The following is a 288,358-nucleotide window of genomic DNA, read 5'->3' as shown; positions in this document are numbered from 1 at the left end:
ATTAGTTTTTATAAATTATCAAATTAAGATAACTTAGTGATGTAGACGTGGACAAAAATCTTGTAAATTTTGAGTATGAGAAATGGTAGCTGCTGTTGGTCATGCAGTCTCACTGACTTGACGGTGAACGAGTTCTCTCAAGATTTTAAAGCACATAAACAAATTCTGTCGTGAAAAATAATTACACAGTTATAACAATCTGGCTTTTTTCTAAAATTTTTCCACACGTAATAGACGTGTACCAAAAATGTAAAATGGTTAAAATTGCTGTTGAACATAACATACACTACATTGCTTAACAGTTGACAGACAGGCCTATGTGTATGGAGTCGAATAACTCCATAGGTAACAGGTGTTCTATTTATAGAGTGCTGCACTTTGTAACTATGTTCTATGAGGTAAAGGGTTAAGTCAGCAAGGAAAAATGAAACTCATTGACTTGCATCATTGTCAGGAACATAACTTTTATGTCAGTAAGGGAAAATATAACTCATTGACTTGTATCATTGTCTGGAATATAACTTTTAAGTCAGCAAGGAAAAATGTAACTCTGTGACTTGTATCATTGTCTGGAATATAACTTTTAAGTCAGCAAGGGAAAAGGTAACTCTGACTTGTATCATTGTCTTGAACAACTTTTAAGTCAGCAAGGGAAAATGTAACTCTGACTTGTATCATTGTCTGGAATATGACGTTTAAGTCAGCAACGAAAAATGCAACTCTGACTTGTATCATTGTCTGGAACATAACTTTTAAGTCAGTAAGGGAAAATGTAACTCATTGACTTGTATCATTGTCTGGAACATAACTTTTATATCAGCAAGGGAAAATGGGACTCATTGACTTGCATCATTGTCTGGAATATAACTTTTAATTCAGCAAGAACAAATGTAAATGTGACTTATATCATTGTCTGGAACATAACTGTTAAGTCATCAGGAGAAAATTTAACTCTGTGACCAAGTATCATTGAATATAACTTTTAAGTCAGCAAGGGAAAATGTCACTCCGTGACTTGTATCCTAATGTTCAGAGTACAACTTTACAGCCACTAAAGATATTTTAATGAAACATTGCAAAGTAAGCATCAGAAATGGACAGTGTGCTGCATGCCATAAGCATGCCACTGTCACAAGGTCATGGTCAGGATAATGAAATTTTTTATTCTTTAGCAGAATTCTTGTCTGGAAAACAAATTCTGAACCACTGAAAATGCTTTCATGAATCTTTTTCCATGTACATGTCATGACTATATGGTGTATCATAGCTCATAGCATGATTGAGGCATTGAGGTGAAGGTCATGGTATGGGAAAATGTAATTCTGGACTTGTCTGTAACTTAGAAACCAGTAAATATATCTTAATGGAGCTTTAGCCAATTATATATCCTGCATAGATAACATGTTGCATATCTTGGAAATGTCAGTGACCACAAGGTGAAGGTCACAGCAAGAGAAAATATAACTATGACCCCAGTCATTGTCCCAAATATAACTTTTCAACCAGTAAAGTGAAATTTTGCCCAAATACATATCATGTTTGTACAGTCTTGCACAATCCTTGAGTTTGAAGGGTTAGTTATTTTGAAAAATCATTTAATTTTCAATAAGGTTATTTTATACTTGAGAAGAAAAAAAAGAGTCCTTCAGTTTGCTGAAAGACACAATGAAATAATATTTACCATTTACACAACTGTTGCTTTATATTAATATATCTTTCAGAAAACTTTTTTCTGTGTAAAATCAAAATGTCTTACATTTAGCTTGTCACTCTTGATTCATTTCATTGCACATTTTCAGATTTATAGACTTCTACTTTTTCCCAATTTACAGATATTGTGCCAGTTGATCCCTTTTATTTTATTGGAGAAAGACTTGTTCTAACCTGTACCTTATGGAATATTGATAATAACAAGACTGTATCACTGTATTTTGATACAGCAGTAAATAACAATGGTAAATGGAGCAATGTGGAAGTAAATCAGACTGGATATGAGATTATCCAATTGAACAGTACTACAGTTCAGCTGACAAGCCCAGTTCTAATGGTAGATGATGCACGAAGGCAGAGTAAAACCAGGAGTTACAGATGTATGGTCCGGGAGGTGGTGAATAAATGTACAGAGAGGAATAACAAATTTGTCACTCATAAAACTGTCAAAATTGACTGTAAGTAATATTTGTAACTTGAATATTATATGCAGTCTTTGGAAGCTTCTTTTTTTTTGAAGCCCAACCTTTAAAATGGTCTTTTTATTTTAAGATACCCTTGTGTATTAAAGCACACAAAATTGCAATATTATAAGATATTGGAGGGCAAGGCTTAAGAAAGAAATAAAATAGATGCACAGCTCAAGCCTTTGTAATTGAATATGTCTCTCCATTATGTTGAATTGCCAGCAAATGTCTTTTTCTCTGAAGCATTTATTATTACACATTCAAAGTAAAATATGGCTACTAGACTGAGCAATGTCAGATATCATCACCACACTTGCACACACAAACACACACACATAAACATGTACACACATAATCACAGACAGAGACATAAAATAAACAAAACACATCAAGCTTTTTTCTTTAAATGCATTGAACTGTGAATGCAGTTTTAACTGCTGTCAATAGTTCAATGGGGTGGGTGGTTGTAGAACATGATGCAAGTATCATTGGAGTTCATCTTTGTTCTAACTGGGGACTCAATGGTACTGTGTACTAACTGGGGACTCAATGGTGCTGTTGTTCAAACTGTCCCAAAGATATTGTTGAATTTTTATCAACATAAAAAATTGTCTTTCTGCATCTGCGTTGCTGAGAGGGAGTTTCAAACATGCAGTGGCTGCACTAGTTAAAATGTTTAGACTTGTTAGTTACTCTGGATTTATGCATTTTCCCAATACTGGATTGTATAATACTAATTTGTCAATAGATGTCATATACATTGGAATGACTAATACTGATTTGGTGTGTGCAGTATATTCAAAAAATACAACACTCTCTATTGTTACTGTACTTCACAAATTCAAACTCCATCAGTCTGGAGTTCTAAAGTTTTATTTTGCTGGATTAAGCTTGCTTTGATGGTGGCACATTGTTTTGTGATTCAATGCTGCATTTCTACATCTAACATTAAAAAAGGAATCACATGTCCACATTATTTCAGCGACTGAAACAACATTAATTAAAATCCAGTTTCAAAGAAATGTTGCCACTGATCATGAAGTAGCCAATAATCTTGAATAAGTATTTTGAAATATTATAATTCAAGACAATGAGGAGTTATATCGTTGTTTCTTCAACACACATCTCTTTGATTTACCTAGCTTCCATACTGGATCATTCTGTTTTGTATACTTTACCTCTTCCGCAACAAAAGATTCATAAGACAACATCACCCTAGTATTATTATCAGTCAGTTAAGTAATCTATACAGGGGTTTGTATGCATTTTTGCATTCTACTACTGGATATCCACTCTCAAGATAAAGTTTCACATTTGAGTCCTATGATAAACATGCTAATCTAGATAACCACAGCATCATGTACATATTGAATACTTAGAAGCTTAGTCATGCCAACATTCTAGATTGAATACTTAGATAAAAGCTTGCTTAGTCACGCCAACATACTATATTGAATACTTAGATGAAAGCTTAGTCACACCGACATACTATATTGAATACTTAGGTGAAAGGTTAGTCACACCGACATACTATATTGAATACTTAGGTGAAAGCTTAGTCACATCGACATGCTAAATTGAATACTTAGATGAAAGCTTAGTCACACCAGCATTCTAGATTGAATACTTAGATGAAAACTCACCAACATTCTAGATTGAGTACTTAGATGAAAGCTTGGTCGCACCAACATACTAGGACCTGCATTCCCATATTCTATTTTAAATAACATGTGATAGATTAAACAAAATAAAACAAAAGAATTACATCACACTGAAAAAAATTAGCAAAATACTTAAAAATTACATTAAATCAAGCGACAAAAAATATAATTAGCAACATATATGAGAATTACATTGAATCAGGGGTAAAATAGATATGATTAGCAAAATACATGGAAATTACATTGAATCAGGTTAACAGATGGATAAATTTAGGAAAATACATGCAAATTACATTGAATCAGGTGTAAAATGGATATAATTAGCAAAATACTTGGAAATTATATTGAATCAGGTAAAAAAATGGATAAAGTTAGGAAAATACATGCAAATTACATTGAATTATTTTGAAAATGGACACAAGTACTTGTTTCTCCATTCAGGGTAGAAGATGAGTGAAATTACATTTCTTATACCAAAAAGTCATTTTAAGAAACTCACATGCCAATAGTTATGTTCATTTTTTAAACTTGAATATTTCCCTCCCTCAGTTAGAGGTCTAGTATTAAAAACAACATGATAGCTCTCTGATGCCTTAGTTATTTCTCTTATTTATAATATCTTTCTTCTTTTTCTTGAACCTCTTTTCTACTTTTTTTCACTTTGAGCACTCTACATTTTTCATTATCTGCATATTTTTTTGACATGTTTATTGTCAGTCATTTGGAGTAATAATTGCTATCTTCACCACAGTCCTTGTGTAATTTATGTTTATCTGTCCTTTTCTCCAAACTTTAGGGCTTTTTGTACTTGCTAGAAAAGTGGTACTCCATTTTTATTATCCATTTCATAGTAAACGGGGTCAGGCGGCTAAGTATTACCCACCCAATTTTTGTTCTGGTTGATCATTGATGTTTGTATTTCCTTTTGGCCTTTCAACATGCCTCAAGGTATTGGTAAATGTTTCTGTAAGAGATTGATTGGAACACTTACACCAACTGCTTGTAATGCACTTTGTGTGCATGCAAAAGATGGATGTCCTTCTGTGCCCATTGGTCTGATGAGGTGACAGAGTTAACAGAAAGCCACCATACATGTACTGATAGAGGCAGGAAAAAGGGACCTGCATCCTTCATTCAAGGAGTGGTCTAAGATACTTCCCAGTGTAGAGAAGTTACCAGCTCATGTAAGGAAGGGATACATAGCTTTCTCATGGGTAATGAAATGATACAGGAGAACGATAACTGGCACTTCCTGGGGGAAAAAAGTTGTCAGCTCCAAGTAGGGATGGCTCCTCCAACACTTCCCAGTTTAAATAAGCAATACCAGATAGTGAGTCCAACCTTCCTGGAAGAAGGGAAGCACAATCTTCTTGCTTAATTTGACCTGCTTACAGATAGAGGGGATCTCGTTGACTGACCTCAAAATGCCCTGAATAGAGACTTATTTTGCAGGGCTTGGGGACTCTTATTATCAGGTGTGAAGCTAGCTATGGTGTATCCATTTCCTCCTATGATTTCCAAGTTGAACTTCCTTGGCTCTATGTGTCAGCAGACTGGGCAGGCCACTACACCCTTCCCATCTCTGTCCTCATTAGCAAAGTTAAAGAAGGGGCCTGCCACTCATCTCCTGCATCAAACAGGGATCATTAATCTCCTTATCTAAGGGGAGTGCAGCAACAGGTTAGTCCTGTCTCCACCCATCACCTCATGAATGGAGTCGTGTCCATGAACAATGATAAAATCACCTTCAATGGGAGGTAAGAGGGTTAGTCCTATCTCACCCCAAGAGCAAAGACAAGATTACAAACTCAATTATGGTAGACTGTTATGAACTCTCTGAGGACCCTGTTCCTTTTAGTCCTTCTCTTTTGGGGCCTTCGTCTTAGTCACACCCTAAGGGGTCAAGTGACAGAGGAGGAAGTGTGGACTTTTGACAGTGATTATTGCCTCCTTTCCTCAGGTTGGTTTCCAAACCCCTTTTGGTCTTCAGACACTAGGATCCTCTCTAGTTTGGAGAGGCTCTCCAACATGCAGTCTGAATGGACCTTCTTTTGCTTCCACACTTAACAATGGTTAGTGAGTTAATACCAAAGTTGTCACAAAGACAAGCATTGGCAAGGCAGCAGAATGGGTGGTCTGTCCCCACTTCTATGCTATTTTGCATTTAAGCCTCCAACCTATAACTCAGATGCTTCCCAGGTGGAGACATCAGTGTAGACTTGGATCCATCTCTCCGTCAAGTTCCTTGAGGCTTTTGAAGACAAGGCTGATAAGCTAGTTAACGTAGCTTTCTACACTGTTTCATTTTTGGCTACTTCATTCTGTTGAGTGAGGACTTATTGTCACCAGTTGCTTTGTGGAGGTTGTTGGAGGCCATTGGCAAGGCATTGACACACACTTGTGATTGCCATAGAACTCATTGCCAAACTTCTCCACATACACAGGGACGCAACCCTAGGGACATCCAAGAACTTATGTGTGAGTCCTTTCCACAATAAAGGAGGGCTACAGGCTCTGGGACCCTCCACCTCTTTCAAGAGCCTCTATTTGGCTCCACCAGTCCCATCTGGTATACTTGAGAAAAAATATCTATACCCTGCTTAGAAAGAGTGTAGTAGAGAGGGTGACAAACATTCAAAGTACATATGTTATTTTTTGGATTTTCCTGACTTTAATAGCAGGAAAGTTTCAACTTATTAATTTTCTTCAGGAAGCATGTCTGTGATTTAGTGATCCTTGGCATTTACAAGTATTGGGAAGTTACCAACACCAACTAGTGAATGCCAGCTTCCAGGCACAAGAGGATCACAGATCTCTTACTCAGTCAGACCAGGTTTCAGATAAAGGGGATCTTGTTCATTAGAGGTGAGTTCCCTGAATGGAGGCTTTTTCACTAGGTAATCATTGCCTGACCAGGTTTCAGCTAGTGACCAAGCTCCTAAACAACAGGCTACCAGAAACTGGATAATGCTCCAAGTATTGGTCACTGTGTCTCTGTCAGAGGGCACGGCTACTGGGTAAGGTGAGTAATACTGGTTGTCCAGGGTCTGTCCCTGATCATCAAGAACCAGGTGTAAACAAGTAGACACTGATAAGCAGTTATTAGCCTGGGGAAAGGGATCAGATCAGTGCCTCATTCTTAGTTAACATTTTATCCCAAGGGCAAATGGCTTTGAGATTTGATGGCTCTTATCCAGTTTGGGGACTCAAACCACTCAGTGGTGAGTCAGCTATGTCTCCCTTGACACCATAATTAATTTTCCCATGGCTCTATGGGTCAGTGGACCAGTCAGCCTGTAGACCAATTGCAACCCCAGCAGCTAAGCAGGGAGCTTCCCCTTTATGGATAAAGCAAAAAGGGTGTTTCCGATTGCATGGGCTTTAAAATTAGGGTAGGCAGGTTATTTATTTCTTTTAAACAGTATATATATTTCATGAAATTTTTTTGTTGTTGTTTCTTTTTTGTTTCACAATGAGGGTAAAAAGGGCTAAGGTTGGCAGTGAGAAAGAGGGATGATTGGCCAACTGAAAACACATTTTTTGGGGCCTACTTCCTGACAGTATCACTTAAGGAGGGTTATTGACATCACTTCTAAGATACACCATCTCTGTCAAGGAACTCAATTTTTTTATTCCACCTCTTTTAAGGACCCCCAATTGGGTTCCACAATTTCCAAATAATATCCCTAAGGAAAGAGGTGTACACCCCCTCCTATTAAAGTTGTTGTATTGAGGGTGACAGATGTTTAGAGTCCAGAGTTTTATTCCTAGATTTTCCTGGCTTCAAAAAAGGACAAATGTTTGTGCTGTATGTGATTAAGATGGGTTCTTTTATCTGGCTAGACCCTTATATTTTTATTTCACTGAATCTAAACCTGAAGGAATACTATAAACCATCTATTTCTCCTTCTCAAAGGTATGTAGTAGTGCCTACTTTGATATGCCTGTGCTAAGGAGAATTAGTCACAATAGAGAGGGTTTTTCTTTACCCTAGTTCTTCATGCTGACTCCCTGTAATATGGTTGACCCATGACTTATAAACAATCCTAGCATCAAAAAAAGCATTCCCTGAAGACCTTTACAAGAGCACATGTTATGGCCTGATTGTTAATTGCAAACCCTTTATCTAACTCTAATATACATATAAAAATGCACAAAATCTAAATTAAATAATCGAAAATAAAGCCATATGTCCACTCTCTCTACACACTTTTCCAACTTATAATGTATGTTAGAATTTCCTAAAATATTATATCAAGTATAGGAAATTATTCGTAAACGTTATCCTTATGAGCTAATTATATTTCAAATTAAAATGTGAATACCCAACTCTGTTTTAAGCACTTAATACCTATTAAAGGAGATTCAAATTTCCCAACAATGGTCACTAATTTTAATGTTTGAGTATTAAGGTAAACTTGGTATCATTGATTTTAATTAGCTTTGTGACAAAGACATAATCCAACTGTCATACTGACTTCTTTGTTTCAGTTCCTCAGCTAGAATTGTAACTTGACACCATTGCATTTGAGTAGCTGCTGGTAATACCATATTTACCCAGAATCTCTGTTTCAGAATTTAACAGTGATTAAAGATGTACTCCTTTATCATAGACATACAATTATTAAATTTATGGAGAGAATTTAGAAAAATTCATATACAAATATATCTTCTCTTCTAAAAGTGATATAAATACCATAGCACCTGATATACCTAGATTTAGCCCTATAATAGGTGTCTTTGACATTTCAGTATTCAACATCTTGAGGTGAATTATTCTATCAAAATTTGAGTGCTTATCAATTTCTAATTGTAATATCTTTTTTAAAAATGAAAATCAAAGCTCATGATGCTAAGACTGTTGCTGCATCATGGGCCTTTTTTAATTATTCTTTTTTCAATGATGTCATGAAAGCCTTATTCAGGTGGTCTCCACATTCTTTATTTTGAGGTTTTTTTTACAGTATCACACAGTAGCCAAGGCTTTTCTACAGTTGTCTACAATTTTGTCCAATAAAGCCACCCTCCATCCAAAAATATCCATTAATTGGATTTATGGTTTTTCAGCCATATCCAATACTTCATCAGTATTGAATGTCCATGGTGGAATTTGACACTCATTTCAGTGGAATCAAGATACCTGCCATATTCCCAGATAGTGTTAGGGGAGTTTTGAGACCCAAAAAGACATTTTTTATGGTCCCAGGGTGGGTCAGTGTACTTGACTAAAAAGAAAAAGTATTGTCTGATTGGAATTAAACAATTTTTTCATATAACCCTATCGAAAATGAATGGAAATTTGAATCGGAATACAAAGAGTAGCACTTAATACACTTATGAGTGAAAAATTAGTTGTTAGACTTAGAAATGCACAAATATCATTACCACACATTTGCACATTTACAAACACTCACATAATCACAACCATATGGACAATAAATGAAACATTTACACCAATTTTTGTGTTTAAAATCCGTTGGGGAGTGGAATATGTCTTAAATAGATGTGGTCTTTGCTGATCTTAATAGTTTGTTAGGTGGTTTAATATAATGTAAGTTTCGTTTGTGTTCATTTTTGCACTTGTTAGAGACTGGGATGGTACTGTTGTCCAAACTTCCCTAATGGACTCTCTGAATCATTGTCAGAACTGAGTTGTTTTTGCCAACCATAATGCTGGCATTGTTGGAACTGTATCCAAAGCAGTTTGACCATGAGATACGCTTGTCTCTGTAGAAAGAAGGAAATTATAAACCAGCCATTTCATTTTAGTGAGGTTTATCATTTTTTCAATGTTTAGGGGAGAGTTACAGGTAATACAGCAGTAATAAATGCCTCCACATAGTACATCTATTTGTCAAACTATGCATTTATCTTTCAATCAGTTTTTTTCATGACTAAAATAATCCTGAAAAGCATGGGCCTGTTAACAGTTGGTATTTTGAAAAGATTAAGATAACAAAAAATAAACAAGAAAACTTACCTGAATGTCGAATATGTTCTGGCTGGTCCCAATGTTATATACTGGTGCTATATTGATAGATGTCATACATTCCAGGATGACTAATGACTAATGTTGATGTGGTGTTTACAGTACGTTAAAAAAAATGAAATGATTCTCCTTACTGCTGTCCTTCACAAAGGCAAACTCCAACCAGGTATTCTGAAAATCAGTTTTAGCAGGCTTCAGTTGCTTTGCTGATGGCTCATTGTTTCCTGAATCACAGCTACATCTTGACATTTGGCCTTAAAAAAATGAATCTCACTTGAACACTATCCCCAGTAAAGAAAAATACGCATTGAATATATGAAGTAAAATTTGACTTCAGAGAAACATTTTGCACTTCATGAAGACGTGAACAGTCTTTAATAAAGATGGCTTAAACATTCTCACTGAAGGCAATGATGTGCAGTAACTTTTATTTTTCAACATGTGTTTGATTTTGATTGGAAAGTTCCACTTTGTGAACTTTACTTATTCAGGTTAGCCTAATGGACTCCCTAGGTAGTATGTGAAAATAGTCCCTTTCTATCTGACTGCCTTACCTTTTAGTTGCTTCTGTGATAATCCCCTAAATAAACTGCCCCATCTTGGTTTTGCATTGGCAGGATCATTTACCATTTATACATGCTACATGTAATGGCATATGTAATGATGGTTATTATTTTCAAACATCACTGAAAATCAAGGTTTTTGAAACATGACATGACATGGGAGTAAATATCTGGTTTTTAACATGACATGACATGGGAGTAAATATCTGGTTTTTAGCATGACATGACATGGGAGTAAATATCTGGTTTTTAACATGACATGACATGGGAGTAAATATCTGGTTTTTAACATGACATGACATGGGAGTAAATATCTGGTTTTTAACATGACATGACATGGGAGTAAATATCTGGTTTTTAACATGACATGACATGGGAGTAAATATCTGGTTTTTAACATGACATGACATGGGAGTAAATATCTGGTTTTTAACATGACATGACATGGGAGTAAATATCTGGTTTTTAGCATGACATGTCATGGGAGTAAATATCTGGTTTTTAACATGACATGTCCTGTTATAGCAGGTATATAATAATAAGAAGAATACAAATAATGGGTTTACTTATTGGGTTTATTTATAGAGTGTGACACAATTTATTTTGTGGCACTAATATGCATTGTGGCCCACTATTATTTACATATTTTCATGAATGCTTATAGACTTACTATACAACACTCCCTCCTCTCCTACTCATTACATTTGAATGTGTCCACAATATGTTAAGAAGTATATTAAAGACTGCTGAAATTGGGTCATGTACGAAACTGTTCATCCAATACAGTTAGGTAACATCATGGAAGGTGATGTTCTTATGTTTTAATCCTGTATATGAGATAAAAATGAATTTAGTATCAGACTTTCTCTAATTTCTCTTGGAATACTGTTTGCAGATGAGTGAACCTAAATAGTGAAAACTCTTTTTTTGATAATTTTTGTTCAGTTTTGGAACACAAAATGGTTGACTGAAAAAGACCTCAAGTTAGGTGTGTTGCCATGTTCTCATACATGAATTAACTTTTGCAGGTACATTATTAATAATAATTTTGTGCATAAGGTTTAGTATTTTTCAGGAAAATTTATTTGTTAACTGTTAAGCTAATACATGTAGTATTCACACTGAATGTCCTCAGTGTTATCATTATATACAGTGACCCTTCAATACTTCTTTGCTTTAAGTTTTAACTCACTAGGCCATAAAGCTAAGTGAGCTTCTGGTATGGTCATCATCAGTCTAGTTTCCATGATCCATGCGTTGTCCATCCATCAGTAATTTGCTTTATACCAATCTAGAGGTATATTCGTAATCTGATTTTGATCATAGAATATTGGTTTGCATTAACTTGATTTCTTATGATATTGAAAATGAACATGATCGACTGATATAAATCTGATTAGTTGAACTAGCTAGCTTCCACTTTCAAGGCCATGTTTCTGGTCTGATTTTGGTCAAACTTGGAATGTAATCTTATATCACTTGGATTTTTGGATCCTGGATTTAGATGAGTATGATATCCAGGCATATTTAATGTGTGGTCTTACATGTGAGTTTCTGAGCTTGTTACCAATCTCAAGCCATATTTCGGGTCCAGTTTTGATCAAACTTGAAATGTAAGTTTATACTATTAGGTCTTGAAGAAATTACATATGTGCAAGATCCATTTACATTCATGAGGTTATATTGAATCTGATTGGCTGATTTTGTTTTCTTTCTTGAGATCTGATATTAATGAAACTTGTGAACTTGGTCTGTATCTTGAAAACTGTAGATGAGTTTAATTATGAGTTAGATCTTTGCATATTAATTATAAAACGGTATGTTAGAACCTCCTTTGTGTACGTCTATATAGAGGTGGCTGTTATATGCAGGTTGGTTTTGTATGGAAATTTATGTTGGGTGTTATATTTTGTGGCTGTATTTTTCAGGTGTCTATCTTACTGAGGTTGCAGTTAGAGCAGGTTTGACTGCATGCCTTTATCATAATGGAAAGATTTTTATCAGATTGTAGTAAATATGTAAAATCAGCATGACATCAAAGTTGGAAGATAACATTGTGTTGTAATACCAAATAAGCCTTCTTCTTGAAGTGGTCAACTATTAATTTAAAAATATGAGGCCTACTTGGGTTTCTTGCTGACCATGTCAGTTCTGCCATTACATAATGCACAGGCACATCATTTATTGCTGTTTGCCTGAAATCTTAAAATTAACAGTTTAAAACCATTTTTGATAGTGCACTTTGCACATGGCTTTGTCACATGGCCATACCATATCATATATATAGCAATGGGATTAAACATTTGCAATTCTTAATTACCAAATAAATTCTTTCTCAGATATAGCTAACATATGAGTATTCCAAATTGAAGGTTTTATTTCCTGACCATTATTGGACTGGAAACTTAAATTAAAAACAAGAATGATCAGAAACAGAGTTCTTCACATTCTGATGATTATTGAAATGCATACAAGATATTATTGTAAAATTTTCCCTATGAACCCTTTTCATGTATTTTAGACTGTCCACATAACCTAGAGAACTTTTCATGTATTTTAAACTGTCCACGTAACTAAGAGAACTTTTCATGTATTTTAAACTGTCCACATAACCAAGAGACCTTTTCATGTAGTTTAGACTATCCACTTAACCCTGAGACTTATTCATTTATTTTGGACCATCCACATAACCCAGAGAAATTTGCATGTATTTCAGACAATCCACATAACCCAGAGAGCTTTTCATGTATTTCAGACTATCCACATACCCCTGAAAACTTTTCGTGTCAGTTGTATAACTGGGAGGAGCTGACCTGTACATGGGACATGATTCCTTATTTCCATGAGGAGGACATAACTGTGGACTGCTTCTGGAAATCGGATCTGCTGTCAGGGGATAGGTAAAGAAAATCTATTTGCCTGTTACATGTGTGGAACTTTAACTTCTGTAAACACCTTTTTATATGTGATTATATTCCAGTCAAAGCATTAGTGTACTTAATTTATTTAATATAAAGGTACAGGTTGTAAAATAAATTATGATTAACTCTTAATTTTTTTTAAACTGTATTTGCCGGCCTATAAGATGATACTTTTGAACCAGAAAATCTTAGCTTCATCTTGTACTCCAAATCGACTTACTGTATATACTTGCGTATAAGCCGACCCCCAAACTGAACAGATATAAACACTAAAAAGTGCATGATCTGTGTATAAGCCGACTTACAACTCCGAGGCATCTCAAGATGCATGAGGTAAGTTCTAAATGCATTTATTTAGGCAAACTTGTATTTAAAAAAATTAAATTTATACTTATGTTGAGGCTGGTGTGCATTAAAAGAAATGATATAAACTTGTTTGAAAAGTAATTTAACTTTCTGTTTTCTTATTGTTTCTGCTTAATTTAGATTTGTGTGTAATTTGATCGAACGATGACAAGAATTTAGCAATCACGAGTTCCTGTAACATTTAGTTATATTTAATGATCCTGACTGGAAAGGTTACTGAGTTATAGATAGGATAAAATTCACAATGCTGTGTGAAACAAAATGAAAAACACAATCTGAGGTGTTGATCTGGCCTCGTCTTATACTCAGCGTCGACTTACATAAGGATGATGGATAGAAAATTTGCTGATTCAACTTATACTCCGCATCGACTTATAGGCTGGCAAATGCGATAATTGTATCCAACGGTCATCTCTTCATTCTTGCAAGAAAGAGACTTGAGAAATTTTCAGATTTGACAAGATCTCGTAGTTTTTCCTTAAAATCAAGGCTAGTATCAGAATTCAAAGGACGATTAGATGTCCTTTTATTTTCATCCTCCATGATCAGTTAATGTTCAGTGAAAGTTTGTTCACTTTTATCACTATAAGGAAGATCATTGCCACAGTGTCAATTGCTCTTTTATTGCTGCCAATGAGATGTCTAATCGGCTTGTATAGATTCATCTAAGTGTCTTGTTGTGAAATACAATAAGTGATGATTTTACACCCAGCTGATATCAAATTAATTAGCCGTCTATCAAAATCTCTGTTATGACACAGCTGATTTATACAAGCTGACTTCAGCCATGAGGTCAATTAAGTGAGTTGCATTTATAAATTTTTCAACTTATTTTCAAATTTAAAAGAATTCTACGTACATGTAAAATAATTATAATGATATCACGAGTCAGTAATATCAATGATGGAAACAAATCTGTTTTCTCCAGGGGACACAGGAAAATATTTTTGCCTTTTTCCCGCCTATTTTCCATCTGAGTCATTCTTGCCAAAGCATCAAAATAAGCTGTTTACATAAGAAATACCTACTCATACCAATGCATGAGTACATTTGCTGAAACAATACACATATCAATACAAGAGATGGAGAATCGATACAAGACGATACTTACCATATGCATGTTATTTTAGTCTTCAGCAGTCATGAATAATTATTATTAGTTACCTTTTTATTCTGTAAAATTTAGTCACAGGCACTCATGTGTATTAGTAAAAACAAAAAATATTATATGAGAATACCTACTTACCATCTATAACTTAACACAAAGTGACATGGCTCATAATCTGCCCCCCCCCCATTCCATGCTAATTATCTTAACCCAGAAGTATATTCAGCATAAAGGATACATTCCAAACGTATTCCACATTTGCTTCACTCATCATTTTACAACCACTTTCACGCAAGGTTTCTACTTTGAATTTTGTCTTGACTCCTTTGGTCAATTTGAAACCAACGCTACTGGTATGTTACACGTTGAAATATGTTACATTGAATTCTCATTTGTGGTTATTGCTTGTTTCACTCCAGGTTAAGCAATAACCGCCAATCAGAAATCAGTGTAACTTATTCTCTGTGTGACAAACAGGAAGTATTGCAAGAGCAACAGAGAGACTTTGTGGGAAAGTAATTAAATATGCCATGTACTTAAGCGAAGATGCTGTCAGAGTGTGCCATTGCATGAATTGTGCAACACTGAAATGTGAGAACTCCCGCAAGTTCATTGACAGTCCTGCAATTTCATTGAAAGCCCCACATATGAAAATGTGCTCAGCAAAGTATAACATTTTTATATAACCGTTCTTGTCGTTCCATCTGATGTTCGGGTTAGCAACTGTTTCACATCTGGGTTCTTCAAGCATGACATTGAATGGTTGTGAAACTAAATTTTGATTAGAACAATGTGCCCAGTAAAATACTGGCTACCTAAAAAGAAATATCTGATTCCCGGCCTATTTCATTACAATTTTGTTCGGCAAATACTTACTGATGATAGTGATGATGACAGTAATTTTTAAAGTTGTAAAGTGTGACAGATTATTGGAGCTAAGAATGTGTTAATGGAGATACCAGTGAGTGATTTTGAGCTAGAAATGGTGGTAAATATGAGTCAGATGTACATGGTGGATGGACCAAAAATAGATGGCATGACCCTTTCAGTGGTATTTCAAAATTAAATGTACAAAGGGCAGAATACTGAGCCTAATTAAAATACAGACAATTTAAAAGTATAATGCAATTTTCATTTTTTTAAATTAACTCTTCACCTCATGTAAGGGCCTCTGGATGCCTCCACTCCATTCTTATGGCTCTGATATTGATGTAGGCAGCAATTAGGTTTTATAAATTATCAAATTCAGATGATTTGGTGATGTAGACACAGACAAAGAACTTGTAAATTTCATGTATGAGAAATGGCAGCTACAGTTGGTCATGTAGTGAACGAGTTCTCTCAAGATTTTAAAGCACATATAAAATTCTTCTGTGAAAAAATTATACAGCTATAATGATAGGATTTTACTATTAAATCTTTCTGTACATAATATATCTGTACCAAAAATGTAAAATGGTTAAAATTGATGTTAAATGTAACATATACTACTCTGCTTAACAGTTAACAGGCAGGAATATGTGTATGGAGTCAAATAAGTAACGTGTTCTATTTATAGTGCACTCCACTGGGTAACTTTGGTACATGTACATTGAAGGGCTGAAAAGCCATACACTCTATGGGGTAAAGGATTAATCAAATTCACCCTGAGGATCATAAGCTACAAACCATATACATGTATCTACATCAGGGTTAAGATAAATTGAATAAAATAAGGGTTAAAAATGCAATTAAGAAGTACAGATATTTATTTTAATACCTCTGTCTGCACAAGCATTGATGGACTGAATACCCTTATACAACATTATAGAACAGATAAGACATTTGGCATACTGTATTTACCATATATATTGGGACACAATAAAATAAATTATTTTTTTCCTATCCTGGAACTTATGGTGAAAATTTTTTTTCACCTAGGTCATATGTCCCAAGACTTAAGAAACAAAATAAATTTGTATTGCATTTGTGCTTCCCCCCATGCATGTTGCAGTAAAATAGATAAACAAAATGCTTATTTGATAATAACAAGAAAGAAACTAACCTTGTATTGGTTTCAGTTATTCCTTTTTTTCTTCAACATGAACATCAAAAAATAAAATATATCCACGAAATCTGTATATGTAGTGTAGGCTTCCATACTGTAGCATGTATCGCTTATGTCTGATAACGCACACCATGTTGTTCATTGACATGAACATTGAGGAACAAATTGTGTTTGGTTGTGCTCAAATTTTTGAATATGTTGTCCGAATGAAAACTGGATCCAACAAAATGCAAACCAGAGGGAAATAATCAAGCAATATCTTGAAGACAACTGTCATTCACGTGTGATACAGTGTTAGATGCAAAATAATCAAGATTAAATTATATTCAGGTCTACTGTATGACAGTATCTCAGTGACAATCTTTTCACCAGCACAGGTTACAAAAGTCTCATTACTATTTACCTGTAGATGTCAATGCTCCTTTGTATTAATTATTACTACAGATGCCACGCACACAGAAGCCCTGGTGGTGAATAAACACAACTGGCAGCGAGCAGTAAATTCCTTCTTTGAACTTACTGACAGAACAGAAGTTTTTTTTATTACAAAGCAAGCCGACCTCAGAAGTCAGCTTTGGTTATTTTTTTTAAATAAAGGATATCAATACAAAGGTTGTTTTACTGCAAAGCAAGCAGACATTGGAAGAGGACTGGATTCTTTTAAGTGTGCAGATTTTTTTTTGAATGTACAAAGTCAGCTGAGTTACAGAACCAAACTTTGGTTCCTTTTCACTGTTATTCACAGGAATTTTGAAAATAAATTGAAACAATGGAACAAATTTTAAAGTGACACAATATAGTGCTTCATGCATGGACATCCATGACCCAGTGTCACCCAGAATATTTGGAGAAAAAAAAATCATGTGATGAATTCATGCAGGCCAAAAGAGAAGAAGATGATTTTGCAAATGAGAGGGAAATAATCAATTGATATATTGAAGACAATTGCCATTCACGCATGACATGGTGTTAGGTGCAAAATAACCAAGACTGAATGATATCCAGGTCGACTGTTTGACAGTATCTTACAAATAAAAATCATTTTTTTAAAACACATTCACTTGAGTGTAAGTGACAATCTTTTTGCCAGCATGGGTTACAAAAGTATTATTACTATTTACCTACAGACATCAGTTCACCTTTGTATTAATTATAACTACAGATACCAAGCACATAGAAGCCCAGGTGATGAATAAACGCAACTGGCAGCAAACAGTAAACGCCTTCTTTGAACTTACCGACAGGACATCAAAGACAAAAGTTAATTTTATTACAAAGCAAGCTGACCTCGGAAGCCGACTTTGGACTTTGGATACTTGGAAGTTGGTTTTTGTTTTTAAAAGGATATCAATACAAAGGTTATTTTATTGCATAGCAGGCTGACCTTGGAAGCTCACTTTGGATTGTTTTAAGTGTGCCGATTTTGTTTGTTGAATATACAAAGATGGCTGAGATGTAGAAGCTAACTTTGGTTCCTTTTTGCCATTATCCATGGTAATTTTGAAAATAAATTAAAAGAATGGAAATTTTTTAAGTGACACAATATAGTGCTTCATGCACAGACATCGATAACCCAGAGTCGCCCAGAAGATTTGGAGAAAATTGAATCATGTGATGAATTCATGAAGGCCAGAAGAAAAGCAGATGATCTCACTGACAATATGATGATTAACATGCATGAAATTATAGTGTACTTTAATCGCATTCTTGGACAGACTGATGATGAGATGGGGGTTAAAAGTGTGAGAATTAGACTGGTACAGATTTGAAAAAAAATCTGACTTTAGTCTTTGCAGTATCTGTTTAGTTGATGTGTTGCCTCTAGCAATTTTTCACAGTTTGAGAAAGCTAAAAAAGATATTCATGCACTGAAAGAATGGATTGTATGTGTGCAGAAGAAGGGTTGTGTTGATGAGATGCTGCTGCAGTGAACTAATGAGTTTTATCTCAAGTACACAGTTTTATATTTATTTATTTTTTTAAATTTCTTTTGGAGTGCATTTTCTGACATGTAATTTTCAAATGATTTAAAAGGTGTTCCACAACTTATGAGTTGAAAAAAGTGTGTCCCAGAATGTAAAGTGCACACAAAAAATTACTTCTAAAATTAATTTTGATGTCCCAACATATATGGTAAATACAGTAGTAGTCAGTAAACTACCGATTTAACAAAGGAAGTTTATGCTAGTGACAAATCCTATTTTGGAGCAGATATATCCCAGAGAAAATATCTGCTGTCTCCTGGAAAATTGTACATAATAGTCACAAAGATCAGTTTTCCAACAAAGCCCATAAAGGTATATATGTATATGCCCCTTCACAAAGAAGCACAATATTGATACAAAGAAAAGGAGCAGAATATGCTCAGAATTGATTAACAGATTAATGCTTTACAACTGTTAAAGATGTTGATTTCAGCAGAGCTATAAGAAAGTGGAGCAGGAAGAAAGAGAGGCAGATATTGAAGTTTAGATAAATATTGACCTATGACCATTTCTTCCTCCCCTCCTTTTTTCTTTGATAAAGGGGAAGGTCTCAAGATAAAATTCTGTCATCATCTTTCCTTAAATTGTACATGGGAAACAAATGTGGAATTTCTCTTTTTTATGCAGAGATATTTAAGCAGTGAATGAAGGTGCTGATGGAATAAATGAAATTTGCATAGAATGAACTATGGGGCAGATTTCAAACTGCAAGTTTATCACCTTGTGTAAGTTAAATGAAAATTGTAGAATAGGACTCATTGTAGTCAGTAGTTTTCCTTCTTCAATAACAAAAACAAGTACCTGTGGCTACAGCAGGCTTTTGCATCTACAGGAAATAAAATGTGATAGATTTTGTTGGTATTTAGCCTTATTCCCATGCCTTGAGGAAATTGCATTATTTCTTCTCTTTTGAAGATAACATTGTAATGTCTGTCAAGTGTAACTGAGACAGAAGATTGGTAATACACTAAAACCTGTTATGAGAGACCACCCCTTCTGCCAACAGAAAGCGGTCTCTCAAGACAGGTGGTCTCTAATAGCAGGTTTGTACAAAAAGACCAGTTTCCAAGGTCCAGTTTCAGAACAGTTTCAATAAAAATAACCACATACACTGTACATATACGGTACTCTTTATTACTAGTTCTTGCTAAAATATTGTATGCATTCATCTCAAAACAAAATTATATAGTAATAAAGATATACTTCTATCATCAAATTTGAAATCACATTTCCATTTGAAGATGACATATTTTGGGATATGAAATCATTCTGGATTACTCATTTTCCTTTGTAACAACCTAAATTTGTTTTACCGATGTTTAAACCACTTTTTTGCAAGTGGTCAGTTCTTCATTTCTTTCAGTTACAATAATTATTTTCTCAAGCCTTAAAATTTGTCTCATTTTAGTTGGAGATTCCATTGTTATTAAGGTTCTAGGTGTTAACATTATTAGTGTTCAGTTGTAATATTGAATGTAAAGACGGTTTTGACTGGGCTGTGGGATAATATGAAAAATCTATACATTTGCATTGCATATCTAACAATTAATGAAATAAAAAGAAACAATTATCTCATCCAGAAACAGAACCATTTACTCAGAGACAAAAGTCAGCAGCCTCATTCAAAGATGACATAAGGGATTAACTCTAAAAGCAAAGTGTGTAACTTAGTCGCACCAACTTGTATAGACAACAGCTTTGTGATTGGAATGTAATCACTTAACATCAGAGGAAAATATCACAAACATCACAAATCTTGAACACTATCAATTGAATCCAGCAAAAAATTCTCTCTTACTGGTTTAATAGACAATGACCTTATTCACCCCTGGCAATATGGATTAACTCTAAAGAGACTTTAAAGCCAGGTCCTGTGATAAGCCTGGGAAGCAGGCTAAGTGCGGGAATAATTAGTCTGGTTCCCTGCTTTTTATGCTCCCTGTGTTGCTCACCTCTATACGAATAGCGGAGAATAATGCAGGGAACCAGGCTAGGAAATAATACTTTAGTCTGGTTTACGACAGAAACTATAAAAATCTATAAGCATAGCTAAATACATTTCCACATTGGTAGCCAGCCTATCTTTTTTAACAGTATGAGTGGTTGTTTTTACAGGGATTAAATATAGGTCAGTGGAGTTTATCCTCGTGTTTGCGATGCAGTCATTCATAGGCTCATAGCAGTGTCAAAATGCATATTTTGCCAAGACATCGCAGTCGCTGGTCTCGTTCAGCAGGTGGTTGCTTAAAACACCATTTATATAATAAAATCGATCCATGCATTATGATTGTGGTCGGAAATGACAGGTGGTCGCTCATAGCAGAGGTCACTCAAAGCAGTTTTTACTGTAATATGTTTTCAAATCATTCTTGATGCCCAAAACAAAGGGAGTTAAATGGAGCCACCATTAAATGGCCTAAAACATTGGATGAAACTCACTGCAACCAACATGTAGTCTGTTTGAAAGTATTGTTATCTTCTAGTCAATGACAAATGCATATAAATATATGATAACTACAGGGTTCCCACACTAACAGGAAATCGGGAAAAAAGTTGGTAGAAATTATATTTTTTTCCAGACTGAAAAGTCCTTGAATTTTGCAAATATTGATGAAAGTTGGGAAAAACCCATGAATTTTCTGTCCCCACTTGAAGCTCGAAGTAATTACATAATTGAGTGGTAATTGAACTGATCATGAGTTAAATTTATCGAGATCTCACCAGAATATTCAGAGGTTGCAGTATCGATTTTTTGCTTTCTTGCCATAAACATATTTGTTGAGTCAATCCAAATGCTCGGTGGATTAGATTCGTCATGTAGACTTTTTGCACAGACAACTTGATATCTATATCTTTTCTTACATGGAAGGTATGGAAACCAGTCAAGCATCACAAGAGGCCAACATGGTGGCAGCAAAGGGTAACCACTTACCAGATGGCTTAGCAAACTTAAACATTGTTAAATTAAGTCATAACCACATGAAGTGGATATAAAAATTATTTATTTTCTCAGAAATTGCTTGTTTGAAAATCGTTCTCATTAATCTGCTGAAAGACAAGATAATACTATGGTGTTGATGAAATTTGACCTGGTTCTTACTGTTTGCATTGCTAGTTACACGAGTAAATGTATCTCAAATCCCACATGTTCATGACATCATAAATCCAGTAGTCACGTATTATCAGTAATAACCGACTTAAAAAATGTTGTAAAAAAAAAATTTATTTGAAAGTCTTATACTAGCTGTAATAAATGATAATGAAAGAACACAAATTTCTCTATATTGATTCAGAGAACAACTAACAGGGTTTTGTTGTATCACGTGACTACAACATTGATATGTGCTCTGTTTGATGAATTGGACTGGTCAGATTGCTGCGACAGTGATGGGTTTCTTGTCATTCTTGAAATAAATATATTGACAATTACATATTCCTTCTGGTTTTTACAAAAGGTCTCTGACTTTCATTTAACAAAATTGAAGTTTTATACAACAACTTTAATAAGGAGTTTGTTGTTGATATCACATGACTATTGAACTTCCGATGTTGTTGATTGAGATTTGTGAAGTCATGTGACTAGTTATACAAATAGCGATTACCGGGACAGGTTTCATCTATGCTGTAGTTTTGTCTAGTCTATCTGCGGATTAAAGACATAACGATTATAATACTTTGCCATTTCTGAGAAAATAAACCAATTTTCTATCGATCGTATGCAGGTATGAGTTGATATAACATCACTTAAATTTGCTAGGCTTGCTGGTAATGACTACCGTATGCTGCTACCACACGGTGGCAGCAAATTCCAAATTTTGACATGCAATTTTTGACCCCACACCTCAACCTAAATGTCCAAATGTGAAAAATGGGATGGGAATTTTCAGAGAAAATCTGGAATAGAAAATGGGCTGCTATTCATTTTAAGCCAAATTTGTTGTCCAGAATGTTGAATCTTTGAGTTGAACTTTGGTGCAGAACTATTACACAGTGACATGTAGCTTGAATCATTGGTTTCAGATCTTAAATAGGACGCAAGAGAAATGGGAAATTGTCATCCCTTATATTATATCTTAAATATCGATACAAGTCCCTTTGTCAGTTCAGGTTTGGGGACTGGTTTATTGAATTACAAGAAGACACATTGATTTTACAGAAAATTCAGTGCTTGTTTATACAACAGTATATAATTGTGAAGGTTTTTTTTCAAAATTTATATCAACCTTTTTGTAAACGTTTTTTTAAATGACCCCACTTAAGGAGTTTAGGTTGTTTGAAAAATCTTGTTCGCATTTTATTGGTACAGATTAATTGAGGGTTACACTTTTTCGTTACAAGATAAGATTCTAATACTTCGTGTTTATTGCTTTTTCATACTGTGATATGAAAAGTTTACTTTATATAACATGCATATATATTGCTCTAGAATTCTTTAGATTTAAAGGTTTGAAAGGAAACAAAACTAATTTATGTTCATTATGTTGTTTCCACATAGCAACATAATGCAGATCAGCAAAGTAAAGTTATAATTTTTATTCTGTACGTTGTAAATGACTTTGCATGCCAGTTTACAGGAATATAGTCAAACTTGTTTTGTTTAATACATTTTTTGGTTTTGTACATCTTTTCAGACTAGATGTTTTGAAGCATCTTGAAATTGAAACATCTTTAGATTTAGAAAATGCATTTTATATTCTAAAATGTTCTTTAATAAGTAATTGTCATCATATTGGACCTTGAAATTTTTTAATTTCATCCTAGAAAAACCCTGGAATTGACCTGCAAATTTATCTTTAGAAAAGTGTGGGAACCATATAACTATATGTTTATCTGTAGTCTGCATACTGGAAATAAGACCAGAATGTCAATATACATGTAAGGGCACCACCTACCTTCCAATGACGGAAACACCATAAAGTAGCAGCAGGGAGGGGCGAATCGGACATTTTGCCCAATCGTTATTTTGCTTAATTATTACTTTCTGCACTCAGCGGATCCGGTGTAGTCAGCGCTGGTAAAAAAAAAACGATGTCGGTCCATCCTACACGACGGTGACGTCATTTGGTTTAATTAATACCTTCTGCGCGCCGATCCCAGTGTCGTCAGCGTCCGGTGAACACAGCGACGACCGCGTTGATGTCATTGCCCCCCCTGCTGCTAAGAAGTTATTTACAATGATCTAACAAACAGAGTGATCACTAACTCCTCCTCTTGTAGATCAATTAGGTTATTTGACTGATCGGTAAGTCTAAAATTAATTCTCGTTAAAAACCGATTATGGCATCGCATATAGACCGGATTAATTGGGCTCTCAACGATTAAGAATCCGGGAGGGGCTGTTGGTGAAAATGAATAAAGGATATACCCCTGTTGAGCTTGATTTGATTGCTTGGTATCTACCTGGTAACTCCCTTCGATAACATCACACACTAGATTGATTGCTATCACCGATGCGATATTTACGTTGTATGGAGCAATATGCCTACCACCATCTCCGTTATCGTGTTTGAGGATAGTTGATGGACCGAGAAAATCATTAAGAGACTTTCTTAGTTCTGGCGCGTTGTATCCTGGAAACTTGAAATCGGGTAAATCGGCTTCTGTGATATTATACTCGGTTAGGAATTTTTGTTTATTATCATCGTTGTTAGCAGATGTTGTCTTAACGATTCGTTCATTGATATATTCCATGTCTGATATAAGTTGATTTAACACCTCAACGTGTTTTCGTGCTTTTGTTTTCCGTAGCTGTTCTAGTTGTAATTGGTAATTACGATTAATCTCGGCAAACGCACCAGTGATATCATTTAAACCAACTGTGACCTCGTTGGACGATTCAGGAGTTTGCTTATACGGAAAATACCATTGCATGGTATTCCTGTCTTGAAATATAAACCCGCTGGGTAATAACGTGTTTCTTATAATAGACAAATCATCTCGATAACTGGGATTAATCTCATGATACGATTGCACATTTGTGTGCAAATACGCGGGGATTCCATTAGGTGGATTCTCGGGCCAACCTAGTATGGTTCTTATTGAACTGTTATAAATATCAACCATATACCCCGGTGTGCTTATTTCAATCGTCGACGATAACGTCGGTTCATGAACCGTAAGAGCGATTTTTGATTCTTTTCCTGTGATCGATTTTATCCTGCGTTGAAATTCTTTATTGATTTGTTCTACTTGGTATGACCCAGTTGGTATTGTAACCTCATTCCAGTCTGGGGTTCCATCGGGTTTATTTGTCCATGCAAAAACCAGCGAGTTATTAGGTTGTTGTCCGTTAAATGCTTCCGCTCGGATATTAGGCCAACTGTGATATATTCGCAATTTTGCCAGCGCTATTTCCTTCACTGGAACCGGTGATGGGAAGTTTACACTGAATTCTGGCTTCGTTGATGTTATCGATATCATATTTGTTTGTACCGGAGTGGTGTTCTCCGCGATCCGTTGAAGCAATTGCAACCCTTCGGGGTTCAGCGACATTATTATTATTTGTCGTTTCTAGTGTTTAATATTAACAACCTGCTTGTTTTCAGGAGAATGTTTTAAGCCCATTGAAGTTGTTTCAGGAGAATGTTTTAAGCCCATTGAAGTTGTTTCAGGAGAATGTTTTAAGCCCATTGAAGTTGTTTCAGCGACGTGGTTTCCAGCTTCCAGTTGAAAATCCTTGATTTTTGACATCGCGGAGTCATACAACTGGACCATCGTGGAGAATTCAGCATCGGATATAAACGAATTATCTATCGCCAACGAGATCAACCCGGATAATTTCGAGTACGCGTCGGATACTATTTGATGTTTTACTGTATACTCGTTGAGTTTTTTCTGATAACACGATGATATCTTTCTAGTGATTGCGTTGGCAACTCCAGCAATTGTTGTCGCCGCGGACATAGCGATTGGAACAGCGATCGGGGCTATCATGGTCACCGTGGATAAAATAACACCGGTACCGGCTACTATACCTGACACCGAGTACACGACCGCGTCGATGGTGGTTATTTTTCGACGGTATTTTTTTATTTTTACACGGTATTGTTCGGAAAGCGTTTTCAAATTCGCGGAGAATTCTTTTACGGTATTGAATCGATATTGATGTGACGTCGGTGATACCTCTGATTCAATTACCTTGGTGGTCATTTTTATTTTAAAAGAGCTAGTGTTTTTAATTACTTAGATCCATTACAAATTCCACATACCATGTAATGTTTGCCCCGGTTAAATGTCTATCGACGGCATAAATTGTAAACAGTTCAGCTGTGTCCTTGTCTATAATTGTTGATATTGTATTGTTAAACCCAGATGAACTCGACGATAATATATTAAACTGCATCATTGAAACCAGTGTCAATCGATAAATACCCTTAACAGTTGCGGTGATTTTTACTGTATTCTGTGTAGGAGTCCAAGCGAATGATTCATGATAAATCGTGTATACTGTGTTGATGGTGTTTTCATGAGGGATTTTTATTTTTGTCACCTCCGGTAGTCTGTCTTTAATCGCTGTAACATCAGTTTTGATTGTTTCTATTTCCTGTGTATGCGCGTCTACACTCCTTTTGTTCGCTGCAACATTAACGCTGAATGCTTTTATGAGCACCTCATGCGCGTTTACACTCTTTTTGATCGTTTCAACATCAGTTTTGATTGTTTCTATTTCCTGTGTATGCGCGTTTATATTATTTTTGTTCGCTGCAACATTAGTTTTGACTGTTCCTATTTCCTGTATATGAACGTATAACCCCGCTTTGTTCGTTGCAACATCAGTTTTGATTGTTCCTATTTCCTGTCCATACGCAGTGATATCATTTATAGTTATTGTAATTTCATCCGGTCTGGTATTTTTTTTACCAAAGAATTTATCAATGGTGTTATCAGCCCTGTTAAAATTTTTTCATAACGTGTAAAATTGGCCCGACAGCGTTGTAAACTCCGAAATAGTATTTTTTATCCCCACAAGATTCGGTTCGGTTACCGTCGGGGTTCCAAAAAAACTAGCAGTAGTGAGTTGTATATCGGTGACAGACTTTTGTATCCCCTCGAACTGATTTGCTTGCGCGTTAAATTTATCATACAAATTTTTTAACGAATCCGACACGGATATATAATTGTTGCCAAGTGTACTTATTTTTCCATTTATCGTCAAGATGGATTCACCTGATTTAAGTCGTCCGTCATCGGTATACAACGTGATGGTGTTCTCGGCGGCATCACGCTGTCGTATTAAAACGTCATTCAGCGACACATTACTGGATTTCAGTTTACCCTGACGATCTTGAAATACAACTATTTCGCCCGGGTCAACACTGGTTAAATTTAACGTAACAGCGATTTCATCCTCGATTAGTTTTTTTATGTCATCGGTGGCGAGCGTTTCCGTGGGTTTTTTCAGCGCCGAAACCGGTCGTCCCCAGATATCAATCATTATTATTGTAAAAAAAAACAGTGTTTTTAATTAACCCGCCGGGCCTCTACGACCCCACTAGTGTATTCGTTTACAACCACATGAGGTGGTTTCCGCGATGATGAAATCGCCGCGAGTACGTTCAATACCTCACGGCCGCATATCGGTGGGTCACTTAATTGCTGTGTTGGCAGCGTGGAATAAAAAACCGGGGCTGAACACGCCCAGATATACCGCATGAACTCGTTTGGCGGGGCTAGCCCGTATGAATCAAAATAGACGATCACACGCGGATCAATTGCGTATGCAACCCAATGAGTCCCCGCTCCGGAGGATTTATCGAGGTTAATTATACCAGTTTCAATATTCCTTGGTTTTGTTGGTAATTGATCCCTCATAAAAACACCTCTGAAGTTTTTTATCGCTAACGCGTTTGCGGCATCTATTAAATCAAAATTAGACATTGGAGTCATTGACTCTTGAGTTAATAAACGGTTCCCGGTAGTCTTAGACCCTTCCCCGAGTACCATGAATACGGGGTTCCCGGTAGTCTTAGACCCTTTCCTGCTACGGGTCGTTTTTTTTTTATAGCCTTTCCCGGTTGCCTTCTTCAATGCCATTCCCGCCGCGGTACCAACGGCTCCTAACGCCGCCGCCTTCGCCACTGCTGGGGCCGCCGCGGCAATCAACGCTGGAATCGCAGCTAACAGCGGAAATATCCCACCGGTCTTTTCCATGTTTTTAATCGCTGCGGCCGAAAAATCTATTTGAACACCCTTTTTATTCTTCATCGCATCATTGAAATGTTTTATTTGACGCGCCGTCAACGATATCTTATGATTACCACCTGCCATCTGTGACGGCTTTAACGTTATTGTGGTTCCGCATTGTTTAGCCGACTTTGATCGTAATTTCTTGACTTGACCATCGGTCAACTCTACGCCGACAACATTATACGACATTTTTATTGTAAACGCGTTTATGTTTTCAATTACATGTTTTCCACTGGTGCATCAACGATTCTCATTCGTCCACCAACGCCTTCCAACAGCATTGATTTATCGCTGAGAATGACAGCAACCGCTCTATAATCGGCAATAACGCCGCGAGTTACATTAGCTCGGAAGTGTATATCAACGACGGATTGTCTTGTTAAATCAAGATGTTCCAGCGAAAAGTAATAGATCGGATATAGTTCTTTGAAATCATGTTGTGATATTTGCAAACCAGTGTCGACGTTTTGATCACGACTCATATACAACAGCAACCGATGGTACACGCGTGCAATATGGTTTTGACCGTAATTAAGTTGTATATCCTCAGATGGTTCCTGCTGGCCGTTTATTCTCAGCGAGACGTCAGTAACGCCTAATCGATCAAATATCATATGGCTGGATAGTTGATTATCAACTCTCGTCATATCCTGCAACGCAACAAATATATGACGCGGAGCCGAAATGCCTTGTTGTAATGCCAGGTTCCATGTGAATATACCATTGATATTTGATTGCTTAGTATCTGTTGTTGTTGTTAGCCAACTTAGTAATGATTTTCCTCCCTGCTCCATAAAGGATAGCAATCGTGCCTCTGTGGTAATGGATGGAGTCATTACTGGCATCCACAATAATATTTTAGTTAAAACGACTTTACCAGAGTCATTATTTGGATTCGCAAGATCCGCTGGAATTCTCCAAATTGCATTTCTATTATCACCTTTTCGCACAAGCACCACGGTATGCTTTGCTCCGTAGATAACTTTTCGCACGTTCCTACAAAATCCAAATATATGATGCAGTGGAATCGTGCATGAGAAAGATCTACGCGGCCCTGTTAACATTGATATGCGTGTTGCAGCTCCGATGTTAAAATTAGGATCGCTGTTTATAATCATATTCTCAACATCAGCATCAGCGTTATTAGCATTATTTCTTGGTCGTCTTACCACAAATTGCGAGTTTCCAGCAGTGTTTCTAGTATCCTTTGCAAACATCATAGATGGACCCGCTGATCTTGTATAATCGTCGGAATATCTTGCTAGCCCGATTATTGTTGTAGCAACATCAACATCACGTTCTATTGATTCAATTTCTCGCCCGTCAATGAGATATTTTGCGCTCTCAAATAGCGCCATTACGCCGTTATTGACTAAGCCAACTTTGGTACCATCTGGATACGGTGCTGGTACAGCAGGAGTATCGGCCTCTGTTACAAGTTCTCCTTCGATTTCAATAAACGCTTCACACGGTAAAAAATATTTACTGGTATCATGGACTTGAAGTTCAATTCGCGATCGTATGTTGGGTTGTACTGCATGATAGGAATAAAATTGATAATTACGGACGGAATCATCCTTGTGCACTGGTGTGTCCATATCAAACGCCGGGTCAGCTGTTCGTTTAAACATTTTATTTAATAATACGCTGATGCATCTAAATCATCGTCGTGGTTTTAAACCACTTCCCGCTATTATGTTTGCGATGTCATCTTGATTATTGTTTACCAACGACGCTAGTTTTTCTTCCACGGCGTTATTTATTACTTTACTGACATTTGCAGGCATCACTGTCGTTGATGGCATCACCGGTGGTTTCTGTTTTTTTCTTCGTGAAAATCCTTTGGATTTTACCAACAACATTAGTTTATCTCGTGCTGCAGAAAACGCCCTTCCGGCGACATCTCCAATAGCACTAATACCCTTATCACGAATAACATCAATGGCCTTCATTCCTAATTGTTTAGCTAACGGCGCTACTTTTGGAGCCATTCTTGTAAATAACCCCGCAATGGTGCTACCGAGACCGTCTCCGTACCACGCGTGGTATACGGGCAATCGTGAGTTTACCACGTAGACGCTGACTGGTTTATCATGGTTGTAGTGTATAATCATCTTTATTATAAAAAACACCAGTGTTTTCCAATTAGTGATTGATCACCCCCCTCCCCACTACCGAATCATAAATTTTGTCAAAAACATCGATTTTCTCTAAATGATTTCCTGGGGTTTTCATCGGCGGTAAAAATCCACGGTTTTTGTCAATTTTTGTCGTTTTTTGTCGATTTTGGTTGGTTTTTGCCGGTTTTTGGTAAAAAACATCGATTTTCTCTAAATGATTTCCTGGGGTTTTCACCCGTAAAAAACGACCAAAAAACTGACAAAAACTGACAAAAAACGACCAAAAACCGACAAAAAACGACAATTTTATAATTTTTTTAATCATCCACTAACTCGTCAATGAGCGTTCGATATGCATTAATGTCCATGATACCACCGGCAAATAACCGCCTGCAAATATCAGCGGCCTCATTGATTATTTCCGGAGAGTTATTTCCAGCTCGTTTTCCTCCGATTAGTATTTCTAGCCGTGATATATCACTGAGAACACTACCAGGACAAGTAACGTCTTTACCAACAGAGTATCCTTTTCCGTGTTTTGGTCTTTCACTTTTTACTTTATTGTGGAATATTATATAATTATTATCACGCGGTGGTAATTCATTTTTATGTTTATTTGCCAAATACACTATTCTTGTCCAATCCTTTAACGACCTTATATTTTTCTCGTAGCCGCTATTGATATGTTCATCTCGTGTGTCCTTATCAAAATTTGTAACAGTAAAATCAACTAATTCTTCGTAGCCGAGATTTCTAATTTTATCTATTGTGCTCTTTTTAAGAACATTACGGGGTATATTCCCCTCTTTCCGTATTTCTTCCGGTATTTCTTCCGGTATTTCCTCCGGTATTTCTTCTTCTGGTTCTCTTGCGGTAGCACCTAGTTCTTCTTCATCGGCCATTGTAACATAAGGTTCTTGTGGGTCCGTTATAGCGAGTGGTGGCGGCCTCCGTGTTGTAGCGAATGCTATTTTCGCAGGGAGTGTTTCCAGAGACTCTTTTGTTTGCTCGGTCTGAGCCGCTATCTTTTCAAGCGCACCGAGGACGGGCACAGTTGCCGCCGTAACATCTTTGGTCGCTTTAGTTACCGGAGCAAAGAGCTGTTCGCTTCCAACAGCAAAATCAGTTTGTAGTTGTTGCCGCATTTGAAGTTGTTTTCGGACCCTGTTCGTAACGGTATGAACTTTTTAAGCGCTGCTAGCCGCTCTCTGGCTAGCCGAGTAGTAAGTGATTCGCCTACCATTATTGCAATTGCTCCGTAATTTCTAATTTCCTGCCGAGTGTGGCGGGGATATGTCCCAGGGGCTCCAGGGAGTTTTCATCTATAATCCTTCTAATGTTTTTAATTTTATTAGAGATTTCTCGACGTCGTTCAAAAGCCTGTCCGAGTTTTTTTCGTACTGTCTCAACGGCAGTAAATAGTCCAATAAATGCATTTACGTCATTGCCATACAAGTTTTCATTGATCGTATATTGTAATCGCTTTATAAAAGAATACTCGCGTGGCAAGGTATGTCGACCTTTCTTTGATTGCTCGTTAATAATTTCATAATCGGACAATATTTTTTGGTTATCAAGCTTATCAGATAATTCAATTCCTTGATTTTTTAATTTTAAAATCTCGGTTAATATATTATTGATGTCTTCGATATTCATATTCTTATAAACATCTTATTTCTAATATCAAAAAAAAATTATTTTACAAAATGAACCCCACGTATCAATGCCGAGGTGTGTTAACATTCGATGAAACCGTAGGATAATTCGTTTTCTTCCGGAAGAGACAATTTATTGTAGCGTTCGCACTGTCATGGCGACTTCGTCAGAGCCATAGGCGCTGGTGACCTTGTCACTCGCTGATTTCTGTTATATATGAAAATCGAATTCTGTGACTCGTCTTTTTTGAGATCGCTGAATTCTGTATTCCTTCTGCAACAAATTGTATTGAGGCGATATAAATGTCAAAATATTTTCCTGCCTCATTCATCGACTGAAATATTTTTTCCTCGTGAGTTGTTGTATCAAATGACTTTACGGGTTTTGCTTTCTTTGAAAACTTACCAGTTTGGCCTTTTTTGGTATTCTGACTTTGCGAGATAGCTTGCAAGTTTATAAGAGAATTATCAGTCTTATTATTATTAATATGATCAATCACAAGCCCATTTTCGATTAATCCGTTGAATGCTTCAAATACAATCCTGTGAACATAATAGCTTTTTCCTCCTGCAGTAAATTGCAAGTATCCCTGATTATTTACGGTACCAATCGGCTTCTTCAGTCTACAATTTCTAACAACGCCGTCGCGAGATGCCTCGTAATTAACGAGCACAGGATGCGGCTGAAATTCTTGGTTCATTTGTATAATAATACTACTTGTCTAATTCATTATTTGGTTTAATTATAAACCTTGCAATGTAGTCCTGAGGAGTTTTGATGACGAAGTCTGCGGTGGGGTCAATGACGGCGTTTTTTATTCGTTTGTCATAATAGCGTTTTAACTCTCTGTATCGCTTTCCGCCACAATTGATACACAACTGCGATTTTCCTCTTACACCAACGTGGCAAACCAAGCACGGTAGGGGGCCAAGAGAACCATTACGAACGCTTTGTAAATGATACCCGCAGAATTCACCTCTACATGATTTATTGCACGGGGTTATCGACCCAATCATCAACCATTTGCAGTGATTCATTATACTATATTCTTTCATTTAAATACTTGTTTTAATTATATGGAAGAGTTTGAGAGATTAGCAGCAATTAAGCCCTGGAAAAATATTAAGTTCAATCTCGATAGAGTCCTCAAGGACGCACCAAAAGCGTTAATAAACGATAGAACCCTGTTGAATAAAATACGCGACTGTATCAATGAATTCAAGCGTGATGGTGCATCTCATAGTTGGTCAACATTTCGAATTGATGGTGTTGTTGATGCTACCATGAACGACAAACGCGCGGCAACAATAATATCACAACTTGACGGTAAAAGGTATTTCTTCAGAGTAAAATTCATTGTCCGGGTGGAATCAGGTAATTGGATCATACGTGATAAATTTGAACCGGTTCTCAGCGACAAGAAAACAGTCATTGTTAGCCGCGACTCCAAGCCAGGGCTGTTAACCGGAATTGACAGACCATACTATGAACGAGCGTATCCTGAAACAGCAGTTGTCTATGGAATATACCCGTTAAATAAGAAACCTGATATCGGAAAACTAGCGCCGATGAAACAGTCAACGGGGATAAATTGTGTAGCAGAACGAGTAATAGAGCATTTTACAAATGCGTGTCGAGGAAACAAATTGACTGATTTACGACGTAGTAAAATAAACCAATGGGAGGAGACAGTGCGTGAGCGAGGAGCAACCATCAGCGACATAGCGAGATTAGAAACGTCGCTGAGATTTCCAATAACCGTTACAACAATAACCGGTGAAGTATTATATGAATCAAAGTATAAATCAAAGGGAGCCCCAATCAAAATTATTGATCATAACGAACACGCGTGGACGCCCGCGGTCACAATATTTCCACGGGATAGAACAGTAAAGTATATCCCGGGGGAATTCCTGGGAGAGGATAGTTTTCTCGCGGAGAGGAAACTATTTGATGCTATTGCCTGCTTGTGTAAAAACGACCCTGTGTCAGTGTGGTTACTTCGAAGCACTGAAAACGACATGGATACCTTTGATCAGTTTGTAAGACCAAACGGTGAATTATATCGCACTGAAGCATTTCACAACAAGATGAAAAAAACCGTCATGGAATTTGAAGAGCATGATGAACAACTGCTAACAAATTGTTTTACGATTCCATCGGTTGCGGCTCATGTTGCAGCAAGGAAAAATGCGTGGAGACCAACGCGCAAGGAGTTTCTACCGGATGTACAATCCAGTTGTTTGGAATATTATCACGGTGGACTATGGAACACTGAATACAACCCCGACGCTATGATTTCCGTTGATATGGTTGCCTGTTATCCAGCGAGTTTTCTCGGGTATGGATCCGCCGCTGAGTATTTCAAACGATTTGGACACCCCAGACATGAAATGACTCGTGTTGCTATTAATGGACCACTGCCTGATTTTGATTTAACCGGATTCGCTCGCATAGTATCATTTGAATTCGCGGCAGGACTTCATCGCTGTTGTTATATTTGGATCGGTAGACACATGGCTGAAAAGAAGTGGCTGCCAATAGCGCTGCTACGGTATATGATTGATTGTAGCATGCTTGTATCGTTGATTGTCAGCGACGCAATAATATCATATCGGGCGCAGACTGAAGTCTGGTTACCAGAACCAGAGCGTCTAGATAGCATAATTGACGAGTCCAGAGCACACATTGATGCCGACGAGGAATATATCATCGAATGGTCCAAAAGGATATTCAACCAACGAAACCGCGAGGCAAAAGATCTCGGTAGAAGAATAATTGGTAAGTTCACACAAGGTGGAAAAAACTGCGACTACAAACGATATTGCTCACGGCTGATTATGGATGACGCAGAATATGATTTCGTAATCAAGGACGCAGTGGCAAAAAATAGATACGTGAACTGCAAAACAGCTTTCTTGTCCAATGGAACAAAGTTGGGTACAGTTGTTACTTACGCCGATGGAGACAGCCCGGCATATCCACATTTGAGGGCGTCTATGCTGGGTTACGCCGCTATCAATTTATTCTCGATGATAAATAGATTCCCCGACACCGCGGTTAGAGTTGCGATTGATTCATTTTACATAGACGTAAAGTATAAGGGAAACATAGCCGAGTTTACTAGTCCGGACGAGAGTTGGGGTATATGGAGAATTAAAAATGAAATACGACGCGATTATTCCCCGTCAGCAGATGTCACCGTTGAAAATAATTACTTACGCGGTGATAATTTATCAGAATGGTCTAATGCACCACCGTGTTCTGATCCAATTTGTAGATATAAAACAGTTTATTTAAGCGGCTGTGGCGGGTCAGGAAAGACGACTCGGGCAATTGAATTATTTCAAACGCGGGCAAGTATAATCGTGCTTACACCGACCCATAGACTAGCACGAGAGATAAAACAACGAAATGTTGACGCCGTTACTTATCACAGCTTTTTTCGATACAGCGACGGTGAGTGGACTCCTGATCGAATGGGGGAAAAATTTATTCCTGAGGTTATCATCTGGGATGAGATATGTACTGTTTCGTTAGATACTTTACAAATGTTTCTTGAGTGGTTGCTGCGCGCGAATACAGCGGTAATCATGTGTGGCGACCATGGCCAACCACCACCATTTGTCGGCGAGGGTCCACATGATTGGTTAAAGGGTTTTGTGGACTATTATGAAGAAACCGATACTGATTACCGAGCACTTGATGAACAACTGCGCGAGGTTAAAAAATTAATCAGATTACAGCCGGATAGAGTTCAATGTGAAATAATCCGCGAGGTGATTCCGGAAACGCCGTTAAATGAATTCTGGGAAACATGGAAACCAAACGATTTGATTGTAGCGAGTAGAAAGATAGTCAGAGACACACTTCAGCGGAAGTTGTTTGCGTTGCATAAGGAAAAGTTTCCAACGCGTCCAGTGCCGTTATGTTATAGACCCGCGGACACACGGCGGCAGAATATTGAAGTTGAAATCCCGGGCCCGACAGCATCAGGGACAAAAAAACAAATTCTCGTGCTGAATGATATCGTGCTCGTTGATATCAGCGTCGTCGAGGACGCGCTACGTGCTGATAAATCCCCGTGGACGCTAGGATACGCAACGACAATACACTCCTCGCAGGGATTGACTATCACGGATACAATTGTTTGGATAGTTGATAATCGCATCGAATGGTCAAATCTAGTCTATCTTGCAGTGTCCAGAGTACGGAGAATGAATCAGCTTCGAAGAATTGTTATTGACGAAGCCAGTGACAACGATGACATCATCGATGCAAGCGTCATTGATAGAAAACTCTCGGGTTACCGCCAACAGGATAAAAAAAAACAGCGGCGTTTTGATATTGATGCCGAATTAATAATTGCGTTACGACAACAACAGAATAATCACTGCATGAGTTGCAATTGTGTAATGCGCTGGCGTTATTCGGATAAAGACGCTCGCCAATTTACCGTGGACAGGATCGATAACAGTCTCGGTCATGTCAAAAACAATGTAAGGTTGACCTGTCTTGAGTGCAATAGACGCAACGGCACTAGTTAAGACCACGTGGGGGCAATTGAGTATTGTCAGGTATCACTTGTAGTTGCTCGCGTGTAAACCCCCGCTGTGGGGCAGTTGAATCCAGTCTATAGATTGGTGGTCTACCAGTTGATCGTGTTATCGTTGATATGTTATGTGTGGTAACACTCCAAATAGGATCAGTAGCTCTTTTTTTACCGCCTTCAAGCTCTCCTGGTTCATACAGATATCTAACAGTGACATCGCCGAGAATCGGCTTGGAAACGCTATCTATTTTTGATCTTCCGGGTATGTACTCGTATTTAATCGCGTCGCTGGGCTTCATGTTGATTGCTCGGGTAATCTCGTTATTTAACGCTGCAATTACGCCTGGTAATCTTTTAACCCATTCACGAGATCGTTTTTCCTGGATGAATTCTTTCGCGTATTGATACCCAAATAACCGTTCAGCAAGAGTCCGATTGAATCGTTCAACAATTGCCTGATCACGATGTAGCGCAGTATGACCTCGTCGTATCGCGACGCTATGATGTTTCAGCGTTGATAAAACAGCGCCGTGAAATTCATTGCCAGGATCAACTTGTAATAGATTTGGCCAGCGCAGAGGACCCCTTCGGTAAATCCGCTCAAACGCATCGGCTACTTCAGTTGCTGACTTTGTTTTTAACGGCTCCGCTTGTTTGTATCGACTCGCAACATCAACTACGGTTAGCGCGTATTTGTAACCGTTGTCATGCGGCAGAAATAGTATATCAGCCTGATGAACTTCATTGCGTACGGTAACATCAAAGTGCGAGAAGTTGATTTGTTTAGGCGGTGGTAGATAAATTTGCCATATAGCCTGTTTGGATAACCAATTAGCCGCAGTGGCCTTTGTTACCTTTGCAGCGCTTGCGAGTTTACCAATTGCGGCCTTTCCTTTCCAGTATCCTCTCGGAGAATAATAGATGGATTCCATGTTGTTATTATAAACGCTAGCGTTTTCAATTACCAGCGCAAGAAGCTCCGCTTCCAATCATTAATTTACCTTTCATAGCTGATTTTACCAACCATGAAGCCAATTTTTCTTTGAATGATTTATCAGGAATAGCATTTAACGCGTGAATTAATTTTACATCCGCGATATGACGCTGTTGCAGATCGCTACTTTTGTAGTAAGCAACATCATGAGCATGACACGCCTTATCGATAGCGTTTATTGGATACTCACCGGGTTTGGGCTGATTTTGATCATCGAGTCTGATATCTAATCGTGTTCCGGGGCCACAGTAGCTATATCCTGGGAGGTGCTTTTCTCCTGGATACTTTGCCCATGGTGTTCCGGGGAGTTTTGATAACTTGGCTGCAATATCACCTCCTCGCTTTTTTTTAAAGCATCCCCGGGTCTAGCAGAAATAAATCTAAATTTCTTTGTACCGCATTGGACACACTTACCAGTAAGTGCCGATCTGTTATTTCTTGTTGTAACGGTTGTCATATCATTTGTGCCAGTACGCACTCTACACTTCACACAATATAAATCCATAATTTATGTATAGAGATATGAATATAATTGATTTTTCGGCGACTAAAACGAGAGAACCAGTTAAGCATGTTGCAGCGTTACCAAACTCGATCCGGATGATTATCATCGGACCATCTGGATCCGGCAAGACGCAATTGTTACTCAATTTAATAATGAGATGGATGAAGTGGGATAAGTTGTATTTAATCGCCCCTAGCGTGGATGATCAACGATGCTACGAGGTGTTGAAAGATTTTAACGAGAATGCATCAGCGATCGCTGAAAAAAATGTTATTGAGTTTATTACAGATATCAATGATGCACCAGGTATTGATGATATTGATGGCGACGTTAACAATCTAGTCGTGTACGATGATGTTATGTTAGACAATCAAAAAAACCCAGCTAGGATATTTTCCAGAGGCAGGCATAAAAACACCGACGTGATATATGTCACTCAACGATACACTCAGATTCCAAAAGTAATCAGAGACAACTGTAATATTCTTGCTGTATTCAACGGCGTTGATACACACACGCTACGAAATATTTGGCAGACATGGTGCGGCGGTGACATGGACTTTAATGGTTTTCGAAACTTTTTTAGTCATGCTCAGTCGACCCCACATGGATTTGTAACGATAAATTTACATGATCCTCGGACACGATATCGTATCGGACTTGACCAAATATTCGGTTAAATTGTAACTAATTTTCATTGTAAATAACTTCTTAGCAGCAGGGGAGGCAATGACATCGACGCGGTCGTCGCTGTGTTCACCGGACGCTGACGACACTGGGATCGGCGCGCAGAAGGTATTAATTAAACCAAATGATGTCACCGTCGTGTAGGATGGACCGACGTCGTTTTTTTTTTACCAGCGCTGACTACACCGGATCCGCTGAGTGCAGAAGTAATAATTAAGCAAAATAACGATTGGGCAAAATGTCCGATTCGCCCCCCCGCTGCTAAAGTTCATAAGAGTATCAGTACGTATTGTATCACAGGCTGTGTATCATGAATCATATCGATATGCGGCACAGGTGTATCATTCTACTTCTACTACTCAGTGACTAAATGTTACGTATAAATTAGTATTTGATTATAGTTTTAAGTTAATGCTAATGTTCTATGTAATTGAGAGCTTTGATCATAACAGAGAATATGTTACTTGAAACAGAGAATTTTGCATAAGTGGTAATGATACCTAATTTAGACCATGCTCTCTGATACATGTCACTGATATAGGTCACAGCTTTCTAGCCTTCATGACGATGTGCTTACAGTTTTCTGCTGGGATCAGCCTGTAGCACAGATTGGAAATCATCATAGTCATATAGTGTTTCATTCAGGTTCTTTTTCATGTGTAGCCCCCATCGAGAGATTCAAAATTTTATTTTTGCAGTGAGGTTACTGTGTACATACATACATACATACATACATACTTACATACATGTGTGTGTGTGTGATGACTTGGTGGAACATCTGGTAATTGTTATCATGCATAGATGTGAGTTGAATTGAGAAAGAATTTAGTATACACATGTAGCCGTTATTTTTCTCTCATGGAATTTATGAAACATTTCTTTGTACAAGTCTGTATTTGTTGTGAATAAATTGGGTTTATAAGGCTTATGAAATGAACAAGTTGTAATGTTATTAGATTGCTACATAGCAGAAATGACTTTGTCAGACTTTATCTGACTCACAATAATATTACTAAATTGTAGATCTCCAAACTCAGTTTATCAAGATTACTACAGATGATTACTAGATGTGTCTGTAAATCCAAAGACTTGTATTAATATTTTTAATAGACAAGGATATATATTTCAATTTACAATTTTATAAACAGCTGTTTAAGCTTCTGCTATCACCATGTACAACAATACAAACTTATGCAATTAGAACTTGACATTCAATTACTATAAATCCTTTTATCCACTTACTTGAGAGTATGCCGCTGATGAACAACAGGTAACAATTCCTTACTGCATTTTACCTTTACATCTCCTTAGAAGTCTTCCTTTGACTTTGTTAAGACAATAATAAAACATTAATAAACATATCAGTACAACTTTGATGCATAGAAAAAAAGCATGGAGCTTGTGTGAGAACTATTTAAACATGTCACATTTAATTAAATTTAAGGTAATCCTTCAATACATTTACATAGCATTTGATATTTGCTGGTACCAACAGTTGTTAAATGCGACTAGTTATAGACTTTATTTTGAAATCACATCTGGATACAAAGAAATGTCAATGGCCATTTATGGGACAAGTCACAAGACTGTTAGCTTTGTTTTAAGTAACTTCTTATTTCATTTAAAGTTTCTCCTTGTTAATATTTTTCACAGAATTGTACCTGTTGTAACATGTGCAGAAAATGTACATACCAGATAGGCTATATTTATAATCTTTTTGTCTGATGTATCAAGTTTCATTGCTGTTTTGCTAGAGTTGTATATTAAGTCCTCATTTTGAAGAAAATGTAAAGTGATTTCTTCTGAAAAAATGCCCAGATCAAATTTGTTGTTGTTATATTCAACCAGAGCTAAGTCTTGGTTGTGCCCTCTGATCCCTCTGCAGTCAAACAAAATAAAAATTAATTCATTACTGCTAATATGAAAACTAACTGCATACCACCTGTGACGATGAAATAATTAAGCATGTGATTCATGAGAAAAATACACTTAATAGCATATAGGACAGGTTAAAAGGTCTGGATTTTGTCATATAGAAAAGCTACAAGTGAATAACTTGCACATTTATAGGACATACACCCACATATTCTTAACAGACTTTTTTCTGAGCTAGAATAACTTACAACAGCATGTTAGTCAATGGGTTTTTAAGAGAATGTTGGAAACACATTTGTTTCTGCCTTATATGGCAACCAAATGGAAAATTTGTATGTGATATTTCTAACACTAATCCGCCAGTTGCCCAGGAATTTACTTAAGAACAGTTGTGCCTTTTGTAATCTCTCTACTAATATCCAGGATTCATATGCTAGAGGGTTTTCTTTATACTTGATTCTCCTCAAATACTTCCAGTATGAATAACAATGTGGTACAAGTGTTTCACATTGCATGTACAGTGAAGGTTTTGGAGTGTTTCACATTGCGTGTACAGTGAAAGTGAATTCTACCAAGACAGCTTCTGAAGACCACTCTTGCCACTGTTTGGCTTTCATAATGATCAGATGGAGAATATCCTTCAAGTCATATGCCAATGTGTGGCTTTCATAATGATCAAACGGAGAATATCCTTCAAGTCATATGCCACTGTGTGGCTTTCATAATGATTAGATGGAGAATATCCTTCAAGTCATATGCCACTGTGTGGCTTTCACAATGATTAGATGGAGAATATCCTTCAAGTCATATGCCACTGTGTGGCTTTCATAATGATTAGATGGAGAATATCCTTCAAGTCATATGCCAGTGTGTGGCTTTCATAATGATCAGATGGAGAATATCCTTCAAGTCATATGCCACTGTGTGGCTTTCATAATGATTAGATGGAGAATATCCTTCAAGTCATATGCCACTGTGTGGCTTTCAAAATGATTAGATGGAGAATATCCTTCAAGTCATATGCCAATGTGTGGCTTTCATAATGATCAGATGGAGAATATCCTTCAAGTCATATGCCAATGTGTGGCTTTCATAATGATCAGATGGAGAATATCCTTCAAGTCATATGCCACTGTGTGGCTTTCATAATGATTAGATGGAGAATATCCTTCAAGTCATATGCCACTATGTGGTGTCATAATGATTAAATGGAGAATATCCTTCAAGTCATATGCCAATGTGTGGCTTTCATAATGATTAGATGGAGAATATCCTTCAAGTCATATGCCACTGTGTGGCTTTCATAATGATTAGATGGAGAATATCCTTCAAGTCATATGCCACTATGTGGTTTCATAATGATCAGATGGAGAATATCCTTCAAGTCATATGCCAATGTGTGGCTTTCATAATGATTAGATGGAGAATATCCTTCAAGTCATATGCCACTGTGTGGCTTTCATAATGATTAGATGGAGAATATCCTTCAAGTCATATGCCACTATGTGGTTTCATAATAATTAGATGGAGAATATCCTTCAAGTCATATGCCACTGTGTGGCTTTCATAATGATCAGATGGAGAATATCCTTCAAGTCATATGCCACTATGTGGTGTCATAATGATTAAATGGAGAATATCCTTCAAGTCATATGCCAATGTGTGGCTTTCATAATGATTAGATGGAGAATATCCTTCAAGTCATATGCCACTGTGTGGCTTTCATAATGATTAGATGGAGAATATCCTTCAAGTCATATGCCACTATGTGGTTTCATAATAATTAGATGGAGAATATCCTTCAAGTCATATGCCACTGTGTGGCTTTCATAATGATCAGATGGAGAATATCCTTCAAGTCATATGCCACTATGTGGTTTCATAATGATCAGATGGAGAATATCCTTCAAGTCATATGCCAGTGTGTGGCTTTCATAATGATTAGATGGAGAATATCCTTCAAGTCATATGCCACTGTGTGGAAATTACTTTATAAAAAGGTTTTAAAAAACCCAACTGAAAACCTAACTATCAGATTAAATGAAACTATGAAATAAATTGTTTCAAATATCATAACATTGAAAACATACCTTTACATGTTGTCTGACGACTGCTGTTGCAAACATCTATGGTATCTTCTTTTCTGTCATCAAAACAGAGGTGTCTTTCAGAAACATAAAGATTGTATTTTTTCTCCCACTTATTTTGTTTGGGCTCCATTTTGCCCAACAGTCTCAGTTTTCTAAGAATGAAGTTCCAGAAATGATTAGACAAACTTTATAAGAGTCCAGACTGGAGAACATGGAGGCTACCATATTACAGCACTATCTTGTCAGTTTGCTGGAATCCAGTATAATAATTGCCACAAAAAGAAAAATGTGTTCCTATGTGATTCTGCTGTTGTTCCTGTGTAACTGTGCAGGTCACCTGGATGTAAATGTTTCAGATATTTTGAGGAAAAAAGTCTTCTTAGCACAATTAAGTTAAAACATTTGGGGAAAACAAATTAGATGTAAATACATGTATATCAGATGTTCAGGTCATGACAACCGCCTGGCATTTTTAGTTTATACCATTTTGTACTTGAATTTGCTATTTTACAATTCAAGGATTAAGTAATTCGGAATATTCTATTTATATTATTATTGGCAGTATATATATATATATATATGTTTGTTCTAACTGTGAATGGGAATGTATGTATGTAGGTATGTATGTAAGTATGTATGTATGTATGTCCATATACCCAGTAGAGGGAGTTGTGGCAGCTCAGTTGATAGGGATTCAGACTCATAATCCTAGCAATCATGTGTCTTTGGGAAAAGTATTTCAGTTACATTTCCTTGGCATGATATAGCCAATAATGTGTTAAAATGTACTGACAAAACCAACAAAAATAAGAAAGATATATCATCCACTAAAATCTGGCTTCCAGGGATTGATAATATAATAGCTAACTGAAACATACCTAAAGAACAGTTAGTTAAATTAACAATGACAGCAAAATTAACCTCTAGTTTTATCATTTCATTATAGTACCTACTAATCTGTCATAGAAAAGAATGTTGTTTTATGCCATGTCTTGTGTTATCATTGTTTTTGCCAGCGTTTCATTGTCAAGATCACTTTGATTTGAATTTATTTTTCGCTTGATTAACCCGTACAAAATAATTAAGCAAATTCCACCTGGAACTTAAGCAGACTCCAGGTGGAATCTGCCTAAAATGTTAAAAACCTGGTTAATACAAAGGCAGACATGGAAAATTGGAGAAGTCAAAGATGAATCCATCTGTAGTCCGTCTAACTCTAAGATGGACTTTTGTCAAAATTCCTGCTATATTATACATCTTTGGGCATAATTTTGGAATTGGTTGATTTTCCACCCACCATCTAGGTGGAATTAGGAACTTAGTCACTGGCATCTATAATATTCGTGTTCACAGTGGCTTCTAGACACTACTTTTCTAAAGGATTTACATTGACAACTATGTCGACTATTCTATGGCTCTTGTAAAGTAACAAATGGTTACATTGTTTAATTAATTAGCTGTACCAGCATCAGCTGACAGATGAGTGTTATGCCATGCTTTTTTTTTTACTTTCATTGTAATTATTACACTGTAAAGAAAACTGACCTCCTACATTCTACATTCCAAGTGATGCTCTATTCAGAAAGAGACAGATAACATGACAGACTGCAAGGTTCCAGTACTGTACCCTTGGGAGTTAATTAATGGAGATATAGTTGACATGTGGTAGTTTTACTTCAGCTCTTAGTGCAAGTGTTCTATAGTTCATCTTAATTACAGCCAATCACTGTTATCTCTTAACTGTGTTAGTAAACAGTTTTACTGGTCATGGTTGTCCAATCATACATTAATCTCTGTTAATTGTCAGAAAACCTGCCTTAGTTGCATGGTCTTCAAAGTACCACAGCTTGTGAGTTAGCCATAGTTTAGAGAAATTGGCAAGAAAGATGTAAATATAATCAATCATATCATGTACATGACTCCCCATCACCTGTAAAGGTGTACAATATATAACAGAATGGATCTTGCATTTTAGTAAAAGCACTCAAGAAAAAAGGAGAAAAACTCTATATTCAAAACTAAATCACTTGAAATTTTTCAAGCAAGTACGTCAAGCATATCTGCTTACATAAAGAACTGTGTCTAGTCTAAAATGACTATTAAGCCACAAAAGATTCAGCCCTCACGATATGTGTACCCACTTCTCTCCCTTTTCTCTTTCTCTTTTTGATGCATACTGAGCCTACAGTTTATAAAAAATAAGTGCAGTACTTAAAGCTATGATGCTTTCAAAACTCTTATTTACTGTATGACCTTTCTGCACAAGTCTTTTTTCAGCATACACACTTATGCAGCACAGAAATATTTCTTTCAAATAAATTATTATATTATGTTGTAATTTTGATTTGGTTTGCTTTTCTAAAAGCATACAACTTTTTCCACAAACGGTGCAGATGTCAGATATTAGTGGGGAAAAAATTGGTTTAAGGTCGTGTCTTGTCACTTGTGTACAAAAATCATTGATAACCTCTCTCTATTAAAATTTATTGTGTGAAAATTATATGAAAATATATGGCAAGAAATTCAGTCTGATGACAGAGTATAAATATGTTTAAATAGGTGGTCTCTCTGGTGTATATTTTGCTGCCATGGTTTTTTATTATGCATACATCATGTCACTATCCAAAAGGATACACATGTCCGTTCATTTAATTAATAGTGTACATTGATAGTTTTCTTATGTGTATGAATAATACAGAATTCGTATAATGTATGCTAAGTGTAGCATTCTATATGTTGAATGTAAACAAAAATAAAAATTGAAACAAGAAAATCAGTGCCACAGTCACACACTGATAACTTTGTTTTAAAATCTTCATATCTTCTAAGCAAGACTGTTTCTTTCATGCTTTAAACAGATTTGTACATAGATTGCTGTAATATCCTGGTAATCTAAAGAGTTTATTTGCCTATAACCATGATAAAGTGTATATAATTTTATGATTCTAAATTGAATATTTTTTTACCATTGTGACATAATGATTTTTGGAATTGGCACTCAGACATACAGATATAAGGACATAGAAATGTTCTGCTAGATAAGAGCAAAAGAAAATATGGCCCTTTCAGCTATTGCAGTGGTGGCATAAAAAAACACTGACATGAAATAACTGTATTTTTTCAACATTAGCAATTTTCCTGTTTTCCCAAGTTGTCCAGTTTGAAAAAATGGCATTAGGTTGTATCACATTTGTGCAAATCAACTTTCACTGATGCAGAAACTGTTAGACATGCCCTCATGCAAGGTTTTAGCTTGGATACTGCACATATTGAGATCCTCATATTTTGATTGCAAAATTCTTCCCTTGATTAACAAACACCTCCTGACATTTCCTAACATTTTCACATAATTAAATTTTTCTTAAATGAATAAATTGCTTGCAGTAAATTTCCTGACTAAAGTTCTCAAAAGAGTTTATTATTATTATTATTATTGTTATTTCATCTATGTGCAGGAAATTGTTTTCCAGCAGTAACAGTGTAGACACATCTAAGCCATCATGGTCAGGTAAAGCTATTAAGTTCCAACATATTAAGATAATTAAAAATTAAATTTGTAGGATGGAGCAGATGCATTAGTTTAGATTGAAGATGAAGAGCATAAACCACACTGTTACTGAGATCATATGACCCCAGTTCATACAGTCCCTACTGAGTAATTTGGAAATTTTGACTCCATACCATGGGTGCCTGCTAGCTAACCACTACATGTTTGCTGCCTCCTCCCCTCCTCCCCTCCAAAAAAAGAATTCTGTGGATGCCCCTGGTCCATGCTTGCATAGCAAGCTGGTGATGGTCTTAAGAGAGAGTTAGGTGCACAGCTGGTGTTTAGCAACCAAAGAGGCCTTTCTAAATTTTTAAATATCTGATCAGTCTAAGTAAAGAGAAGAGTGAGAAAGAGAGTACTAGACGTCAAGATGCCACTGCACAAATTCATATAGTGAGCTAACTAGTTATCCACACATTTAGAAAAGAGGGTTGGGATTGTGTGATTATTCCAATTTCGTTTATGTATTTGCTTCATTCCCTGTTCAATAGCATAAATGGCCAGTGGTTTATGTTCATCAGTTGTTATGTATGTATGCTTGTATGCCCATCCTGAATTCATTTTAGCACAATGGCACAAAAGTTTATAAATTTACAATCATAAAACTTTAGTTATGTGGTTATAAATAAATAAACTGATTACATTTTTAGAATATTATGCAATTCTTCACAACTTTTTTATACATAGAGGATCACATGATCATGTTTACATATAAAAATCACGTAACCCCTGTATGTCCTTGATAAGAACCAATCATTTTACTCCAAGAATAAAAGTTGTTTACGTGACCCTCAATCAAGGAAAGGAACTAAGTCAAAAATAGAAACAATGTTTCTATTATTAGACATTTATGGAAAGATTCAGGTCAGACTGAATTTTCTGGAAAATATAAAATTCCTAGTAAACAAAATTACATTACATTGACATGTAAAGAAAATAAAAAGATTCCAGAACCCACAAACAATCAAATCAACTCAAACGCAAATTAACTCAAATATAAATTAAATCAAATATACGTAACAAATAGTCCATGCAACAAAACTGAGTGTTTCCGGAATGAAGGAAAACGTTTGCATAAAGGAGAAAATTCAGGTTTGGTAACCTTGTTTCCTTTTATAATTATTTTTAGCAGTGGGAATAATCCCTTGTGTGAAAAGATCAAAGTTAACAGCTGTTGATAGCAATTGCAGGACACAGGGTAGTAATTGTATGGATTGGTTGATAATGAATCTGTTTTGTAGGAAATAAAAACTTTTGAGAGGTTATCTTTGTTGTAACTGAAAAAATAGAGACATTGTTTTCTTGGTGGAATTTCAGTCCTTTAAAAGTCTTGAGCTTGGAACACTGATTACTGAAATTAGCACCTGACTCTTTGGTGCGGAATTGAAAGTGCATGTTTCAAACACATGTAGGTCCAGAAAATGCCATGGCTCATATCCTTTTTTCTACACAGAGGCTGTCATCCATGTTTCATCTATACTGATAAATATAGGTTTGATCATTATCTCTCAGAAATTTAAAATTATTGAATATTTAATATCATGGTGCTTGCATAGGTTTACTATAGGAACTGAACTAGTATCACGAGTCTTATGGAGAGTGGCAGAGCAGAGTTTTTACCTATCATGGCAAAACATTTTGGGATTTTTGTTGGTGTGGGAGTATAAAACGATGTCGGCACCTGTTGGGTATTGAATGGGATCCCAATTAAACTCTAGTTCCAGAATTAATGTAGACAATAGCATGTCTAGAGAAACTTCAATCATAGAAGCTATGCTAGAAGTGGTTCATGTAGTGAAGATGCTGTGTAATATCTAGCAGTAAAAGTAAACAGATGGTTTATTGAATACTGTAATTATTATTTATAAGCTGCTTGAAATAATGTATTGCCATATAATACTAAAATGGCCATTGAGACAGACTTTGATGAAGTATGCAACTTAATGGAAAACAGCTATACAACTGAGAGTAATAATGCTGGAGGAAGATAATTCATGAACAATATCCTGTCAGTCGCAGATGAATGTGGCACTTTGCAAGATGATAACATGACCAAGAAAGATGATGTTGATGCATTTGGATCATCAATAACTCCTAAAATGTCATCTTATTGAAGTATTTGCTTTCTTGACATAGAATCAATACAGATGGAAAACCCTATCATTTACTGAAAGAATCAAGGTACCGTATGCACTTGCTTATACTTAGAGTCAATCTACAAACAACAAAGATCCTGTTCTGACATAGCATAATGCACCAGCAGATCAGGATCTATGTTGTTTGCTCTAGTGACTATGCCTAACAGACTGCACAGACCCAGATCTGCTGGTGTATTATGCAACAGCAGATCTGGGTCTGTGCAATTTGCTGTTGGACTTGTCTAAGAAAGTGAGTATATACAGTACATAGTATTTTCAATATTATGTAAAACTTTAAATGCAATGCATTTTGATAATTCTACCTTTTCTACTTGTTATTAACTTAATATCTCTCATACTTGATTTCAACTGTAGCAATAACATTATTTTACTCTACATTACCCTACTTTTGATCAAAATTTATTATCATTTACTATTTGACCAGGATGATGAAGGCAGAGGTCATGTGGAATATTGGGTTTAGCTGATCTAAGCATGTGTAGCTTTTTTAAAGTTCTTCTTGTGCCAGTATTTTGTGTACCTATTCACAACAACTCACAATTGTTTTTCAGTTGATGTAGTTTTCAGTTTTAGCATGTATTTCAAGCTTCAGAACAGGTGTGGACACAAATTAATGCACATGATACATTTATCCACTTAACTGTTCTTTTCATCATATAAAAAAGTTCAAGATGTCAGCTATTGTAAATATGTCAACAGCTCTCAGTAATTTCTTCATGCAATTCATGCAATATGGCCATATTTAGAAGGCATAGCCAATTTAATATGCTAGAAGAAAGTATAATAATAATAATAATAATAATAATGTGGACTGAGTACAGCACCTAATCTTTAGAAGCTCTAAGCACTTTACAATATTAAATGAGACATAAAAAACGTACAGTGACAAGATTACAAAAGCAAACACTATAAAATTACAACAACAAAAAAAAAACCATGCTGACAAAAGTTAAGGAAGTAAACCTTATTAAATCTAAATCTGCTGAAGTAGTCAAGATAGGCGAGTTTTGAGATCACAGTATTCATGTGTCCAAGATCTATGTACAATTTGTTCGTGTTGCTGGGCCTGGTACACAAAAGAACATTGTCCATATGACATTGTTTTAACAGTGGGAACAATGAGAATATGAGTGTCAGAAGAGGAGTGTAAGTTTCCAAAGTAGGTATACACATGGGTGAGGTAAGACAGGTATATTGTTAATGAAATGTAGCATAGTGTACAGTTTTTGTGTTTGATTCTGGAATGAATGGTAGCCAGTGAAGGTTACAGGGTAGCGGGAGTTGTGCTCAGTTCTTTGTACTCAAAGAATCTGTTGGACAATAGCCTCAGCTTCAGTTGGGCAGCTAAATTTGTGTATTTGAGTGTCATCAGTTTACAGTTGGTGAAACACCAGAAGTCAGTCAATGACACTTGAGAGCAGATGAGTGCTTATAATGAAGAGAACAGGGCCAAGAAGAGATCCTTGCAGAACACCAAAACATAGATCAACAAGCCTGGAATTATTTCCAATCATGGACACAATTTGTGTTGTGTTGACTAATTAGGGCATGAACCATATTAAGGCTGTATCATGAATACAATATACATGCTGGAGATGGTGAAGTAATATATTATGGTCTATTGTGTCAAATGCTGCAAACAAGAAGAGTGAGAAATGTAATCTTTCCACTATCCAGATCAGTGAAAAGGTCATTGACTATTCTTAGAATGGCATTGTTAATACTGTGGCAAGGGCATTATGCAGACTGTACATTTCTTAAAAGACTATTTGAAAATAGATGAAATACATGCTAGGATAGAACAACTTTTTCTGAGATTTTCCTAATTAATGAGAGGTTACAAACAGTTCAGTAGTTCTTTAAATCATATGGGATTGGTGTAATGTATGTGTGGGTAGTATTGTTACTAGTATGTGTGGGTAGTATTGTTAATGTTATTACATATGTGTGGGTAGTATTGTTAATATTATTACATATGTGTGGGTAGTATTGTTACTAGTATGTATAAGTAGTATTGTTACTAGTATGTATAAGTAGTATTGTTATTAGTATGTGTGGGTAGTATTGTCAGTGTTATATATGTGTGGGTAGTATTGTTACTAGTATGTGTGGGTAGTATTGTTACTAGTAAAATTGCTTTAAGAAGGACAAGCGAGCTATTCCTTATTTTTCTGGATGCCCAATTTAATGGGTTTTATTATGGTACTCATTCCTCGATCTGTGATGGTGCTTACAGCTCTGTAGATTTCAAAGTTCATGATTACTTTCACATAGTTACTTAATATAGAAGAACTGCATTTCATGCATGCAGTAATCAGTTATGAATTAAAACAAGTCAAATAAAAATTCCTATAGTGTTTCATAACCTACATTGGTATGATAGTCATTTGGTAATGCAAGCAGTAGCATCAGTGTCAAAAGCACCACCAAGTATTTGTGGTGTGATGGTTTGCTATGTTGCCACTGTGGTAGTTGTGTTATGGTTGGGGTGGGGTGCTCCTGATATTCTAATTAAATTATTATAGAAGTCCCACCCAGGTTCGATTTTGGTTGGTAGTTAAAAAAATGGAAGATAGATGTAAATCTCCAAACCTCCAGTCAGCAGTGCCTACAGTTAAATGATTAAATATACAAAAAAGTAAAATTAAATAACAATTTAATAACAGTTCAATAGTCAAGTGCTTTACATTTCCCAAGTACTATCCTTCAACTCAACCCTGTAATAGCCTATTGCATCATTTGATTAGTAGTGTGAGATAGATTTCCACCTGTCCTTGTATTCTTCTCATGTGGGTATTCTTCTCTCCTTTCTCCAAATTCCTTCTCCTCCTCGACTCCTCTATACTCTTTTTCCTCCTCCTCCACTTTCTCCTCCAGACAACTTTTCATCCTCCTCCTTGACTCTCTCCACCGACTAGACTTGTTGACTCTGACTGCTCTGCTAGTCTCACTTCCTTCTCCCCTCTTAGAGACTCAGGACTCGACTGAACCAGAAGTTCTGTTCCCCCAAAAACTTCCTTTACGAAGCTTTGTCTTTCCTTAGATACTCCTAAGATTTAATACCAAATTACGAGTGGCCTCCTCAAAGTAACCTTATATTGCTCAGAAATCTTCCTAGGTGAGACTAAATTTTTGCTTGCTAGTTAGAAGTTATAATTTGGATAGAAATTGTTATCACACACTCTATCCTAATTCCAATTAGATGTTGCTTTGACCCGATCCAATCAAACTTAGCAGGCAATGTCCTTCTCACTGTCTGTCCTTGTGGGGACGGATTTAGAACACGCCTCGGTCCTTCACGGGTTTCTCAGATCTTAGGGCTAAGTTGTAACACATAGGTGGGAAGTCGCATAATTACAACAGCTGTGCTGATTCAAGGATGTCGGATCTTCTCTCTGGTCACAGTAACCTTGCATAAGAGATTAACTCTAGCCTGCGGCAATGTTTAGACATCAAACCATGGCTTGTAATAATACATTAGTTTATACATGACTTATGAACTGGGGCTGAGTTAACTTGACAGTATTATTCCAAACAACATGGAAAAATATATCATCTTTAGACTTGGATAATTGCAGTTCATCAATACATCTCAGTTTCTGAATTCCTCACTAGACAAGTTAGCTAACAATCTAGTGACAGAAAGAGTCAAAATCACTTTAGTATTCTCACCCATTTGTTTGTATCCCCTTATTTTATAAAAAGAAGGCATCAAGGACATAAAAAATGTTTAAAAGGTTCATTTCAATCATTGATTTTTTAGTTCCAACCTGAGGGGTCCCAAACACTGCCAACTTACAGGCATTTCAGATCGAAAGGGAGTTTCTTCAGTAACATGGTCCCCGTGTTTGCTTGGGCCAGTCTATGTTGTCAAGCAACAGATGTGATGTAGTTCACCATCTTTGAAAATCTCAAGGATTCCATAATTTTTTATATATTTACATCTCTTTGAAGACATATATGCAAGTTCGTGCCATTTATTTCTTCAATTTTTAAAAAGAAATATTTAAACTAGACATTACAAATAATGGACAAAGATGACACAGTTTTGACTGAAGTAGACTATTCTAGAAACCAGAAATAGACAGCAAGCAATCTGTTTGCTTCTTTACATTGGGAATTTCTGTTTGTGTTCAAATGCCAATAATTCAACAGTGTTGTGGACCCCTTGGCGACAATCAGGTTATGAGTGTGGGTTAGATATTAGGGTCATCATCAATAGAAGTAAACATATTTCTTTGGGTCTGGGTCATGATTGTTGGAATTCCCCCATAAAAATACCTACATCAAGACAGATTTATATCTTGTTTATCTAACAGTTATTCATTCTTGCTTTAATATCTTTAGGCGGAATCAGTCTTACTGTTGTGTTCACTGTTTGATTTGGGCTACAATTATGTAATGAGATTATTATTGTCTGGAATTAGAAAGTGCTTAATAACATTCTTAGGGACAATTAATTTGGAATTTTGTGAATTCAGACAAAGGAATCTTAGATTATATTATTGTGGTTCATTAATAGACTTGTCACATCACCATGTCACTAGCCAAAACAGGTGTATCAACACCTTCCACACTGGATCTTATTTACAAAACCACTGTCCTTGTGGGGACGATTTAGAACACACCTCGGTCCTTCACGGGTTTCTCATGAACTTTTTTCATGAAGGCTGGTGATAGAACTCTTTGGACTATTTTAGGATTTAATGCATACTGTAAGTTTAAAAAAAACAAATTCACTTTGTATTCCAGGGAAATAAAATTTATTGTTGAATTTTACAAAACTTGTTGGCTTGCACTTTTTTCTATTACTTACTTTAAATTGGGGACATGTACACAGGATACAGTTTTTTTTTTTAAAGTTTCAGAAAACTTTACTTTCGAAATTTAAATTCATTTTGTTTCGGAATTTTCTAAGACCCAAGTATTAGTTTACATATTTTAGAAATCTATAGTGAAATCAACAAGCTTTCACAATGTCATCTGAAGCAAAGAATGTCATTTTAAATCCCACCCAGGAAATGTCAGTCTTTGAAAAAGGATGAATTATCCTAGCTTGCCAGAGAATATAATCTCTCTGAGGCAAAGGCTTCTATAACAAAGCAAGAAATAAAAGATATTTTGGTCAAGTATATGGTGCAAAGAATTTCTGGATAAAAGTGCATTGGGTTTTATTAGTAAGCCTCAATCTGGCTCTGACATGAAAGTAAAAAAAATTTAAATTAAAAAACAAGACAGAAATAGAGTTAAGAAAGCTTCAGCTTCAGCTTCAGAAAGATGAAACAAATGCCATTGCAAAAAGAAAAAGAGTAAAAACAAATGCAATTGGAGAAAGAGGAGAGAGACAAAAGCAGTTGCAGAAAGAGAAAGAGGAGAGACAAATACAACTGGTGAAAGAGGAGAGAGAAAGAAATGCAGCTACAGAAAGAAAAAAGAGAATTAAAGTTGTAGAAAGAGAAAGAATTGCAATTACAAAAAGAGAAAGAGAAAGTAGGCTAATGCAAATGCCAAAAGAAGAGCAGGAAATACAGTTGCGGAGTGAAAGGGAAAATGAAGAAAGGGAATCTCAATTAGATTAAAAGAATTAGAGCATGTAGTATAAACATTAAGTCATGGGGAATAGAAGGTAGTGACCTATATCAGCAACCCATATAAGTGAGCACAGTCTAAACTGCTGTTATCACACTACTGCAAGAGGCGTAATAGAAATTATGTTACTTGAAACAGAGCGTTATATATGTGTCCGGTTTTTGGGACATGTGTAGATTAGTGATAGACTGCAACTTGCATTAATTGTTTTAATCTGTGATTGGACTTTTATTTAATACACTATTGTTCTAAAGGATGTAACATGACTTGATATTTCAACCAACAATATTTATTTCTTTACATATTAATTCATTCACAATATTTAATAGCCATGTAATTTTTGTTATTTTCAGTAGAATCTGGAGCAGTGAATTTTCCGAAAAGACTTCTACCTCATTCACAATGGATCCTTTCAATATCATGCCAAAGTACTGGTTCTATTTTAACATTACGAATAAAAAAAGGAACATCTTGAATACTTCAGCTATTTTTGATATTTCTCCATCTAAAATAGGTAAGCCGGTCTCTATTACTCCTTTTATCTGGACTGTTTTACTCTTATTAGCTGGACTGTTTTACTCCTTTAAGCTGGACCGTTTTACCCCTATTAGCTGGACTGTTTTACTCCATTAAGCAGGCTGTATTTGTTTTTAATTCCCCAAAATTGTTGTCAGAATCTGAATCTTCTGACTGGGAGAGCGAACCCATGGCACAGCTCTTACATGCTCTAATACAATAGTTATTATCCATAGCCGCAAACCACTTTATTCACAAAGCCATGTAATAGTGAGAATTGTATTGTGTACCATATTGCACTTTATGACATAGTCTGTACATTTTGCCTATAGTGTGTGCAGTTTAATATTTTTGATATTATAACATGTAAACATATCACTTTATGTGATTCTAATTAGTCCAAATAAGCCTATGCAATTATTGTGCAGTATTCTTTTACTGATTGGCTGCAACCATGAGAAAACCTTTTGCTCAGCCTTTTGGAATGTTTTGTTTTGAATGAACACTTTGGTGGCCATTTTTTTATCTTAACTCGAAAGGAAATTGAGGACAAATTATCTCTGCTGTGTGAATATGGATATGTTACCCCCACATGGGCTTGTTATGTCATGTATAACAATATCATCATGAGGAAAATTACATAAAACTACAAGACAAGGACAACAATGAGAAGTAAAACTATGGGTTTTGCTCATTTGATAGCTGGTGGGGGGAGGGGGCAGTATATCTGTAACATAGATCTAGAATCCACCTGACATACAAGCGTAGGTTGAAATGTTAAGTTACAAAAGTAAATAAACTTACCTCTGTTCACAGAAGAATTTGGACATAAATGGGTCTCCCAACTGACAGAACTTTATCCAATCACAGCATCTTTACGCAGTATATATGGGATACAAATCTGACTAAACAAGAAATTTGTTTGCTTCTTCTGTACAGTCTGTTCTTCCAAATCAAATACTGCAGTTATCCAGTCACAAATGCACTACAGTAAATATGGGAATTTCTGCGTCCAGTAATCCTATTTCACATGAAAATCGCAATAATGTAATGTTTGGTTCTCAAAGTGACATTTTATCACAAAGGTGTACTCTATGCCTGCTGTGTATCATATCAAACAATGTGGCATCATATCACACTGATGATTCTGTTTTGAAAAATGGTTCTTTCATTATAAAATGTTCTGTTTGTTCGGATGAAAGCTTTTTCTTTGATTTATAGTTTGTAAAAAAGTACAATCTACTTTTACTAGTTTAACTTTGTTTGGGACTATATTTTATGCACAGCAAATGAAAGGTGCACCATCTGTTGGAATGAATAAAATTATTCATTCTTCTTTCTATCTAAATAATTTCCACTGAAATAAAAACTATGTGATAAAAAAATCTCAAATGGGTAAAGATTTAATCTTAAATTTATAAAACTCTGAATAATGTCCAGCTTTTGCTCGCCAAGGCTCACAAAAACTGGACATTATTCAACTTGTTTCATAAATTCAGTATTAAATCATTACCCATTTCAGATCCTCTATATATCAGGAACAGTGTAATATAATAAACTGCAGTATATTGGGAATAGTGTAATATACTGAAATGTAATATGTTGGTAATAGTGTAATATACTGAACTGCAGCATAGTGGGAATAGTTTAATATACTGAAATGCAGTATAGTGGGAATAGTGTAATATACTGAACTGCAGTATATTGTTAATAGTGTAATATATTGAACTGCAGTTTATTGTTAATAGTATAATATACAGAATGGCAGTATATTGTTAATAATGTAATATACTGAACTACAGTATATTGTTAATAGTGTAATATTGTGAACTGCAGTATATAGGTAATAGTGTAATATGCTGAACTGCAGTATATAGGTAATAGTGTAATATGCTGAACTGCAGTATATAGGTAATAGTGTAATATTCTGAACTACAGGATAGTGATAATGTGTAATAAACTGAACTGCAGCATATTGGGAAGTATACTTTTTTTAAAATAATGGTAATTTTGAAAGGAAATAAAGATATGACACTATGCTTCACCTTATCTTCTTACAAACCATAGTTATACACTGGTATGATTTACTTAATGGGGTCCATATTGGTACTGTGCTATAACCAGAATCATGTTATAACATTATGTGCAGTATAATGAGTAAGAACTGTATTTGAATACTTAAATACATAAAGTTGTAATATGAACATCTCTGATGTATTTAGCATGCTGTAAGTTATACTATTTTCATCTTATTCAATTTTCATGAATATAGTACATTAAGCTTATTCAAAGCATAGCATTTGTTTGCCAATTCGTGATCAATTGTTGCAAGATTATATAATTTAACATTTTTACATAAGGTCACTTCCTTCTGATACACAGCAGGTCAGTGGATTCACTCGATTATAAAAGTTGTCGTTTATGTCCATCACATAAGAGGTAACTGAAATAAATTTACTTTACATTCTGAAGTTCAGGTTCAAAGAAAAACTCAGTCATTAAGGTATCATCTCAGACAATGCAGGAAATATTTGCTCTCCATCAAGCTTGAACACTTGGTTAAATATATCCCATTTCCATCAGTGGATTACCACTTTACTTTGTTCACAACTGTATATTGTGAACAGTATAAACATCCTTGCATTTTAAAGGCTATTGAGGTCAATTGTCAAGCTCAGAGGACAGTTGATTATATTTTAGATGGGAGGTCTATGATTATTATTTTTTTAATGTGGCAGAATTTATTTTTACCACAAATTAAATGTTATGAGAACAGGGTAGCCATGGGATGCAATGTATATCTTGACATTTGGAGGTTAAATGTCTCAGTGCTCATTTGTTTGAAGTTGTTATGTCTCGGTGGTCAGTTGCTTCAAGTTGTTATATTTTTAAAAAAACAGCAACAAAAGAAACTTAGATTATATGTATATGAACAAGCTTCAGACTTTGAGCCAGATTGACCATATGCATAGGTGAAGGTCAAGGAAAGTAACTTTAGTAGAAGAGATAAACCACTCCTGTGTGCAATAGGTTAAAGGTCATATCCACATGGGTTGTTTGTAAATGTTTTATTGAAGTCAGCATGAATTTGTTGAACAGACAATGATGTATGTATTTTAGGTTCCTTGTTTGGTTTTACTTTGATATTGCATAAATTCAAGCATGAAATATATAATTGAGTGAATATTTAATCTTGTCTTTGATTTTTACTTCAGTTAAACCAGCACCAGTTGATTCCATTTCATTCCAAAATGTCAATGACAGATGTGTGACTGTGGTATGGAACCATTCCAAACGGTTCCGAAGAAAAGTTTTCAGAGTGAGATATACTTCAAAATGTTCCACTGAACAACAGGTATTGTTTTCCTTGAGTGCAAGATTTATTTAAAATTTACTCTTTCTCTCTTACTCTCTGAACGTCTTGTACTTTGTAATATATATATATATATTGTAGTATCATTAGTTCAGACCAATTTTTGTGGTTTTCGTTGTTGCCCCGAACCACAAATTTAAATCCCCAATGAAAAATGAGCCACGTAGAATGATGCCTCCCCCGTTTTCTTACAGTGTTTCATTCCTAGAGATTAACACAGATACTAGTATTTGATAAATCAAGGTCAACACTGTAATCTGGTAATTAAATATTAGGTTTTACATGTGTTTGTTTTATTTTATTTTTTAACCTTTTGAAACAAGAATTATAAATCATTTTATATTGTTTCAATGCACACATTTGATAAGGTATCTGATAGCTGTAATTTTAGACTCACTGCCTTAAATCGATATGAGAGGTAAGTAAGGATAGAGAGAAAATAGAGGAAAAGCATAAGGTATTCAAACAATAGTAATACTGAAAATGAAAGAAAAAAATAATGCACAAAAACAGTATATGAAAATGAAATTCAATACTTATTCAAATCAATCCTTCATTCAAGTACAACTGTTGTTGAAACATTTAAATCCTTCTGAAAGCACATTTCATTTTATCCATGCATTTATAATCCAAAAGAAAAACAGTCCTGTAAAATACTATAACTGTTTCTTGAAACACTATTATTAATGAAACACAATGCATATACACTAATTACAAGACGGTATTAAAGCTCACACTTCACAGATTTTTGGACAAAGCCACTGTATCAATAACTTATCAATCAAGTTTCATAGTACTCACAAATGCTTCTCAGGCAAATATTCCCCAAATTACTGAATTCATCATAAGTCCAGCTTTCTCAAAACCACTGATAATTAGGTCCAACCTTACACTCATTGTGGCCTGAGCTGCAATTATCAATTCAGTGAGGGGGTGGGTCTAAGTTGAATTTTACCACTCTTAAGCCAATGTGTTAATGCCATGAACACATCTCCCTTTATACCTTGATAACAGTGGGGTACAAAACAATAGACCTCAGCATAAGCGATTGTGCAAGTTCATCTCTCTTGATAACAGTGGGGTACAATATAATAAACCTCATCATAAGGAATTGTACAAGTTCATCTCCCTTGATAACAGTGGGGTACAAAACTATACACCTCAGCATAAGCAATCGTACTACAAATTCATCTCCCTTGATAACAGTGGAGTCCAAAACAATAGACCTCAGCATAAGTGATTGTACAAGTTCATCTCACTTGATAACAGTGGGGTACAAACAATAAACCTCAGCATAAGCGATTGTGCAAATTCATCTCCCTTAATAACAGTGGGGTACAAACAATAGACATCAGCATAAGGGATTGTACAAGTTCACCTCACTTGATAACAGTGGGGTACAAACAATAGACATCAGCATAAGGGATTGTACAAGTTCATCTCATTTGATAACAGTGGGGTACAAACAATAGACCTCAGCATTAGGTATTGTACAAGTTCATCTCCCTTGATAAAAGTGGAATCCAAAACAATAGACCTCAGCATAAGTGATTGTACAAGCTCATCTCCCTTAATAACAGTGGGGTACAAACAATAGACCTCAGCATAAGGGATTGTACAAGTTCATCTCCCTTGATAACAGTGGAATCCAAAACAATGGACCTCAGCATAAGGGATTGTACAGGTTCATCTCACTTGATAACAGTGGAGTACAAACAATAGACCTCAGCATAAGTGATTGTACAAGTTCATCTCACTTGATAACAGTGCGTTACAAACAATAGACCTGAGCATAAGGATTGTGCAAGTTCATCTCCCTTGATAACAGTGGAGTCCAAAACAATAGACCTCAGCATAAGCAATTGTACAAGTTTACAGAACAGAGGATCCTCTGAAAAATTAAGAAAGCAAAGGACATCAACAGGGAGGAAGGGGCATGGTGGGTTAAATGGTTGAATACTTATTTTTAAATGCACTGAAATAATTGTCAATCTAAAGTTGTGTCTAATAAAGATGATACTCACATTTCTCCTTAATTAAATTACCAAGATAACCAGTCTTTTGAAAGATTGTCAATAACATTACTCCAAGAGGTTTCAACATACCATTCATTTGGTTCCCTTGCCATCTTTGGTCACATTTGTGAATGAATTGAAAAGAACCGATGCTTATTGTTATAATTTTGGTAATGTTGCTTACATAATAATATTTAAAACCATGTTTGATTGGTCAAGTGAAATGAGTTGACTGGACACTGGACCTTGATTACAGTCTCTTATGCAGGTAGTTATTGCATGCCATTTTAAAAGTTTATTCTACTCCCTTTATTTGGTTTGATACAAAAGACATAATTAACTTGATACATGTATTTAATTATAAAGCAGGTCTTTGTTTAGGTCATTGTAAGAGCACAACTAACCATTCTGCAAGTCTCAGGTAAAAGCAGTGTTAATTCATATTCACAAAGTAATCATTGAGTGCATTTGCAATTTCAAGAGGTTCTTGCTTAATATCACCATTTGCATCACTAATAGATGTAAGTGGCAGGTTATTGACAGATTTACCTTTCAAGTCATTAAGATTTTCCAGAGTTTTCTAGGATTCTTTTTTGTAATGCGATCCGATATTGTCATTTACAGAAGTCATAAGTGGGGAAAACAAGTAGACAATGCCTGTAGGTCCCTCACATATAAAATTTCATTGCTTAGTAGAATAAACAAATGACTCCAAAATTCTTTACTATAATGTATATATACTTACAGTGATTGACTACTGTTTAACAGTATGGGGGAAGTTGTACTAAATCCCAACTAGACAGAATTCACAAGCTTCAAATCAAGTAGCTCAGTTGGTTCTTTACTTCTTTCACTGTTGATACATCATCATCAAATTCACAGAATTAAAATGGTTAAAAAGAGAACAAAATAGATAGTCTGAAAGTTGTTCTGGTTTTTAAATGTATCTAAGGATATGCTTCAGACTACATTATTCTATAAAATGTTTTCTCTTTATAATCTAAGGTCAAATTTTAGCAACAATTTTGAATTACCAAAACCTTTCATTGAACAATTCAAAAGAAGTCTACAGGATTTGGAGGCTAAATTATGAAACTCAGCTCAAGAGAGAGAGGATATATGTGTGTGTGTGTGTGTGTATATATATAGAGAGAGAGAGAGAGAGAGAGAGAGAGAGAGAGTAGAGGGCCTCAAGGATCATTAGTTGTATTTATCTAATTGATTTACCTGCTTTAAGTAAAGACTTTATTATTATTATTATTATTATTATTACTATTATCAAGAAATGTTAGCTGTTATTTAATTAATCAATACATATACAAAATTAACCTTTTTAGGGTAACCTATTACATATAGAATGTGTAGTTATTATTGAAGTTTGCCACTGAATAAACATACTTATTCTTACTTACAGTATTATAAACTGAAAAATCTAATCAGAATCTTATTGAGTCTGCAACATAAATATCGAAGGTTTGCTTTTTTTTTAATTAAAAATATAAACGCTGTAGAAATTTTGTGAAGTATATGTCCAGAAGTTTTAATATTATCATAGTTTTTTAGGCATATTAATTGTTGCGACTCTGTGGTCAAATTAAGTAAAAGAAAGAAGTAAAACCAACGTGTTTTGTTAAACGTAACAAATAATTTAATAGTCAAAGTTATAATTAAAAATGTGAGAGGAACTTAAAGTTATATGATGTGAATCCAAAATAATCCTAAGATGTTATATTAATGTCCAAAAGAATGTTTTCCTCTCAAATACAGCATGAAACATGTCTGCAGGATTGATGTTACAATAAGAACACAGCAAATAGTAATGACTCAAAAAATAGGAATGAATATTGATAACTCATTTCTCTCCTTATATATACCTTCTGTTACAACTGTACCTCACAACACACCCCCATGTAACAGATATTACTACTCATTCTAATGTTTCAAAATACCTATTCATGTGACCAAACTCATCCAGTAAGAATTAGCTTAATTCTTCTAAGATACCCCCTGACCGATCTGTCTAATGGGAAAAAGCAGAATCCTGTAACGATGCTTACCAATAATTCTATTATTAGTAGCTGTCAAGACAAGCATCAGTTATTGATCATATGCAATTTTGTGTTCTTTAATATCCCTAAAACAGACCCTAGTATTATGTAGGCAAATAATATTGGTAAAATCTCTGAAGATAATCAGTACAAATTTACAACCATGAATAAAAGTTACAAAAATTTTATATACAAACAACAGTTGGATATCACCAGTGTTTGTATCTCAGCTAGAGGGATATTACTAGGTGTCATGTAACTGTTATCATGCCACAAGAAGCTGGATGTCACTAGTTGTCATGTCACAGCTAGTGGGATGTCACAAGTGTTCATACCTCGACTAGTGGGATGTTACTAAGGATCATGCCACCGTTAGTTAGATGTTGCTAGGTATATTGTATCATCTAGTGGGATGTCACTAGGTATCATGTATCAGCTAGTGGTATGTCACTAGGTATATTGCATCAGCTAGTGGGATGTCACTAGGTATCATGTATCAGCTAGTGGGATGTCACTAGGTATCATGCATCAGCTAGTGGGATATCACTAGATATATTGCATCGGCTAGTGGGATGTCACTAGGTATCATGTATCAGCTAGTGGGATGTCACTAGATATATTGCATCAGCTAGTGGGATGTCACTAGGTATCATGTATCAGCTAGTGGGATGTCACTAGGTATATTGCATCAGCTAGTGGTATGTCACTAGGTATATTGCATCAGCTAGTGGGATGTCACTAGGTATCATGCATCAGCTAGTGGGATGTCACTAGATATATTGCATCAGCTAGTGGGATGTCACTAGGTATCATGTATCAGCTAGTGGGATGTCACTAGGTATCATGTATCAGCTAGTGGGATGTCACTAGATATATTGCATCAGCTAGTGGGATGTCACTAGGTATCATGTGTCAGCTAGTGGGATGTCACTAGGTATCATGCATCAGCTAGTGGGATGTCACTAGGTATCATGCATCAGCTAGTGGGATATCACTAGGTTTATTGCATCATCTAGTGGGATGTCACTAGGTATCATGTATCAGTTAGTGGGATGTCACTAGGTATCATATATCAGCTAGTGGTATGTCACTTGGTATATTGCATCATCTAGTGGGATGTCGCTAGGTATCATGCATCAGCTAGTGGGATGTCACTAGGTATCATGCATCAGCTAGTGGGATGTCACTAAGTATCATGCATCAGCTAGTGGTATGTCAATTGGTATCATGCATCAGCTAGTGGTATGTCACTTGGTATATTGCATCGGTTAGCAGGATGTCACTAGGGATAATGCCTCAGCTGGTGTTACAAGCACATGACTCCTTGAAACAATTAAATAGAAGCATGGGAATATTATGTTATAATTATAAGTAATTAAAGCAGTTAATAGATCTTATTTTGCAGTGAGAAGAATAAAAGTCATAACTGGTTTATGCCACCCATCAATTCTGCAGAGCAATTTACCTCTTTTATTTCTCTTTCAGATTACAACTCAAGAATTGAAAGTAACTGTTTGTAATCTCAACCCCTACACAAATTATACAATATTTGTGGATAGCAGACCTGTGGATCTGGATTTTAAAGGAAATTCATTGGATACAGTTGGATTTACAAGTGATTCTCGTGATAGTTCAGTTACAACCATGTCAGCAGGTATGATCCATAAACTTGACTAAAATACAATCTGTCATAAATCCAATTTTCAAGGAATATATGATAAGCATGTATTTGTAACTCATCAGTTTTAGGAAACCCTGGTGTTGCAGACTGAATATAGCACAGATTACACACAATGACATAGAGCATTTGAAAACAACATTGACCTTCCCAGATTGTCAACATTCACTGCATTTAGATGACTGTTTTGAATTTGGTTGAGACTATTATTCCATTTTTGAGACGGAATAAATTGTAGGTTGAGCACAGATCATCAAACAGTTAAACTGGGACAGTGAGAGCATATGCTGACTGTTTGGTATGCCAAGCCTTGGGATAATTATGGCTCTTGGAGGGCTATAACCCTTGGGATAATTATGACTCTGGGTGGGCCATAACTCTTGGGATAATGATGGCTCTGGGTGGGCTATAATTATATGGACAGTTATAACTGGGTGGGATATAATTCATTGGATTTTTTTGACTGGGTGAGCTATAATTCACGCGACAATTATGACTCTTGGTGGGCCATAACTTTTGGGATAATTATTGCTTTGGGTGGGCTATAATTGATGGGATAATTATGACTGGGTGGGCTACAATGCACTGGATAATTATGACTGGGTAGGCTACAATTCATGGGATAATTATGACTGGGTGGGCTATTATTCATGGGATAATTATGACAAGGTGGGCTATAATTCATGGATAATTATGCCTCTGGGTGGGCAATAACTCTTGGGATAATTATGACTGGGTGGGTTATAATTCATGGGATAATTATGGCTCTGGATGGGCCATAACCCTTGGGATAATTATGACTCTGGGTGAGCCATAACTCTTGGGATAATTATGACTCTGGGTGGGCCATAATTGGGATAATTATGACTGGGTGGGCTATAATTCAAGGGATAATTATGGCTCTGGGTGGGCTATAAACCTTTGGATAATTATGGGTTTGGGTGGGTCATAACCCTTGGAATAATTATGGCTCTGGATGGGCCATAACCCTTGTGATAATTATGACTGGGTGGGCCATAATGCTTGGGATAATTATGGCTCTGGGTGGGCTATAATTCTTGGGATATTCATGGATCTTGGTGGTTTATAAACACTTGCATGTGCCAAGTTGATCTCTTTGCCACCTCAGTAACTGATTATACTTGTGCATGGAGAAAAATATATTGGAAATCTACTTGGGCTGTTGAAGTGCTATCTCAATATAATGGAAATGATATCTCATCTAGCCAACTTTATACTGGAAATCTGCTTGGTCTGTTGAAATTTTATCTCATTTAGCTAACAGTATACTGGAAATCTGCTAGAAAGGCTGTCTCATTAAACTGGAAACTTGCTTGGTTTGTTGAAATGTTATCTCAACTAGCTAACAGTATACTGAAAATCAGCTTGGTCCATTTAAATGCCATATCATCATGCCAACAGTGTAGGGCTCCCCCTGTCAAATTCCCATTTTTGTCACCAATTACAAGAGTGATATTTATTTTAGCTACCAAGACTTAACTTTGGCAAAATATGCCAGAATCTTTTAAGTGTGCAGATACTTTGAACTGCCTTGTGCCACATATACAAAATTGTGCTGACCAGTTCTTTTGATTAATGTTAGTTGTTCTCCTCGGTGGGTACTACTTACTCTCGGTAAAAGTAGATCATAGTGATTAGAATCAGTGTTGTTGTACAGTTAGAGCTGAACTGAATATTGCTAAGTTTGCCTCTTTAGAATTCTTTTATTTGTTGAAGTTAATAGAGCTGGACATGCTGATAGTACACCTATTTTTAAGCCTACTTTGAAATTTAACAACATCCCTTCCCCTGCCCCCAACCCTGTCTAATGCATTAAAAACATTGCAAGTGCAGTCAACTAAATCTGGTTACAGTAAATGGCATTTTGTAATGTTGCACTGACGGATTCAGACTAAAAATCAGATGAATGAGGTTTTTTCCCTACTGTTTATCTTCAAATTCAGTATAAGCAAAAATGTTCCTTTGGTGCTCAAGACAGACTATAGGTAAAGAAGGGCAGTAACTCTTAGTTACTCGTGAATTCAAGTTTATTTAACCCATTTTATCCTGAATATGACTATGGTTGTAATACCTCATTCTATCCCAAATACGCCTGTGGCCGTAGTATCCCATTTTATCCTGAATAGGACTACGGTTATACTTTACTACGTATGTGTGTAGTGTCTCTAGAAACGTGTTAGTAACATCTCAAATATTTGTGTTCTTCTTTACCAACACAGGAAATGGTTAAAGCACACATGCGCAGTGAAATTTAAAAAAAAAAAATCTGTATGATGCTCCTTTTTACCACAATGTATTTAGAATTGCTCCTCAGGAATCAGGCACTGCGGTTGAAATTGGTAAACAGGATAAAATGGGTTAAATGTGAAGATTGTTTCAAAGACCTTTTCTGGGAAGTCATTTGTTCAGAGGGAAAATCACTCTAACATGTGGTCAATTTAATATAGTTACATTTTGGATAAGTTGATTACAACATAAAGGGTTTTAATTGTTTTGATATAACCCCTATTTAGCACCATGTTATTTAGTTTTGATATAACCCCTATTTAGTACCATGTTATTTAGTTTTGATATAACCCCTATTTAGTACCATGTTATTTAGTTTTGATATAACCCCTATTTAGCACCATGTTATTTAGTTTTGATATAACCCCTATTTAGTACCATGTTATTTAGTTCTGATATAACCCCTATTTAGCAACATGTTATTTAGTTCTGATAAAACCCCTATTTAACACCATGTTATTTAGTTTTGATATAACCCCTGTTTAGCACCATGTTATTTAGTTTTGATATAACCCCTATTTAGCGCCGTGTTATTTAGTTTTGATATAACACTTATTTAGCACCATGTTATTTAGTTTTGATATAACCCCTTTTAAGCACCATATTATTTAACAGCTTCGGATTCAGCCAATGTGGGTATGTGATAAAGCTTGCCAGTAGCTTCTCGTGGGTTGGTGGTTCTTTCAGGGGTTTTCCCGTGTTCTTCCTCCACCACTTATACTGGCCGCCATGTATATCCTATCGTGTGCTGAAAAATGGCGTTAAACCCTACAACAACAACAACAACAACAACAACTTAACAGCTTAATGCCATATCAAATGTTATGTTTTCAGTTCCACCTGAGTAGTCATAAACAGAAACATTTACTATTAGTTATTTGAACATTATAATTATCTGGTGAATGGGAATCAGAGTTTAAATTTACTTTGAGCAGAGGTGGAAAATGATTTTAAGAGGAAATAGCCACAATAATTCCCCAGCTCATGTTTATAAATTATCTAGTGGCAAATAAAGTAGATACAATTGATACAAATATTTTAAAGATCAATTTAGACTATTATGTTTGTGATAGTAAAAAGGTCCATAAATGCTTTGGAGCCATGTTTTTTTTAAATATGATATTATGAAATTATTATCACTTCAATCATGCAAACCATGAGCCTTCTCAGTTCTTGGTGTTTGAGTTTGCATAGTGTTGCATCAGACTTCTCATTTGTTTTGTGTTTGAGTTTGCATAGTATAGCATGAGTCTTTTCAGTTCTTTTGTGTTTAGTTTGCATAATTTAGCATTAGTCTTTTCATTTCGTTGGTGTTTGAGTTTGCATAGTGTAGGATCAATTGTTTTGGTATTTGAGTTTGCAAAGTGTATGATCAATTGTTCTGGTGTTTGAGTTTGTATAGTGTAGCTTGTGAGCTTAATTAGATTGCATGAACAGCACAAACAGTAAATGTATTTTTTCCATAGGACTGAGATTAAGAGCTTCCTATCCAGACCAAACATTTTGAGCAAGAAACTTGAGCTAAAACTAAAACTTTCGAAAACAAAATAACTTTAGCATGCATTAAAAATGATCAGATTTTCATGATTATTTTTCACTGTTGTCTTGTGCTAGCGCTTTATATTTAAGGATGCAGTGTCACTCCAAACACCATTTCTAAATTTAGGTTTTTGAGCTTAAGCTGGAAATCTAGAAAAATTTTGTGCTTGAGCTTAAAATTGTAAACCAGTCAAGCCTGTTGTTAGGAAAGTAGAGTTATTCAACCAGACTCTAGGCTTGTCTGTGTTGGTGTCAATATCTGTTTTGGTATAAATATGTTTTTGTGTCATCATTGTGCAGAGATTACAGGGATCTCTGTTTGTATCAACAATGTAGAGATTACAGGAATCCCTTTGTGTGTTGGTGTCATCAATATACTGTACAGAGATTACTGGGATCTGTGTTTGTGCATTTTTGTCAACATCATGCAGAGATTAAGGAGATCTATATTTGTGTCAACAATGTACAGAAGTTACATGGATCTGTGTGTGTGTGTGTGTGTTAAAATTTTGCAGATATTACAGGGATGTGTTTGTGTGATTTGGATTTTGAATATAGCTATTACAGTTTTTCAGTCATATTGCTACAATGTTTGCACTGTTGCAGTTTATAGTTATGTCTAGCACCGGGGCATCATGCCACAGACATGTAGCATGATGTCCCACCCAGCCACATTATCCTGACACCAGGCCAACCAGTCCTATCACTAACCTCTTAATGCTGAGCGCCTGGTGAGGCAGCTGTTAGCACCATTTTTGTAAGTCTTTGTTATGACTTGGCTGGGAATCAAACCCACGACCTACCGCATCTGAGGCAGACGCTCTAACCACTAGGCCACCAGAGCAGTATGGTGTTTGTGTGTGTGTGTGAGTGTGTGTGTGTGTGTGAACATTGTGCAGATGTTACATGGATCACATTTATAATCGATACCACAGTTTACAAATATAAATAGAAACAAAAATTACCTTTTCCACAGAATCATGAAAGTTGAATTCCACAGAATGAAATGAATACACAATGTCATAGTTCGACCAAAATATTTTTTTCACAAATCTCAAATCAGCAATGTGTATTTACCACATGAATATTAATTTTAGAATGATGGTATAACTGATCAACTTGCCAACAGTTAATACTGATTTAGTTGTTTGTGATTTAGAATAGAATCAACCAGGTGTGTTCTTAGATCATTGGCAAGTCACTGTTTTTCCAACTGGCAAGTAGACAATTTAAGTTACAGAGGAATGCATTATGTATGCTTTAGGGAGTCTTGTTAAATCAAAGACAATTCCATTAGTATAGTCTTATTATTTCTACTTGGATTTTAACAACATTGGTAGCTAGAAGGTTTGTGTTTAGACACAATGAATTTTATTTTTTGCATACGAAGAAAATGTTTTTATTTTTCTTCTGATGTTACTTCTATTCACAGTTCCAGCAGCCAATCCCAGATTGTTGTCCTACACAGATGTACAATGCCCTGAGAGTCCATGTCGCAACGTACTGGTTTATTGGGAGGTGAGAAAGAAACTTAGTGTCCTTTCCAATAGGAATCATACATCCTAAATGTCTTCTGACCACTGGATCTCTTCTGTACACAACCAGCTGTATTTGTAGTAAATGAGATGTGTATTTATGATTTTTGTGTTTTCAGTAGGGAGATGTGAGTTTTTGGGAGTCCATATTAGTGAATGTATGATTAATGTAAATTGGCTTTGTTCAATATACCACTATTTAAAAAAAACTAATTTGCTCTTTTGATCTTGTTTCCATTATCAAATCAATGTGATTAGGCTGTAGAATTGTGGCATTGTTATTTCATTTCTCATTGAGTAGTTTTGGTTTTTCTCTCCAGCCCTTGCCTCTCTGTGATCTCCATGACAGTCCATCAGGCCAGCAGTATGAAATAATCACTAAGGAGAGAGGGTCAGAGGAGATATGGAACTCGTTTGCTACTGATTCAAAAGCTATATCACACTCCTTGATGCTCCCTGATGAAGAAAAGGTCTATGAAGTCAAGCTTAGAGTGATTACAGGCACTGGAAAGAAGCGGGAAGATTTTAGTCATTTAGTGATATGGCCCAGAAATCAAGGTAAGCTTTTAGGTATCCCTTGTTGAGATAATATGCCACAGCTATTTGACATTTCCTTACTGTAAATAATATATATGTAGCTAAATGACTTCCCCGACATTAGTGAGTGGTAATCACATTAAGCAAACAGGAAATGCATGTCTATAATTAGTATATATTTCTAAGTTGACATTCATTCTTTTGCAATGCCATGAAAGTGTAAAGACGATGTTCAGAAAATCAATGAAGTTGATTTCTTGGATACTGTCTTCCCAAATCAATTAAGAAATAGACAAAACCTTAATTGATGAAATCAAATGTACCATCACTGTGGAAAAATCTGTCATTGATTAATTTTTTTATGAATTCTTCCACAACAACAAAAGGAAGAATTCAGGGATTTGGAAGATTTGACAAATTGGTTTGGTGTTACATAGTACTACAGCATGTCAAAGTTAAATTATGCCAAGACAGCTACAATACCATAACAAAGATATGCCATGATATCTTGTCTTGGCTGATCCAGTGGTGTGTATTTAATTTGCATCCTTTTAGTCACAAATGGACCTTTAATTGCAAAATGTAATGTAATATACCACACATATTTATCCCATTGGAAATCCACTTGCTGGATATGTTTAGAATATATTTTCTCAAAATTACTGTTCGCAAAGTATTTGCAACTGCTTTGCATAGGTCACTGTTTGCAAAGTATTTGCAACTGCTTTGCACAGGTGATGTGCAAACAATTTACAAACAGCCTGTTATGCAGCAGAGGGATTGCTTAGTAATAAAAAGCTTCAACTAAGTTTTCTTTTGCAAACCCTAGTCAACATGCACATAGACATATAATTTCCCTTGTCAGTTACACTTAGGGCTGTTCCTACTCGAGACCCAGGGAAGGCACTTCCAGTGGAAGTAGTCATCAATAGATGCCTTTTAGAATTTTGTATCATTTTTATATGAATGCTTTGAATAGCTATAGTACCCTGACATATATTCATTTAAAAGTTCTGTCCTTAAATACTGTGCATGTTAAAATGGAACAGATGTTAGCTACAGTACATTAGCAGACATTTAGAAAACAAGGACTTGTAGATTTATTTTACATGAGAATTATTTTGCAAAACACAGACTTTGACTTTTGTAAATGTATGTTGATTTAAACTTCTGAACTTTACAGCTGTTCAGACCCTGGTCTGAAAACTGTAGTTTTCAACTATTCATTGAATATTACCAAATATGAAATACCCTCTCTCAATTTTGTTCCGATGTAATTCAGGTACATGAAAAGAATCAACAGTAAGAGTTAAAGGTGCTTAAAGCATGCAAGATGTCTAGAAGAAAAAACTCAGCCAGCTAATTTTGTGAAAAAAAACTTTGCCCATATTATTTGTTCTGAAACATTTTTTGCATACCATTGATGTGTTTCCATGCAATCTTTTATAATTTCTATTTAGTTGATTTACACATATATTTCTGTCAGTATGACCAATGGACATAAAGAATGAGCTAATTGATTATGGTGTATGGTGATTGATGTAAAAAAAATTATTTTATGCTATTAAATTTTCACACATGCATACATGTCAGAAAACCATAATTTCAAACCAATAGATTTACAGATTTTGTTCACTAGATTTGGGCTTCTAAACTAGTAGATGTTTTATCAGGGTCACATTTATTTTTCAAGGGGATTAAAAACATTGTTTTGTCATAATATTTATATTCTCATCATACTATAATAAAACAGCAAGTTTTTTATGATGAATCAGATTGTGAAGGAAAATTTACAATAAAAATTAAGACAATAATAATTAATGCAATAATAAATCATTAATTGATATGAGTCACTATACTGTCAATTAATAAAAAAAAAAAGAGTTGTTTGTCTTACAGTTCACTGTTAAGATTTTTTTAAAAATGTAATTGAATAGCATTTTTAGTTTCTTTCACAAGATCATTGCCTGGTGACCACTGATCACATTCATTTGGATTATAAAGCTTCAAACTCAACAGGTTGTCAATAGTTTTCCAATTCAGGTTTCACTTGAATAACTTTGTATTTTGCAAAGAAAGGAGAATGTCCTCTCTGTATTAGCATTAGAAAGTTGTAATGACAGGACAACCATGGTCAGTCTGCAAAGAAGCTCTAACTTGAGCTTTACTGTTTCTGGGACTCCTGTCCAAACTCTTCCATGCTATATTCACCACAAGAAGGAAGTTCATGACTTAGACTAGAGATGTATTCTTCAGCTTCATGCTCATGGGTTTCTTTCTCATCATGGCTCAGATCCAAAAATCTGTTGGCAATTTTCGCCTCTATAAATTTAAGGGAGAAAAAAGATTTATTTAGATTTGAAATAAGCATTGAAAACAACCATTATGTATTTGGTGTGTTTATGCTTTTATGTATAATTTATCCCAGCTTTAAAATTAAGTATCTTGTAATATATTTTTTGATAAAGTGATATATTTTATATTGGGCTTGATTCTTTGAACTTAGTGTGCAGTAAAACTTCAAATATTTTTATTTATGAAAAACCAAAGATGAATACATCTGAAACAAACAGTGCAAACTCTGGACCTTTGCTACTTGCCTATACATGCTTAAACTCTTACATCCAAGTATTTTTGAACTTGTAATACTTCTTAGCCAGCAGTTTCTTAGCATTGGGAGAAAGCACATGTTTAGATTTGGACATGAACCAAAAATGCAAGAGTCATCCTTCAATATTCCTCTTAAAAGAATCTTCAACAATGACACAACAATAAAGCAAGACAAAAAGTGAAAATACTTACCCAATCCTGTCTGTTAAAATCATTTCTTATTATTGTTCTTTTCATTTGATGTCTCTGTATTGTATGTTGATGTGGTCATGTAGGCACCTCTACTTGTCTTAAATTAAATATTAATTGTTGTTCTAAAATTTAATACTAATATACTCATTAAACGTTGCAAATTTCTTGACAGTCGTTACAAATTTCCACACAGTGACAGCCATTTTTTATGCTAAAACGAGTCATATATATAACATTCTTTGACCAGTTTTGACCCCAATTATTTTAATATTAAGCAAAAAGAAACCTATTTTGATCATTTTCTATAAGAAACAAATTGGAATCCATCTTTGCCTGTGTTACCATTTTCTATAAAAGACAAATTGGAATCCATCTTTGCCTGTGTTACCATTTTCTATAAGAGACAACTTGGAATCCATCTTTGCCTGTGTTACTATTTTCTAAAAGAGACAAATTGGAATCAATCTTTGCCTGTGTTACTATTTTCTATAAGAGACAAATTGGAATCCATCTTTGCCTGTATTACCATTTTCTATAAAAGACAAATTGGAATCAGTCTTTGCCTGTGTTACTATTTACTATAAGATAAAAATTGGAATCCATCTTTCCATGTGTTACCATTTTCTGTAAGATAAAAATTGGAATCATCTTTGCCTGTGTTACCATTTTCTATAAGAGACAAATTGGAATCCATCTATGCCTGTGTTACCATTTTCTATAAGAGACAAATTGGAATCCATCTATGCCTGTGTTACCATTTTCTGTAAGAGGAAAAACTGAGATCTATCACTGAATATACCAAAATATAAGCCATGTTTAAAAAAGCTGCGACTTTGTTATTAATGGCTTTGTGAGTTATTTATGTACACTAATAGATAATGCTATAATATCCAAAATACCTAATTCATGTGAGAGATCTTCTGAATCTTTTAAAACTTTTACCGCATATATAAAATATTTAATGTAGTTACTCTGCATTTGCCTACATGGAATTTAGGCACAGATCCTATTGACACACAATCTGTTCTTATAATTGGCATTTTGGAATTTATCACAGAATATACCGAAATATAAGCCATGTTTGAAAAAGCTATGATTTTACCTAGAAATCAGAATCATATGTGATTGAAATTTAATTTTTATTTAACTTTCACTTTAAAAACATGGTAGTATATAGTGGTATTGGTAGTGTGTTTTGGTAGCACATTTTTAGATTGAACAATACTTTTGCGACAGGTCCTATTGCACCCAACATGGTTGTGGAGTATGATACAAGGGAACAGCATGGCACAAACTTTTACATAACACTTGATCTAACTGAGGCTCAATCACAGACGTCCCAAATCCTTTATTGGTGTCGTGGTCTCCGAGGAAGCAGATGCCAGGTAGGTTGAATTAACACACAGGTTGAACCTCTAGCGCATTTTTCTTCAACACGTCTATTAATATTTTTTATAGTGGAGGCATCTTGATTTTATCTTGTTCATGCATCCATTCATCCATTTGTCCGTCCATCCCAAGAAGATAAAATTGCACCAATATAGACTGTATCACTTGTTGGAAAAATGTATAAATCATGTATACTTCCCATGTTTGACTATGTTGATTGTATCTAGTAGAGTTGTACTATGCAAGACAATGAATATAAATATTTGGAGGCAATGAAAATATTAACATGTGCTACCAAGAGTGCAGGTCAGGCATTATTAAATCAGGTGGGATAGCCTGAATCTGATGCTGTAAGCATAAATTAATTCAGTTCTTTAAAATGTACCAAGGTGTTGCTCCAAAATATTTACAAAATAAAATTCAACGTCTTGTTATTAACAAAAGATACCTAGACCACTCAATTGTTGAATACTATTTGACTGCCTTTTTGCTGAATGACACTGTATCAAAAGTTATTCTGCCTTCCATTATTCAACTGTGGGGCATGTTAACGTTACAGATTGAAATAATAAGTAACATATTGATTCACAATTTTAAAACTTACCTAAATTGGGATAAACAAAAATTTCCTTTATATTTCTTTGTTGGTACTCGGGTGTGTCAAGTTCAGCATACCTGATTAGGAAACCAATTGCAGTAGCTTAAATAATGAGTTATTCCTAAATTATGTTTTTCACAATTGTTACTTCTCTTATGGACAAGTAGAAACAGCTGAACACTTTCTGTTAGAAAGTCAAAACAACTCTGAGACATTCTGTTCTCATCACACTAGCGACCTGACTTACAATTAAGACAGTATTATCCGTCATTTTTTGATGTATTCTGATGAAACTATTACCCAACTATTAACAACAGTACAAACGTCCATATAATTATCAAAACTATTTTCAATTTAACACACAGGTCACATCTACACAAATGTATTCTATCTTTCTTCCTGTACGAAAACTTCCACCCTGACTTTAACCAGATTCCAGGTGGAATTTTAAAGCGGATTTCACTTAAAGCCTAGATTCCACTTATTATAAATTTTAGGTGGGTTCAGGGCGGAATACAGCCCGAAATATGCAAATTAGTCTGTCTATTACTAGGCGGAATTTGTTTATTCCGCCTACTAGGCGGAATTAGTTTATTCCGCCTACTAGGTGGAATTTGTTTATTCCGTCTACTAGGTGGAATCTGTTTATTTCGCTTATTTAGCCTAGAATCCCCTTATTATCACTTTTAGGCAGATTCAGGGTGGAATATAGCTCAAAATACGCAAATTACTGTTAATAGGCGGAATCTTTACTTCTGCCTAATTAGATGGAAATACCTGCAGAAACCCCATCCAATAATGAAAATGTCAAGGCGGATTTCAGACGGATTTTTTAAAGCAATTTCTGCCTAAACCATAAAAAATATACTTCAGATTTATATTAAACTGCCTAATGATTTTTTGGCATTATTGGGAATCAGTGATAAATATTCACAGTAATTTTTAAAATGGATCATAAATTTTATTTTGACAGACATTATCAAATAAGATTTAGGTTTTTCTTGTCCTAAGGGGCAATGCCATTTTCTTTCTTGCATACAAAATCTAATCCAATATTGCATCACTTAAGTATTTTTCATTTCACTTTAAAGTTTGGTGAGATTTCACAAATATTTTGACCAAACCTTTCTTTGAAATTATGTTGAGGTCTCACTCAAATTTCTTTGAAGTATGTGTGAGGTTTCACAAAAAAACTGACTAAAACTTTTCTAAGATTTCATTAAAATTTTGATCATTATATAGTATTTTACTGAAGTTTTTTTTTAGTGTTTCAGACATTTCAGCAGGTTTCAAAGAAATAATGGATATGAATTAAACAGGACTTATTAACCAAGGTGATATTTAAGTGTGCATGAAAACAATTATACTGATGTTGTAATTATAGGTCCAAGGCAAGAGAAATGGGAGTTAATAATAATAAAAATAAAAATAATAATAATAATAATAATAATAACATATGACTTTATTTAGAGAAGGTAATTCAATTAGTTACAGAACTAATCTGCCTTGAGGCCTTCTGTGATGTACAACATATACAGTATATACAACATGATGTGAAGTATCTGACACTAAGTAATTAAGTGGTTTTAAAAATCCAAGTATCAAGCCTGGAACATATGCACAGGCATCTGTGAACACATAAACATATAAAAAATATAAAATATTAATCTGCATTGAAAAATTCAGCCGTGAAAATAATGCAAAATTACAGAAAAGCATCCATTTGAGACAATTTGATTATGAGAAGAAGAAAAGCTAGGAGCCTGCCTTATGTCACTTGTACTGTAGACTGGATTTTTGAATACACAAACTATGATGCTGTTGTGGTCTCTCGAATTAGTCCTTGTTCCATAAGCAGCCGTGACAAACGTTTATCATGATATAATTACTTTTATTTTACACTGAATTCCAACACACCAAGAATATTTTGATAATATACACAATAATGCCTCATGAGATTGAAAGTAGATTCTGCTTTTCAGCCAAGAAAATTCCACAAAGATATGACTATCTTTGATAGACATGGATATCTGGCAACAATTCCCACCAGTGATCTACACGTTGTCCCTCCTTAAAGTTAATCAGTTTGGAGTTGTATAACTTCGAAATCATCCTGATTCCTGATTCAATTCCTTGTCTTATTTAGCACATTAGCCGCTACTGTAAAGCTCTTTATGGCACAAAATGCAAAATTCTTGTCCTGGCGTTCAGTTTACATACAGATTCATCAATTATGTTCCCATCAAATTTGCGTTCAGGGTATTCTCATTGCCGCACATTTTTCAAATGGTTATTCAATCTCTCGTCCCACTTGAAAATTCGAATCGCCATGTTTAGCAAACATGATCTTTCCCATCAGTTTCTGTTATGCAACGATTCATTGGTCAATTAAAAAATGTTGACCAATCAGAAAGCTTTATACAACGATCATCTGTTCAACAATAAACAGAACAAATACTTATTTGAAAGCTCGTTGGGGAATGGGACCGGATGGAGCATTATTTTAAAAAAAGTTTTGGAGACGATATTAAAAAATGGGTCCATATCGAGGAAATGCAGGTCAGGAGAAAAGCGAAATTATGTTTTAAAATGGAAAACAAGATGAAAACTTGTTCCAGGGCAGTTAAATCCAATTGAAGTTAAACAAAAATACAACAACAACAACAAATTTGAAAAAGAAATTTAACATGGAAAGCTGTGAAAAGAAGTTATAAATTGTGCCAAAAATAAACAATAAAATTACAGTTATCAGAAACAGGAGATATAAATGCTGCTGAAAATCATTCAAATTGTACAAGAAAAAATAAATGTTATTATATCTTATTGATATTTTTATTGAACTGTCAGTGATATTACAATCACAAAATATCACTATATTTTCAGTCATTTAACTTTACAGACACACAAAAGCCAAGTCCTAATAATGCCTTATTTAACTGATGTAAATGACTAAGTTCTTCATTCTGCCTAGATGTTGGTTAGAAAATAAACTAAGTCCAGATTCCTCCTTTCATACAATAGATGTCGGTAACTAAGTTCCTAATTCCACCTAGATGGTGGGTGGAAAATCAACTAAGTCCAGAATTATGCCTAAAGATGTATTTATAGCAGGAATTTGACAAAAGTCCATCTTAGAGTTAGACGGACTCTAGATGGATTCATCTTTGATTTCTCAAATTTTCCATGCCCGCCTTTGTATTAATCAGATTTTTAACATTTTAGGCAGATTCCGCCTGGAGTCTGCTTAAGTTCCAGGTGGAATCCGCCTAATTATTTCGTACGGGTTAACACACATGTCACATCTGCACAAGTGTATTCTATCTTTCTTTACCATTAGATGTTATTTATATATATATATATATATATATATATATATATATATATATATATATATATATATATATATATATATAATAGAAATGAAAAGGTATACTTTTATATTTGTATGATTTATCTAATTTTAAGTCGGTAGACAATCATTGATTGCTAAATTATTTCTGCAACAGGGGAGACACTTTTCAACAAGCTTTTAGCTTTCTCTTAAATCTCCCTATATACTACATTGTTATAAATCATACATAAAATTGTTTTCTTGAATAAATGCTCTTAAAAAAACACACTCAACATAGAAAAGTATAAATAGCATGCATATGTATATAGCTGACTAAATTTACAGACCAATTTTCAAATTTGTCTTTTGAAGTAGCACAGTTATTCACAGACTGCTTGAAGTAGGCAAATTAAATTTAATAAACATGCTTATATTGATATGTATATTTCCTGTTGTGTCATTATATATAGATGATTTGCCATGCCATTATATGCAGATGACCTGCCATGTCATCATATGTAGATGACTTGCCATGCCATTATATGCAGATGATCTGTCACACCATGTCATCATTATATGCAGATGATGTGCCATGCCATTACGTGTAGATGGCCAGCCATGCCATTCTATGTAGATGACCTGCCATGCCATTATATGTAGATGACCAGCCATGCCATTCTGTATAGATGACATGTCATGCCTTTATATTCAGATAATGTGCCATGCCATTATATGTAGATGACCTGTTATGCCATTATATGCAGATAACGTGCCATGCCATTCTATATAGATGACCTGTCATGCCATTATACGCAGATAATGTGCCATGCCATTCTATGTAGATGACCTGTCATGCCATTATATGCAGATAATGTGCCATGCTATTATATGTAGATGATGTGCCATGCCATTATATGTTGATGATGTGCCATGCCATTATATGTAGATGATGTGCCATCCCATTATATGTTGATGATGTGCCATGCCATTATATGTAGATGAGGTGCCATGCCATTATATGTAGATGATGTGCCATGCTATTATATGTAGATGATGTGCCATGCCATTGTATGTTGATGATGTGCCATGCCATTATATGTTGATGATGTGCCATGCCATTATATGTTGATGATGTGCCATGCCATTATATGTTGATGATGTGCCATGCCATTATATGTAGATGATGTGCCATGCTATTATATGTAGATGATGTGCCATGCCATTATATGTTGATGATGTGCCATGCCATTATATGTTGATGATGTGCCATGCCATTATGTGTGATAGATTGTCGATGATGCCATTATGCCTTCAAACGATGAATGTGTTCAGTGTCGGGGGGGTGTTATTATCAAAACTACTATTTTTGCAACAAAAGTATTTTTGTAATAAACGGAACTTTTTATACCCTTTCTCATGGTGTAAACATATATATATCATCAACAACTATGGACTTGAGGTAGTCAGTCAGTTCACATACCTCGGCTCTACCATCACCAACAGGGGCCCCGAGTGGCCGAGTGGTCTAAAGCGCTCACCGTTCCGGATCACTGCCATCTCACCTCTGTCTGCGTATGTTCGAGTCCAAGGCTCGGCTAGCGTGGGTACGTGGGAAAGCCTGCCAGTAGCTTCTCGTGGGTTGGTGGTTCTTTCCTGGGTTTTCCAGGGTTCTTCCTCCACCAGTTATACTGGCCGCCATATATGGCCTATCTTGTGCTGAAAAATGGCGTTAAACCCTAAAACAACAACAACAACAACCATCACCAACAACCTCTCACTCAATGCTGAGCTCAACAAGTGGATTGGAAAGGCATCAATAATTCTCTCCAGGTTGTTGCAGAGAGTGTGGAACAAGAGCATGCTGACCCTGAACACTAAGATCTCTGTGTACCGTGCCTGCATGCTAAGCACTCTCCTGTATGCCAGTGAAACCTGGACTCTGTATGCCTCACAAGAGAAAAGACCGAGCGCCTTTCACATGCGATGCTTCCAACGCATACTTGGGATCACCTGGAGCAGTCAAGTAGCAAACAATGAGGTGCTTGAACGTGCCAAGATTCCCACCATGATCACACTCCTCTGCCAACATTGCATCAAATGGTTGGGCCATGTACGTCAGATGAATGATGGACAGATCTCCAAAGACATTCTTTATTCTAAACTTGCCTCTGGCAAAAGGTCAATCAGATGGCCACATCACTGCTTCAAGGATGTCTGCAAGCACGACATGAAAGCCCTTGACATCGATGTCAACACCTGGGAAGAGCTTGCTCTAGACAGGTCAAGCTGGCAACATGCTCTGATCACTGGTCTGAAAGCTGACGATGACAAGCTGTGCTTGCTAGCTAATGAAAAGTGATTCCAGAGGAAGAAGAATCAGCTCCAACCCACACCATACTCAACCTTCAAGTGCAGCAGGGACTGCCACTCCTGTGTTGGGCTACATAGCCACAGCAGACGCTGCACAACCACCAACCGGGACATCTCTCATGGGCGCACTTTCGTCATCTCTCGAGACTAATGGATGCAAACCATAAATATATATATATATATATATATATATATATATATATATATATATATATATATATATATATATATATATATATATATATATACATATACATATATACACACACACACACACATACACACTGATAATATGCCATTCTTTTCTCTAACACTATTTCCTAGTGAGAAATAAGAGAAAAATAATTCATATATTGAAGTGGTATAAAGAAATCTTGTCCATGTGATAAGAATTTGTGGACAGGACCTTTGCAAAGCCTCATTTTGGCCTATAAATTCTGACTTATCAGTGGGATTTTCCTTTCTCACACTAGTTTATATGATTTGTCCTATTATTCTGATAATATGCCCACCCACCTCTTCTGTTTGACAAAGGTATTGGGATTAAGCAGTCTGGTCTTATCATGGAAAAATCTATGTTGGAGTTGGCCTTGAAAGATGAGGATTTCCATGCCTTTTTCCAGCCCCAACAGTGATTGTTCTTCTCACTCATTAGTTGTTCACATAGAAAACAAATATTATATATATATATTCCACATCATCATTACTTTGTTTTTTAATTGCAGACATTTGCTTTTCAAAATATGTACAACTCAAATCCTTTCAGATTTGAAGAAAAAAAAAGACCTATTACAGTATATTGATGACACATTTACACTTGAAAGTTGGAAGCATGAACATATGTTGGATAATAAGAACTTGCTACAGATAGGAATGCAGATATTTGCTCATGTGGATTTGTGCTGATTGCATATATGACATGCATACCTGACTCATGTGGTATTGTGCTGATTGCATATATGACATGCATACCTGACTCATGTGGTATTGTGCTGATTGCATATATGACATGTGCATACCTGACTGATGTGGTATTGTGCTGATTGCATATTTGACATGTGCATACCTGACTCGTGGTATTGTGCTGATTGCATATATGACATGTATACCTGACTCATGTGGTATTGTGCTGATTGTATATATGACATGTGCATATACCTGACTCATGTGGATTTGTGCTGATTGCATATATGACATGTGCATACCTGACTCATGTGGATTTGTGCTGATTGCATATATGACATGCATGCCTGATTTGTGTGGGATTGTGCTGATTGAATATATGACGTACATATTTGACTCGTGTGGTATTGTGCTGATTGCATATTTGAAATGTACATACCTGACTCATGTGGTATTGTGTTGATTGCATATATGACATGTGCATACCTGATTCGTGTGGGATTGTGCTGATTGTATATATGACATGTGCATACCTGACTTATGTGGTATTGTGCTGATTGCATATATGACATGCATACCTGATTCGTGTGGGATTGTGCTGATTGCATATATGACATGCATACCTGACTCATGTGGTATTGTGCTGATTGCATATATGACATGTGCATACCTGACTTATGTGGTATTGTGCTGATTGCATATATGACATGCATACCTGATTCGTGTGGTATTGTGCTGATTGCATATATGACATGCATGCCTGATTCGTGTGGTATTGTGCTGATTGCATATATGACATGTGCATACCTGATTCATGTGGGATTGTGCGGATTGCATATATGACATGCATACCTGACACATGTGGTATTGTGCTGATTGCATATATGACATGTGCATAGCTGACTGATGTGGTATTGTGCTGATTGCATATATGAAATGTACATACCTTAACTCATGTGGTATTGTGCTGATTGCATATTTGAAATGTACATACCTGACTCATGTGGTATTGTGCTGATTGCATATATGACATGTGCATACCTGATTCGTGTGGTGCTGATTGTATATATGACATGTGCATACCTGACTCATGTGGTATTGTGCAGATTGCATATATGACCTGTGCCTACCTGACTCATGTGGTATTGTGCTGATTGCATATATGACATGCATACCCGACTCATGTGGTATTGTGCTGATTGCATATATGACATGTATACCTGACTCATGTGGTATTGTGCTGATTGCATATATGACATGTACATACCTGACTCATGTGGTATTGTGCTGATTGTATATATGACATGTGCATATACCTGACTCATGTGAATTTGTGCTGATTGCATATATGACATGTGCATACCTGACTCATGTGGTATTGTGCTGATTGCATATATGAAATGTACATACCTTAACTCATGTGATATTGTGCTGATTGCATATTTGAAATGTACATACCTGACTCATGTGGTATTGTGCTGACTGCATATATGACATGTGCATACCTGATTTGTGTGGTGCTGATTGTATATATGACATGTGTATACCTGACTCATGTGGTATTGTGCTGATTGCATATATGACATGTACATACCTGACTCATGTGGTATTGTGCAGATTGTATATATGACATGTGCATACCTGACTCATGTGGTATTGTGCTGATTGCATATATGACCTGTGCCTACCTGACTCATGTGGTATTGTGCTGATTGCATATATGACATGCATACCCGACTCATGTGGTATTGTGCTGATTGCATATATGACGTGCATACCTGACTCATGTGGTATTGTGCTGATTGCATATATGACATGTACATACCTAATTCGTGTGGGATTGTCTTGATTGCATATACGACCTGTGCCTGCCTGACTCATGTGGTATTGTGCTGGTTGCATATATGACATGTACATACCTGACTCATGTGGTATTGTGCTGATTGCATATATGACATGTACATACCTGACTGATGTGGTATTGTGCTGATTGCATTTATGAAATGTACATACCTTGACTCATGTGGTATTGTGCTGATTGCTTATGTGACATGTGCATACCTGACTCATGTGGTATTGTGCTGATTGCATATATGACCTGTGCCTACCTGACTCATGTGATATTGTGCTGATTGCATATATGACATGCATACCCAACTCATGTGGCATTGTGCTGATTGCATATATGACATGTGCATACCTGACTCATGTGGTATTGTGCTGATTGTATATATGACATGTACATACCTGACTGATGTGGTATTGTGCTGAATGCATATATGAAATGTACATACCTTGACTCATGTGGTATTGTGCTGATTGCATATTTGAAATGTACATACCTGACTCATGGGATTGTGTTGATTGCATATATGACATGTACATACCTGACTCATGTGGTATTATGCTGATTGTGTATATGACATGTACATACCTGACTCATGTGGTATTATGCTGATTGTGTATATGACATGTACATACCTGACTCATGTGGTATTACGCTGATTGCATATATGACATGTACATACCTGACTCGTGTGGTATTGTGCTGATTGTGTATATGACATGTACATACCTGACTCCTGTGGGATAGTGTTGATTGCATATGTGACATGTGCATACCCGACTCATGTGGTATTGTTCTGATTGCATATATGACATGTACATACCTGACTGATGTGGTATTGTGCTGAATGCATATATGAAATGTACATACCTTGACTCATGTGGTATTGTGCTGATTGCATATTTGAAATGTACATACCTGACTCATGGGATTGTGTTGATTGCATATATGACATGTACATACCTGACTCATGTGGGATAGTGCTGATTGCAAATATGACATGCATATCTGACTTGTGCATACATCCTATAGGATGAACCTTGATCAGGGTGCATACCATGCCAGTCTCAAATAATATTTGAATAGTCTTTCATTGATTTGCATCCAGTGAGACAGAAAGTTTTGGTGTTAACTCAGTAAACAAACATTTCATGATGTACCACCAGAGAAAATCTTGGACATTTTTGAGAGACTATATAACAAATCTTGACCCTGTATTTCAAAGAAATTTATTATTTGTAACTTTATTTTCTATTTTATATATTTCCTGTTATCATTCATTTTGTAATACCCCATGCTTACATTTTTTGGGAAGGATTTTCTTGCTAACGTTTATGGTTCACATAGTCTTAAGGCCAGTTAGTTAATTATTATAGTCAGTCCTTTGTGTGTCATGCATTGCACCTTAATGTCTGTTGGCAGTGAATGCTTTGGTCAACTTCTTTTTAAAAACCATATAATTTCAACCAAATCTGGCACAAAGCTACCTGCCATAAGGGCTTTTCAGGTTTATACAAATATAAGGACTTGAAGACCTTTAAGTTTATACAAATGATGCTGATCTGCAATCACTGTTACCAAAAACAGAAAAAACAATCTGTTGTTGATTAACCATTTCTGTTTTCAACCTCTTTCTAATAATCTTCTAACCAATTGAAACCAAACTGTGAATCCTGGGTAAAGGCCTTTAAAAAGATTGTACAAGTTATGAAAATCTCTCGTCATATATGGCTGCCATTGTTAACAATTTAAAAAGATTTAAATAATTTCTTCTCCACAAGCACTGATCAAAATTTAAACATTCAATCCTTTCAAATTCATACAATAAATACCAATCTTCCATCCAATTTTACAACAATTACTAAAAGTAGAGAAATCTTTAAGTGATGTCTTGTCCAAAACTGCTTAATAAAATTTGATCAGGAAGCATCCATGTGTAACGTGTGTGTATGTGATTTGGATTTTTTAAAATGTAGTATTCAGTTATTTAAGTCACATTGCTACAATGTGTCCAGTATGGCAGTTTATAGCCATGTCTAGCACTGGGGCATCATGTCACTGACATGTAGCATCATGTCCAACCCAGTCACATTATCCTGAGACCAAGCCAACCAGTCCTAACACTAACCTCTTCATGTTGAGTGCCAAGCAAGGTAGCTGATAATACCATTTTTATATCTTTCTTATGACTTAACCAGGGGTTTGAACCTATGACCTCCTGCATCCGTGGCATATGTTCTAACCAGTTATTCCACTAGAGCAGTCCCATGTGTGAAGACCTTTCAGATTTATTTATACAAATGATTACGATCTGCCTTCGGTTATGGCTGCCTGTAGTACAAAATAGAGAATGTTCTGATTTCTTAACAGAACTTGATTAATCTTGACAGGAAGAATCCCGGCATTAACATTTGTTTAAAAAAAATCCCATGCTGCTGTAAGTATGGCCACTGTTACTATAAATAGAAAAAGTCTTTTGAAAAGTTCTTTCCAAATGCACTGAATTTAATTTTACTAAATTTGATTTTACTAATTTTGATTTTACTAAATTTGATAGAAAGCATCATGGCAAGAAGACCTTTCATGTTTATATAAATATTGCTAATTTGTTGTTATTATTATTATTATTATTATTAACAAAGCTGTATTGAATATAAGACATTACAACCAGACACATATAAGAAAAGTAAGGAACATAAATTTGCTAGTTTTCAAAGTCATATTGGTCTGAACCCATAGACCAGTGTGGGTGGTTTGAACCATTAGACCACTCTGTTGTCCAGACACAACAAAGCCTGTGTACTATGTTGACCCTTGCTGTCATAGAATATGACTCTATCAAATTGAGTCAATAGAAAGTTCAAAATATTGAGGTTTTCTGTATCATACAGTAGCAGAAAATTGTATACATGTGACTTCCTATGCAAATGTAGCATTTAGAAGCAGGGCAGGATTAAGTGAGGGTCCTCAAGCTATTTGGAGAGAAGGGCCTAAGTATTTATTACATATTGCAACAAAAATCATGGAGGGTCTAAAGAGAGGGCCCACAAAATATGAGAGCATAAGGCTATGGTCTTATTGGCATATGAGTTAATCCAGCCATGCCTGGGATAATCTAGTGGTTAGCATATTATCCTATTATTGAATGCTGTCAATCATTTGTTGAACGCTGTTAAGGGCGTACCGGATGCAGTAAGTTTGTTGCTATTTAGTATTACATCTCAGCATGACACAACATTAGAGGAAAAATCACATTATCAATGTGTGTATTGGTCTACAATTCAGTCATGAAAATCATGTTATCAGAGTAATTTTATTTATCAACAATTCAGTCAAGAAAATCATTATCACTGTATATTCTTCCATAATTCACTCATGAAAATCACATTATCACTGTATTTATCCATAATTCAGTCAAGAAAATCACATTATCAGTGTGTTTTTATCCATAATTCAGTCATGAAAATCACATTATCACTGTATTTATCCATAACATTTATCCATAATTCAGTCATGAAAATCACATTATCACTGTATTTATCCAATATAAGTTCACTCATGAAAATCACATTATTACTATTTATCCATAATTCAGTCATGAAAATCACTTTATCACTGTATTTATCCATAATTCACTCATGAAAATCGCATTATAACTGTATTTATCCATAATTCACTCATGAAAATCACATTATCACTGTATTTATCCATAATTCACTCACGAAAATCACATTATCACTGTATTTATCCATAATTCACTCATGAAAATCACATTATCACTGTATTTATCCATAATTCAGTCATGAAAATCACATTAGTGTGTATTTATTCATAATTCAGTCATGAAAATCACATCATTGTGTATTTATCCATAATTTGGTCATGAAAATCACATTATCACTGTATTTATCCATAATTCAGTCATGAAAATCTCATCAGTGTGTATTTATCCGTAATTCAGTCATGAAAATCACATCACTGTATTTATCCATAATTCAGTCATGAAAATCATTATCAGACTCTGTATTTACTCTAATTCAGTCATGAAAATCATTACCAGACTATGTGTTTATCCATAACTCCGTCATGAAAATCATTATCAGACTATGTATTTTACTGTAATTCATTAATAAAAACCATGCATATTCAGGCATTGAAACAATTAAAGCAACATTTCATTTCAGTAATATTTGTATTTGTGTTAATTTTGGGAATTTAAATACATTATGTCACTTAAGAAATAGGGGTATGTAGTAAATTTTATTTAAAACTGTTGGATATTTAGTTTTCTACAGATTAGTTAGGATTTGCAAGCTTACCCCATTGTACTTCATTCTTTCAAGCAATATCCAATAGTACAAACAGTCTTTAGCCTGTAATTACAATGCTGTTGCTGGTAAGACATGGTGTTCCTTGGAACCCTTGTCATAGATAACAGAACTTCATTTTTTTCAGATAATGAATATGACCTTACTGTGGCAGTTATAAAGCAGTTGGATTTGTCGTATTTGAGGAGACTGTCACGCACTAACAAGGGTTTTTATCCTTGACATAAATCGTAGTGATTAACAGTGGACATTTAAGTATGTGACACAAATGTCAAGAAAATTTGGCAAGAAATGTTAAAACCAGAAAGATCTGAAATTGTAGATGCAATATAGAATGGTCCTTACAGATGTCCCAACAGGCTTCTGACAGGTCACAAGAATGAGTAAGATGGTAGGGGAAAAATATAAGGAGTAACCTTGACAGGTTACCCACTGGGCTTCTGAGAAACCACTTGACCAGCCTGCATGCAAGAGAAAAATGCTAGGAAAACAAAGCTTGTTGATTAGATTGGTCAGCAGACCACTGGAAGATACATATTACAACTACCCCAGGGCTCATGATAGACAGCTTGAATGGCCCACATGTTGGAAGAAAATGCTAGGAAAACACAAAGCTGGTACAATTTTTTGGAGAGCATGCCATTGAAATTTTCCATTACATGCTAATTGACAACAGCCATCTTGCTAAGTCAAGATTTTAGTTTAGTCTTTGGGTTATTAAGAATTAGAAGAAGGCTGTAGCAGGATTTCGAATTTCCATGGACAGTTTTAATGACCTTTTGTGCATGTCACTTAGTGTCATTTAACTTCAGTCTAATTTAACAGAGCCATTTGTGAAATAGAGAGTTACTGAGAAAGGATTTATATAATCCTACATTGTTGCAGATTTTGGGAACATGTTTTGAAGTAGAAGACATTCCGATTATGTAAAAGGCTTAGTTTTTATCAGATATTAGCTGTAATGGGTGTTCAGATGATTCGGCAGTTCATTGATGTAAATTGCACATACAAATTTCGCATCTTGAAGACCAAACTTAAAACATCAAGATCTTGCCTTTACTAAATTATATTTGATTATAATTTTTCACTTATCATTTTTATTTTAACAGGAACCTATATCTTTTAGGGAAATTAATGGCAGTTCTGAAGAGATATTCATTGGGAATTATGTAATGGATTTTAACATTAAATTTGGCGTGGAATCACAACAGAATTCATCAGGGGAGATTACTCGAAGTGGAATACAGATGGCCAGCTGCATTTACCGAAAAGATCAAAGTGAGTTCTACTTATTCTCAGCATTTTTTGGATATTTTTTTTTAATGTTTTCTCATTTTATGGTGTTTGTTTTTGTAATCATATCATTATGTTTTTTATCTTATAGGTGTTGTCTAATGTTGTAAAGCGCTTAGAGCTTCTAAAGATTAGGCGCTATGCAAAGTCCTCATTATTATTATTATTAGTAGTTTAGCTCACCTGGCCAAAAGTATATAAGACCAGGTGAGCTTATAGTATGGTCCAGCATCCATTCTGAGTGTTTTCAGTGGTCTTCTTGATGTCATCTGGCTAAATGGCTGTAAGACCAAATGTTTATAGTATGGTCCTGCATCCATTGTGTGTTATCAGTGGTCGGTTTGATGTTATCTGGCTCAATGGCTGTAAGACCATGTGCTTATAATGTGGTCATGCATACATTCTGTATTATCAGTGGTCTGTTTAATGTCATGTCACCTGTACAAAATTTTTAGGCAGATTACGCCTGGATTCAGGGTGTATTCTTCCTAAAACCCCCAAATTTCAGACAGACTTTAGGCAGACTGGGAATATGGCTATGGTGACAGACTGAATCCGTCCAATAGTTAAGTGTAGTATTTCTTATATTCCTCCTAAAGGATAACTGTTAAATGGAAAAGTTCTGATTGTTCAGTTCATTTTCCTACTTTAAGATTTATTTTGGACTTAGACTGATTTTAGCAGAAATGTTAGGCATAATTTTGAACTTTATGAAAAGAACTAGAAGCATAGATGAATCTTTGGACAGAAAATATGGTGCAAGGTGGATTTTGGACTTGATCTGATGTTTACTCTGAAAAATATTTTTTTGTGTTGCTTCCTATTAAAATATGTTCTACAAAAATCATCCTCGTGAAAATGTGACTGAAATTTCAGTGAAATCACAGTGAATATTTTTGACATTCACTCAAATGTCCTTTTTTCACTAAAATTATGATATTTTAGGAGATTTTACCAAAAATTGTGAAAATATCAGTGAAATTTTGTGATTTAAATTTCACTGACTGCCAACATTTCTGAAAATATCACTGACAGGGACGCCCATCACCATGAGTCAAAACAGCACACCAAAGCACATTTCAATTTTAAAAATTTCTTTTATTTGATGAAGTCTTTTCAAATAGATAAAGTATTACAAACTATGCACCAACATTCTAAAACTGATGTGAAAAAATCACAGTATTATCCAGGGATGGTCCTGGCTTTTAAAAAGCTGTCGCCAAAAAAATCGCCAACCTCAATATTTTGTCGCCAATTTTCAAAGAGTGTCACCAGAACAAGTAGTGTACATATTTTGAAGTGTTAATTTAGTCTATTAATGTAACAGGCAATGAAAATTACAAAAGATGGGTTAGTTAATACTCTAATTACAATAAGCATTAACAAAATGTTACAAAGTGTTATATGAAGATCTGTCGCGATTTTAGGGCTGCCAACTTGTTGAATGCAGTTTCAAAGTCTAATTTTTCACATCTGTACATGCTGATTCTCATTAAATTCTCGACAGATGAAATGCAGAGTTTATTTCTGATGTCAGTTTTTATGAGGTTCATCTTACTGAATCCACGTTCACAGTCTACAGTGCTGACAGGTGACACCAGTAGTCTCTCGGCAGCCCCCACTCCCCTCTCCCCCTTATGGCTAGCTTCACAAAGTTTGAAGTGAATTGCTTCCTAAATCCCAAGAATGATCAAATGAATGCTGCATAAATTTTCTCAACAAGCAAACTAGGATCTCCATTCCCACGAATGAAGCTTACATGAGTCAACACCTGGCAATATTGGACCTTATATATAAGCATAAATTCACACCCAATTTAGGGATTCTTTCACTCCTGTATTTTGAGAAATAAATAATTATTATTAATTATGCAAAACTGTTTTGTTTTTTTTTTTTTGCTATTTCTTGTTGCGGAGTTTAAGTCTCTGCAGCCATAACACGGATTGATGGCAAAAGGAAAAGATCAATGAGTAAAGTGCTGCACTGGCGACAGATATAATTGTGATTGAGATTTTTTCCATTTGCTTTGTATTTATATGCAATAGTCGGTACTTCAGAGGTTATCAGTTTTCTATGAAGGTATGAAGGTTCAGCAAAACTATTGTATTGGTATATGTAAAAAAAAAACAAAAAAAACCCAAAAAAACAACAACAACAGAAGGATTAGCCATTCAGTTAATTGTATCTGTTCTATTCGCGTCTTCAGAAGTCGGTCAGTTGTAGGTATAGTTCGGTAGCATGATTGACTGTATCACAGCATACAGTACTCAGCCCAGATGTCAGCATAAGCAGATTATGATGTAACAATGCACTCTAAAGATGGGGTTGTCAATACGAACAAAGGAGCATTTGTGTAACAGATTGATTCCAATGCATTGCTTAGTCAAGTTTGTGGCTTCCTTTCATTCTCCCTTTTAATTTATCCAGTCAAAATCCATGATTGTATGTACAAATTAAATAACCAAAAAGTCTGTCGCCAAAAAGATCGCCAGATGGGATATTTTTGTCGCCAATAAGGAAAAAAAAAATCGCTATTTGCGACATTGGCGAAGCCCAGGATGATCCCTGATTATTTCTTGTACTTTTTTAGATAATGCTTCCTAAAAATGACATATTTCATTACAAAAAAATACCAGGAATATACAAAATTTAGCTTTTTTTCTTTTTTTGTTGTTTTGTTAGAGCTTTGCACTTTATCCAAAGTCTATAAATTTCTCTTAGTTTGACCTTGAGATGGAGTACTATATATCTGAGAAAAAAGAACAGCTGTGGTAACTTTTCTTTTATTTACAAACTCTGTTAAAAATCTGAAAAATGACAAAATCTTTCCAAGCATACAGCATGTCCTCATGTTCATGAACCAAAATATTTTACTATTTGTCACACCTTTTTAGGTTATCTTTAAAAAGTTTCATCTATACATAAAATAATAAAGGTAATACTACTTTTATGATGTACAACATTGCAAACAAATAGACAAGATGGTCTTAAAAATGCCACATTATGCATTTTTCTTTCTATCAAACATTTTAAGTCCATGTGTCCATCACCAGTAAATAGACTCTGTTAAAGTAAACACTGTTTCAAAGTGATCTACAGGTGGACTAAATAAAACACCAAAAGCATGTTTAAAAATATCTACATTTCCCATATAATTAACCCTTTACCTCATGCAAGCACCTTTAGACACCTCTACTCCATTCACATGGAAGTGCCTTTTGATGTCTCTACTCATTCGCATGGAAGCGCCTTTTGACGTCTGCTGTAGACATCAGCCATTTTAAGCCGGTTTTCGTAGCACCACCTTCGGGGAAAACCCCCTATTAAATACTACATTCATTTCTGCGAATGACATTTATGTCAGATCACGTGGTCACTGTTTATGCTCTGGTTGATATCTGTTATTTAAAGTAACTGGTTCGTAATCTCCACTCTCCAAAATGGAGGTCGTGGATTTCATTCAGTTCTTATGAAGTTTTCACAATTAGAATCACAACTGTGAAAGATTCAGTAACTTAGGTAAAGGCTCTGATATTGATGTAGGCATCAATTAGTTTTTGTAAATTATCAAATTCAGATGACTTAGTGATGTAGACATGGACAAAAAAATTTGTAAATTTAGAGTATGAGAAATGGCAGCTATGATTGGTCACACGGTCTCACTGACTTGACGGTGAACAAGTTCTCTCAAGATTTTAAAGCACATAAAAAATTCTTCCATGAAAAATAATTACACAGCTATAACAATCTGTCTTTTTTCTTAAATTTTTCCACACATAATAGATGTGTACCAAAAATGTAAAATGGTTAAAATTGCTGTTAAACGTAACATACACTACATTGCTTAACAGTTAACAGGCAGGTCTATGCGTATGGAGTCGAATAGGTAATGGGTGTTCTATTTATAGTGTGCTGCACTGGTTAACTATGCTGTATGAGGTAAAGGGTTAACTGAAAAATGATTTCAGTTTTCTCAGACTTATAAAGGGAGATAATCCAAAAATATGGATCTAACTTTTTTGCAATTTAATATTTATATCTTTGAATAATAAAAACCATTATACTTATTTTTCTTAATACAAACATAAAAAGATGCATGTGCCAGTTCACTCAATTCAATTTAGAAAATGTATACTAAATAATATAAAATGCAGCGTTTTGTGAAATAATTTACAGATCTTGTATTTTCCAAAAGGTTACAACATCTGATGCTGCCAGTTACAATCTTACACATATGCATATATATGTATACAAGCAAACATTATTAATTTGTGTTCCTCTGCAATAAAACAATTTGCTAGGATAATAAAGATTAAAAACACAACAAAAAAGATGAACTGTCCAGATACTAGTCTAGCTTAATGTCTGATACAATGTCAAACTAGAAAGATAAAAACACAGTGCCTGAAAAAGTCTAAAACAAAACATGAACAGTGTACGATAAATTGACAGACAAGTGTAACCATATATGGTCTTACACAGTATCTGACTGAAATTTTCAGGATTTTTCTCATCTCAAATGGCTCCTCAGCTGAAAACGTCCACTCATGCTTTTAAACATTCTTACTAACTTCACATGCAGTTTTCGACACAAGAGCTTGTGACATATCTAATGTCTCCTCATCAGATGAACTCCAGTCGCTTTCACCTGCATAATTTACACCGTTTATATTCGACATTGTATTCAGGTCTAGCTTGTAATTCCAAATTATAACTTGCTTCATGCATGAAATTCATTGGGACCTTACCATTCTGGTAAATCCTTTCATGCAATCAAGATTTTCAACATGACACAATCTGCTGACTGCCCTCCACATTCAAATTTGGTCCAACTGTTGCCATTCATTCATATTTTTCAAAGCTCTGTGATCTCTATTCAAGTGTGTTCTTGCTTTTAAAATTTACTCCTTCTGTTTTCATCTGTGTTCCACTCGCATTAGTCTATGTTTTATAATTTTAGCATCCCTCTCGACCTTCCCTTCCAAAAATTGCCATTTGACTTGCTAATTTTTTGTCCCTTTTTCTTGGCACTCAAGCTTTGCATGCCTCATAGCAACACTACAAATCTTGTCCAGTAGTATGTTTGCACTCTTCATCCATTCAACTGGTTTATCTTGCTTGGCAGCAATAAGGGAGGCCACATTCACAGGATTCATCGCAGGGTAATCATCATTTGTCTGAAACAAGTTGATCACAAGAATTTTAAAAAAATCAAAATTACTTCATATATTTGTTTCTTTTGAAAATGACAAAATATCTTTAGTATGCATAACCTTAAGTCTTGACATTTTTATAAACTTCATTTTCATGTGATAATCAAAAAATGTTGGCTTTCACCATAGCAGGAGTTGGTACTGCATATAGACCATCATCAGTGTGTACTTCCTCTGCATGACTTGTTAGTTTTTCCTGTCCAGCTTTTGCCATAACTAAAAATGAAATAAAAACTTGTACAAAAACAAAAGTACCCTAATTATCTTATTGATGGACTTGTCATTGGCTTGTATTTTCATCTGACAGAACATTAGCATAAAAAAATATATTCTGTTTCAAAACTGACAATATGTTCCTTTAAATTTAAGTTCTTACTGTAAAATGCATATCAGTGATTGGTTATTTATTCATATCAGTCCATACCATGAAAAGAAATCTAATTTATGCAAGTGTTTAATTATCAACAATTAAATGAATCAGAAAGGCATACCTTTGATAATGTCCAGTACCAGATCAGAACTGTGCGCCATCTGGTGGATGATTGTCATATATGGTTGGTATACATCAGGGCCCATGGCTCCTTTTCGAAGCAGATCTTTTCTGATAACAAGTCCAGATGGATCCCTGCACCAATTTCCTAACTTTCCAACAGATGAGGCATAATATTCATTCATCTCCAAAGGCGCTTTCACTGACTTTGTCTTCTGAAGTAATGGAGCGCAAAGGTTAAAGTACAATAGGCTAAAGGCAGTCTCCTCAGCTTGAAGTTCTTTGTGGTTTAAGGATCCTTGTTGAACAGAGTATTCTAGTCTGTTCAGGCCCGGATTGTCTTCTGCATCTTTTATGTCCTCGAGTAACATTAAAACCATGTCATGTGCTGCAAGTATTGGAATCGCATTCTGCAGAAATATAAGGTAGCGGTTTCCTACATTTGGTCTGAACAATTCCGATCCAGCATCTTGTTCACTGCAAAGAGAATATGCTTTGAAATCATCTCCTAGTCCATATTCTTTTCTACTTTGCTCACATAGAAGCTGGTTGCATTCATAAATGTGTTTTCTTGCACCAACCATACCTTTTCCAGTGGTGTTTTTCTCGCATAGATAGATATTTTGCACTTTGATCAGTCATAGCACTGGCCATATTGTTTACTTTGTGGGCTGTACAAGTAAAAGCATTGACATTGGTTTCATATACTGATGCATCTTCACTCTCTGCTTTCAACTCTTCCTTCTTTTCCTGAATCAATCATGTAACTTTTTTCTCATTTGCTGCTCGGTCCGACATTCTGCCATTGACTCGCTAAAATGATAGGTTAAATCATTGTGATCCAAGTCCAGTTGATCAGCAATGTTATGGAGTTCTGTGAACTGTTCTTACAGTTGCTTAACTGTGTCATCTGACTTTACTGAAGTTACTGGACTAACAGTTAGTGTTAAGAATTGTGAATTCTATGGATCATCATTTGGTAAAAGTTTTATGGCATGAACACCCCAATGAAATAGATGCATAGTTGTTGCTAGTTGTTCCATCGTACTGGTGACACAGTGTTGACTTTTCATTGCTTAGTTCATATGCTGTTCTAGTTTTTACTAATGCCCCTGCCTCTGACACCATTCTTTGGGCTGTACTTCTACTTGGCATTGTCAAGTTGCTGGTGTCATAATGTGTCATATTTTCTAAAACTGTTTTTACAACAGACTGCACTGTATTTGCAGATATGCCTTTTGTTAACAAATCGTAATACAAAAGACATACTTTTCCCTTGTACACCCCTCCCTTTTCTGTCTCTAACTGCTTCATTTCCTCTAACCTTTGATTGAGACTGTCAACTGAAAGTTTGTGAAGATTTTTTAAACTGCCAACAATTTCAATAAAATGCAGTTCAATTGATTTCTTGTCCATTTCAAACATATTCCTTGCAGCTTCAACTTTTTCATGCAGTTTACAAATATTTCTATTGCATCTTTGAACTTTCTTTTTCATTTTATGAAGAACTTTTTGCACACGATTCGACTTTTTCTCCATTTTGATTCTCTCATTTTCTTTTTCATCAAGGCCCTCCAAAGCATCAGAAGCAACCCTTGTTAATCTTGATGTTTCAGTATTTACAGTGTCCTTTTCATGTTGCTGAAACTTCAACTTGATTGTTAAGTCCCTCTGCTTTTAAAGTTTGTTCCTTGCCCTGAGTTTGTCAGCTTCTTCTTTGGTACTCTTTGACTCGGGTCCAGTCATTTTCAGATGCTTGTTTTGCTCATTCACTAAATTTCTCAACTGTTTATTTTCTTGCACAACTGTGCAAAGTGCATCATTTTTTCTTCTTCAAACCTGTAGCCTGTGCAGTGTTTATTTTTTTTGAGATTATTATTTTCAAGTAATACATGATTGAAACTGTTGTTTCTTGCTGCAGTTGACCTTGACACACCTTCCACATGGGGAACATTATTTAAAATCTCATAACTTTGATGTGAATCTGAATGTACATTCTTCTTTCTTGGATTAGCACTATCTTCAGATTTAGAAACAAAATCATAGTATCCTTTACTACACTGTCACCACGAACATGGAACCTCTTCCATATTTCTGTGAAATGCTTGTGATGCCTGTTGTACCAAGCACATAGAGCCTTGCATTCTATCAGAGAATTTGTAAAATGACAAAGCCACATTGTCATAATTTCATACCATAATGACCCACAAGTAGATTCTTTCTTGACAGTGAGGCTATAGGCTTCAAAGTTTTTGACAGTATGGATGAGGCAAAGAAATTGTCCTGTTATGAGATTCTTAAAATAATCCAAAGTTCTAGATGACACAAGTTGATCAGGTGTGAGCAAACTTTCCAAAGACTGAAATGGCCAGTTTGGAATCGGATGACTTGAGTCTGCTAACTGAATGTCACCTTCTAGAAACACTAGTTGTGCATACACATCTGAAAGACAATTTAACTCAAAAATTAATTCAACTGTATGGATGTAGTAAATATAAATTTTTATCAAACATGTTTAAAGTGTCCTTAGAGTTTTGTTGATAAATGAATTTATGAATGTATCAAATTTATGTTGATATTCATATGTTTTCTTGAATTTCTTTATGGCTTTAACATTATTTTAGCCATTTAAGGAAAAATTATGGACTGGGTTGGGGACAAATGCCAAATCTTTATAATTATTATAATTGTAAATGCTCTAAATACAAGGACATTTTCAATTTCGGTTATATCATACTCACTGAAAATTCATTAATAAACCAGTAATGCTTACAAACACGTAATATTGCCATGAATTCAGATAAAAGCAGGGGGGCTGCAAAATGCCATCAAACCTTCAAATACTGAAATTGATATATATATAGCTTGTTTTAAAACTATAAACTAATGAATAACTGATTATATTAACTAAATTGACAGTAAATATTATAATAAAATAACACAAAATGGAAGAACCTTCCTTCAGACTGATTATTCATAGTTATGTCAATTTATTATGAAACATGATTGCATTTTCCCAGTAAAGTTGCATCCCCAATTATAGTTTAGAAACAACATTTACTTATTATTAACATACCTGTTAAGAGTTGTACAAATTGTTTCCATTGAATACATATTGCTAATTACATACTCAGTAAAAATGTGTAACGTAATAACCTATTATCACTGACCTGCCGTAAACATGAGACATAGTGCCCATTTTACTCTGGGTGCCCAATTATCTTGGAATCTTTAATTCAAAGTGCGGCATATTAATGCTTGAAAAAGATATGATTTGGGACTGACATTCAATGCAGAAAGAAAAGTTTTATCTATCTGACAGGACACTTCTTAAAATAACCAGAAATACTGGAGTAAGAAGAAATAAAACTTACCCATTTCTTTGTTCTTGCTTGTTCAAATTTTTGTTAATGTTGTTGTTGTTGTTGTATTTTTGTTTAACTTCATTTGGATTTAATTGCCCTCAAACAAGATTGTTTTCTTGTTTTCCATTTTAAAGCAGAATTTTGCTTTTCTCCTGACCTGAATCGGTTTTTCCTTGATATGGACCCGTTTTTAATATTGTCTCTGGAACTGGGGTTTTTTGGTTATTTTTTTGCAATAATGCTCTATCCGATCCCATTCTGCAACGACCTTTCTAATAAGTATTTGTTCCATATATTATTAAACAGAAGATTGCTGTAAATAGCTTTCTGGTTGGTCAAAATTTTGTACTTGCCCAATGAATCGTTCCATAATGGAAACTGATGGGAATGAGCATGCTTGCTAAACATGGTGATTCGAATTTTTGAGCAGGATACGAGTTTCAATACCAATTTTGAAAAATGTGTGGCAATGAGAATAGCTTGAATGCAAAGTCGATGGGAATGTAGTTAGTCAATCTGTTTGAAAACTGAATGCCAGGACTAGCATTTTGCTTTTTTGTGCCATAAAGAGCTTTACAGTAGCAACTAACATGCTAAATATGACAAGGAATTGAACCAGGATGATTTTGAAGTTATATAACTCCAAACTGATTAACTTCCAGAATTTAAGGAGGGACAACGTATAAATTACTGGTGGGAATTGTTGCCAGATACCCATATCTATCAAAAATAGTCATATCTTTGCAGAGTTTTCTTGGCCCACAAGTAGACTCATCCTTCAACATTGTGAGTGGTATTATTGTTGATATTATCAAAATATTCTAGTTATGTTAGATTTCAGTGTTAAATAAGAGTAATTATATTGCGATAAACGTTTGTCATGGCTGCTTACGGAACAAGGACTCATTCAAGAGACCACAACAACATCGTAGTTTATATATTAATAAAAAATCAAGTCTGCAGTAAAAGTCACGTAAGGCAGGCTCCAAACATTTCTTCTTTTCATAATCAGTGTCTCAAATGGATTCTTTTCTGTAATTCTGCATCATTTTCACAGTTGCATTTTTCAATGCAGGATAATATTTTTTATTTTATATATGTTTATGTGTTCACAGATGCCTGTGCACATGTTCCAGGCTTGATACTTTGATTTTTAAAATCACTTAATTATTTAGTGTCAAGCGAGATTCTTCACATCATGTTGTATATACTGTATATATTGTACATAACAGATAGAAGGCCTCAAGGTAGATTATTTCTGTAACTAATTAAGTTACCTTCTCTAAATAGAGTCATTCTTCTTCTTTTCATTATTATTGTTATTATATTATTATTATTACTGTTGTTGTTATTATTTTTATTATTATTATTAACTCCCATATCTCTTGTCTTGGATGTCATATAATTACAACATCTGTATAAAATTTTGTTTCATGTTCACTGAAATCTCACCTTGGTTAATAAAGTCCTGTTTAATTCATATCCATTATTTCTTTGAAACCTTTTGAAACGTCTGAAAAATGACTGAAACTTCAGTAAAATACTAGATAATGATCAAAATTTTAGTGAAATCTCACCAAAGTTTTAGCAAACTCTCACAAAACTTTCAACGAAATGTTAGAGATCTTGCCAAAAACGTAAGTGAAAGTTTTGGTCATAATTTTTTGGAAATCTGCAAAAACCAGCTGCAAAATGACACAAAATTTGAGACCCCAGTCAGGAGAGAGATGATGCCTACGAAAGTGATGATGTCAGGTGAGGGCATTACAAGCGTTATACAATTTAAAGCAAAAAGAGGAAGTTGCAAATTTCTCAAAATAGCATGGAATTCGATTAACAGCAAGACATTTCAAAATCCCCAAATCAACCATAGCAAATTGGTCAAAAATAGATTTTTCTCAGCAACTGAATGAATGGGGACATTTAGCAAGGAGTGGGAGGCCAGTATCATATGGCATTGAGTTATATGGAAAAATTGCAAAGTGGGTTCTTGTCCAATGTAATTTGCAGATCCCTGTTAGTGTGGACACTATATGTGCTTATGCCTAGGAATTTGTGTCAAGTGAATGTCCAGAAATTGAGTTTCAAGCCAGTAGGAACTGGGCAACAGGTTTTTTAAAGCTACACAACCTCATGTTATTCATTCACAGACAACGATGGCCCAGCGTCTCCCAGAAGATTTGGAGGAGAAAGTAAAATTATTCCACGAATTCGTAAAGGCAAAAAAAGATGAGGGTGTCAAAGACAAGATGACAATTAACATGGATGAAACTCATATGTACTTTGATCTCATTCCCAGACGAACTGTTGAAAAGAGAGGTGTTAAAAATGTGAAAATTTGCATGAATGGTGCAAATTAAAAGCATCTAACCTTAGTACTTGCCATTTACGCAGTAGGAGATGTATTGCTGCAAATGATAATTTTTCATGGTGTGAGGGAGCTAAAAGATATTCAGGCACCAAAAGGATGGATCATACGTGTGCAGATAGGTTGGGTTGATGAGGAGGTGATGCTGCAGTCGATTGAAGAGATATATCTCAAGTATGCAGGAAAGGAACGATCTCTTTTAGTGATGGATTGATTCTGTGCACATATTACAGATGCTGTAAAACAGGTTTTGAGAAGGGGTAACACGGTGCCTGCAGTTATTCCAGGTGGATGCACCTCCAAGCTAAAGCCACTTGATGTCAGTATAAATAAACCGGTCAAGTCCAACTTGAGGAAAAGCTGGACAAATTTTATTCATAGGGCAGCGGAGGGCCTTTCCAAGGAAAGTGACAGCACGTCTCTTATTAAGAGTGCAGAAAAACAAACAGTTGTGGACTGGATTGTGAAAGCAGTCAAACTGCTTCAAGACAAGCCAGATCTGATCCAAAAATCATTTAAAGTTTGTGATATTAACAGTAACATGAATGGATGTGAGGACAATATCGTAAGAGATACCGAATGTGATGACAGTGACAGTGACAAGGACAAATTTGATTATGTCAGATATCAAATCTGTGTAAATAAAAGATGTTTGGTTTCAGAATTAGTATGTTTATCTATCACTCTGTACCATCACTATCTACCAGTATCTCTCTTTCTTTCTCTTTCTCTCTCTCTGAATATATATTTACGTAATTACAGTGAAGAGTTTATATTGAGATCATCAATAGTTATTTTGCCAAAATAACTCGTGTAACAAGCACGAATGGCAAATAAACCTTGACATTTAATTTAAAAAAACTTTGTTGAAGCATAAATTAGAACAGAAAAAGTACACAAACGATTCATTCTTACCTGAGCTCTTGTTCTTAGCAAATTTGCATCTTGGAAGAAAAGTGTAAACAAACAACACTCATAGCATTTTCTTTTTTAAAGTTTTCTTTAAAAAAATTTACGTTTGAGTGCATTTTCCGACATGTAATTTTCGAATGATTTAAAAGGTGTCCCACAACCTACGACTCGAAAAAACGATATGTCCCAAAACATACAGTGCACAAAAAAATTAAAAATAAAACTATGGTGTCCAAACAAATATGGTGTCCCAACATAAATGGTAAATACTGTATATTGCAGACTGATTGGAAGGGTTTGCATACTAAATCATTTAAGAACATTTCCCCATCAAACTACAGTGCAACCCTACTATAACGCGCCCCACTATAACACGCATTTGGATGTAACATTATGGCGTGGCTCCCGAAATTTTGTACAGTCATTCGCACATGAAAAAATATTTTTTGTTCAAAGTACATGAAATAATGTATAAAAAATTTATTATCATTATGGGGAAGAGATCGCATATGAATTCGAATTTAATATTATTGTGGCGTGGTTCCTCAAATTTTAAATACATGTGTATTTTTCTTGTACCGGGAAAGATTTTTTTTAAGTACGAGAAAGAGTGTAAAATGTTTATTATCATTTTGGGGAAGAGTTCGCATACAAATTTTAATATAATACGATCGTGGCGTAGCTTCTGAAATTTAACTGTCACCAGGTTCTTGAAGTGTTATGCCAAAATAAACATTATCAGAAATGTTAGCTAGAAATTGAAAGGGTATGTAATTGTACATACGTTCAACTTTAATTTTTTTTTATAAAAGTGACTCGTGACCATTGCAGGCCTACTGCACTTAGTTCTCGGGTTTTACATGTGTATGGGGTTCACTTATGAACTTGTTATTAATTTCCTGTCTTTTTATAAAAATAATTAACCGTTATGGAAAAGTAAGTTCACAAACGTAATTTGTTCTCTGCACTTTAAGCAAAAAAAAATTATTATCATTTTGGGGAAGAGATCGTGTATGAATTCGAATATAATACGATATATAATACAATCGTGGCGTGGTTCGTGAAATTTTAAATTCATGTTACGTGTATTTTTCTCGTACCTCGGAAATATACTTTTTTTTAAAGTACGAGAAATAGTGTGTAAAATGTTTATTATCATTTTGGGGAAGAGTTCGCGTATGATTTGTGTACGCATGGTTGACCTTTGATGCAGTATGTCTTGTCTAAGTACACTTAAAGAATAAAGCAGTTTCGTCCGCATTGTGTATATCCTCAGATTTATATTTCTGCAATATATCTTTAAGTTGGGCTTTCCATCCATCAAGTTGTGATGTGTCTGCTGAGTTGGCTTCTCCACAAATCCTTTTGTATCCGATGTTATGACAAACTTTAGGGCGACTGAACCAACCACTTGTTGCAGCAAAGTTCTCCACAATAAGTGTTTTCGCAAGTTCTTTCGATTTTTCAATTATCATATCACGATCTATGGATAAGTTGTAGAGTGCAATGCGGGTTTCATTGAACCATTTTGCTGTGGCCTCATCCATGTCTTCAGATTTAGCAGTCTTCTGCTTCTTCCTTTGGGGAGCGCAGTTACCTTCAACATAGTCTTTCTTTATAGACTCAGCAGTTTTCATCCATCCTAACAGGGTGTTAAGTTTAAGAGAAAAAATTTTCACAGACATCTTTGCAAGATGCTCCACCCTCAACTTCCTTAACAGCTAGATATTTTGTTTCCTGAGACTGCAAATTTAATCTGCATTTTACACTGCCGTGGGTAGCCATCATAAATATAAATAAAGTTAAAAAGGAAACTTTCACAGCACAATAAACTTGTTTTAATCATCGATCACTTTGGAAAATGCAAGAATTGATCAGATATCATTGCTTTTATTTAAGTCGCTGCGAGAGGCCAACTAAGGACCAAACAAAAGTTGTTTTTTTTTATCCAACTGCGACCTTAAAGCCTGGTGGCAAGACCAACTAATTGTTGAATAAAGTACAGGTCGGAACTGGCCGCTTGCAGACATAAATGATTAGGTGGGAAAATCAAAGCCTGGTGGCAAGATCAACTAATTGTTGAACAAAGTATGGGTTGGAACTGGCAGCTGGTCGACATAAATGGTTAGGCAGGAAAATTAAAACCTGGCGGCAAGATCAACTAATTGTTGAACAAAGTATGGGTTGGAACTGGCAGCTTGTTGACATAAATGGTTAAAAAACAAAGGATTTGTTTAAGCTGGGACCAAGGGCTTCTGTCAACATGTACTTTTATTTTTTATCTCGACGTCAACATAAGCATGACAGTTTTGGTAGCAATAGTAGACCAAGGGACCGGAACTTTGCTTTTTTGTAGAAATAGGCGGCTTGTCGACATAAGTGATGTTGATATAAGTGGGTAGGACTGTGTGTGTATATATATATATATATATATATATACACTTAACATTCCATTTTATGTGAATGTTATATGTATCATTGCCTGTATCAGATTCTAGCTGTTAGTAGTGACAGTTGGCCAGAACATTAATCCCATCATTCTGGGTAACTGAGCCTGGACCAGTTCATGCCCTTGGATAAGGCACAAATGTTATATTAATTAAGATCCCTCATTTCTAACCCTTACTAAAACTAGAGCAGAGTGGTAAAGTAGGCAGTTATGTAGCTGGGAATGGTACGGTAAGCAACACAGTTTTTTTTAAATAGTTTTTGTGAAGATTTTAGCTTTATTTTACATATGAAGTTGTAGGACCCTTACTTGGTATGTATGTGTCCCTTGAACATGAATGTGACAGTGAATAAATATGTCATTCTATATTTTGTCACTTTTCATCTACTTTACTAGATTTATTTGTTACAAATTTGTCTTCCTTGTGTCTGAACTCTGATTTCAATACATTTTCACATAATTGTCAGCAAAATTACATTGGTGCTCCTTGTGATTGTGATGGACACATTTGAACCCACTGACAACTTAGGTTTTGAGTACTTTTTTACAAAATTATGTCTTCATTCAAATTCCTAGTGCAGCTTTATCCACCAATCATGCAAACACATTTTGGGATTAGGCTGTGCTACATACTTCTTTAAGATTTATTGAACCCACTATTAATGATACCATCCCCTGCTGTCAGAAGCAGGAGTAATATGATTTGTCATTCATTGATTCATTTTGTACACTTAACCACTCTCAAGTGCAAGATTGACATCCCAGGTGTCTCACCAATTGTTGATGAAGACAGTCAAATATAAAAATCTAGCTGCCAAACTGAAGTTGAGGCTGTGGATGTCATGTAGCAAGCTGCAGATGAATGATGTTATAAGAATGAAGCCATCTTGATTACCACTTATACTTTTTCATTCACGTCTTAAGTATCAGCAATACCAAAATTAAATTCATACAGTTGGTACAAAACCTAGGTGTCACTCTTTTCAGTACAATTGTTACACCACCATGTAATGAATATGGCGGCATATCTGGAACTAAGACACATCAGCATCATTTGCAGTTTTCTTTTGGTTGATGCTACTAAAACACTTGTGTGTTCCTTAGTACTTTCAAGACTGAAATATTGTAATTCCCTCCTATCTGAATTGTCTCAGTATTTAGTACTAAAGAAAAAAGTTCAAAACATGGCTGCTTAGATCATCCTTTGAGTATGAAGAGCTGAGCATATTACTTCCCCTTGCTCTGTAACCTTCACTGACTACCAGTTTGATCCAGAATCAAACACAGAATTTTTGTTCACTATGCTACATTTATTTGACTGGCATACATACATATCTCACCTCACTCATGAGTACACCTTATCTAGAAACATTTGCCCCCCTTCCAATACACATGTTCTCATTGTTCCAACTGTTAAAACAAAGTCATATGGACAATGTTCTTTAGCTTGCCAGGTCCCAGCTTTTTGGAACGAATTGCTCGTAGATCTTAGACACAAGGACACTGGGATCTCATTCAAGAGTGCTCTTAAAACTCACCTATTTCGACTACAAGAACAGACATAAAGACTTTTTAATTTTTGTCTTCCTTTATTATAATCGGCATGATTTTTTTGTTTTTCCATGTTATGTGTTTTTGTAGTCTTGTTGGTGAGAATGTTTTGTCTTATATAATATTGTAAAACACATGGAGCTTCTAACGATTAGATGCTTTAAGTCCTCATATTTGTTATCACTTTTATCTAGTCATCAGCTTGTCACTTCCAACTCTGTTTTTATTTGTGCTATCAGCTAATACTCAGTGTATATGTACATGCAATGTTAATTATCCAAAGCAATATCCAGGTTCTCAAAAGGCAGCAGTTTTCCATTTCAGGCACGACTAGATTCCACAGCATATGCATATTTTAAGCACTTATGACAATTTATTCTGATTTGTTAATTGACAAATCATGTTACAGATATTATTTGTAAAAAAGTAACTATTTAAAGCTCATCCAAATAAAATGTTTTGACAGTTCTTTATATTTTTTCCAGAGCCACTTATCCCTCCCAAAAATTTCCACATTGCCAAAGGTATTGCCGAGAGAGAAGGTGAACTGTCCCTACAGTGGGATCCCTATGACTGCAACAGCCCTGACCTTGAGTCTGGTTATGTTATAAGCTACACCCTATACTACTGCGAGGTCACTGATGAAACATCTTGCAACTGTAAGAATATCTGTAATTGTTTGTGATAAAATTGATGTATATAATATTGTGAATTCATTACTTATTATTACCAGTGTTTGCAGATTTAATGGTTACTGCAACTGGCATAAAGTTGACATAATTGCTTCTTATGTGTGCCACTAATTTACCAGCCCTTTCTGAAAGATGACAAAATGTTTACACACACACACACATACTTATGTATGTATGTATGTTTGTATGTATGTTACAAATCTGGTCCCAATGTGGATATGTGAGAAAGCTTGCCAGTAGCTTCTTGTGGGTCAGTGGTTCTTTCTGCAGTTTTCCCAGGTTCTTCCTCCACCATTAATACTGGCCGCCATGTATAGCCTAACTTGTGCTGAAAAATGGCGTTAAACACTATACCAACAACAATAAAAATCTGGTCACAAACTTAAGTAACAGAAAAAAAGCAAACCCAACAAGTTTTGTAAAACTCTACAAACAATTTAATCATTAAAGTGATAAATAAAAAATGTGAGAGGGACTTACAGTATAATGAAGGGAATCCAGATTTGTCCTTATAAAAGTCTTTGAAAATCCTAAATGAATGAAAAGTCCCATATAATTTCAATGCTAGAAATGTACTGGTCCTCCAAGATCCTTGACGATGTCAAGATGGCGTTGTCCAGAATTCTTTAGAATAATTTATAATAGTTCCAGAGTAATATTATTGTCCAAATAATGAGCACTTTCTATCACTACTGAACAGTCCAAACAAATGTTTTTCCTTTCAAAAAATATCTTAGTACAACATAAAATATGTCTGCAGCTTACATCAGGAACACTAAAAGTGTGAATGACCTCAGGAATCAAAAGGAAACTGATTGCTTAACTTTCTCCTTATATACACTGTAAATTGCAACTGTATTTTGAAATGGACCTTATATGACAGCATACACTAATGATTTATGACATACTAAGTCACGACATATTAAATTCAGATGACTTCATGCAACCAATGGGGAAGCCACAGAAGTCTTCTCAAATCTTCCATATCCCATAAGTCACTGAGAAACTATGCCATAGGTGCCATTTTAAGTCTTATTATTATGACTATTATTACCAATTGTCAACACGTAGGTAAACAACTATTTATAGATCCTATGTGATTTGTGTTTTCAACAGAGCCAAATTATGCACACAATTTATAACAAGTTTTATATATAGTTTAGGACCATGAATAAAAAATTGAAAATTAAAAAAAATCATATACCAGAAGTTACAGGATATATATAAATGAAGGTAAGTAACATTTACATATTAACTCCCTTTGCCCCTGCTATGTGGCCACCTATATCCCACATGTTTACTAGTTTAAACTTTTTATTAAATGTTTAGCTGTGCCTCTGAGAATCCGTTGCAATTTATCATATGTTTAAACCAAACCAACTTTTCTTTTCAATTGCGTAGTAAGTCAGAAGGTTGGTATTCTTGATACTGCATACACAACATTTGTGTCTTAAATTCCAGTGAATTTATTCATATTTATTTTATCAACAGTAATTTTTTATATTCATCGGTAACATTCACATTTGACAGATGTATTTGTATTGTAATCTCTAACTTCATTTCTTGTCAGCTTGTCTTGGTAACATAAATTTGCCTAATTGAATACTTTGTTTATATATTGAACACACATATTTTTTTGTTTTTTATCTCTCATTTTAAAGATGTCAGTCAAGTGCAAGAAATGCACATACTGCAGATAGTCATGCCTGCACAAAATGTTCATTGTTTACACTCATTGTCACGCACATGCAGCATGTGTTCTTTGTGGGCAAAGATCATATGGTCCAATATCTTTAAAAAAAATACAATTAATGGGATTAGGAAAAAGGGATACATTCATGTAAACACAAATTGTTGAATATCCAGAATCATTGGTGAGTTTATGGGGGATGTTGAGATGTCAGGCCCCCCCCCCCCCCCAAAGATACCTAGAATGACATGTACAGTGATGATACACATAATACAACAAGCGCTATCTTCAAAGTTTTCAGCAAGCAATTTGAAGGAAATAGGGGACATTTTACACTCGATTTAGCAGCCCACTAGGCACAAGTCCCCACCCTGTCTGTGTATGCCATTGTTGCCAGGTGTGCAGGATTACATTCTGATTTTGCTGGCCTGAGCTGCTGACCAACCAGTTCAGCTTATCTGGCCTACAATTGTATGGTTCTAGCAGCTTGACCGTATAGCAGTGCTTACCAATCTGATGTGCCAAGTCTAGATAAAGACACTACTGCCATTAATATGTCTATATCCCAGCCCTGTTATAAGGTAGAAAGACAAGTGCATCATGCCACATCTTAGTTGGTCAGCTCAGGAATATGATGTTGACTTCCTACCTATACTTGTCTAAGGACATCTCTTTAAATAATTGCCTAGCTCTCGGAGAAGGCAAGGGACTGACCACACTTGGGAATCAGTGTCCCATATTGTCATGGTAGTCAGCAGAGCAGTTCAGACCATGATGGTGAAAGCCCTAATGGCTTCTTGCAGCCTTGATCATTTAGGGGAGATGAACTTTTTTTTATCTTCTTCTTTTAAACTCCATCAATCAGAAACCCTGAGCTCTCCCTTTTGGCTCCCCTCTCTCCCCTTATGTTCAGGGGTCTAGTGGATGAGGTGAGAAGGCAAGCAGCACAGAGGTTGCCACTTCAGCCCCTATCTCTTCTTGACCTCATCAGGGACTATACTAGAAAAGGGAAGATTGTTGACCCAAAGACCACAGGGGACAGTGCAAGAGAAGGGTCTTCGTATCAATCTCTTGGAAATTAAGGAACATCATCTTTCATGCTTGGATGCATGCAAGGAAAGGCGGTTCTGATAATGTCAGACAATTTGGATCAGTCAACTACCTCTTGAAATAAGGAGGGACAAAATCAATGGAGTTCTGCATAAATTTATGCGAATACCTCTGTTGATGTGCCCTGGATTACCATATGTGCATAAAAATCCATTGCATCCCAGATGGGCTTAGTCTGGCTGATTCATTATCTATGAGAGACCAACTGCTTCATACAAAGCGATCCCTCTTTCTGTCCATCATTCTTCAAGTTATAGTAGCAAAACTAATCCTGAAAATGGGGTGCATGGCTTGCAAAAAAGTTCTAATTGCTTCTCTCCCAATGAACAAATCCTAAATTGTAAATAATCTGCGCAGTGTAGTAAAAGACATCTGTAGATAAATCATAGCAACATCCATGGTTCTCTAAAAGTTGAGGTCTTCAGTATTTCATCAAAGGTTCTGCCTACTGATTAAGGTGGGACAGCAAGACATAACTCCACAAGCGCTGGCTACTTCACTAAAAGTGGACATTAGACTGGTGTACTCTGAACACTAATGGGGTCAGTTACATCTCAAGAAGATTTTTAGCTCATGCCATACCAGTGATTTCCATGGACTCGGCCTTTTGAATGTAATATTTAAATTCAGGACATAATGAAGTCAGTTGACTGGCATTTTCAGCCTGCTTTCTCCAGTTGCTATTTTACACGACATATCTTGCAAAGATAAGAGAACTGAAACTCATCTGGCTGCTAGTAACTGACTGGACAGTTACCATGACAGCATAACTACAGTAAAGGACATGACCTTTGAATTTTCACTTGATTTGCCTGGGAATCCTTTAAGATAATAAACCATGTGCAGTATGGATCTACCTCACACAAGTATAAGTGCATAATATCAGTTATGCTGCCTTTTTGTTAGAAGCTCATCCTTTCATTGGAGTAGTCATCATACTCCTACTGGAGAATCTACTCAAATATAATAATACGATTCAAATGTAAACTACTGTACTTACCAACCTGAGGGGTTCATTCGTCAGTCCACACTCAATTCCACAAAAGATTTCCATGCAGCATATCATTGCACTTGTGATGGCAACACTTGCCTTATTTCCAGGACAGAAAATGTAAATTTCCAAGAAAGTTATCAATTAGAAATTTACTGATGTTGCTATACATTGCCTATCATAGAACGTTTTCCAACTTAGAACTGACGAAAGTAACAACTTAACTGAATAAAAGATATTAATTATTTAAATGTGATAATACAGTAATAATTTTAAATGATGTTATGTTATTATTTTCTCATGTGTAAAACTTGCGTACTTTGAGTCAACATGTCACCCCATTGCTCTCATTAACATGTTTGTTTTAATGGAAAAACAAAAGCATGTGGCACAAGATGCTCATTGCTCAGTACTTCCAACACATAACAATTATAACTTTTTTCTTGATTTTTTCTCTCATTTTCTAAGAATGGCATATTTAGCTAGATTCTACTTATATAATTATTCAAAAAGAGTACAAAACCTGATGACCTTTATACTCACTGAGAAGCAATAGTTATAAGTGCCTGATGAATACTGTGTTTTGAATATGCTAGCTACATTGCAAGGTTGCAGGGTTATTTTAATTTGGTTGGAAAAAAATTGCAGGAGAAAAATAATCAATGTTGATGTTTGCACCAAGACAAGGAAATCCCTCTTGAGGTTTTACATTATTCGTCTCTTAATGATCCATACATGGGGATAGGTATTCCTCACCCATAGATTTCATTGTAATGATTCATACATGGGGATAGGTATTCCTCACCCATAGATTTCATTGTAATGATCCATACATGGGGATAGGTATTCCTCACCCATAGATTTCATTGTAATGATCCATACATGGGGATAGGTATTCCTCACCCATAGATTTCATTGTAATGATCCATACATGGGGATAGGTATTCCTCACCCATAGATTTCATTGTAATGATCCATACATGGGGATAGGTATTCCTCACCCATAGATTTCATTGTAATGATCCATACATGGGGATAGGTATTCCTCACCCATAGATTTCATTGTAATGATCCATACATGGGGATAGGTATTCCTCACCCATAGATTTCATTGTAATGATCCATACATGGGGATAGGTATTCCTCACCCATAGATTTCATTGTAATGATCCATACATGGGGATAGGTATTCCTCACCCATGGATTTCATTGTAATGATTCATACATGGGGATAGGTATTCCTCACCCATGGATTTCATTGTAATGATTCATACATGGGGATAGGTATTCCTCACCCATAGATTTCATTGTAATGATCCATACATGGGGATAGGTATTCCTCACCCATAGATTTCATTGTAATGATCCATACATGGGGATAGGTATTCCTCACCCATAGATTTCATTGTAATGATTCATACATGGGGATAGGTATTCCTCACCCATAGATTTCATTGTAATGATCCATACATGGGGATAGGTATTCCTCACCCATAGATTTCATTGTAATGATCCATACATGGGGATAGGTATTCCTCACCCATAGATTTCATTGTAATGATTCATACATGGGGATAGGTATTCCTCACCCATAGATTTCATTGTAATGATTCATACATGGGGATAGGTATTCCTCACCCATAGATTTCATTGTAATGATCCATACATGGGGATAGGTATTCCTCACCCATAGATTTCATTGTAATGATCCATACATGGGGATAGGTATTCCTCACTCATAGATTTCATTGTAATGATCCATACATGGGGATAGGTATTCCTCACCCATAGATTTCATTGTAATGATTCATACATGGGGATAGGTATTCCTCACCCATAGATTTCATTGTAATGATTCATACATGGAGATAGCTTTTCCTCACCCATGGATTTCATTGTAATGATTCATACATGGGGATAGGTATTCCTCACCCATAGATTTCATTGTAATGATCCATACATGGGGATAGGTTTTCCTCACTCATAGATTTCATTGTAATGATTCATACATGGGGATAGATTTTCCTCACCCATGGATTTCATTGTAATGATTCATACATGGGGATAGGTATTCCTCACCCATATATTTCATTGTAATGATTCATACATGGGGAAAGGTATTCCTCACCCATAGATTTCATTGTAATGATTCATACATGGGGATAGGTATTCCTCACCCATATATTTCATTGTAATGATCCAATGATACATGGGGATAGGTATTCCTCACCCATAGATTTTGTTGTAATGATTCATACATGGGGATAGGTATTCCTCATCTATAGATTTCATTGTAATGACCATACATGGGGATAGATTTTCCTCACCCATAGATTTCATTGTAATGATCCATACATGGGGATAGGTATTCCTCACCCATAGATTTCGTTGTAATGATCCATACATGGGGAAAGGTATTCCTCACCCATAGATTTCATTGTAATGATTCATACATGGGGATAGGTATTCCTCACCCATAGATTTCATTGTAATGATCCATACATGGGGATAGGTATTCCTCACCCATAGATTTCATTGTAATGATCCATACATGGGGATAGGTTTTCCTCACGCATAGATTTCATTGTAATGATTCATACATGGGGATAGATTTTCCTCACCCATGGATTTCATTGTAATGATTCATACATGGGGATAGGTATTCCTCACCCATATATTTCATTGTAATGATTCATACATGGGGAAAGGTATTCCTCACCCATAGATTTCATTGTAATGATTCATACATGGGGATAGGTATTCCTCACCCATATATTTCATTGTAATGATTCATACATGGGGAAAGGTATTCCTCACCCATAGATTTCATTGTAATGATTCATACATGGGGATAGGTATTCCTCACCCATAGATTTCGTTGTAATGATCCATACATGGGGATAGGTATTCCTCACCCTTAGATTTTGTTGTAATGATTCACACATGGGAATAGGTATTCCTCACCCATATATTTCTTTGTAATGATCCATACATGGGGATAGGTATTCCTCACCCATAGATTTCATTGTAATGATCCAATGATACATGGGGATAGGTATTCCTCACCCATAGATTTTGTTGTAATGATTCATACATGGGGATAGGTATTCCTCATCTATAGATTTCATTGTAATGACCATACATGGGGATAGATTTTCCTCACCCATAGATTTCATTGTAATGATCCATACATGGGGATAGGTATTCCTCACCCATAGATTTCGTTGTAATGATCCATACATGGGGATAGGTTTTCCTCACCCATAGATTTCATTTTCATACATGGGGATAGGTATTCCTCACCCATAGATTTCATTGTAATGACCCATACATGGGGATATAGACTTTCCTCACCCATAGATTTTATTGTAATGATTCATACATGGGGATCATTGGGGATAGATATTTATTTCCCATACATGTCTTTGTAATGATCCTTACTTGGGGATAGATATTTCGTACCCATACATGTCTTTGTAATGACCCTTACTTGGGGATAGATCTTTCTTACCCATACATGTCTTTGTATATGACCCTTACTTGGGGAAAGATATTTCTTACCCATACATGTCTTTGTAATGACCCTTACTTGGGGATAGATCTTTCTTACCCATACATGTCTTTGTAATGACCCTTACTTGGGGATAGATGTTTCGTACCCATACATGTCTTTGTAATGACCCTTACTTGGGGATAGATATTTCTTACCCATACATGTCTTTGTAATGACCCTTACTTGGGGATAGATGTTTCGTACCCATACATGTCTTTGTAATGACCCTTACTTGGGGATAGATATTTCTTATCCATACATTTCTTTGTAACGACCCTTACTTGGGGATAGATGTTTTGTACCCATACAATTGTCTTTGTAATGACCCTTACTTGGGGATAGATGTTTCTTTCCCATACATGTCTTTGTAATGACCCTTACTTAGGGAAAGATATTTCTTACCCATATATGTCTTTGTAATGACCCTTACTTGGGGATAGATGTTTTGTACCCATACAATTGTCTTTGTAATGACCCTTACTTGGGGATAGATATTTCTTTCCCATACATGTCTTTGTAATGACCCTTACTTCGGGAAAGATCTTTCTTACCCATACATGTCTTTGTATATGACCCTTACTTGGGCAAAGATATTTCTTACCCATACATGTCTTTGTAATGACCCTTACTTGGGGAAAGATATTTCTTACCCATACATGTCTTTGTAATGACCCTTACTTGGGGATAGATCTTTCTTACCCATACATGTCTTTGTAATGACCCTTACTTGGGGATAGATGTTTCGTACCCATACATGTCTTTATAATGACCCTTACTTGGGGATAGATGTTTCTTACCCATACATGTCTTTATAATGACCCTTACTTGGGGATAGATATTTCTTACCCATACATGTCTTTGTAATGACCCTTACTTGGGGATAGATGTTTCTTACCCATACATGTCTTTATAATGACCCTTACTTGGGGATAGATGTTTCTTACCCATACATGTCTTTGTAATGACCCTTACTTGGGGATAGATGTTTCTTACCCATACATGTCTTTATAATGACCTTTACTTGGGGATAGATGTTTCTTACCCATACATGTCTTTGTAATGACCCTTACTTGGGGATAGATGTTTCTTACCCATACATGTCTTTGTAATGACCCTTACTTGGGGATAGATGTTTCTTACCCATACATGTCTTTATAATGACCTTTACTTGGGGATAGATGTTTCTTACCCATACATGTCTTTGTAATGACCTTTACTTGGGGATAGATGTTTCTTACCCATACATGTCTTTGTAATGACCCTTACTTGGGGATAGATGTTTCTTACCCATACATGTCTTTATAATGACCTTTACTTGGGGATAGATGTTTCTTACCCATACATGTCTTTGTAATGACCTTTACTTGGGGATAGATGTTTCTTACCCATACATGTCTTTGTAATGACCCTTACTTGGGGATAGATGTTTCTTACCCATACATTTCTTTGTAATGACCCTTACTTGGGGATAGATGTTTCTTACCCATACATGTCTTTGTAATGACCCTTACTTGGGGATAGATGTTTCTTACCCATACATGTCTTTGTAATGACCCTTACTTGGGGATAGATATTTTGTACCCATACATGTGTTTGTAAAATGACCCTTACTTGGGGATAGATATTTTGTACCCATACATGTCTTTGTAATGACCCTTACTTGGGGATAGATGTTTCTTACCCATACATTTCTTTGTAATGTCCTTTACGTAGGGATAGATGTTTCTTACCCACTCATGTCTTTGTAATGACCCTTACTTGGGGATAGATGTTTCATACCCATACAATTGTCTTTGTAATGACCCTTACTTGAGAATAGATGTTTCTTACCCACACATGTCTTTGTAAAATGACCCTTACTTGGGGATAGATATTTTGTACCCATACATGTCTTTGTAATGACCCTTACTTGGGGATAGATGTTTCTTACCCATACATGTCTTTGTAATGACCCTTACTTGGGGATAGATGTTTTGTACCCATACAATTGTCTTTGTAATGACCCTTACTTGGGGATAGATGTTTCTTACCCATACATGTCTTTGTAATGACCCTTACTTGGGGATAGATGTTTTGTACCCATACATGTCTTTGTAATGACCCTTACTTGGGGATAGATATTTTGTACCCATACATGTCTTTGTAATGACCCTTACTTGTGGATAGATGTTTCGTACCCATACAATTGTCTTTGTAATGACCCTTACTTGGGGATAGATGTGTCTTACCCACTCATGTCTTTGTAATGACCCTTACTTGGGGATATATATTTTGTACCCATACATGTCTTTGTAATGACCCTTACTTGGGGATAGATGTTTCTTACCCATACATTTCTTTGTAATGTCCCTTACTTGGGGATAGATGTTTCTTTCCCATACATGTCTTTGTAATGACCCTTACTTGGGGAAAGATATTTCTTACCCATACATTTCTTTGTAATGATCCATACATAGCTGTCAGCTCTCTTGCCGGGAGAAGATAAAAAAAATCCAGATTTTTGGGATCCTCCAAACCTCCCGATCTCATAATATCTCCCAATTTTTCGCAGAGAACTCCTGTTTATTACATTATATCTGTTAATTTTCATTTCTCCAAAAAACAACATAGACAGATACAGCTGTTTATCATGTGCAATGCACAGCAGCCATGTTCTATTTTATCACCTGCGAATAGTGTTGTGATGAAATAATTAATATCACACTACAAAGTTGTTGTTTTTTCTTCAGTAAATAGAATGTTAAGTTTAAACATTATTCACATAAATTTAATAAATTTTTAACCCCCAACAACAATACTATAGTAAACAAATAAGCCACAACAATAAAACTGTCAGCAACTTGTTTAAAATTCCGATGAATGATCACTGTGAATGCTGTGTATTTTTGTACACAAGCAAAATAACATCTCTATTCCCACCAAAGAAACTTACACCAGGAAGCATCACACCATTCCTGTACTGAATATATAAACTTTAATTAGCACGATTAAATTAAAAGGAATAAAAAAATATACCTCGTATGATATGTTCCCCAAAAGAACCAGTTCAGAAGAACTATTTTATTTAATAAACAGTGTTACATACCTTTCGAACTGACCCTAAGGAAATATGGCAGAATGTAAAACAATTTGGGAATAACAGTTGCCATTTATGGTAACTTGTGACTGCAGATTTGAACTGTTAAAATGAAGTCATAGGCATTTTAAGTTACAACATAATATGACATTATTTATTTGCCAATCAATTGCTGGTGCTTGCATACACACACGGTAGAACATGGTTTCTTTGAAGTATGTTGGAGGGACAGTTGTTTTCACAAATTGTTAATTAGTCACACTGGCTTTATATCATGAGCATGTATGTGCTTCTAATAGATAATGGAATTTAGTATTTTAATACTAAACATGTTAAAATAAAAAGTAATTATTGCTATCTTCACATAATGTGCATTGTTATTCTCTCCTTACAAGGGCCTCAAGGGAGAATAGTCCTTGACTAATCAGTCACCCTCTATAAAATTAAAGCATTATTATTATTATTATTATTATTGCTTGTATACTTAAAGGAGACTAGAAATCAAAATTTTCCTTTTACGTATGTAATTCTCTACAGATTTTAATTCGACTGCAATGTTTATAAATTAAATATCGTAAGTGGGTAGTGATTTATTTTGCGTGGAAGATACCACGATTCCGTAAATTGCCGAGTTTTTCCGAGTTTTGATGAGACGACAGATCACGTGGTACCGTGACGCTATACTAGCCAGTCCTCGAATACAAACATAAACATTGGCGAGCGAGGCAGACAGGAGACCACATTTGGGTTGCACATTCAAAAGTTGAATCTGCAGTCTGATATAATAGTTTATGTACTGTACTGGTAAGTGCTAAAAGAAATTTGTTAGGCACAGGCCCGGGCTGGTGACTTAAATAAACTAAAGTCCTGAATGAAATTCCACAAGCCTGGACAGTTCATACCTGTCAACTCTCAAGCCGAGAGAAAAACCTCCCGATTTTGGGGGTATTTCCTCATTTACATCCCGATCTCGTAATATCTCTCAATTTTGCGCAGCGAAGTCCCGATTATTACATTATGTCTGTCAATTTTCATTTGTCAGAAGAAAAAAACCCAACCCCAAACCATTTTTAAATATAACGTATGCAATCCACAGTCTAAACTGCCACACTGCTGACATCGTAGCGATATGACTGAAAAATTGTTAAAGCTACGTTAAAAATTCAAATCACACGCACACACGTCTAAACCCGGCACTGGACGAAATAATTAATATCATACAACAGTTTTTTTCTTCTTCTTTTCTTCTTCAGTAAATAGAACGTGAAGATTAAACATTATTCAAGTAAATTTCAGATTTTTTAAAGAACTACAACAGTACTATAGTAAAAAAAATAATTAAAAGAATAAAATTGTCACCAATTAGCTTAAATGAATGATCACGTTGAAATTTTCTCTGCAAACAAAATCGCATCTCCATTTCCGCCAAAGAAACTCGGCCAGTTAACACCCGACATTCCTCTACCGTATATGAAAAGTTTAATTACCATGATTAAATTACAAGGAATAAAACAAAATATACCATGCAATATATGTGGCCCTAAAGAACTAATTCTGATTAAATATTTTATTCAGCAAACAGTGTTACATGCATTAAGACTTAAACCAAAGGAAAAAAGGTGGGGCATAAAACTGAGAAAAACAGTTGCCACATGTACGGTAACTTGTGACTGCAAATTTGAACTGTTAAAATGAAGTCCATGGCATCGTAAGTAACAACAAAATAGGCATCGTTTATTTAGTATTGCTGATTGCTGATGCTTACACATACACACACTGTCGAACATGGTTTCTTTGAAGTATGTCCGATCACAAGATCAATGCAAGGATAAGGAGTATGTTCATTAGTCACACCGGCTGTATTGTTTGCGTACTTAAATTAAAACTTTAGCTATTTTGCAATTTAGCCAGAACTGACCAGAATATGTAAAAGGGGCTTGTCATGGGGGAATAATAAGGCGTATCACAGCGAGAAAGGCACGTCAAATGGGCGGTCGCACATTGGGGCAACGGGGGGGGGGGGGGGGGGGTCAATAGCCCCCCCCCCGTTCTATTGTCAGACAGTTAATGTGAAACTTTGACCTTTTTTTTTAATCGCTGCTTTTTAAACTGCCCAAGGAATAGTTTTATATCAGTTCCAATTAATATAGATTACCGTTTATGCAAACTACATGTATACAATGCATTTTTTTTAAAAATTATTTTTTATAAGATTACTGAAAATTGTGTTTTCTCGAAACACGACAGATTTAGAATCTTATTTTTAGCAAAGCTTCCATTTGATTAAAATCAAATCTAAATTCCACCTAGGACAGTGGTGATTTGATTTAGATTGTGCCGTGTTAAGGCATGTATGTCAACATCTTGAAAATACATTTACTCATTTCACCAGCGCGATCAAAGTTTCCTCAGGCAAACAATTTTTGTTTCGACAAGCCTGACGGGCACCTCACTTTGAATACAGGATGGGCCGGAACTAAAACCAGAAGGGGCCCAGGGTGTCGGGCTATCAGATTTGTTTTTAGTACTGCTGTTTTAGATAAAAGATATGTGGATTGATTGTTGCATTTTGTGGTCACTTACTCGTCCTTCTGCCTATTTTCGTAACTCACACGTTTAACTCTTTTCCCAGGATTTAAAATGTCCAAAGGTATGTCTGGAACAGCGCCAACTTTTAGTCTAGGCCTAGCATTTACGTATCTTTGAGCTGCTATTTTTTCATGATCCCTCTCGTAACATTCCTTTGAGAAATGTAACGAGCACATAGTGCTGTATGGTGTTGCTTTGAAATCGACTCGTTTGTAATAATGCACCTATTCTTTCATGATGCCTTTATCTTTTGGAAAAGAAAAAAAAATATGTCCACAGGCTTTTCTTAATGTTCCATTACACCCGTAAGCAACGTAAAACGGTATTGTCTTTTACTCTGGCAACTCCCACGTGAGCTGCTGGAGTCGCTACTATGACGTCACATCCCGAAAGTAACCGAATAGGCGCGGAAATTTTGCATACGAGGTCACGGAAATTCAGCTCCTAGAAGATAGGCCAATATTTAAATATTGGCATTACGGTCGCAGATGATACTTCAGAATAAGGTTTTATGCTATAGTACTTTTATTATTATTCTATATTTCCATTGGTTTCTGGTCTCCTTTAAGTCTAACCTTTAGCTATTGTGCAGGTTAGCCACAGCTGACCAGAATATGAAAAGGGGGCACATCCTTGGGTAAAATAATGTGCATCACAGGGAGTGTGCCTCCCACCCCCATTTCACCATTAAACATGATTAGGCCAACATCCTTAAAATTGAATGGCTGACCACTACATGTTTGCAAACCAGGCCCCTGGAAGACTTTGTGCTGGTGCCCCTGGTGCATCCTTTGAGAATATCATGCATATTGGACACAGATGAGTAAATATTAATTGAAACAGTGCTTAAAAAATGCTGCATAAAAACCTGAGTTTATGTCTCAATCTCCCTAAAAATTTTTATTCAATCTTGGCTTTTGAGAAATTGACAGATATGTCCATACTAGTGGATAGATAATAATACCCAACATTTCTGTGTAATGATCCATCCTAGGTGATAGATATTCCTTACCACTACATTTCTGTGTAATTACCCATACTTGGGGGTTAACTGAAATTCATCTAGGAATTGTGCACTTAGTAAATCCACACGAAACTATTATTTTGTTCAGTGGTTTTCGATTGCTTTGACCCATAGGTAGGTAAAATTAGGCATTTGTATCAAAAAACTGATCCTTCTTGATGCCTGTATTTAGGTAACTATTTATACTACAAAGGCATCTTAACTCCAAGATTGGAAGTAACATTCACAATAAAAAAACTTTAAAAAAAACTGGAAGTCTCACTAAGTCTTTTGTATCTACTGTTTCTAATGGTTTTGGCAATGAGAAGGAATGAAAATCACTTAAGGTTCAATCAGCTAAACCATTCTGCTGTGCAGCGATGGGAAAACAGTGCTGGATATGAGGTTTGGAGGACATCACTGATTATCTTTACTGCTGCTAATTAAGTGAAAATATTGCCATTAGAGCCATCACTGTTTTTCCCAACATATTTTTTGTAAGCAGATGTTGTTCTATGAGGAATGATATACAAAATCTGTCATTCTGTGAGGAATGATATGCAGAATCTGTCATTCTGTGAGGAATGATAGGCATGATGTGCATTTTGTGAAGCATAATATAACAAAATTACCACGATATCACAGTGATGTCAGTCTTTCCAAAAGTGTTTTGTAAATTTAACTGCCACATATTTGTCATGTTTGACCAATTACAAGGTCCGTTTCATTTGGATTTATGTTCAAATATTTAATCTTTTTACAGACTGAATTTGTTTTTAAATACAAAAAAAAATGTATACTATGAAAATAATCATTGCTTACAATAGTGTTTAATGCAGACATTAAACTCCTGGCATTAAAAACTATGGGCCCTTGTCCTGCCAAGAAATATAATCCTCTCCAAAGAATTTAAGTTGTATATATGATCTCAGTCTGTCTGTGTGATCTCTGTCTATGTGATCTCAGTCTGTCTATGTGATCGCAGCCTGTCTATGTGATCTCTATGCAATCTCAGTCTGTGTGATCTCTGTCTGTCTGTGTGATCTCAGTCTGTCTATGTGATCTCAGTCTGTCTATGTGATCTCTAAGCAATCCCAGTCTGTGTGATCTCTGTCTATGCAGTCTCAGTCTGTCTATGTGATCTCATCATTTTCATATTTTTGTAGTGAATTACAGCATGCTTGATTTCAATGCAATTTCAATGAAGCAAGATATCCGAAATTATACAATTAGAAAACTGAAACCAGGAGGACGCTACAAAGTTTGGCTTACAGCAAGAACATCAGCAGGGGAAGGACCACTCACAGATGCAATTGATACATATATTTACTTACAAGGTATTCAATCATAAATCTTATTTTTGTATTTACTAACAAGGTAATCAATAAAAAAAACTTATTTTTGTATTTACATACAAGGTAATCAATCAAAAATCTTATTTTTGTATTTACATACAAGGTATTCAATCATAAATCTTATTTTTGTATTTACTAACAAGGTAATCAATAAAAAAAATTATTTTTGTATTTACATACAAGGTAATCAATCAGAAATCTTATTTTTGTATTTACATACAAGGTATTCAATCAAAAATCTTATTTTTGTATTTATTAACAAGGTAATCAATAAAAAATCTTATCTTTTATTTACATACAAGGTATTAAATCAAAAATCTTATCTTGTATTTACATACAAGGTATTCAATCAAAAATCTTATCATTTATTTACATACAAGGTATTAAATCAAAAATCTTATTTTTGTATTTACATACAAGGTATTCAATCAGAAATCTTATTTTTGTATTTACTAACAAGGTAATCAATAAAAAATCATATCTTTTATTTACATACAAGGTATTAAATCAAAAATCTTATTTTGTATTTACATACAAGGTATTCAATCAAAAATCTTATCTTTTATTTACATACAAGGTATTAAAACAAAAATCTTATTTTTGTATTTACATACAAGGTATTCAATCAAAAATCTTATTTTGTATTTACATACAAAGTATTCAATCAAAAATCTTATCTTTTATTTACATACAAGGTATTCAATCAATAATCTTACTTTTTATTTACATACAGTGAAGATATTCAGTCAGTATTGTTAGTTTTGTATTTACATGCAATTTATTAAATTAATACTGTTAAATTTACATTTAAATATTGGTAGTTACTCAGTGCTGTCATTTTTGTGTTTAGGTCTGGGTTTCATATAAGGATCTTACACAATACAGTGTGACTCCACTATAACACGGTAGTTGGGAGCCATAGAACCCGACCGTGCTATAAACCAAACTGTGTTATAAGCAATCAGGTCATTTAGCTGAAGAAAATTATGCATGTACCCCAAAAAATTGCAAAGAGGGGTAGGTAATAAATGCGGGCGGTAAAATACGTGCTTCATCAGCACAAGTTACCCATCTTAAATCAGTGCATATTAAATGAGAAATACACCTGTAGTGAAAACAGAGAAGGCACATATAATAGTTTACTTTTTTTTAGAGAACGATGAATTGGTACATATACATGAATACTGTTTATAGTTACATATCTAATAAATAGCATGAATAGAGTATCAGCACCATGTACTCACCCATGAATCTCATCATATGCAATGAATCCACAATACAAGTGATTCCATCGAAAGTATGCACACACACAGATTTAAAATATTCAATAATTTTGTCACAGGTCATATTGGTCTGAATTCAGTGGAAAAACATAGCACAATCACGTAACGAATGAAGAAGCACATTTACCTTTCAGTATGTCCCAAGTAGGTAAAAGTTAATTTGCGTTTTAAGCCACCATTGGTAGTGTTCATAAGCATAAACTCATTCCCTGCAAAAAGGAAACTTTCACGGCACAGTTAACGTGTTCCAGTCATGATGGAAAATGCAAAAATCCATCAGATTCCATTACTTGTTTTAAAAGTTTTGTACCAACTTCCTTTGAAGAAAAGTTCTTTGTTTTTATTGAGATTCTAGTCTGCTTTCTTTGATGTAGGGTGCATGTGTAATTGAAGTCACTGCTAAAGGCCAGCTTTGGAGAACCAAACAAATGCCCATTTCTTACTGTGGCGGCAACATCAAATAATTGTATTGCATGATTGAGACTAATTTTTTTTCCATTTACTGAGCAATCGGTTTGCTTCTAAGGTAATCAGTTTCCTTTGAAATTTCAGTAAACTATTTTATCTGGATACATTTTTAAAAAGGAATTCACCATTGTTTGGACTAATCTAGTTACTGTTCCTCCCTGCCTATTGAATAAATCAAAAAGTAAGATTTTTATATATTTTTGTTTTACATTTGTGATAGCAGTGTGATGTTGCCTTCCACACATGCATCAGATATTTAACAAAGGGTCAACAGACGATAGAGACACGGGTGTTCTGGTCTGATGACAGGGATTATTACAGAAAATGTGAGTGTTGTGAAGGATTTAATTTTGAGTGAAAAGAAGAGGAATTTTACTTACCATCCACATACAAATGTCAGTCTTTGTAAATATATTAATTACTAGCCGAAAATATGCTGAAAGATGGATTACAAGATAATGTCTCATCCAGTTGGTCTCCATTGCATGAAATGTCAACAACAAAAAAGCGGATATCTCACAACATACAGTACTCATGCTAGATGTCAAGATAAGTGGATTATGATATAACAATGCACTGTTTAGATGGTTTGTCAATATGGACAAAGAATTTGTTTGTGTAACAATTGATAAATTTCAGCACATTTTATATCCAGTTTGCAGCTTCCTTTTATGGGGCCTCTGAATTTCTCCACTCCAGACCAATGGTTGTATATACAAGTTTAAACATCCAACAATGTCGCCAATAAAAAAAAAATTGCCAGATGGTATGTTTTGCCGCCAATAAAGAAAAAAGTCTGAGTTTGCGACATTGGTGAAGCCCTAAGCGAACCCAGAATAAACTTTTTATACATTTATTTTTCATACTTTTAAGAAGGACAAACTACTTTTTCGTGTACGAGAAAAATACATATAAAATTTCAGGAGCCACGCCATGATCGTCTTGTAATATTCTTATGTGATCTCTTCCCCAAAATGATAAAAAACTTTTAAAGTTTTTTTGTACTTTTAAGAAAGAATTTTTTTCGTGTATGAGAAAAATACATACATATGAAATTTCAGGAGCCACACCACGACCATGTTATATCCGAATTTGCATTATAATGGAGTGTGCTATAGTGGGGTCACACTGTATCTACCTTTAGTAGTGTGAATGCACTTTTATTTGCGGGATAGCAGTTTTTATGGATTCCTATATAGTTCATACACAGTACCTATCTTTCTAATGGATGCCAGTTTTTATGTATTCTTACGCAAAGATCTGCCATTATTAGTGTGAATTCACTTTTATTTGCAGGGTACAAGTTTATATGGATTTTATACTGGGCTCTTACATTCATACAGGGTTCTTTACACAAAGATCTACCATTATTAGTATGAATTCACTTTTATTTGAAGGGTACAGGTTTTTGTGAATTTCATACAGGGTATTTATACAAGATATACCATTATTAGTGTGAATTCAATTGTATTTGCAGGGTACCAGTTTTTATGGATTTCATAAAAGGTTCATAGATTCATACAAGGTTCATACATTCATACAGGCCCATTCTTACATTGATGCAGGGTTCATACATTCACACAGGGTTCTCACACTCATACAGGGTTTTTATTTGCAGTATCATGTAGCTTATCATGAACATTATTACTTGCAGTTAAAATATTCCAACAATTTCCCATCAGTAAAAAATAATGATCACAATATTAATTCAATTTTTGTATCTTTTCTTTTCAGAATTCCCATTGTGGGGCAAGGTTATCATTGGAGTAGTCTCCCTTATTGTTTCTCTGGTTATACTTATTTGTTTTGTGTAAGTAATTTTCAAGTATTATTTTTTCTGGTTATACTCATTTATTTTGTGTAAGTATTAATGTTCTACATTAATTATTTTTCAGCACTAATCATCGTAGACCAGAAAAGCTTATGGGAATATGGTCTGTTGTTTATCAACTGTTGCATGTCACTACTTCTGCCTTGATCAGGATTGCCATGAAACTTTGTGCACATATACCAATGACTATTTGGTTCTAAATGACAATAGGACTGCTCAGACTTCCAGTTTGGCCAACAGCCATCTTGAGAATCTTGTTATAGCTACTCCTCCAGAATGGATGGGCAATCAAGTTAGGGTTTTCACTAAAAGACTTCTATATATATATGGTAGGTGTGAAATGAAAATGATGCCATTCTGATGTCAATTAAGGCTGCTATCACAGTGGCCATCTTGAAAATCTTGTTATTGCTATGCTTGCATATAAAGTCATATCAGCACGAGATTTTTACTAGAAGGATTTTTACTCTGTCTGGTTGGTTTTAAATGAAATGGTTCTTCTCAGACATCAGATGGCCTACACAGCACTAATCTTAAAATCTTGTTGTCACTGTTCTTCCTTTATGAATAGTCATAGTGATACGGAGTTTTTAATTGTATCTAATTGGTCTTGAATACAAATTGTACCAATCTGATGTTCATTGTGGTTTTTTCTTCAGCTCTCTTGAAAATCTTGTTTTTGCCACTTCTCCTGAATGGAAAGTTATAACAGTATGAAGTTTTCACTGGAAGAGTTGTTGCTGTGTTTAGTTTGTCTTAATGGAAAGTCATATCAATATGAAGCTTTCCTGGGAAGATTTCTTATGGTGTCTAGTTGGTCTTACTTAAAAATTGTGCTGATTGGTTATCTTATATGGTCACCACAGCAGCCATCTTTAAAATCTTGTTATTGCCACTTCTCCTCAATGTAAAGTCATATCAGTATGAAGCTTTCCTGGGAAGATTTCTTATGGTGTCCAGTTGGTCTTAAAAATTGTGCTTATCTGAAGTTGTTTATAGTTTTGATAAGAAGACAACTCAAACATAGACAAGTTAGCCCAAAATAACACTGGCATATTCCTGATATATATATGCATGCAAGATGGGCCTAATATAAAGTTGTTTAATAGTTTTGATAAAGACAACTCAAACATAGACAAGTTAGCCCAAAATAACAGTACTGGCATATTCCAAGATGGGCCTAATGTAAAGCTGTTTATAATTTGATAACAAGACAACTCAAACATAGACAAGTTAGCCCAAAACAAGTTGGCTTAGATATTGGTACCCCAGTTTAGCTCGTTCCATACACTTTTTTTAACAGAAAACTGATCAGTTTTTTAAGACAAGCTTAAAAAAAATTTGAAGTCAGTTTTGTACAATTTTAAAAATAAGCTAATAACCAATTTTTGAAGTCAACTCTGACCATTGTTTAGGGACAAGTCAGACCAATTTAATGACTTCTCAGACCAAATTTTTTAAAGTTAGGGGAGACGACACAGTAATGGTTATTAGGGATATGTTGATCCATGTCCAAACTCCATTAAGTGCATGCATTAACTTTCGTATGGGATGTTATTACTGATGTTGGAACATTTACCACTAGATCTAGATGTGTTAATAGTGAAGCTGTTTATACTCAGACCTCCTATTACCTTGGCATGCCTATGTTCAAAAATTTAAATATTACAAATTTACTCTTTTTTACTTGATTCTCTTTTGTTACAAAGTCTGGTATAAGCTAATTCTTCTTTGACCTCTCCATATTGTCTTGTTTGGTTTGGTTTGGTTTTGTGGGGTTTATATGATGGGCTATAATTAGCAGCCAGTATATTTAGGTGGTGGTTCAAAGAACACAGAAAGACACCAGGAAGAAGCACCAACCCACAAGAATTGCCACTGACAAGCTTTTTCATATACCCACATTGCTCAGACCAAGACTTAAACTCACATAGACAGAAGTGGGATATGTGAGTGATCTGTAACAGCAAAAGCCTAAGACCATTTAATGGCCACTCTGACTTGCAATGTTAACTAATCATGTATAATTGCTGAGTGTTTGCATTTGTAATCACTTAGAGTTACACTTCCCTCCCTCATTATAATGCACATCATTATAGCATCGTTCAGGATATCATGTGGCCCTGCTAGGGACCTCATGATTAAAATTTGAAAAATTAGGTAAAACCAAAATGATAAAAAATGTTGAATTTTCAGTGCCAATTGGCTGAAAAGTTTGTACACAAATTGGTCAATTAATATATGACAGTATCAGTTAAAAAAAATACATGAAGTTTAGTATTGTATCTATATTTCCTTTTTAGAACTATTACTGGACAAAATTATATGCACGAAATACTATGAAATGACAAAATATATGTAATTTGCATAAACTTAATAACATTACTCTATGTTTGATTGGTGTTTTATTCCTCTGTGGGTCCAATAAGCAAACACAAATTCCACCCTTCTGCACATGCATGGGCAATAGCTATTCGAAAAGTTTCTTTGTTATAATTAAGCATCTGTCAAAGATAAAATCTCTCCAAAATAGATATGTTCATATGGAGTCACAAGTATAAAAAAAAATGTTTTCTACCCCATTTCAGGCAAAAATGAAAGAATCTCCAGTGGAAAATTATTTAATATTACCCATTCAAACAGAAGTATGATTTTGCAAGTTTTCTATTCAACAGTTCATTGGCATTAAAGTATGGATTTTCATTTAAGATTTTAGTTTAATTTCACATTTTGATTTTTTCCAGTAAATTCCAACAATATCTGAAAGAGAGACGAAAAGCATTTAGCATGATAGAGGTATGGTATTTGTTTTGGTCTTTAATTGTCCCTTTATCAATGATACTGGGAGGGTAAATCATATTTAGCTTGTACCTGTGTTAAATTTGTATGCTTGTAAAATTGCTCATGTTGATGTTACTGTGTAATACATGTTTAGATCTTAAGCCCTAATGGAGAAGGAGTACAGTGAAACCTGTCTTGGCAGACGCCTTGATATAAGGGAAACCTGTTTACAATGGACATTATTATCCCCTCTCAAACTTACGCATTTGGAACTTTACTATATGTGACATCTATTTATAATGGATATGATTTATTAATCTTTTTTTCTAAGTGTCACACATCTTTGTAACCTATATACAAAGGCCACTTGCATAATATGGCAACATTTATGAATTCCTTTTCTGAATTTCACACATTTTTGTAACTATGTAACTAGTGTAGAAAGAATAAAGTTGTGTGGTCTATTGATCATTCTTATGGACTGGTTTCACATTCGTTGCAAGCTTGTAAAAAAAAAAGTTTTGTCATTTTTGAAAATAGTCTTGAATAAAATTGTTTAGAAAAGAATTAGTAAATACGTTTCAAACTTTACCTATGGCACATCTTACACAGAAAATTTTATTTGACCTTTTATATGTATCAGGAAGAGTTCAGTTATGAAGACCTTTTACTTAATATATAAATCCAATTGAAATGGAAATGTCTCCCTTAAAGGTGTCATATATAAATCCAGTTGAAATGGAAATGTCTCCCTTAAAGTTGACATATATAAATCCAGTTGAAATGGAAATGTCTCCCTTAAAGTTGACATATAAATCCAGTTGAAATGGAAATGTCTCCCTTTTAAGTTGACATGTAAATCTAGTTGAAATAGAAACATCTCCTTTAAAGTTGACATATAAATCCAGTTGAAATGGAAATGTCTCCCTTAAAGTTGCCATATAAAAATCCATTTGAAATGGAAATGTCTTCCTTAAAGGTGTCATATATAAATCCAGTTGAAATGGAAACGTCTCCCTTAAAGTTGACATATATAAATCCAGTTGAAATGGAAATGTCTCCCTTAAAGTTGACATATAAATCCAGTTGAAATGGAAATGTCTCCCTTTTAAGTTGACATGTAAATCTAGTTGAAATAGAAACATCTCCTTTAAAGTTGACATATAAATCCAGTTGAAATGGAAATGTCACATTTAAAGGTGACATATATGATTTAGTTGAAATAGAAACATCTTCCTTGAATTGACATATATAAATCTAGTTGAAACAGAAACATCTCCTTTAAAGTTGACATATCTAGTTAAAATGGAAAATGTCTCCCTTAAAAATGACATATATAATCCAGTTGAAATAGAAATGCCTCCCTTAAAGGTGACATTTATAATCCAGTTGAAATAGAAACATATTCCTTAAATTGGCTTATATAAATCCAGCTGAATTAGAAATGTCTCCCTTAAAGCTGACATATATAAATCCAGTTGAAATAGAAGTTATCTCCCTTAAAGTTGCCATATAAAAATCCATTTGAAATGGAAATGTCTCCCTTAAAGGTGACATATATAAATCCAGTTGAAATGGAAATGTCTCCCTTAAAGTTGATGCTTCATGGTTGAGGAGGTTGATTTGGGTGTAAGTGTTCATTAAAATATCAAATTTATAATGAAATGAATTTATGAACATTTTATGACAACAATAACTTCCTTGCAGTAAGTTTTGCATCTTATAATTCAGTTATATTAATTTCTTAAATTAACATTATTTTCAAATTCTGTGCATTGACTTTGTGTTACTTCATGAAGTTGCTGCTTAATTTTGTTGAGAGCTGTGTCATATACAACATGACTTTTTTGTATGTATAAAGACTTTATGATGTTAAAGAATGTGAAAATTCTCTGATGGTATTTATTATAGTACTAAAGCTGAACACTTGTAAGATGATTCCATCTTCAGATTGCACAGACTCATATTGGTGCATTATGCAAAGGCAGTTCTGGGTCTGTGTAGTTTGTTAGGAGTAATCTAATCAGTAGAACAAAACACATACACCCAGATCTGCAGGCACATTATGCTATGGCATATCAGGATCTTTGTTGTTTGCAGTTTGACTTGACTTATCAGTGAGTATATACAGTAGGTTGTTTATTTTCTGTACAACATTCAACATTCTGTTTCAGGTCCCAGACACAAGAATGCAATTCATGAATGGTTCTAATTATATCGAGGTAGGAAAATGATATTTCTCAGCATGGTCTAATCTCATAATGATGTTTTCAAAATGCATTTTAGATTTGGTAGTTTGAGTCTATGACTGATGTAATTTTTGATGTTTATTTTTAAGCAGCATGGGTTTCTTCAGGCCTGACATGCTGGGGATAACACTCCATATTCATAACTGTATAATTAGCACCCATATTTTATTTTGTATGCCTAACACCCACTTTAGGATGATTACAAACTCAGATTAGCCTTTGTATAGTCATATACTATGCAGGCAGATCTCAATCAGTCCTGTTTGTTCCACCTGTGATTTCAGGTGAACAGTTTAGACCCAGATCTTCTAGTGCACTATGTGACATTGGCAGACCCCGATCCTATGGTGCATATTTGTGACAGTGGCAGACCCAGATCTTCTGGTGCACTATGTGACAGTGGCAGACCCAGATCTTCTGGTGCACTATGTGACAGTGGCAGACCCAGATCTTCTGGTGCACTATGTGACAGTTTAGACCCACTGGTGCACTATGTGACAGTGGCAAACCCAGATCTTCTGGTGCACTATGTGACAGTGGCAGACCCAGATCTTCAGGTGCAATATGTGACAGTGGCAGACCCAGATCTTCTGGTGCACTTTGTGACAGTGGCAGACCCATATCTTCTGGTGCACTATGTGACAGTTTAGACCCACTGGTACACTATGTAACAGTGGCAGACCCAGATCTTCTGGTGCACTATGTGACAGTGGCAGACCCAGATCTTCAGGTGCAATATGTGACAGTGGCAGACCCAGATCTTCTGGTGCACTATGTGACAGTGGCAGATCCGGATCTTTGCTCCTTGTGGTTTTTTGCATTAATTTACATTACAGTGTAAACAGTTATACTATATTCAGTGTCCTATGATGCACCAGTAGATAAGGATCTATGCTATTTGTATAAAATTAAAGAAAGAAATAAGAGTAGATGAATCAGCTGACATATTGTCTGATGATAAATCTGATGTGCATATCCCATGATGTCACAATACAGTATATATGGCCAATATTATCACAATACGATGGCCCATGATGTCAGTGTGATAAGATAAATATGTCCTGTGATGTCATAATACAATATGTATGGCCCTTGATGTCACTCTATAATCTGATACATATGGCACATGTCACAATACAATATGATAATATGGCCCATGATGTTACAGTATAGTATGATATATATATATATATATATATATATATATATATATATATTTGAATGAACCATGATGTTACAATACAGTATGATGGCCCATGATATCATAGTGCGATATGATATGTATATCCCAACATGAAATATATCTCGATAGATATCTAAGTTTATTGCATGTTAGTCACTTTTCCAATGGCAACAGCAAAGGTTTCTTCAGGTTTTGATTCAAGTTTTTCATGGACTGGTAGATTTCCTAAACCAGGTATAGATTCTCATCATATTTGCCATGAATAATTTTGAAACTCAGACAGCTCATACGAAATGCTTGCTCACCCCTTTTTGGGTGGTCAAGGTCACAAAGAAAATTTGCATTAGGTTCTGTTTAAAGGTTTTTCATTTGCTTGATATATTTCCTCAATTCTTTAAACTAATGTAGATTCACCATAATTTCACAGTTTAAATTTGTTTCCATTTCTTGTTGCGTAATGTTTCTGATGTCAGAGGACTCAAATCATGATTTTTTAAGGAAGCCATGAATCTGAGTTTGATTGTTGTGCTCATCTAGGGTTATGACTGGTTCTGCATTACAGTTTCATAATTTACACATGGTTGAATTTTAAGAAAAAAGAATTTCCTAGGTTTTCCTCACTGGTTATCCCGGTTATTTTGATAATAATTTATATCTAGATATTAATTCCCTTTATTTTGATGTGTGATTGTTTGGTGTTATTTGAGTAATATGTAATACCACATATTAAAATATTTCAGTCAAAGTACACGACAGTAATATAGAGTTATATGCCAATATTTTCTCCCTTGTGCTTGTTGTAAATGTACATAACTTCACCTTAGACCAGTCCTGGTTTCAGAAGTGCATAATAACTATAGAGCTGAACCTATGGTGTCATGATTTTCATGATCAGAAGGTGTTTTAACTATGGTGTCATGATTTTTATGATCTGATTGTGTTTTAACTATGGTGTCATGATTTTTATGTTCAGATGGTGTTTTAACTATGGTGTCATGATTTTTTTGATCAGATTGTGTTTTAACTATGGTGTCATGATTTTTATGTTCAGATGGTGTTTTAACTATGGTGTCATGATTTTTATGTTCAGATGGTTTTTTAACTATGGTGTCATGATTTTTATGCTTAGATGGTGTTTTAACTATGGTGTCAGGATTACAGTTAATGAGACCTTTTTTGAATAATCAACTCTTACCTTTAAGCTGAACAAAACTGTTCAGAATTTACAAGAATGATAAATACAGAAAGTTATTCAAGTTGTGTAAAATTATCATCGGTAGTTTCAGATACAATTTCAATTGACTATATTTCAAGGGGGGGGGGTGGAACAGTTTTTTTTCAAAATTTATTTCATTCTTGATACAGATGAAACACAAATTTAAAGACCCTAGGAAAATGAACATTCTTTGGAAACAGACTAGGACCTCATTTCCAAGCCATGACTTTAAGTGATAAAATGTAATTTTTCTTAAAATCTCAAATGAAAATTGATGCTCATGAAAATAAATGAATCAGTGATATTAGATGTTGACGTTATGAAAGAAGTGTTTCCCAGTCATCAGAGTTTTATAAATTCAAAGTCATGTCTGTACACTATAATTGGCATGACGTTGGTGTGAGGTGATTGAGAAAATCAAACACAACGGAAATTCCCCACTAATATTGGATAGGTGTACATTTACCCTATACTTCTGATACTCTGGGAGGTCTAGCTGGGCACTGCATAGGTGCACATCCTGCAACAGTATCATGTTTGATTCATTAGAGATACTTTTAATAAGTAAAACAATTTGTGTTTTCCAGATCCTAGTACCTATTGGTCATATGCATCAAGGGACTGGTCATGTGATAGTGGATGACCAATCAGATGAGCCCATTCCAGACATAGCTGAGAGTGAAGAACTAAGCAGGATAATTCCATTGATACCAAATGGGAATGCTCAAGTCAGCATGACTAACAATTCTTCCAGCACCAGTCTTTTCTTGGATATATGGCAAAGTGACCAGATACAAAGGCTGCTGGATACACCCTTTTTTGGCAGTGATCACCAACTCTGTGGCTCCTGTATCTCAACTAATGATATGAATTCAGCAAGCAGTGACATTGAGTCTGGCAGAGACATCAAGAATGAGAAAGAAATAAAACCAGCTGAACTTGGTCACCAGAATGCAAATCAACTGCCTGAAGGCTACTGCAGAGCTGTGAGTAATGGAGATTATGTTCCAACTGGTAAAACTAATCCAGTGCTGTATGAGGATAGGCTTGATAACTTTTTCAAGTTGCAGGATCAAGAAGTACAATCTCAAAACATTTATTCTCTTTTGAATGATGGTCCAGAGCTACGAGGACAGCTACTAGATGAATGTAAAGGAAATATTTGTGAGAGGGACAAAGATCTTCATTTTGTTTGTGCAAAAGATTCATCAAATTTGCCTCAAGAAAATGTAACCATTCAGAAGCAGATTGAACCAGGTCAGATGAAGTCCAAGGAAGATTCTGAGTTGGATGAATTAACCATTTCATGTGATGATTTGGTTGCTGCTGCATCAGATGATTCTTTGTCGTTATTGGATGAAACATGTGGAAGTCCTCATAAGATGGAGAAGACAAGTGGATATGTGTCTGCAAATAAAGTACATGATGTTGGAGAACCTTTCCTTAGTAGCACTTATTTGAGACATGTTGCTTACACCCATTCTGAATTACATCACTTTGGGGTCTAATGATGGCCATTTAAGATCTAAAACTTCTGGGGCGAGGTTTAAAGTTGACAGTGTGAGATCTGAAAATGATCATGTGAGATTTGTTGATGATGAAATAATTTGTGTTGATTTTTGTTACATGCGACGTGAGATTTGATGATTACTAGAGGTGTGTGGTATTACCGGTATACTGGTGTACTGCTGTAATTTTCTCCAGAGGTACGTCACAGTCCTTTTTCACTGTACTGGTACATTGATAGTTTCCATCAGTAAATAATGTTCAGAAATTTGAGAGGAATCTTGTTATGACTTATATGAGATTGTGTTTTCATTGTTCTTGACAAAATATCTCAACAAATTAACACGCTTTTTACAAAATGGTTGTATCTGTCACGTATTGATGGTAAATATTACATATATAATTTTATTACATACCCATTTAATGGCTGAGCTGGTGTGTGATAGAGATATTTAATCTCTGATTCCGTATTTTACACCTAAAATTCTATATTGCACACTGAGCCTGGAGCTACTGTTACAACTTGAAATATTAAATAATAATCCACTTATAAAATACCTGTAATGATTTATTGCTGTCAATCTAAAAAATTATTCCAAAATTGCCAACACACTTTGTAAGTTTAAGAAATGCAGTCATATTTCATTAAAATGGATGCTTTTGTCACTGGACAATGGGAGAGTACTTTTAACTCATTAACCCCTGAGCCAAATAGCTAGGCATTCCCCTACAGCATATGTGCAGAGATCACCTAGAGCAGTGTTAGCCTTACCTGTGCCTGTATCCCTGAGACTTGCTGAGAGTACATGGCTTGCATATTTTTTCAGATGGAGCTGCTTGCAATAAATGTTATTTTCTTATTTATGTTCCTTTAATGAAACTAAAATTTGGCACAGCAGTTCTCAATAAAATTATGTACATACATGGTATAAATTTCATGCTACATCCAGAAATAAACCTCGTGCATACAGATGAAATAAATGATTTTCTTACCAGGTAATTATTTCTCTTGCCATGAATAATCCATAAAATCTATTATGAATTCACACTGAATAATTAACGCTATCAACACATGAAATTCATTCCATTTTTTGTACACAGAAATTCCACTTGTCGTCTTTCTTGCAAACATAACCTCATGTGAATACTCCTTCTGAGTCTGTTAAGTAAAAGTCTACTTTCAGCGGCTGATTCTCATAATTTTCATCATTTTCTAATCTAAATATTTCCACTATTTTTGCCGCTATTGAAGTAAAAAAAATTCCTCTTTGTTTAGCATTGTTCACTCTATGTAAGCTAACATTTTATTGGTTAAAATGCCTGCATAATTTGGAAATGGCTTGAAATCAACCAATGGTTTGTGACGATTTAACTTGTCTTGTGGGATACAGGCCTAGATTAATACTGCCACTCAGACTCGGCACTCAGGAAACAAGCTAGGTAAACTGCACCATGTTATTGTGGCACTCAGAAGATGAGGAAGGTAAAGTACGATGAGTTATAGTGGCAGCAGGGGTTAATGAGTTAAGGAGCAACAAACAGTTTATGTGCATTTCACGGTATGTAGGCCAAGTTAGTTGAGATGGACAGCAATATCTTGGACAGAATGTTTGAAAATGAGTTCTCAGATGAAGCTGGTGAGCATGTCAAAGGAGATTTCAAGAGAGAGAACGAGCAAACACATTGCTGCTGAAATCTTGTATTTAAATTTGTAAAACTTCACTAAAAATAAGAATGACTCAGGGAGTCATGTCAAGATACATGGGATGGCTAGAAATGTCCCACATTTAAAGGAAACTTTACCCCATGTTTAATTCCTGATGGCCTCATCATTCCTATGCTGTATCCAACTTTTCTTTTGCCATTTACAACTTGAAATAGTCAAGAATAGACTTAAATAGTCATTTCAAGATTCAAGGCATGGTTATAAATGCCTCCATGTTCACAGAAAGCTTTACCCTTTTTAATTAAACAGCTAAATTGGTGCATAACTGATTGCTTTAATGAAACCGGATGATTTGTACCTCAAACCAGTCTTAATTGTTATAACACTGTCGCTATAGACGGAAAATTAAGGGACAGTAAGAACAGTTACAGCATTTGATATTAAACAGATTAGTTTGCTCATTGATACAAAGTCCTAAATTCTGGGTGCAACAACTTTAAACAAAAAGGTTTAAGAAATCTGAGACAGAAACAAAAATCTTCATAACCATACACACCATTCCGAGCTCCAGTCCTGATATGATCCAAAGGAGAGACATTCCACAATGTAAATCATCTAAAAATGAAAACCACCCAAAAATCCTTTCAGTTTCAGAATTTCAAAAATGTGGTCTGTGGAATTTGTTTTTATATATTTTTTAAGGAGCAAGTTTAAGTGTAGGAACTTTCAATTTATATATTAATATTACTGTGGAATCGAATGGAACTTTCAATTTATATATTAATATTACTGTGGAATCGAATTTGTTTAATAAATCATAAGGTAATTTATGTATTAATATTACTGTGGAATCGAATTTGTTTAATAAATCATAAGGTAATTTATATTTTAACATTACTGTGGAATAGAATATAAGGTAATACTGACAGACATTTGCAACATAAAGGTTGACATATCACAGTGAGTAGAAGCTGTTTTGAATAAGATGCAAAGACTGAAGAATTACATCTTCTTAAACTACACCTCTCCCTCGATAACTCGCGCACAACGGGGTCCACAAACATAGACCGCACTATAAGCGAGGCGCAAGTTACCAAGGGACCTCTAAAAATTGAGAAAAAAATGCTTTGACATCGAGAAAACCATGGGGGTGTGGGGGTGCGTTAGGGAACTGGGCTGTTTAATGACCGAATCCTCATTTTACAATCACGTCGATAATAATTTTTAATAATGCACATTTTCTAATGAAGTTGTTCGTTATTGTTTAAATAACATTTTTTTTCCTCAAAATATCCAAGATATGAAAGATCGTTCCAACTGGTTTGAACAACCATCACGTGTACGCAAAAAATCTGTGTATTACGTCACTGCTTTTTGTGTTCTTGATGAGTCTGGTTCCCGTAGTGGTATTTAATAGTATCTTGCCAAATCGGTAGTCCATAGTTTGGGAACTAGACTAACTGTTGATACACCACCAAACAAGACTCCTTTTTTTCAAAAACACGCGACATTTATTTTGTGACACGTTCATGTCGAAACTCAATTTTTTATTGTTCACTTAGTACAGTGTTAATGTCGTGATTTCATTGGAAGTAATAATGAAATTTCTTATCATCCCTGAGGATATCTCTAAATGCCAGTTCAAGAATTCTCTGAAAATCACTTGCCCACAATGGTCCGTATCTGTGAAATCAAGCTCTTTATTTTACGATGTATTCTTTTCACTTTGCTGCCTTGTTATCTTTGATCACAGTTTTGAAACAAGTCAGTTAATTTAAAGTAGTTTCTGTTACATACACAATAACGTTTATTACAGTGTTCGATAGATCAAATGAAGCGAGTTCAACCGACATACAACCGAGGCCGCTATATTTTAAGTTAGTCCAATTTTTGTGCCTTTTAACTTTTCTGTTATTCTACCTCCTTTTTTTATTCAAAAGACATAATTAACATGATAATATAAAGGAGGCCAACTTTTTATTCAGTGCAACAATATAACAAATACTTCCACAAGTCAGTTATCAAAACACGGTCGGCACTTAATTAGGTTCTCAGAGAAATGCTCGCAGACATAGCTGTTAAGGTAGATTGACGCATTTTTAGGTTTAATTACAAAAGGACACATTGCACTTATGACGATTACACTTAAAAGGAACTAAAAGATGGAACTAGAACACAAATTTCAATTGATAAAAAAATTATTTAATTTGTACCTATTTATTAAAGTATTGCCTTCACTCGGCGTAAGTGACATTTTCATTGATCACAATTTCCTTACAAATCATTAATTGCAGTGTACTAGGAATGTCATTTGGAAAGAAAATGTAAAAAATTGTATGAGTTATTTTTTAATTCGATATTTCATAGTGTTGATTAAAATTTCCAGGTCCTATCTACCGTTTTCAACGATAAAACGAGCGAGACATCAAAGCTTCTGTTACCAATTTTGATCGCGATTTTCTTCAAGTTCAACAAATAGGGATACATTTTTGGGGTATTTTCAGGTTTAAAAAATGGGATCCATACCTGACACCGTGTTATAAGCGTTTTCATGAGTTATCAGGGCACAAGTTATCGAGGGAGTGGTGTATTGTTGTTGTGACTTTAATTTATACTGGGAATTGTAGGTTTGTTTACATTTTAAATTCTTGCTACTGTTCAAATAGAAAATACTTAGTATTTTTTCCCATTAATATCACAGATATAATTTGGTGTTATTTTGCAATAAATCAGAACAAACTATTTTTCCAACTATTGACAGACAGAAATTCAGTGTTTCCCTTTACGCACATTTGTGCGTCAGGGACACACGCTGGAGAAAATTGACGCACACATTTTGTTACCGTGCGTTTTTTTGACGCAAAGGATTTTCATATGATCATGATTTATTTAATACCCAATGCATTGGACGATGGATGGCATCGTATATACTTCGCGTATAGGCATTGACTGGTTCCCTGCTTTGTTTGCTCCTTCCCTTGCGCTCCTCTATTCGTATAGCAAAGTGCAACGCAGGGAACATATAAAACAATGAACTAGACTAGCATAGGCAATGTTATGATGGAGTAGCTTCCCCTAATCTCGCGAACTGTTCTTGATATTTAACATCAAGCCTCATTGCACTAGAAAGTATCGCCAGATTAAAACGTCATGCACTAAAAACATTAGCAAAGAAAGTGAAAGAAGCAGAACACAAAAGAGTAACTGTGGATCTAACTTTAATGAAAAATGGAGAAAATTATTCCCTTGACTGGAATATTCATTATGATTATCGGTGTGACTTCTGATCGCGTGATTGCAAAGACTGCAAAAGTGAATAATCCTTTCGTGACAGGATTTTAGAATTTTTAAAAATAGGCCCTCGTTTGCCATAAGATATCTGGAGAACACATTATAACCTAAGACATTATTTCACAACATAGAAATCAGTAAACTTGCAGAGACAAATGTGTTTTTTGGATTACAAAGTCAGCGGGTCATTGCAGATTTTGTTGGTTTTTAACTTTTACTGCAATAAAAGAAAGATCTTAAAGTTCAAGTGTAATTTATTAGAAAGAAGATGAATCAGTATCCTCCTTGATATTTGGATAAATGTGTTCTAGGACAAAGTACAATGAAACCTATGATAGTACACATTTGATGAAAGGCAGTAAATTAACTCCCATTTGGTTAAAAAGATTTATTTGGCTTTTTGTATTGGCTTATATGTAATGTGTTGGGCTATAATATTGTTGAGGAGACTGTTAAAAGTACGACTTTATAAGAAAAATGAACTAATAAAATTATTCTTTGAATGGACAATGCATTTGTTTGTTAATTGTGCATGTTGGTGTATTTGTATGTCTAGAGAAAGAGAGAGAAAGAGTATGTTGTGCAAGTTGCAATATCCTATTTCAAGCTGAAAAAGTACGAGTCGTATGAAAATTTGTCAGTACATTTTTTACCCCCACATTTTTTATTTGACCCCCAGTTTTGACACCTAGGGGTTTTTTGTACCCTCAAATTTTACACCCCTGGGGGATACACTGGAAATTAAACCCAAAAAAATTGGTCTTCTGCCCCTGAACATTGAACGGTTGGTTCCTAATATAATTGCAGTATACTCTGGTATACATCATGGTATGTTCAGAAATACTGTGGTACAACTTTTTTTGCAGTAGCCAGCTCTAATGATTACACTGTGAGTGTGAGAGTGAGAGTTTTGGATGATAATAGATGTGATAATTTTGAAAAATCTTCTGTGGACTCTTTGAGGACCTGTGTTGTGACTTTTAATTATTAAATTGTTTTTGATGATGTACCATCAGATGAAATGTTGGACATTGTAAAAGAATGCAGTTTATGTACATCCAGTATTTAACCGTTTTATGCTTTGTATAGAATTATTAAATTTGAACCATTCATCTTTCATCTAATAGGACATTTTGTTTATTTTGAAGTTTATGTTAATGAAGTTCATTACAATTTTTTCCTGTATGAAATAGCCATGATTGTGCTGACATGCCATTTATCCAGTACATACTTACATATTTACATACTCACACTATTTAGTGACCTAAATTGATGTAACACTTAGTCGTCCTCCATCTTCAGTTTCTAATAGCTTTTATAAAGTCCGCATTACTAGAAAAACTTGACATTTATGGACTAAATGGCACATCAGCACTACAATGGTGATCACTGGGTTTAGATTTATTTTTAGAGAATTCTCTACCATCTTGCTTCAGATCTTTTAAAATGTATGAGTTTCATTTGCAGTCCATAGCCTTTTTGTTTCTTTCTGCTGTGTGAATTTCAACTTGGAAATGATTTCATATCTATTTATATTATGTGAACAATCATTCTATCAAACTAGGCTTAGCATTTGCACAAAAGTGTCTATCTTCACACCTTTTTTATATATAGAATTCACCCTTTACATTTAATTTGATTTGTGTACAGATTTTTATTTATGTAAATTAACATTCCAAATATGTTCATATAATTAAAGAGGAATTATAAAAAAAATGATATTTTAGCTACAAAATGTAATTGAGATAGATTTAAATTTTTTTATAGAAAACATTTTAAATATGAAAGAACTCTTTTGTTTTAACTCACTTTTACACATTTTGAATAAATAGTTTTGAGTTCTGTTTTCAACAAATGAGTGTTTTATTTGTTTTTACTTCCCTAATCTACATTACTAACATGACAGATTATAAGAAAATTTCAATTTTCCTTTTTCTGATTTAGTGCTGATATATTTTGTTTAAATATCACATGGTGTACAAAATGTGGTAAGTGTACTCATCTGAAAAAGACATTATTTTTTATAATGTACAGCTCTGCCACAACAACTCATGAGTGACATGGTCCATAAATGATGACCATTGCATTGCATAAGTGTGTGCATCAGCAAGTGAGGGTGGCTTAAATTGGTTAGCAGTTGTGGATGGTGATAGAATTTTGTGTTGATGGATGAGAATTAGTCTCCATTGTACTATATATATATATATATATATATATATATATATATATATATATATATATATATATATCCATTTAATATATTAATGTATAAAGGATATTAGGCAATCAGTTAAATTCGACAAATTTATGACAGTCTTTATACTAGTCAATTTTACATGCATACTCACAAATATTTGCATCAGTAGAAGATTTTCAATGAAAACGAGAGTTCATTAAAAAGAAGACATTCAATTAGTTGAATGAAAGATGGATAGAACAAGGTTTGGTTATTCAATCTTGATGATTTGCTGTATACTGTGACAGAATTTTTTATCATTGTTTTGAATTTATAATAAAACTTTTATTAAAGTAGTTTGAGACTATGAAGTTATATTTTAAATTCTTTCATTCAGTGGTTATTAATATAGTAAAAGTACATACATACTTCATCATAAGAGTTTCATTCATTCAGACTGATCGCTAAGGTGAAATCTGATTTCACTAAGCAGGTCATGAATGATGCGAGTATGAAGGGGGGGGATTCGTGTAAAAAAAACATTTGATGCAAAGTGCAATTGTCTTATTGAGAGCTATCATGCAAGCTCAAGCATTTGATTGGTTCAATAAGATCTGAAGGTAAGAATGGAACTGTTTGTGCATTCTGACAATGAAGTTATTGTGAAAGGGAATAATACGATTCAAATTATTATATAAATTATTGTGAATTAGAGATTGTTTATTTGATGTGCACTATATAATGACCATACACACCACTTTTTTATTATTGTGCAGTTATGCTAGAGTTTGTAAAAGTCTTTGAGAAGAAAATGGTGATTTATAATTATAATGTGTTCGTTGGATATAGCAGAGATGACAAAGCTTTGATTTAAACACTCAGTACTTTGGGATTATGTGATTATATTCAAGGACTTTTAATACATTTCTTGTGTTTATATGAAACTTTCAAGGGCTTCAGTTACATTCTTCTTTCACAAGATTACATTTGGGATTAATAATTCTGTTAAATTCAGTTAGAAGCTTAGTTCAGAAAACCTTGGAACAGTTTCCAGATTAGAGAGAAACTGATAGTACATTTAGGATTAATAGGATTATATTCTAAGAATTCGCACATTGTATGTTTTTTTTAATTCTTTCACTTTGATCTTATATTTTATTTAAATAAATATTTATTTGGAAAACTTGAATGCTTGTTTGGATTTTATATAATCTTTACATAAGTTTAAACCCCGAGACATGACAATACTTCAGATTAGGATGCAGAGACCAAGATTTGATTTCTCTGTATCTACTCATATTGATACTAATTCTGATAAACCTATAAAACCTAAACTTGATTTTATATATCAGCATTAAACTGGTACAAATATGAACACATTTAAATTGCATTTGTGATGGTTGTTCATTGTTGCCTAGATTCCTTTTAACAGCAGCAGGTCAGTTTTGTAGATAGCTGTGTTCAGGTCATTTTTGTAGATAGCTGTGTTAAAGTCTCATATACTTTTTCAGCTCAGCAAATAACTAGTGGCAACATATGGTAAATACAGAACTAAAACTAAACAGGAAAACTTGCCAAAAGGAATTAAATGCCTCAATCTAACTCATTGTTTTACATACTGGTTGAGCAACATTAAATATAACAAACATTATGCAATGGTTAATCCAGGAATATATGGGGGCAGGGGCATAAACAAGTAGGCAGTGGTTCTGTGGGATGGAATCCTTAGTGGGAACACATAGTTTCCAGGCATAATTTAACCATAAAACTAAATAAACTCTTGTTTGAGATGAGGTTTGGTGGGGTGGGGTGGGGTCTTGCATGTCTGATTCACCAATGTTATGGAAAACAATTTCAAATCTGAGTGCAAATTATACCTAAATTATCCCAGGTACATGTTATTTCTCAGTATTGTTTGATAAAAAGTATAAGGACATGCTAAAAATGCAAGGCCAAACAAGTTAGAACAGGGGTCTCAAACTCAAAAACCACCCAGAGGGCCGCACGAGGGCATTTTTGATGACCTAAGGACTGCACCACCTTTGTTATCTCTCATGACACCTTGTAACACCAATCATTTTGCAGGACACAAGATATGGCTTGGTGGGCTGCGTGTGGCCTACAGACCACATGTTTGAGACCCCTGAGTTAGAACATTGGTGAAAAACATCACTGTTAGTGGTTATCTTTCAAATTAGATTATAACGACATATTCATAACATATAACACTCAGTAGTTACTCGATTCAGTTAGACCAAACCTAATTGTACAACGTATCATGAATGAATGGTGAGGGGCTGGTAATGTAAAACACACTAACAAAGAAGATATTCAGTTCACATCACATGGGAAAAGGTTCATAATACCAACTGAATATCAGATACTAATAGATCACTGTCTATTGTATATTTGTATCAATGTCCATTGTATATTTGTGTCATTGTCCAATGTATATTTGTATCAATGTCCATTGTATATTTGTATCAATGTCCATTGTATATTTGTATCATTGTCTATTGTATATTTGTGTCATTGTCCATTGTATATTTGTATCATTGTCCAATGTATATTTGTATCAATGTCCATTGTATATTTGTATCAATGTCCATTGTATATTTGTATCATTGTCTATTGTATATTTGTGTCATTGGCCATTGTATATTTGTATCAATGTCCATTGTATATTTGTGTCATTGTGCATTGTATATTTGTATCATTGTCCATTGTATATTTGTGTCATTGTGCATTGTATATTTGTATCATTGTCCATTGTCTATTGTATACATTTATCATTGTCAATTTGTATCATCGTGCATTGTATATTTGTGTCATTGTGCAATGTATAATTGTATCAATGTCCATTGTATACTTGGGTCATTGTGCATTGTACATTTGTATCATTGTCTATTATATACATATATCATTGTCAATTTGTATATTTGTATCATTGTCCATTGTATACTTGTGTCATTTTGCTTTGTATATTTGTTTCATTGTCTATTGTATACATGTATCAATGTCAATTTGTATATTTGTATCACTGTCCATTGTATACTAGTATCATTGTCTATTGTATATTTGCGTCATTGTCTATTGTATATTTGTATCATTGTCCACTTTATACTTGTATCATTGTCAATTTGTATATTTGTATCACTGTCCATAGTATATTTGTATCATTGTCTATTGTATATTTGTATCATTGTCCATTGTATACTTGTACTCTTCCTCGAGATTCAGATTTGGCATCACACTGGTAAAAGTGTCTGAAATGAAAGCAACTGGAAACAAAAGTCTATAAACAGGAAAACATTTGTCTCCAATACAGTAAATTAAATTCTGAATGAATTAGAAAATCTGTAAATAATTTTCTCAAAATGTAATACAAATAATAAGTTTAACCGTTTTCTCATTTATGACTGCATTATGAGAGAATCAGTCACATAGCAAAACTTACAACTTTAGTGAATGTCATGCGGGATTCTGCTATAATTAGTTGAAAGGTTTTGATAAATCATAATTTAAAAAATCTGAGAAAGTCACCCACGCAAGTTTTTCAGCATGGCAGTAGAAAAGTCTCAATGAGTATAGGTTGGCCGACTATGGTTTATTCTTATGGTTTCCATTGGAAACAACAGCTTGCAGAGCCAAAATGTATTTCTTTCATATAAACAAAAATGAATTGTTGCATGGACAATCATCACAACTGGCTTGATTTGAGAATAGCTCATAACAGAATTATGGTAGCAGTAAAAAAAGCAGCTGATTTACAACAACGTACCAACCTGCAAATCAACTGAAAATATGCAGATGCTTGCAAAATATACATTGTGTCTGCTGCCATGGTGGATACTAAGAACAGTTAATCATTTATGTTTTAGGCATGACTCATGCTAATGACTATGTGTTTTGGAGGAATAAAGTGACAGAGATGAACTGTGTACTTAGCGCACACAATGTACTTGACAGAACACAGTATAATGATAATTTGTGGAAAGACTAATTGTGGTTACCGTATTAAATCGAGTAGAACTGATTCCAATTCCCTACAAAGTCTTCAAGTAAGAGCAGTCTTGCCTCTCTGAGCAGCAGCAAGACATGGATACCCTATTGGAGAGACAACAGGCATTTGTCATCCTTCTTGAAAGCCTGCTACTAGGGGCAGTTCCACCACTCCTCATCAGGTTATCCCTATTCCCCAGCGTCCCCCACATTAGAGAGACACTGGGTTGGGAAGTCCCATTTATCCTCAGGAGTGGGAGCAAGCTGATAGGCATCCTTTCAGTTTTGGTGGACACAAATGAATTTGTATAGGAACCGGCCAAGATGACCCCTCCCTTTAAGGTCTCCCTCCTTGTATCTATCCATTCAGTTGAAGGAGACTCCCTTCTCCTGATTTGTTTCACTAGCCTTAGGGCATGAAGGACAAGAAAATCCTCTCAAGTTTCAAGTGACTCCTGGGGGCCTCATCACCAATCTTCTTTTACTCCTATATTTGACCATGGTAAAGTGGATTGACCAAAGTTTTCAAGAGGCCAGGAATTTGCCAGGAAAGAATGGGTGGTCTGTTCCTCATGTAACATACCAACCACTGGTTGCAGCATCTAGTCACAGGTTTCTCTCTCCTGCTTAGCTACTTAAGTACCACTCCCCACCCCACACCCCTGATTCTGAAGGACACAAGTGGAGATTTCGATGGAGACCTTGGCTTGACTAACAATCAAGACATTGTACTGTACCTTTAAGCTTGTTTGCTAGTAACCATAGCCTCGCATGCCAATTTTATTTCAGCAGGCCCCTCCAGTGTTCTAAAGAGATATTTGTCTCCAGCCACTTTAAAGTAATTGCTGGAGGTGGTTGCCAAAACTTAGAGGCATGCTTTATCTTTGTCCATGGCACTGCTCCACCTCCACAGGAATGTTGACCAAGACACACTGAAGGTCTTACTGGATTGCAATAAGAGCCTTCTTGGGGCTATTTCACTGGAGACAGAGATTTTCTTTAGATGTTTCAGTCTCTTAGTGGCCTCCATGGCATCCCAGGACTTGAGTGACCAACAGTATCAGTCATAGCCAGGAAGTGTTCTCATCCTGACCACCTTTCTGAGCCTTAATCAAAGTTGTTTTAAAAGGATCCAGCCTCAACAGTTCAAGAAGCAACATCAATTAAAGCTTCCCTCTCACCTGTTTTAGAGTTAAGAGGCATCCAGAAGTGTCATGAGAGGAAGCCCGTAGATCCCTCATATTTCCCAAGGGAATGAGGGGGGTCCGCAATGGACTAAAACCTTCTCCTGTCATGCATCCCTGTTCCTAGGATCTATCTATGACACTTGAGAACAGCTCAGAATGCAGAATGAAGATAACTGGGCCAAGAACAGAGCCTTGAAGAGCACCAAAACATAGATCAACTGGGCTGGAATGTTTTCCATTTACGGGACAGTTTTTGTCCTGCTGACTAAGTAGACTTGAATCGAAGTAATGCCAAATACCCAATACATGCTGGAGATGGTAAAGTAATATATCATCATCTATTATGTCAGATGCCGCAGAAAAGTCAAGGAGGGTGAGGACTGTAATCTTTCCACTGTCCAAAGCATGGGGAAAGTAGTCAACTGCTCTCAGAAAGGCAATTTCAGTACTATGGCAAGGGCAATATGCATACTGTACTTTGGTAAAATGTCTGTTTGAATTCAGATGAGATACAAGTTGGGATAGATTCTAAGATTTTTTTCATAGAATGAGAAGTTAGAAACAGGGTGGCAGTTCTTTAAATCATTAGGATCAAGTGTTGGTTTCTTCAACAGAGGCTTTACAATGGCTGTTTTGAAAAATAATGGGTATTCATTGGATGAGAGAGAGGTATTGATAACATCAGTGATGGCAATATTAAATCTAATCACTCTGTCAGCTAGCTTTGATGTCTGAATAGGATCGAGTTCACATGAGCTTGGGGCGCTCTTCATCACAGTTGTGTACCAAATCCAATGAGAGAGGTTCAAATGCTGGTAAAGGTTGCCATGTATATTCTCTATCATAATGGTATGGTGACGATGAGTCAAATGAAATTGTGTTCTCAAGCTTATCTCAAATTGATTGATCTGTGTCACGAAAGAAATTTGCAAACAGGTCCGGAACATTTACCAGAGTGAAGGTCGTTAAAAGTTGTGTATATTTATTCCTTGACATTTGCATGTCAATAAATATAATAATGGCTAAATAGGGCAATTATAAGTTATAATTACATCATGTTCAAGTAATTTGTCACGTTGCTTGATTAATAAATCATCACAGTTTTATTGTTTGTGTGTGTGTAATGGTAATAATTGAATATTTGATTTTTGTTTTGTACCTGCCTATCATGATTTGCAATTGTAATGATATTAACTATGATGGCATATTCACTTTTTTTTATGTAAACAGATTTTCCGATATTTTTTTTAATGAGTTTGCTACATGTCCATGTATTTTCTTTCCTTATCTGTCTCTTCATGGCATGCTCTTTCTTGTTTCCAAATTACAGCAGAATATTTCATTCTTACAGGATGGAAAAATGTGATTTAGTATAGTATTCTTTTATTCGATTTTCAGGGTTTTAGTTAAGCCACATAAAAACCAATATCGTGATGCCATATGTTTTCTTTAACCTGCGAACAGATAATTTCAACAAGTCCTGGTTCCTGGTTCGAACCTAAGAATGTGTGCAAATTTTGGCCACATAATTCGACTGGAGAAGGAACAAAACAACACAGGAATCCCTAAAGATTTAGTGTAGACAGTGCATTCAGAATACGATTTCTCCAGTATTGATAGGAAATAGTTTGATTCCCTGAAGAATTCGTACATTAATAAAGGCTATCTAAGAAAATAATAGCAATATACCAGTATTTAAAATACTCTTCATTCTATGAAAGATTACAATATATGCTGACGCTAATATTACATGACGTTATCTCAAAACTTGAAATATTAATGGCAAGTGATAGGCATTTCATTAAAATGTGGGCATAAAAAGTATTTTAAATGTATATCAAGAAAGAAAATTAACTGGGAAAATAAAAAAATTGTTATAAATCATTTTCAGGATGGTTGCTAGTCGTACAATCAGATTCGTAACGGTGTACAGCCCTTGACTTTTAAACCATGCACTTGTACAAAAGAAAATCGGGTCTCCCTAAACACGGTAATGGAGAGTAATGGACAGTAATGGGCTGTAATGGACAGTAATGGTGACAAAAATAGAACATTGCGAAGGAAAGAATGTACATTAAATATTATAATTTATATTGTTAGGACTTAAATACATAAATCATAAATAACAAATGTGGTTGTGATATTGTTTTATTAGTGCACATAATACGCTTTAATTAAAATTTTATATATATATTCTTTACAAAGACTGTCCACCTTTTTTAATTTGTTCTAGTCTGACTCCGCTCAGCTCTCATCCTTCTCATCCTCTTTCTCTGGTGAGGTTTTTTTCCCTCCTGAAGGTGCCTTTGGTATAGTGATTTTACCATTTGTTGACCTTACTGTTAACTTATTTTTACCCTTGTCTCTGAGAAACTTTCTAAATATTGCTTCTCGTTCAGTTTCTGTTTCTTGACATCACACGTCAATCGAAACTCTGTGATGCATATAATTGGATGCCAGCTTGAAATTGCCTCTTCCAATCAATGATCTTTCGGCGTCTTTATACTGGGAACTGACAATCAATTGTAGTACATCAATCAGATCGGATATATTTATTTGCTTCCACTTGGTTCCGATCTTTGTGATATTATTCGCAGACTCTGCATTATTATTTGTCCAGTGGGCGTCAACATTTTTTACCCTCGCAGGATAGTTAACATGATTTTTCAGTATTGGTAGCATTCGTTTTTCGAAGTATGGCTGGAAACCCGACGCTTTTTCCGAAATTACATCTGTTGCATGTTTTATTCTTGCTTCAAATACTACAGAATTATCGGCCTGTGCAATTCCTTCGTCACCGAAAAGGGTGTTTACAATTAATTTTCTATCTTGCACGTTGATGCCGACCCTATTTTTTAAATAATCAGTGACACTTTTCTTCAAGTGAAGTTTACAAACAATCTGTGTCGCTCCAAGGAATGACCGCTTTAAACTTTTACGAATCGCAGTTTCGTCAACTGAGCCGACAATCATGTTTTCTATTTCTTCATCTGTGAAATGACTGGCAATATGTGAGAAGAAAGCATTGTAAGTTTCAAAGTCAGATTTACCATGTAGAAAAGAGGGGCCGAATAAAATAGGAGACTCTCCGGTATCGGTTTGTAAAAATGCTCTGTTTTTGAAAACTGTTGATGTTAAGTACATTTCTCTAAGATTAAATGTTTTGTCCACACCTAATACCGTTCCCTCCATCGTACAACAGAATCGTTTAATATCCTGTATCTGTGCGTCAGTGTACAGTATGATGGACGGACCAGAATCGACGTGTCGACAACTCTAATGAATGGGTGCTGAGAATACACTTTACTTTCTACATTAAGAATGTGGTCGGCCAGATTTCTGTTATAAACGTCTTTGGCCGGTTGTCGTTCTTGTCTTTTTTGTCTGTGTTTAATGTTTTGGACAACCCTGATATTTCTGGGAATGTCATAAACATCTCCTTGGTTTATTTTGTCGTACACATTTTTTGCGGAGTCCTGTTTTACCATACTTGCAGCCACAACTTTTACGCGTTGTGTAGTTCTTATGTATTCTTCGTGTACTTCTGGTTTTAATGTATTTCCATGAATTGTCCTCCCGGGAAATACACCAACATACTCCATAATCGAGAGAAATTTAGATAGTGTCATAGAGTGTGGCACATTTCCTATCCAAGTTACACGTCGCTTGTATTTTAGTGAGTTCTTGTGCTTGCTATATGCCCAATGCACAACCAACATGTCAGAAGCATCTAGTTGTGGTTCAAGTGGAAAGTAGACGCACACACCGTCAAATGTTTTTCAGTGCAATATTGTCCGTCTATCTTTATAACGCTGACCAGTTTCTCGTTTAGTGTAACAAATTTGTGGGAGAAGTACCACGTGCCACAGTCATCCCAAAACTCTCTCCTCTTACCAGTTTTCGTTCTCTCCTCATTTAGTGTATTGTCAACTATAAAGAACACGTTTTCCTTTAGGCCAGGCGGTACACGTGGTAGTGCACTATGATATTTTTTAGGTTTAAAATTCTCAATGTTTCTGTTATGTCCATAAACTTCTCATTCTTCAAAATCCCACTGAGGCCCAGCAACATAACCTTACCAGAATTCCCAACTATTGATGCTGATTCATTATTTGTTACAGAAACATTGTTCCAACAGACCTTGTTTGGCTTTATTGATTCCAGTGTGAGGTCATTGGTGTCATCTTCGTCAACTAGGCTGGTATATCTGTTCGAACAATTTACGTATGTGGAATCATTATTCTTGAATGACCATGAGGAGCAACGACGATGTTTCGGAGTCTGCCAATCACCGTCATCTGATTGCCGCTTAGGTGTGGACGTTTCCATGCTAACGTCACGTTCAGGTGTGTAATTACTGGGATAGTCATTGATGGCTAGGATACTAGTTGACGCTGTGAATTTACTTTGAGGGCCAGTGACGGTTGGGTTACTGACTGGAGGTTCATTGACGGTCAGCTTAATGACTGGTGTTTCTCTGATGGTTGGTGGTTCACTGACAGTTTCAGTATTGATGGTCAGGTTGTTGATTGGTGGTTTACTGACGATCCTGGGACTGATGGTCGGGTTACTGATTGATGGTTCACTGATGGTCTGGTTATTGCCGTGTGTGTCATTGACGTTATTTTAAATCAATGCCACGAAATGGTTAGGGGTACATGTTTTTCTTTTTTTACCAAAAGAACGTTAGCTGGTTTGGTTACATTGCTCCACATCACTGAAATCATTGATCCTTCTGCTGCATGGTTGAAGGTTGTATTTAGGGCCCTAAATGCCGAGTCCTTTGTCCCGTTTACAGCTGGATAAACACTACGTAACTGACGCCTCGTAACCATGACAAGGGCAATCATAGTCCACGCCGAGGAAAAGCTCCCAATCTGAGCGTGATTTAATGCGACATCGGAATAATCTGGCTATAATAACTGAATACTTGATTTATTTGGATGTCCTAAAATCGCTGACTCTTCAAGCACCATCATTAAAGTTGTCTTGTAGCGCAGTTCAATCGATCTTGAAACATTACCGCACAAAAAGATTGAGACGGCGTTGAAAAGACAGTCTCCGTCCCCAGTTGTTATTAATGGTATTCCTTTCTCAGCATGTTACCGGAACAAGATGTCAGCAGCAACTGCATCTACTGGTAGACTGGGGTGTTCAGCATACTCGCAAGAACAGTACCTTTCATCAGTCAACAAAGCCTCCCGCTCAACTGAAGCTTTGAGTTTTTCAAGTCCAATCGTAGCAGCCTGTTGTAATGAGAAAAAGAAAAATAAAATATTATAAACATTTATAATTTTGTAGAATATCTATTTGAAACATAGGTTTTCTACCACGAATTTCTTGAGAGGATATTTATTTAAAGATCAAAATGAAATTTAATAAATGTACCAATAAAAATGAAATAGTCCATGTCAACCAGATATCTAATATACTGGTAATTTTATCATTTTTAAACAATAGATATATTAATTAAATCACATGAACACATATAACTATATTTAAGTAAGCAAAGACATAGACTAAAAATCAAATTTCAGTAAGTCTCAGTAACTTTACAGATTCCTGAAATTACAGATCAATAAAATCAAAAATATATTTGGTCTCCTGAAAAGCTGCAAGAAATTGAAATCGATTTTATATAATTACAAGTCTAATAATAGGACCATTATAAATGTTTGGGAGAAACTTATCGAACAGCCTATAAAATAAACAATTAAATCCTTATAAAATAATTCATTACTTTTTGAAGTCGTGTGATACCCATCAAGTAATAACATTTGCCTCCTAGCGAACGACACTATTAATAATAATAATAATAATAACTTTATTTTATGATGCTAATACAATTAGTTCTAGGAAGTTGGTGGGTGTGTCTAATGTAGATATATCAGATGGTTTAAGATTTGACATAAACATAAAAAAGTATTTTGTGATGTGGGCTCTTAAAAGAATCGAGTATCTTGAAAATAATATACACAATATAGATATACAGAAAGAATAAATGAGAAGATAGATAATCTTTTCTTGTAATATTTCCAGCGGATAATTTTGGGAGTTTAAATATAATACTCTATGAGAAAGATAAAATATGATTTATTTAACGGCCTGATTAAAAACAACAATTCAACAATAGTTCTAGGGAGCTAATTACCAACATCATTTAAAAAAGCTTGAGTCATTACAACATGGATGATTTGCAGCAACAACAACAACAAAACAGAAACAGCATAATACATTACTACAGCAAAATAGCTAATATGCTTATCATGTATAATCTGATAATAAAGTTACTGAGATGTATAAATACCATTACGAGAGAGAGAGAGCATGTATTATCAAGGTAATGGAATTCATCACCCAAAATGTTATTATGACATTCAGTACATTTTCTTCTTTTAAACTGATTTTACTACATTACATTGACCATTTTCAAGATACATACCGATATGCAGTTGGCAACAAATAACATCAAATTGGTCAAATTTTCGTATCAAAGACACAATTATAAGACAGAAAGATAGAATGCTAATTTAAAGACTAAAAATCATCATTTTGAGATCAGAGACTTATAATAATCAATCCGATAATAAAGCTAATGATAAAATGCAATTAATATTGAAAAACATCTACTTTTACCAAGTTTAACTGAATTTAAGAAATGTACTGTTATTAATTATTTTTTACATGTGATGTTGTTAACATTACACAAACAGGACATATATATGCTTGGGAACATATTATTTATAATTCTAATCGCTTCTTTCATCTTTCCTTTTAACATTTGAAAGCATATTATTGAAGCACTCTGTTTATTATAAATGGCAACAATTGATACATTTTATTGGCAATTATGTATTTTATGTAGATACTGTTTAATGTTAAGCACAGATAACAGGAGGTTTGCATATTCAAATGAATGATTGTACAGACAGCTCAAAGAATTTGCAGGGATAATATAATAATAATGATATATATTAAAGATCGTTAAATGGAAACTAAACAATATATAAGCAATTCAAAAGATGACATACCTCACATAAAACACAGCCCGACTCACAAGCTTTCTTACAGTCACCGCAAGGAAACTGTTTCTTCCTCTTTTCTTTTACCACTCTGATAATATCCAAGATATCACAAACGTCCACAAAATGGAAAATTTTAACACGGTGAATAGAAAACTGTTTTTTGGTTTGACTGCAACCTTCTTATATAAGGAATATATGTCTATTGGAGCCTTCTCATTCTTATTCATCTTGATGCCAATTATTTACATTAAAAATCACTGTATAAACATTAGCGAAAGTTGGTTACAAGTACTATTGTTCATATATCAATTCAAGTCTGTAAAAAATAATATTGTTGATACCATTCTATTAATGTTCATTGACCATTACATCTCACAATGTGTCGTTAAACGATAATTATGTTAGGCCATACATGACACTGCCTGCTCAACTTACTGGATTCTATGTGCAGCTAAAATGGACATCAAAGACATAAAAAACACGTGCAACAGGTGTGAATGCGGCATTTAACGAAAGCACACTATACTAGCTTTAGGTGTTTGTGCAATTGAAATGTTTCAGCCATTAGTCCTACAATAGAAATCAGTTAACTATTTTTTTAAATAATTTTTTTTGTGCAAAAACGAACACTTAAACGGAGTCACTTAAATTAAGACAGAAATAAAATAATAAATTTATTAAGTTCCATAGCTATGCAACTCTATGTTATTATTTGTTCACATATATTAGTATATACCGTTCAGAAGTGCCAACATATATATTTTGTTTTGTTATACATATTTGATTCCTCCAGAAGATTACATGTGTGTATACAGAGCAAAAGGATTGGACATGAGTTTTTCAACTTACCAGTTTTACTCCATTATAAGCATAATTAATGAACACACATACTTGAGGTCTCGAAAAAAGTCAAGACAGCTGACATACATACATAGAAATAAATGAGAGGGATGAAAGAATGATAAAGTCAGAGGGTAAGTGATTCATGTGGTCTGGAAAGTAAAATTGTAAATTTATAACAATCGTGATGGAACAAAAATAATAATCGATTTCTGCATATAAATCTTCTTAAACTAGTTCCAGTAATTTACTCAATTCCTGTAATTTCTCTTACATTATAGTATTTTCGTCTCCATTACTGTCCATTACTCTCCATTACTGTGTTTAGGGAGACCGATGAAATCGAGTTGTCTCCCTTATTTCAGACTGCACAAGTGGCCATGACATCGAAAACGAAACTGGAAATTCACCTATTTAAGAACAAATTAAATATACGCTTCCAGGCCAAATATCAACTTGGAACAAATGGATAATATCCACGATATCGTTATTTGGTAACGTTAATATTTTTTATATATTTATTTTTAGATGTAGTTAGATAACTAAAATCGAGGAATGTAAAGCCTGATTCGAGAATTAGAGTTTTATCGCCACGTTTTTTTACAGGTCCTAATCGAAGAAAGACAAGGAAAAAAAATGAACCGTAGGTATGACCACAGGGGCTCGTATCGTTGCTTACAGTTGACCTGTCATACATGTACATTATAGTTGTTTCACCACTACATCCTGGTGCATTTGTACTCACTTTAACATTATACCCGTGCTTTGATTGGTTAGTATATACAGTGTACCCGTAATTATGACGTAAGACATTAAGGATTTCCTATGACATGCTTTTGTGTTTTTCGGAATATATCTGAAAAACTTTTTCATCAATAAGCGCGAGTGATGTGATACGGTCACTTTTGTATTCAGCTGAAACGTAAGTTTACTCCAAAACATTTTGTATTTCTATCTAAACAGGTCGTTGACGTAAGCTAAAGGTTGGGGGGGGGGGGTTGGGTTGGTTGGTTCAATATCATGAAGAATTTTGTTCTTTTCGGCTTAGCGCCATTTCTCAGACTCAACGCGAGATCGGCTATACATGGCGGCCAGTATAACTGGTGGAAGAAGAACCCGGGAAAGACCCGGTAAGAGCCATCGAACCACGGGAAGCTACTGATAATAGACCCACATTGGCCGAGCCTAAGATTCAAACCCAAGCGGACAAAGGTGAGATGGCACTGATGGGAAAAGACAATTGCTTCAGACCACTCGGCTACCCGGGGCTTCTCTCCAAAGGAAACAAAATCATACCAAGTGACATAAGTTTCTCAGATTACTCTAATCATCCGTTCGGACCCAACAGTTAATAATATACAAGAATCTAGACGACTCACATATGACAACATGTAGTTCGATAATCAACCCCACAAATCTGTTGATACTGATGGATGATATGTGATGACTGTAATCTTTCCACGGTCCAAAGCATGGCGAAAACCTAACCCGAAAATCAACAAGATCTTCGGTGAGGGGCTGATTTATCGGCCTAGATGACAGGGTACTGTGTCAGAACATAATCATAGTAATTAGACCAACAAGTAGATATCTGCTTTTCTTTTTCTTCCTGACATTACTGGTAGCTGTACTGACAGAAAATACAAAGCATATATACTATGTTGGTCTAAGGAGTAATCTCAGAAACCATTGTTCCTTGGTATATTTTGGTTTCATGCTGTTGAGTTTTGTCAGCATTTAGTTCATGACAATCACATGTGATCTAAGCCTACAAGTTGTTCACTAACTAAAAGTTGATGGTTTTTTTACTGACATAACGTAGTGGTAGTCCTAGAATAAATGGCATCCTGATACCCTGATATATTGTACATTTCATTGTTGTTAACTTTCTGGGTGCTGCAGGGCAGATAAATAAAACAAATTGTTCTCTGCCCCCCCCCCCTCCTTTTTTATATTCCTGTACATGACTGTCACTAGTCTATTGCAGCAAAATGTAAGATGTCTACCCTGATATTTATGTTTTTATATATATATAATGTACCAGTATATTAACAGTGACTGTAGTAGATGCAATATAACCCCTGATCAGTCTTGTGTACCAGTTTGTTAACACTTTTCTATTCAGGGAGTGGAAAATTAATTGCAATTGTTATGTGTCCAAAATATTACATATCATGATACAAGCAGTTTGATGATCTTTTTTCTTGTTGATAATTTTAAAGAAACTAGTAATGAAATTTAAATTCCTAATCAAACAAATCATATTGATATATTAGCATTTGTTTTCATGTAGGGTTTCAGTCTGGTACACTTTTAAGAACTCGATAGGGAAATCAAAAGTCTGATTTCTGTAATTATATATAATTTGTTGTTTTCAAATATCATTTGCCTCAGAGCAACTTTGTTAAAACTGAAAATGAGGTATTGTAAGCCTATTATAATTTGTACAGAAAAAATGTTACATTTTAGGAACTTAGGTTATGTTATGTTTTGACTGGTGATGCTGCTGCCATTATCAAACTGGATGTGCTTTTTAGGGATGCACATTCCTGGCATCACCCTACTTTGCTCTAAAACAGTTTGACTGGTTATGGTTTTTCATGTTTTTCTGTGTATAATTTACACCTAAGCCATAACAACATAGATGCAGTCGAAGCACACAGTGCTGCAAGTTGTGAAAAGTAATGATCTCAGGTACAACAATTTGCAAGTGAAAAATTTAAACTGGTTACCATCTGACAACTTTAAGAACATAAGGCTTGGAGGTGAAGATGACATTTACACTTTCTGATAGCATGTATAAACCATGTCATGTCGGCACAATCCCCATTTGATTGTGATATTGCTGTTTCCAACACAAACAGGCCTAGAATTTAACAAAAATTTCTTTTTAACCAGGACTAATAGATTAAAAAAATGTACTTGTCCTGCTGAATTTTAATTTGTTCTTCCCACAAGCACTGACAGGTAACAACTAAAACTAATACTAGTCATCAGGCTACTGACATTATGAAAATTAGTCCAAAATAAAATTTACACACCGCTGGCTAGTGGACTACTGCTAATTTTAAGTCCATTTTAGCACATTACAAGTCTGACTTAACATCCTTTAACTAGGTACTCTGTTTATAAAACATATCCCCATGATTCCCCACTTTGACTTCCACTCTGGAGACTGTGTCATGTGAGTAAGGACTGCTTCAAGGGAAAATGTCAGTTTGGGTGCATGCGTTTGTCCTTTCAAGGGAAAACATCAGTTGGGGTGCATGCATTTGTCCTTTCAAGGGAAAACATCAGATGGGGTGCATACATTTGTCCTTTCAAGGGAAAATGTCAGTTGAGGTGCATGTGTTTATCCTTTCAAGGGAAAATGTCAGTTTGGGTGCATGCATTTGTCCTTTCAAGGGAAAACATCAGATGGGGTGCATGCATTTGTCCTTTCAAGGGAAAACATCAGATGGGGTGCATGCATTTGTCCTTTCAAGGGAAAACATCAGTTGGGGTGCATGCATTTGTCCTTTCAAGGGAAAACATCAGATCGGGTGCATACATTTGTCCTTTCAAGGGAAAATGTCAGTTGAGGTGCATGTGTTTATCCTTTCAAGGGAAAATGTCAGTTGAGGTGCATACATTTGTCCTTTCAAGGGAAAATGTCAGTTGAGGTGCATGTGTTTATCCTTTCAAGGGAAAATGTCAGTTGGGGTGCATGCATTTGTCCTTTCAAGGGAAAATGTCAGTTGGGGTGCATGTGTTTGTCCTTTCAAGGGAAAACGTAAGTTGGGGTTCATGTGTTTGTCCTTTCAAGGGAAAATGTCATTTGGGGTGCATGAGTATTTCGTTTCAAGGGAAAACACAAGTTGGGGTGCATGAGTGTTTCGTTTCAAGGGAAAACACTAGTTGGGGTGCATGCATTTTTCCTTTTATGTCCAGTAAGTATATACAGTACATGAGTATGACTCTCAACAGTTTCCAAGTTATAACTTGTGTGCTTAGTCTCATGGTTTGGGTGTTGGATGGAACCCTGGGACAATTCTATTTGTTCCAGGGTGTGTGTATATATATATATATATATATATATATATATATATATATATATATATATATATACACATACATATATAGTTATAGGGTGGGAATCACAATATTTTCAAAGTTAAGACATGAATATACGAGTTCAGGTTGGGGGGTAGGGGTAGGGATAATCCTTACCCACCACCCCAACCTGGACTCAGTATATCCATGTCTTAACTTTGAAAATATTGTGATTCCCACCCGATTACTATCCCAGACCACATGGTATGTCGCAGCAGTTCAATTCTGACATGCATTGACACTTTGGTCATTGATCAGACAAGCCATTTTTCAGACTAATGAGACAAACAACTATGATAATATTTGAAATTTACATCAAATCTTTCCAGGTCACAACTGGAATGAACACTCAGAATCCTAAGTGTTGACCTAATATACACCCATAGATCTGTCATTGACAAAGGTTTCACATATCATAAAGGGTATGGAAGAAGTTCAAGGATATTACATATGTACTTATGTACATGCAGATGTATGGATGGATTATATAACTATCCCCATGGTTCAAAGAAGCTGGGAATGAAAACAATGTTAATTATCGAATTATCGACCTGGACATGGGTGACCATTCTAATATGAAATGTACAGTTAACCTCAGTTAACGTTACACTCCAGAAAAGTGCAGACATGGAAACAAATAAAGAAAAATTTCAGTCTGCAAGAAAAGTAAAGTCTGTCAAACTGCATTGAAAAAGGATATACCAAGGGTTTCATTAATATAAACTATGATCAAAAGCAAATTATGTTAAAAGTCTTTTATCAAGGAATCTAAAGCCTGGCACTATGTGTAAGGAAAGACTTTTATTAGTGAATCTAAGGCCAGGCGTTATGTGGAGTCAAAGGTCTTTTATTAGTGAATCTAAAGCCAGGCAGTAAGTGGAGTTGAAGGTCTTTTATTAGTGAATCTAAGGCCAGGCAGTATGTGGAGTCACAGGTCTTTTATCAGTGAATCTAAGGCCAGGCAGTAAGTGGAGTTGAAGGTCCTTTATCAGTGAATCTAAGGCCAGGCAGTATGTGGAGTCAAAGGTCTCTTATCATTCTTTTATTTTTGATGTGATTTTGATCAGACTTGGAAGTATACTGATATGATTGTGATCTCAGATAGGTTGATAATGAGCAAGATACATGTATGCATATATGATATCATCAGATTGGCTGAGCTTGTTTTGGTTCCCAGAAGCCATATTTCTGATCTGATTTTGAATACAGGCTAAGGTCTTGGATGAGTTCAGTAATGAGCAAGATTCACACATATAAACGAGTTGATCTTGTATCTGATTGGCTGTTTGTATTATTATAATCAGAGTTGGATCAAATTTGGAATATAGTGTTATGGAGACCATATATAATAAGAGTTGGATCAAATTTGGAATATAATGTTATGGAGACCATATAATCAGAGTTGGATCAAATTTGGAATATAATGTTATGGAGACCATATATAATCAGAGTTGGATCAAATTTGGAATATAATGTTTTGGAGGCCATATATAATCAGAGTTGGATCAAATTTGGAATATAATGTTATGGAGGCCTTATATAATCAGAGTTGGATCAAATTTGGAATATAATGTTATGGAGACCATATATAATCAGAGTTGGATCAAATTTGGAATATAATGTTATGGAGGCCATATATAGGGTAATCAGAGTTGGATCAAATTTGGAATATAAGTTATAAAAGCAATGAGCAAGATCCACACAATAATGAGATAATCTTAAATCAGATCAGCTGTAAATAATACCAATTGTGAGACTATTTTGTATCTATTTTTGAGTAAATTTAGTAAATAGACATAAAAATCATCTGAGTTTTATTAGAAGTAAGATTTGCACATACAAATAAGATTTGGCTCAGTTAGACTTAGTTGAACTTTGCAGATCATATGCAGTTTAGAGAATTGTTTTCTGCATTTTAATAACATTTATTGTTGGGAGTCACAAGGTTGAGGTTACAGTCTTCTTCCCCATGTAAAATTTGTGACAACCTTTTGTAAAAAAAAAAAATATTGTTTATAATACAGAATTTATAAATTTCAATGAAATAATTTTAAAAACTTAACAAAACAATGTACATTAGGGATTAAAATCAATGTCTCATTTATATAAAAATTCTAGAATGGAGTTATTTTTTGAGAAGACGTACAAGTGCATGTTTTCAGAAACTTCTGTATATGTGGTGTTGTCATTTTTGTAAGGATCAGAACTTCTTTACACAATTATAGATATGTCTGTGAGTATTGTGGTTTTCTTCATAATATTTTTCTTCAAAAAAAAACATGTCTGAGTTCATAAATTTTATTTGCAGAGAATTATTTAAGAAGCCATTTGACATTCAGAAATTATTTTGGAGCAGGTTGACGTTTTCTTTCACGGTAAGAAACTAGCAAATGTCAAAAAATGCTGTTGTTTAACATTTGCTTGTATTGCCACTTTAAGGTGCCTAAATCCATTGTCAGTTATATTATTATATGTACATGATTTATGCATGGGAAAGCCTGCCAGTAGCTTCTCGTGGGTCGGTGGTTCTTCCCTGGGTTTTCCAGGGTTCTTCCTCCACCAGTTATACTGGCCGCCATGTATAGCCTATCTTGTGCTGAAAAATGGCATTAAGTCCTAGAACAACAACAACAACATGATTTATGGCACTTTATATATACAGTGCTGTTACTCACAAATTATTTAAAATTTATATTTGTATTTCAGATTTTCATTTTTTTATAAAATGCTTTTCATATGAAACAATTCCCAATTTAATTACCAAGTGTAATGAAACGCTTGGCCTAAAGTAACCCAAACCTTCTGAATTATTATTTAAATTCATGCATGAATCACAAATTAAAGCTTTGTGTGTAAAACTAACTTTAAAAATCATGGCTGACTTTGATCATGAGAAAAAATGAGAGATTATGCATTTTTAATTGTGCCTTTATCTTTGGAAAGAATTGTGCAATTGCCCCAATTTTGTCCTCTATCATGTGGAAGCAAGACCAGGAAGTGCAGCAACTTTGTTTTAAAAAAGTCATTTGTGACATCAGATCATACTGACTTGGCAATGTTCCAACTGACCAGTATTGTCTTACAGGTTTTCACCAGTGGCAGTGCAAGAAACTGTCAGAATTGGGGTAAAATCTCTTACCCTGATTTCTGATGATCTTGCTTGGTGAATTACTGAAAATAGTTCACATTTTAATTGTCAGCCACATGATGCCTGCCATGACTGACTTTAATTGTTGGTAACTGCTTGAAATTTGGGAGGAACTTATTTATGTCTTCCAGACTGAAATACTTGATCATATGAAAACAAAATGCACATTTCCTATTTTTATTATCATGCGTTCCCTTGGGCAAGGCACTTAACTCCGTTGCATTGGTACTTAATAACCTGTGTTGCTGTATTGTAAAACACCAAACCAACCCAAATTATTAGGACTGACTGAGTGCATATTTAACAGCCCATACATCTATTGTGCTTTGCAAACAATAAAACAGGGGTACTAATTAATGTTCCTGATCACATATACAGTAAATAGAATAATACATGTTAGTTTACACTTGTGTGAAATAATTTCCTGGCAGCCTACATCAAGGAAGTCATTATTCACAGTGTGTACTCACACTTTCCTTGATCTAAGGCATTTGTGAATTATTCATCATAATTGCTATGCAAACATGTCTTAGCTTCTATTTATAGTATGTTTTGTTTTTGGTGAAGTTTTGATTATTTTTCAGGTGAACAAATAACTACAGGAAAAGAATAAACATTCTGAAGATTTTAACTCTTGGTTATTAAAATTTGCAAAATATTAATAGGACAATTGTATTCTGTTATCAAAACTTAAATTGACAAAATATAACAATGATTTGTATGGATTGATGGTGTAATAAACATTAGAGTGTGACATATGACAGTTATTAGTGCAGCGAAAATAACATTTAGTACTTGTCTGTGTTGTTTAGAAATGACAGTAATTAGTGTTGCTCAAAATTGATGTAATTATCAGTTTTGCTCAAAAATGGCATATAATAATTGACATTGCTCAAAAATGGCAGTCATTGTCAGTGCTGCTCACAAATGAAATAGGAGCTGATGTTAAGAAATGACACCAGCAGTTATTGGCTATTGTCAGAAATGACAGTTATTGGTCTTGCTCAGAAATGACATATAATAGCTGTCATTGATACTTAAACCTAACAGTACTAATCATTGTTGCTAAAAAATTACTGTAGTTATCCATATTTCTCATAAATATTATATAGTAGTTCTCAGTGTTGATTTACAGTGACATAGTAGTGTTGATCTACAATGGCATAGTAGTGTTGATTTACAATGGCATAGCAGTGTTGATCTACAATGGCATAGTAGTGTTGATTTACAATGGCATAGCAGTGTTGATCTACAATGGCATAGTAGTTATCAATGTTGCTTAAAAATGACAGTTATCAATGTTGCTTAAAAATGACATAGTTATCAATGTTGCTTAAAAATGACATAGTTATCAGTGTTGCTTAAAAATGACATAGTTATCAATGTTGCTTAAAAATGACATAGTTATCAATGTAACAATGCTTAAAAATGACATCAGCTGTTATCATTGTTAACAAGATATATATAGCAGTTGTTAGAGTTGCTTGAAAATGAGATAGTAATTGGTGTTGCTTGAAAATGAGATAGTAATGTGTTGCTTGAAAATGAGATAGTAATTGGTGTTGCTTGAAAATGAGATAGTAATCAGTGTTGCTTGAAAATGAGATAGTAATTGGTGTTGCTTGAAAATGAGATAGTAATTGGTGTTGCTTGAAAATGAGATAGTAATTGGTGTTGCTTGAAAATGAGATAGTAATCAGTGTTGCTTGAAAATGAGATAGTAATTGGTGTTGCTTGAAAATGAGATAGTAATTGGTGTTGCTTGAAAATGAGATAGTAATTGGTGTTGCTTGAAAATGAGATAGTAATCAGTGTTGCTTGAAAATGAGATAGTAATTGGTGTTGCTTGAAAATGAGATAGTAATTGGTGTTGCTTGAAAATGAGATAGTAATTGGTGTTGCTTGAAAATGAGATAGTAATTGGTGTTGCTAAAAAATGACAGTAATCAGTGTTGCTCAGAAATGATATACTGGTAGCAATCAATGTTGCACAGAAAAAACTCACAATGGTTATCATTGTTGCTAAAAAATTACATCAGTTATCAGTGTTGCACTAATTGGCATATATTAGTTATCAATTTTGCTCAAAAGTGGCATAGTACTATAGTTATCAGTGTTGCTCACAAATAACATGTATATACTAGAATTACTCAAAAATAATATAGTATTTGTCATTGTTGCAGAAAATTTGAAACTCTGTGCTACCATGCTGGAATTATGGAATTAAAACATTTTGAAGATGATAAAACATCAAGGACAAGATTTGTTACTAATACAGAAAAAGAGGTTGTGTTATATATCCACGCTTGAAGACTTAGATTGAGAAATGTTTAGACACAGCAGATTTGAAAATTCCATTCACACTGTTGTACAAGATTGTAAATACTGTAACATGACTTCCATCAACCACGACATATCCCTATCAGTATCTAGAACTTGATTCAATTACCATTGAAAATATTGACACATCTTGACCCAAACACAAATGAATAATGTTTTGTTTCAAAGACTATCTAGCCCATTTGGATAAAGTATAAAGTATCAGTTACAATTGCTGAAACTCCCAACCTGGTATCTTTAAAATAGGAGCTTGGAGTCATCTTAAGAGTTTAATCTCCCATAACAGGTTCCCCCACCCAAACCATTTTTAATGACACTAGAGCTGTGATGGTTGGGTAAAGACAGTGGAAAACCAATCTTTCTTTATCTTTTATCCAACTGTCTCTCTTTTTCTCTTATATCTTTGCCTTGTTTTTTATTGTCTTCAACATACATATACAAAGACAAATTTTTAAAAGTTTTTCATATTGCAAATAAGATATATTAGCTCTCTTTTTTCATTATTTTTTATTATCTCCAAAACACACGCATGGCAATTGTACATAATATTCAAGTTTGACAGAAGTATTGAAAAAAATGTACTATATTTTTTATGCAATATTCAGATGGTGCAACAAAAAGGTATTGCTTTGGTACATTTGGTGAGGATGAAGCTCATTATAATAAGTGCTTATCAACCATTTCATGAACAATGTTCCTACTATGTGTATGTAGATACAATACTAGTAAAATTAGTTCCCTTTGTGTTTGTAGCTCTCTGCTTTGGAAGCACAATTTCTCTAATATAGTCAAGCTGAAGGACTCACAGTACTAATTCAGTTCCCATAGTAAACCTATGCAAACACTATGATATTAAAAATTCAATAACTTAAAATTTTTGAGTACTCATGATCAAACCTATATTTATCAGTATAAATGAAACCTGGATGTCAGCTTCTTTGTAGAGAGAAAGATATGAGCCACAGCATTTTCTGGACCTGCATGTGTTTGAAACATGTACTTTCAATTCCACACCAAAGAGTCAGGTGCTAATTTTAATAATGAGTGCTCCAAACTCAAGACTGTTAAAGGACTGGAATTCCATCAATAAAACAGTGTCTATTTTTATTTTTTTCACTTACAACTAGGATAAGCTCTCAAAAGATTCTTTTTCCTACAACATAACTTACATTATTAATCCATCCTGGTCAGCCTAACCCATATATACTCTATTTTATGTTCACCCATTTCCAGGCTGGTTCCCATTTTTCCATACCAATAGTACTGTGTGTCCTGAATCAAGCACATGTTAGATTTATTAATTCAACAGACTCCATCTGTAAAACTTAATGCAAAAATTAGTCATGTATAGTGGTGTTTTCAAAAACTGTCAGGATGTTCATCCAAAAATATATGCTTTTTTAGGAAATATTTTTGTGAGGTTTGACCAAAAAGAGTAGTTTGGGCTCAATGAGACATGCATGGTATTATGTAGGTTAAAATATATATATATATAGATGTCAACCAAACAGATTATTTTTTAAAGTAAGTGACAGTGTTGAGGTTGAAGTATCATAAAGAGAACTGGAACAATGTATATTAGTTACTTAATTGGGTTAACTTGGCAATGTCAATACTAAGAACATGAAGATGGGAAAAACTAAGTAAGGAAGGTAGAACTAATGTTATTGTGCAGAAACACTATTCATCATTAAGTCATAGGCCTTGACCTTTGACCATTTGACACCAAAATCAGTAGGCTTTTTCCTCACCCAGTGTGCAAGATATACACTTTGGTCCAGGTAATAATACAGAAATAAAGGGGCCCTGGGTGGTTGAGTTGTCGCAGGTGCTTGCCATTACAGATCACACCTCTGTGTGAGTTCTTGTGTCAATGCAACCATTGTGGGAATGTGAAAAGCTTGCCAGTTATTTATGCCAAATAATGTAATATATTTTCGCTTTATTGTAGCCCACATCATATAACTGGACCAAACTTTGTGGATAGCTTGCACTTTGAATGAGGAAGAAGTCTCTCAGTTTGGGGTGAAAAGGTCAAAGATAAGGTCACTGTGATTGAACAAAGAACAAATAGTTTCCAGACAATAACATTAGTTCTACATTTCAATCCTAGACCAATTTTTGTTGATGGCTTGTACTTAGAGTAAATAAAAATTCTTCAATTTGGCAACACAATGTGAATTGAAAGGGTCACTGTGACTAAAAAAAGAAAAATGCTTGCTTTTCACACAGTAACATTAGGGAAATGAAGAATTCTATCAGTATTGTGATCAGAAGGTCAAAGGTCACAGTCATATGACATGAACAATAATTTCTGTAGAAAATTTCAAGTTCTTGACTTTGTACTTTCACCAAAATTTGTGGATGACTTTGACATTGGGGAAGAAAAAAGCCATTTGATTTGAGGTCAAAGGTCAAGACCACTTCAACTGAAAGAAGAAAATGGTTTTGCATAATAGCTTTAGTTCTGTTACCATGTACTTTGACCAAAGTTTGTGGAGGTCATGCAAGTTAGGGTTTGAAAGAGGTCATTTGATTTTGCAATATGGGTCAGGTCATTATAGCTCTAAGAAAATTGGGTTTTACAAAACAACAATTGTTCTAACGCAAGTTCTTTGACCAGACTTTTTGGATGACTCGCACATAGAGTAATTAAGAAAGCTATATATTCTGCAGTCTAAAGATCATGGCCATTGTAAGCCTGTTATGAAAATAATGGTTTCTGCATAGCTTTATTGAAGACGGCATACCTTGACCAAAGGTACAAGTCACAGAGACCCATTGGACAGTAATCTCCAGAGTCAAAGATGTCCTACAAAAGCCCACATAAAGGACCTTTACACAGGTGTATAATGTACCATTCCTGGTAATTGTTTTGGGGGGTAATTTTGTTGCTCACTGCTGCATTTTTACCAGCTTTCAAAATGTGAGTTATTATAAACTTTTAGCAGACTTTTTAAATGCATAGCCCCTGTATATGGTGCATGTATACACCCATTTATTCCAAACCTCAGTATCTTTCCATAAACACATGTCGGCAAGGCAAGATCTACCATAAATACTTACTTGAAAGTTGAACCCGCCTGTGAACAACATACACCCTGATCTACTATCACATATTGTGATGATATATTGGAGTTTGTGTTGTTTGTTCAACTTGTTGCTCCTAACATAGATCCAGGTCTTCTGTTGCATTATGCAGTGGTAAATCTTGGTCTATGAAATTTGCAGTTGGACTTATAAAAAGCAAGTATATATGGTAAGTATCAGATAAGTATCAGACTGTATTAAATATTCAGTTTTTTCATTTCAGGAATAGAATAAAACGAGGAAATGAGGATTGAGTAGAAGTGTTAATTTCTCAGAGTGAGCAGTGATAATGAGCCAATAAAAATGATAATGAGCTGATGATAATGATAATGAGCTGATGAAAATGATAATGAGCTGATGATAATGATAATGAGCCGATGAAAATGACAGTGAGCTGATGAAAATTAAAAGTTTCCTGATGGCCATATTTGGATCTTGGTATTATTACCTGAGTACCATGGTTATGGTCTTCACAAGAAATGTCAGGGTAATTTTATCATTTTAGCCATAATATTGAAGAGCTCCAGTTATCAGATTTAATATAAAAAAAGATCTATATGTAAAAAATAATTAAATGATTTCATATGATAAAAGTTGTTACTATTATAAGGAATGTTGAGGTGTCAATATATTCAGTTATGATTTTAATTTTATCAAAGATGAAATGATGTGTGCAGTTTTATAATTTAAAACTGACAAAATTCTGCATACATTTTTCTAGATGTCCATTATCTTTGTGATTACCCAAACCACTTTTTCATTAGATTCAGAGAGCCCAAAACTTTATCAGTCTTGAAATCTCAAAAGTAAGTGCCATATTGTTGTCACCAGTTTTAGAATCCAAAGAGAAAACCAAGGTCTTGAAAATTCTATTTATAATATTTAGAAGAAAGTTAAAGAGTGCTTTTGATGTTAAGCTTCTGTTTTTGTGGCAGCTTGTGAATGTTCAAACCTGTAATTTGTGCTGGAACCTTGGTGTACATTTGTCAGTTTAGTTTTGAATTTTCCAATGAATAATTCTAGAAAATGATGAAACCAGTCAACATTACTTGTTTTTCCTGCCCATATTTCAATAATTTTTATGAGAAAATCTGGGCTTCATCTTCTGCATGTACTTTGAATTGATTTTTATATGCATTATATCACTCAAATTGCTTTATCGTATGCTTTGTAATTTTTCTTATTAAAAAGATTTCTCCAAAAGTACAAAAAGTAATGTGTGCAAATAATTATCATTTTGGGGAAATGTTTATGTACGAAAAATATAGAATATCCAAAAATTGAGAAGGATTTTAGAATATTTGCATGGTCATCAGTATTAAATTCATATACATCAGATGTAATTGTGCTAAAGCAGTGTGCACTAGTAGTATATGTTTTAAATTTGATTACATATGTGCATTAGAAGAGACATGTCAGAAAATGAATAACCGTGACAAAGATAGGTATTTCATTGCATTTTCCTTCTTGCACATCATGATCAAATGTGTACCAGTATGAGAGAAAGGTTTCTGGATTATTGTAATCTGAATTGTTTAGTTACCAAACGATGGTGATCTTTCTACTGTACAGTGGCAATTCTCAATTCCATTATCAATTAATAACACTGAATAAACAATTCCTTTAAGTGTTAGATATGATCTCCATTGTCCCAAGAACCATGTGGCTTTGCAGTGTTATTTATATGTTCATTAAATATGCTACAGCTGTGGTCAGCTCATTCCAGCTAACACCTGTTTGAGAACAAGATTCGGCAGACCAAATCAAATGAGGCTACCAGTAGGAAAATGAGACTACTGATGTGGTATTGTTAATGCCAGATGGTGTAATGCCAGGAAATGCCTGGTGCTTTCTCTTGTAAGTGTTCTCAACCAGTGACACCTTTCGCACTCACTGACAGAACTATCAGAGCAACTTAAATTAACAAGTAGCATGAAATTATCAAAACCAAATGCATCCTAACTGTCCATGCACTTACTGATGTAAGATAATCTTATTTGTTGGGAATGGAGAGGTCATTGTACTTTGTGCTTGGTCATTCTTGGGAATTAACCTAAATGGAGTCTGTATTGTTATAAATATTGTGAAAATTTAAATTTTAAAACTTAAGGAGTATGATACATAATAGCATCAAGAACTGCTTCAATCTCTCTCACATTGGGGTACATTTTATTTTGATCATGAGGTGCAAGAAGAAAAATATGATGAAATACATATGCCTCCATCTCTCTTCAAAACAAATTGTGGAAAGACATTTAGCATCATTGATGCAGTTTGTCTCCTGCTGATAATCTGTATACAGTGATACCATTCTTCTTCTTTTTATTCGGTTGTTCATCATGTCCAATGATGATGTTAGTTGTGCTGCCCACGGTGACTACGCAAATGCCACATGACTCCCAGGTCCAAATTTGGAAGCACACAGGATATTACAGGCTGGGCATGGAAAGTCTGTAGACTGGACCTTGGCAGAGGCTTCCAGCTTGCTGGGTTGGATTCTACACCATTTCAGGTTATGCTTAAGGTTGTCTTTGTAATTTTTCCTGGGGCACTCTCCTTTCCACATTCCATGCTTGAGCTCACCATAGAAGAGCTGCCTTGGTATTCCGGTCTGCTCCATCCAAATGACTAGGCCTTTCCATCTGAGATGGGCTTTCAGCAGCCCTGCCTCAATGCTAGGAATTCCTGCCATGCTGATGACTTCTCAGTTGGACTCCCTGTCTTGCTATCATGCATGATTGATCTTAGTGAGTGTGCATGGAACTGCTCAATGGCTTCACATGCTACCAATATACAGTCCAGTTTTCACAGTAATAGAGGAAGGAGGTGAGGATGACAACTTTATAGCCCTTGATTTTGGTGGGCATCCAAATGTCTTTTTGCTGCAGGACTCAGACAAAGTTTTCCAAAATTCTGGCTTGCTTTCCAGATACTGGCTGTAATTTCTTTGTCCAGTGACCCATCAGAAGATATTGTACTACCCAAGTATGTAAAGCTCTCCATGTTCTTCAGCTGTCTTCAGTCAATCTTGATTGTGGGTTTTGGTGCGTCTGTGCAAGGAGCTGGCTGAAGCAATACCTGTTTTATCCAGGTTTATTATCAGGCCAAACAGCCTGGATGCCTCAAAGAACTTATTCACAATGGTCTGTAGGTGGTTTACCTTGTGCGTCATAAGTGCATAGTCATCTGCAAATAGAGCTTTGAGGAGTAGTTTGTCCATTGCCTTTGTTCTTGCAGAGAGCTGGCACAAGTCAAAAAGGGATCCTTAGAGGCGATACTTGATGTAAACTCCAATGTCTTGGTCCTTCACTGCACTGGGTGAAGAAGAGGTTGAACAGCACAGGTGTGAGCACACAGCCCACCTTAAATCATCAAGATGCCAGAGCGCTTTGAGTACTCCCTTTTGGCTAAAACTTATCCTGTCATCATGGAAACCTGAAGTTACTATAGTTTCATTGCACACAGCATCACAAATTGTTTCCTATCTGTAACTTGGTAAATTTTCAGGCCAGAGTCATTAAATGTAGCTAAAAGTATGTAATTCATTTAAAATACACCATTTATTGATGCTGACCTGAAAGTTTAGAGTTGCAGATTGGATACAATTTGTGAAGCTGTGTTGAACGAACTGTAGTGAAAAAGACAAAGCTGATGTATTCACCTGGTCTCATCTTGTACTCAGCATCATTTTGTATATGGATGAAAGCTGGAAAATTTACAACATTTGCATATTCAACTTGTATTCTGCATCAACTTATAGGCTGGCAACTATGGTAATTGCACAATACTGTATCTTCTTCAGTATAAGATGTGCATAAATGACAAGTCTTAATGCACATCTGTGAATGTGCAATGTGCCAGGAGATCTGGATCTCACTGATTCAGTCTACCTAGAATTTATTATTCCCCCACTATATAATTCAGGGCATAATAGCTACTGTTATGTCCATCTCTCTTTCTCTGTAATCACATTTGTCTTTCATTTTGTCTATACTCATTTTTGCTTCTGGAACATTATTCACAAGCTATTCATGGTGTTCAATTCAATCAAACTTGGCACACAGCAAGTTGCATGGAGGTGCTTTTAGCATCGATAGTTTTCAGCTTTCAGTATTTTTGGTAGCCATGGAAACAGTGTAGTATAATTTAGTAGGTCTAAATTTGAAGGTGGCTATAAGTAGTATCCAAATTGAGGATGACTGGCCATGGGGAAATAAATTGTATCTCAGTGTGATTATGTGGGCATGTTTATTAAAATTCAATTCAGGCATCTTTGGACGCCTTTACAACATTCGCATGGAAGCACCTTTTGAAGCCTTTACTCCATTCCCATGGAAGCGCCTTTTGACGCCTGCTGTAAACACCTGCTGTAAACATCAGCCATTTTGAGCTGGTTTTCATAGCGCCACCTTCGGGGAAAACCCCCCCCCGTTAGATACTACATTCATTTCTGCAAATGACAATTACGTCAGATCACGTGGTCGCTATGTATGCACTGGTCGATATCTGCTATTTAAAGTAACTGGGTCGTAATCTCCACTCTCCAAAATGGCGGTCGCGGATTTCATTCATTACGTACAAAGTTTTCAAGATTAGAATAACAAGTATGAAAGATTCAATAACTTAGGTAAAGGTTCTGATATTGATATAGACATCAATTAGTTTTTATAAATTATCAAATTCAGATGACTTAGTGATGTAGACGCAGACGAAAACCTTGTAAATTTCGAGTATCGGAAATGGCAGCTACGGTTGGTCACGCGGCTTCTCTGACTTGCTGGTGAACGAGTTCTCTCTCGATTTTGAAGCACATAAAAAATTCTTCCATGAAAAATAATTACACAGCTATAACAATCGGACTTTACTCTTAAATTTTTCCACATAAAATAGATGTGTACCAAAAATGTAAAATGGTTAAAACTGCTGTTAAATGTAACATATACTACATTGCTTAACAGGTCACAGGCAGACCTATGCATATGCTGTCGACTAGGTAACAGGTGTTCTATTTATAGCGCGCTGCACTTTGTCACTATGCTCTATGAGGTAAAGGGTTAAACAAAATATGTTCAGTCACAATTATTGATTGCTCTGCACCTTAAATATGAAAACACCTTTCAGATGAAAATTATTATTGTTATGGACTTTTACATTGGCATTTTCAGTAGCCAAAGTTACACCATGGCGGATCTAGCAGTTATTTTAGTGCTTTGACCTAGCAACATCTATTGGATTTCATGAGTTGCCTCCCTTAATATGTGAAACCAACAAACTAATAGTGTGTAACAGCAGTGCATTGTATGTCAGGTGAAAGTGGTAGAGGCAATTGACTTTAAAAGGATACTTTGTAAGTTTAACGTTGAAAGCATGACTACATACCATAGAGAAGCCATTACAAGTGTATTTGAGTGAAAGGTATTTGTACAGACACAGACCAAAAATGCCCACATAACTAATATTAATTTTTGCTGTATGTGCTTTTTTAAACTGTAAATAACAACCTTGCAAAGGAATAGGGATTATGAGGATCCAGATAATTGCAATTTAAAGGTACATGTGATCAGATTCTCAAAAAATGACACTCCTTATTGAAATAGTTGGTTCTGAATGCCTACATGACCTATATGACATTTACTATAGCATAACCCATACGAAAACTCAGCAGGAATCAACATGCTCACCTATCAGGAAACCATGCAGATAACTCACTGAATTTTATTTTTCTGCATTAATGCATGAATACTTCTAGTAAATGACTTCTTACTCTGCCAAAAAGTATAATTCAATATTCTGGATAGAGTTTTGTCTCTGGTTGGAATATTGAACTTGGACTGAACCCAAGCTGGAATTATATTGTTAAAGTCAGATGGAACACAGCGGTAATAAAACATTCCAGTTGGATTTAATTACTCTTGCTGGAAATATTAAATGTTCTGAAACATTTAAAACAGAAATTTGAAACTTAGAAGAGGGTATATTGGAAAACATTGAAGAAATGTTTTTAGGAAACAAATACTGGATATAACTAAAAGAACTTAAAGCTGTGTTTGTTATACAAAATAGAATAGAAATGCTTTTTTTTCAGAGTGTAGCTTTCACCCCAAATCCACATTTTCTCCAAAACAAATCAGCTTAATTTAATCAGGAGATGAGCAATCTAACTGATGCACACAACATAAAGCAGACTGCTAATTATATCTAGAAGTTGACGATTGTTGAGTTTATTACATGTTTTACAATAACACCTATTGTGATGCGTGGATTGAGTCATCTTTAGCTCTTTTTCTTGCAGTGAAATCAATTCTGCTACAACACTAATGTTGTTACTGTTGTTTCATTGGATACCTAAAGTTGAAGGTGGTGTGAAATTCCTTGACTGTGGGGGTAAGTTTCCACTTTAAAATGAAAATCATGAAGGAATACAAATACATTATCAAAGGTTGTGGTGTATTGTAGCACCCTGTTAATGTAAGGTGCATCTGGATTGGATGGACATGAAAATTTGCAGCAGTGACATGCATGACAAAACTTTTGAAACTTTGAGAACATAGTAATGTCATGATGATCCATTTTACAGTTACATATTTGACAGTATCTTGGGGGGCCCCGAGTGGCCAAGTGGTCTAAAGCACTTACCGTTCCAGATCACTGCCATCTCACCTCTGTCTACGTGTGTTTGAGTCCAAGGCTTGGCCAGCGTGGGTACATGGGAAAGCCTGCCAGTAGCTTTTTGTGGGTCGGTGGTTCTTCCCTGGGTTTTCCAGGGTTCTTCCTCCACCAGTTATACTGGCTGCCATGTATAGCCTATCTTGTGCTGAAAAATGGCATTAAATCCTAGAACAAAAACAACAGCAACAGTATCTTGGGTAGGTTTATCAGAATGGGGACAACAGTATCTAGGCTAGATTTACCAAACTGGGACAACAGTACTTAACATAGATATGCTAAAATGGGACAACATTATCTAAGGTAGATATGCTAGAATGGGACAACATTATCTAGGGTAGATTTACCAGTATGGGACAACAATGTTTATTGTAGATATACTAAAATGGGACAGCAGTTTCCAGGGTAGATTTACCAAAGGAGGACAACAGTACTTAACATAGATATACTAAAATGGGACAACAGTTTCTAGGGTAGATTTACCAAAACTGGGACAACATTGTTATGTGTAGATATACCAGAATGGGACAACAGTGTCAACTGCAGATATACTAAAAATGGGACAACAGTATCTGTTGTAGATTTACTACAATGGACAACAGTATGTTTGGTAGATTTACTAAACTGGAACAGCAGTATATAGGTAGATTTACTAAAGTGAGACAACATATAATCTGTTTTTCAAGAATAAGAATCTTTATTTACTCATTTATTTACCTCTCAAATGATTGTTTTACTGTAAGTTCATCAATTTTTTTTACTTTAAAGGCCTTATATCCTTAAATAGAAAACTGTAATCTCCTAAATGTCAACCTTCAAGATCACTAAATGTACCAGTCATACACCTTTTAAGGTCTCTAAATGTATCATTGATATACATTTAAGATACTCTAAATGTACCATTGATACACATTTTATGATTTCTCCTTCAAATACGTTCCCCGATCACATTAACGTTAGGAATATAAGCCTGCTACCTCTCGAATCCAGCCCTACTAAAAGACGAAAATTCGTCTTTTCGGTCTAACTCTTGCCCCTTACCTCCCCTTGCCACCGCCAGGTGTCACCAGTTTTTAAGCTTCGCTTGTACGGATAACACGTACATTACACCTCCAAACAATCCAAGCCATCTTAGCGTTAAATTGGACCATCCGAAGTTAAATTTGGATTTATTGTGTTGGACAATCATTCTTCGACAGGTTGTATACATTATTTTAACAATTCTTTCAAAATTGAGTGCCTTTGTCACCCTTATGGATTTCGTTTACTGAGACAATGTTTCACACGCTATCGCGGAACTCGTGTTGTCAATTAAGAGTTAACGCGACACTGACTAATTTCGCTTACTCCATTAGTAACGGTTGTGGTATTAGCGAATTAATAACATGCTGAATTACTAATTTGCGCTTTGTTTTCTTTTCTTGTGTCATTTCAGTAGAAATGTCAACCAAATGCATGAAATGCAAAAAGTTCAAAGCAAAAGAAGACAACCATGACTCTTGTATTGTATGTACCAAGTGTACATCTTCTATACCATGCAGCGTGTGTAATACTTGGACAGAGCAAACGTGGGCGGATGTAGTCCAGAAGGCAGCAAAAGGGAGGGATAGACGGAATAAGTCGAAGAAGGATAGCATTGATGTTCTCAGTATACATCCGAAGACAGCCTCCATTGCGAGCCTCGTGGGGGACGTTGGGGTCCCCCCTCCACCTAAAGTTCGTCGTTTGCAACCGTCAGCCACAGTAACATCAGCGGCAATGGAGGAAAGTAATGTTGACAGGGTACAACAGTCCAACTTCAAACAGATGTGTCGTTTGGTCCAGGAAACGACGACGCAGCTATTGACATCAGGCCAGATAGTACCCTTATTTCCCTCGCTTGCTTCCACAGCTTTTCTGACTCTTTGGGGGAATGTTTCCCCAATTTTAGGCTGCCCAGTGGGCGTAAGTCCCCCCGCATGTCTGAGCATGGCCTTCAGGCCTGTAAGTCAGGACGCATGGGGTTTTTACCAGATCTATTGGATCCATATCTTTATACAACCTCTACGTCACCGGCCGTCCAACTGTCCCAGCATGGGGACCATATTGCTAAAACGGTCCGACCAAACATGACTTACGGGGATTTTAGTGATAAATCCATCCGTCAAGCTGTACCGCCGGCAACATATAATTACTATGGCGGAGATTTTAGTGAGAAATCTGTCCGTCCAGCCAGGCCATTGGAGCAGCCGGTACTGGTGATAGCAGGACCGTCGCCAACAAGCCAGACAAAACAGCCGGCAGAGCCGACCATCCATATGTTCACGGCTTACCCACAAGGGAGAGTTAGTGACAGTGTTAAGGATGACGGAATCGCGTCATCTATGCCACCTGGTATACTCTATCCAGAAATGCAAGCTATTACAGAACACGATTCGGCACATAGTGAGGGTGACGAAACTCCTGCAGATCAGCCGTACACAGATCCAACCATGGAACGGACTGAGTTTGGCTTCAAGGCGGCAGTGGAAGAAATGTATAGGGTGTTGGCAATTTCAGAATGCCCTCCACCTCCTACCACCACTCAAGACTACAAAGTTAAGGCGTCTGTAGATCTTGACGGGGAGGAAGAGACGCCGTCCTTCCGGCTCCTTCCCCAGTCGGCAAAAATTAAGGAGATCAATGATCGTCTATCAGGACGAATAGGTGATCCGGGGAATGCTAAGGTGTTCTTTTCAGAAAGCCAAGTACCAGCGACGTTCTCGTGTCGCTGGTACAAAACTCATTCAGACTCTTTCAGTACGGATCTTCCGGCTCTGGACAAAAATATGGCAGCAGTTCACATGTCCGCTCCACTGTTTTACAAAGTAGACAAAAATGTGTTCCATGCCATGTCAAAGCTAGTTCGGAACGTAGTCGTTACGTCTTCAATGTTAGACTTGGCTTCATTAGCCATTTTCCGACTCGCAGAAAAATCCGACAATGACCACGCTTGGGAAGTGACGGCCTGGATTGCTCGAGTTATTAACAGGGCAGCTCACCATTCCATGGCTAATGCGTTGACTGCTTCTGCCAACTTAGATCTGATACGACGGGACGCTTGGCTACAGTCCACGTCGCTCAAGCCCCATCATACTCTGGCTTTACAGATGACTCCGTTTGGGTCGCCTTTACTCTTTGGAGGAAAAATTGAAGAAGTTTGGAAGCAGGCAGCTCAGGAACTGCCCCTCCAACTCGCTGTCCAACCCTCGCATTCGTTTAGGAAAAATCAGCCCCTGCCACAGTGGAGGGATGATTGGCGGACCAGGGACAAGGGATCCTTACAATCAAATGTGCAGTATAGATCCCAACCCAATGCCAGGAGACAACAGTCTAATCAAACTAGGAGGCAACCATACAGAGGCGGTAAGAAACAAAGTTTCTCCGTCTTCAAGCCTCCTGACTCTAAAGATTGTGAAAAAACCCGCAGTCGCCGGGGTTTTATTCCAGGCTGTTTCTTATCCAGAAGGCAAACGGCAAGTTGAGGCCGATTATCGACCTGAGTCGCCTCAACCAATACATTTTACCGCCGAAATTCAAGATGGAAACGGCGAGATCAATCTGTCTTTCCATCCAGCAGGACGAGTATGCCATCAGTCTAGATATGACCGACGCATATTTTCACGTTCCTATCCACCCTGCGTCACGGAAATTTCTCCGATTACACTTACCACGACGTAGTTTATCAGTTCCGGGTCCTACCCTTTGGCCTCAACATCAGCCCTTGGGCTTTTACCAAGGTTATGGATTGCGTCGTCACCCTGTTCCGCTCGACTTCATCTACCGGGATGGCAGTGTACTTGGACGACATCCTCCAGAAACATATGGTAAGTTCTATTCTGCTCAAAGGCAGAAACGATCTTTTAGCGCTTTTAGATCATCTAGGCTTTCTGGTGAACTGGAAAAAGTCCGATCTCTGTCCATCTCAGCGTTTTGTCCATCTGGGTATGGAGTTTCTCACCGATCGGAATCTGGTACGGCTTCCTCGCGCTCACGTAATACGGATCGTCGAGTCCGTTTCCAACAGGACGTGGATTTCAGTGAGAGAATTCTTGCAACTCCTCGGATTATTCAATGCGGCGGCGGACTTGATCCCGCTTGGCCGTCTTTTTATGCGTCCCTTACAAATGACGTTACTGGCACAATGGCGCCCCTTTTCAAGTCCCCTCAATCAAACAATAATGATCATGCCCGAGATACAATTGTTCCTGCGTCAGTGGCACAACCCCGGTTGGCTGTCCACGGGGATTCCTCTGGAGATGCCCCAAGCGGAGATAACGGTATGTACCGACGCCAGTACCTACGGTTGGGGTGCCCACCTGTTGCCGGACTTCACTACAGTCAGCGGCACGTGGGAGTCAGGGGAGAGGCCTCTCCACATCAACCTTTTAGAAATGAAGGCTGTCATCAATGCCTTTCATTTCTGGAAAGATCAGCTCTCAGGAAAAACTGTCCTCATTATGTCAGACAACTCTGTGGTGGTGACTTACCTCCTCAAACAAGGGGGCACCAAATCACCAGACCTGTGCATTCTGATCTGGCAGTTTCTACGTTGGTGCGACAGCCTCCACATCAACGTACAAGTCAGACACATTCCCGGCAGACTCAATGTCTTGGCCGACACTCTATCAAGGAAAGGTCAAGTCATTCACACGGAATGGTCACTCCATCAATCAGTCTTTCTTCGGATTTGCACACTTTGGGGGCGTCCGATGATCGATCTTTTTGCCACAAGGTGGAATCGCAAGTTGCCCACCTTTGTCTCTCCGGTTCCAGACCCAGAGGCTTGGGCCGTGGATGCTCTGTCAATCAGCTGGGAGGGGTTGTGGGCATTCGCCTACCCTCCCATGGTTTTGGTACCGAAAATAATCCAGAGGTTAAGGGGTCAGAACTGGCGGATGATTCTGATTGCCCCTCTCAGATGGAACAAGTCCTGGGTCACCGATCTGCTCGATCTAGCAATAGATCTACCCAGGAAGATTCCAACCAGCCCACATCTTCTCAAACAACCGTGGTCACAGGTGTTCCATCCCTGCCCAGACCGTCTTCTTCTTCACGCTTGGCTCTTGTCCGGGCAGCCTTGGGAGACAAACAATTTAAACCTTCAATTGTGGAGAGAATCTCAAGAGCAAGAAGGCCCTCCACTCTGAAGGCTTATGAGGGAAAGTGGCATGTTTTCAGGGACTGGTGCCATATCAATAATGTCGTCCCTTTGAGTGTCTCAATCCCTCAACTGGCCGACTTTTTTCTCTGGCTTTTCGAGGAGAAACAGTTGGCCCCAATTACTATCAAAGGCTACCGCTCCATGATATCAGACACATTCTGCCATCATGGTAGAGGTGATATTGGGCATAACAAAGATCTATCAGATCTTTTAGCCAATTTTGATTTCAATCGACCAAAATCCCTCACCCTGTTTCCAAAATGGAATCTGTCCTGGGTTTTAACGTGGCTCAATTCAGACAAATTTGAACCTTTAGCCCACACTTCGTTAAAGCTACTATCATACAAAACATGTTTCTTGATAGCCTTAGCTTCAGCATGCAGGGTGAGTGAGTTACATGCCCTTTCCAGTGACCCGAACTTTCTTCAGTTCAGATCGGATGGTTCAATGGTCCTTCTGACGCAACCAGGCTTTGTAGCCAAAAATAGGTTACCATCCATTGGCAATCAAAGAATTGTCATTCGCTTGCTCTCTTCCATAGATAAGTCAAGAGCAGCAATCATGCAAGATCCTGTTCGTGCACTCAAGCATTATTTAAAACGCAGAGGCATGTCGGGACACACGTAAGCGCCTCTTTCTTCCGGTCAAAGCTGGTAAACGGGATATCACCCCTCAAGCCCTTGCTTCATGGCTGAAGTGGGTTTTACGCTCAGCGTACTCTGAGGTCTCACAAAATCAGAGTCGCCTCATGAAGATTATGGCTCATGAGATTAGAGCAATCTCGGCAAGCCTGGCATTCGAACGCAATGTTTCGATCCGAGATATAATAGAAGCTGTTGGCTGGCACGCAGAGTCAACCTTCTCCAGTTTTTATCTCAGAGATCTGGCTTCGCAGAGGCAAACCTTGAATCTGGTAGGTCCGGTGTTGGCAGCCCAGATGACCACCAGACCCATTTAAAACAATCAGCACAGCCTATCAGCTTCGCTGGATTCGCCAGTGAAATTTTGTAGGTAAGAAGATATCAATAACTATCTTCTTAACCGTATATAGGGGTCACATATCACGTGACCCTAGGCTGTGTTGCTGATGAAATTAGGAAAACGGGTTATCGTTCAAATGGTGAATCCAGCCATCATTCCCTAGAAGGTACCTGGGGTGGAGGTAGGATGCTCAGCATTCCCTCCTCCTATTACTTATTCTCCTAACGTTAATGTGATCGGGGAACGTATTTGAAGGAGAAAGCAAATTTTTAGTAAATTATGTTTCTCCGAGAATACTTACCCGATCACATTACTTAAAAACCCTCCCAACCACCCCACTATGCGAGCATCCTCGTATAATATATATCGCTCAGCTTAAAAACTAGCGACACCTGGCAGTGGCAAGGGGAGGTAAGGGGCAAGAGTTATTGCCCTTTGGTCTATATAAGATAGACCAAAAAGACGAATTTTCATCTTTTAGTAGGGCTGGATTCGAGAGGTAGCAGGCTTATATTCCTAACGTTAATGTGATCGGGTAAGTATTCTCGGAGAAACATAATTTACTAAAAATTTGCTTTCTAAATGTATCATTAATATACTTTTTAAGATACACAAAATATACCATTGATATGTCTCTTAAGATCTCTAAATGTACCATTGATATACCTTTTAAAAGAGTTATAACTGTACCACTGACATGCCTTTTAAGATCTATAAATGTACCATTGATATGCCTTTCAAGATCTATAAATGTACAATTGTTATGCCTTTCAAGATCTCTAAATTAAATGTACCATTGATATGTCTTTTAAGGTCTCTAAATGTACTATTGTTATGTCTTTTAATCTCTAAATATACCATTGATATGTCATTTAAGATTTCTAAATGTACCATGATATGCCTTTTAAGATCTCTAAATGTACCATTAACATGCATTTTAAGATCTCTAAATGTACTGGGAAACTTATGTCACAAATTTTGAGAAATTAAAGTTAAAAGAGATACGTTGAACAAATTAGATGCACAAGACAGTTTTGATTTACATTGCTACACTTTTGTGATGGTAATTTAGCAATGGAAGTATTAATAAAAATCCATGTACATTCAAACTTATATTGGGGGATGGGGTTGTAAGAAAAATGTGTTTACATTAAAACTTAAGTCGGGGATGGGTTTTTAATAAAAATGCATGTACATTGAAAAGTTATATCAGGGGATGGAGTTTTAATAAAAATGCATGCACATTAAAACTTGTATCAAGGGATGGTATTTTTAACAAAATTGCATGTACATGAAAACTTGCATCAGGAGATGGGGTTTGTAAAGATACTTGATAGTCTTCATTTGCTAAAATTCAGTTCATTTTAGGAAGAGAAGGGGATTGATTGGTCAGTAGATCAGACTGTTGAATAATAGTCAACATGATTGAAATGTTGCAAACATTTATGTGCATGAGATCAATATTTTACAGTAACTGGTTGATAATATTACTAATCTGCAAGCATTTAGGGGCCTAATAATCCATTTCTAATCTGTAAACATTTAGGGGACTAATGATCCATTTCTAATCTGTAAACATTTAGGGGCCTAATGATCCTTTACTAATCTGCAAGCATTTAGGGGTATAATCATCCATTACTAATCTGCAAACATTTAGGGTCCTAATGATCCATTACTAATCTGCAATAATTTAGGGGCTAATGATCCATTATTAATCTGCAAGCATTTAGGGGCCTATTGATCCATTACTAATCTGCAAACATTTAGGGGCCTAATGATCCATTACTAATCTGCAAGCATTTAGGGTCCTAATGATCCATTACTAATCTGCAAGCATTTAGGGGCCTAATGATCCATTATTAATCTGCATGCATTTTGGGGACTAATGATCCATTACTAATCTGTAAACATTTAGGGGCCTAATAATCCATTACTAATCTGCAAGCATTTAGGGGTTTAATTACACCCTACTAATCTGCAAGCATTTAGGGGCCTAATGAACCATTACTAATCTGCACACATTTAGGGCTTTTACTACACTGTTGCAGCTAAGCAGCCCTTTTGATGCAGATCGTTCTCACATTTTCAGAATTTTGCCCCAAGGACAGAGAGGGTGGGGGTGATATTGCAAAATTTTAAAATAAATTCTAATTTTTATGTCACACAAGCCTGAGAATCAGTATATGCGATCAAGGACCCAAGCATGAACACACATCAGACTGGAGCCACTCCAAAAACACCAAAACTCAAAATTTCCAGCCTTCATAAAACTTTTAAAAATCTCACTCTAATATGTGGAAAAGAACATTTATGATGAATTAAGTAACTTGAGGTAACAGAGAAAAAATATTTCTGGTTTGAAAATAAATCCAAGGTCAAAATAATTGGTTTGTCCATTATCAGACAGTCGAGACATACAACAATTGTAGAAAATGTAAAAGCTATTTCTTTTATTTCCAGAGATCAAATTAAATTGCTGCTATAGATTTGTAAAAAAAGTTAAAACAAATTTATACCTGGCTGATGTCAAAGATGCATGGTTGCTATGGAGGCATACAAGCAACATTAACTACAACTTATCATATTTGAACATTTCTTGAAAGTTTGACAGAATTAAAAGAAGTGGTTTTGAAGATGTGAAAATTATGTTTTAACACCTTAATCTCTATTGTTTGAACTAATACAGCAAGAATAATTGTTAAAGAACAATGAGGTTATTTTTAATGGAAATTAACTGTTACTACTGTAGAAGCCATAATTCTGATATGTTATGAGCTTACATAGGTTCAGTAATGCATGCATTATTAATGAGATGATTGGCTGAGCTTATTACACCTTTAGAGACTATTTTTGATCTAGTTTTGATCAAACTTGGTAAATGGTATTAAATCCCACAGATTTTGGATGAATACAGTTATGAGTAAGATCCATGTATGTTAAATGAGGAAAGGTTTCATCTGATTGGCCAAGTTTGTCACAGTTTTGCAGCTCTATTTCTGATAATATTTTTTTAATCAAACTTAGTAAATAGGTTTATGCCATCAAGATATAGTATGTGTTTTCTTATTAAGATTTATGCATGTTAATGCAGTGAGCATCTTGAGAGACTATATGTCAAACCTGATTTTAAAAAAACTTGGTAAATGAGTTAATATCAGTGAATTGTTGCATGAATTTTATTATGAGCAAGACCTATGCATGTTTGACGTTATCTTGAAAACAATGGTTTTTTATGATTATAGACTATTTTTTTTATTTGATTTTAAATAGACCCATATATCATCAAGATCTTGGTTAAATATGAGTGAGATTCCTGCATGTTAATGTCATGAACTTGTATGTATCTGCTTGAGCTTGTCAGCACTCAAGACACTTTCTGTTTAGATTTGAATCAAACTTGTTAAATGGTGCTTTATTATCAAGATGTTTGACAAGTTCAGTTATGAGTAAGATCTGGATCTATTGTATCTGTTTGAACATAGTTGTTACCACTCAGGAAACGGAATCCGATCAGATTTTATATCAAGATTTTAGATGACTTGTGTTGTAAGCAAGAAATTAGGCAAATTAGTTTGGAATTTTTATTTACAAAAGAATTTTGATTAAGATATAGTAAAATAGGTAAAATCAACATGATATAAATTTTGGGAGATAATGACTTTACATGGGATGTGTTTTTAAAGTACTACATAAACCTGCTTAGTGAGATGGTCAGCTTTTAAGTTAATGAGCGATACGGTCTCACGTTTTTCAAAATTTATCTCACTTTCTTTTCTTCATCACTGTTCATTCATTATAAATTTCATGGCGTATCATACAATCTAAAATTACTGTTCTTTTTTTTAATTTACAGCCATTGAGCCAGTTGATCCCTATGTTTTTATTGGAGAAAGACTGGATCTGACCTGTACCATACATAATATTAGTAGCAACCAGCCTGTCCGACTGTACTTTCTTACTTGGAGGGATGAGAAAATCAACCAGACCTTTCAGCTGAACAACACCGCAATTCAGCTGATAAGCCCAGTGCTGACATTAAAGGATGCACAAAATCACTATGTTTCCAGGAGTTACAGATGTATGGTACAGCAAGCGGTGAATGAATGTACTTCGAGGAGTAAACAAACTGTCAGCAATCAACGAGTTAAAATTGACTGTAAATACTTTTTGAAAATTTCCACATTTTTCCAGGGATTTTTTCACTGTTATGATAATTATGTACATAGAAGTGCACTACATGGCATTATTATATGCTCATTTTTTTCTCCGTTAACTTTAAATTGTCAGAATCATGCAGTATTTTACGATACTGCACTCATGAACACTTCATATTGCACTCAAGTGTGCCCAATAGTGTATAAGGAACTACTTTGTAAACAAATCATGTGCACTCATGTAGTAGATGCTTTATGGTTTGGTTGATTAAATTTGTTTCTGAATGAACTAATTAAAAGCATATGTTTTGTGGACTGCCACATACCAGCTGCTTTGGCACATTCCGCGTTAACTTTTTTGATACGATGTTTCAGATTTAGGCTAGCTATACAGTAGACGCCAGAAAGGGTCCTTACAAACAACATGCAAGTGACAAGGCATAAGCATGTCTTCTTTAGCTGGTAATAAGAATGACAAAAACTATACTTACAGTTTTACATCCTGAATTTCATCAAAATGTACTTTCTTAGTTCTACAAATCTGAATTACATGAGCCATGTCATGTCTTCTCAAGCTTGATTACACATTTCGAAATTGTACTGTAATTTCGACTATATTCCAAGTGCAATTACATCCTCCTTACCGTACTCAAAATGAAATAAACATTATATTTCATATTGTCTTTTTGGTAATTACAGTTGAAAGACTTCATATTTTTCCCACATTTATGATTCCAAAAACTCAATGACAGAACAGAAACACTTGCAGACATCAACACTCTGCTCCTTTGCTGCTGAAATCAGATGTACTTCATGTAGAATTGACCCAGATAAATCCAGTCATTATCATGAAATGTGGTAGAATCAACAAAAACACCAAAATCTATTCATTCCAGACTAAATGGAAAATGTTGTTGCAATGCACATTCATTCACAGTATGACTCCATATTTTAATTTTAAGTAGACCAAAATGCCATTTTCTTTCAAAAGTGATGTCTAGCACGCAACTAAGTTCAAATTTATCTGGATGGAGTTATGTGTGCATTAATAATGTTGTTGTTGTGTACTGGTGAATCTGCATTTGTGTATTTATTTTGGAATACAGCATAAATTCATTTCCTTTGTGTTTTTGTTTTGTTTTTTTGTTTATATAATCATGCCTTAGGTAGAATAAGAAAATGAGCATATAATAAAAGGGTTACTGCATTTGTATGGGAAAAAATGAACTCATTTTGTCGAATGGATATACTGCACTCCCAAGGTCATGCATTATATCCATCCAAAAAACTCCTTAAAATTTTCCCATACAAATGCAGTAACCAACAAATACAATACGCATGCTGAGTTAAAATAGCAACTAAGGAGTGATTCCTTGGTAATGCCTTCTCAAAACTAATCAGAGAACATCACGCACATGTAAGGCCATCCTTTACTTAACAGGGGTCTTGTATTTACAATAAGCCCCCTGACTTGCACATGTAAAGCCACCCTTTACTTAACAGTGGTCTTGTATTGCTAATAAGCCCCCTGACTTGCACATGTAAAGCCATCCTTTACTTAACGGGAGTCTAGTATTGCTAATAAGGCCCCTGAATTGTACATGTAAAGCCATCTTTTACTTAATGGTAGTCTAGTATTGCTAATAAACCCCCTGAATTGCACATGTAAAGCCATCCTTTGCTTAACAGTGGTCTTGTATTGCTAATAAGACCCCTGACTTGCACATGTAAAGCCATCCTTTGCGTAGTAGTGGTATCTTATTTATAACAAGTCCCACTGACTTGCACATGTACAGCCATCCTTTACTTAACAGTGGTCTTGTATTTATAATAAGCCCCCTGACTTGCAATATAATGGCATCCTTTACCTAACAGTGGTCTTATATATATAATAAGCCCCCTGACTTGCAGACTATGTCCATTAGGGATGATTATTTGTGAAATGTTGAAATATTTAACTTTTTGGGAAAATTCCAAAGCAGTCCAAAATAGCATACAAATAAATGGGTTGGGGTTCATTTTCCAAGCATTCTAATATCATTTACAAATAACTGGGTTGGTGTTCATTTCCTAGCTATACTCATATGTATCAAGTAATGGTCATTACAAATTAAACTGGGGGATAAGTACCCTGTCACTAATTTATACTTGTTACATAGAAAACAAGGGGTTAAGTACCAGTTAATAATTGATCGTCATTACATACAAAACTGGGGAGAGTGTTGAAGGTGGTTGATGTAGATTATCATATATAAAAATAGCATAGTTTTGGACATGGTTGATGTAGATTACCATATTATGAAGGGGATAGTCTTGAAGATGGTTGATGTATATTTATAGGTTACTGCATTTGTATGAGAAAACATGAACGAGTTTTTCGGACGAAATTTGGAGTCATATTTTGAAAGAATGCGCATTACAACAACTTTTCCATTTGATCTGGAATGAATAGGTTTGGGTATTTTTGTCGTTTCTATGAAATTTCGTGATTATAGACTGGATTTATGTGCCAATTCTACATGAAGTACATTGGATTTCAGTGGTGACAGCAGCGTGTTGACATCTGCACGTGTGTTTGTTTTGCCATTAAATGTTTGAAATCATAATGTGGGAAAAATATGAAGTCATTCAATTTCAATGATCAAAAAGATGTTATGGAATATAATGTTTATTTCATTTTGAGTGCAGTAAGGAGGATGTAATTGCACTTGGAATATAGTCGAAATTACAGTACAGTTTCGAAATGCGTAATCAAGCTTGAAAACCCATGACATGGCTCATGTAATTTGGATTTGCAGAACTAAGAAAGTATATTTTGAGGATTCAGGATGTAAGACTCTAAGCATATTTTTTGCCATTCTTATTACCAGATAAAGGAGACAGTTTATGCCTTGTAACTTGCATGTTGTTTGTAGGTACCAAGCAATTTTATGAAATCTGGCGTCTATTGCAAAATTCCAAAACATTGTACCAAAAAAGTTACCGCAGAATGTGGCCAAGCAGCTGGTATGTGGCAGTCCATTAAACATCTGCTTTCGTTCATTCAGAATCAAATTAATGCAACCAAAACGTAAAGCATCTGCTACAGGATTGTACATGATTTTTTACAAAGTAGTTCCTAATACACTACTGGGCACACATGTCCTGTACGTGAGTGCAATATGAAGGTGTGCAATATTGTAAGATACTGAACGATTCTGACAATGTAAAGTTAGAAAAAAAAAGAGCATATAATAATACCATATTATGAAAAGGGTAGTCTTGGAGATGGTTGGTGTAGATTACCATATTATGAAGGGGATAGTCATGGAGATGGTTGTCTATTACCATTAGCTACAATAAAATTATTAAGACTTTGTTTGGAAATATAGAGGTATCAGTAACAGTGTACTGCATTTGCCAACTTTGAGAATTCATTTTCTGTATGAGTATACCATGTGCTTTTTATGTATTGACGTGCAAGTACTTTGACATGGCTGTCCAATTCAGTAAGAAATTCAAGTTCCACAAGATGTGTTTAAACTTGTGGACAAGTTTGTTTTATCAGTTTGTAGTGTGCAGAGCCTTTCTTATAGTGGAGGATACACTATACCACCAGGAGTCAATTCTGTAACAAGTTTTAGTTTCTCTCTTTCTTTCTCTCTTTCTCTCTCTCTCTCTCTCTCTCTCATGGCATAAAAAATAAATTCCAAAACAGCAAAACAATGAATTCACATGTTAACTTTTTTAGAATTAGTTTTTTATATATGAATAATGAAAACTTTCATTGACTGAACTTACATGACCTATTGCTAAGCGTCACCTATTCAGCACTGTATACCTGTAATACTCAGAAGAATTAAGCTTGTGATTAAACATAGTACTAATTTTGTAAGATTTTTAACTTGCATCACAATAATATTTGAAAATGATGGATAAATCAGGCATTGATGATTGTTTATTGCAAACTGAAATTAATTGGTGATTGATAACATCATATGCTACTGAGTGAGACTGCATGCTACTGAGTGAGACTATGCTACTGAGTGAGACCGTATGCTACTGAGTGAGACTGTATGCTACTGAGATTGTATGCTTCTGAGTGAGATTGTATGCTACTGAGTGAGGCTGTATGCGACTGAGTGAGGCTGTATGCGACTGAGTGAGACTGTATGTATACTACTGAGTGAGACTACATGCTACTGAATGAGACTGTATGCTACTGAGTGAGACTGTATGCTAATGAGTGAGACTGTATTCTACTGAGTGAGACTGTATGCTACTGAGTGAGACCGTATGCTACTGAGTGAGACTATGCTACTGAGTGAGACTGTATGCTACTGAGCGAGACCGTATGCTACTGAGTGAGACTGTATGCGACTGAGTGAGACTGTATGCAACTGAGTGAGACTGTATGCTACTGAGTGAGACCATATGCTGCTGAGTGAGACATTATGCTACTGAGTGAGACTGTATGCGACTGAGTGAGACTGTATGCTAGCCAAAGTTGCACAAAAGTTTGTTTGAATGTAGAAATAAACAAAATAACAAACGAGTAAACGCACAATCATTCAAATCTTTTGTTTAAAGATGTTATGCTCAGAAGCCTATAAGTAGTCTGTTTTGTTTCTAGTTACCCCACCCAAACATTATCAATCTGCACATGAAACATGTTAACAGAAAAAAAGATGTCTTCATTTTCGTATTAATATAGTCGTGATATTCACAAAATAAAAGATTTGAAGCATGATCTGTGCAAGCTACATTTGTTAAACATCGACGCCCCAGATTTATTGTAAAATATAGGAACTTCTTTTTATCAATGTAATAATGCTGCTGTTAAGCACACTGGCACAGAAAGATGAAGAAAACATATTAAATCAACTGCATTTTCCTTAAAATATATATCATAAAATGTAAATCATGTTCTATTAGTTTCTTTTTCCCCCATATAGTATATTTCTCTGATGATGTGGCCATACTTGATGTTGAGTCCACTTTCATTTTTCAAAACTTTGGCAAAGTATGTTTTTATCTTTATAAGCCTTCCCAAAATTTCTGAAAAAATTTACATAGCTAGCCCCTGGAACTTGTTGTAGGAAAAACACTATACATATTTTGATTTTTATTGGCAGATTTTCCACATAACCCTGAGAACTTTTCCTGCCAAGTCTACAACTGGGAGAACATGACCTGCAAATGGGACATGATTTCTTATTTCCATAAGAAGGACATAAGTATTACACACTTCTGGAAAGCAGATCAAAAGTGTGAGGGCAAGTAAGGAAAATTTCGTTATCTGCTGTAGTTGTAAAAGACATGCACCAGATGTTGTATTTGATTGTACTTCATTCAAACTGTTTAGACATTTAACTGATGAAAATACTGTAAAACTTGAGTTGAAAGATAACAAATGTAGGAAACGTTCTGTCTCTAAAGGTCAGATTTTTAATGTGGTTTAAGTTGTCATAGAGCACTGATGCCTATAGAGACCACCTGTATTTGGAAACCATTATTTATTGTTTGCAAGACTGGTCTCTCAAGGCTTGTTATATTCTACTTCTAAGTTAAAATATGAGAATGTGTTATAATGTATATGTATAATAATAACATTGAGACTGTAAACTTGAATTAACCTGCACCTGCTGAGATGCAGATTTCATTAGGTTATATAGGGCTTTTCATTGGAAATGTGTGCATCTAGTTGAACAAGAATATCAAAATGAACCTAGACAGAAAATCTTTTCTTGCTCACCTGACAGCGATCCCAAAGGCAAAGTTATCCCAAGACAGAGTTATCGCAAGCTTATTTCTGGGCTTGATAATCTACCAAGATTTTAAAAGCATTTAGCTTAGATGTTCCTAGTTCCACATAATACAGGTATTTTTCTTGAAGTTCAAGATTGAACAGTCAATAAAGTTTTGGTTGTATATTCGGTGCTTATATTTTTTTTATACACACTACTGGTCTTCAACATTTTAGTTTGGTCTAACATTAAATCTGTTGAAATATACACCAAATAGCATGGTTACTTTGGTAACAGTTTAATAATGCAGCAATAATATACAGGTATTAAAGCTGATCTTATAACATCTCCAAAATACAAAACTCTACTGTATTCATATGAATGCCTATATTCATGTCAAATCTTGGAGCTAAAATGGGGAATAAACAGCCTTGTGCATATGTAATGACATTACAGTGTGTGTGTGTGTGTGTATATATATATATATATATATATATATATACACCAGACAGAACGGAAAGTGCTATCCCTGGATTCTATAAATGAATGCTTCATAATAGTAGGCAGAATAAATATTTTAATACAAATAATACTATCATACAGGTTAGAGAAATTTTAATTCATACTCTATGGAGATTCAAACGCAGGTTTGCAGGTAAACGGCACCCATCGCCTCGACAGCACACATGAGCCCATATTCCCTCACGACTAAGCACACATCACCAAAAAAATGACGTTACTCATTCAGTGTTATATGCACTCGTGTGCAGCAGATACACTCGCATGACGACCTAGTAATTATTTCTCATGTATTTACCCAGTCATTACAGATTCCTATGAAAGAAATCAAGGCACATAGAATTAATTATAGAAAATTATAAATATACACCAGACAGAACAGAAAGTGCTATCCCTGGATTCTATAGAAGAATGCTTGATAATAGTAGACAGAATATTTTAATACAGATAATACTATCAAACAGGTTTGAGAATATTTAATTCATATTCTATTGAGATTCGAACCCAGGTCCACAGGTAAACAGCACCCATCACCCTGCCTGCACACACGAGTCCATATTCCTTCACGATTAGGCACACATCATCAAAAAATGATGTCATATCTTTTGGTTGAAATGACTGATATGAACTTAAATAGTGAACCTGTGTAAGTAAGGTGTTGTAAGCACAACCTCATTCCAAAGTTTGTTATTTGCTTTAATCTTCCGACTATTTTGGTGAAACCTTGTTAACATTTAACTGAGCTAGTTTAAAAAATGGCCAGATTCCACCTAAATTTCCAATGTTTTCAAATGGCATTGCATACACCAGATACAGAACACTTGTTTGCTAATAGTGGACACACTATTACATCAAGCAGATGGGAGTAATCCCATGAAACCAATGACTTGGTTCATATTTACTTTCCAGATTCAGTATTTCATTATTATATGTTTAAAGGCTATTTTTTGGTATTATTATATTTCTTAAATGGATTTGTCAGTAAAGGCATCAAAAGATGCCATTGCACAGTAACGAAATTGCATCAAAAAGCATCATTGCACAGTAAACAAGATAATAGCATTTATGCAGTAAGAAATTTTTTGCATGACTTAATATTCAGATAAGTTATAAATGTTCCTTCTTATATTGATTACATTCACTAAGATATACTTACTGGCTTGAACATGACTTGCTTCTTTTTCTTTTTCAAAAGCTTATTAAACTATACAGTTAATGAAGCGACTACCTCGTTCACCGTTCCTGATTTCAAAATGGAGCCGGATTATTGTTTCTATTTTGAAATCACCAATGTTGTCAGGGACATCAGGAACACTTCAGCTGTATTCCATATTTCTACATTTGAAATAGGTAAGCTGGACTCAATTATTTCTTTTGATAATGTGATATATTCTGAAATTGCTATCAAATCCCGATGTGACTGGGAAACCAGATCCACAGGATTTCAGGACCTATAGCCATATCGTAAACATCTTTGTGGCATTTAATGTACTACAAGTCTTAATATTTTCGTGAATATAGTACACCAAATTTATTCAAGATGTAAATTTGTTGGTCATGATAACTGCAGGATTGGTGACTATATACTTAAGCAGCTGTGCAGAATGTGACATCATGCTGATACACATCAGGTCAGTGATATTATGTGGCATCATGCTTGCATACAGGTTGGCACACAAAAATTTGGAGATATAATGTTCCATCATGATGGCACACAACAGGTTGGCGATCACTATAATACAAAAGTTGTCACTTCTGTCCTTCACACTAGAAATAGGTTAAGAAATATGAATATCATCAGGGCCCGGAAAGGTCAAGTGGTCTAAAGGGCTCTCTGTTACGGATCACTGCCATCTCACCTCTGTCTGCGTGTGTTTGAGTCTCAGATTCAGCCATTGTGGGTATGTGAGAAAGCTTGCCAGGAGCTTCTCGTGGGTCGGTGGTTCTTTCCGGGGTTTTTCTGGGTTCTTCCTCCACCATTAATACTGGCCAGCATGTATAGCCTATCATGTGCTGAAAAATGGTGTTACAACAACAGCAACAACAACAAATATCATCAAACTGTCTGAGGATTTCAGTAATGCAAAAAATTCATGCATATTAATGATGATATATCTAGCATTGACTGACTGAGCATGTTGGAGGCCATATTTTTGATCTTATTTTGATAAAACTTAAAATATGTGTTGTGGCATTGTGATAATGAGCAAGATCCACCCATACTAATGAAGTGAATTTGAATCTGATTGGCTGAGCTTGTTATTATTCTAGAAGCCATATTTATGGTCCAATTGTTATCAGACTTGAATGTGGGTGTATAAGATCAAGATCTGGGATGGCTTCACTAAAGAGTGAGATTCATACTTAAATATTTTTTAATGTAATCTTGCACTAAATTGGCTGAAATTGTTAATACTCAGAAAGTATTATTTTTTTCTCCAATTTTCATCAAACTTGAAACATATTCTTATATCATTTGGATCTTGGAATATTTTGACAGTGAGCAGCAGCCATGCATATTAATGAGGTGATCTTGCATCTGATTAACTGAGCTTATTACCACTCTGGTAGCCATAATTTTGTTGCAGTTTTAGAGAAAAAACTGGATTATGGGCTTATATCATCAAGATCTTGTACAATTTCAAAAGTGAGTGGGATCCCTGCATATTTAATTAAGTGAACTTGGGTCTGATTGGCTGAGTTTGTTAAAGCCATAATTTTCATCTTTTTCTTACCAGACTTCAAGGATATTGTTATATCACTGAGATCTCACAGGATTTCTGCAATGTATATGATCCACTCATTAATGAGGTGATCTTGCATGGGATTGGCTGAGCTTGTTACAACTCTAGGTACTGTTCTCCTGATCCAGTGTAAGATCACACTTGGTAAAAGGGCTTAAATCTTTCAGATCTTGGATGAGCATCAGTATGATCAAGATCTATGCATACTAATGAGATGAGACTCAAATCAGATTCATTGAGACTGTTCAAAATTTCAGTCTGGTGCAACAACATTTCCCACCAGTTTCAGTCTGGCGCAACAACGCCTTCCACCAGTTCCAGTCTGGTTTACCTACACCTCCCCCTCCACCAGTTTCAGCTACAAATAGATGAAACTGGTAGCGTATAACACGAAATATGCTATCACACAAAATATTCAAAATATTCAACTATATATATATATGAAATGAATAAATATCCACTCAACAAACGCCTATAGTCCATTACATTATATCAATGTCCCTAATGGGTTATACAAAAAAGCAATACATTAAACCCGCACTTTACATGTGACTTTCTACTCCAAGTCCTACACATGAAAAGGAATAAATTCTAACAGCAAATTGTCTGTTAAACATGGTTTATCAAATTTATGATAATAATAAAATAAGTATGTGATGAACACACTGAAAAGCATAAATGTACAAGGGAATCAAAATTATTTTAACAGTTGTCACTTACCCCTATGGCTGTAGTTTTGTGGTTCCAAACCGACACAGGGCCTTGAGTGGCCGAGTGGCCTAAAGTGCTCTCCGTTATGGATCACTGCCATCTCACCTCTGTCTGCGTGGGTTCAAGTCTAGGATTCGGCCAATGTGGTTATGTGAGAAAGTTTGCCAGTAGCTTCTTGTGGGTCAGTGGTCCTTCCTGGGTTTTTCCAGGGTTCTTCCTCCACCATTAATACTGGCCACCATGCATAGCCTATCATGTACTGAAAAATGGCGTGAAACCCAACAACAACAACCACCAAACTGACACTCTGTGACAAGATCCAATCATTGATGTACTGTTTGTAGTAAAATCTTACTTTTTATACTATATAAAAAACAAGACATTCAAGACCCAAGGAGATGTACTCATTCAGTAACTATATGTCAAGGTAATAAAAACAAGCTACTCTAGTTAACGCTGTATGCGTCGACAAAGTCAAATATACATTGTCATCGTTTAATACAAAACCAAATTATTTTCTTGCCTTATTCTGTGACAAAAGATCATATTTTGGATAGGATTTTTATCAAGTTAAGTAAATAGGCCTATGTCATCATGACCTCAGCTGAGTATGATTATCAATGAAACATGATATGCATCTAACTGGCCTTGCATGTCACCAATGTAACAACAATGTTTCTAATCAAACTTGCTAAATGGTCTTAAATTATCCAGGTTTTGGTTGATATGAGTAAGGTCTGTGTATAATAATGAGGTAATTTTGTATCTGATAAGCTGGGTTTGTTACAACTCTGGAGACTGAAGTCCATTTGGGACAAAATCTGCTTCACCGTAAGCTTATATTATCAGTGTCATAGATTTTATAATAAGTGAGATTGTAGGATATTGATGAGGTACTTTGCAAATGTTTGATTGAATTTGTTATCTATCTAGGCCCAGCACCAATATTTCTCATCCAGTTTTGATCAAACTTAGTAAGTAGGTTTAAATCATCATGATCTTAAATGACTTTGATTTTGAGCAAGTGAATGTGAATAGTAATGATGCCTTTATCTTTAGAAAGAACTTTTATCAAAGTATATCAAACAGGTAAATTCTACATGATGTAAAATATGAGAGACAGCTAAGTTTATATTTAATGTGTTCTTACAACAGCACATAAGCCTGCTTTGTTAAAAATCAGTCATTAATATATGGAAGTCATATAAGTGATGTAAGGCACACTTAGGTCTCTTGTTTTAGCAGGGGACATAGTAACTGCATTTTTATGCCCATCACATTTTTATTTCAGCTTGGTAACTTTAAAGCCATTTAAAATTAAAGAAAGAAAATTAGTATACTTTAATCATTAGAAGGTATATCATGTATTACATTAAGGTCATGGCTCAGTATTTTTAGCTTTTTTGTCACACTTTTCCATGCCAATCTTTAACTCTTGAGCTGTTAGAGATTAAGAGCTGAAACAGGGCTGACAGCTTTTTATAATAGTTGCTCCCATTTGCTTGAAAAATGAGCCTGAACTAGTAAAAAAAAACCCACTAACATGAACAGTTATTTAAATAGGGAAAATTAATTTTTGCCAGGGTAGGCAGTTCCAGTTTGACAAGCATAATTAATGAATCATAAGGTATTTTAAAAGAGAGAATTTTTTAAAATTAAAAGTGACAAAAAAGTTATCAGCTAATGTTCTTCCACTGTTCCATTGAAGTCCTGGAAGTGAAAGGACTGATCAAAGTATCATAGGTCGAGGTCAGTAAACTTTAATTTAGTCAAAGGGATTAAACATCCATTAACTGCTGATGTTCCAAAGGTTAAAGTTCAAGGTCATATAGGTTATTTCTTATTGCTTTTTGACAGTCACAGTGACATCACAGGCAAAACAAGAAATGTAAATATTTTATTTGTTAGTAATGCTACTGTTGGTATTATAGATAAAAATTACACTGTGGAAGATATCAATTAATTAAAATTCATTTTTTCTTTGATTTTCATTTCAGTTAAACCAGCACCTGTTGATTTAATTTCTTTCCAAAACATCAATGACACATGTGTGACTATGTTATGGAACCATTCCAAACAGTTCAGGCAACAGGTGTTCAGAGTGCGCTATACATCAGAATGTTCTTCTGAGCAACAGGTATTGTTTTCTTAAGTGGAAAATTCTCTCTCCTCTCTCTTGATACATACATACACACACACACACACACACACACACTATATGTTATTTCATTAAAATAGACTTTGTTGTTATTTAGTGCATGTATAATAGATGGAAGTCATGTTAACCATTGTTGAGATTGCTTTGCGCTTTGAGTCCATGGTCACAGCTATAATTCCTGTGTATTTTGATGTCCTGATAACTGTTTGGCAAGAGTATGATTAAATTGTCTACCATGAACAGCAACAGATCCAAGAAAATCTTTACCTTGATCGACATGATATCGTTGTTGATATAGATGTGACCATGTTAAGAGACTGTGTGCATATGTTTAAGCACATTAGCTACACTTGCTGAATCTTTACACATCAAAGACACAGCTTCTTTGTATCTGCTTGCAACATTTACATCTCAGTCCTAGCAACAGTTGAAAACTGTTGATGGGCAGAGGGAGAGAAGGTGAAATTCCAATCAAAAACAGCAGTTTTTTGTACAGTATAACTTTTTTCTTAATTTGTCCCTTGTGCTTGAGACAGACAAAAGGTAAAGCAGAAGGGATTTTGATTAAATTGCCGTGTTTAATTCATTTAGAAAATGAGGATTATTAATATTTTTTCCATTATTTTATGATGTCTTTCATGACAATATCTATTTGCTTTGATATTGTTGTTCGTCCTTTGTGCTCAAAGATAACCATAACATTACTACCTTGTTTAGTGTCTGTGAATGACTGATTAAGCCAGTTATAGCTCTGAACTGTCTGTAGCACATTTGAACAGAGATGCTGCTTGGGTTTGCTTGATCAATAGAGGACAAGACTGATGCAGTTCCGAGATTTCTTTGCTCAGGCTTCTGAATTGCCTCACAATTCTCTTTTCATTCAAAGTCTGTATCTCTAGTATGGAGCAATCCAATGTGTGTTCCTCCCAAGATGTAAGGTCAGTGTTGAAGTGTTTCAGGGATGATGTGAGGTAATGAAGCATTTCTTCTGACCATCCTGAAATCTCTTTCCCTCCTATAACTTGCTTAGAAGATCTACTTAGATAGTCACTTATCGGTTATCCAGGTGACGTGGCCTTCCCATCTCAACCATGATATCATCAGCAGAGTTGATACTTGGAATGGCTGCCCATGTGAGAACCGCAGTGTCTGTGCCCCTGTTTTCTGCCATCTTATCCTCATCAATTTCCTCAGGCAGCATTATGTGAAAATGATGAATTTTCTAGGCATGGTGTCTGTAAACTGTTCAGGTTTTTCAAGCATATATTACCAAACTGATGGTAGTGTGGGGAAAAAAGAAAGTTAGTGTGTGTATGTGATATAGTATTGTTATGCATATCTATATTTTTTGCAACACCTGGTACATGATTTTGTCTAATTTTTGTAATTTTTATTCATGACTGTAAATTGTAGTCATTATCTATAGCTTGTTTTGGGGTACATGCATAGTCTATTTTGTGATATTAAATAATGTAAAATTGCATAGGATCTATAAATAGATGCTTCTGGATGTGTTTACAGTTACTAATAATAAAATTATTAGTAAATATGTTGAGAAGATTCTGGATTTTTCCCATTGGAAAAGTTGGTCAGATGGTATCTATGATGTTGGAAATTTGTGATTTGTTACATAAGTAATAGTAGTAAAGTGCGTTTTCACCCTTTTAAGCATGTGTAGCTAGACAATTTTAGTCATTCTTATTTCTTGCTTTGTTGTTGTAATGTCAAGTCTGCGGACATTTTATGACATTTGTTTCAATTATTCGGTGAAAATAGAAAGTGCTTTTTGGACTATAATATTATTTTGGAACTATTGTGAATTATTCAAAGGAGTTCTGGACAACACCATTTTGACACATCCTGACTGTTGGCAGACCAGCATATTCTTGGATCTGAAATTTATACAGAACATTTCATTATTTTGGACTTTGATAGAACTTTTTTAGGATTATTTTGGATTCAGTTCATAATACTTTAAGTTCTTAAATTTTCATTTTATAACTTTGATAATTATAATACAGTAAAACCTGTTATGAGAGACCGCCCCTTCTGCCAACCAAAAGCGGTCTCTCAAGACAGGTGGTCTCTCATAAGAGGTGTGTGAAAATGGACTGGTTTTCAGGGTCAATAGTTAGCATTGTTGAAAAATAAATAATACCCATACTCACTGTACATGTATCATATCCTTTATTCATGAATCTTGTTAAATGATGCATGCATTCCTCTCAAAATATCTTTATATAATAAAGATATACATCTATCAAACGAGAATAAAATTTATATTTCAACATCACATTAATATATACAAAAAATTAACAGTTAGATATGATGTATATATCTTATTTTATACACTTATTCACTTGTTTTTTTTTTTAAAGAAATCCATTATACTTCTTTGTTGACATGTTTTACTCAGCTATTTGGTCTGAACATGTATCTCAATTATTGCCCTTTCATGAATCAACTTCCCACTTACTGGTATGTTTTTACTCCTTGCGACACAAAACCACTCCGATACTCGCTCGTTCAGATCTCCGTAAACTGTCCGTCGTGCCGTGGCATATTTCCTCTGTGCTTGTGCACCTTTCTGCCATTCGTTTCTAATGGACTTCTTGTCTTTGATTACATTCTGAACTTGCGTTTTACCGACGCTTAAGCTGACTGCTATTTTGCGAGTGGTCTCGCCTTTTTCATTTCTTTCAGTGACATTAATCCTTTCTTCCAGTGTTAAAATTTTTCTTTTTTTTCAGCGGAGATTCTGCCATTGTTATTAGTGTTGACGTTATAAAGACTATCGGTTTTGATCAGGTTTTGGGGAATTGTGGAATAAATATATATTATGTACCAATGAATGAAACCAAAAGACATAATTAACTCATCAGGAAACAATACTGTACATTTATTCTGAGACGAAGTTTAAATCAACAGCGTTATAGCTCGATAAACAAATGTTCCGACCATCTGCACCCACGTAAACAGATTGTGGCCTGGTGAAACACTAACAAAAGAAATAAAAAATAATTTTAAAAAAATCTGGAAATGATTCTCACTTACTAGTATTAAAGACAATGAGCTCATTCACCCTCCAGGCATTATGGATTAACTGGAAAGCAAACAACGTACTCAAACCAACACTGAAGCCCTTTCAAACGATTTCTCACTTGGACATAAGGACTACCGGCGTTTTGTGAGTTTTCATACAGATAAAGAAAAAATACAAACCTCTAAATTGACTGCGTATATCCATCATTACTCCCTTTGATGTTACTCTTACTGGCTATTCACATGACTTCGGCACTACAATGGCGGTTAGTGACATGTACTTTAGTCTGGTTTACTGCAGTTTACAAATGACACCGTACGCTGGAGTTGTAAATTTCACAAAACTGGTACTGTAGCAAGACAAATTATTTTTAAATACTTTATTAGAGCAATCTTTGCTATTTATGCAGTCTTTGTTACAAAGGATTAAATGATGGTTAGAGGTGTTTATCCCGATATATGGTTGTTCAACTATAGTGTTATTTAATGTGCACTTTGTTTGCATACTACATTTATCCCGAGCTCTAGTGTTTACAAAGGATTAAGTTAAGGTCAGTGGTGTCAATCTGTTTTGATTTTTTGGCGATGCGGTCGTTCATAGCAGTGTCAAAATGCATATTTTGCCAAGAAATCGCGGTCGCTGGTCGCGTTCAGCAGGTGGTCGTTCATAACAGAGCGTTTATATAGTAAAATCGATCCGTGCATTACGATTGTGGTCGGAAATGACAGGTGGTCGCTCATAGCAGAGGTCGCTCATGACAGGTTTTACTGTAGTGTGTATATATATATATATATATATATATATATATATATATATATATATATATATATATATATATATATATATATATATATATATTAGACAGATAGAGACAGGGAAATACATTGAGATATGAGCTCAGATTTAAGACATAATAGATATAAATATATAATGGAGGGATGTTGTTAGAGCAGACAACCATATCATGAAACTATAGATAAACTGTAGTGTAGAACTTTGAGAGGTGGACAGAACATTATTATGTGGATATAAAGATATAAATGGGAGTGTGCCAAAATGACTTAGTGTTTTAAATATTATACTGCTGAAGTTCCCTTTCCCCAAAACTAGAAGAAGAGAACCCATCGGGTCAGACATACAGCATGGTTGGCAAAATAGTGGCTTTGTACACATTAAGATTTGCTTGTAGACTGATTCTTCTGTACACCACACATTCATGCATTGTCTGCATAAGGCCACACTTGCTTTAGTAATCCTGACATTGGTTTCATCATCTATGTGGATTATGTAACTGGATGTGACTGGATTATGTAACTGGATGTGACTGGATTATGTAACTGTGCTGCCAAGATAAGTTGAACGTTTTCACTGCTACAAAGGCTTGGCCATTTACTGTGAATGGTACACTCTTTGTAACGCTTTCATGGTGCTGGTTGGTGCATCATCGCTGCCTTCCTGATACTGATTTTGAGACTGCAATTGTCACATTGAAATGGTCCATACTGTGTTGCATGTCAGACTGAGAAGATTTGTCATTAAGGGAACAGTCATCAGCAAATAGGAGACATTGAGCAGTCACCTCCTGTAACTTCTTTGTTTGTTTGTAGTCTTTGTAGATTGAAGAAATTGTTATCAGTCCGGTATTTACTGTCAGATCCATTATCAGTGTCATGGAAGGCATCATGACAGACACCATCATACTGCAGAAGGTTAGGGTCAAGACACAGCCTGCTTAACTCTACTGGTGACTAGGAATTTGTTCAAATAGCTCATCGTTGTCATGACACAAGCTAGCATGCTGTCATGGAACTGCATAACCATCATAATGAATTTCTCTGGGCAACCAAATTTTTCCATGATTTACCAAAAGCCCTCCACAACAGACTATCAGAGGTTTTTGTCAGGTTGTTGAATATCATGTACAGGTTGGAGTTCTGTTCCTGGTATGTGTCTTGGATTTGGATTTGGATTTGATGAACTATAAACACTATGTTTGTGGTCCCTGATCCTTTCCTAAAGAATGAGAGTTTTTTAGCAATGCTGGAAAATAAATCTTTAGTTTCGTCATAGATACCATCCTGAGAAATCATGTTTGGAGTTGCGATAAATATCTTCTGTAGTCTGGGAGCCCAAATTCATGTCTTTTGTGCAATGTACATGACATGGCCAGTATGACAATTCCTTGATACCAATCAATAGATAATTAGGAATTTTATGTAATAAATTATAAGTGATTACAGTATTTATAAGATCTTGATTTACAGTAAGAGGAATGAAGGTCATCACCATAGCAACCTGCACTCCTGAGTAATTTTCTTCTTTGTTTTTTTTCTCTTTCAGTTTCACACACGTGAAAGGAATGCCACTGTTTGTGGTCTCAGCCCCTACACAGATTATACATTTATTGTGGATAGCATGCCCTGGAATATGAATGACAGTGGTCCCTTGGAAACAGTTGGATTTATAAGTGAGCCTCGTAATATTTCATTGACCACCAACTCAACAGGTATGATCCATTAACTTGATTAAAATTGCAGTCTCTCTCAAAACCAGTTATAAATTAATGATCATTTTGATTTTTTAAGCTCAAATTTAAAGCAGTTGACTTCCCACCAGAATTCTCACAGATAGTCCAGTTCAGTTCATTACCCATGTTGGTAAGACCAGAAGAGCTTATGGGATGGTTTTTGGTCCAGCATCTGTCAGCACAAGTTTGCAGAGAGGATTGCAATGAAACTTAACATGCACTGTCATAGATAGGTATAGTTGGTTCAAAATGAAAATAGTGCCCCTTGGATGATGATAAGGAATAAAAAATATATTAATATTAAAAGTAGCTTCATCTATTTCAAGTTATTTATCATCCTTTTAATTGATTTCGGCATTCCCACCTTCCATCATATTCCTGCCAACTGAAATGTAGGTCAGTTGAACTTGAAAACACCTCCATTTGTTTTCATGAGAATTTGAATTTATCAGAAGAAAGACATCAAAGCAAGTAAAGTCTGACTAAAACATTATGACTTTAATTTGTAGAAAAGCTTCAGTATGGGCTGCCAATGGTGTGAGATATTTCTGAAAATTTTACTTCTCATTCCGATGTTAGCTGACATTGGAACACACTACGTGGCACCACTGTATAGACTGTAAGACCTTGATCCAAAACATGAAATCAGGGTCCATGGCTTACATTGTAGGACTAATTAATGATCAGTTAATTACCACTTTTGCATGAAGTTTCTACATTGCTTTGCCAATACTTCCTGTGTCATGCAGGAAAGAAGCTAAATTAAGTTCTAACCTAGACTGAAACAAAAAATAACCACCAGTCAGAATTCAGTGCAAGATATTTCACTACATGATACAGTAGAAGTGTTGCTGTCAGATTAGATGCTAGTAGACAAGATACAAATCAACAGAGTAACTTCGTGTAAAAAGTGGTTATTAAATAATGAGTAATGTACTTCATTATAAATGGGATTGTCCCCTTTATGCTGAACATGTAGCTGGGATAAGGTCATTAGCACAGAATAGGCAAGGTGAGGGGATATTACAGACCACATTACATTGTGTTAATTTGTAGAGGTCATTAGCACAGAATAGGCAAGGTGAGGGGATATTACAGACCACATTACATAGTGTTAATTTGTAGAGGACAAGTTGGTGTTGCTAATAGGGTTTTTTCTATTACTGGCAAAAATGAGATGACTCATGAATTCTTGGGGCCCCGAGTGGTCTAAAGCACTCTCCGTTACGGATCACTGCCATCTCACCTCTGTCTGCGTGGGTTCGAGTCTCGGATTCGGCCAATGTGGGTATGTGAGAAAGCTTGCCAGTAGCTTCTCGTGGGACGGTGGTTTTTCCCAGGGTTTTCCTGGGTTCTTCCTCCACCATTAATACTGGCTGCCATGCATAGCCTATCGTGTGCTGAAAAATGGCATTAAACCCCACAACAACAACAACAACAGATGAATTCTTTATTTAAAGAATAAAAAGGAAAATGACTAATACACATAATTATTCATGACTGCTGAATATGAAAGTAACTTGTGTAGGGTATCTCTTTGTATTGATTCTCCACCTCATGTATGTGTATCGGTATGGCAAGCATATTGATCAATCAATATATTGATGAATTGTTTAACCCCTACTCATTACCATATGACCTTCTAAGAACTGAGTTTGCCTGTTTAAAATTATAAAACCCAGGTTATGCTGCACCTATAGTACAAAGTTTTGAAAGCTGATTTAAACTTAAGACAGTTTAACTTTCAGAAACTTAAATTAGAATACACTTACTTTTAAAAAAGTTTATTATCAATATTGTTTGCTCTACATAATTGCAGAAATTTCCTGGATGTCACTTTAAGGATATGTTTTTTAATTCTTTGAGATTTGAGTTTGAGTTTTATTTGTTTGAACAGCATTTATTCAAGAAAACATTTTTAATTAATATTTCTATCAATATAATCTTTATGGGGATTCAGTAGAAAGCTAGAAGCTTGTTGAAAATTGTCTTCACTAATACAGAGAAATTCAAGCAAAAAAAAATTTGGTACTGATTTAAAGTAGATAAATCATATATAAATATAAAAGTATCTTGACCAGTTTTAGTATAGTATGTAATTGTTTCAGAGATCATTTAATGGCAGAAAGATGGAATACACTTGTGTGGTTTTGAGCTATGTGTTAACTTCAGATTGTTTTGCTAATTTTATGAAGGTTTGCACTGTCATAAATATTTGCATATAAAATTTAATTGGAATACATTGGATTGCCAGATATTAATGTCTTATTGGAATGCATTGGATTGCCAGATATAAATTTAATTGGAATACATTGGATTGCCAGATATTAATGCCTTATTGGAATACATTGGATTGCCAGATATAAATTTAATTGGAATACATTGGATTGCCAGAGATTAATGCCTTATTGGAATACACTGGATTGCCAAATAATAATGTCTTAATTGTAAGTCAGGTTGATAATGTAAAGAGAACACAATGTCTCAAGAGTTGTATAATTTTGACATTTGAACAGAAAGTGGTTAACTGTTTCTGTTTGTCTGCATGTACAGTGCCTATTACTAGAAAAAAGATTTAGGAATAAATCATTTTTTAAGCTACTGCATTTGGTTTTCATCCAACAAAATACAAAGGGATTTTATATTTGTCAAAATTCAGATAAGTTTTAACATTTGAATGGATGGGTTACTGATTATTTCAATCAGTAACGTGTTCCACTATTGAATTGTGGAAGGCATACATTTTTTTGATAAAATGTTGTTTGGCACAAAGGAGGTTGAATAATATTCACTCTTCTAGTGGTGTATCATTGTTAACAACAAAGAGGTTAAATTACATCTTGCAAGTATGATGGAGCACGCCCATGGTAAATTTTAAATAATTGAATTAATTTATGCCTATAGTATTGATGATTCAGGCTATGCCACCAGTTTTTTCAGTTATAGCCACACTCTTGGTCACACCTGTTACTATTCTCATAGCCTCCAAAGTCATTTTTTCCATTGATTCTTTGTCTTGCATAGTACAGTTATTCCAGAGACAGTCAGCATAGTCAAACATAGGAAGTATAAAAGACGTATACATTCATTTGAAGAAGAAGTGATCCAATCAATATTTTTCAAAATTTTAACTTTCTCCCAAGCCTTTTCCGACAAATGCTGGATATGAGCTTGTCATGTGGCATCACAAAACAGTATCATACTTAATATGAGCTTGTCATGTGGCATCACAAGACAGTATCATACTTGATATGAGCTTGTCATGTGGCATCACAAGACAGTATCATACTTGATATGAGCTTGTCATGTGGCATCACAAGACAGTATCATACTTGATATGAGCTTGTCATGTGGCATCACAAGACAGTATCATACTTGATATGAGCTTGTCATGTGGCATCACAAGACAGTATCATACTTGATATGAGCTTGCCATGTGGCATCACAAAACAGTATCATACTTAAGTTCTTAAACATCTTTACTGGACATCTGCAGTTTAGGATGGTTGTTTGAATTTTGCTTTCCTTTTATGAACATTGACTCTGTTTTGTCCGAGTCAAAGGTCACTAGCCAAAAGACAGGACCAGTCGTGTAATTGTTTTATGTCCTTATTTATGACTTCATCAGCCTCATTTGGATTTTCAATGAATATATATTGTGTAATATTATCTGTGAAAAATTGCATTTGCATAAATGAAGGGAAGATTTCCATTGGTCAGAATATAATCATGTGATCAGACCCAATTGCATATATTTCTGTATAACTGTACAGAGAACTACTTTATACGAACTTCTATAAATAGAGTCACGTGCAAAGTAACTAATGTAAATACTGAACTGGAAGGTATACACACTATATGCCTTCAAAATGAAATAAAAATGGTGGGTTTATATTTTATTTAGAAGACTGAATAAACTGATTTGACACAATCAAATAACATATCTTTGCTGTTTTTCTGAATAAAACTAATTCTTTATTTGACTAGATTTGAAAAAGAAAGGCTTGGAAACTCAAAATGTGCCAAGAACATTGGGGCTACACCACTTTCACTGCAGCTCGTTACAAATGAATTTAAAACTATGGGTCAATGTATATAGGGATTGAGCAGAGGGGGGGGGTCAAAGACTAACATTATAACAATTGGATTCACAGTTCTACAATGTAAGATGCTGACCTTGATATTTACATTGTGGGGTGGGTGGGAGATCCACTACACACACACCCCATCATAACTGTTAGTGTCGATATCTTGCACTGTTTGAATTTTGGACCTCTATCACTATAACCATTTATTTTCATTTGTACGTAGCCCCAGGAATCTAATATAAACTGTTAATCAATGTGAAAATAGATTTAAAGACGTGAAAATTGGTTACTCATGTGTCTGGACAATAATGATTCACAAGTCACAATGATAGCATCAAATCCAAGAATCATTCATATGCCAAACAAAACAACCCATCCTTTGCTTTGAATATTGAACTTCTACTCAGATCACATGAGCCAATTTAGATAAAAGATTAAAACCATGCTGTGGAATGTTCAAAACCTAAGATTGCCTACCATTGGTAGAATTTTTTGTTTGATATTGATGTAGCTATTATGTTGCAGATGTAGAGTTCCCTGTTCTATAAATAGTTCCATAGCAGACACCTCAACAAGAATTTATACGCTTGAAGAGGCTCTAAAACTGATAGAAAATATCTTTAAAAAAAAACAAAATAACAATAAAAAGTAGATAAAAGTGTAAATAATTACAATTATCAGAGCTTAACATTTTTCTGAGTTTATCATTGGTATAAACTGTCAGTTGCCAACTCACACAGCTTACATAATGCCCTTCGTGTGTTATTTGCTGTGTGATTCGGCAACTGACAGTTTATACCACGATAAACTTGGGAAAAACTTTAAACTCTTATTTAGTCTTAGTGATGAATGTATATCATTTATAATATCATTTATATATACTAAAACTAATAATGGTCCAAGGATTGATCCTTGAGGGAATCCTGCATTTATAGATTGAAAACCCAAAATTCAGGAATTTAGGACAACTCTTTGTTTTCCTAATGAAAGTAATGTTCTTACAGTAAACTACCTCAAACACTGATCTTCTAAAATTTTACAAGTAATCTGGAATGCCAGACATGATCAAATGCATTACTAATGTGAAAAGAAAACAGATAAAACCTCCTTTCCATGGTCTAAATCATAATAAATCATATCATACATAACAAACTACTGATTTGTTGTACAGTCACCAGGTGTAAAGCCTGATTCATTAGGTGAAATCATGTTATGTTGAACAGAATAATTATGCAAATATTTGTAGACACATTTTTCAAATACCTTGGACAAGATGCTAAGGAGTGAAATTTGGCGATAGTTTGAAACATTTGTTCCACATCCTTTTTTATATACTGGGACAACATTTGCTAATTTCCAAGAATCTATCAATCTTGAGGTTTTAAGAGAAATGTTAAAGATCTGACAAAGTGGATATTTGATTGAACATGTTATTCTTTTAAGTAGTAATGAAGTAAGTCTGGACCACTTGCCTTGGATTGATTTATACCAATAATAATGCTGTGTATGTTATCTTCACTAATGTTGATGCAAGAGATAGCAAGGTACAGCAATTGTTGTATGTCTAGTTCAGCAAGTTGACATTGAGTCATATTATCAATTCATATTCTAGACTATACACAAAAGAACTTTTTAAAATATTTTAGCTTTCTCTCCATCCTCAGTCACATTGGCCCCATTTATAATCAATGAATGACAAAATTTCTTTGTGGACTTTCCTTACTGTCTTTAACAAGTTTACACCCCTCCTTAGAATTACCTGGACAATTTTTAATTTTGTCAGTCAACCATTGACTGTGGAAATATTTAGATTCATGTAGTTCAGTAATAATTTTATTGCTTTTATGATATAACAACCTCTGTTATGGGCTCTTATGTGTGTTTGGCTTGATTGTAAAGCCACTCTCTTTGTTTAATGAGTTTTCCAATGTCATTGTGCATCCAGGGTGGGTCTTTAGCATGTATAGTAATCATCTTTTATAGCACAGTTTTACTCACTGCATCCCAAACTAGACTTGTAAATTTAGTAATGATGTAATCAGTATTGTTATTTTCAAATATTTCATCTCATAAAAACAATCTGCAGAAGTGAATTAAAAAAAGTGTAGTATCCTTTAGAATATAACCATATCACCCTCCTATAGCACTTTAATTTTTGGATAGCAGATTTTAAAGTGGCATATAACGGGCAGTGGAATCTGACTCCGCTAGAATGAAATTGATCAAAGACACAAGCACTGTATACAAATTCCTTGTCTGATGCCAATATTACATCTGTCAAAGTTTCATTTTTGTGTTTAGAGTAATGGCTAAATGGCATAGTATTTTCAAGGTGTCTCAAGCATGTGTTTCTCCATGCTCAAGCTCAAAGTTTAAATGTCAGTAATTTAAATTGGAATATGGTTAAAATCATCAGATTTACAGGATTTTCATAACTATGGTTCTTCTATTAACACAATAACCTCCAAATACCATTTCTAAATTTACTGTTTAGACCTTGAACATCAGTCGGGCTTACTTGACCTAGAGCATGACTTTGATGTCAAAGAAAGTAATTTTACTTGCAGTTGACTCAATAAATCTAGTTCATATCCAAACCAAAGAACTATCTGAATGTGTTAGTGTCATCATTATACAAAGATCAATGGTCACTTATGACCCCTTTCCCATTCCTTAAATTTAAGTATGTATAAAAACGCATTTTCACAAAATCAAGGAAATTGATATCCAGAAAAATAAATTCATTGTCATAATTCTTGAGAAACTTTTTTTTGAGACATCTTAGATTAGCATGAAATATATATATCATTGTCATCATTGTGTAAATATTGAAATATATAGCATTTTCAGCATTGTGCAATTATGAAATATATAGCATTTTCAGCATTGTGTAAATATGAAATATATAGCATTTTTAGCATTGTGTAAATATGAAATATATAGCATTTTCAGCATTGTGTAAATATGAAATATATAGCATTTTCAGCATTGTGTAAATATGAAATATATAGCATTTTCAGCATTGTGTAAATATGAAATATATAGCATTTTCAGCATTGTGCAAATATGAAATATACAGCATTTTCAGCATTGTGCAAATATGAAATATATAGCATTTTCAACATTGTGTAAATTTTGAAATATATAGTATTGTTAGCATTGTGTAAATATAAAATATATAGTAATTCAACATGATAGTTTATGTGCTAAATATGCTAAGAAATGTATGCTGATTTAGTTTATATGATTTACTAGAAACATAAGTGTGTTCTTTGATCAGTTGCATCGTTTTTCAGTTTTTTTAAATTCATTATATGTTATGGATAATTGTATTTTGGACTTGGCCTTATCCAAAATCAAGTTCCTGTGCTCCTGACTAGTGACATTGATGTTTTTATTTTGGTAAACAAATAATACATAGCTAATATTTTTGTAGGAATATGGGTTAAATATTAGGATCATTATCTTTGTCTGAGTCAAGGATATCATGTTTACCACGTTCTTCATTATAATTGCAGTAACAAATCTTGTCCAGTTATAACTTAGATGTTCTAGCAATGAACTTTTGAACATCCAGGCTCTTCTTTTGTGTCTTAGTTTTTTTTATATACTCATGTTTATTGGAAAAATTATTCATTCCAGCAATGACATCTGAAGCAGAATTCGGTCTTATTGTTGCGTTCAGTATTTCATTTGGGTGGAATTTATTTGTCCAGATTATTTATTCACTGGAAATACAAAGTGCTCTTAAATTATATTCTTGAACAGAAACATTATCTTGGAATGATAGTGAATTCTGACATGAACATCTTGGACTATATCATTATGATTAATTGGATCACTGTTAGTACATCATCACACTTCAGGCCACTGGTACAGTAGTACATTCAAGACTACAGGTACATCAAAGCTTTCAGCGCAGGATCTTAATTTGAGCACCATATGAATTTAATTAGAACTTTATTCAGTATGACTGGTGATAGAATGTTTTGGACTATTTATGATATAATTTGCAATATTGTAGATTCTTTTTTTCAATTTTTGCTTTGTATTCTAGGGAAATAAATTATTTGTTGAATTTTACAAAGCTTGGCTTGTTGCCTTTCACTCTTTTCTCTTACCTTGTTTAAGACCATTTCATTGTAATACAAGTCAATGTTGTTCCATTTGGCAAGTTGCCAATTTAAGCTGTGTACACTTGAGTGTCTTATTCAATAACAGAATATGCCAATAATTTAGGCATCTGATTTCAATTGAGGGATGAGGAAAAGGAAAATTGAGAGCTGCACAGCAAATATTTCTACTTGGATTTCAACAACATAGTTAGCACAATAGAGGTTTGTGTTTAGACCCACAGAAATGTTTTTTTTTCTTATCAAAAACATGTTTTGGTTGATTTTGACATTATTTCTTTGTAATTGACAGTGCCAGCAGCTAATCCCAAATTGTTGTCCTATAGAGATGTGTTATGCTTAAAGAGTCCATGCCGCCATGTCCTCTTGTATTGGGAGGTGAGAAAGAAACTTCATGTTATTTCCAATTGTGATTAGCTATATCCTAAATGACCTTGTAATTTGTCATATCCTAAATGACATTGTAATTTGTCATATCCTAAATGACCTCTGATCATTGGATCTCTTCTGTAGACAGTCAGCTGTATTTGTTGTAAATAAGAGATTTATATATGGTTTTTATTTTTTCAGTAGAAATACATTTGTAGTGAGACACCCAAACCAAAATCAGAAGCTCTTCATGCGAGCTTGTCCCAATCTTGCGCAAGACCACACAGAAAAAACTGCCAAGCTTGCAAAAACCACATAAAATAAATATTGCAAGCTTTCACAATCCTAAATATTGTAATGTACAAGCTTTCACAGTCCTAAATATTGTAATGTACAAGCTTATGCAGACCTAAATTATGTAATGATCAAGCTTGTGAAAGCTTGTGTGGACTTACAGCAAGTTTGTGAAAGCTTGTGTGGACTTACAACAAGTTTATAAAAACTTGTAAGGACTAAGAACGATTTTGTGAAAGCTTGTAAGGGCTAACAACAAGTTTGTACAAACTTGCATGGACAAACAACAAGCATGTGGAAGCTTGCATGGACAAACCTCAAGCTTGTGCAAGCTTGCATGGACAAACAACAAGCTTGTGCAAGCTTGCAGTGACAAACAACAAGCTTGTGCAAGCTTGCATCACAAACAACAAGCTTGTGAAAGTTGGCATGCACAAACGAGACAATGGCACAAGCTTGCATGGGCAAACAAGCTTGTGCAAGCTTATGTAAGGTTCATTGCTCTCAAAATATTGCATGTAAAAATGACATTATAGACCATTCAAGAATACTCTTCATGATGGTAAAATTGTTGCAGTTAAATTAGAAAAGAAATGATATATAAAATAAATCTGAAATAAAGGGAGCAAATTTCAACTGTTTCTGAAGTAGATTTATTTTACAAAAATACACATATTCTGAAACAGCATTTTTTTTCAAGTAAAAAAGTTTTTAAAACTGTTCAGAAAAATATGAACTTATAAAATTCTCCCTCTAATTCTGTTATTGTATGGTGAAAAGCACATTTCAGCAAAAGTTACTTCAGATACTCAATTTACCAGACATTGTAAAACGACTTGGACCATTTTTTTGGGAAGTATTCATGTTTTGCATTTGAAAGCATGAATGGTAAATTTATACAACGTTTTGGAATGCAAAATCCAGTTGTGTAAGGATCAGTAAGGACACAGCTCTGCTTAGATTATCAGTTATTGCAGATCAGATTAAACTAGAAAGTAAGATTACAAATACTAAGTACCACTTCACAATGACAACTGCACCAAAATTGGCTACCTTTTTGAGCATATGATTTGTATGCAAGATCTAATTCATGTTTGACTTGTGTGCATTTTAACAAGCAAATTAAGTAGAAATCACATGAGCTGTAGAACCTAGCAAGAAATTCACGCTGCCTCACAGAAAGGTAAGCTCATCAGTCAGAGGAATCTCTTACAGCCATTTTCTCTAATATGTGGGAAAATCTTCACATTTTTATCTCCATGGATTTAGATTTTTTTTTACTTCACTTTACATATAGAAATTCATTTGGGGGAAGATGGTTACCCCCCCCCCTGTTAAAATTATACACTTTTAGGTCAAAAATAATAATATTAGCCATTTGAATACACTGAACCACCTCTTCTGAAAAAATCATTTTAAACCGCACCGGTGGCCTAGTGGTTAGAGCAACCGCCTCTGATGCAGAAGGTCGTAGGTTCGATTCCTGGCCGAGTCATACCAAAAACTTACAAAAACGGTATTAACAGCTGCCACGCTTGGTGCTCAGCATTAAGACGTTAGTGTTAGGACTAGTCGGCCTGGTGTCAGAATCATGTTACTGGGGGGACATGTCTGCGGCATGATGCCCCAGTGCTAGACATCACTATAAACTGCCACACTGCAGACATCGTAGCGATATGACTGAAAAACAGTTTTGTTTGGGCATGTATTTATGGTTTATGTGTTTTCAGTAAGGACACATTTGTAGTAAATGAAACATGTATTTAAGGTTTATGTGTTTTCAGTAAGAACACATTTGTAGTAAATGAGACATGTATTTATGGTTTATGAGTTTTCAATAGGGACACATTAAATATTTTTGAGATCAAGTCGTTGAATCTTATTGTACTGAACAACGTTTTACATTGTATCAAATTGTGTCATTATTGTTGTTGAAATGTCAGAGGATTCAGCGTTTTGAAAAACATTTTGAAATAATCAAGAGTCCAAGCAACCCCAAAATGCTTACATTTTTTTAAGTTAATGTAAATTTTGCTGCACTCTATTTACTCCATCATCTATCCCATAATACAGACCATTACATTGAAGCATAGAAAACAGCACACATTCAACAAATGTCCATAGCTGAATGAGTATTTAAAAATATGGTTTTTACTGGTAAAGGTTTGTAGATTCTGCTTATCAATTTCACTTCAAGACATTTATGTCATAAGTGAATTTTTTTTGTCTTTGACACATTTATTAAAATTCCTATAAAATTCTACAGGAATTTTAAACAGCAATCCTGCAATGTGTATTTGAGACAGATCATAAATTTGCAATGACTTCAAATTATTTTTGTTGATTTTATCATTTTCTTTCAATAGTACAGTCATCGACATTATTTAAATTGGATATTAATTTTTTTAATTTTCATAATTTGTTTAGAGGCAGAAGTCACTATGACCTGACCTTATACCAGTCATACACATAATGTATAGTGTTATGTACCAGTCTGACCCATAATGTATATTGTTATGTACCAGTCTGACCATTAATATATAATGTACCAGTCTGACCATTAATGTATATTGTTATGTACCAGTCTGTCCCATAATGTATATTGTTATGTACCAGTCTGACCTGTAATATATAGTGCTGTTTACCAGTATGACCCATAATGTATAGTGTTATGTACCAGTCTGACCATTAATGTATATTGTTATGTACCAGTCTGACCTGTAATATATAGTGCTGTTTACCAGTATGACCCATAATGTATAGTGTTGTGTACGAGTCTGTCCCATAATGTATATTGTTATGTACCAGTCTGACCTGTTATTGTTATGTACCAGTCTGACCTGTAATATATAGGGCTGTTTATCAGTATGACCCATAATGTATAAATGTATAGTGTTATGTACCAGTCTGACCATTAATGAATATTGCAGCTATGCACCAGTCTGATCCATAATGGTCTTACCCATGATGTATAATTCTGTGATACCTTGTGGTAACAGGTGATGTTACAATGATACAGTAATAATAATAATGCACTCTCCTCTTTGTCATATGAGGCGACTATAGAGGACAGGAGCAGCACTGATTCAATGAATAGCGTGCAGATTCAAGTCCTGCCATTGGATCAACCCCTGGTTCACTATCATTGCATGTCCTTGGGCAAGGTACTTGACTCCTATTGCCTCAAGACTAAATGACATACTTATGTTTCTGTGCCATAAAACACCAAACTAAATTTCATTTAGAGCTGCCCAGAAAAAATATTGATTTGACAGCAACAAACATCCTTACTCAAGTGTTCAGCCATTTAAGGCACAGGAATACATCTGTATTATAGATAACATAATTTGCCTTTCTGATCTTTTTCCTTGATCTGATAATTGAGACTAGACTTTCTTTAGCAATGTTTCATTTTTTTTCTTTATTTTTCCAAAAGTATTGTTGGTTTTTCTCTCCAGCCCTTGACTCCCTGTGACCTCCATGACAGTCTGTCAGGCCAGCAGTATGAAATAATCACTAAGCAGAGAGGGTACAATTTCTGGCGGTTATATCAGTGATTTTAGTATCGTAAATGTGCTCTATTTAATACCACTATTATATATAAACTAATATCCTCTTTTGATATTAGTTCCTTTGTCAGATCAATGAGACTTGACTGTAGCAATATGGCATTATTTAATTTCTCCTCAAGTACTTTTGGTTTTTCTCTCCAGCCCTTGCCGCTCTGTGATCTCCATGACAGTCCATCAGGCCAGCAATATGAAATAATCACTAAGGAGAGAGGGTCAGAGGAAACATGGAACTCTACTGCTACTGATTCAAAAGCCATTTCACACTCCTTGATGCTCCCTGATGAGGAGAAGGTCTATGAAGTCAAGCTTAGAGTGATTACAAGCACTGGAAAGAAGCGGGAAGATTTCAGTCATCTGGTGATATGGCCCAGAAAGCAAAGTAAGCACTTAGATTCCCTTATGGAGATAATACTTTTCAGAAATATGTACAGAAGCAAACAGGAAGCATGGCTATAATCAGAAATCAAAAGCCTTTTCCCAAGTAGGCTTCATTCTGTTGAAATGTTCTCAGATATAATGGGTATGTTGCAAAACTATATTGATTAGAGTTATTGGCTGTTGAGTTTTTTAAACTGCTGAGACATGAACATAGAACAATCGATGTGATGCTTTAGTTAAATTATTATTGATGTTTTAGGCTTCATGTCATTTTTCAGCACAAAACAGGCTCTACATAGTAATAATTCATCTAGGAAGAAGCCAGGAAAAATTCATGTAAGAAGCACCAACAAATAAATCTGAAATTAGTTTGGAAAGTCCCCTATCTTAGTTATATTATCATTAAATGAATTCACTCAAAAACCAGAGGAATTACTGTTTATACTTACATGTGAGTGGTGTCCAACTGCATGAGTTTAAATCTCAGTTCAACCAATGTGGATATGTATGAATATTCACCAGTAGCTCTGCATGATTTGGTAGTTCATCCAGGGTTCTTCCTCAGCCAAATACACTGGCCACCATGTATAGGCTATCATGTTCTGAAAAATAGCATTATACCACATAAAACTTAAACTGTGTAGTTTGCAGTAGAAATCAATGTATAATTATGCAGATATAAGGCGATTTCAAAGGATGATCCAGAGGGGCAGTTCACATTGTTCCAAAAGGTTGTCCTTTAAGTAGAATAAAGAAAGTGATTTAACGTCTGAATTTGTTTTTAACTTATGCCAAATTTTAAAACATTATAGTTTAATGGAATTGTTTTTGTCTACAGGGTTTATGCAAAAACTCGGATTGCAAACAACACATTAATTAAATTTGTCACCCAAACATGGCTGTCACATACATGTGATTGATGTTCATATCATCTCCTGATTTTCATAAATAAACCTGAGAGGATATTAAACTTGGCATGTTTGTCATTCCATCTTTCTATCTGTCCATTCCACTTTCATTTCCTCACATTAATTCACTTCCTTAGTTATTACTGCATTTCATCCAAATTTAGTATGCAGCTTGATTTGGTGAAGAGATTATTTGTCTTTTAGATCATTATGATTGGACATGATAGTCAGGCCACTTATCTTAGTATTATTGGACATGATAGTCAGGCCACTTATCTTAGTATTATTGGACATGATAGTCAGGCCACTTATCTTAGTATTATTGACATGATAGTCAGGCCACTTATCTTAGTATTATTGGACATGATAGTCAGGCCACTTATCTTAGTATTATTGGACATGATAGTCAGGCCACTTATCTTAGTATTATTGACATGATAGTCAGGCCACTTATCTTAGTATTATTGGACATGATAGTCAGGTCACTTATCTTAGTATTATTGGACATGATAGTCAGGCCACTTATCTTAGTATTATTGACATGATAGTCAGGCCACTTATCTTAGTATTATTGGACATGATATTCAGGCCACTTATCTTAGTATTATTGGACATGATAGTCAGACCACTTATCTTAGTATTATTGACATGATAGTCAGGTCACTTATCTTAGTATTATTGGACATGATAGTCAGGTCACTTATCTTAGTATTATTGGACATGATAGTCAGGCCGCTTATCTTAGTATTATTGACATGATAGTCAGGTCACTTATCTTAGTATTATTGACATGATAGTCAGGCCGCTTATCTTAGTATTATTGACATGATAGTCAGGCCACTTATCTTAGTATTATTGACATGATAGTCAGGCCGCTTATCTTAGTATTATTGACATGATAGTCAGGCCACTTATCTTAGTATTATTGACATGATAGTCAGGTCACTTATCTTAGTATTATTGGACATGATAGTCAGGCCACTTATCTTAGTATTATTGACATGATAGTCAGGCCACTTATCTTAGTATTATTGACATGATAGTCAGGCCGCTTATCTTAGTATTATTGACATGATAGTCAGGTCACTTATCTTAGTATTATTGGACATGATAGTCAGGCCACTTATCTTAGTATTATTGACATGATAGTCAGGCCGCTTATCTTAGTATTATTGACATGATAGTCAGGCCACTTATCTTAGTATTATTGGACATGATAGTCAGGCCGCTTATCTTAGTATTATTGGACATGATAGTCAGGTCACTTATCTTAGTATTATTGACATGATAGTCAGGTCACTTATCTTAGTATTATTGGACATGATAGTCAGGTCACTTATCTTAGTATTATTGACATGATAGTCAGGCCGCTTATCTTAGTATTATTGACATGATAGTCAGGCCGCTTATCTTAGTATTATTGACATGATAGTCAGGTCACTTATCTTAGTATTATTGACATGATAGTCAGGCCACTTATCTTAGTATTATTGACATGATAGTCAGGCCGCTTATCTTAGTATTATTGGACATGATAGTCAGGTCACTTATCTTAGTATTATTGGACATGATAGTCAGGCCGCTTATCTTAGTATTATTGACATGATAGTCAGGCCACTTATCTTAGTTTCTGCACAGAAGTTTCATTATTATTGCATTTACGATGGTCATATTTGGCCTGAAATTTTACAGATTTTCAGAATTATCCTTGAAGTGAAAATGCCTGGTTACTTTGAAAAGTTCCCCCATTTTCCTCTACAAAAATACACCCATGCTTCAGGCAAAATGATGAGATAATCATTTTCTGGAAATTGCTCATAAGCTTCAATTCAGAAAAGTGATGGTATTTGCATTAAGTATGCTTTAGAAAGTTTACATGATGTAATTTTTTTTTACCAGGTCCCACTGCACCCAGCATGGTTGTTGAGTATGATACAGTGAAGAATGGCACAGATTTTTACATTACACTCAATCTAACTGAGGCTCAGTTACACACATCACAGATCCTGTATTGGTGTCCTGTTTCTGGAGAAGGTGGATGCCAGGTAGGTTGAGACAACACTCATGTTCCACTTCTCCAGTATGTCTTAAATTTGAACTCGAGAATTTAAGAGATTTTGTTGTTTAAACCTTAGAATCAGACTTGAATTTGATCCATTCAGACTGCTGTAGTATAGACTTTAAGAGATTTTGTTGGTTAAGTCCTGTTAGGGTCCAGAGGATTAAAAACAACAATTATGAAAAACAGCTGGTACAAAGGAATGACTCCAGTTATGATCCCATTAAGAAGGTGCAACTTCATGACATGGTGTCAGCCACTTTTTAAAAAAATGTCAGCATTCAACTGAGACTGCAGTTAATAAGGCAATGAAAGGCTACAAGGGGCATTCAGAATTGAGACAATCCATGCCTGCCAAACCAGACAAATTTGAAATAAAGTTTTGATGGAGTTACCTTCTGAATGAGCATTTTCCAGCTGTATTGTGGGTAAAACGATCAAAATAAACTCAAGATGTCCATAATCTATTGCAAGATCTGCTGTGAAAAATGTATCATTTATACATGGATAGGTAATTTTCCAGCATTAGCTTTGCTGAACACTGTAATAACATAATATTTTACACTGTGGCACTATATGCAGCAATTGTAAAGGTCTTCCACTGTTTCTTAGGAAAAATGGAAGCGATAAGGAGTTAGATACCAGCAGAGGGCAATCCAGAACCTATTGGAAGTAATCTGTTGCAATCACTGTGTGGAACAGGACTGTGATGGCTATTTACAACAATATTCATGATAATGATGATGTGATCTGCGGATGACAGGTGGGCAGAGAAGTAGTCAATGCTACCCATTTGTACACTAAGCAAATTCATCACCAGTTGAGAAGGCCGTATCTGCGGATGACAGGTGGGCAGAGAAGTAGTCAATGCTACCCATTTGTACACTAAGCAATTCATCACCAGTTGAGAAGGCCGTATCTGCGGATGACAGGTGGGGAGAGAAGTAGTCCATGTGACCCATCCAAATGCTACCCATTTGTACACTAAGCATATTCATCACCAGTTGAGAAGGCAGTATCTGCTGGATGACCAGGCAAAAGATACACAAGCTACATTATTTGGTTGATCATTGACTATCAGGTTGATACTTATGTGGACTGCAGACAACTAGGCAGGTATGCAGTGCCTGCAAACTTTATCCTGGAACAACTGTATGGTGTGCAATCAAACAATACTTGCAACATTTGCCCTCAGTGGTTTGAAAAGAGACCATTGATCATCATTGTCAAGACTTCCTCATGACTGGGTCACTCAAGTTGGATAGATAACCCATTTGGAAAAAAGATTAGCTTTCTCTACTATCATGGGTCCCTCATACAGTTACAACAATACCATCACCCACAGTGATGCAATTGGTGCATACTATAACTGAACAGATTACCAGTACCAAGATGGTACAGTGGCTTGCTTTGACCAGTCCTGGACAATCCATCACTCCTAGAATAACTGTGATGATCATTCTCTCAATAGCTAGTATGGTACTAAAGCCATATGTCAGTCCTGTACCACAACTCCATCCTGTCACAGTTTTCACATGGCCCTCCTCAAGCACTGGGACTGGGTATGGTGCTATTTGGTGCTGGATTATAACTCCTGTACCAGAAAAGCCTTGACCTATGCCCTCCTCTTGTACTGTTACTTGGTGTGGTCATCTTTTTTCCTGGCATACCCAGTCCCAAGTTCAATGTACAGAAAGTGTCTGGCATCAAGTAATGCTAACTCCAGCCTTGGTTCTGTCACAAATACCTTGTGTGACCAACCCGTCTTCCACATATCCAGTACCACTGAGCCCATATATCAACAGACCTTTCATTTAACAATATTAATTCCAATTAGACTTCTCCCAGCTTTTTGCAGGCATATTTGTTTTCCAAGGAGAAGTTCCAGCTGTCAACAGAGACTTCGTAAGTCAGGGAATGTTCAAAACTTGGTCTGTCTGCTTGGACTTAAAATCTTTCTTCAACATGCAATAACTTGTTTGCAACATCGATTAGCTCTATGCAAGACCTGGTCACAGTAATGACATTAAAGCAATCAGAGAGCCCTGTCAAAAGACGCACTTGGGAGTGACCAGGGCAGTTCAACACTTAGTCACCAATGCCATATAAGGCTCACATTTGACAGTCACATATTGATAAAATACATGGTTTTAAACTCTTACATATTTTTATGAATGCTAAATTTTCCATTGATATACAGCCAATCATTTGTAAAACTTCTTTAAGTACATAAATTCAGCATGATTCCAAAACTTGAAACTAATTTGTTTTGGCATTGATTCCTTTCCTGTGATATTTGTTTTGCATACTGATGGTAAACAATGGACTAGGGCATAATTAAATTAAAGAGAAAACAGGATATTTCTTTCATTCTCAATTATTCAATTTGCAATTATATAAATATTTCTTTCTGTTATCTTCATGTCGGTCAGATCTGTTACTAATATACTCTGCTGATCTTTTAGTGTTGGACAGCTGATCATAGACATCTGCTAGCTTTTCTATCCTAAATGTTTGCCCCTAATATGTGCTTGGCTAATTGTTCATGAACCTTTCTTGGTTCCGAATTACAGACTTGGACATGGGTATAAACCACAGTTTTAAACAAGGAAAACAATGCAGTTGTACATGATGAATGATGTGGGTCCCTATGTGGCTGAGTGGTTTAAAGCACTCAATGTTAGATCTCACCTCTGTTTGGGTGGGCTTGAGCCTCTGGCTTGGCCAATGTGGTTACATGAGTAAGATTGCCAGTAGCTTCTTGTGTGTCAATGGTTCTTCCTCAACCAGTTGTGCTGGCCACATGTACAGCCCATCTTGTGCTGAAAAATGGCATTAAACCTCACATCAACAACTTGTTGATGATGTGCGTTTTTTTTTGTTTTATATTCAGAATGATAAAAAACTTACTTGGATAGAAACTTATCACTAACTCGTTTACTGCATTATAAGTAATAACAGTTACTCCAGTTGAAATAGAATTTTGCAGGCTGAATTGTTCACCATGCTTGAAAAAAATGCTTGTAGTGTAAAGGCTAAATTCAGATCCATACATAGCTGCTCCTATTAACCTCTCGCTGGCAGAAAGAGTTGCATTCATGTCCACATCCACATTCTTAAAAGACTATTACGGGTATATTCTCAGATCACAACTGCTTTCTTCTAACCTCATATTCCATGGCCACATAGAAGAGGCCAGGAAACAGGCCACCAAAAAGGCAAACCTCAGAGATCCAGAACACATTTTTATTTTCCCAGTGGGGACTAGGAATGTTAGAAATACTCCTCTGAGCCAAGCCAAAAAGGAGAAACATCCTTTAAACCCTACTCCTCAAAGAGGATTTCGTTTCCAATAACAAATTACAACAAGACATGGACAGTGGACTGTTTTAGATCTAGTTTCTCTTGTGGTCAATGTTCCCACATAAAATGATACTGTGTCCATGCCAACCTTTTCCAGTATCCAAGTGAGGTGGGTACCATTAATGCTTCACTGCAAAATTTAAAGGTTCAACTCTGACAGCCCATGACACAGCTGGAAATAAACTTACTTCATGAGAAGGGCACTCAAGTTCATTCACAACAAAGACCCAATAGTATTCTGCTTATGACCTTTCCTGGTCTTAGCTCTGTACCATATACTATACAAAATCAGCAGAGAGACCATGATATTGATCCTCATTGCTATTCAGGACCTTGGAAGTACCAGGATCTTCAAGAGAACTAAGAGCCTTACTTCATAATCACCTCCACTTGGATGACACCAATCTATCAGGATGACATTCTGCAAAAGCACAAGATGAGCAACCTCAGTACCCTCATTTTCACTTTTGTTTCATCTCATATTTTTTAAACAAGAATAAATCCCATCTCATTCTGTCTCAACCCTTCTTTCAGCAGGGCCTGGGGTTCAAAATCATTTTTTTTGAGGAGATGGATCTTAGCCCAGGGATTCTTTTACATGTTGGGTTTCAGTGTGAAATGTGAACCTATTCACCGTTTGTCGCCTGTTCACAGGTCCTCCATAGATCACCCATTGACTTCAGTGGCTGTCAAAAGTATACCTATCAGACAGATTGACCAAAGTTTTGGTCTATACAAAGTCTCATCTAAAATTGAGGGAGGACCTCCCCCTGCAAAGGGTTGATATCTTATCACAGAATCAGCCGGTTGAAATCATTATTTGTACAGACATCAACACAACTGCTTGCAGTGCCAACCTTCTGCCGTCCCGCCAAGTAAGGTGGGTTTTGGCTCCATCAGGAGTTCTCCACACATATGAACCTCTTGGGGATGATGGTGAGAGCATTGCCTTTCAATAGTGGCAGGACATGTTGTCAGCAAAGGCTCTCATTCTTTCTGATAGTTTTACATCAGAAGGCAAAGGAGAACCAAACCCCCAAACTCTTGCATTGCCTTTTGTGATTTTCTCAGATGTGTATGTGTTGTTTTTAATAATTTTTAATGTAGCTTTAAAAAATTTCAGTTGTATCACTATGATGTCTGTAGTGTGACAGTTTATAGTGATATCTAATGCTGGGGCATCATGCTGCAGACATGTAACATCAATGAGTCACATTATCCTGACACCAGGCTGACCAGTCCAAACACAAACCAATTAATGCTAAGTGCCATGTGAGGCATCTGCTGCTAGTACCATTTGTATAAGTCTTTGATATGACTTGGCTAGGATTTAAAACTGCAACATCCAGCATCTGAGGCGGATGCTCTAACCACTAGACCATATGATCAGTTTTCTCAGGAAGTATTTGACAAAGCTACATTCAAGGTTTGCCATAACCCAGCAGACTCAAAGTCATAATGAACTAACTTTCTTGTTCTGCTGAGCCTATAATGAACTGAGACCAGATGAACTTCATGTGCATATTGGCCCCCCACCCCATGAGGAAACAGCAGTCACCACCAGCCTAACACCATTCCAGTAGGGGTTGGATAGCAGAGACTTTCTACAGATTAATCCTCAGAGATCTCTTGTCCCAGAGAAGATCTCTTGTCCCAGAGATTTTAATTTGAGCTAATGGGATCTTTATCAGCAGCACAGCGGGCAACCTTTCCAGATTGCTCAGAAATTTCATCACTGCACAGGTTACTCTATTGATGATATATTTGTGGGAGTGATATGTTTTTCTAAATGCATGTATTCATTGACCTTGTGCTAGCCATAGCATGTCTCATAGAAAACTCAAAGCTGATTCACATATGTGCCATGGTAAGGAGATTTAATTCCCTCCTCTCACTAGTTTTCTTAACATTATGATCAGGTAACATATTTGAAGAAGAAGCCAAAATATGTTTCTTTCAGGGTACTTACCGAATCATAATACTAGCAAATGCTCCTAAGCCATCCCCATAGATACAACTGTCAAAGAGTACACATATGTTTCTGTAGGATGTGATGATTGGTGGGATTTGGCACCAATCCCTCTGTCTGTCTGGAGACCACTTCCATATGACTTGCATGTTGCCAAGCAGACACTCTTTAAGCACTTTGTTGCTAAAACAGTAGACACATGAAAAGAAAATGTGAGTGGTTTGGTGAATAATTATCATATGTTTGCATTCACATATGTATAAATTATTATCTATTATCTATATAAATATGTGTACCTATATTTCTGTCCATCCTTTCATCTACCTCTCTTCCATTTCATTTTGGTAGATCAATTTTTAGAATAACCCCTATTTGGTATGAAAATATTCAAAGACTAAAACCATGTTTGACTTTATACATATGGTAGATGAACTTAGTGAAAAATGAACATACTTTGCAGCAGTAAATATATGTGGAAAGCCAAAACAACAAAGACATGGATGCGAATTGCACATATTCTTTATATTGCTTTTGTCATTGTCACAGATTATTGAGGATGAAAACTAAAAACTGTTTTGAAACACTGCATTTGATTATTGCAATAACAGCCTGACAGAAGCCTACTCTAGGTGATAGCTTACTAAGGCACAGAATGAAATGCTGAGTTTAGAAACAGTATTTGATCTTCATTCCCAAGAACCTGTCACATGTTGATGAGTCTGGCAGGACATACTTGGCATAAGAATCAGGGAGCACACAGTCTGTATATAGTAACACTTGGAAAATCTCCATAAAGCTTGCAGGCATCCACTTGTGCCATGGATGGAATCTCCTGACTGATGTGGAAAGTTAAGTATCATGGAATAAAGACTGGGTCCAATCTTGCATGCCAAAATGTCACAGGTTCTTAGGAATGAAGACAGAAATTTCAAAACCAAGTTTTTATGTAATAAATTAATAAAAATGCAATTTTTCACAGAAACCAATATCTCATAGGGAGATTAATGGAAGTTCTACCAAAATTCCCATTAAGGACTACAAAATGGACTTTAACATCATATTTGGTGTGGAATCAAGACAGTGGCTGGTAAAGGAGATTACTCAAAGTGGAATTCAGATGGTTGACTGCATTTACCCCAAAGATCAAAGTGAGTTTATGCTTGTTAGTTTTCAAATGAGATATAAAAGACCATCAATACAAATCATATAATTTACTAATATATTGTGAATGATCTGTTTGGATTGGATTTTTTTGTTGTCTAAAGGATTTGGTTTTATGTGTTCTTAAGGCATTGGTTGAAGTTTTACAATTGTATATTTTTCCTAAATACCTTGAGGATTTACTCATCATACTGGGCATGAATGATTTAATGAAGCTAAGACCATTCATTCTATGACATGCTCAGTCTCCGCTTTTACCTTGGGGTCAAGGTCCTTGTCAAAGAAAATTTGCATTAATATTTTGGTTACAAGTTTTTCGTTTAATAATATTTTATAAACCACACCACTCCGGTGGCCTAGTGGTTAGAGCGCCTGCCTTGGATGTGGGAGGTCATGGGTTTGAACCCTGGCCAAGTCATACCAAAGACTTATAAAACGGTTAAGAAGTTAGTGTTAGGACTGATCAGCCTGGTGTCAGGATAATGTGACTGGATGGGACATCATGCTACATATCTGCAGCATGATGTCCCAGTGCTAGACATCACTATGAACTGCCACACTACAGACATTATAGCGATATGACTGAATTGTTTTAAAAAAGCTACATTAAAAATCCAAATCACACACGCACACACACATTTTCTAAACCTCTTAATATATTTTCAATTTTACTTAGCTTTAATGATTATGAAGCTGAGACAGTTCATTCTACAACATGCTTGCTTACCCCAGTGACAATGGGGTCAAGGTGAGAGTCACAAAATGATCTTTGCATTAAGGATTTTTACATTACTTCTGCTTTCCAAACCTCTAAATCAATCTGCGTGCTTGGGATTAATCAAAATGACTTTATAAAGCTGAGAGACAGTTCGTTTCGTGACATGCACATGTGCTTCTTTGACTTTGGGGTCAAGATCACAATCATATAAATTTTGTGTTAAGGATTCAGTTAAAGTTTCTCCAATTTATTTAAATTCAAAAAGCCCTTGATGAATTTAGTTTATACATTGGATAAAATAATCACAAAGCTAAGATAATTCATTCTGCAACATGCACATTCAACCTTTAGATCATGGGGTCAAGGTCAGTTGTTTTACAGCAATGTTTTCATGATGGGCTTGACATGCAGTAACTGACTTTCTTGTTTTCATTTCAAGCAGTGCTTTATTATTTAATATAGTTGAAATGATTTATCATGAATTGTGACACAGAATTTAGTGAATAGTTTATGCCATTATTATAAAGAATTGTTGACTATGCTGCAGTGTTATCTTTCCATTGTCACTAATACCCATTTCATTGGCTTCTGATAACAGAATTGTTGACCATGCTGTACTGTTATCCTTCCAGAGTCACTAATACCCATTTCATTGGCTTCTGATAACATAGAATTGTTGACTATGCTGCAGTGTTATCTTTCCAGAGTCATTAGTAACTATATAATTCTTTTCTGATAAGGAAATCTCAACTGATTTGTACTGTTATCTTTCCAGAGCCACTTATCCCTCCCAAAAATTTCCACGTTGCCAAAGGTATTGCCGAGAGAGAAGGTGAACTGTCCCTACAGTGGGATCCCTATGACTGCAACAGTCCTGAACTTGAGTCTGGCTATGTGCTAAGCTACACCCTATACTACTGCCAGGTCATTGATGAATCATCTTGCAATTGTAAGTGTGTGTGTGTGTAAATGCATGCTTGTGTATATTTAAGTGTGTGTGTATGTGTGTACGTTTAAGTGTGAGTGTCTATTGTTAGAACTGTGTGGTCTTAAACTATGTAACAGAAGAAACAGAATGAACAAGTTTAGTAAAATCATCCAATAGATTTATTTCTCTAAGTTACAAAGTGAAAATTTAAGAAGGATTTCCAGTATTGTCAATTAAATTCCGAAAGTATATAATGCCCTAAATGAATTTAAAAAAATCTTGAATGTGATGATGTAACAATAGTCTTTAAATATCACAATGATATACTACAGATGGTCTTTGAATGAGTCCTTAGTAATCCCAAAGTAGTGTTGTAGTCCAAAAGGTCAATGAGCACTTTGTAATTCATATGAATAATTTAAATAAATGGTTCCTCTCAAATTATATCTGAACAAAACTTAAAACGATTCCACAGACTGATGATAAGATAACATTTTAACATTTATTTATCTCACCTTTATATAGACAGAAGTGGCCGAGTGGTCTAAAGCGCTCACCGTTACAGATCACTGCCATCTCACCTCTGTCTGCGTGGGTTCGAGTCCAAGGCTCGGCTAGCGTGGGTACGTGGGAAAGCCTGCCAGTAGCTTCTCGTTGGTCGGTGGTTCTTCCCTGGGTTTTCCAGGGTTCTTCCTCCACCATTAATACTGGCCGCCATGTATAGCCTATCTTGTGCTGAAAAATGGCGTTAAACCCTAGAACAACAACAATATAGACAGAATGTCGCCTGGCTTATGACATAACATCACATTCAGGACAATTTCATTAACGCTTAAAGAAGGTCAAGCCTTTAACTTAAATTCAAGCAACCATCTTTTATAAAATGCCACTGGTCAGGTAGACCAAAACTCACTCTGACACAGGTCAGGCACACAATATAAACTAAATTTACATAACACTATCTCTCTTCATTTGGGGATAACACTCATGTATGTGAGGTTTTGAAAATATCACTGGTAATATTACTGTCACATGTTGGATGAATATGTTGCCAGAAGAAGCATTAATGTCTCAGTGAAATCCCAAATATAGGATTGTTATCCCCACCCCAACACAGCTAGAAAAAAGACACAAATCATTTAAAATTTGGACTTCCAGCAGTATCTCATAAATTTAAGTGCCAAAATTTTGATTTTTGACAAATAGAAGGCTAGTTAAATTTGTACCATTTCAGAACCACAGACAAACATAAGACAACTATTGTTTATCAGTGTTGTCTAAACTATTCCACCCATTGGATCAAAAGTTATGGACATGAGTATGGCAAGCTTTACACCTCCTGAAGTGTTCTAATCTGTAAAAAGAGTTAGTGCTGTCTGTCTGGTTGTTCTCCAGATTAATTTTTATTTATTTCAGTGTACAACATAATGGCTAGTTTGGGTGCAGTATCATTTGAGGGATATATCTACAATTATACAATTAGAAAACTGAAACCAGGAGGACGCTACAAAGTTTGGCTAACAGCAAGAACATCAGCAGGGGAAGGACCACCCACAGATGCGATTGATACATATGTTTACTTACAAGGTAATTCTCATGGTACAGATATTGTACTTTGCATCATGTGCGTCAATGTATTTGCACACAAATGAGAATAATCAAAATATATAACCAGAACACAATGTAGATTCTTTGATCTTTTCCATAGAAAACCCATCTTTTATTTTACATTTTCTGCTACAGTCCAGTTTAGACAGTGACACAGTCATCATCACCATAATAACCATTGTCAGCATCATTGTCAGCATCATAATTATCCTCACAGTAGTCATTGTCAACATCATTATCATTGTAATTTTCATTATTACAGTAGTTCTCATCATCATTATCAGTGGCAGTGGGATCCACCAGTCAATAGCATACAGTTACTTCACATGCTTGTAGCAGGAATCAATGGCTCAGTTGTTAGCCAGTCAGACTCGCAACTGAATGGATGTGACCTTGAATCCTGCCATCAGGTCAGCCCGGGTCAGGTACTGGGCATGGCACTCGACTCAGTTCACCTCATCACTAAATGACCATGAAATATTGGTTTGCCATAAAATGTCAAAACCAAAACGTGTTTTTATGTTATATGAAGTATAACCCAAAGCATAATGTCATATTGGTATAGCATGATATATTTTCTACACAATAATAAGTTTTCAGTTACTCTCCAATAAAGAGCAATAGTTAGTTTTATCATGTCCTGCAGAAAAATGAAATTACATGGGTAAACAATTTGTTATTTTATTCTGGGCTATGAAAGACCCTTTTAATTTATTGCAAAAGAATATTTTATATTTTAGAAATAAAGAAGAAAAAATCAGTAATTGTAGTCTGAACACTTGGGAAAATGCAGGGTAAGATTATTGTCACATAATGGTAATATGACCTAGCCTGAGGATAATATTACCGGACCTGAGGGTAATATGACCTGGTCTGAGGGTAATATGACCTGACCCAAGTGTAATATGACCTAGTCTGAGGGTAATATGACCTAGTCTGAGGGTAACATTACCTGACCTGAGGGTAATATGATCTGTCCTGAGGGTAATATGACCTAGTCTGAGGGTAATATGACCTGACCTGAGGGTAATATGACCTGACCTGAGGGTAATATGACCTGGACTGAGGGTAATATGATCTGTCCTGAGGGTAATATGATCTGGCCTGAGGGTAATATGACCTGGCCTGAGGGTAATATGACCTAGCCTGAGGATAATATGACCTGACCTGAGGGTAATATGACCTGGTCTGAGGGTAATATGACCTGACCCAAGTGTAATATGACCTAGTCTGAGGATAATAAGACCTGACCTGAGGGTAACATTACCTGACCTGAGGGTAATATGACCTATCCTGAGGGTAATATGACCTAGTCTGAGGGTAATATGACCTGTCCTGAGGGTAATATGACCTGGCCTGAGGGTAATATGACCTAGCCTGAGGATAATATTACCTGACCTGAGGGTAATATGACCTGGTCTGAGGATAATATTACCTGACCTGAGGGTAATATGACCTGGTCTGAGGGTAATATGACCTGACCCAAGTGTAATATGACCTAGTCTGAGGATAATATGACCTGACCTGAGGGTAACATTACCTGACCTGAGGGTAATATGACCTATCCTGAGGGTAATATGACCTAGTCTGAGGGTAATATGACCTATCCTGAGGGTAATATGACCTGACCTGAGGGTAATATGACCTGGACTGAGGGTAATATGACCTGACCTGAGGGTAATATGACCTGACCTGAGGGTAATATGATCTGTCCTGAGGGTAATATGATCTGGCCTGAGGGTAATATGACCTGGCCTGAGGGTAATATGACCTGGTCTGAGGGTAATATGACCTGACCCAAGTGTAATATGACCTAGTCTGAGGGTAATATGACCTAGTCTGAGGGTAACATTACCTGACCTGAGGGTAATATGATCTGTCCTGAGGGTAATATGACCTAGCCTGAGGGTAATATGACCTGGCCTGAGGGTAATATGACCTGGCCTGAGGGTAATATGACCTAGCCTGAGGGTAATAGGACCTAGTCTGAGGGTAATAGGACCTAGTCTGAGGGTAATAGGACCTGATCTGAGGGTAATATGACCTGACCTGAGGGTAATATGACCTGACCTAAGGGTAATATGACCTGGCTTGAGGGTAATATGACATGACCTGTGGATAATACAAAGACATCTGAGAAGATGGAATATTTTTGGGAAATATGTGTCGGAATTCAAACATTTTCTAATAGTAACATAATAGGTGTATTAAGATAGTAAACTCTCATTACATTGAATGTGGGTGCAATCAGTTTAATAGTTGTAACACACATTTCAGGCCACTTTTTAGCAAGAGCTGTCTTTTTTGTTTAATTGCAAACAATGTATGATAAGAGAGTTAAAACACAAAAGAAATGATGATGCATTTGTTATACCTGTGACTTTCTGACTTGTTCTGTAGTGTACTGACCAAGATTAACAGTAGCTTTCCATACTAACAAAGATTAATGGTAGTTTTTCATAACAAAGATTAATGGTGGTTTTCCATAACAAAAGATTAATGGTAGTTTTCTATAACAAAGATTAATGGTAGCTTTCCATGCTAACAAAGATTAATGGTAGTTTTGTATAACAAAGATTAATGGTAGTTTTCCATGCTAACAAAGATTAATGGTAGTTTTCCATAACAAAGATTAATGGTAGTTTTCTATAACAAAAAATAATGGTAGTTTTCCATGCTATCAAAGATTAATGGTAGTTTTCCATAACAAAAGATCAATGGTAGTTTTCCATAACAAAGATTAATCTTAGTTTTCCATAACAAACATTAATGGTAGTTTTCTATAACAAAAATTAATGGTAGTTTTCCATACTAACAAAGATTAATGGTAGTTTTCCATAACAAAAGATTAATGGTAGTTTTCCATAACAAACATTAATGGTGGCTTTTCATGACAAAAATTAATGATAGCTTTCCATACTAACATAGATTAATGGTAGTTTTCCATTACAATGATTAATAATAGCTTTCCATAACAAAGATTAATGGTAGTTTTCCAATACAAAGATTAATGGCAATTTTCCATAACAAAGATTAATGGTAGCTTTCTGTAACAAAGCTAATAGTAGCTTTCCATACTAGCATAAAAAAATAACAAACACTGCGCACACTCAGCCTCCCTAGAGAGTCACAGGTTGGAAACTTTATGAACCTTTGTCCAAAGTCCTGCAGTTCAGTTGACACTGGTGTGGAGTTTGTAGTTGGATGTGGAGTAACTTTTAGAAAAAATTAAATACAAACAAAGGGAACAAGTTTGGACAAAATGGTTTACAAAATCAGATATATTTCTGTTCTTATATTATATAATGAAGTCATGTAACAACAACATCCCTCCCTTTCAAGTAATTGTTGGGGCCTTTCAGTCATAAATTGTCCAATCCTTTCATACTTTAAACTATTTAAACCTTTCCTCAATGAACTTTTGCTAATATTACACTCCTGTATGCTGAAAAAGGTACAGATAGCAAACATTTTTATTGCAGTATGAATGGAGCAGTGTAAACAAGATGTCATTTACTGTATCTTTTTTCGGTAACATGTTGGACATATAGAGTCTGATCTCAAACAGAATACCTTTCCTGTCTTATTCACTTTATTTTCAAGACTTGCATTAAAAATACAAATTTTGATTTTCTGTATTTTTTCTTGGAAGCCCTAATACTTAACTGGCCTAGTGGTTAGAGTGTCCGCCTCGGATGCGGGAGGTCGCAGGTTTGAACCCCGGCCGAGTCATACCAAAAACTTACAAAAATGGTATTTACAGCTGCCTCGCATGGCACTTAGCATTAAGAGGTTAGTGTTAGGACTGGTCGGCCTGGTGTCAGGATACTGTGACTGGATGGGACATCATGCTACATGTCTGTGGCATGATGCCCCAGTGCTAGACATCACTATAAATTGTCACACTGCAGACATCGTTGTGATATGACTGAAAAATTGTTAAAGCTATGTTAAAATAATAAATCACACACATCACACAGATAACCAGTCAATTTGACATGTTCTCAGTCAGGAGGAATGCACAACTTTGCATGGAAGATCAGACAGACTTTTGCTGAATTGTTTTAAGCGAAGAGTCGGCAGAAGAGAATCAGTTTTTGAAATGAAATCAGATAATTAGAACAAGGCATCCAGATGCAGCAAGTTTCAGCCATAGAGCAAAAATTCAAGAATAACTTCCAGTTTAACTGGCATGGGAAATTATTGTGGTTGGAAATGTCAGAGATGGTGCTGTAAGCTGTAGCGATACAAAAGAAAATCAAACACTTTTACTGTATGATGTGCAGACTATTGAACCAGCAGGTGTCAAAACTTGCATACACGTGAATCTCCAGGCTGGGAGGGTTTTTCTCATGATGAAGGTGTTTTTACCAGAAGAATAATATTCCTAGAATGGAGTTTTATGCCTAGTAAACTGTACACAGAAGAATAATGTTCCTAGAATGGAGCTTTATGCCTATTACACTAGACACAGAAGATTGTTCCTAGAATGGAGCTTTATGCCTATTACACTGGACACAGAAGATTGTTCCTAGAATGGAGCTTTATGCCTGGTACACTGGACACAGAAGATTGTTCCTAGAATGGAGTTTTATGCCTAGTACACTGGACACAGAAGATTGTTCCTAGAATGGAGCTTTATGCCTGGTACACTGGACACAGAAGATTGTTCCTAGAATGGAGCTTTATGCCTAGTACACTGGACACAGAAGATTGTTCCTTGAATGGAGCTTTATGCCTATTACACTGGACACAGAAAAATAATGTTCCTAGAATGGAGCTTTATGACTAGTACACTGGACACAGAAGATTGTTCCTAGAATGGAGCTTTATGCCTGGTACACTGGACACAGAAGATTGTTCCTAGAATGGAGCTTTATGCCTATTACACTGGACACAGAAAAATAATGTTCCTAGAATGGAGCTTTATGCCTGGTACACTGGACACAGAAGATTGTTCCTAGAATGGAGCTTTATGCCTGGTACACTGGACACAGAAGATTGTTCCTAGAATGGAGCTTTATGCCTGGTACACTGGACACAGAAGATTGTTCCTAGAATGGAGTTTTATGCCTAGTACACTGGACACAGAAGATTGTTCCTAGAATGGAGCTTTATGCCTAGTACACTGGACACAGAAGATTGTTCCTAGAATGGAGCTTTATGCCTACTGGTAGTACACTGGACACAGAAGATTGTTCCTAGAATGGAGTTGTATGCCTAGTACACTGGACACAGAAGATTGTTCCTAGAATGGAGCTTTATGTCTAACGGTAGTACACTGGACACAGAAGATTGTTCCTAGAATGGAGTTGTATGCCTAGTACACTGGACACAGAAGAATAATGTTCCTAGAATGGAGCTTTATGCCTACCATTAGTACACTGGACACAGAAGATACACCTAATTATTGTTAGAATCATGGATGATAAACAGGAAGTGGGTCCACGTTTTAGACTTTTGGATTATCAGCAAGCATCACAATATATTGACTAACTTCCTTTAAATAGTCTAAGTATAACTGGCAATGTTATAAATAAGCTGATGTTTAGAATACAAATTATACATGTTTTCTTGGAATACAGATTATACATTTTCTTGGAATACAGGTTATACATATTTTCTCTCAATAGAAATCATGCCTATTTTCTGGGAATACAAGTTATAAATGTTTTCTCAGACTGCAAATTACACATTTTCTCAGAATACATGTTATACACATTTTCACAGGACCACAAGCGAAGTAACATACTTGTATCTTAATATGTTCCCTAGACTTATAAATGTTGACAGTATTTTGTAATACACCACTATTATCATAAAGTACTGACAGCTATATTGTGTATCTTGATACAGTATTAGCAGGGACACTACCATTTTATATATTACTCACAAAAGTATCCATTAATACATACCTCACAAAAGTATCCATGATACATACCACACAAACATATCCTTTCATACATACTACATAAAACTATTCCAAGACAGTCCTCACAGAACTATGATAAATACCATACAAAAATATCCTTTGATACATACACACGAAACTAATCTTTGATACTTACCTCACAAAACTATCCTGAGACATTCCTGACAAAACTATTCTGAGATATTCCTGATAAAAATATCCTGAGACATTCCTACCATCCTGAGACATACCTTACAAAACTATCCTTTGATACATACCAGACAGAACTATCCTTTGAGACATACCTGACAAAACTCTCCTTTGATCATACCTCAGAATCATCCTTTGTTACATAACTCACAAAACCATTCTTTGATACATACCCCACAAGACCATCCATTGATACATACCACACAAAACCATCCTTAGATACATACCACACAAAACCATCCGTGGATACATACCACACAAAACCATCCTTAGATACATACCACACAAAACCATCCGTGGATACATACCACACAAAAGCATCCTTTGATACATACCACACAAAGCTATCCTTTGATACATACCACACAAAACCTTTCTATGATACATACTTGACAAAACCTTTCTTTGATACATACCCCTCAAAACCATCCATTGATACATAGTGCACAAATCCATTCATCGATACATACCACACAAGACCATCCACTAATACATGCCACACAAAACCATCCTTGGATACATACCACACAAAATCATTCTTTGATACATACCACACAAAATTGTCCATGGATACATAACACACAAAACCATCCTTTGACACATACCACACAAAACGTTTTGTTCCAAGTCAGCAGCAGGAGGGAGTTTAATTTTGCCAGCATCAGGATATCACACCATATGAAGCAAACTGTTTCATGCATCGAAAAACAAAACAGTAATGCAGATTAATGTTTATTACTTACCCTCCCATTTATACTTACTGAATACAGTCCATGGTTAGATGTGAATGGACAAAGTTTAATGTAATAATAATAATAATACTGATGATGGTGATTAAGTTAGGGGCCATCCATTTAGTACTTACACAAAAATCTGGCAAAGCTTGACCCCTCCACCCCTTCCTGTACACATGCCTACTTTTTTCACACCCCACCTGCATACATGCGCTTGATGCACACACACACAACACCCGAATTCTATAGAACGGCCTATATTTAATCCATGCAGAAATGATCAAGGATTAATAATGTTAATGTGTTTAATAAAACATAGTCCACCAATGTTGAATGTCTGGCTGCATCAACAAAATAAGCTGTGTAATTTTAAAAAGTTTGTCTAGTGTCTACTAAAATTCAGATGCCAACTGGACCCAGTCAAACAGGTTAATATTAGACAAATTATTATCGAGGTCACCCCCCCCATTTCCAATGCATATGTAAATTATCAGTAGACCCCCACCCATAAGCAAGCATATGCATTTGGATTACCCCCCTCCCCCTCCATGGATACATACTAAATGAATAGCCCCTTACTTACAAATAAGAACTAATCTTATTTTAGGTCCTCTATCCATGTGTATATACAGGCTTGTAATAAGGAATGTTTTAACACATTGGCACACACACATACACTTTAATATTTACTATATATAATTGCTTATTGGTCAGGTCCAACTGCATACAGCATAGACCCTGATCTGCCATCACATAATGTGCCAACAAATCAGGGTCTACAAATTACTTCTAGCAAACATCGTAGACCCAGGTCTGCTAGCACATTATACAGTGGCAGATCTGCGTCTTTACAGTTTGCATTTAGATCCAACTTGTATACAAGTATAGACTGCACTCTATATTGCTTACGGTTTATACTTCTAATACACTCATTGTGAAAGGAAGAGATACTTGGGGCTGATTTAATATATAGAATAATGTTCAAAACATTGATTTGATTGCATTGCCAATTATCAGGGGGAGGTCATTTCACAACAATGCAAAATTAATGTAATTTGGTGTATCAAAGCATCTTGACTAGTGGACGATATTAAAAAACCCTAGTTCCAGTCTGGTTGTACATTTTAGAAATATTGGTTGAACATTCTCATTGAATACTAGATCAACTGTTTAAGATTAAACGGGTATGTGATAAATAAGACTGTGCCACTCCAATTTAGGATACTTCCTATGTGACTTTGCGGTTAACTGTCATAAGGATAACCAAAGTAGCACAGATTCAGACTATCTGTAAAGAAATAAATGTCAGTATGGACAAGAACAAGTAATTTCCATATCAGATTATCATGAGCATAGAGCTGTGAAATTCAATCTAAATTGCAAATATCTTTTCAGTGAAGTTTTCAAACAGTATGTGGCAATTTCATCAATATGCACACAAAACTATTGTACAATAAAAATGTGAAAATTACAAACTGATGAGGACTAATTTTAAATTTTATAGTTTGTACATAGATGCACTTTATTGTGGCCTTTCAACACAATTACAGTTGCAGCTTCCAACTGTAGTCAACAATTTCTTGTGTATCGACCTTTGACCTTGTTAGAGGTGGTGGGTGGAAAGGATTTGCATCACTAGTTCACAAAGCAGCAAAATCTTGATTTGCTCTCAGCACATGTAATATGTGTACCAGTATTCATTCTTTATGTTCAGTGTGGATTCTTACATAAAATAGAGAACCTGACAATTTGCTTTTTTTATTGATTGCCCGTTTTCATGGTTTGCCATCAACATTGAATTTAAAGATCCCCAGAAATAATCATCTATCAGTGGAGATATGGGGGCTTTTTTTCCTTACAAAGATAAGGCATTACTTTTAACAGTGACAGGATGAATTCACAGTACATGTATCATGTTGCTTATTATGAACTTAAGTACTGGTAGTTTACAAATGTCTTGATCTGTTAATAGATAGTGAACACTGATTATTACAGCATTGATAAATTTCCTATTAGAGAGTGAAAAATAATAATTACAGCACTGACATATTTCTACTCTTTCCATTTCAGAGTTTCCATCATGGGGTCAGATTATTATCATTGTTGGATCTGTTATTATTATTTTGGCAATAATCACTTGTTTAATGTAAGTATTTTGCAATTACCTAAGTGGTCTTAAACTTAAGTTTTCATGTTGCTGTCATTAAGAGCTAGAGGAAGAGAGACTAAATTTAGTATTGTCCCTCACATCAATATACCTATTACAACATGAAAATGTTAAGAGAGTGGGATGAAGATAGACTAAACTTAATGTAGTTCCCAGTGTATTATATCTATTATAACCAAAATGTTTCATGCCTTGTTTCATATCAAGTAAATTATTCAGCCTCCCATTTACCCATATTTCCCAACCTGGTGTACCTTCAGTACATGCAAGAGTCAGTTGATGGGAGGGGTCTTACATACAAGAGCCAGTTGAAGGGAGGGGTCTTAACATACAAGATCAAGTTGATGGGAGGAGTCTTACAATCAAGAGTCAGTTGGTTGGGAGGGGTCTTACCTACAACAAACAGTTGATGGGAGGGGTCTTGCATACAAGATCCAGTTGATGGGATGATTCTCATATACAAAGATCAGTTGATGGGAGGGTCTTAAATACAAGAAACAATTGATGGGAGGAGGTCTTACATACAAGAAACAGTTGATGAGAGGGGTCTTACATACAAGATCTAGTTGATGGGAGGGGTCTTACATACAGTATCTAATTGATGAGAAGGGTCTTACAAGATCTAGTTGATGGGAGGGTCTTACATACAAGATCTAGTTGATGGGAGGGGTCTTACATACAAGATCTAGTTGATGGGAGGGGTCTTACATACAAGATCTAGTTGATGGGAGAGGTCTTACATACAGTATCTAGTTGATGGGAGGGGTCTTACATACAGTATCTAGTTGATGGGAGGGGTCTTACATACAAGATCTAGTTGACTGGGGGGGTGTCTTACATACAAGAGCTAGTTGATTGATTGGGTGTCCTACATACAAGATCTGGTCGAGGGGAGGGGTCTTACTTACAAGATCTAGTTGATAGGGGTGTCTTACATACAGCATCTAGTTGATGGGAGGGGTCTTACATACAAGGTCTAGTTGATGGGGGTGTCTTACATACAAGAGCTAGTTCATTGATGGAGGTGTCCTGCATACACGATCTGGTTGAAGGGAGGGATATTACATACATTATAAAATGAAGTTTAGATTGATCAATAACAATATAATATGAAAGAAAGGTGTTTGCTCTGATTCTGATAATTTGTCTATGTTTCACATTTAGTCTTACAATTAGAAAATATATCAATTACAAAAATTAGACAGAAGACAGAAGAACGTGAGCCACACTGAAAACTATTTTTTTTAAAACTTTTATATAATTTTATTACATATGGGTAAACTTTATTATTTTCAGTTTGGAAAATAAGAATTCTTAAAGATTTGTGATTTTCAATTTAATTAGAGGAAGTTTTGAATTAAAAGAATGTAAAAATGTATATTTTGTAATAATCAGAAAAGATTATTTATATTAACTTCCTTGTTTATAAGACTGTCAAACCTATTCCTGTAAACCTCCTTGTTCGTGAGACTTAAATATATTTCTCTAAATGTCATTTTTTGTCAGGCTGTCAAAAGTATTTCTCTAAACTTTCTTGTTTGTGAGACTGTCAAGTATTTCTGTAAACTTCCTTGTTTGTCAGACTCAAAAGTATTTCTGTAAACCTCCTTGTTTGTCAGACTTTCAAAAGTATTTCTGTAAACCTCCTTGTTTGTCAGACTTTCAGAAGTATTTATGTAAACCTCCTTGTTTGTCAGACTGTCAAAAGTATTTCTGTAAACCTCCTTGTTTGTCAGACTGTCAAAAGTATTTCTGTAAACATCCTTGTTTGTCAGACTGTCAAAAGTATTTCGGTAAACTTCCTTGTTTGTCAGACTGTCAAAAGTATTTCTGTAAACCTCCTTGTCAGACTTTCATAAGCATTTTGTAAACCTCCTTGTTTGTCAGACTTTCAAAAGCATTTCTGTAAACCTCCTTGTTCTTCAGACTTTCATAAGTATTTCTGTAAACCTCCTTGTTTGTCAGACTTTCAAAAGTATTTCTATAAACCTCCTTGTTTGTCAGACTTTCAAAAGTATTTCTGTAAACTTCCTTGTTTGCCAGACTGTCAAAAGTATTTCTGTAAACCTCCTTGTCAGACTTTCATAAGCATTTCTGTAAACCTCCTTGTTTGTCAAACTTTCAAAAGCATTTCTGTAAACCTCCTTGTTTGTCAGACTTTCATACGTATTTCTATAAACCTCCTTGTTTGTCAGACTTTCAAAAATATTTCTGTAAACTTCCTTGTTTGCCAGACTGTCAAAAGTATTTCTGTAAACCTCCTTGTTTGTCAGACTTTCAAAAGTATTTCTGTAAACCTCCTTGTTTGTCAGACTTTCATAAGTATTTCTGTAAACCTCCTTGTTTGTCAGACTGTCAAAAGTATTTCTATAAACCTCCTTGTTTGTCAGACTTTCAAAAGTATTTCTGTAAACTTCCTTGTTTGCCAGACTTTCATAAGTATTTCTGTAAACCTCCTTGTTTGTCAGACTTTCAAAAGTATTTCTATAAACCTCCTTGTTTGTCAGACTGTCAAAAGTATTTTATAGTTTTAAGCTTAAAATTCCTCAGTCCAGTAGAGTAATATGAGCAGTCAGTTTTTATTTTAATTATTCAGCAGCATCAATATAGGAATTTTCCATTAAACTTTTTATGTTACATTAGTATGTCAATTTCAATTTTTTGCCAGTAAATTCCATGTACATCAATTTCATTTTTTTTTCTTCAGTAAACTCTTTCACTATATCAAGGGCCGAAGAGAAGCATTTAGCAAGATAGAGGTATGATATTTGTTTTATTTATTTATTGTTGACAAAAAAGCTGGATAGTAATAGATTGTTCTATGTTCAGTTTGTACAAAGGCAAAGTTGCTCCTGTTGATATTGTTGGGAAGTGCAGGCTTAGAAATAAGTCAGAAAACAGGATTCAGTATTTGTTGTCATTCCATGCATTGATAAAACTTGGGTCTTACTCACAGTTCAAGGAGTAGTACAATGAAACCTGTTATAGGAGACACCACATATAAAAGACACCAGCTTTATGAGACAACATTTACAATATTTATGAATCCCTTTTTCTGAATTTGTTGCCTTTATGTAAAGGACACCTGTTTATAATAGTCAACATCTGTGACTTCCTCATCTGAATTTGTAAGGGGCCTTGGGTGTCTCAGTGGACTAAGACACTTACCTTTGCAGATTTCTGACATTACACCTCTGTCCCCTTGGGGTCACATTTCCAGTTGGCCAACATTAGTATGTGAAAAAGCTTGCCAGTAGCTACCTATATGTCAGTGATTCTTCATGGAGTCTTCCTGGGATCTTCGTCAACCAAAAGACCGCTCCGGTGGCATAGTGGTTAGAGCATCAGCTTCGGATGCGGGAGGTCATGGGTTCAATCCCCAGCCAAGTCATGCCAAAGACTTACAAAAATGGTACTAACAGCTGCTTCGCTTGGTGCTCAGCATTAAGAGGTTAGTGTTAGGACTGGTTGGCCTGGTGTCAGGATAATGTGATTGGGTGGGACATCATCCTGAATGTCTGCAACATGATGTCCCAGTGCTAGGCATCACTATATACTGCCGCACTGCAAACGTCGTAGTGATATGACTGAAAAAGTGTTAAAGCTATGTTAAAAATCAAAATCACACACACATTCCTCAACCAAACATAGTGGCTGCTATGTATAACCTACTGCGATGAAAAATGGCATTAAATCCACAATACCAAGCCTGATTTATTAGTCTTTGTATCATGAGACCAGAGTATAATAAGGAGCTCTTATTTAGAATGGACAAAACTTATTTCATATGTATTTGTTACCTTTATATAGAGACACCTGTTTATTCTGAATTTTTCTGAATTTATAATCTTTATATAAATGGCACCTGTATACAAAAGGACAAAATTGTTTGGTCCCTTAAACATCATTATAGTAAAATTTCACAGTAATTGCAGGTTTTAGATATACTTAATACTTTCTTTAAAAAAATTCTCATTTAATGAAAATTCACATGCTCAGCAGTAACACAGCATATTGGTTTCTTCACAATGATTTCAGTACTATAAAAACAAACATTGTTCTTTTGTGCAGCTTGTTTTAGGTCACTGGGATAAAGTAATAAACAAATATGAGCGTTTTTCATTCATTGTTTTTTTTTTTTATACCTAAGAAGTATAGATATTGAATTCTGCTTCATATTAATCTTTATTATATGCTCACTTTTTTTCTCTGTTAACTTTACATTGTCAGAATTTTTCAGTATTTTACAATATTGAACTCACACGCACTTCATATTTTGCACTCATAAATGAACTACTTTTCTATTGTAAACAGATAAAGGACACAGACACCAGCACTTTTGGTTTGTAAACCAATCGTGCACTCATGTAGTAGGCGCTTTACATTTTGGTTGATTATATTTGTTTCTGAATGAACTAAAGCAGGTGTTTCGTGGACTGCCACATACCTGCTGCCTTACTACATTCCATGTTAACTTTTTTGATAGAATGTTTCAGATTTAGGCAGGCAATAGACACCATATTTCATAAAATTGCTGAGTACCTACAAATAACATGAAAGTGACAAGGCATAAACTGTATTCTTTAGCTGGTTATAAGAATGGCAAAAAATATACTTAGTTTTTCATCCTGAATTTCCTCAAAATGTACTTTCTTAGTTCTGCAAATCCAGATTACATGAGTCATGTCATGGGTTCTCAAGCATGATTACACATTTATAAATTGTACTGTAATTTCGACTATATTCCAAGTGCAGTTACATCCTCCTTACTGCACTCAAAATGAAATAAACATTATATTCCATTGCCTCTTTTTGATAATTGCAATTAAAAGACTTCATATTTTTCCCACATAATGATTTCAAGCATTCAGTGACAGAACAGAAACACACTAGCAGATGTCAACACACTGCTCCTTCGCCGCTGAAATCCAATGTACTTCATGTCGAATTGGTACAGATAAATCCAGTCCATCATCAGTAAATTTTATAGAAACGACAGAAATACTCAAATCTATTCATTCCAGATCAATTGGAAAAGTTGTTGCAATGCGCATTCATTCACAATATGAATCCGAATTTCAATTTTAAGTAGAACAAAATGCCCTTTTCTTTTGAAAATTATGTCTAGCGCATGACTAAGTTCAAATTTATCTGGGCGGGGTTATGTGTGCATTAATAATGTTGTTATTGTGTAATGATGAATCTGTGCTTGTGTATTTAGTTTGGAATACAGCATACATTCAGTTACTTTGTTTCATGTAGTGTATTTTTGTTTACATAATTAAGCCTTAGGTAGAATAAGAAAATGAGCATATAATAAAAAGGTTGCTGCATTTGTATGGGAAAATATGAACTCGTTTTGTAAGATGGATATACTGCACTCCCAAGATTATGCAGTATTTCCAGCCAAAAAATGTGTTCATATTTTCCCATACAAATGCAGTAACCTATAAGTATTGTGTTTCACAGCTCATTAAAACAATTTACTGAACTCAACAAAAACCTATAACCCAGCTTGCATATACCAGTCTGTATATATTTCACAGCTAAGTAAAACAATTTATTGAACTCAACAAAAACTTATAACCTAGCTTGCATATACCAGTCTGTATATATTTCACAGCTCATTAAAACAATTTATTGAACTCAACAAAAACCTATAACCTAGCTTGCATATACCAGTCTGTATATATTTCACAGCTCATTAAAACAATTTATTGAACTCAACAAAAACCTATAACCTAGCTTGCATATACCAGTCTGTATATATTTCACAGCTAAGTAAAACAATTTATTGAACTCAACAAAAACTTATAACCTAGCTTGCATATACCAGTCTGTATATATTTCACAGCTAAGTAAAACAATTTATTGAACTCAACAAAAACTTATAACCTAGCTTGCATATACCAGTCTGTATATATTTCACAGCTCATTAAAACAATTTATTGAACTCAACAAAAACCTATAACCCAGCTCTTATGTACCAGTCTGTATATATTTCACAGCTCATTAAATCAATTTATTGAACTCAACAAAAACCCTTTTGACGTTAAAAATAAATCTGGTTTGAATGGGAATCTGTCTATTAAAGTTGGTTCACCCTGTCTGAAGAAAATGAATACAGCAGGTGTGTTGCATGTGTTCATTACATATCAGATTTAGATGCAGTGAGTGCATCATCATTTTATTACAGAGATAAGTTGCATGCTGTAGGTTTTCTATTGTATAATTTATGGTTTTATTAAGTTGATGACTGTTTAATATTGCTTTAAATAAACTATGCAATGACTTTATGATTACTCCATGAAGTTGGTATTTAATTTTGTTGAGATCTGTATCGTATACAGCATGGTATTTCTTGTTTATAACACTGTATGATAATAAAAAAGTGAATGTTCTTCGATTGAATTTATCATTGTAGATTGTTTATTTTCGTCAAAACTTTCAACATTCTGTTTCAGGTTCCAGACACCAGAACCCAGTTTATGAATACTGATGATTATGTGCAAGTAAGATAACATTGTTTGAATAAACTAGAATAATCTATGAATCTAAAATTTGAATTAAAAACACAGTGGCTATTTATTGTTGAAAAATCCTTGAATTTTGCTGTTGAAAGAAATACTTTAGTTCTGCCAAAAACTGTTTGAATTTATCAGAGAGAAATCTAAACAATAAAACTTTCTAAAAAGTATTTCTTCTTAAAATTAAGAAGTTTTGTTATTTGTATATTATCCAAAATAATGAATAAGTAAATTAAATAGGATAAAATTTTGTGTATAAAACCTTCTCCAACTCCTTTTCACCATTTAGACAATAAGTTTTACATTTGTCCTATGATGCAGCTCTCTTTTTGATAACTTTCTTGGCCAAAACATTTGAAGGACCTTTAAAAGGTCTCTTTCTTGTGAAATATTCTTATTGTAAGCTTTCAGCACTTTAATCCATAAAACAGCACCGCTGAGGATGATCCTTAGCTTTGGTCTTGTTCCAGTTGCCTTGATCTTTAGATAATCTTTATCATGGTGAAGTCAGTTGGCTTTGCTAATTCTTGAGTTGACTTCTCTCTCAGTTTCTCCATCTTGTAATTGATGATGTTATTATTTGTTTTCTGATTGATTTTCATCAACTTGATCTTGCTCATGTTCACTTCCAGTTCAAGCTTTTGGGATGTCTCAATTAGTCTGTCTTTTCTTGCATGTCTTTCTGTTGACTTGAGAGTAGGCTGATGTCATCAGCATAGTCCAGATCTTCTAAATATGACATCAGGGTCCATCAGCTTCGGTTTGCTATGGTTGTTTTCCTGAGCCAGTCTATGGCAACAATAAAAAGAAATTGTGACAGGATGCAGCCTTGATTGAACCCTGTGGTTATGATGAAACTGTCTGTGAGGCAGTTGTTGCAGATAACCCTGCACTCAAAGTCTCTGTAATGTCATTTTATGACATTCACCATTATCTGGGGGATTAGCAGTGTAACGCCTCATCAGTTATTGCAGATCCCAGGGTCACCTATCTTTAAAAGCTTGACAGTGATGCCAGTTTTTCATTCAGCTGGGGTATTTTATGTGTTCCATATCAGCTGGAAAAGCCTCCAGAGGATTTTGGGTGTTTATTCTTCCCCAGCATTTAGCATCTCTAATCCAGTTTTTTAAATATCACTTTTATTGTGCATTTTTACAGCCTTTATGGTTTCTCTAACATCTGTTTCAGTCAAGGTTGATGTTTTGATCATTTGCTGCTTCTTGAATATCTGCTGTGTTTACTGATCTACTTAAAATACTTGGGAAATGCTCCTTCTATCTTGAATGCTCTGGTGGCCTAGTGGTTAGAGTGTCTGCCTCACAAGCGGGAGGTCGTGGCTTCGAACCCCGGCCAAGTCATACCAAAGACTTACAAAAATGGTACTAACAGCTACCTCACTAGGAGCTCAGAATTAAGAGGTTTGTGTTAGGAATGGTCAGCCTGGTGTCAGGATAATGTGACTAGATGGGACATCATGCTACTGATGTCTACGGCATGATTTCCCAGTACTGGACATCACTATAAACTGCCACACTGCAGACATTGTAGCGATATGACTGTAAAATTGTTAAAGCTACATTAAAATTCCTAATCACACACACACACACTCCTTCTATCTTGAGATCTTCTCTCATAAGAGATGAGTTTGCAATCTTTTTCTTGCAGGGCTAGGTCCTGGTTTTATTCCACAATAGCTGTTTAGGTGATTGGTGATTTTGTAAGGGTCTTCATGTCCTGCTCACCCACAGCTTCCTCTGCTTTCATTCTGTTTTTTGATTCCTTGTACTTTTTAGTGAATTCTTAAGATATCCTTTCTTTCAGTCAGGGGGATGGCTGATGGGTCAAAAGTGCTTGCCTATACCAATCAGCCATCTCATCTCTGTCCATGTGGGTTTGAGTCTTGGACTCAACCAATGTGGCTATGTGAGAAAGCTTGCCAGTAGTTTCCCATGGTTCAGTAGTTTTTACTGGAATTTTTCCAGGTTCTTCCTCTACCATTTATACAGGCTGTCATGTATAGCCTATTGTGTCCTGAAAAATTATGTTAAACCCACAACAGCTAACCAATCAGTCCCCCCTGACTTGGCATCCAATTTGTATTTCTTTCTCTGTTTCATTTCTTCAATCACCCTCCAGATAGACTGATATATTCACACTTCTTTCTGTGTTTTCTGACAGCCATGGACAGTTTCTCTTGCTTTCTGCATTGCTTGGTTCAAAGCTTATTTAGTCATGTCAGTCTTCTCTTGCAACATGCTGTACTTAGTCTTGAGTGTTGTCTCTTTTTCATGTCTGGGTCATTCAGTCTTACAACATGCTGTACATAGTCTTGAGGATGGTCTCATTTTGATGTCTGGGTCATTCAGTCTTGCAACATGCTGTACTTAGTCTTGAGTGTTGTCTCTTTTTCATGTCTGGGTCATTCAGTCTTGCAACATGCTGTACTTAGTCTTGAGTGTTGTCTCTTTTCATGTCTGGGTCATTCAGTCTTGCAACATGCTGTACTTAGTCTTGAGTGTTGTCTCTTTTCATGTCTGGGTCATTCAGTCTTGCAACATGCTGTACTTAGTCTTGAGTGTTGTCTCTTTTTCATGTCTGGGTCATTCAGTCTTACAACATGCTGTACATAGTCTTGAGGATGGTCTCATTTTCATGTCTGGGTCATTCAGTCTTGCAACGTGCCATATTTTTTTGATGTTGAGTGTTGTCTCTGTTTGATATCTGGGTCATTAGGTCTTGTAAGATGCTGTAGTTATTCTTGAATGTTGTCTTTTCTCGTTATGTTTGGCTTTCCTCAGTTTCATACCAAGTACAGTTACTGCAATGCAGTGATTGTGCTGACATCAGCATGGCTCAGATCTCGCATTCTGCAAGAAATGTCTCCATATGCCAGAGGATGTGATCACACTTCACTAACTTTAGTAATTTTGTGTAAGAACCGTTCATGAAAGAATCATTTAACTAGATGATTGTATGCATCAATGTTAGTATCACACCCATGAGGTAACGTACATGTAATAATTTCTGGCATGCTATGAACTTCCTATCCTGTCTAGTGCCATGAAACCTGTTGAGGGGATGCATCTTGATAAATACTACTCCATCATTGTAGATATAGGTCATTATGACCCATAATTTACACATCACTGGCTTGTGTTAAATGTTGTGTTCAGTGTTTACTGATCATTCTAGAATTGTGAAATTAACGATGATCTGCATCTCCCTTAATACCATATCCTTACAACAAATGAAGCTCACCGTGGCCTATATTTTTATTGTTACTGGCTTTGGTACAGTTGCTAATGATCACATGGTACATAGGATATTATTATATTACAAACACAGAAGTTGTTGAGAGGATAAATCTTTATAAGTACTACATGCTGTTGTAAAAAGAGAAATCTGTGATGTATATTTCATGATCCAGTGACTTTGTTTAAATTGTATGTTTAAAGTTCATTATTTGGATGTTGTTTATGGTAGAATCATGAAACTTGATAATTGGATACATCTTTGATAGTACTACACCCTCACAACTAAAAGAAAGTCAGTGTGACCTACATTTTATAGTTTAGTAGAATAATGTAAGTATTTGTGTTCAACTCATAACCACCAAGATTTGTTTATGTTGACACTTTGCATTATTCCTAAACAAACACTTTCTGATCAGTGCATTTGGAAGCAGTAACAAATATTTAATAGTACAGATTCCATATTAATGACTACATATTGTTTATTGTGATAGGTTACTGTCATCAGGTTTGCTTTGAATTATACATGTGACTGAGTTTAGGTATCAGGTGAGTGGACTAGGCGTTCATTACAGAGGAATTCGGCTAATGTGGGTATGTGAGAAAGCTTGCCAGTAGCTTCTCATGGGTCGGTGGTTCTTTCCGGGGTTTTCCCGGGTTCTTCCTCCACCATTAATACTGGCCGCCATGTATAACCTATCATGTGCTGAAAAATGGCGTTAAACCCTACAACAACATTACAGTGGCTATTCATGGTAATAACCTTAACATGACTTTTTTTTGTAATAATGGCCATACTAGCTGTCACCTCTAATGTTTTTTCCAAGTCTGTGACACTACCCAGTAAATTTCAGGTTTCTAGAGATGAACAATGATAAAATATCTCTGCTTTGATATCATAGCAAAGAATGTTCTCTCTTTTTTTATTGTATGTTTAATAAGCCCTGTTATGTTGGCCATCATTCAGTTTTTAAAATCACTCAGTATGAATTTATAATATGCATTATAATCAGTGTTTACAGTGGCTACTGGAGACTACTAAAACTTCATGGAGATATGATCTGTAGTCATTGATTACACTCTGGTTTTTCTGTCACTTTAAATTGCCTACTTTGTAACTTTGCTACAATAAGAGTTTGAACCTAGCATACAAAAAATTAAAGCAAATATGTTGCACTGGTTGGCTCAGCTTTGGTGTGAAATAATTGAGAAAATCCTAGAAAAGTGATAAAATTACTAACCCTTGATATGTGATCAGTTGCCATTTCTTCTGCTCCAAGAGTGGATCCAACCGAGGACTGCAGAGGTATGAATATTGCATTTTAGTTTTGATACAATACTGTAAGAGCAACTTTATTCTCTCATTTTCAATTTATTACCTATATTTTTAATATGTTAAATTATTTTCCTTTTTCAGATCCGGATACCTAATTGTCATGTACCACAAAAGAATGGTCATGTGATAGTGGATGACCAAACAGCTGAAACCATTCCAGACATGGATGAGAGTGAAGAACTAAACGGGCTAATACCACTGATATCAGCTTTGGATGCTAAAGTCCCCGTCCCCATGGCTAACAATTCTTCCAGCACCGGTCTTATGTTGGATTTAAGGCAGCTGGATATGTCCTTTTTTGGCTGTGATCACAAGGATGATGGCTCTTATATCTCCAGTAATTATATGAATTCAGCAAGCAGTGACACCGAGTCTGATGGAGATACCAAGGATGAGAAAGAGATAAAGCCAGCTGCATATGTGTTATCATCAGAACATGGTTATCAGAATGCAAATCTACTGCCAGAAGACTACTGCAGAGCTGTGGGTAATGGAGATTATGTTACAAATAGTAAAACTAATCCAACACTCTATGAGGATAGGCTTGATAACTTTTTCAAGTTGCAGGGTCAAGCAGTGCATTCGCAATCCATTGATTCTCTTTTGAATTATGGTCCAGAGCTACATGGACTGCTACTAGATGATTGTAAAGGAAACATTTGTGAGAGGGACAAAGATGTTCATTCTGTTTGTGTAAAAGATTCATCAAATTTGCCTCAAGAAAATGTAACCATTGAGAAGCAAATTGAACCAGGTCAGATGAAGTCCAAGGAAGATTCTGAGTTGGATGAATTAACCATTTCATGTGATGATTTGGTTGCTGCTGCATCAGATGATTCTTTGTCGTTATTGGATGAGACATGTGGAAGTCCTCATAAGATGGAGAAGACAAGTGGATATGTGTCTGCAAATAAAGTACATGATGTTGGAGAACCTTTCCTTAGTAGCACTTATTTGAGACATGATTGTAAAGGAAACATTTGTGAGAGGGACAAAGATGTTCATTCTGTTTGTGTAAAAGATTCATCAAATTTGCCTCAAGAAAATGTAACCATTGAGAAGCAAATTGAACCAGGTCAGATGAAGTCCAAGAATGATTTTGAGTCAGATGATTTAGCTCTTTCAGGTGATGATGATGCTGCATCAGATGATTCTTTGTCTTTATTGGATGAGATATGTAGAAGCTTACAAAAGACAGAGAAGACAAGTGGATATGTGTGCGCAAATAAAATACATGATGCTGAAGAACCCTTTCATAGTTTTCGTCCTTGGAAATATACTGAGTACAGCAATATAGGAAAGGACTTTTTAAGATCTGACAACAATGCAAGATCTGACAGTGATCATGTGAGATCTGATAAAGATAGCATGAGATCTGAAAAGGATTATGTGAGATCTGATGCTGATAAAATAATTCAGGATAATTTCATTCAGTGTGACTATGTCAATTTTAGTATAGGTGATAGTGCGAGATCAATTCATAAACACAAGATATGTGGTAATAGAATTAAAAGGTTTCAACATAGAGACTCAATCAAGTCTTTTGTTAGTCATGGTACATCTTATGACAATCCAAGAGTAGAGGACCATGACCCTGCTGTCATACACCCCTATATGAACATTGTACAGAGTGGAATTCCAGAGACTCAACTTAAAAGATGAGTGGAACAGTTTGTAGGACAAAATGAGGATTAAAAATAATTTGTGAGGAAATTATCTGAGTCCCCAGTAACAAGATGTCCCAGATGCATGTAGTCCCAAATGATATTTGAAGCGGATCAGTAAAAACTGCCCATAATATGATCTTAGTTCAGGAATCAGAAATGGTTTTGCTTATTTACTCCCTACATGTACCCATTTGATAGAAAAGTTTGAAAACATTATTAGCTACTCCAAACTAATTGGTTTCAAGAGATAAGATGGCATTGTTTTGTTTGACAAACAAATACTCCTGGATGAAAAAGATTTTAAAATTGAATTTTGAAAGCTCTAAGGGTCATTTTCTATAACTATTTTCATCAGCTAGAAGAGTTTATAAAATGGTCGATCAACCAGTGTCTATCCGTCCCCTAACACAAGTTTGTTTTTATCAACTGTTGGAAGAATTGCCATGGAACTTAACACAGACACACACATAAACAAATGGTCCTAAATAAAAATGTTGCCAATATTGTAGGGGAGGGGAGTATCCCCCAAGTGCAGGGGATACTCCCCTCCCCTACAACCTCCTCAACATTGGGGTAACACACAACATTAAAGAAGAAAATGAAAATAATAGTTCATAATGGACTAGTATTGCTATAATAATGAAATAATCTTGTTTGTTTTGACAGTTTTGCCAACTTAACATTTTGGTCAGCACTGTATTGTCATATTTTCCTTGGACACTTACATTATTGTAATAAATGTTTTATCATGTTCTGAAGTAACTCATGAAAATATTCATGTTTAAATATCTGAGAACCTGAAATGAGCTGCATTGTGTAATTTCAGTTACAGATCTTGCTTTTATTTCACTTTAGTGGACTCTTGTCTACCAGCATTTATTTTATTTTTTTTAAAAATACCTATGTTTTCTGAATTACTTTTCTTTCTAAGCAGACAAATCATAAATTTTATGACAAATTGTGCATTTGCCTAAATTTGGTCTCTTTAGTCATTATTTCAACCTCAAAATAAATTAACACATCCTTACCTTAGCAGTAACTTTAACTTCATATATCATGCATAATCAAGGTAATTACTTACGCATGATATATGCTTCAGATACTGGCTGTCACTCCAATGCTACTCGAAGGCCGTGACTTTCACATAGTAAAATCTGGCTTCTAGTAGTGGATAAGGATAATAGTTTCTGAAGCAAATTTTAAGAAAATTCATTCTATAAAGAATACAAACAATTAATCACTGGTTTATATCAACTCACTATATAGTGCCTCTACTTTGATATGACAGAAAAGTGTTTTTTTTTTATTTCTATGTCTTTTATGGCACAATACTGCAGTATAATGCTGATTGAGAGTTAAATTTAAAAACGTGGCAAGATAAAAAGTTGCCAAAACAAAACATTTGTTCAAAAAGGGGCGACATTTTATTGGCAACATCAGTTCAGTCTGAATTTACATTTTGCATGTTAATCATTTTTACTGTGGCTGCTGGGGACTACTGAAACTTCACAGATGCAAGCTTTGTATTAAGTGATTATGCTCTGGTTTCATTATGCCAGTGGTTTTCATCCTTTTTTTGCTGCAACCCAAAATAGGGATCCATCAGGACCTCCTGACCCTCAAACCTATGATATGATTCTTCTGAAGACTCTTGCCAACCCTACTGAGGACCATTGCCACCCCAATTGAGGACCATTGCCAACCCTACTGAGGACATTTGCCAACCTGACTGAGGACCTTGCCAACCCGACTGAGGATCCTGTATTAAGTATCATTAATCAAGTTGCATCTCAGGGTTACACTGTTTCAGGTTTTACAGTTTCTAGTTGTTAATTCCAAACTAGTTTTTATAACATTTGCAAGCATGGTCATTTTTCTTGTTCTTTTTTGAATCCTACACTTTGAACTTGGAACTTCCACTTTCAAAACTGACTGAAATCTAGACATTGTTTAGATCTTGACTTTGATAAAGGTACAGATTGTATAACTATAGCTACTGTTGAATTCTTAACTACAAGACTGATATATATCATGCTAATTATATGATTCCAACAAATTTAACAAACTTCTATCATAGAAATCTGCCATTACCCTTTCATGTGTTTGTATAGTGTGCATTACATAACAGTTTTGATTTAGCTAAGAAATATGCATAACTGTACATCTATCACTGCAGTTTGGATTTATCTATGAAATATGCAGAGCTGCACCTACATCCACTACCATTTTGGATTTATCTATGGAAATATACAGAAATGTACCTACATGAACTACTGTTTTGGATTTATCTATGAAATATACAGAACTGTACCTACATCCACTATCGTTTTGGATTTATCTTTGAAATATTCAGAACTGTATCTACATCCACTGCCGTTTTGGATTTATCTATGAAATGTACAGAACTGTACCTACATCCACTACCGTTTTGGATTTATCTATGAAATGTACAGAATTGTACCTACATCCACTATCGTTTTGGATGTGTCTATGAAATATACAGAACTGTACCTACATCCACTACCATTTTGGATTTATCTATAAAATATACAGAACTGTACCTACATGCATTACCATTTTGGATGTATCTATGAAATGTACAGAACTGTACCTACATCCACTACCGTTTTGGATTTATCTATGAAATATACAGAACTGTACCTACATGCATTACCATTTTGGATTTATCTATGAAATGTACAGAACTGTACCTACATCCACTACTGTTTTGGATTTATCTATGAAATGTACAGAATTGTACCTACATCCACTATTGTTTTGGATGTATCTATGAAATATATAGAACTGTACCTACATCCACTACCATTTTGGATTTATCTATGAAATATACAGAACTGTACCTACATGCATTACCATTTTGGATTTATCTATGAAATGTACAGAACTGTACCTACATCCGCTACCATTTTGGATTTATGCTAGCAGCATAGACTTAGCTCCCTACATTTCTTCAATGCCTCAATGGACCATACATTTAATCGTGTCATTTTATCACCATGATGTTAAGGAAACTATAAGTTCCTTTATCTATTTTGTTTTATTACACATATACTCACATTCAGGTTGGATCCAACTAAAAACTGCATCAATCCAGATCTGCCATTGCATACTACAATGTTCTGACAGATCTCTGTTAATGTCATTTAATAAGTAGAACAAACAACACAGACCCTGATCTGCCATATTAAGTTCATTCTTCAGGTATCTCAAGGTCCCATTAGTAACATAATATATCTCAGGAACTGTTTATGTACAGTTGTATCTGTAACAAAACATTTCATTGGTGTTTTAATGTATGTACAGTTGCATCTGTAACAAAACATTTCATTGGTGTTTTAATGTATGTGCAGTTGCATGTGTAACAAAACATTTCATTGGTGTTTTAATGTATGTACAGTTGCATCTGTAACAAAACATTTCATTGGTGTTTTAATGTATGTGCAGTTGCATCTGTAACAAAACATTTCATTGGTGTTTTAATGTATGTGCAGTTGCATCTGTAACAAAACATTTCATTGGTGTTTTAATGTATGTGCAGAATGTGACCTTTTCAATGTTTTCATTCAAATGGTGCAAATTCTTACATAAATGCATATATATATATGTGTGTGCAGCATGAATTAAGATAATTTTTCCTTTTCTACATATGACTTACATTTATTTATTGTGTCTATAACAAAATGTGTTTGGGATCAAATTATATCTCAGATATTTTGTACTTTTTGTGTTCTAGATCTTTCTAGAAATATTTGTATTTTCTGTCATATAAGATATGGATTTGTTTTAAACTGCTCAGAAGTCAGACTCATTTTTCAAGGACATCTACAAATCCAGAAGGTTGTATGTCTTATAATCGTTCATATAAGCAAAGGTAGCAAATGGTTCTAACTCCACTCTCATCACATACAGCTGTTTTTGAGACCTGCACACGAGTTTTATGACACTTGATTAACGTGACCTAGCAGATTTATGCCCCATCCAACATCATCTGATTGACCAGCTGTGTTAGGCAGGGGAAATAGAAGCAGGTTCCATTCATCCATCAGTCTGTCATCTGTCCATCACACTTTCTTTTCAACTGTGTAACTACAAACCATCTGCAGATATAACTATGAATAGGACACATGCTATATTAGTGATGTGTCAGTGTGCCATTTGAAATTCACAGTTCTTCATTTTCAGTATTTTTATATAAATGTCTGTTGATCTATCCATCCATTGTTCAATCTTGATTCTTCAGTACACAAATCCGAAGCCATTATAGTGTTGCTAAGAAACTCAATACACATATTAGACTAGTGGTTTAGATGTGCCATTTGCTATTCACAGTTCTTCAGTTCAGTGCTATAAATGCTTTTGTTCATTTGTCTGTCAATCTATCATTTCTTAGGCACAATTTCAAAACTATTCAAGATATTTCTGTAAAATTTGGTGTGCATATTAAAAGTGATTTAGGTGTGCTTTTTTACTATTCACATTGAAATTTTATTTCTCCATCCATCCATTTATCCATCCATCATGGAAAAATCTATCAATTTCTTAGCAGATATTTTGATAGGTCAGGGGATCAAAGATGAGTCTGTCTTGTTAATTTCGGAAAGCGGTTTTAATCTGTAGGGTAGGACAGGAGTTGGTCCTTGAAATGCCTAAGGTTTGATAAGTTGTAACTATAAGATAGGACAGGAGTAGGCCCCTTGCATCGCCTTAAGTCTGATAAATACCATGCCTGAGGTCTGATTCACATTCAGTATTTTTCTATAATGAAGAGAAATAACTTTTAAAACTAAACTTGAACAATGCAGATACTGCTTTTAAAATAGAAATTCTTTCCTTGCAAGATCTAAAATCTAATCACTTCTGAAACCTTGATGACAGTTGATACAAAATACTCAAACTACAGGAGTAACAGTAATGAAAGGTCACATGTACTTATTACAAAATAGCAATATATTTAGTTTACTGCACTATTCAGTCAAATCATAAAATATGTCTACATGTTGTTCTATCCAAGACGTGTGTTTGCACAAGAACACTGTCTTGTTCACTTTAATCCATACTATTAAATTAAATTACCATCAATTAAATTATCCATCATATATATATATATATATATATATATATATATATATATATATATATATATATATATATTCTTTTTTTTTCTTCCTGTAAAGTCATTTGTGTTAGATACTTTCATTGGTGGGGCTATACCAAAGTTCTGTTCAGTTCTATGCCACCTTACAATGTTTGACTGACTAAGTAAGCAGATTAACAGAAACCTAGTAACTTTTTTACAGAAGATTGCAAATTTTATGATGCAATGGCAGTGAGACTGTTATCTTGTATTTGTTTTATGGTAATTTTTATATTTTTCTTTTTTTGCATTGAAAAACTTTTAAATTTTTATCTTGTTTTTCATTCAGTGGTTGTACTAATGGTTGTCCTGTATTTCAGATGAGAAATTTATGGTCTTCATATATTTTTGCACCAAAACTGAGTATAATCCACGCTAATGCAATTTCATTTATTTGTTGGGTTTTTTTCTTGCTTGCTGTGTACTGTTATCTCATTCACTTTTTTTTCTGGAATGCTATGTACTATTATCTCATTCACTTTACTTCTTGCGACATTCCAAATTTACCATTTCAATAATATAGATATGAAAACTTTAAATGTAAAATTCTGCGATTTTAACCCCATTTAAACATTTACACTTCAGTAGTTTTTTTTTCATCAAAGTAACACTACAGGTAGAAACATACAATATGCACTTTCAGATTTTCCTCCCATGTAATCACTTTCATATTATTCTCTATCCATCCAGAGTTTTAATTTTCAAAATTTTGCTATAAAGGAAAATGTTCTGATTAAAATTAAAAAGAAAAAAAAATAGAAATTTTGTATCATCTAATTTTTGGTAAAGATATGTTCAAGAAATAACACTTTTTCACAACAAGTGATAACAATGAAGTAAATTAAAGAAATGGTATGCACATTTAGCATACAGTTGATCATAATAAGAAAATGGAGTCCATTCTTTGCTACTAATTAAAGAGGTGCAAAAAGTATTATTCATATTTTAACCCACCCATATAATTATATTGTTGGCATTACATGTATCAGTCCCTTCCATCTGCAAGTCATTTTCTGCCCGCACACAAGAACTTTGAAACTGACTTTATTACAAAAATTACTTTTTGAAAATAATAAGTTTCGTGTTCTGCCTATGCCCTAATGTGAAAATTATCAATTTGTTTCAGTGACAGAAAATATGCTTAATTTTAGACAAAATTACACTTAAAGAATGGAAAATGAGGCATTTGAGGTTATCGGGCAGTAAGGCCTATTGAACTTAGGGCATTACCCTGTGTCTTGTTCATGTATTTGTCATAGCACAGAGCACACCTACCCACTGCTCTGTACCCTACACTGGCTATCCATTCGATCCAGAATCAAACACAAAATTTGTTCTCTGTGCTACGTTTCACTGTCGAACTCTAGTCCAGCATACCTATCTGACCTCACCATGTGTACACACCAGCAAGATACTTACGCTCCTCTTCTGACAATCGTATACTCATTATTCCCACTATGAAAACAGTCATATGGACAGCGTTCTTTTGCATACCAGGGCCCAGCAATGTGGAATGAATTGCCCACTGAACTTAGACACAAAGACACAGTGATCACATTCAAGAGGGCTCTCAAAACTCACTTATTTTGACTGCAAAAACAAACTTAAAGGCCTAATAATGTTTCCTACCTGAAATATTCTCAGCATGTTTTTTATTTTTTAATGTTTTTCTAATTTCATGGTGTTTGTTTTCGTAATAATTTTATTATATGTTTTTTATTTTATAGGTGTTGTCTAATGTTGTAAAGCGCTTAGAGCTTCTAAAGATTAGGCGCTATACAAAGTCCTCATTATTATTACTATTATTATTATTATTATCTATTTGTGAACAATTGCTTGTTTTTCATTCAAGTAAATGTTATTTATTTTGTCCTGTTTAATTATCAAGTTACACACAAACACACACACACACAAATGCCTTGCTTAATCATCCAAATTAAAGTCATGCAGATTCTTCCTCTATTTTCAATACCTCACAAACAGTTTAGTGAAGAAGAAATAGTCCTTTATCTGATGTTTGTGACACCTTTTCTGTTTTCTTTTAAGGTCTTCAAAAATAATATATCTCTGGTATTTTCACCTATGTTTTTCCATTTTTCCATTGCTTCTATATGGAAGACCACTCCTGTGGCCTGAGTGGTTAGAGCATCTGCCTCGGATGTGGGAGATCACAGGTTTGAACCCCAGCTGAGTCACACCAAAGACTTATAAAAATGGTACTAACAGCTGCCTCGCTTGGCGCTCAGCATTAAAAGGTTAGTATTAGGACTGGTCAGCCTGGTGTCAGGATAATGTGACTGGGCTGGACATCATGCCCCAGTGCTAGACATCACTATAAACTGACTCATTGCAGACATTGTAGCAATCTAACTCAAATTGTTAAAGCTATATTAAAAATCCAAACACACACATACATACACTTCTACATGGGAGACAGGCTCTCCAGAAATGTATACATTGCTGCAAATAACATTACACAAGACTTGATAATTTCTTGACTGCTTTTGCATTTAAATGAGTGGGTTGACATCAGGAATATGTCCTCTCTCTCCTCTCTCTCTCTATATATATATGCTGATGATGTAGGAATAGGATGTCATGACACATCTGCATTGTGGGTTCATATTTTTATTTCGGAAAATTTCATTTGACAATGTGTTGAATCAATAGTATTTTCATACATGATTTCTGCCATTTTGCTGTATTCATAACATGAATGGATTCAATACACTGTCTATAGTTCTTGTTTCTTTATGGTGTATGAATTTTAACTTGATTTTATGTCCAGTATGAACACAATTTACCAATTTATACTTAGCATAGGCATGTATCATTTTTCTCACATGTGCTTTTCTTACAAGGTGCTCTTTAATTTGATTTCTACCCAGACGTGCAAATAGATTCATTAACTTATGTTGAATCCATTCATATAAAATCATCCTCAGTGAGTTTATGACTGATAAGATGTAGTTCAGATGGAATTTTCTGTTTTACTTTAATAAAATCATTTTAGTTTATGAAAGTTTACTTTATGTTTCCAGTTTTAACAGAATTTGTTCATACATTTTTGAGTACATCATTTTGTTTTACTTCCAATGAGTTTGTTGTTTTTCTTCGCTCTCTTAGTGGATAGGAAGTTTCTGACAGTTTTTTTGTAGTTGTAATTGCCTCCCACCTTGCGAATCAAAACCTCCTCCTTTTCAAGGAAATAGTCACAATTATGGCAACTAATAAAACAAATGACATTAACAATCACATATATAAAATGTTGAAGTGTAAGTAAACTTCACTGAATGCAGATCTATGGTACAAGAAAGTAGTACCACCAGTAAATAATGTCCCTTCTATGTAACATCGTCTGACCTATCGTACCAGAATTAGTACCATTAGTAAATAATGTCCCTTCTGTGTAGTTGACAGTCCATGTGACCTATGGTACAAAAAGTAGTACCACTAGTAAATAATATGTTTTATGTAGCTGTTAGTCCATATGGCCTATGGTACAAAAAGTAGTACCATCAATAAATAATGTCTCTTCTATGTAATTGATAGTCCATGTGACCTATGGTACAAGAAATAGTACCACCAGTAAATAATTCTCCATTTATTTACCTGACAGACTGTGTGACCTATGGTACCAAAAATTAGTACCATCAGTAAATAATGTCCCTTCTACGTAACTGTTAGTCCATGTGACTTATGGTACAAAAAGTAGTACCACCAGTAAATAGGGTAACATCCTTTATATGTAACTGATAATACATGTACCCCCCCTCCCCAGTAAATAATTTCCCTCCTATGTAACTGATAGTCCATGTGACCTATGATACAAAAAGGAGTACCACCAGTAAATAATGCCCTTCTATGTAATTGACAGTCCAGGTGACCTATGATACAAGAAATAGTACCACCAGTAAATAATGCCCCATTTATGTACCTAATAGACTGTTATCTATGGTACGAAAATGTAGTACCACCAGTAAATAATGTCCCTTCTATGTAATTGATAACCCATGTGACATATGCTACAAAAATTAGTACTATCAGTAAACCAATTCTCTTTTATGTAACCGTTAGTCCATGTGACCTATGGTAGAAAAAGTAGTACCACCAGTAAATAAGGTCACTTTTATGTAAATTATAATCCATGTGACCTATGGTACAAAAGGTAAAACCAACAGTAAATAAATTCTCTTTTATGTAACTGTTAGTTCATGTGACCTATGGTGAAAAAAGTAGTACCACCAGTAAATATTGTCCACTCAAACCTTTGCTTTGTGGCTGAAGTGGGTCGTAGGTTTGGTGTGCTCTGACATCTCACCACATCAGAGTTGCCTCAGAAGCTTTGTGCCATCTCTGTGAGCCTTGTGTTTCAACATTACATTTCTATCAGGGTTATAATAGAAGCTGTTGGCTGGCATGTAGAGTCAACTTTCACGAGATTTTGTCTCAAAGATTTAACATTGCAGAGGAAATTGTTACATTTTGTTGGTCTCATGGTGGCAGAACAGACTGCCATCAGATCCAACTAGATCAATCCACTCAGCCTGTTACCCGTATGAAATCATACACCTGTATCATAGGTGTACTACAGGCATATTCTGCACCTAAAATATGGGTTCTTTTTGGTTTATGAGAATATGAGCAAAGTGTAATACTAGCATATCTCAGGCACAGTACTAGTGTATATCTGGCATAATACTAGCGTACTTTAGGCGTACACAGAGGCAAATTATTTAAATTAGTACGCCTGTATTCAGATACATAAATGTAATAAGGTGTATTACAGGTGTAAAATATATCAGAGTAATATTACAGACATAAACCATACAAAGGTACAGGCGTAAAGCAAACCCAAAATTACAGGCATAAAACATTGGCATACACCAGACCTTGAGTATGGACATATTTCGTATTCATTTCAAACAAAGCATATTATGCAAGAGGCATATTATTTAAAAAATGTACATCCAGCTAATTTACTCGTGAAGCAATGAAAACAGACAAAATAGATGAACAGTGTAGTTGATTTTAATAACATCATAACACAAATACAGTTGTTGGCAGAATCATTCATTGCAATACAGCTATGTTCTTTGTCTGCTGAGCAAAGATGTTTTATTGTGATTCAGCACTCATCAAGTTTTGTCTACATTTTCTTCTTGAATAACTAACGGTTTCAGTCACAGCATCATTCAAATCAGTCATTGATGGGTTTGTTATACAGTTTAAGTCACAGCATCATTCAAATCAGTCATTGATGGGTTTGTTATACAGTTTCAGTCACAGCATCATTCAAATCAGTCATTAATGGGTTTGTTATACAGTTTAAGTCACAGCATCATTCAAATCAGTCATTGATGGGTTTCTTATACAGTTTAAGTCACAGCATCATTCAAATCAGTCACTGATGGGTTCGTTATACAGTTTCAGTCACATCATCATTCGAATCAGTCATTGATGGGTTTGTTATTCCACATTTACTACACCATGCATTCACATATTCTGAAATAAAGATATATGTGGTAAGAAAATGAATTTAATTCATTTAATGAAGAAAGTAAAAATATTAATTTTTAATCTATGTATTTGATATTAATTTGTAGGGAATACATTTTAAAAACGGTTGATTTTGTTGTTTAATAGCACATTACACATGTTATTGGCTATATTATATCATGGAAACGGGAGCTAAGTACTTTTCCCCAAGGATACACCAAGATAGCTGACCTGTGACTGTTGGATTACAAGGATGACACTCAACCACCGAGCTCTACAGTGGCTCGCTTTTCAAAACTAAGTCATATTTTAGCATATCAATTCTGACAAATTTTAATTAAAAAAAGTTTTGGGGTTTGGTGGTTTTACAACACAGCAACATGTTTAATGCTATATTGTGCTGAGGGAAAAGAAAGTGCCTAGGACACATACATGTGAATCAAACTCCCATCATAATGTCACGAGTCCAGCACCTTAACCAATAAGCCACCATGGTTCAAAATGAAGAAATATAATCAGATAAATCAATTATTACAATATTATTAATATATGCAGAGAAAGCATATATTATTGAAATATCAGTTTCATGCATTAATTATATTTGCTGTCAAATATCATTCACGGAATATGATATATTTCTAATAAAACCAAAAACAAATTATACAAATAGAACTTGAAAAAGAAACTTTTACAAATTGTTGATAAAGATGCCCATTGGTAATGCATCTCACCTTTACATGCTGATATGCGTGTTTTGTCTACGTGAGACATTAGATCTCCTTCCTTAGATTTCAGCAGTCCTTGACTTTGGGAAATGGCCATTTCCTTGTCAGTAAACACCAATGGTAGCAATTTTCTCATGAGGGCATATCCTGGACGGCTTGCTTTCTTGGCATGGTTCAAGGCATGCCTCAGTCTGATACTGTCCACCATGACATCGTAAGAACTTAGGAGTTTTGTTTTCTGAAAATGAAAAAGAATTGTATGAAAATATTATTAACAAAATTTTGGAAATAAATGATCAAACTTACAAAGTATGTTATATTGTTTTACAAACTATTTATACATAGGTTAGAGATATTAAAACTTGGGTGGCAAATAATATCAAGATATTTTACATTTTTATACTATTCTAGCATTCTTTTTAATATAAGTCAGAGGTCAAAGTGACCAAGGTTTGGTGAGTTATAAATTTTTCATCAAATGATGCTCACTATTGTAGAAATATGCTTTAAGGCAGTTAGTGCTACTGGCTACATTTTAAGAGCTTTCCATGAAATTCTTAAAAGTACATGAAAGGGCTTGATCGGGCTGTGATGTGTACATCGATGTGACATCAGCATATTTAAATAGTGGAAATTTGTGTGCTTCATGGGAACAATATTCTTGTGTTTAAAATGCTGTACATCATTGCAACACCAGCATATTCAAATAGCAGAAATTTGTGTGCTTCATGGGAGCAATATTCTTGTGCTTAAAATGAATCATTTGATAGAGTTTTGCATACAATTTATGTAAAAATGGGGGGCCCTGGTGGCTGAGTGGTCTAAAGCACTTGCCTTTACCAGTCACTGCCATCGCACCTCTGTCTTGATAGGTCTGAGTCTTGGGCTCAGTCAGTGTGGTTACGTGAGAAAGTTTGCCAGTAGCTACCCATGGGTCAGTGGTCCTTAATGGGATTTTCCTCGGTTCTTTGTCCACCAGTTATACTGGCTACCATTTTTAGCCTGTCTTGCGCTGAGAAACCCAAAACAACAGCAACATGTACCTAATAATTAATTATTTAAGAATAACAATATTATTACACAAAATTTGTTGGTCTTACTTCGTTTACATGTTTCATCCCACAGGCTTTTATACCTCCTGCAGGCACCTGCAAACATTAACGCTATGTTAAATATGTTTATCCCTATGTTTAATTAAAGTAATCGGACAAGGATGAGAGACAGCTGACCACATACATATGCTCTTTTAGATGGACAAACATAGTATATCCCTCCCCACATTGCAAAGTGGATAAAAAATAATAGATACTTGCTGCCATCTGACTCATCATTATCGTTCTACTTACTCCGGAAGGCGAAGTCCCCAAAGCTGGTGATTCCTGTGCAGCCAGCTTTCGTGGTGACCTTCTTGGTGATGAATGGGTGGCATTTGCTGTTGTCAATACTATCGGTGTTGGTGGTGGCAGCAGAGGTTGCTGCTTCTCCTGGCTGCTGATGACTGTATGATTTGTCATTTGACAACTGTTCATTTGCTCATAATTGCAGGAGTCCTGATAGAGGCTGATATCTTCCTAATTCCTTTCCATTGTTGCATCATGGGTTTTCTTTGCTTGTGTTACAGGAGATGGGACATATGCGCTGGTCATGTTTTGGGTGTTTTGTATAGGATTATGAAGTGATGAGGGAGCTTCTAGTGTGTAGTATGTTGGCTCTTCTGACACAAATTATTTTCCCATGGAGTAGACTGCTGTGTATGGTTCTCTTGAGTATTATGTACCTTGAAATCAAAAATGGAATAAGTAGGTTTATTCTACCAAATAATCAAACATATGTGGAAATCTTTTTGAAAAACAAATTTTAAAAAGTTCTTATGAAGAACTGCCTCATCCGTGTAATTGTCTGTTTACATGATTAATGCCCTATTTGTTGACTGTATTTGTTACTTCCCTTTCTGGCAAGGTAAGTAATTCTTATAATATGTATCTTACTATACAAATATAGCTGAAAGAACATTTTTTCAAGTATGAAGATGATCTGAAAGAAAGTGTTGATCAGTCTACATGAAATAGTGAATTTGCTCAAAATACACAAGAATTTATAGTTGTATACATCATTTTACTGTTACATGCATCCATTTAAAGTGGATATCTGCGCATAAAAATACCAATAACCTTGCAAAGAAAAGGAAAAAAACTTGTATCATACCAAAAGAAGGAAATGCTTAATGTCAAATCTGATCTTGCTATGTACACTCTATTTGACTCATAAATGGGTAAGCTGCATTACCTATGATAGCTGATATGGTACAGCACTTGTTTCAGAGTAGAGGGGTCCAAGGTTTGAAACCCTGAACATGTGACTTAATGACCTCAGAACATAAATTTTTTGAATCTGTGAATAAATGTGTACAAGTATGGAATCCTGTCCATGTATTTAACTAAACAAAATATAGTGATTTCACTAGTATTTAGGCAAAGCAGTATTATCTACATATCTACTAGTGAAATCACTATATATTTTAGGTCACTTAGTACTTGTTTGTATCTACAGATCACATGTATTCTCAGCTGTTGCATGTACATCACTTCATTCTATACTGTTTTATTATGAAATCATGACATGAAAAACTTCAGGAAGACCTGTGCTGCTCACAATGGGCCTGCTTCTAATATCAGTATAACTGAAAGTCCTTTCCATTGCTATATACCTTAAAAAGAAAGAAGGTAATTTTGCATCATCTGTCATTTACAGAAGAATAATTACCTCAAAGCACTCTAAGTTTCCATGGTCACAGTTCCCATCAACATCAAAATGATTACACATGGCAGAAAGGTAGGACTGAACCTCTGGATTTATTAATAGGCGGAACATCTTCAGGACATTTGTTGATGGAACTGGAATATATATGAACTAAATGTCAAGCAAAACACACACACACAGACATATATATATATATATATATATATATATATATATATATATATATATATATATATATATATATATATATATATATATATATATATATATATATATATATATATATATATATATTCATCAGTGTTATTTGTTGACTCTTTTTACATAATATGGCATTGATATATATAAATTACAGGATATATAGTTGTATTTATTTTTGTATGGAGTAATTATATATATTATTAATTTAATTTAAAAAGGGGTTTTGAAAATGCTTTTAAATAGATAAAATAGGAGCGATTACTATATTTTTTAAGAGATAAAGCAAACCTGGTAACATTGTTCTCTCTGGATATGTAGTTTTACTCAATCTTTGAAATGTTTTTAATGTGAAATTCTGTCTTTGAGGTAATGATAGAGTGCTTTCAATATCTTTATAAATATAATTGTTGCTTCAAGAATTAATGTAATTCCTTAAAGTGGCCTCACACTCTGACCTCAGTCTGGTGGGGGGGGAACAAACTGTTGTGACTTCATCCCATATCAAGTTATTGCAGTTTGGTATAGTTTAGTATGGACATGTGTTTATGTAATTACTGGCCAGTAGAACAGAATAGCTAGCTTCTGTGTAATTGGATTAATGGCTACCCAATGTTTCAAAAGAGCAAGGAGAGGACCGTATAGAAAAAAAAGAAAAGAAAAAGTAGTAGATACTGGAAACTCAACACTGGAACCTAATGAAATGGATCAAATGATGTTGGCACAGGATTATGCCATTGAAATACCTCAGCCTGATCCACATCTCAGTCACCAAGCTGAACCTCTGACTGTAAGTACTATTGAAATGATGTAACTCAAAAAAGAACATTTGGAACAGATTGTGACTTTCATGCAAAAATTCTGTATGGTTAAGATCCACAATACAAGTAAAAGAAAAAGTCAAATATTTTTATTACTTCATCCACTGTACAAATATTAATTTGGCAAAAGTTTTTGCCTGTGCAATATTTCACTGACTTAAAATTCAATCCTTTCAAGAACATTGACATTACTGTATGGGTTTCATTCATGTTCTATTATTGTAAGAAGGTGGCATTAATATTATGCCTACTGTATTTTTTAAATAATGGTTTTATTGTTAGCAAATTACTTGTGGTGCATGTTTGGTGAGACTTTGAGACAGTAATTGTTTTAAATCAGTTTAGCAATAATAGTCTGTCAATATTTGCAAATAAATCGGAGCAAAAATTTCTTGTTAGTTGAGATTTAGCCATTACATATCAATTTTCTCTTTTCATTCATGAAATGTCTCTCAATATTTATGAAATTAATTTAATAATATCTTTCTTTCAGTTGAGCCATTTGACAATATGCTTCAGAATGTTTTGAAACCGAAAATAAGTCTCCTGATTTGAGCATCTTCACCATGATGACTGTAAGTCAAATTACAATTTATATTTGTAAGTTATGACATTTCCAAGTTTACAGTAAATATTTTGTGTAAACCAAATATTATAATACTTATATATATTGCTCTGTATAAATTTGGAAACACTTAACATATTTGTCCTTTTGATGCTATATCTATTTTAAAACACTTCATTAAAAAAGTATTAACAAATAGAGAGTCTGACAAAAAAATAGGAAAAAGAAGGAAATAAAAAAACTAGGATTGCTGGAAAGATAGTCTTGTAAACTGACCATTTCATGGGTGTTTGTATTTTTTTTGGACATTCATGATTTCAATCATGACAGAACAAAAGTAACTTTCATTTGATTTTTAAATTAATTACCATGAAGCAAATAGACTAATTCAAAATGGGTACACCATGAATTAAAACAATTTTACATTAAATTTTTTGCCAGCTTCTAATAAAACTATTTTTAAAAACTTATTTCAGATGCCAAATGATTCAAGCTGTTGTGAGTCAGTACAAGGTATGTTTGCTGAAGATGAAATTCATGAGGAAGGGGAAGTTTTTAATGATGAGAATGCTTGCTGCCAGGAATTCAAGCAACAACGTGGACAGACAGACCAAGAGACTGAGGAAGAAAAAGACTGTGATTTGACATAAGCCCAGATGATGGAATTCATTGTTTTGAAGATTTGTTTACTGAAGATATAGACAGTACTGAAGACAAAAACCTGTGTTTCACAGATGCCATTCCTGAAGAATCAATAAATAATAAAATACCAGTATATGAAGGTGCTGGCATTACAGTTGGTGCAGCCATGTTGCTTTTAGCAATTTTTGCAACAAAGCATAACCTTGTTGGTGATAGTATGCAACACTTACTGCAAATAATTGCATTTCTTCTGCCAAATGGACACAAGTTATGCATAAGTTTACACAGTTTTAAAATCTTCTTCAGAAATTTGAAAAACCCAATGAAATATCACTATTACTGCCCTTTCTGGTGGTCTCAGTGATAATACAAAACTCTAATGTCCTAATGATTTCTGCTCTAAAAGCTTTGAGAAAATTAAAGTTCCATACTTTTTAGAAATGCCAGTGGTTGATCAGCTAAAGAGTTTTTTTCACAATAGGGCTTTTTTGAATCCTTTAAACATAGGTTTGAAAGACATTCTATGAGTGGTAAAATTGGAGATATCTATGATGGAAATTTGTAAAAAAATATGTTGAAAATTTGGACCTTTAAGTAAGCAAGAAAATGTATCCTTCACACTTAACACTGATGGTGCACCTGTGTTCAAAAGTAGTAAGATGTCAGTCTGGCCAATATTCCTTGTTATAAATGAACCACCATTTAAAATTAGGGTGAAAAAAGAAAACATGATCTTAGGTTTTGGATACTCAAATATTTAATAGTTTCAGTACATTTCAGCATTCAATTGCCTTTGTATGTCATTATTAAAAAGATTAATCATGCAAATACAAAAAGATTTAGCTGTGTCATTTATTTGAGACTTCTCAGTAGACTGGAATAAAACAAAGTGCTGAAATACGCCTCATGTTTTTTGTCAAAGTCCTATTTACACTTCATCAACAGAATGCAGATGTTCAAAGTTAAAAATTACATCTCATCTACCATACTGCAATTTTCTAAGTTCCAAACTACGCCTTAACTAGTGAATTACAGTTTGCTAAGTTTCAAAACACACCTTTTTTTGCCAATACGCCATCATTGTTTTTAGAATACGCCTGTAATTTTCAAAACTCTTAGACAAAGGACACCTGTATTTCATACTAGTATTACGCTTCTGGGTCTTGTATGCCTGTAAAAGTTGCTTTACGCCTTTAAATTGATTGTGTTATGCCTCTTATACTGCTCCTGTATTGGTGCAATACGCCCATACTTTTTGTACGGGTAGCTTCACTTGATTCGCCAGTGAAATTTTGTAGGTGAGAAGATTTAAGTATTCATCTTCTTTACTGCATATTAGGGTCATGGGTCAAGTCACCCCAGGCTGTGTTGCTTATGTGATTAGGAGAATGGGTTATCATTGGGGAATCCAGCTATTCTTTCCCAGAAGGATACCTGAGGTAGTGGTTGGATGCTAAACATCCCCTCCTCCTATTACTTATTCTCCTAACATGTGATGGGGGCAAATATTTGAAGAAAGCAAATTTTTAAGTAAATTATGTTTCTTCGAGAATACTTACCCATCACATTATTTAAAAACCCTCCCAACCACCCCATCACACAAGCATCGTCATTATTATCTCTCTCAGCTAAAAACGAATGACATGTGGCCATGCCAAGGGGAGGTAATGGGCAAGAATTATTGTCCTTTGTCTATTTATATAGACAGGAAAAGATGATTTTCGTCTTTTAGTAGGGCTGGATTTATGAGGTAGCAGACTAATATTCCTAATGTAATGTGATTGGATAAGTATTCTCAGAGAAACATAATTTACTGAAAAATTTGCTTTAAAAAAAATAAACTTATAAAACCACACAACTTATGCACAAAGTAGGAAGTTACACATGCAAAGTGAGCGTTTCTCAAAAGTGTACATAAATCCGATACATCTTTGCAACTTGCGCACCTGCCACAATGTTTAATCATGTGACTCTTTAGGGATCGGAGACAAGAAAGGTGTACTTAATAATGTAAACTTCTGACACTAATGACAGCTACTCAGACCAGAAAACCATCTTATCAGATGACCACAATAGCAGAGGTAGATTCACAGTCTAGTAAATGGTCTTAAGGAAAAATTTAGTGCCTAAGAGACAAAATTATAACAAACTATCAGAAGCTTTATTCTAGCCACACCACTACAATTACAGAGAACCTACAGGCAAAATATACACAAGTAGAAAGGTATTCTTCACAACTAACAATGGACATAGAAATATAATAGGTTATTAACAACAGTGGAAAGTAAATGCAGTTTCAATGTATTAATAATAGCAAAATGAAAGAATTTATTCTATATATACATGTAGTTTGAAGAAATTTTTTTGCATCTTTTCTTTATCAGCATCCAAGTTATAAGCATTGTAATTAGGATCATTTATGCCAACGTCAAATACAGACATAATATTTGTGCTTTGATTTATTTAGATTAATATAATTTTGAATTACCGGTAATATCTTATTATTAGTTTTCTTTTGAAATTATTTCACTTCTGTATTACTGTACCAATCAATATCATATTATTTAGTACCATATGTAGATACCAAGACAACTTGTACATATCATAGTATCTTAATGGAGTCTGAAGAGGAGAAATTGCTCTTACAAAGAAGACAAATGTAAATTCTTGAAAAAAATGTACCAACTGAAAAAAAGATTGTGTGTGTATGATTTTGATTTTTAACGTATCTTTAACAATTTTTCAGTCATATCGCTATGATGTCTGCAGTGTGACAGTTTATAGTGATGTCAAGCACTGGGGCATCAATTGCCACAGACATACAGCATGATGTCCTACCCAGTCACATTATCCCGACACCAGGCTGACCAGTCCTAACACTAACCTCTTAATGCTGAGCACCAAGTGAGGCAGCTGTTAGTACCATTTTTGTAAGTCATTGGTATGACTCAGCCGGGGATCGAACCCACGACCTCCCGCATCTGAGGCAGATGCTCTAACCACTAGGCCACCGGTGAAAAAAGGAAAGTATGATGACATAATATAATACTTCTGTTTCCCCCCCCCAATATTTTGTGTAAGATATAATTAGTCAAACGGAATTCAGTGCTTCCTGCCTGTAAATTGAGTGTATTATAAAGTGTATTTGTGTGTGGAATTTATATATTTTATTTTTCTATGATCACTATTAATCTATTGGCACTATTATACTAAACATTTCCTAGCAAGTAGACTGTACATTATAAAAAGTATTTAAAAATCGTCTCAATAGCATAAAAGTCTGATAATCTTTCCACTTTCATTGACAAATATGACCTCATCTTACTGTCATCACTTTCGTATTCTGTAAGAAAACTTTTCATCAATGGCCTTGTTGTGCAGTTTGAGGAAAGCTATGATAATCTTCACACAGTTGTGGGGGGGCTGACCTGGTAGGTTCCCTCCTGTTTTATGGATACACCTATAAATACAAAAAACAAAGCTATAAATTCATATGAATAAAGATAAAACAAAATTTCACATGATATTGTTCAATCAAAATGAGTTTTAGTTATACTTGAAAATCTTATATCTTGTAATTAGAATATGCATGAAATATTGTTTCAGAAATAATAAAATGTTTATTTACAATTTAGGTACTGTTACATATATCTGATTTAATTCATATTTATTTTAATTTAATTATTTGTCAGTTTTAAATTTTTTATTCTATTATATGCTATTATGTAAATTTATTCACTAGAGATGATACTGTTTCAGAAAATTGTTTGACCTTGACTTAGTTTATAAACACCAGGTGTTGATCTAAATTCTGATCTTGTTTCAGAACTTGTAGCTACTTTCATAAACAAGTTCTATTTTATTTTAAAATGATTGGTTGTTTCTAAGGTCATGATGGAACTACATGATTTAAAATGTAAACAGTTTTTTTATTTTTTATTTCGTCAGGGTCATTTTTGGTGTATGTGACATAAACACAATCATGTGAGCCCCCCCTTTTTGATTTCACAACTCCAGTTTTTCCATTATGCGCATTTGTTAGTTTTAATAGAGATGCATTGAGACAGATTTCTCAGTTTTTGGCTTTTTACACTGATGTCAAGTTATTTTGTTGTAGCCAGATATATATATTGTTACAACTCTTTGGTCACAAAGTAACAGAAAAGAAGCAAAACCAACAAGTTTTATAAACCTTAACAAACTATTTAATTATCAACGTTATAAATGAATAAAGTGACCTAGCACAACCAATTTAATTTTTTCTTGAAATGTCGATTTCCCATCAGTCACTGAGAAAATACACCATAGGTACAATTTGAAGTCATATTATTAAGATTAATATTGCTAATCATCAACACAAACATAAACATCGATTTACAAAACGTAGTCAATATTATGCTCATTAGTCTTGTAGGCTAGACTTAATTAAAGATATTCTGTACACATTACAGCGAGGAATTAGAATTATACAAATTAGATACAATCATGTACCAGAAGCTACAAATAAATATATATATATATATATATATATATATATATAGAGAGAGAGAGAGAGAGAGAGAGAGAGAGAGAGAGAGAGAGAACTATAAACATACACCAGACAGAATATAAAAGTGCATGGAATATGGACTGGTGTATGCAGGCAAGGAAAAGGGTACCGTTTACCCGTGCATGTTGGTTTGAGTCTCCGTAAATTACAAATTAAAATTTCTGATGGTATTATATGTATTAAATAGTTTATATATATATATATATATATATATATATATATATATATATATATATATATATATATATATATATATATATATATATATATTGTTGGTACTGAGAAGATGCTCTTCATAATAAGGTAATTTATCATTGTGATTTAACATGTATATTTTAATTTGTTTTCAGATGTAATTAATATTTCTATATAAATAATAATTGAAAAGGTTTCTTTAGTTACAATATGTGATATTTAATACTATCTCATGGACAATACTGCACATGCATTCGGGTAAAAGTTTATTCATGCATTGCCATATTGGCATGTTGTTTAAAACAAAATGCATATATGAAACATACCTCAAACAATATGTGACATAAATACTCAACCAAGCCAGCTTATGTCAGTAATGTGCATGTGTCAGTTGCCTCCTGCAAATTTTATAAGAGTTACTGACTTATGTATCTTGTGAATGCAATTAGTTTCACATTTGTCTTAATTCATCATCATGATAATTGGTAAATGTTATGTTCATCATCTTAAGATATGAAAAGAAACACATAACTTCTTGCTAAAGAAACTGCAAATCTTTTAGTTCTTAACCTTGTAGGATTATGCAATATTAAATAAATTGACACCATTTTTTGAGTGCAACTAAGTCCTGCATCTTATCACAGATTTAATGAAATTTTGTTAATACTGTAGATACCACTTGAATATCATCATATTCATTGATAATTATGATTATTAATACAGTATTAATGAATGTTTTAGGGAGGAGACTGACCTGCATCCTGGCTCTATTATTGTGTCATGGCATTTTATATAATGTTTTTACTTGAAAAAAAATTACTCATTCTTGCCTTAACATCTGAAGCAGATTCTTACTTATTGTTGTATTCAGTTTTTAAATTTGTTGAAATTATTATTCACCGTGCCCAATAGTATTATTAGACTAAAACATTAATTTGGAATTATAGGGACTACAGGCACATCAACACATACAGTATTGGAACTTATTTGGAACAACACTGGAATTCGATTGAAACTTCATGTTTGGACTAATGATAGAACTTTTAGGACTGTTTGGGGTTTAATTCACAATACTGGAAGTTCTTTTTAAATTTTTACTTTACATCTGAGGGAAATAAATTATTTGTTGAATTTTACAAAACTTGATGGTTTTTGCTCTTTTCTTTTGATTAATGTTGTTGTTGTTGTTGTTGTTGTTGTAGGGTTTAACGCCATTTTTCAGCACACGATAGGCTATACATGGCGGCCAGTATTAATGATGGAGGAAGAACCCGGGAAAACTCCGGAAAGAACCACCGACCCACGATAAGCTACTGGCAAGCTTTCTCACATACCCACATTAGCCGAATCCGAGACTCGAACCGACGCAGACAGAGGTGAGATGGCAGTGATCTGTAACGGAGAGCGCTTTAGACCACTCGGCCACTCGGGGCTCCGTTGGTTAATGTAAGACCATAGAGTCATAACAATATTTTCATGAACCACATATCTTAATGTTATTAAATGGTGAAGAACGAAACATCGGCAAAGTTTTTGTATATACATTGCTATATTATTTACAATTATACATGTTTATAGTAAGAGATTGATAGGTGTCTGACTATGTTCCTGATCAACTACACATGGCAAAATGCCAATAGGTAGTCATCTAACCTGGACTGGTGTTAAACTGAGTTGTCAATGCCCCATTTGAATATCTGCTGTTTGATAGCTGATTGACATTTGCCCCTCATTTAGACACTGTTAACAGAGCTGGGAAAACCCTGCATGGTGTTTACTGTAGTGGTCAATGGGCCTATATCTGCTATATAATTGAAATTAGCACTTCTAATGGACACAGTAACCAAGCCTAGTGTTGATTTGAGTGGTCAGTGGGCCATTGTGATGTCTACTATACATTTGCCTTATGCTACACATCGACAGTAGAGCAGGGTTAAAGCAAGTTGGTTGTTTGATTTCAAAAGTGTAATGAGTACAGAAGTTGTACCTTATTTTAAAATACACCTCCCTATCCCACCCGCACACTTAGAATCATCATAAAGAAATAGATATACCGACATATTTACTTATCATTAGTTCTGCCTGTATATATCTATGTATATTTTATTTCTATTGTGCTGTCTTGCCATCTCAGTTACCGGTAAGTTCATCAATACGTTTGGGTTTTTGAGGGGCATTTTTAAAGAAAATATTATATTATATCTACAGAAGATGCTCACTAAAGAACATAAAAACTGATATTTATTTTTCATTTTTTAAGAATTGAATGAAATTGTCTTTGAAGTGCAAAAACTTTTTCTTTAAAGAAGTGGATGAAATTGTCTGGGAAAATGTAAAAACAGTCTAAAGTGTAAATATTAACACTAACATTTTATTACATACAAAAATTCATTTTTATGATAATCAAAGTGGAAAAAAATATATTGCTGAAATAATATAATTAAATTGGTATAAAACAATAAATCGAATGTATATGAGAGCCATATGTCTATACTGCCCCCTACTCGAGTCTCTAATACTTTAGGAGGTATACTTATACTGCCCCCTACTCGAGTCTCTAATACTTTAGGAGGTATACTTATCGGTAGCTAGAATTGGGTTACAGCCCACATTTGCCAGTGTCTTAATGAACATTTTGAAATGTTTATTAAATGCTGGTAAACCAATCAACCCCCAACCCCCTGAAAAAAAATCATTTGGACGTTTTGCAGTAAGGTTAGTAAAATTGGTTGTAAGCACAGGAGTCTGACGTTTATGAATAAAACACGAAAGAAACAAAAAAATAATATTAGCTATACTTAAATGTGTGACAACACGAAATAACCTTAGCTATAGTATAAGTTATATTTTTAGTACATATAAGATTATTTGGTGTTGCCACTAATCTTAGAGGTGTTTTTTTAATTTATTTATTTAATTTTTTAAAATATTTTTTAATAAAACCTGAGACTCGTTCGGGATAATAAACTATCAGCGGTCTTCAACTTGATATTTATTACTTTGATATGTATGATATATTTGTATGCATCGTTGTGACATATATTTGTATGCATCGTTGTGACATATATTTATGTTTTGCAATGCAGGAGAAGATGTATGCGATCCACTGTTGTACAAATAAATCAGTACATTGAAAAAAAGAATATTAGTAGGGGAGGCAATACATTACCAGTCACAAGACGCACAGTTGTAAAGACTTAATTGTATACAACGTTCAATGAAAAGGTAATTAAAAAACAATTTGGCATGCTTTTTGTATATTACTAATTGTGTTGATTAAATAGCTTTAAGTTCTTGTTCTTATTACACACACACACGCACGCACGCACGCACGCACACACACACACACACACACACACACCAAAATAATACCCCACATAACCCCCTGTCAGCTAGCCGATTCTCATTGGGCAAGTAAATGCTATTTTTAGTAGGGTATTAGGGAGTGGCATATTTAAAATTTAATTTATGAGGCAAAATAGAAACCTGAATATGTGCGGGTAGAAGATGAGATCTCAATATTGGTCTGTGTGTCATCTCACACCAGATTTGTCGGTTATCTCATGGAAAGCGATATCTTGATATTAAACTTAAAACTGCGATCATACAAAGTATTCATGACCTGTATTCTGTCCCGGAACACACGTTGGCGTTGCAAACTTTGTCCGATGTTTTTATTTTTTATTTTGATTATCCAGTCCAAATTCGATAAAAGCGACCATTTATTCCTTGCGCAAAACATACGCCAGCTAGTTGCCTGCCTTAAGTTGCGGGAGTATTTACGTTAATGTGTAGTTCACGGAACGTTAGTGAAACGGGTAGATTCTCCTAAAGCAACGCCGTTTGCGTAACTTGTGCCAGACGTACGTTACGCACAACTTACGCACTTTAACGAAACGGACTTCTGGACCTTAGGTCAAGGTAAGAAGTCTTGAAGTAAATTTACTGTGCAGAATCCATCGTTTTCTTTTCAGACTTACGATGACCTCTAACCTATAAACCCTAGAATTGTTATGATTCTTTATTATTAGCCAAAGTGCAAACCAATCACAAAGTCAAAATAACTTACTCACATACTAATAACCTTGACCTATTACTTAACCCCAAATCAATAGGCATCTTCCATACCTTAAGTGCAAACTTTCTGCATATGTTAGTGAAAGGTCCACGGTCTAGAATTTACGATTTTTATGTCAATAACATTCTTTATGTTTCTGTCATAAGGACCATAACCTTTGACTGTTTGACCTCCAAATCATTAAGATAGTCTCGTACCTAAGGGGGCGCAATATATCATTTGATCGAGCGGCGGATTCGTAAGCCAAGATCGCAGGTTGATACGCGTCCAGGCCATCCCGGATCAGCAGCTTTGGTGTGACGTTGGGAAAGGCAATAGGCTTCCATTACCTTGTAAAGATATAGCCAATAGATGTGTAAAACGCGCCAAAAGAACCAACAAAAAAATCTACCGATCCTTTAAGTCATCCACAAACTTAGTGACAGCGTAGTCGAGAACTGATATTTGTATGCTAAAATCATGTTTCTTTTTTCATTTACAGAGAATTTAATCTTTGGCCTATTGACCTCCCAAAACAATTGGCTTTTCAATGTTACGATTTGCAAGCAATCCATAAGTTTTGGTCAAGGTCAGTGATGTAGGACTAATATTATTGTGCGGTAACAGTTTCCTTTTTCGATCATATATGCCCTGTACATTTACCTTTGAACCACAAAAAAGATAAACTTCCTTCTTTCCTCATGAAGAACTTAACTAGAGGTCCTGTAAATCTGGTGTTATGGTGGGGATAAGACAAAGGCTAGACAGTATCAGAGTACAAATACTTTCCGCCAAAAGGCGGTTTGTGTCATTCTCTCATCAAAGATGGCTGCTGCTAAATCGAAACTTGAAAATCATTTAAACAACCTGTGAAACGCCACGGGACAGAATTTAAACAATTTTTTTTTTACAGAAACCGCTCAGAGATTAATTCCTTAAATTATCTAAAACAATCATAGATTCGTCATCAAACACTGGCTAATGTTTCCAAAAGTATTAAGACTTTTTGATGACTTCTTAAAAAAACCACTAAAAAGGATTTGCCAAAATTTAGAAGAATATCGTCTAGTATCAAGACCTGTTTTTCAGATGATGTCAGTATACCTTAAAATATTTCCCCCGATTCTGAAATATAAAACTTTTAAATTACATTAGGTTAGAAGGTAATAACCAGAATGCAACCAAAGAATGGTTTGAAGATTTTATTTTATAAATATGTAGTTGAAGACTACAAGACGCACCATATATAACGTAACGTATTAGAACGAAATACACCGGCATATAATGTTCTTCTCCTTTGGTGAACAAAATTGTAAATGCATGGCGGATGATATTGTTTTAATAACGAAAAATTTAAATTGTTGAATAGGCAAAGTGAATAGTCTTTTAGGTAAACACTAGCATGACCTTTCAGTATTTTACAAACGATGATGATCTCTCATCAGATACAAAACTAGAGAAACCTAGACAAGGCCGATATTTTAATCAATACATTTGAAAGAAATTTCTATTTTAAAAAATGTATCATGCTAACCTAGATATTTTGGTCAACTGATTTTCCATTTGGTTATGGGCATTATCAATAGGAGCATTCTCTGCCTTTTCCGTCAAGCCGATAAAGAAACTTCGGATGTAGTTCGCCGCCATTGACAACTTTTATCTGAAATACTTTTGGTTTTATGGCATAGTATGGCGGCGGTAGTAGACAATGTCACAATGGGAACATCATCGGCCATTACTGTCGTAATATATGGTGTGCATTCCACCAAACCCATTTAAATGATGTATGTTCCTGCTACCTCTGAGATTATTTCTGGATGTTCAGATCGGGCAGTTATCAAAAAAGATGACACGGTGTCATGCAGCGCTCACAGGTGTAAAATAATGATGGAACATTATTACATGTAAAGCTGACGAAACAAATATGTGCTTTAAAATAGGCAGAAAGACAAAGTAAGTTCACAGAATATTGGTAGAGCCAGAGTAATTTGCTATTGCAGAATTTAAACCCTAGTTGAAGTGTAAACATGGGGCAAAGAATGTATTTTGTTTATATCAATAACGAAAATAAGTTCGTAATTTTGCCAAACTTTCATTGATCTGAAGATAATCATTTTGTTTATTATGCTAATTTTCTTGATGCAATTATGATGCATTATCTATCCAGCGTTTTTAATGGTACAACAGATTCCCCCCTCCCCACGTGAAATAGGCCTTCTTACCTGTATGCATGGTTCAGTTATTTTTATAACGTATCACTGATTACTTTTAAAGAAACGTTCTTCAGTTCAAATAATAATTACAAAAGATACAAAATTTTTTCATACTATTTTGTCAAGATTCTAGTTTTCTTTCCCAACTATTCGGAGCAAGATCCCTCAATATGAACACAAATTTCTTTTTTTTTTATTGGCACTCTATCCCGCTTTGTTTATGTGGTTATTTGGTTTACAAGTAAGCTTAGAAAAATATTATTTGCAGAGTGTTGAAACTGCACTCCTTCTTCACACTGTGCAAGTGCAAATAGAATATAATTTATTCATTAACTGTTCATGGTAGCAATAAATGCGTGCAAGCAATGCCATTTACATTTTACATTTTGTGTGCCCTTGGCATTACACTAGATTGACATCATCCTCATATTTTTTAAAACACTCATAAATCATATGTCCGTCTGTTGAGTTATTATGCGTTCACTCTGGCCTTTTACAAGCTGTGTCGAATAAAGACTAGAAAACATTACATGAAACGGCATCTGTTGTCTGTCACGTTCCAAAGGAAAATAAGTATTATGTAGCTTAACGTTTGTCATTCTATTTGACGAAAACTAAAATTGCATGCCACCCTCTACATCTCTCCACTTTTCATTGCTCACCGTGATTAGTATCATCGATACTTTGATTTAAATTTTGTCAAAAGTAATCTTTTACAAGAGAGAGCAGAAAGCGGTTACACTCTATTTAGGTCAGTAAGCGGTTACACTTATTTAGGTCAGTAAGCAGTTACACTATATTTAGGTCAGTAAGCGGTTACACTATATTTAGGTCAGTAAGCGGTTACACTATATTTAGATGGTATCTTTATTCATTTTTGCTTGACTCCCTGGAGCTCATGTTTTTGCATAACCTTGTGATCATGCGAGTCCAGATGTATATTTCCAAGAACCGAAATACACGTTTCTATTTGTTCTCTTTTTTTTTCTTTTTCTTTTTTTATTTCTAGTTTGATTTTTTTTTACGAACGCTAACGTGAGAATAATTTGGTTGTATAAAAGGCAGGAATAACAGACTAACAAATCTTATTTTCTTTATGCGAACACTAACTCGCAAGAAATTAAATTCCAAACGCCATTACAGATAAACAGTGCGTACATTACCTTTGAAGGTATGAACGTATCTAAAAATATGATTCTAATGATTAATAAAATATTGGTGTCTTACAAGAAAGCAAACGAATGAAATTTCAAATTGCATCATACATTTTCATTCAAGTCCTTGTCAAATGCCTCCACCTTACATAATACACTTACTTCATGCATATATCGATATGACACTAGATTAATTAAAAATATTTAACAAGGAAATTAAACACCAGCACGCAAATTGAAAAGTCATGCTTACGTTCACTGAAACTTCTATTGCGTTATTAATATGCTATCGAGACCTCTAACTAATGGATGGGATCTCGCTTCGTGGAAACAACAATGATGTGACAACCTCACTTCGGAGTGTTTAACCAACGAGTGCAAGCAGTCATCATTGTGAGCGGCATAACTCGCAAGATTTCGTTAGTTCAAAATGTACTTCATGCCTTGTCCATTTGAATAGGTGTTCTACCTTTTGCAAAAGTATCATTCTCATTGTCCACAAAACATCATCTGGTCATATTGACCTACCAGCTGCAGGTATGAAACGAAACTTCTGTTTAACAATGTACAGTGTATATAGCTTTTCAGCAGATACTTCGGTCAAAATAACAATTTCAGCGATAGTCGCAATCTTATGGCGTTGAGTAGCATCGTAATAGCTTTCTAAACTGCGCACCCCACCCACCGCCGAATTTGTCCTCGCATCACACGCGAGTGCATGCGAGCCCACGCGTTAACACGAGAGTAGTGAAGGGGGTTAGATTAGCCTCAATGGAAAAAAGCATTACAGAACCCCTTGGGTCAGATTAGCCTCAATGGAAATTTAACATGGAGAAAAATCGTGGGTCAGATTAGCCTCAATGGAATTTAACATGGAGAAAAATCGTGGGTCAGATTAGCCTCAATGGAATTTAACATGGAGAAAAAATCGTGGGTCAGATTAGCCTCAATGGAAATTTAACATGGGAATAAATCGTGGGTCACTTTACCTACAAGGGAAATGGAATATGGGATTTTTTTTTTTTTTAAAAATTAAAAAATAAAAAAGGGGTAGGCAATTGAAAGGCTATCTCTTTTCGAGAAATATGGCTGGCCCTGAAAAGGGCCTTTGGGTTTATGTTAATATTAATATTAACATAGATGGCATCTGTCACATCTTCTTCTTCTTCTTAAACTCCTTCTAACTGCTGGTCCATACACAAGTACCCTCTTGAGACACCCTTGTCTTTCTATATAAACTCTCCTCATCCATAGACTAGTATCTGTCCTATCAACAACAGTCCACTTGGACCGGACATACATGAGCATGTCCGTCCTGAACATCATTGTTGACACAAGGGTTGAAGATTGAACGTCGATCCACATCTTGAGGCTCCGAGAACATGTGAATCAATGCAGTGAACTGCGCTTATTTATAGGCAGAGGTAGGATTGAAACGGATTGAGTTCATTCACCAATCCGAACACGCGTTACAAAATTTAGCCAGCCGCATCCAATCCGAAGAGAGCAGTCTGTGACGTCACGTAGTCAATATAGATTTGCTAGCACTTGTGTGCAGTCAGTCTATGCGACAGTGATTCAACATGACGGAAACTCAGAAAACGATCCATTGGGGTGCACCAACAGGGGAGACTGCCCAAGGGAACTCGGACTTACTTTCAGAAGAGGTGAATTGGGATTTTGTGGATTTTCTCTCCTCGCAAGAATTTGTTCCGGAACCTTCGTTACCTTCTTCATTACCGCAAGTGGAGAATTTTAGACAGAGACAGAAAGAAGAATTGGAGAAATTTATGCAACGACAAAAGGAAGCGGAACAGGCTTTTCTCTTACAGCAACAGCAACAAGAAGAAGAGGTAAGAAAAAAACAACAGCAAGAAGAAGTAGCAGCAGCAAAGAAACAAGAGGGTGAAAATCAAACGGTCACGGTACTGTTGGACATTTTAGCGGAGTTAAGAAGTCTGAAACAAATGTATCGGACTTCTTTATCACGACCGAAGAGAATACGACCTTCCCGAGCTAAACACGTCAACCCTGTGACTAAGCCTACCGTACCACCCTTAGTGATTTCAACCCAGTCATTATCATCATCATCAACATTACGCAGTCCAGAAGTAGGCCTTGGCCGTGGCAAAGGCTTAAGGCAGTTAAAGTTGATTGCTTAAACTCACCCCTTCACCATGAAGAAAAAGGCCCTTTTCAGGGCCACCCACATTTCTCGAAAAGAAATACAATTTCAATTTGCCAATAACTCAAAAAAACCCACCCATTTTACCCTTATAGTACGTGTCTGTGTATGAGTGCGTGAGTGTACGTTCTTATTTTAAAATCAAAACTCAAAGACACTTACCTTATATCATTCATTTATTCTTTTATCCATTTTTTACAATCCAATTCACAATTCACAACACATTTTAAAAAAGTTCATTGATTTCTTCTTTTCTCCTTCTTTAGTCTCTCTGTTTTTTGAATTTCTTCACCGTCACACTCTTTTCCTCTTCTTCTTCCTCCTCGCTTTCTTCCCTTCTTCTTTTTTTCTCCTGTTTCTTTTTCTTCACCTGTCTTCTTTCTTCCTCAGAAGAATCCCTCTCTTCCTCTGAAGAATCCCTCTCTTCTTCTGAAGAATTCCTCTTTTCTTCTGACTCCTCTTGTTTCTTTTTTGGGCAATCTGGAGACCAATGTCCTTTTTCTTTACAATAATAACAGGTATCTTGACTTTTGTCCTTTTTAGCCCTGTTTTTGTTCTTTTTTGACGGTCTGGACATTCTGAAGACCAATGCCCTTTCTTCTGACAGATATAGCAAGTATCCTGACTTTTATCTCTAAAGGAAGGAGAGTAGTCCGTAGGCTGGTCTGAAGAGAATTTTCTAATGACCCCTCGCCAAGCTCTGACGAAACGTTCCATCTGGTTAGTCTCTTCCATCGTTGTGCTCGGCTTGAGAGTGAAATGAATAGTGAAAGGATAAGACACACACCCTTTTATATACGCTGGTCTGCCATGACTATAAATTAGTCTATGGTGTTTGAACTTGAGTCATTTGACGTTTTTCACTCAAGATGAAACGATCCTATTCATTCGAGAAGAAAGAAGAAGAAGAAAGTAAGAGGCAGAAACGTGATCTATCGCCTCGAACCAGGGCTGAAATCTTGGCACAAATTCATGCCAGTGATTTTGAAGAGGACATGAGTGAACCAGAATTTCAAACCTCTAAACCAAGTTCACCACCCTTAGTCAACCCTGAAAAGTACTATTCCATTCGAGAGACGGAAAAGCGCTCCTCTAGAAAATTTAGAACCACGGCTTACAAATACACGGTGAAGTTTAAAGATTTCAAGGCTGAAGTGCCGTTAGAGAAAGCAGAAGTGTTCATCACTGGGGCGTGGGATTCTTTACTCACTGCACTCAAGCGACAATGTCAACCCAAAGAAGACGATCGCTTGAGACTTTCCATACAACACGACGGTTTGAAATCCCCTGTTTGGATCGAGTTTAGCACCCCTGCAGAATTGACCGCTTCCAAAGTCATGGACAAGATTCAACACGTACAACAATCTAATGATCAGTTTGACATCACCGATGGTAAAGCCACACTGGACATGACCCACGTCTCTCCTCCTCAAGGGACTGGATGCAAAAAGATGTTATTGGTGAACGACCTTCGCAGCACCAAAAAGAGTCTCGTCCAAATTCACAACCCTCAAGACCAGATGTGCTTAGCCCGAGCCATCGTGGTGGGACGAACCTATGCCAACAAGAACGACACGGCAGAATGGAAAAGAGCCTGGAAAACTATTCGACAATCGGACCGAGCCAAACAACGAAACGAAGCAGAACTCCTGTTGCAACAAGCTGGCCTGTCCAAAGACACACCCTGTGGCATTCCTGAAATGCAAAAATTGCAAGATGTCCTAGCTCCACGATACACCTTGAAAGTGCACCCTCAAGAAATGCGTGGGTCTTTGTTGTTTCGAGGGCAAGATTTTAAGGACGGAAAATACATTCACCTTTATCATCACGATGAACATTTCGATACCATTACCAGTATCACTGGATTCCTGGGATATGTTTATTATTGTGAGAAATGTGACCATGGTTATAACAATCGAGAGCAACACAAGCATTGTGGATCGAAATGCTCAGGATGTTTGGCTTCTTCACCCTGTCTGAGCGAAGAACCAGTGCCTTGTTCAACTTGTCTGCGCACGCTTGTCAGCCCTACCTGTTACCAACAACATTTGAAGACGCAAGGTTCACAGAAGAAATGCGCTTGTCAACTGCTGAGATTGTGCCCTACGTGTGAACAAGTCATACGTACCAATAATACCAAGGCACACGTATGTTCAGGAAAGAAAAAATGTCACATTTGTCACCACATCGTGGACTTGGAACACCAATGTTACGTGCAAAAATACCAACCCCCACCAGAGAAAGAGGACGGTCACAAGAAGAAAGGCAATTTCATCTTTTTCGATTTCGAATGCATGCAAGAGACTGGCATTCACATTCCTAATTTCTGCGTGGCTCATCGAGCGTGCGAGAAGTGTATTCAAGAACCTATCTTCAGTCATTGCCCTCACTGCAGCAAGATTCCTGGAGGACGTGAAAAAATCTTTCGGGGACTGAACACGTTAGCCGATTTTGCACAATGGGTCTTAGACCCCGTCGACAAGACGTGGAGCCAAGAGGACATCGAACGTTACGGAGATTGTCATCGTCATGCCACAGTGATGGCTCACAATTTCTCCGGATACGATGGACAGTTTCTTTTGAGGTACTATACGGAACAAGGCACCGAGCGTCCTAAAGTGACTTTGAACGGAGCCAAAATCATTTTCATGCAAGTGGGACAAGTACAGTTTAAAGATTCGATGAGCTATTTGGCCATGCCTTTGAGTCGAATGCCTAAAACGTTTGGAATGACAGAAATGGCTAAAGGGTACTTTCCACACTTTTTCAATACGGAAGCCAATCAACACGCCGTTCTACCCCATTTACCTGAGGCTCACTATTACGACCCCGACAACATGCGTACCGAACAACGAGAAGCTTTCTACGCTTGGTACCAGGCTCACGCCTCGGACCCTTTCGACTTTCAGGAAGAAATGCTAAAGTATTGTCGTTCCGACGTGGACATTTTACGGCGTTGCTGTGGAAAATTTCGAGAACTGTTCATGGAACACGGAGGGGTCGATCCTTTGAAAGAAGCTTGCACCATTGCCAAAGCGTGTTCCTTAGTGTATCGACAACGATTCATGCCTGAAAACACCGTGGCTGTCATCAGTCCTCAAACGACCCACTATGTCAAACGTCAATACTCGGTCAAAGCCCTACGTTGGTTACATTACTTGTGCGACAAGGAAGACAAGTGGATTCAGCATGCCCGCAACCCTCCGTTTCATCCTCCGGGTGAAAAGACCATCGGAACGCATTCGGTCGATGGCTGGGACTTAGAAAACCCCAAGATCGTGTACGAGTTTAACGGTTGCTTATTTCACGGATGTCCCGTCTGTTACCCTGACCGTGGCACCAAAAATCAGTTTTTGCAACGAACCATGGAAGACTTGTACCAGGACACTTGTCAGCGGCGCCTAAAGTTGGAACAGGAAGGATACCAAGTGGTGGAAATGTGGGAACACGAGTACGATCACCGTATGAAAACCGATCCCGAGTTTAAACGCCTCGTGGAAAGTTACCAGTTCATGGACCCGCTGAACCCGAGGGATAGTTTGTACGGAGGAAGGACCAATGCCACCTGTTTGCTGTACCAAGCCGACGAAGAGAAAGGAGAAGAAATCAAATACTTGGACGTGTGTTCGCTGTATCCCTACGTGTGCAAATATTGTCGCTTTCCTGTAGGGCACCCGCAATTGTTAACGGAACACATCGACCTAAAAAACATTCGACAATACGAAGGCTTGATCAAGTGTAAAGTTTTGCCTACCACGAACCTATACCATCCCGTCTTACCTCACCATTGTCAAGGCAAACTGATGTTTCCCTTGTGCCGTACTTGTGCCGAAACGTGCAACCAAGATCAGCCTTGTCAGCACAGCCAGGAAGAACGGGCCTTGACGGGAACCTGGGTCAGCGTAGAATTGTTCAAAGCTCTGGACATGGGATACCAACTGTTAGAAGTGTACGAAATTTGCCACTTTCCCAAGACACAACAATACCGCAAGGGTGACCCTACTCAGAAAGGCATTTTCGCCGACTACGTGGATGCCTTTTGAAACTGAAGCAAGAAGCCAGCGGCTATCCTTCCTGGTGTCACACTCCCGAAGACCAAATAAAATTCAAAGAGAAATACTACGAACAAGAAGGCATCACTTTAGACCACATCGAGAAAAACGAAGGCAAGCGATCGTTTGCCAAAGTGATGTTAAATTGCTTGTGGGGTAAAATGGCACAACGACCGTGTTTACCCAAGACGGAATATTTGACAGAACCTTCCCGCTACTTCCAGATGATTCACGACAAAACCAAATACATGAAACACGTGGACGTCGTTCGAGAGAATTTAATCTTGGTCAATTACGAAGAAGATCTGGACTTTGTACAAGACGACCCTTTTGGAAATGTCATCATTGCGGCTTACGTGACAGCCCATGCTCGCTTAAAATTGTACGAAGCTTTAGAACTGTTAGAAGAACGCGTCCTGTACTTTGACACGGACAGTTGCATTTACATCCATCACCCGATTCAACATCACCCTGACATCGAAGGAGACCGTTTAGGAGCCTGGACAGACGAGCATCCCGACGACAAGATTCTAAGTTTCGTCAGTGGCGGTCCCAAAAATTACGGCTACGAATACCGGGACAAACAAGGAGAAGTGCACACGACGTGTAAAGTGAAAGGACTGACTCTGAATTATCGTACCAGTCGAGTGGTCAACTTTGGGGTATTGAAAGAAGCCTTGCAATCGGGAGAGGATGGAAACTTTAAAGTAACCACTTACCAACCGAACAAGATTGTACGTTTACCCACTCACCACATCGTCAGTCGACCTTTGGAAAAAGTTTATCAAATCGTGTACCAGAAGCGAGTTCGACTTCCCAATCATTTCACCTTACCGTATGGACACGTTGGTATAAAACATTGGTTGTAAGAGGATAGTCACCCACCAGAAAGATGACTTCGCCACAGCAAGAATCGAGTGAGAAACCCGATGAGAACTCCAAGTTCAAACCCTACCATTTTCCAGTCTTCTTACCTGACTATTGTGATTGTGCCTGTCGATTGGACACGTTTCAGAAATGGCCTACGGATAGGGAATGATTACCTTCTTCGCATGTTTTAGCTAGAACAGGATTTGTCTACTTGGGACCTGAGTCAGGATTGGGATACGAGGTACAGTGTTTCGCTTGCGGACTGAAGTTGCGAATGGATCTATGTATCTATAAAGATTCAGCTATTCTGGAACATACTCGATGGTCTCCGCACTGCCCTTACCTTTCTATGGCCTTTCCACCCATCACACTACGGTACAATGTTGACGGTACCTTAGAGACGGTACCTTCCGAAACAAGACATAAAAAACGTAAAAAAGGAAAGATGTACAAGCTGGAGACTGCATTGCGACTAGTATAAAAAGGGGGCTATGGTCAAGATCGATAGTTCATTGTGACTACCAAGACCGAGCGAACAAGATGAATACTTTGAAAGAGACATCGTTCCAGTTTGGGGATTGTAAAAAAGTTGTATCTTCCTCTAGTGTGACTAATATTGGATGGATAAGACCCATGCATTGCGACGGAAAATGTCCGGAAGGAAACTGCGATTGTCCATGTGGTTACCATTGTAATTGCGTAACGGAGTTTGCAGACGAGTGCGATTGTGAGCCTTGCGATGGGACCGATGCTGTACGTTGTGACCTGAGCGATGCCGTAAAGCATCATGGGAACTTTGTTCTCACTGCCCCTGTCATGGAAAGTGATGCTGTGCGTGTCAAACCTGAGGGATGCGAAAGCGATGCCGCTCGTCCTCTTGGACATTTTACTGGGTTTAAAGGGGAATGTTCACCTTCACGTCTACCCCCCTACGGATGTCATCCAGCCCTGAGCAAACTCCTGTTCATGTCACCCAACCCTCATCGAAACGAACCTGTGAAAAACGAATATTCGTTTCCTGTGCGTTTGTCGGAATACTGCGACTTTGAAAATCGTCTTCAATCGTTCAAAGGAAAATGGCCTAAGTATCTGGGAGGACCTACCCCCGAAGAATTAGCCAGAGCCGGATTTTTCTACTTGGGCGAAGGAGATAAAGTCAAGTGCTTCAGTTGCGGTGTGTCACTTCACCACTGGGAACCGCAAGATTCGGCCTACGTTGAACATGCTCGATGGTCACCGAATTGTCATTACTTACCCTTAGTTGGGACCGAGACATTGAAGGAACTTACCATGTCGTTGATGAAGAAACCAGATTGGCTAGGAGTCAAATGTTGGACATCACCGAGACCAGTATTTAAACTGCATTTCAAAAACGATATTGAATCATTACCTAAAGAACTGCAAGAGAAGATTTACAAGGAAGTTTGGCAGGGGTTTGCCAGAGTGAAATCTCAATCGGTCACTGTAGAACTTTTGTGCCGAGAAATTCACAAGAGGAAAGTGAAAAAAGTCAACCAGTGTGTTAGATTTCTTTGGGTCAAGGCTGCATTCATCCTATTATATTACTTTAGGCCGTTTACATCAAAAGAGTTCAGTGACATTCTTGGACGTTACCCTGAATGGCAGTGGTCAGAAATTACTCACTATGTGGATTACTTTTGTGAATTGTACGGACTGACCTATTCATGAATACTTTACAAGAGAACATTCGTGCTTTGCCTGTGGAGTTGAGAGAAAGGATTTACCGAGAGCTGGTCAAAATACAAGTGAAACGTAAAGAACAATTGCATCCGTTACGTCACCAGATCTTTAACCACTGGTACCTGAATGGTATAAGAGAACTGATTCGTCAGAAATTCTTTCAATGGTCAGACATTGTTCAACACTTTGAGGTCGCTAATGATCGACATGTTCATAATTATGGTTACTTCGAGATTCACCTACAGCAATAAATTCAGGAAGACAAGTTAAAGGATTACCAACATTTGTTACGTGGAATCTACTTAGCGGAAGAGGAAACTTCTAAACGAACTCTGACGTTTCGGTTACAGTATGCAAGATTTAGATTCCCTACTGGAGAACGAAGATCTCTGGCTAGAAAGTACGTGTATTGCATCCAAAAAAAAGAGAATATAAAAACAGGCTGCCATGCCACGGTTTATGTCACATGTCATCCAACAGATTCCGTGGAAGGAACTCAATGACCATATTCAAACCGTGGATCATTACCATCGATTATTACAAGAATTTTATCCATTCAATTTGGGACGACAAGTGGTGTGTGTCTTAGTGACTTGTTTTCTGGGATTTCGTTTACCAGCCGATTCTTTGTGGACTCTTTACGATCAGTACTTACCACCTCAATGGCCTTAAATGGTCACGAAAAACTCCTTTTGCTCAAAGCCTTGCGTTTTCATCTGGATACTTCTCGACCTCAACAGGAAAAAAAGATTCGTCAACTTTTAGCTACCCAAGACGTGTATGACGATGTGTGTGTAGCTTGTGACTTACATCCCCATTGGACAGATGTCCGTGCCTGGAAAGAATGGGGTTTTGAGGCTTGGACCCAAGAAGTGGCCCAGTATGCACGAGAGTTGTTCAAGGAAAAAAGTTACTTTTCAACCCGTGTTAGTGACGGTGCCAGAAGAACCCGTCACCCAGGACAGGACTGTCGTGGACAGACCTGAAAGACCCTTTCGGGAGGACACTTGTGTGACCTTACCCCCTACTATAGAACTGGTTAGAACATTACCCAAAACATGTTGTTGTACAGACACTTGTGTTTATTCCACGTTCATCGTTATCATGTGCCTTTTATCCTTGTACTTAAGCCTTTGGCTTTTATGTATTTTTGTCTTTCGTATTCATGTTTGAAAAAAAAATTCAATAAACGTGTTCTGAAAAAGTATATAAACTCTTGTCTTGTTTGTTTTCGTGTCACAAGTGACATTTCTCACACCATGGCTACCTCTGCTGTCTCTGCTCCCTCTTCCTCTACTGTCAAAGTCATCGACGAACACTTAGATCGTGCCAGTTGGGAGGCTTTGTATCTTCGCCATCCCTTTAACATGCTCATTGCTGGACCTAGCGGTTCTGGCAAAACCGAATTCGTCAAACGTTTGATCGAACATAAACATCATTTGATCGATCGGCCACCTCAACGGATCGTGTGGTGTTACAAAGAGTGGCAATCGGCGTACAGCCTCTTGCGAGAAAGTCAAGGCGATTCCATCGTGTTTGTGGAAGGCATTCCTAAAGAAGACGACGGCATCGTCTCTGACTCCCGTCAAACCCATTTGGTCATTTTCGACGACATGTTAGGAGAAGACGAAGAAGAAATTAAACTGTGGTTCACGCGCAAAGGGCATCACCGTAATGCCAGTGTCGTTTACATCACCCAAAATTTGTTTCAACAAAGTAAAGCCCATCGCACCATCAGTCTCAATGCGCATTACGTGGTCTTGTTTAAAAGCCCTCGAGATAAATCGCAAGTGCAAGTCTTAGCCAAACAGTTAGGAACGCCTTGGCTGACTCAGGCGTACGACGATGCCACTCAAACGCCACACGCCTATTTACTCGTCGATTTGAAACCTACGACTCCCGAGGATTTGCGATTTCGTACCCACTTGTTTCACCACTGGTGCCAAGACGGAGGGCCTGTCCTGTACACGTCTCCGTCCTCGACTTCATTTCACTCCCCATGAAAAAATCTATAAAAACCTCAGACCCTTTTTCGTCTGTCTCACACAGTGCGAACATGACGTCCCTTCAGTCGCATCTTCCCGTCAAATTGATTCGTGCCTTGTATGGCATCAGTCGAGAAAAAGATCCACAAACACGAGCTCGTGTCTTAGAAGCTAGTCTCAAAGAAGTCTTACGATGGTTCACGGTGACGGCACGTCAATTACTCCAAGGAATCATTCAGATTCCTCATCAAACCAAACGCTTTTTCGATCGAAACAAAGTTGCTTTGGTCCAACTGGCCGATCCCCGCATCGATACTCAAACCACAAAACAAATCATTTTGAAACCTGGAGGGAGCGGTACTCTAGGAGGGGTCATCATTCGCTCACTCTTAAGATGGGATCCTAATGCCCCCAAAGTTATCCCCAAGACAAAAGTCCAACGAAGCCCCAAGAAGAAAAAGAAAAAGACCAGGTCCCCAAGAAGAATAACTTCTCCAGTGGCAGGACCCTCCTCTTACCAGACACCACCCCGGAAAAAGAAAAGAAGCCCCCAGAAAAAGAAACAGAAAAAAAGTCCCCAGAAAAAGAAAAGTCAACAGAAAAAAACTAGTCGCAAGAGAGGCACTTCGGCCAGGACGCAACCTTACACTCGCAAACCACGACCTGCCACAGCGGTGACTGCGTCTCCGGCAGCCTCACGTTTGTCCACTTCTCCGTTGATGTCACCAGGAACTGAAGAGTACTTGGAGACGTTGATTACACCAAGAACTTCCCCATTGATGACCCCCAAAAGAACTTCCCCAGTAGCAGGACCCTCCAATTTAGTGGCAGTGGCTGCTGCTCACAAAGTACCTTCTCCCAAAATCAAAGTCCATGAAAGATCGGGTATGTTACAAAGTTTACTGGATTTGTCCAAGCAAGAACTGGCTCGATTTAGTCCGTTACGTACCCCTGCACGACGTGTCATGCCTGTCATGAAGTTGATACGACGTAAAGACAATCAGTGGCGACGCGTTCCAGTATAAAAAGACCTGTGACCAAGTCGGGGTATCAGTGAACTTGTAAAAGATGTCACCTCCAAGAAGCCACAAAAGAAGTAGACAAAGGCAGACGCGTCATCCGACAAAGCGCTTAGCCAAGCATCGACGTTACCCTAAGAAAAGACACAGTCGTTCCAAGAAAAAGAGGCGTCAACAAAGGGGAGGATTCCTTGGCGATTTTGGGAAAAACATTGTCACCTTTATGACAAAGCGATAGTCCCAAAAAAAAAAAGATAAAAGGGTGTGTGTTAAGTCATCGACGTT

At 35.6% G+C, this 288,358-nt stretch overlaps 3 protein-coding genes across 4 annotated transcripts; 2 read left to right on the top strand and 1 right to left on the bottom strand.

Moving 5' to 3' along the window:
- Positions 1-88,035: 88,035 nt before the first annotated feature.
- Positions 88,036-140,598, top strand: LOC149806994 (uncharacterized). The gene is made up of 7 exons (XM_089960489.1): positions 88,036-88,170; positions 105,019-105,192; positions 120,404-120,574; positions 124,078-124,153; positions 126,919-126,970; positions 129,130-129,177; positions 132,191-140,598. Exons 1-7 carry the CDS (start codon positions 88,065-88,067, stop codon positions 133,109-133,111), a joined length of 1,548 nt encoding a protein of 515 aa, XP_089816615.1. The 5' UTR covers positions 88,036-88,064; the 3' UTR covers positions 133,112-140,598.
- LOC149806995 (uncharacterized) lies at positions 92,295-94,948 on the bottom strand. Its single transcript, XM_089932970.1, has 2 exons — positions 93,890-94,948; positions 92,295-93,362 (listed from the first exon to the last, which is right to left on the bottom strand). The coding sequence occupies exons 1-2, from the start codon at positions 94,470-94,472 to the stop codon at positions 93,355-93,357; spliced, it is 591 nt and encodes a 196-aa protein (XP_089789096.1). The 5' UTR covers positions 94,473-94,948; the 3' UTR covers positions 92,295-93,354.
- A 13,078-nt stretch (positions 140,599-153,676) lies between the features above and the next one.
- LOC149806993 (uncharacterized) lies at positions 153,677-255,972 on the top strand. Of its 2 annotated transcripts, XM_089960483.1 has the most exons (19): positions 153,677-153,790; positions 159,697-159,763; positions 166,190-166,453; positions 172,259-172,350; positions 182,649-182,951; positions 188,064-188,208; positions 190,390-190,544; positions 194,647-194,786; positions 200,191-200,356; positions 208,891-208,976; positions 212,975-213,212; positions 216,019-216,164; positions 222,490-222,658; positions 224,165-224,338; positions 225,734-225,904; positions 234,851-234,926; positions 237,655-237,706; positions 241,412-241,459; positions 246,143-255,972. In XM_089960483.1, the coding sequence occupies exons 3-19, from the start codon at positions 166,446-166,448 to the stop codon at positions 247,721-247,723; spliced, it is 3,750 nt and encodes a 1,249-aa protein (XP_089816609.1). In that variant the 5' UTR covers positions 153,677-153,790; positions 159,697-159,763; positions 166,190-166,445; the 3' UTR covers positions 247,724-255,972. The 2 variants fall into 2 exon arrangements, with proteins under 2 accessions (XP_089816609.1, XP_089816603.1); XM_089960477.1 differs by lacking the exons at positions 153,677-153,790; positions 159,697-159,763 and adding an exon at positions 154,095-154,218.
- Positions 255,973-288,358: the final 32,386 nt, after the last annotated feature.

Source organism: Sinohyriopsis cumingii, chromosome 1 (genome assembly GCF_028554795.1).
Source record: "Sinohyriopsis cumingii isolate HCF-2022 chromosome 1, ASM2855479v2, whole genome shotgun sequence".
Classification (NCBI taxonomy): Eukaryota; Metazoa; Mollusca; class Bivalvia; order Unionida; family Unionidae; genus Sinohyriopsis; species Sinohyriopsis cumingii.
This window is presented reverse-complemented; position numbering and strand designations above follow the sequence as displayed.

Excerpts from the sequence above, each read along its gene's own strand:
- LOC149806995 (XM_089932970.1), bottom strand. The coding sequence starts at position 94,472 with ATGGTTGGTGCAAGAAAACACATTTATGAATGCAACCAGCTTCTATGT.
- LOC149806994 (XM_089960489.1), top strand. The coding sequence starts at position 88,065 with ATGGATTTTAACATTAAATTTGGCGTGGAATCACAACAGAATTCATCA. Across the intron at positions 120,575-124,077 it reads TACATATATTTACTTACAAG|AATTCCCATTGTGGGGCAAG; the intron begins GTATTCAATCAT and ends TTTTCTTTTCAG. Across the intron at positions 126,971-129,129 it reads AAGCATTTAGCATGATAGAG|GTCCCAGACACAAGAATGCA; the intron begins GTATGGTATTTG and ends ATTCTGTTTCAG.
- LOC149806993 (XM_089960483.1), top strand. Across the intron at positions 234,927-237,654 it reads GCAATAATCACTTGTTTAAT|TAAACTCTTTCACTATATCA; the intron begins GTAAGTATTTTG and ends TTTTTTCTTCAG. Across the intron at positions 237,707-241,411 it reads AAGCATTTAGCAAGATAGAG|GTTCCAGACACCAGAACCCA; the intron begins GTATGATATTTG and ends ATTCTGTTTCAG.